General features: G+C 45.9%; 3 protein-coding genes across 3 annotated transcripts; 2 read left to right on the forward strand and 1 right to left on the reverse strand.

Annotated features, from left to right (window-relative positions):
* Positions 1-3,011: 3,011 nt before the first annotated feature.
* On the forward strand, positions 3,012-31,261 carry LOC141098060 (G protein-activated inward rectifier potassium channel 4-like). Its single transcript, XM_073585645.1, has 3 exons — positions 3,012-3,272; positions 13,459-14,656; positions 30,618-31,261. Exons 1-3 carry the CDS (start codon positions 3,057-3,059, stop codon positions 30,974-30,976), a joined length of 1,773 nt encoding a protein of 590 aa, XP_073441746.1. The 5' UTR covers positions 3,012-3,056; the 3' UTR covers positions 30,977-31,261.
* Positions 31,262-40,984: 9,723 nt separating this feature from the next.
* Positions 40,985-66,124, forward strand: ZW10 (zw10 kinetochore protein). Its single transcript, XM_073585296.1, has 16 exons — positions 40,985-41,226; positions 42,848-42,982; positions 44,281-44,382; positions 45,660-45,737; positions 46,729-46,888; positions 47,097-47,246; positions 49,909-50,100; positions 51,628-51,788; positions 52,863-53,045; positions 54,216-54,442; positions 55,628-55,699; positions 56,730-56,899; positions 63,239-63,369; positions 63,915-64,046; positions 65,248-65,450; positions 65,934-66,124. Exons 1-16 carry the CDS (start codon positions 41,122-41,124, stop codon positions 66,052-66,054), a joined length of 2,322 nt encoding a protein of 773 aa, XP_073441397.1. The 5' UTR covers positions 40,985-41,121; the 3' UTR covers positions 66,055-66,124.
* A 15,306-nt stretch (positions 66,125-81,430) lies between these two features.
* On the reverse strand, positions 81,431-230,397 carry TMPRSS5 (transmembrane serine protease 5). The gene is made up of 12 exons (XM_073585297.1): positions 230,251-230,397; positions 197,252-197,350; positions 113,470-113,586; positions 108,145-108,280; positions 105,723-105,836; positions 102,461-102,504; positions 101,741-101,903; positions 99,575-99,756; positions 94,367-94,465; positions 83,737-83,879; positions 81,978-82,130; positions 81,431-81,896 (listed from the first exon to the last, which is right to left on the reverse strand). The coding sequence occupies exons 1-12, from the start codon at positions 230,327-230,329 to the stop codon at positions 81,888-81,890; spliced, it is 1,338 nt and encodes a 445-aa protein (XP_073441398.1). The 5' UTR covers positions 230,330-230,397; the 3' UTR covers positions 81,431-81,887.
* Positions 230,398-288,358: the final 57,961 nt, after the last annotated feature.

Genomic DNA, 288,358 nt, shown 5'->3' on the forward strand with positions numbered 1-288,358 from the left:
TCACACTTCACAGGCTTACACATAGTCCATAACATTTCAACATATGGCTTTTCCTTGCAATCCCTAAACACAATGGACCTCCTTACTGTCCAGTTACCGTGGGTGACCGCACGCTGTACAGTTCATTAATGTCCATAGAACATCACGGGTACCAACAGTTATATCCCCATGTCCAGGGTTACCTTGCAGGAGCTCCTGCTCCAGATGCCGACTCTTTGGTAGTCTTCTCTCTCAGGGCAGCTGCCGAACTGGGATCACCATCCCGGACAACGCCTTGCTTATCAGGCCACCTGACAGTCCAGATCCACAGACGGACAGTAGCTCCCCCAATGCAGTGCCATCACTGACTCTGCAAACACACGTGGCCTGTCTGTGTGCTATTCAGAACGTCCGTCCCCACTTTGGAGCCATCCAACACACAGGCCTCACTGGGTGCTATTCAGGGATCCTACCCTCCTCCCAGTGTCTCCCAACACACCGGCCACCAGGTCCAGGGCCTCAGCGGGTGCTATTCAGGATGTCTGTCCCCTCCTGAGACCGTCCAACACTCACGCCTCCCCAGATGCTATTCAGGGATCTGATCCTCCTCCCAGGATCTCTCAACACACCGGTCTCACCAGGTCCAAGGTCGCAGTACGTGCTCCAGGGATCCGATCCTTCTCCTAAGATCTCCCAAAACTGACCCTTTAGGACCTTGCACCCTGAACCATTCAGGTACACGCTCTCTCCCATGTGACCAGACCTGAGGCATATTATATGGTCCGTAGCCACACCCACAGATGAGGTATGGATCGCATGGCTCATGACCTCATTGCAGGTCCTTTCAACACACCCAGCCATACACACACAGGCTTTACATTGGGCGTCCAGACACATGCCCCTGGGTGGGTTTGTAGGTGACTGGTCCCACCCATCTCACCAAGTCACCTGGAAGCTTCCCTGATACACAGCAACAAATCCTCAGCAGTATATCTCTGCTGATTAATACATATTCCAGCTTCCATCACAGGACACCCACCCCTGTGACACACATCGGCCATTTATAATCCTGCCGCTCACCATTTTCCCATCATAACAAAGGGAATGCCTGCATGCATGTTCCGGGCAGCCCATACAGTGCCCTCTAGCTGTCACAGGGGTCACTGCATCACATTATATATATATACAGTATATATGCAGTATATGTATTCTATGTGTGTATGTCTATTCTGTTCTAACCTGTCAGTGTGACTTTACTATACACCCCACATGAATTGCCGGCTTTTCAAAGGACACTGGTGTAGTGGTGAATGAATATGCTCGCTGCTCGGGATTCCCAAGCATGCTTGGGTGATCTCCAAGTATTTGGAAGTGCTCAGAGATTTAGTTTCTGTCGCCCAGCTACATGATTTGCAGCTACTTGACAGCCTGAATTCATGTGTGTATTGCCTGTTTGTTAGGAATTCCTCACATGTATTCAGGCTGTCTAGCAGCCGCAAATCATGCAGCTACGGCGACAGAAGCTAAATCTCCGAGCACATCCAAATACTCAGAGATCACCCGAGCATGCTAGGGAAAACTCAAGTAACGAGTATACTCGCTCATCACTACACCGGTGCGTAAAAATCAGACAGCATTCGCATGGTCCGAGTGCTGTGCGATTATTTTTTCTTGCACTCATTGACTTCAATTGTGAGATGCGTTTCCAATACCGATTGCAATCGCAGCATGCTGCAATTTTTTTTTCCAGTCCAATCATGATCTGATCCGAGCAGGAAAAAAACGCAGATAAAGACATAATCATAGAATAATATTGGTCCGAATTCAATCCGATTTTTTATCGGGAATGAGCCCTAAGCCTCACAATGGTCCGACCCTTCCTGTTCAGTAGCGATCACTTATCAACTGTCTTATCATCATGGACAGGAGTGCAATGAAGTATATATTTTTTTATCCTAAGTCTGGGGTCACAAAATGCAACATCCACCATTGACATTAGGTTTTGTCACAGTTCATCGCCTCTCTTTCCTGCACAGTGACTCGTGCACAGATCAAAGAGCATACCCACAACACTTTCCCATAGAACTCAATGGGTCTCATTTGTGAAAAATGTCATAACCCTCATCTTTGTTTCCAATTGCAATCAATCAGCACTTAGCTCAGATACAACATACAGTCATGCCTAGTTTGTCTTCAAAGGAATACAATGCTCTGCGATGTGGCTAATAGATAGGGGTCTCAAGCAGGGCATGCCCCCATAATATCCCATTTGGACAGAGCAGCCCATTGCGATATTTGCAGATTATGTTCTTTCTCATTAGATGCACATGGACAGCGGTTTATGCACACTTTGCGAACATGTGACATCCGCTACGAGATCCCAGCTCAGACTGGTTACCAGTTACAAATTAGATTTTATAAATAGCAAAATTCACTTCCAGCCGTGAAACATGGCAACTTATCAGTAAATCCTGCAGAAATCAAGTGTGCAGAAGAAAAGCGTGATGGTGCGGGGACGGCCATTCACCAGCATGGGTTTTCCTGCCTTATCTGCACAGTAATCTTAGCTTTTGATGAGCTTCAGGCCTCATTTGTTGAGGATTATAGGTCTCCATAATCCGGGCCCTAAACCTGTTCTCTTTCCGCATAGATTATGCATGCGTCATTTATCGAGCGATGCTCTGTGTTAATGAAGACCCTCTATCCAGTAAGCGGCGGCTTAGACGCTGGAGCACAGATGTTTTGGCTTTTATGAATATTATGTGTTTTTTTTTAGTTTAATTTGTCTTTTAGATATGTAGAGTTATGTAGGTCTTTCCAATATCGTTTGTTTATTACTTTTATCTACTTTTTCTATCGGGCTGTTATTTTAACAATTTTGGGATTTCCTAAGAAATTAGGATTTTTTTTTATCATGAGATGGGTCAAGTATTTTAGTCTTTTTCTATGTAACAGAAAATATTGGATATAACTTGAATAGTGTATTATTCATAATTTTTCTTGTCTGTTATTTCAGGAACGCAGACAGAAGGGGCCATGTTCTTGCCTAAACCTACATGGTCATCGTCTGAGCCACAATGGCGTTGGCTGTTGCCAGTAACAGCATGGACTTGCATCAGCATAATGGGCCCTGTTTGCGAAATAACATCAATGAATCCAGGCTGAAAGTAGATGACCCAAGAGTCAGGAGAAACTCCATTCCTCCAGCTCAAGCACCTACGGCGAAGCACATGTTAGCCTATCTGCCCAGGCCACCGACAGACAACAACAGATATGGAACGTTCCCTCAAAAGGTACATTTTACTCCAATATATAATATATACAGCATATATACATACACCGTATATAAATATATATATATATATACAGTACAGACCAAAAGTTTGGACACACCTTTTCATTCAAAGAGTTTTCTTTATTTTCATGACTTTGAAAATTGTAGATTCACTCTGAAGGCATCAAAACTATGAATTAACACATGTGGAATTATATAATTAGCAATAAAGCAACAAAGTTTACCCGTACAGGCCTCCAGACAAATGCACTATCAGGATGCAGGGGACCCATATAATTAAGATAACACAGGTGCAAAAATACCAATGAAACAACCGCTCGCAGCCTACCAATACATGGAGGGGGCGATTGCCTGGTATATGGATGCACAAAAAACTTGTATGCGGCGCTGTTCACACCATGGCCTGCACAGCATCCAGGCCAGCCTAGTAGTGACACCCTTCTATTAGCTCAGGCGGGCTTGGCCCAGTACTATCAAAATGCATACCATGGGGACAGACACCGCAGTTTACAAGACCAAATGGGCCCAACTGCACCCTGAATAAAAAGTGCAAAAAACACATTTACAAAAAATGTGGAGTATTTTGGCCAAAATACGTGAGCCCGTAACCAGCCCGCCTGAGCTAATAGAAGGGTGTCACTACTAGGCTGGCCTGGATGCTGTGCAGGCCATGGTGTGAACAGCGCCGCTTACAAGTTTTTTGTGCATCAATATACCAGGCAACCGCCCCCTCCATGTATTGGTAGGCTTCGAGCGGTTGTTTCATTGGTATTTTTCCACCTGTGTTATCTTAATTATATGGGTCCACTGCATCCTGATAGTGCATTTGTCTGGAGGCCTGTACGGGTAAACTTTGTTGCTTTATTGCTGTTTTCTACTATTGGAGGATTTTTAAGTCCTCTTTCTGTGCCGTGCTGTATTAGAATTATATAATTAACAAAAAATTGTGAAACAACTGAAAATATGTCTTATATTCTAGGTTCTGCAAAGTAGCCACCTTTTGCTTTTATTTACTGCTTTGCACACTCTTGGCATTCTCTTGATGAGCTTCAAGAGGTAGTAACCGGAAATGGTTTTCACTTCACAGGTGTGCCCTGTCAGGTTTAATAAGTGGGATTTCTTGCCTTATAAATGGGATTGGGGCCATCAGTTGTGTTGTGCAGAAGTCTGGTGGATACACAGCTGATAGTCCTACTGAATAGACTGTTAGAATTTGTATTATGGCAAGAAAAAAGCCGCTAGGTAAAGAAAAACGAGTGGCCGTCATTACTTTAAGAAATGAAGGTCAGTCAGTCCGAAAAATTGGGAAAACTTTGAAAGTGTCCCCAAGTGCAGTGGCAAAAACCATGAAGCGCTACAAACAAACTGGATCACATGAGGACCGCCCTAGGAAAGGAAGACCAAGAGTCACCTCTGCTGCGGAGGATAAGTTCATGCGAGTCACCAGCCTCAGAAATCGCAGGTTAATAGCAGCTCAGATTAGAGGTCAGGTCAATGCCACACAGAGTTCTAGCAGCAGACACATCTCTACAACAACTGTTAAGAGGAGACTTTGTGCAGCAGGCCTTCATGGTAAAATAGCTGCTAGGAAAGGCAACAAGCAGAAGAGACTTGTTTGGGCTAAAGAACACAAGTAATGGACATTAGACCAGTGGAAGTCTGTGCTTTGGTCTGATGAGTCCAGATTTGAGATCTTTGGTTCCAACCACCGTGTCTTTGTGCGATGCAGAAAAGGTGAACGGATGGACTCTACATGCCTAGTTCCCACCGTGAAGCATGGAGGAGGAGGTGTGATGGTGACACTGTTGGGGATTTATTCAAAATTGAAGGCACACTGAACCAGCATGGCTACCACAGCATCTTGCAGCGGCATGCTATTCCATCCAGTGTGCGTTTAGTTGGACCAATGAATTATTTTTCAACAGGACAATGACCCCAAACACACCTCCAGGCTGTGTAAGGGCTATTTGACCAAGAAGGAGAGTGATGAGGTGCTACACCAGATGACCTGGCCTCCACAGTCACCAGACCTGAACCCAATCAAGATGGTTTGGGGTGAACTGGACCACAGAGTGAAGGCAAAAGGGCCAACAAGTGCTAAGTATCTCTGGGAACTCCTTCAAGACTGTTGGAAGACCATTTCCGGTGACTACCTCTTGAAGCTTATCAAGAGAATGCCAAGAGTGTGCAAAGCAGTAATCAAAGCAAAAAGTGGCTTCTTTGAAGAACCTAGAGTATAAGACATATTTTCAGTTGTTTCACACTTTTTTGTTAATTATGTAATTCCACATGTGTTAATTCATAGTTTTGATGCCTTCAGAGTGAATCTACAATTTTCATAGTCATGAAAATAAAGAAAACTCTTTGAATGAGAAGGTGTGTCCAAACTTTTGGTCTGTACTGTGTATATATATATATATATATATATATATATATATACACAGTGCCTTGCGAAAGTACTCGGCCCACATATCATGCTTCAAAAATAAAGAAACCAAATGTAAATTTGTGGTGAAGAATCAACAAGTGGAACACAATTGTGAAGTTAAACAAAATTTAATGGTTATTTTAAATTTTTGTGGAAATGCAAAAACTGAAAAGTGGGGTGTGCAATATTATTCCGCACCTTTACTTTCAGTGCAGCAAACTCACTCCAGAAGTTCATTGTGGAGCTCTGAATGATCCAATGTTATCCTAAATGACTAATGATGATAAATATAATCCACGTGTCTGTAATCAAGTCTCCGTATAAGTGCACCTGCTCTGTGATAGTCTCAGGGTTCTGTTTGAAGCACAGAGATCATCATAAAGACCAAGGAACACAACAGGCAGGTCCATGATACTGTTGTGGAGAAGTTTAAAGCTCGATTTGGATACAAAATGATTTCCAAAACTTTACACATCCCAAGGAGCACTATGCAAGCGATCATATTGAAATGGAAGGAGTATCATACCACTGCAAATCAACCAAGACCCGGCCGTCCCTCTAAACTTTCATCTCAAACAAGGAGAAGACTGATCAGAGATGCAGCTAAGAGGCCCATGATCACTCTGGATGAACTGCAGAGATCTACAGCTGAGGTGGGACAGTCTGTCCATAGGACAACAATCAGTCGTACACTGCACAAATCTGGCCTTTATGGAAGAGTTGCAAGAAGAAAGCCATGTCTCAAAGATATCCATAAAAAGTGTTGTTTAAAGTTTGCAACAAGCCACCTGGGAGAAACACCAAACATGAGGAAGAAGGTGCTCTGGTCAAATGAAACCAAAATCGAACTTTTTGGCAACAATGTCAAACGATATGTTTGGCGTAAAGGCAACACAGCTCATCACCCTGAACACACCATCCCCACTGTCAAACATGGTGGTGGCAGCATCATGGTTTGGGTCTGCTTTTCTTCAGCAGGGACAGGGAAGATGGTTAAATTTGATGAGAAGATGGATGGAGCCAAATACAGGACCATTCTTGAAGTAAACTTGTTGGAGTCTGCAAAAGACCTGAGACTGTGATGGAGATTTGTATTCCAACAAGACAATGATCCCAAACATAAAGCAAAATCTACAATGGAATGTTTCACAAATAAAACGTATCCAGGTGTTAGAATGGCCAAGTCAAAGTCCAGACATGAATCCAATCGAGAATCTGTGGAAAGAGCTGAAAACTGCTGTTCACAAACGATCTCCATCAAACCTCATTGAGCTCAAGCTGCTTGCCAAGGAAGAATGGGCAAGAATTTCAGTCTCTCGATGTACAAAACTGATAGAGACATAACCCAAGTGACTTTCAGCTGTAATCGCAGCAAAAGGTGGCGTAACAAAGTATTAAGCTAAAGGGGCCGAATAATGTTGCATGCCACACTTCAGTTTTTGAATTTCCACCAAAATTTAAAATAACCAATAAATTTCATTCAACTTCACAACTGTGTCCCACTTGTTGTTGATTCTTTACCAAAAAATTACATTTGGTATCTTTATGTTTGAAGCATGTTATGTGGGAAAAGGTTGAAAATACTTTTGCAAGGCACTATATATATATATATATATATATATATATATATATATATATGCAAAATCTCATTGATTTGTCCACAACTCTATTGTACCTAACAAGGACTAGGTTGGGAATTTGGCACAGAAAGTTTTATTGCCAAAATAAATATTGATAATAAATCGTTCAATGTCATCTGTCAGTAGGATCAACCCTCTTAAGCTGTTGTCACGCTCGCGCCTTGGCTGAATGGCACGAGCCGGGGGGTTGTGGCCCCACTGAGCCACAAACCAGACTACCTTGGAAGGGGCGTGACTACGGCAGCTACCTCGGTCTTCACTGGAGCCTCTGATGGTGAGGTCAGGCTTGTGTGGCAAGTAGCTGCCGGGTACCACTCCAGGGTGGTGTCTGGCTGTGGCTGCTGATCCCACTCAGGAACAGGACAGCTGGACAGGTGCGAGTGACAAGCAGGCTGAGACACAGGGCAAGCAGGCACGGCTTGGAGACACACGGCAAGCAGGCATGGCTTGGAGACACAGTGCAAGCAGGCACGGCTTGGAGACACAGGGCAAGCAGGCACAGCTTGGAGATACAGGACAGACTGGTATGGTATGAGAAGGGACAGGTAGGGACCTGTTCACACAGCAGGTGTAGGCAGGAGGGAGTGGTGTAGGCGGAGCCGCAGGAGTGCGGGGCAGGCTGAGCGGCAAGGGAGCCAGGCAGGCAGAGCGGCTAGGGAGCCGAGCAGGCAGAGTGGCCAGGGAGCCGAACATGCAGAGCGGCTAGGGAGCCGTGCAGGCAGAGCGGCGAGGGAGCCGTGCAGGCAGAGCGGCTAGGGAGCCGTGCAGGCAGAGCGGCTAAGGAGCCGTGCAGGCAGAGTGGCTAGGGAGCCGAGCAGGCAGAGCGGCAAGGGAGCTGAGCAGGCAGAGCGGCTAGGGAGTCATGCAGGCAGAGTGGCTAAGGAGCCGAGCAGGCAGAGCTGCAAGGGTGCAGATGCACAGACAGAGTTGCAAGAGTGCAGATGCACAGACAGAGCTGCAAGGGTGCAGATGCACAGACAGAGCTGCAAGGGTGCAGATGCACAGACAGGGAGGACACAAGGAAAGACACAGCAGGGAAGGAAGCCACAGACAAGGAGAAAGGGAGACTAAGGTAGGACAGAGTACAGACAAGGTACTGGGACCAAGACTCAAGGGCCAGGATATTCAGCCTCCTGGCAGGCAGACAGGGAATAGAGCAAGGCAAGAAGTATTCCTCCAGAGAAGGAGGAAATACACAGGACAGGGCCTGGCTTCCTCAGCAGCAAGATACTAACTGAGATTAGACATTGCACAGGCAATGTTTCAGTGGGTGTGGCGGAACTAAATAGTCAAGGGCTCTAGGTGATTGGTCAGGGACAGATTAGACAGGTGCACCCTGACTGCATTAGAACCAGAGAGTTCAGGCGCTGCCCCCCTATACACACATAGCCAGGAAACATACAGAAGAGCAGAGGCACAGAGCACAGGGCAGGCAATAGACAGAATTCACAGCATGACCCGGAGCAGTGAGTAAGTTGATGTGCGGGGGATGGGAGGCCATGCAGTGACGCCAGCAGGGTTGTTACAGTACCCCCCCTTTACGGCCCCTTTTCCTCAAGCTTGCTAGAATGACCTGAAGAAGGATTATGGGACCACACACAGTCCAGGTTGACACGACATCCTTCAGGTAGGGTGGAGTATGTGTGTTATCAAGAATCCCAGAGTGCCACATTTCTTGGTGCCCAACAGCTTCCAACACAGAGGGTACAAGGACTTCTTCCTCCTGATTGGCAGAAGGCAGGGACCTGGAAGCTTCAGACTTCGCCCCTACATCAGCTGGCCAGCTAGAAACTGAAGACACCTTCACTGAGACTGACTTCAGCCCGATATGCCAGAAAAATTGGACCTCCTCCTCCCGGTTGGTGAGAAACGGGGCCTCTTCACCCACCTGCCAAATGGAAGCTGGAGGCATACATACAGGGAGCCACTTCAGCCTGTTACCCTGAAAAAACTGGTCCTCCTCTACCAGGTTAGAGGGCGAGAAAATCTCTGTCTCAGTATCTTCACTCACTGACCACACAGGGTTGAAGGCATATACTTAGGACCCATCTTCAGCCCGTAATCCAGAGGAGGACAATCAAGAGACAGGGATGCTCCTGGGAGCAGATCACTGGTATAGTCGCTGGAGACGTGTGAGGAGACTGACACCGCTTCCCCTTCTTCGGAGACGTCATCACCCCTTGACTCGATTACTAGCAGACCAGATGAAGAAGGCGACCTTGCTAACCGACTCTGACGCAAGGGAACCAGACACCTCTTGTCACTAGATTGTTTCAAGCGCGGTGCCCTGCTAGGTTTCCAGACATAAACGGGTACTAGAATCTCTGGATCAGAGTGACCCATGGGCATACCAGTCAGCAAGTGGAAGATGAATTTCCTCATGTATAAGGCTCCGACCTGGAGCTGTAGTTGTCCGTGCAGGACTAGACTGTTCTCAAGTAGGGCTCGGCCACCTCGTGACAATGCCCACGCCGGCTTCGGGAGCTGTATGACAGAGACCACACACTGACTCCGTATGACTGGCGACTTAAACACACCAAAGCTCCCTGAAGGCAGAGAAACAGTCACAGAGTTTAATGGAGAGGGAGTACTCTCGCCAGGGGCAGCCTCTTCTACTGGCCCAGGGTTCTGGAGTACAGGCTTCACAGGGCAGAGGCCAGATTCCGGCTGCAACTTGGCCCGCTTCTTCTTTTTAGACCTCTTGGATCTTGCACGGGAGGCTGCATCGGCAGACTGTGGAACAGGTGATGGCTGGACGGTCATAGGTGGTTGAGATGTTTCACCCACAGGTTCCTCTTGTCTGGTCTGTCTCTGGAAGCTTGGAGGGGAAGACTTTTCAGGAGCAGCTGGACGAGGCATATCGAACACTTTACGGAAGGCCACCAGGAAGGCCCCCAGGCTCATGATGACAGGGTCCCCTGCTTCCCAAAGGGGATAGATCCACATCAAGGCATCACCAGCTAGGTAGGACATGATGTACCCCACCTTAACCCGGTCAGAGGGGAAACAAGCTGCATTCTGCAGGATGTAGTGCAGGCACTTTTTCAGAAACCCTTGGCACTCTTTGGGATCCCCATAGAACCTAGGCGGGTCTGCTGGGTCATGCTCTTCATAGACCAGGAGCTGCTCATAGATGGCCTTGGAGACTATGAGTGGTTCAGAAGTCTCAACAATTGGAACCACGCAAGGCAGAACAAACTCTTCCGGTGGCTCACACTGGCAGGGAGAGAGCTCATCATGCTCTGCGAGCAGAAGGACATGGGACTCAGCGGGGACCATGGCTTGTGCAAACTGTCACGCTCGCGCCCTTGCTGAATGGCGTGAGCCGGGGGGTTGTGGCCCCACTGTGCCACAAACCAGACTACCCTGGAAGGGGCATGACTATGACAGCTACCTCTGTCTTCACTGGAGCCTCTGATGGTGAGGTAAGGCTTGTCCGGCAAGTAGCTGCCGGGTGCCACTCCAGGGTGATGTCTGGCTGTGGCTGCTGATCCCACTCGGGAACAGGACACCTGGACAGGTGCGAGTGACAAGCAGGCTGAGACATAGGGCAAGCAGGCACGGCTTGGAGACACAGGGCAAGCAGGCACAGCTTGGAGACACAGGGCAAGCAGTCACGGCTTGGAGACACAGGGCAAGCAGTCACGGCTTAGAGACACAGGGAAAGCAGTCACGGCTTGTAGACACAGGGCAAGCAGGCACGGCTTGGAGACACAGGGCAAGCAGGCACAGCTTGGAGACACAGGGCAAGCAGGCACAGCTTGGAGACACAGGGCAAGCAGTCACGGCTTGGAGACACAGGGCAAGCAGTCACGGCTTGGAGACACAGGGAAAGCAGTCACGGCTTGGAGACACAGGGCAAGCAGGCACGGCTTGGAGACACAGGGCAAGCAGGCACGGCTTGGAGACACAGGGCAAGCAGGCACGGCTTGGAGACACAGGGCAAGCAGGCACGGCTTGGAGACACAGGACAGACTGGTGTGGTATGAGAAGGGACAGGTACGGACCTGTTCACACAGCAGGTGTAGGCAGGAGGGAGTGGTGTAGGCGGAGCCGCAGGAGTGCAGGGTAGGCTGGGCTGCAAGGGAGGCAGAGCGGCAAGGGAGCCATGCAGGCAGAGCAGCTAGGGAGCCGTGCTGGCAGAGCGGCTAGGGAGCTGTGCACGCAGAGCGGCTAGGGAGCCGTGCAGGCAGAGCGGCTAGGGAGCCGAGCAGGCAGAGCGGCTAGGGAGTCGAGCAGGCAGAGCAGCTAGGGAGCCAAGCAGGCAGAGCGGCTAGGGAGCCGAGCAGGCAGAGCTGCAAGGGTGCAGATGCACAGACAGAGCTGCAAGGGTGCAGATACACAAACAGAGCTGCAAGGGTGCAGATGCACAGACAGAGCTGCAAGGGTGCAGATGCACAGACAGAGCTGCAAGGGTGCAGATGCACAGACAGAGCTGCAAGGGTGCAGATGCACAGACAGAGTTGCAAGGGTGCAGATGCACAGACAGAGCTGCAAAGGTGCAGATACACAGAGCTGCAAGGGTGCAGATGCACAGACAGGGAGGACACAAGGAAAGACACAGCAGGGAAGGAAGCCACAGACAAGGAGAAAGGGAGACTAAGATAGGACAGAGTACAGACAAGGTACTGGGACCAAGACTCAAGGGCCAGGATATTCAGCCTCCTGGCAGGCAAACAAGGTACAGAGCAAGACAAGAAGTATTCCTCCAGAGAAGGAGGAAATACACAGGACAGGGCCTGGCTTCCTCAGTAGCAAGATACTAACTGAGATTAGACATTGCAAAGGCAATGTTTCAGTGGGTGTGGCGGAACTAAATAGTCAAGGGCTCTAGGTGATTGGTCAGGGACAGATTAGACAGGTGCACCCTGACTGCATAAGAACCAGAGAGTTCTGGCGCCGTCCCCCTAAACACACATAGCCAGGAAACATATAGAAGAGCAGAGGCACGGAGCACAGGGCTGGCAATAGACATAATTCACAGCATGACCCAAAGCAGTGAGTAAGTTGATGTGCGGGGGATGGGAGGCCATGCAGTGACGCCAGCAGGGTTGTTACAGTTGTGTATATGGCTATGTAGGTCATAAAACGTTAGATGAAATAATACCTTGATATCTGCGATCTCATGTCTAATTCTACAAAAATCTGCTTTTTTATTAATATGTAAATTAGCTGTTAAGATCTATGGGGCGGACATAGATCTCCCTGAGAAAAAAGAGAGCACAGCAGCACTCTATAAGGGCCAAAGTATATGCAAACACTGAATACATGAGATATAAACTGTATTATTGCTAAATAAAATGTACATGCAAAAATTAAGTTGCAAAAATGAAGGTTTTTAGCACACAAATTAGCCAATTCGTGCGTGCCCATCAACCATGGTAAGATGACACTTCTCTGATGGGTAACTACTCTGATACATATCAAACATGCCTCTCCTGGGCTGGTCACCACCTCCAATAGAAAACAGTAGAAAACAAAAACCTGACCAGCACCTCCATACAAAGTGCATTGGTGCAAGCTGCAATGACCGCTGGTCAGGTTATTGTTTTCTACAGTTCACTATTGGAGGTGTTGACTGTCTACTTCTCTGCACTCCTCCTGTCAGCCCAAGAGTGCTTTTAATTAGTGTGGGTTTCTACCTGCACATTTAAAATGTACTCTTATAGCCTGGGAGAAGCATGTTTGATAAGTTACCCATCAGAGAAGTGTCATCTTGCCGTGGTTGATGTGCATTCATGAATTGGACAATTTATGCGCTAAGAACCTTCATTTTTGCAAGTTTATTTTTGTAAGTACATTTTATTTAGCAACCATACAGTTTAGATCTCATGTATTCAGAATTTGCATACACTCTGGCCCTTATAGAATGCTGCTGTTCTCTCTTTTTTTTAGGGAGATCTATGTCCCATTGATCAAAACTTTTGGCATATTAGAAGTTTTTTTTTCACATGTTAGTTACTCTTCAGCATGTGAGTTGTCCATTTTAGCAGATGCCCATAGCAAAGTCATGATTGGAGGGGTTATCCATTCACAACCAATTAATTTTAGTTAATTTTGTGTTTCATTATCTGTCTTTGCTTATTTTTCTATTAATTTTCCATGTTCTCTAACAGCTTGAAACAATGGTCATGTCTTTGACGTCTTGTGAAGATTATCACCAAAAAACAGAATTCCCTCCACCCAAGAAAGGCAGCATCATCTCAAACTTAAGGAGATTCAGTGCTGTGGACCAAACAAACACGGGTGCTGTCCCCCCTATTGCCAAGCCTAGGCCTAGTGTGACTATTAATACTGAAGACTTACCTCGTTATCAACGAGCTGCCAAGCCGGAGACGCCCATAAATGAAGCCAATTCAAATTGGCATACGAAACATGCGCTTAGTGTTCCAAATATCCCAAGCCGAAGTAAAACCCCAACCCGTAGTGTTGTCTCGGCTCCAGTCACCAATAAATCGCACCGGGTGCGATGTAAGCTCATGGCCGATGACCGTCAACTGTTCAACCTCACTAATCGGCAGACACGTCAGAGATACGTCACCAAGGACGGCAAATGTAGGGTTAACCTTGGTCGCATACAGGAAAAGAAGAGGTTCTTGTCAGACATTTTCACCACGGTTGTGGATCTAAAGTATCGTTGGTTCATATTTGTATTCATGTTATGTTATATCGTCACATGGGTTGGTTTTGGGGTTATTTATTTTGTGGACGCCTTGATTAGAGATGACGTGAATCACATTGGGGATCCCGAGTGGAAGCCTTGCATTGACAATGTTGACTCCTTCCTTTCTGCCTTACTTTTCTCTGTGGAAAGTCAACGGACAATCGGCTATGGCACCAGGATGGTAACCGCCTATTGCCCCGAGGGTGTTATTTTGCTCATGGCTCAGTCAATAATCGGTTCGGTGATTGATGCCCTCATGGTGGGCTGTATGTTTGTTAAAATTTCACGGCCCAAAAAGAGAGCCGAGACCCTGATCTTCAGTAAGAAATGTGTGGTGTCCCACAGAGATGAAAAGCTTTGCTTGATGTTCAGGATCGGAGATCTACGCGATAGCCACATGGTAGATGCCAAGATAAGAGCCAAACTCATCAAATCTCGACAGACAAAGGAAGGGGAGTTTATTCCACTGGAGCAATCAGAAATTAACCTTGGTTATGATACTGGAGAGGACCGACTTTTCCTGGTGGAACCTCAGATCATCTGTCATTTCATTAATGACCACAGTCCATTTTGGGAGATGTCTGCGGAGTCGCTGAAGAGGGAGCAGTTTGAAATTATTGTAATACTTGAAGGCATTGTTGAAGCCACAGGTAAGAGACAAGCTACAGAGGATACATGTCTGACATGCCTGGTTTATTAAATGCCTGTATTTCCAGTGAAAAAGTATCTGTGAAGGTGCTTTGGGACGTCCATGCAAATTTGTCTGAGATTTCGCCTCAATGCATGGACTGGCCGTGGGGCTCCCGATCCAGGCTTGACAGCTTCATGTATTTCTATAAAGTTGTCACGCTCAGTTTGGGAAACCCACCCACTATATGATCTGATCTCAGAATGATTTGCACGGACATCTGATCGAGCCCTAATAACAATCTACATTGTGACATCACTCTGTTCGACCATTTTAGAAATTTATGCAAAAATTGGTAACTGGGTGTTACCATACAAAAGAGCGTGACCCAATACAGTGTCACCGTCTGAGAGAAAAAAAACAACTTTTTCTTAAGTGTCAACCAATTTGCATCAGAATTTTTCCTCATCCCTTTTATTCACTGAATCAAGTAGACTGTCAAACTTTTTTTATCCATTGACTGTTAGGGCTCACCCACATAATTCGGAAGAGTGCAGTCTAATAAAAAATGGATTGCACTCGGACCAATTATTTCAATGAGTCAGTGCAGGTTCGCATTTTCTTTCACAGCTGTGTTTGGCGTGAGATAAAAATTGCAGCATGATGAGATTTCACTCCAAAATTAGATGGGTGTGTGAAAAAAAATCAGATGACATATGGACCATCAGTATGGTATCCGATTTTTCCAGAAAAATTGCAATTTTGTAACAGGAAATTGAAAATGGTCCTGAGAATAATAATTGCGGAGTAAAACACAGATTGTATACTGACAGCAGACGGATGACAAGTGAGAAAAAAATTGTCCCAGTTTTCAGGATGAACGTTGGAATTTTTTTGTACTCTGATGTGACCCCGGTCTTAATGTAATGGAAGATTCTAGGACGGAACTCTGAAGTACAAAGTCAACAGTATTGCAGGGATCTCTGTAGGCTTTAATGACCAAATCTGATTCACAAACCAGATGAGAATTGGACATGTGCGGAACCTTACAGACCTGTTTCTTTTTATTTTTAATCAGTGCATGTATGGGTGGAATTTCATTGTATCTTGAATATATATTGTAGTGAATGTATATTAACAAAAGTTTTCAGTTCCCATAGTTATGGGTGGATTTGGAGGTTTTCTATCTGGCATGGGGGGATGATTGCTTTCGGCACCTGGTCCCAATGGATCAGCTTTCTGAAGTTAGTGTACCGTCACTGCTTCAATCTTGTGAATCCCGATTGGTCCCTTTGAAGTGAAACCCTTGAATTTGTGGAGACGCATGATTGACAGTCATATTGATTGAATAGAGGCGAGGGGTGTGCCTATGTGCTTATAATGTGTGCAGCTATGCCGCCGTATGCGGCCACCTATCTTGACAATATGTGCATTGTTCTATCAGAGTTAAAGGGAATCTGTCAGCAGGTTTTTGATATGTAATCTGAGGGCAACATGAGGTAGGGGCTGAGACATTGATTCCAGCGATGATTCACTTATTAGGCTGTATGCTGTTGTTTCAATACAATCAGTGTTTTATTAGCAGGAGATCACTACAGGACTACAGCTCTCGTGCGTCCTGGCCCTGCCATGACTCCAGCACTGATTAGCAGCTTACTGTCAATATACAACAGAAATAGAGAGTCTGGTGTTGGCACGTCAGCTTTCTGAACTCTGCTCCATGCTACATATAAAACTTCTGATTGTATCACAACTGCGACACCAAGTAATCTGTGTGATACACCATTGGAATCAGGGTCTCTTCCTATATTATGCTTCTGTTATGACTGCTAAAGCACATTCACACAGGTAGCGTACAATCAACAAATACCTGAACCTGACAGAACCCTGTTCAGACTAGTAAAAAAATCCTTCTCTGACCCTGGTCTCTCCCTGCCTGACTGCTGAGGTTTTCACCCTAAAATAACAGAATGGTGTCCCCACTTGCCTGCAGCTTATCCTGAATACCCTTAGCAGCTCCTAGTATCGCTAGAGTAGAAATTCTGTAAGGAATAAAAGAATCACGTACAAACCAACTGCAACTAACGCAAACTACAGCGAAGTGAATTCATCAAAGTCTATCACCAGCAGGAAACACCAGCAGGGGAAGGTATATAAAGCTGCACCCGAAAGCTGATAAAACAAACACAGTAAATGAAAAACACCTATTACCCAAAACTCACAGAAACAAGATTACAGAATTAAAACACCCAAAGAAAAGACATATTTACTGAGACTCAATGGAAAGAAATGCTGACCACAGAGGACAGAATCAACTGTTCGAATCCAGACGCATAACATCCGCTCTCAGAAGAAATGGAAAAATCCTGCTGACAGATTCCCTTTCCTAGTGAATTGAGTAGTTATTCACTTTGGGAAACTTTTGGATTAATTTTCAGTGAAGTGCTGATGTGTATGTGGCTCAGCAAAAATGAACAGCACTAGGAGGTGCCATGTGAATGTAGCAAACGTCAGAGTTCCATACAAGTTTCATCCATTTTTAAACTGATCCAATGTTTAAGGGAATCTGTTGTGTCCCAAAACGCTATAACCTGCAGATATGAGGTTAATCTTCAGGTTATTAACATTCTAAAGCTATGTAACCGCTGCACCGAAAGCCCTGTTTTTCTCCCAGCAGCCTAGGGTTTTCAGTCATAGAGGTGCGGGCAGTGTGGCTTCCATCACCACTAGTGAGCGCAGGCTGTAACCTCACGATCCCGGCACTGACTGGCAGTCAACTCTGCGTTGATGCACTGTGCCCATGACGACCATTAATAATATCATTGATAGCAGCTGACACTGTAGTAAGTGCTGGAATTTCTGCATGTGGCGCTCAGACTCCAGACAAAATAAATCAAGATGTTTTGAAAATTTTATTTATCATTTGTGAATCATTGACATGTCTCTATCCTGTGATTTCTATAATTCTATGACTTCCCAGTGATCATGATGCACATTGGTGAAATGACGCAGGAATCCGGACAAGATTTGATTGTTCCTCTCCACTTGCCCATTGGACTGAGGATGATAAGCAGAAGAAAAGTCCAGTTCTACCTTCATTAGTTTACAAACCACTCTCCAGAACTTCGAGGTGAACTGGACACCCCTGTCGGACACAATCTAGAGAGGAAACCCATGGAGACGGAAGATGTGCTGTATGAAATAGTCATCAAGCTCAGGAGCAGACGGAAGACCAAATAGAGGAACGAAATGAGCCAACTTCAAAAAGCGATCCACCACAACCCAGACAGCGGAGCAGCCAGACGAGATGGGAAGATCCGTAATAAAGTCCATAGCGATGTGCTGCCAGGGAGCGGAAGGAACAGGAAGTGGAGAGAGTCGCCCGGACGGAAGGTGCTTTGCAGTTTTGTTACGGGCACATGAAGGACAGGCTGCTACATACTCCAGGATATCTTTGCCCATGGTAGGTCAGCAGTAATAGTGGGCGATAAGTTGCAAAGTCTTTTTCTGACCGGCATGACCACCCAACTTGGAAGAGTGACCCCACCGAAGGACACGATTCCTGTCCGAAGTGGGCACAAGAGTTTTTCCGGGAGGAAGCCAGGAGAGATTAACAGAGGCTACTAACACTAACCTGGATGGCTCGATGATATGTTGAGGTTCTTCCTCTAAGTCAGGAGGCAGGAAGGCTCTAGAGAGTGCATCGGCCTTGACATTCTTGTCAGCTGGACGAAAATGAAAAACAAAGTTAAATCGAGCAAAAAACAAGGCCAGCTGGCGGGGATTCAACCTCTGAGCAGACTGGAGATAGGCAAGGTTTTTATCATCACTGAATATGACAACCTGATGGACTGCTCCCTCGAGGAGATGTCACTATTCTTGCAGGGCCAACTTGATAGCCAAAAATTCAGGTGGAACCGACCCCTATACAGGGACCATTAGGAGCAGGCCCAGGGGTTCGAGTACCACGGTAGCTGGTACCGAGAGGGGCGGCTCAGGATGGACCGGAGTAAGACTGTGAGACTGGAGTAAAGAATGACAGAATAAGACTGGAACCAGGAGGCCGGAAAGATGTGAGATAGAAGACTGGAACGAGAAGGAATGACAGGAGTAGGAACACTGGAGACAGAACTGGAGTAGGATGGCTGGAACACTGGAGACAGGACTGGAGTAGGACGGCAGGAACACTGGAGACAGGACTGAAGTACGACGGCAGGAATGCTGAAGGCAGGACTGGAGTAGGATGGCAGGAACACTGGAGACAGGACTGGAGTAGGACGGCAGGAACGCTGAAGGCAGTACTGAAGTAGGACGGCAGGAACACTGGAGACAGGACTGGAGTAGGACAGCAGGAACGCTGAAGGCAGGACTGGAGTAGGACGGCAGGAACACTGGAGACAGGACTGGAGTAGGACGGCAGGAACACTGGAGACAGGACTGGAGCAGGACGACAGGAACACAGGAGGCAGAAATGCGGAAGAGAACAAGGAACATGGGTAGCAGGACTGAGAGGCTGCTGCAGAGAGCAGCCGAGAATGAAACTGCAGGAGCAGAGAGCACACGATGAAGCGAGGCCAGAGTGCTAGGAAACACAACGATCAGGCACCTCCCTCAGGGGGAGGCGGCCTGATATGGCCCCATCTGGTCAGCCATTGGTCCAAAGGTGCTTCCGGGTCAGGGCACAGCCGGAGCATAAGAAGCAGGAAGGAGGCGCGGCCGCGGCCTATGACGCATGCGCATAGCATGCAAGGAGGGCATCGGTCGTGAGCCTGTCTCAGGTAACCGCCGCGGCCGTCGGGTGGAGAGAGGCTGCGGCGTGGGAGGGGAGGCCGACTGCGGCATGGGAGCGGAGGCCGGGTGTGTATGGCGGAGCAGTGTAACAGTACCCCCCCTAAGCCGCCCTCCTCGGAGGTTAGCAAGAAACCTCTTGAGGATACGGGGAGCATGGATATTCTCCCGAGGCTGCCAGGATCTCTCCTCAGGACCAAAGCCCTTCCAATCAACAAGAAAGAAAGTCGTACCTCTAACCCTCTTTACAGCGAGAATGTCCTGCACTTCAAAAACATGATCGGCACCCACCGGCTGAGGTCCAGGATCAAGTGAGGAATGGAAGCAATTCAGCACCACAGGCTTCAGGATAGAGACGTGAAAGGTGTTCGGGATCCGGAGTGAAGCAGGCATCCTCAATTTGTAGGCGACTTCGTTAATACGTCCCAGAACTTCAAACAGACCGATGTAGCGTGGGCCCAATTTGTAGGAGGGCAGTTTCAAACGGATGAATTTGGAGGAGAGCCAGACCTTGTCCCCAACACGATACGGTGTAGGATCCAACCTCTTTTTGTCTGCATAATTCTTCATCTGATCAGCGGATCTCTTGAGTGATGTGTTGGTCTCAGCTCAAATCTTAGAAAATTCGGAGGACAAGGCGTTGGCCGCGGGTACCTCGGAGGCAGGAGTTACCGGAAGAGGAACACCAGGACGTCTGCCAAAAACAATGAAAAATGGAGACTTGGCCGAAGACTCACCAGCATGGTTGTTATAAGCGAACTCTGCCCAGGGGAGCAAGTTGACCCAATCGTTCTGGTGGGCATTGGAGAAGTGACGTAAGTACCCCGTAAGCGTCTGGTTGGTATGCTCTACCTGTCCGTTGGATGGTAGGCCGAGGAGAAGTCGAGGGTAACGTTCATGAGCTTACAAAGCGAACGCCAGAACTTGAAGGTAAACTGAACCCCTCGGTCAGACACAATGCGTCGAGGTAGTCCGTGAAGTCTGAAGATTTGATGAATGAAGATTTTGGCCAGCTCCGGCGCTGAGGGAAGACCGGGCAGAGGGACGAAGTGAGCCATCTTGGAAAAATGATCCACCACCACCTGGATGACTGTGCAGCCCGAAGAGCAAGGTAGGTCGGTGATGAAATCCATGGCGATGTTTTCCCAAGGAACCGTAGAGACGGGCAACGGAAGCAACAAGCCGGACGGAGGTCTCCGTGGCACTTTGTTTTTAGCACAGGATGGACAAGAAGCCACAAAGTCGAGTACATCTTGGCGAAGCGTGGACTACCAGTAGTGACGTGTGATAAGGTCAAGGGTCTTCTTAGTTCCGGTATGGCCAGCCAGTTTGGAGGAGTGCCCCCATAAAAGGACCTTTCGCTTGAGATTCTCTGGCACAAGCATCTTGCCAGGTGGGGGAGTAAGCCAGTTCACTGGAGCCACGGTGATGATCCTAGTGGGATCAATGATATGTGAAGGTTCCTCCATGGATTCGTGTGGCTGGAAGACCCTGGACAGGGCGTCGGCTTTGGAATTCTTGTTGCCAGGATGGAAACGGAGCTCGAAATCAAATCAGGCAAAAAATAAGGACCATCTGGCCTGGCGAGGGTTAAGTCTCTGGGCAGACTGGAGATAGGCCAGATTCTTGTGGTCCGAGAAGATGACAAAAGGATGGACAGCTCCTTCCAGGAGGAGGCGCCATTCCTCCAAGGCCAACTTGATGGCCAAAAGTTCCCGGTCGCCGATCGAGTAGTTACACTCGGATGGAGAAAAGGCCTTCGAGAAGAAGCCATAAGGGTGCAGGTGACCGGAGGCGGTTCTCTGGGAAAGTATCGCCCCAGCCCCCATCGAGGAAGCGTCCACCTCGAGTACAAAAGGTCGATCGCTCTCAGGGCGATGCAGGACCGAAGCCGTGGAGAAAGCCCGTTTTAGAGTCAGAAAGGCCTCTTCTGCCTCAGGAGACCAATCTTTGGGAGTAGACCCTTTACGGGTGAGCGCAGAAATGGGTCTTGTGATCGCGGAGAAGTGGGAGACAAATTGCCGGTAATAGTTGGCGAACCCGAGGAATCGTTGTATCGCCTTTAATCCGACGGGGCGAGGCCATTTGAGGATGGCAGACAACTTCTTGGGATCCATCCTTAGACCAGTGTCAGAGATAATGTATCCCAGAAACGGCAGAGAGGTCTGTTCAAAGAGACATTTCTCGATCTTCGCATACAGGCGGTTCTCCCGAAGACGCTGAAGCACCAGACGGACACTCTTTCTGTGGGACGAGAGGTCCGGCGAGAAGACGAGGATGTCGTCTAAGTACACGACCACACAGGAGTACAAGAGATCCCGGAAGATCTCATTGATGAACTCCTGAAACACCGCAGGAGCATTGCAGGGACTAAAGGGCATGACCAGATACTCGTAATGACCGTCTCGAGTGTTGAAAGCGGTCTTCCACTCCTCACCTGCACGGATACGGACCAGATTATAGGCTCCTCTGAGGTCCAGCTTGGAGAAGACCCGAGCCCCTCTGAGACGGTCAAACAACTCCGGAATGAGTGGAAGAGGGTACCTGTTCTTGATGGTAATTTCATTCAAGCCCCTATAGTCAATGCACGGCCGTAGAGTTCCGTCCTTCTTTTTGACGAAGAAGAACCCAGCTCCCGCGGGCGAGGAGGACTTCCGTATAAAGCCTTTGGCGAGGTTCTCTCGGACATACTCAGACATGGCGGTAGTCTCTGCGGGAGACAGAGGGTAAATTCTGCCCCTGGGAGGGGTTGAACCGAGAACAAGCTCAATTGGGCAGTCGAAAGGCCGGTGAGGAGGAAGGACCTCTGCCTCCTTATCAAACACATCGGCGAAAGAGCTGTAGGCTGGAGGAAGGCCCGGAAGGTCTGGAGGAGACCGAGGAGCGACCGCCAGACAGACAGGAGTCAGACAGCGAGCTTGGCACGGGTGCCCCCAGCGGAGTATCTCCCCAGAAGACCAGTTGAGAACAGGCTGATGAGTCCTTAACCATGGGAGACCAAGTAGAATGGCGTGAGAGAGCTTAGGCAAAATGTAAAAGGCTATCTTCTCTCGATGTAAGGCTCCGACTTGCAACTCCACCTCTTCAGTGACCAAGGTGACGGTCACCTGTAGCGGTTTGCCATCCACGGTGGCAATCTGAATTGGGTTAGATAGAGTGACTACAGGAATTTGGTATTTGTCCACTTCCTCCGGCCGAATGAAGTTACCCGCTGAGCCCGAATCCACGTAGGCCACCTCGGAACCACGCCTTCCTCTTGAAACCAAAAGCACAGAAATCGTAAGGGGTTGAGAGGAATCGTCATTACCTAGGGAGGGCTCTCTTACCTGACCTAGGAGGAGTCGTTTCCCTGTCTCTTAGGACAGGTGCGGACGTAGTGTGACGAATCACCGCAATAGAGGCACAGACCCTGTGCCCTTCTCTCTCTCTGACACAACTCGGCCAACCTGAGATGGTCTATCTGCATGGGCTCACCCGAAGAGAGGGAAGAGGAACCGGCCGAACGGGAGCTGACAGATCGGGTGAAAGGAGAAACTGACCTGGTGGACTGCCTGTCTCTCGCTGACTCCCGAGCGCGCTCCAGGAAGCGCAGGTCAATGCGGGTAGAGAGCGAGATAAGGTTCTCTAAGGTGGACGGGGTATCTCGACCTGCGAGTTCATCCTTTATTCTACTAGAAAGACAGCGCCAGAATGCCCCCACCAAAGCCGCTTTATTCCAGCCGAGCTCGGAGGAGTGCGAAAGCGAATACCGTACTGTCCGACTGTGAGATAGCCCTGGTGTAAGTTAAAGAGTGACTCAGTGAAAGAGGCTAACCGACCCGGCTCATCGAAAACCTTACAAAACGTATCCAGGAAAAAAGGGAGAGACTTGAAAAGACGGGGTCGTCACGTTCCCACAGTGGGTTTACCCAAGACAGGGCCTCTCCCTCCAGATGGGACATGATGAAGGCCACCTTGGCCCGATCCGAGGGATATTGCTGCGGCAGTCATTCAAAGTGGAGGCTACACTGATTTAAGAACCCTCTACAGAGCTTGGGATCCCCGGTGAAACGAGGTGGTTTGGCGAGGTGGGGCGTCGGGAGAGCGGTTGACGCGGGAGGAGGAGTCGGCACTGCAGTGGCAGCCTGGAGGGCCGACAAGCGACTGTCAAAGGAGGCCATGTAGGACAAAATGTGGGCTTGAGTATCTTGCTGCTGACCCAGCTCCTGTTGGAGACTGGCCAGCTGAGTGGCATTTCCAGGATCGGCTACCTGTAAAGCCGACAAACGGGTGTCCATCTACTTCATAACTGACATAATGCTACCCTGATTCTCCCGTAGGAATAGCAACTCTTTCTGGGTAGCAGCCGTAGTACCGGCGGAGTCCATGGCCTGATCGTACTGTTAGCGTGGGTGGTCTGGAGCAGGAAACCCCGGGAGTGGACCCTCTGGACCGTGGCACAGAGGGGCCCCGGGCGAGCTGCCAGGTGGAACCGACCCCTATACAGGGACCGTTAGGAGCAGGCCCAGGGGTTCGAGTACCACGGTAGCCGGTACCGAGAGGGGCGGCTCAGGATGGACCGGAGTAAGACTGTGAGACTGGAGTAAAGAATGACAGAACAAGACTGGAACCAGGAGGCCGGAAAGAAGTGAGATAGAAGACTGGAACGAGAAGGAATGACAGGAATAGGAACACTGGAGACAGGACTGGAGTAGGACGGCAGGAACACTGGAGACAGGACTGGAGTAGGACGGCAGGAACACTGGAGACTGGACTGGGGTAGGACGGCAGGAACACTGGAGGCAGGACTGGAGTAGGACGGCAGGAACACTGGAGACAGGACTGGAGTAGGACGGCAGGAACACTGAAGGCAGGACTGGAGTAGGACGGCAGGAACACTGGAGACAGGACTAGAGTAGGACGGCAGGAACGCTGAAGGCAGGACTGGAGTAGGACGGCAGGAACACTGGAGACAGGACTGGAGTAGGACGGCAGGACTGGAGTAGGACGGCAGGAACACTGGAGACAGGACTGGAGTAGGACGGCAGGAACGCTGAAGGCAGGACTGGAGTAGGACGGCAGGAACACTGGAGACAGGACTGGAGTAGGACGTCAGGAACACTGGAGACAGGACTGGAGCAGGACGACAGGAACACAGGAGGCAGAACTGCGCAAGAGAACAAGGAACACGGGTAGCAGGACTGAGAGGTTGCTGCAGAGAGCAGCCGAGAACGAAACTGCAGGAGCAGAGAGCACACGATGAAGCGAGGCCAGAGTGCTAGGAAACACAATGATCAGGCGCCTCCCTCAGGGGGAAGGGGCCTGATATGGCCCCGTTTGGTCAGCCATTGGTCCAAAAGGTGCTTCCGGGTCAGGGCACAGCCAGAGTATAAGAAGCAGGAAGGAGGCGTGGCCGCGGCCTATGGCGCATGCGCATAGAATGCAGGGAGGGCATCGGTCGTGAGCCCGTTTCAGGTGACCGCCGCGGCCGTCGGGTGGAGAGAGGCTGCGGCGTGGGAGTGGAGGCCGACTGCAGCGTGGGAGCGGAGGCCGGGTGAGTATGGCAGAGCGGTGTAACATTCTCTGAGATCTAGTTTTATCTTGGGCCCTCTGAGATGATCAAACAGCTCTGAAATAAGTGGTAATGGATATCTATTTTTTACCGTGATCTGGTTTAACCCCCGGTAATCGATACAGCCGTAGAGATCCATCCTTTTTCTTGACGAAGAAGAAACCTGCCCCCACCGGAGAAGATGATTTCCAGATAAATCCTCTAGTCAGGTTCTCCTTGATGTGCTGTGACATAGCTGGGGACTCTGCATGGGAAAGAAGATAAATTTGCCCCCGAGGGGAGATGTTCCAGGAAGAAGGTCAATGGAACAGTCATACGACCTGTGTGAAAGCAGCCTCTCTGCTTACTTTTTCCCGAAGACATCTGAGAAGGCCCAGTAAGAGGATGGTAAGCCTGGCAGGGCAGTAGGCTAAACTGGAGGACGAACATGACGGATGGGAGCGATACATCGATCAGAGCAGGAATCTCCACAGCACAGGACTTCTCCAGTTCTCCAGTTTAGGACAGGCTCAGGTACTTGGAACCAAGGTGAACCTAGAAGCAAGGGGTTAGACAAACCCGGCAACACATAAAAACAGATTCTTTCAGAATGTGTTAGACCTACCCGAAGTTCCACTGGCTCTGGAACCGAACAGGCTCGGTCAAGGGTTTGCCATCCATGGAAGTCACCCGCAATGGATTTCGAAGACTCTGGACTGGAATCTGGAAACGGTCCACTATCGCTTGCTGGATGAGATTCCTGAAGGCTCCAGAGTCCAGGTAGCAAAGTTCTGAAAATCTGACTGTGCCAGAGGACACGGAGATAGTCATTTGCAGAGATGCAGAGAGATGATCCTTACCCAGAGAAGCCTCTCCTACTGACGCTGGGATCTGGAGTTTCCCAACCTCTCCTGACAGAAGTGGATCCGATGCTCCGAACTACCACAGTAGAAACATTTTCCTTCCACGCGGCGCGCCTCCTGGTGCTGTCCAGCCAAGCTCACTTGATCCACTTGCATAGCTTCTGGAAGGGAGGCTGGAGACGGAGAAGTCGGCAGTTTCTGGGAAACTAGGATCCAGGCGATAAGGTCTCCTCTCCCACTTGGATTCCCTGGAACGTTCTTGAAAGTGAAGACGGATCCGAGTAGCTAAGTAGCTGAGGATATCAGGTCATTCAGAGTCGAAGGAGTATCCTGACTCACCAGCTCGTCCTTTATTCTTCCGGACAAACCCTCCCAGAAGGTAGCCACCAAGGCCTCGCCATTCCAAGATAACTCTGAGGAAAGGGTCCAGAAACGAACTGCACACTGGGCCACCGTTAGATTCCCCTGGCTTAAATGGAGAAGTGAAGAAGCTATCGAAGAGGAATGGCCAGGCTTGTCGAAGGTCCTGCGGAAAACCTCAAGGAAAGACTGGAGATTATTAACTAGAGGATCCACTCTCTCCCACAACGGATTCAGCCAGCCGAGAGCCCCTCCGGCGGGGTTTGACATAATGAAGCCCACTTTGGCCCGTTCTGAAGCAAACATATGCCCCAGGAGTTTTAAAGTGCAGTGTGCATTGATTAATGAGCCCCCGTCACTGAGCGGGATTGCCATCAAACTGAGTGGGAGCTGCCAGACGAAGTTCTTTACCTGCCGTACAACAGGGAGCCTGGAAGCTGGTGGTCGAGACTGGAGAAGCCAAGGAAACCACCGAGTCCATACGTGTAGACAAGTTGCACAGATAGGTCGTGATCTTGTCCTGCTGGTCTCTCAGGTGAGTAACCTCTTAACACAACTCTGCAGCTGGCTGGAGGTGCTTGAGACCCAGCGGGTTCCATGGCCAGAGCAATCTGTAACAAATGAAAGCGGAGGCACAGATGTTGTAGTGCACATTCATTTATTGCTATTTTTGTGGAACCACGGGACCATGGACTGGGGGGCTCCGAAGGGGGCATGACTATGCGAGCCCCAGACACCCGTAGTAAGACCCCTCGAACAGGATCAGAATGGAGTGTTCAGGGGACGCAGGTGCTACCTCCAGTTAGACCCTAGACACGTGGAAGCTGGCCAAGCGGAACAGGTGAACAGGCATTGATAACACGTAGCAATGAACTTGACAGCCGGGAAGCGACAGCACCGGATGGAGCTGGCACAGGCAGTACTGTCGTCGTCCAGGGAAACGGAGTGACGGATGGCTGAGCTGAATGGAACTTGCACAGGCAGCACTGGTATCATCCCGGGTATGGAGTAGAGAGCCATTGGTAGTCTGAGAAGACAAACAGTATTAGCTGGGTACTGGCAGGACACTAGCCATGCACAACAGAACACAGGTACTACAGAACACTAAACCAGAAACTAGCAACAGGAAACACTTGTTGTTCTGTCGCCTCCTCTATAGCAGGGGAGCCAGAAATAGTACTCACGGTTTTATAATTGGTTTGCAACATATTTGAAAAATACGCGCTGTCTGTTTAAGAGACCAAGAGTGCGCGACCTCAGCATCATACCAGGAGACCTGCTGGCCACATGCCAGGAAGCAGGAGCAGGAGAGGATCCAGAGACCAAAGCTGGGCAGCGGGGAGCAGACTGAGAGCGGGGACCCCAACGGAGACCCCTCTGAGGTACGGATATTACAGTAACACACTGAGTCACCACTGACGTTTGTAGTTGAAGTCTTTCATCTTCATCCAGTGCAGACCGTCATCACTTGTTCCAGCAAGGACTCGTCTCTGTAGAAAATAACACAGTTATCTATAGCTGATCGCTTCCAGAGCACATTCCCCACTATTTTCCCTGACTTCTAAACTATGTCAGATGAAGAAGAAAAAGACATAGTGCCGCCCTACGCAGTATCAGGACTCCCTTTTGATTTCCCCCATGGAAGACAGTAACTTGAAAAGTAAATTACACCAGTAATTATGTTCCCACTTGCCACTATAAACCAAAAATGTATGTTCTTCATCCTGACCTCCATACTGTAATGATGTCACCCCTTTGTTTAATAAGGTGACAAATCCTGGGCCCCTTTATTTAATGTCCCCGTCCTGGACCCCAATGTCCACTTTAATAAGGTCCCTACCTGGGCCCCTTCCAGTAATAATGTCCTCACTCTGGGCTCCTATGTCCACTTTAATAACATCCCCTCCCTGGGCCCCTATGTCTGCCTCTATGGCCACTACCTTGCCCAATCACAGAGGTGGGGGATTCTTCTCACCTTCTTGCGCTCCCTGGTGTCCTCTTGTGGCTTCTCCTCTCGCACGCTGACGTCACAAAGCAGTAACATTGAAAGGCCGCCGGCCTATCAAAGGCTGCAGGAGTCATTTAACACATGCCACAATTCCTGATGCACAGATAAAAAATACAGGTATAGTCCAGTATATAGGCACCACATAGTTATCCATGCAATATTATGGACACCTCATAGTCCGTCATACAGTATTATGGGCACCTCATAGTCCTCCATACAGTATTATGGGCACCACATAGTCCACCATACAGTATTATGGGAAACCACATAGTCCTCACGATTCTCATTTGGTCTGACATGCACAGTAAGCTGTGAGGTCTTATATAAGGTGTGTGCCTTTACAAATCAAGTCCTATCAGTTTAACTAAACACAGCTGGACTCCAATGAAGGAGTAAACCATCTCAAGGAGGATGACAAGGAAATGGACAGCATGTGACTTAAATATGAGTGTCTTAGCAAAGGGTCTGAATACTTATGACCGTGTGATATTAGAATTTTTCTTTTTGTAATAAATTTGCAAAAATTTCTCCATTTCTGTTTTTTCAGTCAAGATGGGTTGCAGAGTGTACAATAATGAGAAAAAAATGAACTTTTTGGAATTTACCGAGTGACTGCAATGAAACAAAGAGTGAAAAATTTAAAGGGGTCTGAATACTTTCCATGCCCACTGTAGTTCTATTTTAACCTCACCAGTCCACAGGACTTGTTTCCAAAATGCATTAGGCTTGTTTAGATGTTCTTTTGCATACTTCTGATGCTGAATTTTATGGTGAGGACGTAGGAAAGGTTTTCTTCTTATGACTCTTCCATGAAGGCCATATTTGTGCAGGTGTCTCTGAACAATAGAAGAATGTACCACAACTCCAGAGTCTGCTAAATCTTTCTGAAGGTCTTTTGCAGTCAAGCGGGGGTTCTAATTTGCCTCTCTAGCAATACTACGAGCAGCTTTCAGTAACATCTTGCTTGGTCTTCCAGACCTTATCTTGACCTCCACTATTCCTGGTAACTGCCATTTCTTAATTACATTTGAAACTGCGGAAAGGGCAACTTGAAAATTCTTTGCTATCTTCTTATAGCCTTCTCCTGCTGTGTGGGCCTCCACCATTTTCATTTTCAGAGGGCTAGGCTGCTGCTTAGAAGAACACATGGATTCTGCTTTTTGGAACAAGGTTAGACGAGGCTGGGATTTTATAAAGCTAGGAAATTTGCATCACCTGGCCTTTCCTAACGATGATAGTGATCAGGCTGTAACCCTACCAGGCTATTTAAGGTCTGAATCCTTGGTCAAAGTTATCTGAGCACACAAATCTCCAAGGATGACTAAACTTTGGCATCTGCCCATTTTCCTTTTTGTAATTTTTAAAATATAAAAAATGAAATCATGTATTTTTTTCTGTAAAATACAAAGGAGATGTGTCATCTTTAACTTTAGGCCTTTTAGATATAATCTCATTTTTAAATTGTGTAACTGTTCACAATAACACTAACTTTGACCAGGGGTGCCCAAACTTTTACATGTCACTGTAATCAAAGGGAGTACCAAGTGTTGGACACCTACCAATCCAGTATTAGTGATGCATTCTAGGGATAGGCCATCCATAACTTAGATCTGAACAACTCAATTAAAGAATATCTATTTTAATATATTTTTCCATAAATAATGCAGAATATAATAAACGTATATCTTATGATTCTATGATTCTATTATATAAATCTGATTCTTTCTCCTCCTGGACTGATCATTCTCTAAATGCTCATTCCACGCATATAATATGTCTTGTATGAACACAGATTTTTTCAGTACTGAGACAGATGACAGTTGGTGATCATAATGTTTTATGGTGAAATGTAACCGTTGTTTCATTTGAACTTGCAGTAGATTACCTGTGTCTGCCTCTAGTTCCTCCCTCTCTGTAGAATTTTAAAAGCACCAACTGTCATCTAAAATCTCAGTAATGGGGAAATCTGTCTTCACTGAATACAGATTTAACCCGTGAAATGACAATGATCATTCATTCTCAATTCATGATTAAAATCTGTAAATATCTTTATGCAGTGAAGACAGCTCTCCCCATTACTGAGATAGATGACAGTTGGTACTTTTAAAATTCTATGCATGTGGAAGGGGAGGAGCTAGATGAAGGAAGATATTTAAAAAAACTTTATGAGCACCAACAGTCATCTTCTATCTCCATAATGGAAAAATCTGTAATCATTGGAGATTGAATTGAGAATTTTAAGACTGAAAAATCAGTTCAAGAGGAGAAAGAAGCAGGTTTCTCTGATAAGATATATTATCGAGTTTTCTTTGCTCATGTCTTCTTTGGATGTATTAAATAAAAATTAAAACCCTGGTTCCTCTTTAAATAATACAGATATCTTACCTGATTCTGCATTAACCAGTTGTTTTATTCTATGTCTCCTTGAAATAAGGTATGACGTGTCAAGCCAAGACTTCCTACACGGAGGATGAGATACTGTGGGGTCACCGGTTTGAGCCTTGCATGACTCTGGAGAAAGGAGCGTTCCGTGTGGACTACAGCCACTTTGATAAGACCTTTGATGTCCAAACGCCATGGGGAAGCGCGAAGGAAATGCATGAACTGAAGGAGAATGAACGGAATGACCGGTCGACCCTCAGCCTCTACTGGGAAAATATGTTTCAGCCCGGTATCCCTGGGGACCCAAATATAGGTTTTGGGGATGGTTCACTGCAGACCCAGGACAGAATCGAGTTTCCCACCATTGCTGAAGGGAATCAAGAGTGTGACAGCAATGACCTCGATGTCTGATAGAAGACTCCTTAGTTGCCAATGTTAAACCGTTGATGGCAGGGAGACTTTATTATGAACTGTGTTTCTATAGTAAGAAGAGTCTTCGTCCTCTAACGAAACTGTTCTCACCTCAACCTAAATATTCTGTTATTGCTCTCATTCCAAGTGTCTTTTCCTGTTGCACGGGTAAGTGAACTCATTACACATCAGGACCTTGTAATAACCCCTTATCCATTTCTACGCCCCCTCTATTATTTCATATGGTCATGCCTTCTCGAGTCACATCTGACATCATTGTGTGTCCTACATTCTGTCACAGATTATTAAAGTATGTCTTAAAGCAGAACATTTTCATTCATGACTTCTGGGACGCGGTGGCCATAGTAGACCTCAATTTTTACTTCTGTTCTTCAAGAGGTAATATTATGGGGATATTCTGCAGAGAAATATTTATTGATTATCCATCGAAGAAGGTGATACTATCATGGAGGGTGAAACAGTTTCTAAAGGTCCCCCTTCACCATATACTAAAGTTGGCCAAACTTACTAATATCGGTCACTTGACTATTCCCAGACATATAATGTTGGGGAAAATGATCCTTCACATTGGATTTCCAACTGTCGATCCTTTTATTCTCCTACAAAGAAGCTACAGACATAGGAGTCTGGCAACAGCTATCAGAGAACCTAGGTTGAGCCAAGTTTTCCCATTTATGGATGTGTCCTTCAAAGGGTTGTCTGGAGGAAACAAATGATCACCTATCCACAGGATACGTGAAAACTTATTGATCGTTTGGGGTTTGACCACTGACTTCTGCAACAATAGACAGAATGGGGAACTTTAATACGCGTTAGAATGGACTGGGAATCCACATGCTCAATCACAGCTCCAGTCTGTCTAGGGGGCTTCCAAGTGGGTTTTTCTGGTAGCCTCATAGAGAATGAATGGAATGGTGGTCAAACATGTACACTGGCGCTCCTTTCTAACAAGTGTCCCATCCTGTTGACTAGAGAACCATCGGGAAGTCAGATCCCCACCAATAAGTTATCATATATTTTTTGGATGTGATAAGTTTTGCGCTTCTTGGTCCGAGCATGGACCACAATGTACAGACTGCGGGTCTCCTAACCTAAACTCAAGAGTCTCGCTTGACATATACCAGATTGACAAGTTCGAATCAGAACACCAGTCGTCAGTCTGTACATCGCGGTCAGACCTAATACCACCCCTACATGCTCATATGCTCCAATCAGCCGTAATGATAAACCATTGACAGGCAATGTATCATATTATTTCATTACAATGGCAGCTGTCAATGCATGGGATAAATTAGATAGTAAGTGGAGAGTCCACTCCTGAGGTCTATGTGTTGGATGCAAGAAATATGAGCAAGATTAAGGGTATAACCAACTTTGACATGGGCCAAATTATTATGATGACTGGGTCAGAGCAGCTACCAAAAGGGTCCCAAGAAAGGTCAACTGGTAAGTAATAGGGTCATTGGTGCCCAAGGCTTATTGATGTAAATGGAGAGCCAAGGCTAGCCTGCCTGGTCGGATCCCACAGTAGTGTAGTACAAGATTTCTGAAAAAGTAAATCTCTGCCATGATAAAAAAGTGTAAGATCACAAAACACATTGTAGCATGTATCAGAGGGATGTGCATCTGCAGACCCATCCGAGAGCCAATGCTGACCTTTGTCCACTGCCAAAAGTTCTTACACTGGGCAGATAAGCTTCGGGACCACAGTCGGACCAATGGGAGAAGGTGTCCTGGTCTGATGAATCATGTTCCATTCTACATCATGAGGACGGCAGGGTGCCGGCATCACTTACCCGAGAAGAGACGGTATAAGGGTCCACTATGGGAAAAAGACAAGCAGGCAAAAGCCAGGAAATGTATAGTCTGACCGATTATGCTTGAAATATACGTCCAATTTTTTTTAACTGTTCCGATGACTCTAAAAAGAGTTGGCTGCTCCTATGCAGACCTGTGTGTTTCCTTGGTATTTATTTGACTCCCTCTAAACCTACCAATTGGGGAGATGGATGAGAGCATGATTGTTGGATTGGACTACACAGGGTTCACTTGTAGTCTGTTACATGGAGACACATAGAGTTACAAACGCAAAATAATTTATTTGTAATTATATTCATTTAGATGGATTACAACAATAAAATAAATTGGTTGAGGAGCTGAAAAAACTCCACCAAAATATATAGTGTCAACTGGCAGGGGGCGAATATATTATGTGCATATATTAATCGCTGTGTTTTACAGTATTAAATACCGACAAAGATTCCCTTAATCAAATAGGACAAATAACCAGTCCAATAACTCAAAATATCACATCAAAACTAAAGAACCCTTATAATTTTTATCCTGCCAACAGGAAAGAAAAAAAGGGCAAAAGAGTATTTTTGGACAAATAAGTAGATTTTATTACAAAAACAAACACATATTAGACAAACAGAGCAACACTCACTAAACAGGCAAAATTTAAGAAAAGGGGGTTAAACTTTGTTCAGTAGTACATTTCAAGATCCCCATAAACGAGAATAATATGTTAGCCACTAGTCCATGTATATTAAAGAATATTATAAAAACACCCATTAATCCAACCACCTCATATTATTTACTTTTGTAATCCTCCACAGAGAAGTTCAATAAGGTTAGAAGGGCTGGACTGACGACACTAACAGGTGTCGAGCAGAAAGTATCAAGTAAAGTGCAAAATAGTGCTTTCTAAATATATGAATAGCAGCATAACAAACTTAAGGTATTAGAACAGTACTTACATGACAATTCAAATAAGTGAATCCCCTCGCCTGGCGCCCCTACGCGCGTTTCGCTATAACTTCATCAGGAGGCGTGGCTTAAACTAGCTCCAGGGTGAATATAAATAAGGGCCAGCATCCAATTAGGAGCGTCGAATCAATAATAGTGCCGGGTCATATAATGGCGCATGCGCGAATACAACACACCCTCAATAAGGACACTTCCTCTTCCGTGCCTGGAACGCACGCCGCCGTCGCTGCTTAGCAACAAGGGTCATGAGCGAGTCCTTGGAACGCATCGGGAAGGTCCGGGCAAAGTCAGATCTGGGAAAGCGCACAAAAGCACTGAGGACAAACAATTCCGCCGTGAATAAGGCTGCACAGTATAGGAATAATTAGATAAGTAAACAAAGATATTGTGACCCACTGACCAACATAAAAAGGAAGGAGATAAGAAATAATAAAATAAATTACATAGTATAAACAAAATAGTGTATCGAAAGCATACTATGCATGTGTTTATTTGTGCATATATACAGTATGTGATATTTATATAACTTAATTAGACTTATTTTGAAAATATATAAAAATTTATAAATATATAATCAATTCCAATGTGTAAAACCCATAATAAGTATTATGACCTAATCAATATTGTATATGAAGTGTAAACATAAGATAAATACAAAGTGCATATGCTGGTGTAGGAGGGGGAGTCCCCGCTTTGTAACCGGACCGGAACCAAGGGGACTGTCACCAAGGTTCCTAGGGGGAATGTTTCCGGGGGACATAATTGGAGGACGAACCAGAGAGGGTTCAAGAAGGGATGGGGCAGAGCAAATATAAAAGGACCTGAGGACGCCAGCAGGGGGCACTCGACAGAGCGGGAGAAGAGAAGCAGGAAGGCTAGAGGGTGCCAGAGAGCCAGAGCCAGAGCGAGAGCTAGAAGAAGAGAGCAGTGACTGGAGGGACCGGAGAGAGACTCCCCACAGACAGGAGAGAGACGGCACCAAGCCGTACAGCAGAGAGACACTGACTGCCCGACCGCGCTCCTTCCGGCCGCCACAGCCTGACTTCAGCCCGCGGCTGCGGCCTACCCGCTGCCGCCTACGGCCACCGCAGCTCAACTTCAGCCCGTGGCTGTGGCCCACCCGCTGCCGCCCGTGGCCACTGCGGCTCGAATCCAGCCCGCAGCTGTGGCATGTCCGTTGCCACCCACGGCCTCCGCGGCTCAACTCCAGCCCACAGCTGCAGCCTACCCGCGGCCTCCGCGGCTCAATTTCAGACCGTGGCTGCGGCCACTGCGGCTCGACTCCAGCCCGTGGCTGCGGCCTACTCGTCGCCGCCCGCGGCCACCACAGCCCGATTCCAGCCGGCGGTTGCAGATTGTTCACAGCCATCCGCGGCTGCCGCTGCCCGGCCCCAACCTGTGGTTGCGGCCTAAACGCCTTGGGCCCCGGCCAACACCATCCCACCTCCACTGGGCGGTGCAACGCAGAGGAACTCTACAGGGGCTTGTTGTGCCCCCACTCCGCCTGGGCGTAGGAACGCCCAAAGGCATGCGCCAAATCCTGGTCGGCTGGGCCCAGCGGCTGAAACGCCGAAGCAGCATCGACCACCACTCTGCTGGACATCAGAGGAGGATAAGTGACACGTAGTTAATAACCTATAGTTTTCTTGATCTGTAGTCGGCCACACCGCGGCCCTATAGTTACCGGTCTCGACCGGGCAGTCATTTTCGTGTTACCTGTGTATTCTTGTTTTGATATCTGCGAGGATAATTGCTATTAGCTTGTTGGTTACTCAAGATAGTCCCCATAGGGACAAATATATATAAAAATTTACATCCTAAGTTCATCCCATCTCCCGTCTCATCACTGCATCCCGAGTACCTGCGAATACTACACTGGTATGTACATATATACTTGTGAACTATACAGTATGTGTAATATAGTAAGCATAGAAGAATGATATAAATAACCAATGATCTATGATCCATAATCACAACGTGACGTATAATCAAACCATATATACAAAAATTAAAAAGTAATAAAAAAATAAAATAAAAATGAAAAATAAAAAAATAATGAAAAAACAAAAAATAAAAAAATAAATTATAAACTAAATAAAAAAGAAAAAGAAGAAAAAGAAAAAAATTATATCATAATGGTATAATAAAGGAAAATACTAAGGATTGTAATGATACAATAATAATAAAAAAATATCTCTTTGAGGTAATACCGGGTTTATCAGAAAGGGTTTTATCAAGAACAGTATCTGAGAGTAAAATGCTCCAATGATCATGAACAATATTTGATAGTTGTTTCCATTGATCATTAAAAGGTGTAATTAATCTCACTTTTTTGGAGTCAATGTCCCTAACATTTTTCTTATTGTATAGGAGCTGATTTCTGGATACATTTTGTGCTCTTTTATAAGCCCGTCTGATTACCCTATGTTCATAGCCTCTCTCGCGGAATCTTGAATACAAATCATCAGCTTGTTTTTACAAGGTTTGTTCTGTCGAGCATATCCTTTTTGTTCTCAAGTATTGGCCTACCGGAATCGAATGTATGGTGGACTTAAGATGTGATGAGTGAGCATGCAATATCGAGCTAGTGGATGTGGGCTTTCGGTAAATATCAGTCAAGACTGATCCATCATTCTGAACTGTAATATCGATATCTAAGAAATTCACTCTGCGGCCCTGCGTATATGTTAAATGGATATTCTGATCATTATCATTGAGCACTGACATAAAAGTATGAAGTTCCTCTATGGAACCGTCCCATACAAACATAATATCATCAATGTACCTAATCCAGTCATGGACATTGTCTATTTCTGGCATTGGGGGAGCTTTGAAAAATTTCCCTCTCCCAAAACCCCAAAAACAAGTTTGCATAAGAGGGAGCACAAGCTGCCCCCATTGCCGTGCCCTGTAACTGGAGGTGCACTTGACGATCAAACGTGAAACAATTATGTGTAAGGACGAATTCCAAGAGTGTCAAAATGAATGTAATCAAAAAATTAAGGGCAATTTTTAGGGTTATAGCTTGTTCATTATCATCGTTAGGAAAGGCCAGGTGATGAAAATTTCCCAGCTTTATTAAAACCCAGCCTCCTCTAATCTTGTGCCATAAAACAGCAGCCATGGGTTCATATAAGCAGCTGCAAAGCACTTTGAAAATGAAAATGGTGGAGGCCCACAAAGCAGAAGGCTATAAGAACGTTGCATTTCCTCAGTTTGAAATGTAATTTAGAAATGGCAGTTACTAGGAACAATGAAGGTCAAGATAAGGTCTGAAGACCAAGCAAAACAGGCTAATTAAGGTCTGAAACCTTGGTCAAAGTTATCTGAGCACACAAATTTCCAAGGGTGCCCAAACTTTTGGATTAAAAAAGGGGAGAAGCCAGCGCTGCTTATGGTCAGGACGCAATACATAAAGTGCATATGCGCATATTGATTTCTAACTGTATTTCAAAATGAGACATTTAGCAAAAAATTGATCAATTATTTGAGCCACCCCACCATTCCAAGGTATTTTCACATGGGGCAGTCCTACTCTACGTTTTTTATATTCGCTGTGCCACTACAGCCTCCTAAATGTATTAAAGCAAGACCACATTAAATGCAAACTGTACCTGAAGCATTTCTGAATCACTCCCATGGAGCCAGAAAAGGCGAGTGCAGATAAAGGTTGACCAGGTCCGGACATAGACATCTCAGGTCTAACCTCCACACTACCTGACCAGCACCACAGATGAAGGGTGAAACAGGCCCAGATACAGGTGCACAATCAAACAGAGCCTGGTCAGAATGATTCAGCGAATATAAAAATCGTAGAGTAGGACTGCCCCATTTGAGAATACCTTGGCGTGGCGGGGTGGCTCAAATAATTGATCATTTTTTTGCTAAATGTCTCATTTTGAAATACAGTTAGAAATCAATATCTGCATATGCACTTTATGTATTGCGTTCTGACCATAAGCAGCGCTGGCTTCTCCCCTTTTTTTTATTTCAGACTTTTGGATTGGCTCATTTTCCTTTTTATAATTTTTAAAGTGTATAAAATGTCAAAATATATATATTTTGCTTAACATACAAAGGAAATGTGTCATATATAACTTTAGGTCTTTTAGAAATCATTTAAACTTTAACTTTAGATGTCCCGTAAGAGCCCTCATAGACAGAACTACACCAATGGCCACAATAAGGAATAGATAGGACAAGAGGAAAGCCAGAAATACTGCCACCGAGAAATAGACAAGAAATCAGATAAAATAATAAAAATAAATGGTCTAGTCAATAAACCATCTAGTCCTGGGCAAGTAGTGGGCGACAAAAAGTCATTTCAAACAAGGCACATACCTGTAAAGAGGCACAGTCACAAAGGAGAACTCCAGCATAGGTGCGGTACAGCAGGAAGGACCCAAAGTGTATCGCCCATGCTCTATAGACTTCCTCAGGGGTGAAGGCACGGCGCGCTGCCTTAGAACAAATACTGGCCACTTCTGATCTAGTGATAGGTCTTCTTTCTATGGTTTGCCAATGGGGAGGTAAAACAATAAAAGATACAATCACCCCTACGTTCCTCTTCCACCCCAGGATTTCAGTTGCAACACTTTCCACAGGATCAGAAGCATAACTAATGGGGGGGGGACTGAGACAGTGGAGCTCACCCGTATCTCTTGGCTGAGCAGAGAGACTTGATCTCCCAGCGCTGAAGCGCTCTGTTCTGTAGTTGCAAGTCGCCTTATGCCTGCGGCCTACAGAACAGCATGGTGGAGGACAGTAAGGACACAGTCAGATGGTCGTATAACTCAAACAACGATCACATCGCAGTGCTCGGATTTGCCAGTGGCTCTCCTGACCCGAGCATGACAGCTGTATAGAAATACATGCTGTCACATGTAAGAGAGACGACAGCCAGTCCATGTGATTGTCACCTGTGGCGCGCGCTATTCCATTTTTGTAGTGGAACCAAGAGAGCCGGACGGAAACATCGCAGAACAGAGGTGCATTGCTGCAGCGAGAACTGCCGCCGGCTGGAACACAAAGACGGTTTGTAGAGGAACCTCTGCTACGCCCCGGGCCGCTCCTCACAACACAAGGATGACTTCTGCTCTCTTTTACAGTTTGATCCTCACTTTGGCATTGGATCTACAGTATGAGATGTTTCTAAGATTCTGAAGCTTTACCTCAAAGGGTTACTGCCAAAAAAATCAAATTATCCTGAACCAGTAGGGTAGGGGAAAACTTACAGATCACAAGCACCTCCAGAGATCCCAAGATTGGGATCTGGAACTGTGTCCTGATTGCTGCTTCACCTCCACTTCACTCCCTCTGGAAACCGCATGAACCATGAATGGAGCAAAGGTTGATCATGTTGCACCCCCATCCACTCAGGATGAGGCAGCAGAGCCCCGATCTTGGGATCGGTGGGGATCCCGCCGGTCAGACTTCCAGCAATCAGACAGTTACCCCCCCATCCACTACTTGTTAAGGTGGCAGCCACTTGTCATTTTTGCTATATTTTCCCTTTTTAATCTTTTTTATTGTTTTACTCCATTCACTTTGCTGGACATGGGCGGGGGAGCTGGAAAAACGCCCCAAATGCTGTGAACTGGTAAAAAACGCCATTGTTTCTGGGTTTCACTTCCATGGTGTTCAAGCGACAGTAAAAACGTCCCGGCGACAGGAATCCTCATATCAGTACAATTATGGCGACACAAATCGGGCATGGGGAATTTTCAGCATTTTTATGGTTAAAACACGGAAGAACTTTTGTTAAAAACAAATCACTTTTTTTTTTAGCTTTCATTTAAATGGAGGCAGACGTTTTGTTTTTACAAGGTTGCTTTTTTTTTTTGGAATTCACAAAAATATATAAAAATACACAACTTTGGTATGGACGAACTCATACCGACCCGAAGATACATGTGTTTGTGCATAATGCACAACCCCTCCCCCAAGATATCATTATAAGCTGTTTCACTGCACTTGGAATTGTTCCCACATCTTTCAGAATGGTGTCATAAAAAATTCAACTCGTCCCTCCAAAAACAGAACTCAGACCTCATACTGTGGATATCCGGAGAGGAAAACATGTGCTGTACGTCACTTTACCAGAAGGGGGCAGTATTTACATTGCAGTGCATCACTTTACCACAAGGAGGCAGTATACACATCGCTGTACATCATTTTACCACAAGGAGGCGATATTATCATTTCTGTTCAATCACTTTACCACAATGAGGTAGTATTTACATTGTAGTGCATCACTTTAACAACAGGAGGCGGTATTCACATTGCAGTATATCACTTTACTAGAAGGGGACAGTATTTACATTGTAGTGCATCACTTTACAACAATGTGGCAGTACTTACTTTGCAACCCATCACTTTACCACAGAGAGGCAGTATATACATTGCAGTGCATCACTTTACCACAAGGAGGCAGTATTTACATTGCTGTGCATCACTTTACCACAAGGAGGCAGTATATGCATTGCAGTGCATCACTTTACCACAGAGAGGCAGTATATACATTGCAGTGCATCACTTTACCACAAGGAGGCAGTATTTACATTGCTGTGCATCACTTTACCACAAGGAGGCAGTATATGCATTGCAGTGCATCACTTTACCATCAGTAGGCGATATTTACATTACAGTGCACCATTTTTCCACAAGGTGGCAGTACTTACATTGCTGAACATAACGTTTACCAGAAGGAGGCAATATTTACATTGCTGTGCATCTCTTTACCACAAGGTGGCAGTATTTACATTGCAATTCATATTTTTACCACAAAGTGGCAATATTTACAGTGCAGTGCAACACTTTGCCAGAAGGTGGCAGTATTAACCTTTTAGTATATTACTTTCCTATTAAAAATATACATTAAGTATAAATTACTTCCCGAACTTTTCCACAAGAGGGCAGTGTAGTACGTTTACGGCTTTTTTCATTCCATACGTTATACATTTACAACAGCTGATACAGTAACATCACATACACAAACAACATTTCCCAGCAGTCACCTCGTTTTCAAGATGTCACATCCTGTTTTCAGGATTCCTTCGTAAAAATTGGCCGCGGTTACTTTCGGGAATTGTAGTCCATGTTGATAAAACGTATAATATTTTGAGACCTTACTGTGGAATGTGGACTTCATATTCCATCATCCTTTGCGAACACAAAGCTGAAGTCCGCTGCAATGTCGCTGTCCATGCCGGTTATTGTAGTCTATTCGTTACAGACTAGACCGTCACACAGACAGCGATGGACTACATTTCCCGGCATGCCTCTATGGATAGGTTGAATTCCATGGTTTGAATGCGGCCCCGTCAGCGCCCGGGACGACAGAGTTGGCAGGCGGGATGGCGTCTTTTGTGACTGAGGTGTTGGCATATTCTGGGCGCCTGGAGAAGGAGGATTTGGGAGTCAAAATCAGTCGCCTGTCCCGGAGGGTGGAAGAAGTGAAGGTAAGTGCTGGTTATCCTATGGGAGGAGAGGGGTCCCTCGGTAAGACCTCCTGTCAGTATATCAGGCCAGTCCGTGGTGACAGCTGTCACGTGACATGAAGGTCACATTGTGTCTGGTTGCCCATGTTATGCCTCTGAAGATGTGGAGCATGCTGGGAGTTGTAGTTCACCACCAGCTGGAGCGCAATGGCCTGGGGCCTCATGAGGCCGGTGGAGGGGGGCGCTGTCCTATCTATGACCGCAGACATTTGCCGTTTCCTCCTCCCCCAGGTGGTGGTTCCAGGGGTCCCCAGACATGGCGGCTGTCTGAGCGCTCTGTCCCCCTGTGCAGCCATCACCTCCATATTGCTGGACCTTACACTGTCCGTCACCTCGCTGACCCCAGTGACACCGCTGCGGTTCTGTGTGATGGGCGCTCTATGTCCCCGTGCAGCTGTCGCCTCCATATTGCTGGACCTTGCACCGTCCGTCACCTCAACCCCAGTGACACCGCTGTCCCCCTGTGCAGCCATCACCTCAATATTGCTGGACCTTACACCGTCCGTCACCTCGCTGACCCCTCTGACACCGCTGTGGTCCTGTGTGATGGGCGCTCTATGTCCCCCGTGCAGCTGTCGCCTCCATATTGCTGGACCTTACACCTTCCGTCGCCTCGCTGACCTCAGTGACACTGCTGCTGACCTGTGTGATGTGCGCGCTGTCCCCTCCATATTGCTGGACCTTACACTGTCTGTCACCTCGCTGACCGCAGTGACACCGCTGCGGTCCTGTGTCCCCGGTGCAGCCATCTCCTCCATATTGCTGGACCTTGCACCGTCCGTCACCTCGCTGATCCCAGTGACACCGCTGTCCCCCTGTGCAGCCATCACCTCCATATTGCTGGACCTTACACAGTCCGTCACCTCGCTGATCCCAGTGACACCGCTGTCCCCCTGTGCAGCCATCACCTCCATATTGCTGGACCTTACACAGTCCGTCACCTCGCTGACCCCAGTGACACCGCTGCGGTCCTGTGTGATGGGCGCTCTGTCCCCCTGTGCACCCGTCGCCTCCATATTGCTGGACCTTGCACCGTCCGTCGCCTCACTGATCCCAGTGACCCTGCTGCGGACCTGTGTGAGGGGGCACTGTTGCCTCCATATTGCTGGACCTTGCACCGTCCGTCGCCTCGCTGACCCCAGTGACACCGCTGCGGACCTGTGTGATGGGCGCTCTGTCCCCCGTGCAGCCATCGCCTCCATATTGCTGGACCTTGCACCGTCTGTCGCCTCACTGATCCCAGTGACCCCGCTGCGGACCTGTGTGAGGGGGCACTGTCGCCTCCATATTGCTGGACCTTGCACCGTCTGTCGCCTCACTGACCCCAGTGACACCGCTGCGGACCTGTGTGACGGCGCTCTGTCCCCCTGTATAGCCATCACCTCCATATTGCTGGACCTTACACCGTCCGTCACCTCGCTGACCCCAGTGACACCGCTGCGGACCTGTGTGATGGGCGCTCTGTGTCTCCAGTGCAGCCATCGCCTCCATATTGTTGGACCTCGCACCTTCCGTCGCCTCGCTGACCACAGTGCCCCCCGCTGCGGACCTGTGCAGTGACGTCTTGTCTTTGTTTCTGCAGGGCGAAGTCTGTGACATGATGAATAAGAAATATGATGAGTTCCTCCCCAGCATGCAGAGCGCTGAGGACCTGGTGGCCCAGGTGAGCAGTCTGCACCGGGACGTGGATGTGTTAAAGTCAACCATCGAAAACGAGGTGAGTCCGGAGGAAGAGCCGCCGTCCATGACGTCCCTTGTGGTGGGTGGGGTGCATCTCCCCATCCGTGAAGTCCCTGGTGTAGGGGTGTCTCCCAGTCTGTGAAGTCCCTGGTGTGGGGGCGTCTCTCTGTCCGTGACGTCCCCGGTGTGGGGGGGCGTCTCCCCGTCGGTGACGTCCCCGGTGTGGGGGGGCGTCTCCCCGTCGGTGACGTCCCCGGTGTGGGGGGGCGTCTCCCCGTCGGTGACGTCCCCGGTGTGGGGGGGGCGTCTCCCCGTCGGTGACGTCCCCGGTGTGGGGGGGGCGTCTCCCCGTCGGTGACGTCCCTGGTGTGGGGGCGTCTCCTCATCCGTGACCGTGAAATGTCACATCTCAGTAGGATGTGCCATCACTTTGGTTGGTGAATTTCTTGGACCTCCATTGATCCTGAAAATAAAGGGGTCACAGTGCTCTTATGATTCTGTGTCCCCCTCATAACTCTTTCTGTACACATCAGCAAACTAGGCTTCCCACTATGCAAGGGACTGTCTCACAGCTCCATGTGAATGAGTCTGAGCTGCACCACTGTGTGTCTGAAAAGTTGTCTTCCAATCAATTATAAAGTACCCCCATTACCCCATCTTGACATATAACATATATGTATCTAAGGGGTAATAAGGTTCTCACCTAGTGAAATCAGTTCTCATACTTTGCACTGATGAGGGGCAATACCCCGAAACACCATGTCTGTAAATTGAGATTCTGGTTTGGCTTTTATCCTAAATTATGTGACAAGGCCATTTAAAGGGTCGATATTGACTTTTAGGATTGCTACTTCCAATAGGTGGCACTAGAGTTCTAGTCCTCTTACTCTCTGAAGAGGCAATTTGAATAGATAAATGTATGTCACACGTCTGGTGCTGGTGTATGGAGCGAGCTCAGGAGCTGAGCCTGCACCATACTCGGCAGGTGCCTGCTGTGTTGTACAGCCAGCACCTGCCTCTAACCAATAAATGACAGCAGCAGTTAAGTGGTGCATGCATCAACTTCTGTTATCCAATGGGTTGTGAAGCCCCCATGGTGGCCATACACCCGCAGGAGGGCTTCATAGGACAGCACCATTTTGGTTACATGCTGCAGAAAAGTACTGGTTATTTATTGTAGGACAGTTTGGTGTCGCTGTGTTCACACTGAGCTGAGCAATCACGTTGCAGGTAATTTTTACCGGATGATGCGGACCCTTGCAGACTTCAACAGACCCTGCTACAGAGCCGAGGGGGGATACTTCTGATTGGACAGTATTTTTCTTATGTCCTCAGGTTCAGAATGAGCTGAAAGTGGCGATCAGCGAATTCACCGAACTGAAGCATCAGCTGGAGAGGAACACCATGATCCTGGCGGTGCTGCGGCAGCTGCAGGAGGTGAGCGCCCGGGATACTGTCATCATACAAATACACCAGTAAGGGGCGCCACGTGATCAGTATCCGACCACTGGGACTCCCACCGATCCAAAGGATAAAGGGGGCTGCAGAGTTAGTGCAAGTTCCCCTTTGTTTTCCCTGAGCTGCGATCGACCCCATTCACTTAATTAAGGATTATGTTTCACCTGTTGAGGTGGATCCTTGAGACCCTCAGTCTGGATGAGAGTAGTGGGTGCAGCAGATGGACGAGGCTCACTGAAGCCATTGAGCAGAGTTATGTAGGTCGAATGACACTCGATAGCAGCATAATTGAGGACATGTGCTAATGTAAGTGGAGCTGGGAGGGTCCAAGGCACACAGAGAAGAAGCAGAGAGCAGCTGCATAGTAGAGCTGGATATGTCTGGCGGCTCACTGGCGGAATAGCAGAGCTGGATAGGTTGGTTGGCTCACTGAGTCATTAAATTGGAGATGAAGATAAGTGGAGGAGTCAGGGTTGTGGCCATAGTGGCACATGCCAGCACCCCGAATTCTCAGGTGATATTTCACTGCCTGAGGAAGGCTACGTGGCCTGGTAGAGTGATGTCAAAGGAACGCAGCGGGTTGAATTGGCATCCTGATGCACAGACACGCAGAGGGGTTGCAGACAGAGCACTTGGAGCAGGGTCTAGGAGAGATCATGAAACAAGGATTGTGCTGTATTTCCCCCGTGCAGGGTGTGCTGTGCTGCCACCATGCAGAAAGTGTAGGACCCATTGCTCTATATCCGCGCTGCAGCCCCTTTATTTTGGGGATCAGTTGGGGTGTCTGAGGTCGATGACAGATGCTAACGATATGCCATCACTTCATATACCACGTCAGGGGCTCAATAACCGAACTCTGCTTCGATATTTGTATGGATGAAAGTGACAGTTATGGGGGTGAGCGTCGCTGTAACTCCAAACTGCTGCACTCCCCTCCATGCGTCTATCACTGTCTCCAGAAATAAGGGGTAACGTGGAGAAGTCGCCGTGCGGCTCTCTCATTTTTACATCTTCTTCCATCTCTGAACTGAGCCCATTTCTATACATCTCCCCCACGCTTCCTCCACGTCTGTGGCTTTCTGGTTGGGAATAAAGAGTTTGAGAGCCCCTAACACACGACCCCCTCCCCAGCAATGGCACCCCCCCCACTGAACAGCGATCTCTCTGTGGTGCTGTCACCATAGGCAGTGCATATAGAATAATCTGATATATCTATTTTCACCCTCTGACACTTGATCACTTGTCTTCCGTTTCAGTTTAATAGCGCCATAGAGATGTACAACGCCGCATTGTCCGAGAGGAACTACATCAGCGCCGCTGAGCAACTGGAAAAGGTAAGTGATTAATATGGTCAGAAGTCACCGCTGCCGCGCTATGTCATCTTTATATTCCTTTATTGGGGGAAATTTAGCCATATTGTCTTTTTTTCCTGAAAAAATAAAAAAGCATAGTAGAGTTTAAAAATATATAAAGACGGCAAAGTGAGAATGTGAAGGATGAGGAACCATAGATATAACATTATTTTCAATAAATGCATCAAGATAAACGGAGCTTGCCTCCTCCCCTTCCTGCACAATGACCCCTGATCAGGTCACTGACCGTGCCCTCCACCACACCCATTACCATACCTGCCATCACCTATATATAAATCACACAGGACAATTGTCTAATTAGATTACACAAGAATTCATGGTTGTTGTTACAGCTCACCTCCTCACCCTACCTGCCCTGAGCATCAATGGCCACTACACTTTCCCATTGAAATGAATGTAACTATAACCTATCTATATAGATAACACAAGATCCCACATTTACGTATTACTCCCCCCTCCTCCCTCCCTGCACAGCGACCTCTGCACAGGCCATAGAGCAAGCCATGTTTTCCAGCTGGTAATGTCAGTTGTTGTAAGGAGCCTGGGCTGGCAGTCCGGCCACAAGTGTTATGACATATCCCAGCTTTGTCGCGATTTTTGGAAGAAATCGCCCTGTTTGTGCCAGTTCACCACTCAGAGACTGAATAGGGAGCAAGTGATCAGAGCATGAGAGCGGCATTCCAGTTCATAGCCGCACCGGATGGATTTTTCTGAAGTGGGAAATGGTTAGTAAACTTGTCAATGGCCTCCAGTGTTGCATCCGCTTTCACATCTAGCCACAGGTACCTTTACACTACAGACTTCGCAGTGTGAATGAGTCCGATTTCTTAAATACTTAGCCACAATGCTGTGGCAATATTTTGCAGCCGATTCTCCGGCCACAAATCCGTGGTAAATCCGCCGTGGGAACGTACGACTACTGGGCACAATTCATTTCTCTTTTCAATCACAGGCACAAAACTGTTTGAAAATCCTCAAGTCTCGGAAAGGCTTTGAGCTGAAGGTGCTGAAATCTCTGGGAATCGAGCTGACCGTGCAGAAGCAGAACATGCTGTACCACCTCGGGGAGGAGTGGCAGAAGCTGGCGGTGTGGAAGCTGCCCCCATCCAAAGGTATAAAGGGTGGAAGTAATAACCCAAAGTCACCGAAATCTCCAGGGTACACTGCAGTCTCTTTTACGGCTGCCTCCCCATTATCTGGGCACCACCACATCACCTCCAGCGGGGCCCACTCTCTTTTTTGAGAAGCATTGGGTTAGGATAGATTGCATCAGTGTGGAATACATTTGATTTTTTTGGTAATTTTTTTTTTTACTTTCAGATTACTCAAGTTTGGAAATGGTCTTGAAAACCGAACTCCACTTGTGCACCCTGCCGTCACCTGACGACACCAGTTCTGCGCCAATTCTGGGATCTGTCCTTCAGGCCTTAGCGATTCTGGGAGAGCTGAACACAAAGCTGAAGTTTTTCAGTAAGATCCTGATGGTTATTATTCTTCTGATGGGATACAGACAGCGGCCTTCACACTATGTCCACACTTTGCGTTTTTGCTGCGTTTTTTTTTTTTTCTGTGTTCAAAACCTGCTAGCTTTTGTTGGTACAGTAAAACGCAGGTTTTAATATGCATTAAAAAAGCAGCAAAAACGCAACGTGTGAACATAGTCTAATTCTTCAGTCCAGATTGGGAAGTCATCCAGGTGTCCACATTGGAAAGAGAGTGGTGCTGGTGACGCGGCTCCTGCACAATTGGTGGGTATTGTGCCATGGTCTTTTAGGACACGTGGGTGATGCCTGCCGATCGTGTAGTGATGTCGGGCCGTAATGTCGTCTGCTCCGCTTACCTCCTGATGTGAAAGTGAGCAGTGCAGAATAACGCCTTTTAGAGCTCATTCAGATGAGCGCATTATATGGATGTGACATCCAAGAAAGATCGGACCGGACGCTAACCAATGTAATTCCATGGGGCTGTTCAGATAAGTTTTTTTTTTTCATGCAGACTGACCGACTATCCATGTGAACAAAATCACGGAAGATTTTTCTTATTTATATCGGAAAAGACTTGCTCATTCCAGTCAATGGACGCACAAAATAAAGTGGATCCCACACAGAACATCTAATTGGCGTCCGATCTTTACGGATGTAGATGTACGAAAATGAATCACACACGGATGACAAAATGGATGACAAGCCCCCCGAGTTTTGTTGATAAATCTCAGATGATGTTTTATACGCTTGCCCCGGCCTTAAAGGAAACTGATAATCTCGGGAGCTTGATGTATAGGATTGTGTGTTATGATATTGTATCTTACAGTGATTAGGTTCTTTAGAAGGACGTAGATCTGGGGATTTATTCTGTCGGAATACAGGCTGAACTGGATGGATAAATCTTTTTTCGGCCTTGCTAACGATGTTAACTATGATTTAGTATAAGACCTGGTTCACACAAGTTTATGCAAAATGTCTGTTTTCATACAGAAAAGAAAGTTTCTGCATCCCTCCGTATGTCCATTTTGCATCAGTTTGTCCGTGTCCACGTGTCATCCACATTTCTGTTTTGTACATGTGGCTGACAGTTTCTACACGAACAATTAATTAAAAAGTTTCCCAAGTTGATTGCGATGGATGTATGAAAAACACGTGACACACAGACGGCATCCCGCATGTGATCCGTTTTTTGCGCACCCATTGGCTTCTAATAGCAATACAGATCTGATTTGTGCTTGCCAACATTTTTACACGCAGATTATTGGCGATGAAGACATTGAAATGTCGCTCTCTCGTTGACAGTGGCATTTAAAAGGTTAAAGGGAACCTGTCACCAGGGTTCGCCGATATAAGATGTGGCCACTACCTTTCAGGGCTTATCTACAGCATTCTATAATGCTGTAGATAAGCCCCCAATCCGACCTGCAAGTGAATAAAAAATAAGTTTTATTATACTCACCCTGGTGGCGGTCCGCTGCAGTCTGGTCCGATGGGTGTCGCAGGTCAGGATCCAACGCCTTCCATCTTCTTGCGATAAAGCATTCCTGCTTGCTTCATTGCTCCCCGGCATCGTGCTCCTGCGCAGCCGTATTTCTCTGCCCTGTTGAGAGCAGAGCAAAGTCCTGCAGTCCACAGGCGCCGGACCTATCTGACCTTTCCCGTCACCTGCGTACTGCAGTACTTTGCTCTGCTCTCAACAGGGCAGAGAAATACGGCTGCGCAGGAGCGCGATGCTGTGGAGCCATGAAAAAAACAGAAGGGCGGCGATCATAAGAAGATGGGAGGCGCTGAAGCTGGACCTGCGACACCCATCGGCCCAGACCGCAGCGGACCGTCCCCAGGGTGAGTATTATAAGACTTATTTTTCTTATCTTTCAGGTCGGATTGGGGGCTTATTTACAGCATTATAGAATGCTGTAGCTAAGCCCTGAATGGGGTGGGGGGAGACGCGCACTCTAGCTGGTTCGGTCCAGACTGAGGATGGATAATCCACAAATAGTAGTCACAAAAATAGACAGTCGCACTCACAATGATTTGTTATTGCAAAAAAAGTGTTTTTATTCTTTTTTCATTTTTTCTTTTTCAATCCACCAAGTAGTGAATTCACCGCAGACCCCTGCCTCCCACACATGATTACCCCTAATGGGACTTTGAAATACCTCCATCCTCCACTCTGAAACTTCTACTTAAGTATGGTTTGAGAAAGACCTATGGTTAGGTCGAAACATAACCATATAGAATACACTTCTGGGATATTTTCTTGTAACTGCGGTGAAACACTACTTGGTGAATTGAAAAAGGAAAAAATGAAAAAAGAATAAAAACAATTTTTTTGCAATAACAAATCATTGTGAGTGCGGCTGTCTATTTTCGTGGCTAAGCCCTGAATGGCGGTGGCCGTATCTTAGATTGGCCAAAACTGCTGACAGGTTCGCTTTAAACTGTGGCCGCCGGAGCTCAGCTGCGGCTGTTATAGGCAGATGCTAGCTATGTACCACACCGGACATCTGCCAGGTATGGTGGAACCTTGGCTCCTGAGCTCGCCCCATACACCCGCCAAGACCACTAAGGTTATCGGGTTTAAGGCAGCAGGTAGATGCCCTTCTTGTAGTAAGGCATCACATAAGTGCTCCAGTTTTGTCCCACAGGTCAGCTGCTCCTCAACTACATCCTCAAGCCTCTGGTGTCGTTTCCATCTCTCCATGTCCTTGTGGAGACGCAGCCTCAGGGGGTCGTACTTCGCTTCGACAGCATGAAGAGTGACCAGACGCACCCACCACCTGCAGAGGTGTTCCTGAAGCTGAAGCAGGTGCTGGAGCTGCTACACAAGCATTTACTAGGTGAGGAGTCAGGTCATATAATATTATGTATCAGGGCGGATTAGTCACTGCCTCGAATATTATTATTATTATTTATTGTTATAGTGCCATTTATTCCATAGCGCTTTACATGTAAGGAGGGGTATACATAAAAACAAGTACAATAATGTTAAACAATACAAGTCATAACTGTTACAGGAGGAGAGAGGACCCTGCCCGCGAAGGCTCACAATCTACAAGGGATGGGTGAGAATACAGTAGGCGAGGGTAGAGCTGGTCATGCAGCGGTTTGGTCGATCGGTGGTTACTGCAGGTTATAGGCTTGTCGGAAGAGGTGGGTCTTCAGGCTCTTTTTGAAGGTTTCGATGGTAGGTGAGAGTCTGATATGCTGTGGTAGAGGGTTCCAGAGTAGGGGTGATGCGCGAGAGAAATCTTGTATGCGATTGTGGGAAGAGGAGATAAGAGGGGAGTAGAGAAGGAGATCTTGTGAGGATCGGAGGTTGCGTGCAGGAAAGTACCGGGTGACAAGGTCACAGATGTATGGAGGAGACAGGTTGTGGATGGCTTTGTATGTCATGGTTAGGGTTTTGTACTGGAGACTCTGGGCAATGGGGAGCCAGTGAAGAGATTGACAGAGGGGAGAAGCTGGGGAATAGCGGGGGGACAGGTGGATTAGTCGGGCAGCAGAGTTTAGAATAGATTAGAGGGGTGCGAGAGTGTTCGAGGGGAGGCCACAGAGCGGGAGGTTGCCGTAGTCAAGGCGAGAGACTGAGGGCATGGACTATGGTTTTTGCAGATTTTTGGTTGAGGAATGAACGGATTCATGAAATATTTTTGAGTTGAAGTCGGCAGGAAGTGGAAAGGGCTTGGATTTGTGGTTTGAAGGAGAGATCAGCGTCAAGGATTACCTCGAGGCAGCGAGCTTGTGAGACTGAATACACACATCATGTCATATCAAGTGCGACCTACAAGTGCGAGGCAGAGGAGGTTTCTCCAGAATATCGGCACACTCCGCACTCCTACACAGGAAGGGATGGAAAAATTATCTCTTTATTCCACTGATCAGAAAAGGCACATAATACCGGTGCTCTATGCCACCTACAACATCAGTGGTCTGTGTATCCTGGAAGTTAGGAAGCCTATAACCTTACATTTAAAGGGAATCTTTCATCAGAAAAGACCTGTTGTGTAAGTTGGGTCATTATACTAGGTGTGTATTTCTTATATAAAACATTTTTCTGCGTGAGTCAGAACGTGTTCTCCAGCCACAGATGGGACCACATTTCTGCCATAACTTCCCTCACTTTCTGGTGTAAGATCTAGTGAAGCCGTCGGGCGGTGCTGCCATAAAACTGCATCATTCACATAATTGCACAACTACACCAAATGTTTTGATTCTTTACACCAGTTTTCAGGTGATAACTGAATGATGAATCCCCCAAAGGGTTAATAAGGGTCTCTCCGGACTTCAGAGACTACTTCTCTACTGAGGGGTGACTGCAGCCATATTCGTTTTTAGGGTGACGGTTTCTTCATTTTTTTTTCTAGATATACCCGTAGAAAACAAAGAAGAGCAAGGAGGAAATAAAGTAGTCCTGGCTGAAGTTCTCGGTGATCTGATCTGGGAGGATATTTCAGAATCTATCATTAAAGACTGTCTGGTCTACTCCATCCCCACCAACAGCAGCAAACTGGAGCAATACGAGGAGGTAATTACTAAATAATCGGGGTCCTGAACTTTTGGATCCCGGGACAATTGCGTCTTCTCTGCCCCATGATCAATAGGCCATTGTCAGCCGTTGCTGGAGAATTATGGTATTACATGGCATCCTCGTAAATGAATCTCGGAGGCTCCCACTACTAGAGTCTACCAGATTCGAAGTACCCCTTTGTAACATCAGCTGTGTGTTCCACAGCAAGAATCCAGGGCTGTTCACGGAGATTTCTGCATTGGACGTGCAGCAGATTTACATGATGGTTAACCCCAATGCCATGTCAGAGTTTCAAATTGAAATGAGTAACACGGCACTGATGATCTGAGTTTTATTCTTATGTCATGTAACTTTTCCGATGCCAGCGAACAGGGCAGCAATGCCCTCATCACACTCTGAGAATCTGCGCCAAAGATTGACGCCTGTGAACATACCCCCATACGGTCTGTATAGGATAAGAAGATTGTTGATTTCAGCAAGTAAAATCTGGAATTTTTGTACAAAAAATTGATATGACTTATTGTGCAGCTTGTTACCCGGTTGGTCGGACACCCCCTTTTATCACCGATCCGCAGCTTGTAGATCGTGGGGATCTGACCATGGGGCAGCTATGCCTGTAAAAACGGAGCACATGCCGGAGGGCCACTTCGTTTGTTCCCTATGGGGCTGCTGAGTGCCGCACTCACTTTTTTCCAGCAGCCCATAGAGAAAGATAGAAGTGGCTGTCGGGCATCAGGCCTGTTAATCTATTTTCCACTATGATAAAGCGCCCCCTACTGTTTTTTTTTTATTTCCTCTCGGAAGTCCTACATGTGTGTCTAGTGCTGGTGAGAAGTCGTCTTTAGTATTGATTGGTTGGCTGCCTGTGTACAAGAGGATGCAGGTGATGTCTGAGCGCTGGACGCGTTGCATGGATGTTCTGAGAGGGATTTACACAAGCAGCAGGGGGCGCCACATCATGGACGTAACAACAATAGCTACACACGTGAGCGTTTAATAGAAAAAGTTTCCAGTTTAATGCGCTCTTCTTCTTCTGTATCATCACCTTCATCATCATTTCTTTGCATTCAGGTTATAAAATCAACTGAACATTTTGAGAATGACCTTAAAGAAATGCAATACCTGAAGGGCGACGCCACCGAACTTCTAAAATACGCCCGAAATGTCAACTCTCATTTTGCCAGCAAGAAATGCCAGGACGTGATTGTTACCGCCAGGAACCTGATGACCTCGGAGATCCATAACACTGTGAAGGTGAGAAAACCCGATGTACGTCCTCTGTATTCTCTCCCGCAAAGGTTAAAGGACTCCTCACTGGACCAGTGATTACCTGACCGCAGGGGAATCTGTTCACATGACCGGATCTCCCCTCCTTCATCTGACACAACAGCTCATCCGCCAGAAATCCACCATGTGATGCAGACCTCCCAGTGCCTGAGTGTAGCGGACATTGAGTATCAAGAAGTCAGAGCCATATTTTTTTGTTTGTTTTGAAACTTGCTTGTTCCGATGTCGCTGCAGCTGCACAAAGCCACTTGTCCTGTGTCGTGGCCATCCAGCCCCAGCCGTAAGGATAGGCCATTAATATTGTGATCCTAAATAAAGCCTTAATAATGATGAATAGGCTTCGGCTAGGCCATCAGTATTTTACCATTCAGGATCATACATTGGTGACACTGCCTGTGTCCTGCAGCTCTTCTGAATCTCAGGTAACCCTTTTGAAAGCGGTTTTCTATTGTCAGGCAGGTAATGCTGTAAAATGGCTACATAAGCATTAGTTACCTGGTGAAGCCCCTGCCGCTCGTGTGCCGTCTTTCTGCTGCTCCTGGGCTGTTTTTCTATACCAGTCCATAGCGGTGGCATCCCCTCTCTAATATGTGACCGATGTAATCGATTTCTAGGCTCAGCTGTGATGTCACAAGACTGATAAAGCCAGGGCTTCAGCGGAGGTGCCACGTCTACAACCCTTGACCGCTGCAGCTCTGCAGTGGCTACAATAAGTAATACTTACTCTGTATTTTAAAGTCTTGCCAGCCTCTGGGATGATATTTTTTTCTAAGCCTGACTTCTTTTAGGAGAAAATCTTTTTCCCAGTGTAAATAGTAACACAATCGGTACAATGGGCTTCATTCCCCTGCATTGTGCTGCATTGTAGCAGCAGAGAGATATGAAATGATTGTTTGCAAGAGCTTCAATAATTTTTCAGGGTTTGGTGTAAATCCGGTCCCATAACGCCCAGTTCACATGTCCAATATTTCCGGTCAGAGTATTAACCGCGATACTTGATCTGTACTCAATAGTCAACACGATCATAAACATGTATGGGGCTAGTAGACCCCCGTCCGGTCTTGACACCATGGTCAGTACACTATACGTGACCCTACTCCTGGATGGACCTCATTGCTTTTTGCTTTGTTATTGTAGATCACACCCGACTCTAAAGTCAATATACCAAAGCTCCAGAGCCCTGGGGGCGAGACGGTTAAACCACAGAAGAGTCCGTCACATGAAGGTCAAGCTTTAGAAAACGAAGTCAAGATGGGGCAGCACACTTTCTCGCTGCCCACCTGCCGGATCAGCGAGTCTGTGCAGACGCTGATGCAGCTCGCCTACCAGACCCTCTCAGAAGCTACTGCCAGCAAGAAGCCCTGGTAAGTGTGGCCTGTGGCTCCAAGGACAAGAAGGATATGTGTTAGAGTTGTATGAATCCTTTGTAAGTCTGGGATTTCTTATCTGCAACCTAGGAACAGAATATGCACTACATATTCCAGAGGGAATGCTCTTTGCAGCCTGTCGACACTTGTCTTTCTTGTAGACCCCATTACTATAGGGAAGAGATATTGGGGCATAAGAGTTGTATCTGGCAAGTCGCATTGGAGGAGGCTCCAGTGCGGCAGGAGGTGGTCTTGCCTCTAAGCATCAAGGGGGCTCTGCAATGATATGGCCAGCAACAGAGCTGCTCTTGCGTGCACACACATGCTTCTTGCCTAGGAAGCGAGCCACGCCAGCAGGGGAAGCCGGTAACAAAGGCAACGAGTTGTAAATCATAACATTTTGAATAAAGTGTAAATTGCAACGTTCTTTTGTTTTTACAAGCACTTTGCAAATTTAACCATTTAACAAGTTGAAACAACCCCTTTAATAAATTCCCTCCATGTCTTTTAAGCCTATAGATCATTAGTGCAGCCGTTGGTCAAATGTTTGTGCAGCCAAAAGCTGTTCCTTCTGACCTTACATGCACGCTCGTCTCAGTTGAGTTTACATGTGTTCTCAATGGTGAGCAGAGAGTAAGTCATTGCCAGACACCAATAAAAAAGAAAACAGCTAATAGTGAAATCCAATATGTCCAACCTTTCTTTTGCTCAACATCTGGGGTCAAGGTGATGGTGTTGGTGGGATTTTGGAAGGTTTTATACACAATTGGGGGGGCGGACAAACCTGACGATATTCTTCCAATGTGAACGGTCTTGTTTGCTGAGAGTTCAACACAATGAGGTGGACTGTAACGAAGTCTAAATGCAAAACTGTAACCTTCAAAGTGTGAGCAATGGGCACAATCTTGCTCACTATATTTCCCCTATGAGACTGAAAGGGGCACATCTTGCTCTGAATAAGTCGGGGCTGAAAAGAATAAAAGTATCAATCAAAAATAAGCAGAAAACCCAATTGTAGATCATGGTGATTGCGATTTTGACTTGGGTCAGATTGTAATTTAGCGATCCGTGAGGCCGGAGCCCCCGAAGGTGAAGCTGGATTAATGGTGGGTTATTATAGGTTTCATTCTTATCTGATAGTAATCCTTCTTTATTCCCACTTCTCCTTCTCCTTCTTTTCAGCGCCATCCAGCTTTTCTACACAGTCAGAAACATTTTCCATCTGTTCTATGATGTTGTGCCAACGTATCACAAGTGAGTGTCCTCCACATCCCCTCTAAGTTCACTCCTGTGTGTGTGTCTGTGTGCGTGTGTTCGTCCTGACCCCAAACAATGCCGCGCACATGGCTTCTCCTGTGCACTGTTTAATACTCATGTAATATCAGGGTTGCCATTTTGCTGCTGCAAAGACCGCGTTCACACAGTGCTGAACCACATCTGTCACACAAGATGCCATTGATGTCTCATGAACCCAGTTGATATATAATGGGGTCTGTCCTGATGTTCGTTGCTATTCTTTCTGGAAAATTTGCCAACAAAGTAGAAGGTTTAATCATCGGTGATCTGGCTGCTGAAACCCTCGTTATCTTTGTTAGGTACAGGAGTGTTTAGCTCAGATCTGCACCCGTTGATCCTTTCTCTTCAACCTGAATGTGAATTATGTGAATCCATATGGGTCCATGCGACACACCTGACTCTCCATGTAGAGATAAGCAGTGTCGAAGGGGTCAAGCACTTAGCTGAGAGTTCTAGCAACTGGTGGAGTTTTCAGCACCTGGAGCCCCCCACTAATCAATATCATGCACACAGGCGGGATATTGGCACACTTAATTCTTTTACGGCTTCCTTTTCTATAGACTCAACACAACCCAAGATGAGGGGTACAAAATGGTCGTGTTTAGAATAGGTGGATTCTGAGATGCTCTGCCGGCAGAGGTGTATGCTTTCTGTATCTGTATGTGGAAATGTAGAGGATGTGATGTGAATTGCAGGCTGTCAAGCTAATGTGAATTTGTAATTTGAGAAAATGGTGTTCTTAAAAAGCTAAAGGTGACCACATCCCTTACTTTAAAAGAGAAGTATTTTTGGCTTAAACAATTTATTTTTTTTTTCAGTGGCGTTTTATTAAAAATATTAAACCATTTAGCTTCTACAGCTCGTACGTAGCCGACTGCAGATTGAGTTACCAGTGAATCCATCATTGAGCTCATTCTGACGCCATGGTCTGTTATGTAATGTCTCCATATCCAGTGGTGCTGACAGTTACGTGCTCTTTCTTTTCCAGAGAAAACCTTCAGAAACTTCCTCAGCTGTCCGCCATCCACCATAACAACTGCATGTACATCGCGCACCACATGCTGACACTCGGACACCAGTTCCGGTATCACTTTCCCTCTCCGCTCAGTGATGGAGCTGCCACTTTCGTGGACATGGTCCCTGGATTTAGGCGCCTAGGTAGGAAGATTAAAGGGATCTGGTGACAGATGCTTTTTTCACCTTTCCCGACCGTTTACAAGTATGTAAAACTGCAGCCAGACGCCGTTTTTCTAATTTCAAATGAAGCAAATCACAGAAAATTTGGATTCAAGAGAATCAGAATTATTAATTCTCCTACGCCTCATTGGGGGACACAGAGACAGTGGGTGTTATGCTGCTGGCCACTGGAGGACACTAAGTAAACACAGAAAAAAGTTAACTCCCCTGCAGTATACACCCTCTTGCTGGCTGGGAATTCCCCAGTTCTTGCTTAGTGTCTGTAGGAGGCACTTGGGTCTGGCTTCAGACCCCACCGTTCTTATTTTATTTTTGAATTTTTTGTAAATTTTTATTTTATTAATTAATGAGTGAAGGGGGCGACGGTTCCTTTCTACGGCCCGCTCTCCCCCGAACCAACAACAGGCAAGCACGCGGAGTATACCTCCCCATACACTTTCCTGCGACAACTGGGGCTGATTCTTCTGGCGATGGTTCCTTTACGGTCCCGGTACCCCTCACGGATACGAGTGTGAACGCACGGAGAAGATATGACCAATGCTTTCGGATGCCCTGAATCAGCCCCATAGCTCTCCGTCCCCCTGCCCATAGGGTGGATCGATTGAGCAATACCCCTGTAACAACCTCTCCGGCTCTGCTACATCGCCCGGGAGATTTTTTACCTCAGGATCTGAGATGGGATGAAACCTGCTCTGTGACGGCTGCGGGGGTGCGCGCACGAATGGACAACACCTGGTGCCGCTACAGGGCTACCAATATTCCTCCCAGGGACACAGCATCAGGACCACAGGTAAGCTGCATCTGCTCTCAGAGAAAAACTTAACCCCTTCACTGCACATTCCCTGCAGCTGCAGCCTAGGATCTGCTTGTAACCCTTTCACGTGTACTATGTCTCAGTCTAAGGAAGCAAAAAAGGGGGCTAATAAGAAGCCCACTGCGTTCTTTACCGCTGGTACCTATTGCAAGACTGCTTTGCCCAGTACCCAGACTAATCCGTTATGCACGGATTGCGACCCGGCTTGTGCTAAAACGCCATCCGCTGCAAGGTGCTTCCTGCGTTTAGTCCCCCTGTGTGGGCCGCGTCTTTGTCACGGTCTGTGGAATCACTGACTAAGGCTATAGACTACTACGGGAATCCTCTTTAAGTCAGAACGCATCTTTACCGCCCGAGGAGGGCTTTGGGGACACCCGGGAACTGTCCGCCAGCAGGGGCCGTGCTCGTTCAAGGGATCCTCAGGTCTCTAGAATGCAAACCTATGACGCGTCCCCTAGTCATGCTCGCGTTTCAGCATCTGCGAGTTCTGTCTCTCGATCTCCCTCTCCTAATGTTCGCAGAGAGCATGTCTCTGAATGTCAGTCCCTCAGAATTCCCCAAATGTCCATTAATCGCTTGATTCTCTGACAGTCAGTCAACAAGTTTCTGATGTTGGACGAGGAGAATATTCCCGCTCCGGAACATGTTATCTCCTTTTAGAAGACTAAACGTGTATGCAGGGTATTTGCCAGCCATCCGGAGTTGAAGGACATTGTCTAGAAATGTAGGAACCGACTACATGAGTGGTTCACAGGGCAAAATTTTGCCTATCGAGGCTAAATACCCCTTTACTCCAGATCTAATGAAGGATTGATTACAGTCCCCCTCGGTGAAACCTCCTGTATTGTGCCTTGCTCCTAAAGCACTTCGATCCGTTTCTGAGGGCTCTTCAGTCAGAAACCCCTTCCACTGTCAAATTGGCTACCTCGCCAGTTCAGTTTTTGGAGCTTCAGGAGTGGCTTTTTTTCCCATCTTTCATGACTTGAGTGGCTAAGGCAATGGCCACTTGGGCAGATGTCTTAATTACTGCCTTTCAACGTAGCAATCCTCTGGAGACAACCATTGTCACCAAGCAGATAATTCACGCAGGGGATTTTGCAGTAGACGCCTCTTTAGATGCCGCTAATTGCGCTGCTAAGGCAACCGCTAATGCAGTCTCCATCAGAAGAGCCCTATGGCTATGCGACTGGCAGATTTCACCTCCAGAGACTTCTCTGCCGTATCAAACTGGTCGCCTGTTTGGACAAGAAACTAGACCAGCTCATTTCTGACACTTCCAGGGGGAAGAGTAGGGTTCTTCCCCCATCAAGGGGCTGCCCGGCGATTTTTCGGAATCAACAGCCGACTCGTTTTTCGACCTTTTTTCGCAACAGCTCCAGCTGGTCCTCCTCAACCTTCTCTTCCGGATCATGTCGGTCCCCGCGTGGAGACAGAGGTTCCCAGGTCTCTCACAGACCTAACCGCTCTTGGAAAGCCAGGCCGACAGCGTCTGGATCTAAGGAAGCAGATCCCATAGATCCTCTGCTCAATGACTTGTTGTGGTATCCGGCAGACACCGACAAAGTAGGCAGCCGTCTGCTGTCATTCAGTCACAGCCTTCCTTCGGGCCGTTAATGCGCCGCAAAGCGACGGAGTCATCCTTCCTGTCCCTCAAGAAGAATTGTTCAGTGGCTTTTTATTCAAACCTTTCTTTGTGGTTCCAAAGAACGAAGGAACGATGCGGTCCATACTGGACCTCAAGCTGTTAAATCAGTTTGTCAAAGTACAGCGAATCCGAATGGAATTCCTCCGATCGGTGTCGCCTCCATGCAAAAGAGAGTCCCTATCATCCAGCAGTTCCTGCGTTTTACAATTCGAAAATAACTCTTCTAGTTCGTTGCCTTGCCCTTCGGTCTCGCCACCGCCCCCAGGGTCTATACCAAGGCCATGGCGGCTGTCATGGCCATTCTCCACGCTCGGGGAATGGTGCTATTGCTGTATCTGGACGACCTGCTGATCAAGGGTCCATCCCTTCCAGCCTGCGAGAAATCCGTGGATATCACAGTAAATACACTTTCTCGCCTGGGTCGAAAGATAAACTTAGAAACTTCCCCAACTCCAGTACAGCAGATTTCCTTTTTGAAATTGATCTTGGCCTCTTCCTGCGGGTTGGTCATTCTCACTCCAGAAAAGGCCCGAGCCTTACAACAGGCAGCGCGGACTCTTTTCCCAACCGGTTCTCTCACTCCATACGTTTTCAGCATGATAGTTCTCGAAAACATGGTGGCAGCTCCATTTCCGCCCTTTACAACATGCGTTGCTGTTATCTTGGGACAAGAACCCGTTCTCCCTGGACCGCCGGTTCCTTCTTTTCCTGCGGGTCAGACTGGCCCCCAAGTGGGAGACACTGAAATCCTCCCTGAGTTAAGGGGAGTTCTTTCTCCCAGTACGATGGTCGGTGGTGACCGTCGACGCCAGTCTCCTAGGCTGGAGTGCAGTTTTTTCTTCGTCACCACACGGCACAGGGTCGATGGTTAATTCGAGAGTCACGTCTCCCCATCAACATCTTGGACATTCGAGCGATCAAATTAGCTCTACTGAGTTTCCACCATCTCCTCGCAGGTCACCTCATCAGGATCCAATCCGACAACGCCACGGCTGTGGCGTATATCAACCGTCAGGGGGGTACTCGGAGCAGGATGGACAAGCACGAAGTGAGTCACATCCTCCATTGGGCCGAGACCAACCATTCGCCCATCTTGGCAATCCACACCCCGGGTGTGGACAATTGGGCGGTGGTTTTTCTCTCAGTCGCCAAGGCCTTGCCTCAGGAGAGTGGTCTCTTCATCCGGAAGTTTTTTTTTTTTTTTTTTTTTTTCAGCAGATCTGCCATCGCTGGGGGACTCCGGATGTGGATCATATGGCCTAAAGACTAAACAACAGGGTTCTTCGATTCATTACCCGATCACGCGATCCAGGCGCCATCTGAGCGGACACTTTAGTTTTGCCGTGGCTCCGGTTCCTGTGCATTCTTCTATTGCTCCCGAGGGTCATCAAGAAAATTAGAGCAGAGGGAATACCAGTGATCCTAGTCGCGCCAGATTGGTCGCGCCAGCCATGGTATGCAGAACTAGTACAACTAATCGCCAGCGTTCCCCTGGCGACTTCCAGATCGCATGGATCTACTCTCACAGGGCCCGACTTACCACTAGAACTCCGGGGCCCTGTCTTTGACGGCGTGGCCGTTGAATCCTGGTTTTTAGCACAGGCTGTTTTTTCTCCCGATGGGATCTCCACCATGATTAATGTTAGGAAGCCTGTGCCCATGCGCACTTATCACTGCACCTGGAGAACCTTCTTCTCGTGTTGCAAGGATCATGGTCGATCACCACTGATGTTTTCTATTCTTTCCATATTGGAATTCCTACAATCCGGATTAACGTCAGGTCTCGCGCTTAGCTCGCTCAAGGGCCAGATTTCAGCCTTGTCAGTGCTATTCCAATGCAAAATTGCCATCGGACTTCAGATGAAGACATTCATTCATAGTCTCCCAGGTGGCGCCTCTATGTTTTAAGGGTCATTGGAATCATGGGACTTTAACTTAGTTCTCGAAGCCTTACAGGAGGCTCTTTTCGAACCACTGCAGGACGTACCACTAGCTATTCTCTCTTGGAAGGTGGTCTTTCTAGCAGCAATTATGTCAGTTACACAAGATTCTGAATTGGCAGCCATGTCCTGCCGTCCTCCGTTCCTGAATTTTCATCAGGACGAGGCAGCTCTCAACACGTCCCCGTCTTTCCTGTCCAAAGTCGGGTCGTCTTTTCATCTCAATGAACACATTGTTTGGCCTTCCTTCTGTCTGGCTCCAGTCCAGTGCATTGAGAGGACCTTCCACACCCTCGATTTGGTCAGGGCTTTGAGACGGTAAATCTCATGGACGGCTCCCTTCCACAAGTCAGTTGCCCTGTTCATACTTCCACAGGGGCATAGGAAGGGTCTAGCCGCTTCAAAACCACGCTAGCCAGGTGGATTTGCTTGGCTATTCAGGAATCCTACCGTGTCCGGGACACACCTGTCCCAGCAAGGATTCAGGCACATTCTATCCGCTCAGTGGGTGCCTCTTGGGCCATTCGGCCCCAGGCGTCGGCAGAACAGGTCTTCAACGCTGTGACTTGGCAGACGCATCCTGCATTCGGCAGTACCACAGTGTTGAGCCAGTGGTATATGGGCTATTAGCAGTTGTATGCTCCCCACCCAGGGACTGCTTTAGGACGTCCCACTGTCTGTGTCCCCAATGAGGCGTAGGAGAAATAGGGATTTTTGTGTACTCACTGTAAAATCCTTTTCTCCGAGCCAATCATTGGGGGGGACAGCACCCACCCTGTTTGGCCTATTGGCTCACTGTAGCATTTTTAGGTTTTGACAGAGTTATGATTATTGTCATTTAATGCTCCTACTGCTTTTTTCACCGAACTGGGGAATTCCCAGCCAGCGAGAGGGTGTATACTGCAGGGGAGGAGCTAACTTTTTTCTATGTTTACTTAGTGTCCTCCTAGTGGCAAGCAGCATAACACCCACTGTCTGTGTCCCCCAATGATTGGTTCGGAGAAAAGGATTTTACGATGAGTACACAAAAATCCCTATTTTTATAATTGGAGGCGATTTCGACTCAACTACAACGGATTTGCTCATTTCTAATTGTGATATGTATACCGTATATACTCGTGTATAAGCCGAGTTTTTCAGCACATTTTATTGTGCTGAAAACAACCTCCTCGGCTTATACACGAGTCATTGTACCAGAAAGCCGGAGGGGGAGCGATGGAGCAGCGGGTCACAAAGGCAGGTACCAGCGGCTGTGGCTAAAGCCTGCGCCACTGCTAAAAAGAAATGAATATTAATTTCTCTTATAGCTCGCACAGTAGCAGCCGCCTACTTCCAGAAGACCTCCTACTCACCCTCCAGCGTGCCCTCGCTGCATCTCGTTGGTACCGGCTTCCTGCAGCTCTTCCTGTGCTGAGCGATCACGTGGCACCGCTCATTAAGGTAATGAATGTGCACTCCATGCCTATGGGAGTGGAGATGCGTGCATATTCATTACCTTAATGAGCGGTGCCATGTGATCGCTCAGCACAGGAAGAGCATGCATACCAGGACAGCGACGGGGGGAGCCACACATACCAGGACAGCGGCGGTGAGAGCCACGCATACCAGGACAGGGAGGGGGGAGCCACACATACAAGGACAGGGATGAGGGAATCAATGCATAACCCGGCTTATACTCCAGTCAATAAGCCTACCCAGTTTTCCGTGGCAAAATTAGGTGCATCAGCTTATACTCAGGACGGCTTATACTCCAGTATACTCCGTATAGTAGATAAAAAAAAAAAAAAAAAAGAACAACCCGTTTTGTAAGATCTGCAGCTAGAATGTATGCATTGTACAAAGGGTGGCATATGCACGACCTGCGATATCGAACATCCTGACGCGTCTGTCGTCTCCATTAGGCACCGAGACCTTCCTGGCACAAATGCGGCTCCAGAAAGGCGACCTCCTGGACAGATTATCGAACGCTCGCTCCTTCGTTAATATGGAAGACGAAAACAATTACATTGCGGGGCACAAAGCGATACGTCAGGTAAGGAATATAATGCAATAGTTTTCAAGCAGTTTGTACAAGATTGAAAGTTATTCCTCTGGATCACTGAGGGTTGCAGCAGACAGATCGCTTGTGATCCCTGTGTGACGGATCTGAGGTCGAGTGTGCACCACCGCTCCATTCACTGCCTATGGGACTGCCAGAGATAGCAGAGTACAGTGCTCAGCTTTTTCCAGTAGTCCCATAGGTAATGAATGGAGCAGACCTGCTTTTTTTTTTTTGTAAGTACTTTTTACATAACGAACTGAAGTATACTGATAAGTAAAGGTCACAGAAGTGGGTTATATGATCTCTCCTGATTGGGGGTCCTCAGCTTGCTGTCCCATCCAATGTAGTAGGCTCTAACTTCTGTTTTCAGACAGGCAACAAACACATTGGTGGTATGGTTTCTCTGTTCGTTTCTGTGAGAGTTGATGGAAACTACTTTATGATGTTTCTGAACCTTTTCGTGTTACTATTATCGTGCTTTTTTCTAGTATAGTGATCCATACAATGTTGACTTCTTTCTTTTTTTTTTTTTTTAGGTTATTCATCAGCTGAGTCGTTTAGGTAAAGTGTGGCAGGACGTGCTGCCAGTGGGCATCTACTGCAAGGCCATGGGGACGTTATTAAACACCGCCATTACTGAGATGATTACCAAGATAGCTGCACTGGAGGTGAGACCAGTATACCCATTATAACCACTGTACTAATACCACTCTGCCCACACTCCAGGGAGAGCTGTGATGGGAGCCTAAGTACCAGGACCCTCACTGATCAAAAATACTAAACAGTGATTAATCACTCTGTCCACCCAACTTGATTAACAATCCCTCAGTGACCCCCCCCCAATGCGGAGTCTCTGCTCACCTAGTGTCATTGACATCTACTCAGTGTCCTTCCTCCCTGCTGCTGCTAAATCTCCACCCATATAGCCTCATTGATATTCCTCATTGCTCCTCCTTTTTGCTGCTTGCCCACCTAGCCTGATTGACAGCTCCTCAGTGTCCCTCCTCCCTGCTGCTTTTGAGGTCTCGCTGCTCTGTACAAGCTGCAGCAGGCAGGCTTTGTGGGTGAGAGGAAACTAAATACACTTGGACTCAAGCTCTGAGGCTGCGTTCACACGTTCAGGTTTTTTAGCGTTTTTGCCGCGCGATTTTGCCGTGAAAACGCCAAAAAACAGCATTCCATGCAATCCTATGGGATTCCGCAATGCTGTGCTAATGCTGTGAATTTTCCCGCGGCGGAATCGCATCACAGCAAAATCTGCAGCATGCTCATTAATTTGCGAAATCGCTGCGACGAACATTTGCGGATTGTACCCACGGTCCGGAGGGTGAATATAACAACACGATTTTTTATTTTTTTTCGTTATTTTTAACATTATACCTTTTTACCACTGATGCCACATAGGCAGCCTCAATAGTAAAAAGTTGGTCACACTCGTCAAACACTATGTTTGACGAGTGTGACCAACCTGTCAATCAGTTCTCCAAGCAATGCTACAGATTGCTTGGAAATCGCTAGCATTCTGCAAGCTAATTACGCTTGTAAAACGCTAGTTTTTCCGTGGGAAAATCGTGGGGATTTAAAATGCAATTTTCCAGCGGAATGGAATTCCGGAATTCTTGCGGGAACTTCCGCGGGAATTCCGCTACATGTGAACTTAGCCTGACTCTGTAGCTATACTCATTTCAATGTTCATATTATTCAGCTATCAGGACATATATTTTCACAGTAAGTGCACCAATCTCGTCAGGTCTAATCAATAATCTATGAAGTTAGAATCTTAAAGTGAGTCTCCGAAAACGATGTATGAGCTGATCAGTGGCTTCCAAACTATATATTACTTATTAGCATTCATCTCCTTTTTGTTAGGATATTTCCACCGAGGATGGAGAGCGGCTGTATACTCTGTGCAGGACCATGATCGAGGAAGGACCCCTCGTCTTCACTCCACTCCCTGACGAAGGCAAAAACAAAAAGTTTCAGGAGGAGGTGCCGGTCTATGTACAGAAGTGGATGAAATTCAAAGAACTCATGATCATCCTGCAAGCAAATCTACAGGAGATTGTCGACCGGTGGGTGTCCGGTGGTCCGCTGCGGCCGCTTTTGGTTTTAGTGTCATCTGATTCATGTTCCTGACCTACAGGCAGCAGGGATCGGACTCTGCTGTGTGGTTCGGGCATAATGAATAAGATGACCGGTTCCCATTAAAAGTGATTTTCATGAAAAAAAAAAAAAAAAAGACGTATATGGCATATCTAGGTGAGGGTCCTATCTGTGGAATCCCCCCTCTGCTGGGAGCACGGTGGCCCTCATTCCTGTATCTCCCATAGGCTAGACTGTAGAAAACCGCAGACCTGCGGCCACCTCTCCCTTCAGTCTTGCATGAACGTGCTTTTCTTTTCTCCGGGTCCCCTCTCATTTGATTTCCAATTACGATATATTGTCTTATTTGACTGCTGCAGGGGGCATCAGGAGAGAACGAGTATAGTGTGGGGCGGGGGTTCTTCCGTTTTGCTGCAGAATCTCCTATTTTAACCCTGTATCCTGTTTTTCAGGTGGGCGGATGGGAAAGGACCTCTGGCCACGGAGTTCTCCACTAACGAAGTGAAGAGTTTGATCAGAGCTTTATTCCAGAACACGGAGAGGAGAGCGGTGGCGCTGGCCAAGATCAAGTAGCGCTATGAGCTGTAATATTCTGTACAGATTTCTTTGACATGACCCGTAAATACATTTTTGAATTAAGAAATTTGAGTTTTCTTTTTTCTTTTTGCAAAACTATTAGAAATTTTGTATGAGAGTAAAGCACAAATGTTCATATAGTGACACGCCGCCATCGATTTATCTAGATGAGATGGTGAACCTCTAGGGCAGTGATGTCCGCCGCGGTAGTAAGGCAAGTCGCACACACGACATCTGATCTGACTGATCCCAGACCTACAGCTCTCATCAGATTAAATTATGGATTTTTCTTTTTTGTATTTGCACCCTTTGCCTTCTTGTCATTGCACTACACCATGTTAACTAAGAATCCGTCAGTGATCTCATTCTGACAGTTTCTTTTTCTTATTTTACGGAGCTCTTTCCAGCTGAAATTTGACTATAAACCACATCCAAGGAGAGCTGAACTTTGATGTGTCATAATTCGGCTAAGAACGGATAAGAATTTCTTCTGAATGAGCGAGGGGTTCCTAGTTAACTGATTCTGCAACCGGCAATGTGCAGGGAAACAGAGAGTGTAAAAGTCAAATTGTGCACCCTGTTTTTTAAATGAAACCCGATTTGCAAATGCAAACATTAACATAAAATACATTTAAAGGGGTTGCCTGGTCACAGCATATTGGGGCCCTGTCCTATTCAAGACGATCGGAGATATTCTGCAGCAGCCACTGTTCCACGTGTTTACATCCATGGCCGCCGGAGCAAATAACAGTGGACCAAGCAGTGAGGGCATCAGGTGTCGGACCCCCACCAATCTCATGTTGTTGACTTATCACAAGAATAGACAATATGAGATAACTACTTTAATGCCTCCACCTGGTGTTTTCCCACCTTAACCCTTTACCACCGAGTCCACGTTACAATCGCTTTGTGTCCATAACTTGTATAAAGGTGGGCTATAATAACTGCCGGGGAGCTTCAGAGCAATAAAATGAGTAATTCCGGTAGCGGACATGTTAGGGAATTGTCCTTTATGCAGTTTCCTTTCATTGAACCTCCCTGTACATTCAGTAGACATAAGACATGTATCATCGTCCTCAGGAATTCTGCGCCCCATGAATTTCTGCACCTCGGCCATCTCCGTACAGCAGAATTCAGACTGTTCTCCACTGCTGGAAACTTCTCACTTTGTGGCTCTAATTAATGGAGGATTAAAAAGTTTTTCACCTCCTCCGGCCCGTTACCTGCTGCCTATGGGTCTGGATCGCTGGCTCATCAAATAAAAATCAGAGCGCTGACCATTCTGGCGACTGCAGGGCTTCTTAGAAGGCGTGTTACGGCCAGATTCCATTATTCACTTCAGGCGCCCGCAGGTTTGGCAGAAAGGCGGAAATATTCACAAGGGTAAAGGAGAAACAAGAGGTTTTTATTTTTAAAGCAACTTGGTTCCTAAAATTAACTCTGCCATTAAATTTGTAAAATACGAGGAGAAAGTATTAGAGATGATATTCCGGTCTGTTCTCGCAACTCGATCCTTATTTCTGAACGATGACTGAATGTTGACTGAACGGTGACTGGGTTCCAGGCATAATCTGTTATAAAAAAACAACAAACTCCTTTACTCACTGTCCCCGGGTCCAGCACTTACTCTCCATCGCTGCTCCCAGTGTCTGCTATTGGCTGTGGCGTTGATGTCACATTGAGAGCACGGCAGCCAATCACTGAGCTCATTAATTCTGCCCATGTAGATGGAGCACCTTGCCTTTGAGCTCACTGGCGGCAGCGCTGTTGACCTAACAAACCTCATATGGGGACCAAGACTTTTTTTTTTTTAAAGGGGACAACCCCTTTTAATTTTTCCTAGGAAAGATTAGGGTATTGTTTGCATTTGATTAATCAACAATTGCATACCGTATATCCTGATATTATGATGCAAAGACGTGGAGGTTTTAGATTTAGGAAGTGAATTGCTGGTCAGGTTTCCCCCAGAGGAAGCCTGAATAGAGGCGGAACCTAGGAGACACCGGAGACCAGAACTGTACACCGTATTCTAAGTGTGGTTGCACTAGTGACTTATATAGAGGTAAAATTATGTTCTCCTCATGAGCATCTATGCCTCTTTTAATGCATCCCATTGTTTTATTTGCCTTTGCAGCAGCTGCCTGATACTGGCCACTAAATGTGAGTTTGTTGTCCACCCATACACCCAGGCCTTTTTCAGTGATGGTTTTGTCCAGTGTTTTACAATTAAGCACATAATTATACATCTTGTTCGTTCTACCCAAGTGCATGACCTTACATTTATCCCCATTAAAGCTCATTTGCCATTTATCAGCCCAAGCTTCTAGTTTACATAAATCCTCCTGTAATATAAAATTGTCCTCCGTGTTGATTACCCAGCAGAGTTTAGTGTCATCTGCAAATATTGAAATTCTACTCTCTATGCCCCCTACAAGGTCATTAATATGTTAAAAAGAAGCGGGCCCAAAACTGACCCCTGTGGTACCCCACTGCTAACCGTGACCCAGTCCGAGTGTGCTCCATTAATAACCACCCTTTGTTTCCTATCCCTGAGCCAGCTCTTAACCCACCTACACATATTTTCCCCTATCCCCATTGTTCTCATTTTATGTATCAACCTTTTGTGTGGCACCGTATCAAAAGCTTTTGAAAAGTCCATGTACACCACGTCCACTGCATTCCCTTGGTCCAGTCTGGAACTTACCTCTTCATAAAAGCTTATCAGATTAGTCTGACAGGAACGGTCCCTTGTAAACCCATGTTGATATTGGGTCATGAGGTTATTCTTCTCCAGATACTCCAGTATAGTATCTCTTAGAAAATCCTCCAGGATTTTACCCACAGTAAGCTCACTAGCCTATAATTTCCAAGTTCAGTTTTTGTCCCCTTTTTGAATATTGGCACCACATTTGCTATACGCCAGTTCTGTGGTACAGACCCTGTTATTATGGAATCTTTAAAGATTAAAAATAATGGTCTATCTATGTCTGTTCTTAATCCATGCAGTACTCGGGGTGTGTCCCATCCGGGCCCGGGGATTTGTCAATTTTACTGATTATTAGACGCTGCCGTACTTCCTGCTGGGTTAAGCAGTTGACATTTAATGGAGAATTTTTATCCCTGATCATGTTATCCATCATGGGATTTTCTTGTGTAAACACTGTTGAAAAAAAGTCATTTAGCATATTGGCTTTTTCCTCATCCTCATCCACCATTTCACCCAGACTATTTTTAAGGGACCAACACTATCATTTTTTAGTTTCTTACTATTTATGTAGTTAAAGAATATTTTGGGATTATTTTTACTTTCTCTGGCAATGAGTCTCTCTGTCTCAATCTTTGCTGGCTTGATTTGCTTTTTTACAGAATTTATTTAATCTTCTGTATTTAGTTAATGCCTCATCACTACCTACTGATTTAATTCTCTAAATGCTTTATTTTTATCTCTTATTGCACCCCTTACAGCTCTATTTAGCCATAGTGGTTTCCTCTTATTTCTAGCATGTTTATTCCCATATGGAATATATTGTGCACAGGTCCTATTCAGGATGCTAAAAAACGTCTCCCATTTTCTTTGTGTATTTTTATGTCTCAGGATATCGTCCCAGTTAATTGCACCAAGATCATCTCTCATCCGTTGGAAATTTGCCTTCCTGAAGTTTAGTGTCCTTGTTACCCCTCTACTACACATCTTATTAAAGGATACATGAAAACTTATTAATTTTTGATCACTATTACCCAAGTGACCCTCAACCCTTACATTTGATATGCGGTCTGGCCTGTTGGTTAATATTAGGTCTAGCAGTGCCCCCCCTCTTGTTGGGACCTGAACCAGCTGTGAAAGGTAATTGTCTCTCATAGTTGTCAAAAACCCATTACCTTTGCTGGAACTGCAGGTTTCGGTTCCCCAATGTATTTCAGGGTAGTTGAAGTCCCCCATAATAATGACTTCTCCTTGAGTCGCCGCTTCATCTATTTGCTTGATGAGGATATTCTCTGTTGCCGGTAGTAATGTAGAAGCATGCATGTGTTTGTGCCTTGTAAATATGCATGCGAGCCCCCCAAGCACATATTCTGCATGGGGTCCCTTCTTACCCCTATTATTGCCTAGTTGTACAGTATATATTCACAGTAATACACAGTAATTACAGTGGTGGCCACAAGAGGGAGCTATCTGCTTATCTTAGAAATTGTCTTCGCTTTTAATTTCACGTTCGCAAGAAAATTCATGAGTCCTCTAATTTATTGCACTTTGACACTTTATTTTTGTTAGGTTATGTGAACACCCTATAAATGATCTTGTAGTTAAAAAAACAAATAAAAAAAAACAAAGAAAAAACCATCTACAACTACTGGGGAGGATACCAGACCGACGGGATCTGCGGTCAGCGTGCCTCCATCCTCGCAACTTCATCACATTTTATTTTTATTGTTTTTCAATCATTTTATTGTCCTAATTCTTTTTTTTTCTCCCTTCGGCATCAGATGTGAAGCCGTCACAACAAAGCAAAGCGACATTATGTTCCATTATCGCCCATTGACGTGAACGATAAAGTAGAAGTACTTTGGCATGTTGATGTGACCACTGGACAAGGATCCTTGCAAATATTTCTTGCTCAACTCTATTCTCTAATTGAAATTTTCTCCAAAATGTCATATTCTCAAATTTTTTTTGCAGAAATCCAACAAAACTGCAGCAAGTCGGCCGCCATACTCCGTTCTTCTGAGGTTAGGAATGGGCTAAAATACAGTACTCGTGTTTCCTAACAGGTCCGCTGCTCCTTCCCACTTGTCTTTTCCTCTTCCTGCGCCCACACGGTCATGTTGAGGGGGGGGGCAGTTTGCCTTCCATATATGGGGGGGGGGTAGAAGAAGATGAAATTATGGCACTTATAATAGGGGAAGGAAAAGAAGACTAAAGTGCCAAGAAGGAAAAAAATAACGTAGTCTTGAAGGGTGGTTGACTGTTAAGGAATATGACAGTTTAAAACTACTTGTGTCCAAATCATCCAGATCGATGACAATGAGCATTTATCTGTGAGATGTTCTGAAAACAAAAGTCCAATCCAAGGAAATACCCCCCCACACAAATTAAAAGATCTGCCGCTAATGTTCTAGCACTAGTTCAGAGGTCTGAGTCCAACCCTTGACTGGACAGAGATGTGATTCTTGGTAGCAAGAAGCTGGACCACAGAATATTGGGGAGGTGAAGATTCTTACGGGCTTACCTTCTGTGGTGGATTCTCTAAGCCAAGGGCCAGAGTGAGCAGCATGGACCAAAGGTGATGGCACAGCAGGCAGGACTTGCTGGACGGCAGGTGGAACAACGAGGACCGGAACAGCAGAGTATGATGGACAATAGGAAGACCAGCGAAGCAGGAAACCCCAGAAGACAGCCGGTATTGTAGAGACACACAAGAACTAAAGATTTATGATCCGTTCAGGGCTTACAGCAGTGTTAGTAATGTGAATTACACCAGAGAAAAGTTTGTTATGCTTACAGCAGATGAAAAGGTGAATCGGCAAACAAATGAATCCGTGATGGAGTTGCAAACTTATTTGTAGGGAAGATCAACTCTGATGCAGCAGCACTGAAGTGTGAACAATTCCAGTGAAGAGTTAGTTATGCTTCCAGCAGAAGAAGAGTTAAATCAGCAGGTCAGAGCCAGGAATTAATGTAGAGTGAAGAAACAAGGAGTCTGCTAAGAGAACTGGGAAGAGAGGCTACAAAGCACAAGTTTACCGAACTCAAAGCTATACAGTCCTCAGACATTTGAGTCCGCCCTAAAAGGCCTTGAGCAATGATGTAAGTGGAGGGGGTAACTTGTGAAACCCGACGAGGAGCATAGAAAAGGACTGTAGCCATGGGGAAGGGAGCAGAGCCTGACCCTGGAGCCGAGACAGGTACATATCTGGTATGATAGTGCTGATTGGTATAGGCTTCATTGTAAAATGCCCAATGAGTGTAGCGCCATCACTATATGATGTTTAGTATACAGATGGTAATTTTTACTCCCAATTAAATATTTTCATTAACTGCATAGTATTTTCTTGATATTTGCATTATGGTTTTTATTATTAGAGTACAAGAAAATGGGGTTAGCAGGGGACTGTCTGTAACATCTATGTAAATTGCATATTGAACACTGGTTATAACTATAAGGACATTGAGGCCAAGTGTCTAATGGCCTCACTGTTCACCCACCATGTCAAAAGACACCGAGACCACCAGTACAGAGCAAGCATGTGCACAACAATCGGAGGGCAACCGCTAAAAGAACTGGAGACCCTTATTTTGTCCATGTTTTTTCCATCCCTATTTAAATCAAATAATTTTTCCATCAAAATGATGGACACCTTTTGAAAAGTATCATACCAGTGGTGGAGAAATGGATGCCGATGTCCACCAGACACTCTGTGTACAGCCGTTTGATGGCTTTGTGTCAAACTGTATTCTACTTGAGAAGCATGAATTCTTAAAGTCCACTTTATCTCCTCCTCAACTGATTTTTTTTTTTTTTCAAATAAAGAAATAATAGTAAGTGCCAATCTATATTTATAAAACTGAATGTATGTATGTGTGTATCACCAACAAATCACGAAGCATCTTTCATTTCACCAGAGCTGTTCAAAAGAAGCTGAGCTGTGATTGGTTGCTATGAGCAACAGTTTTCCTTGCAACCAATCACTAAGCATCTCTTTTCACCAGAGCTGGTTAAAAGAAGCTGAGCTGTGATTGGTTGCTATGAGCAAGTTTTCCCACTTGACAAAACCTCAGCAGACACTGACTGGGTGGGAGAAATCTGGCATCCCTGGGAACATAAGCACCCAGCCATTGTCTGCCCCACAGAAAGGAGCACAGAGCACTTTGGTTTTGACCCCAGGCGTCTCTTAAAGGGATCCCCGGTATCAGGGCCGCCATCAGGACATTACTGCCCTGACTGGCGTATGGGGCCCGGTGGACAGAGGGGGCCCGCATCGGGCCTGGTCTCCTCTGCTCACCGTTCCCTACCGGCAAGTAAACCGGGCCCTTAACGCGGCGCTGCGGGCGGCAGCTAAACGCTATTGACATGCGGGCCTAGCGGTCCGCACGTCAATAGTTAACAGCCGCCAGCCAATCGGAGGCTGGCAGCTGACGTCAGCCGCAGCGCGTACCTTGCCGGCGTCTCACGTCAGTGTCAGTCGCTGGCTAGAGCGCGCTGCAGCTTGGAAGAACGGAGCTTCACCCGCCGCTGGAGCGTGGCCAGGTAAGGTGAACTTTTTTTTTTTGACAGCGGCGATCCGGGTGGCCCGGGGGCAGAATGCTGGACATGGGGCAGAATGCTGAATATGGGTCAGAATCCTGGACTGGGGCAGAATGCTGGAGACTGGTGCAGAATGCTGAACATGGGGGCAGAATGCGAGACACTGGTCAGAATGGAGATACGGGGCATGATTGGAGACATGGGGCAGAGTTGGATGGATACGATGGAGATCATATGGAGAAGAATGGATACTCATGAGGGCGGGATGGGAGAACATATGGCTACAGCCAGGAATGAGACACACTGGTTCAGGATGGGGGATATTATTACCATTTTTGAGGATACTGTTTTAAATGGGGGGGGGGCGGTCTTGTTACTGTGCAGAGCGACACTATGTCGCCTTTTTTTCTTCATGTGGTGTAATGTATAAGTACTGTGTTCTGCAAGCGGAGCTCTAGATAACCATGTTATTTCCTGCAGAGACGAGCCCTGGCTGGAAGACGTGATGGCGATCTGTGCTGGATGAATGAAAGCAAGGATGGAGGACTTCACCTAGAGACATCACTGGTGAGTTAGTGTGTTACTTATACACTGACACTATGCATTGTGTACTATATACAGAGGTCCTGGGTATAATGTCACCAGTGATCACTGTGTTATCTGTACATTATATACAGAGCTCCTGTGTATAATGTCATTGATCAATATATTACCTGTACACGGACACTGCATACTAAATACAGATCTCCTGTGTATAATGCCACTTATGGTGATAGTATTATGTTTTTTTATTAATGATCAGTATTGTAGTATTCAGTCACCATGTGGTGGTAATATATGGTCTGGGCATGGTGCGGTGGTATTTGTCCCTTGTATGTGCTATTATTTGGTCACTTTGTGGTGGTAATATGTGGTCTGGTTATGGTGCGGTGGTATTTGTTCCTTGTATGTGGTATTATAGGTCACTATGTGGTGATATGTGGTCTGGACATGGTGTAGCGGTGTTTGTTCCTTGTATGTGATATTATTGGTCATTTTAAAAATTGAAAAATAAATAAAAATATACCTAAAGTGTATTGCATATTTTAACAAATATTTAATAGGTTACAGTAGAGTAGAGCCCGGCCCAAAGTGTCTACCCTGTTATGGTGGCGGCTTAAAAAATCTTTTGTCCAAAGCACAGCCGGCAGCTTTTATGTGTGATCTGGTGATGGGAACTGTTAATGTGTGATAGGTGAGAAGTGGAGTTTTTCCAAGAGAGAGCAGTGGGACTGTGGACAGTTTGAGGGGTGGAGGCGGGGCTGGGTGGAGCCTGGGCAGAGTCTCAAGGGGGCCCCGAAAATTTTGCCAGTGTGGGGCCCCGAAATTCCTAGTGGCAGCACTGCCCGGTATGGAAGTTAAAACGATTCCACTCAGCTCTGTGGTTCTGACCCCAGGGTCTCGTAAAGGGATCATTGGTATGGAAGTTAGGGCAAATCCACTCTGTGCTTTGGTACTGACCACAGGCCTTTCTCAAAGGGATCTCCAGTATGGAAGTCAGGGCAAATCCATGCAGCGCTTTGGTTCTGACCCCAGACCTCTCTTAAAGGGATCCCCGGTATGGAAGTTAGGGCAATTGCCTTCAAATGCTCTGGTACTGACCCCAGGCTCTCTTGTATGCAAGTCAGGGCAAATCCACTCAGCGCTCTGGTTCTGCTCCCAGGCTCTCTTAAAGGGATCCCCAGTATGGAAGTCAGGGCAAATCCACTCTGTGCTTTGGTACTGACCCCAGGTCTCTCTTAAAGGGATCTCCGGTATGGAAATTAGGGTAAATCCCTCAGCGCTCTGATTCTCACCCCAGGCCTCTCTTAAAGGGATCCCTGTTATGGAAGTTAGGACCGTTCCACTCAGCACTCTGGTTCTGACCCCAGGCTGACGGGATGATGTGGGATATTAGGGGTAGTAGTCTGGTGGCTCTGGCTGACGGGATGATGTGGAATATTAGGGGTAGTAGTCCGGTGGCTCTGGCTGACAGGATGATGTGGGATATTAGGGGTAGTAGTCCGGTGGCTGTGACGGGATGATGTGGGATATTAGTGGTAGTTGTCCGGTGGCTCTGGCTGATGGGATGATGTGGGATATTAGGGGTAGTAGTCCGGTATCTCTGGCTGACGGGATGATGTGGGATGTTAGGGGTAGTAGTCCGGTGGCTCTGGCTGATGTGATGATGTGGGATGTTAGGGGTAGTAGTCCGGTGGCTCTGGCTGACAGGATGATGTGGGATATTAGGGGTAGTAGTCCGGTGGCTGTGACGGGATGATGTGGGATATTAGTGGTAGTTGTCCGGTGGCTCTGGCTGATGGGATGATGTGGAATATTAGGGGTAGTAGTCCGGTGGCTCTGGCTGATGTGATGATGTGGGATGTTAGGGGTAGTAGTCCGGTGGCTCTGGCTGATGTGATGATGTGGGATATCAGGGGGAGTAGTCCGGTGGCTCTGGCTGACGGAATGATGTGGGCTATTAGGGGTAGTTGTCCGGTGGCTCTGGCTGATGGGACGATGTGGGATATTAGGGGTAGTAGTCCAGTAGCTCTGGCTGACGGGATGATGTGGGATGTTAGGGGTAGTAGTCCGTGGCTTTGACGGGATGATGTGGGATATTAGTAGTCCGGTGGCTCTGGCTGACGGGATGATGTTGGATATTAGTGGTAGTAGTCCGGTGGCTCTGGCTGACGGGACGATTTGGGATATTAGGGGTAGTTGTCCGGTGGCTCTGGCTGACGGGATGATGTGGGATATTAGGGGTAGTTGTCCGGTGGCTCTGGCTGATGGGACGATGTGGGATATTAGGGGTAGTAGTCCGGTAGCTCTGGCTGTCGGGATGATGTGGGATATTATAGTGAATGTGGCTATGCAGAGTGGGCGGGGCTATACACTCAGCTTTATATATATGATTATATAATTTGTTATAACTAACTGTTGTTAGTTACTATGCCCAGGCAGCGCCAGGCTCTTCAGCTAGTAAAATATAAGTATCACAGCTTCTCCTCCTTCCTTACAGCCTGCGCAGCTTTCCTGTTGTAAAAATGGCCACTGATTGGCGAACAGATGACGAGACCTGGCCATCAGCTTGCTCCAATAGAAAAACACTGCTTGCGGAAAAGCTAGCACATATACCCCAAAAAACTGAAGTAAGAAATCGGCCTAAGAAGCAAATTTTGGTGCTTTTTTTTATGCCACGTCCTAAGTTCACACACATTAGTAGAAGCCGGAGAAGAAAGCTTAAAGGGGTAATTCCCATCTTCAAAGTTGGATACTGTTGGATAGTGCTTAGGAAGACAGGCAATTTTGCAACTTATTGCTTGTTGAAATTTTCATCTGTTGAGACATTAACAGTTTTGTTTGCGTTTCGTTGTCTTGGAAATGTAAGGATGTAGGAGGGCACTGCCGTTAGGGATCACCTAATGCATGCTAAACAGCCAGCTGAACACCATAGAGAAAAGAGCATGCACAAACAAGGGATCACCCAACAGTATCATAAAATATATAGAAACTTTATTATACGACAAAATTCACAACACTGTAAAAACACTTTAAAAACATTTACAATTGCCAACAAGCAATAATAGAAACTGGACCCATAATAAGGTCAAGCCCTTGCTGCTCCACAATAAATGCTCGCTCCAAATCAGAGGGACACTGCGAGTAGATAGTAAATGTTGAGCATGCAGTATACAAGGCTGAAAGTTTCAAACTTTAAACAAGTCACAGACACAGAGTGAAAAAAATCCAATCTAATGAATTACTAAATATACAATGCACGCATTAATGTTGGTATTGGAACCCTCCTTGGAAATTGCACATATGTGATAGCCCAGAAAAACTCCCTTTATATTGTCTACTAAAAGGGACCTTGAATGCTGAGCCCAGAAAATGAGCTTGAATAGCAAAAAAATCCTAGCATTCACTCTGAATCAGGCTGAGGAAGCCAGTTTTACTGGCGACACGCGTCGGGCTCACTTCTGTCCTTGCTTTTCTCCACTGCGCTCCACTTCTACCATCATGCCCTTGGGCTTATTTCAGGCACTTTAACCAGCCAATCTTCAATATCCAGGTCGTATATTATCCCATCTCACTTGAGAGGGATAGAGGTGCTTTAGACTGCTAAATGATATTTTGAGGTCCTGGAAGTGGCCCCTCTCTTTGATCCATGAATCATAATGTATTTTGGTTCAGTGTGAATGCTAGGATTTTTTTGATATGCATGCTCATTTTCTGGGCTCAGTTTTCAAGGTCCCTTTTAGTAGACAATATAAAGGGAGTTTTTCTGGGCTATCACATATGTGCAATTTCCAAGGAGGGTTCCAATATCAACATTAATGCATGCATTGTATATTTAGTAATTCATTATATTGGATTTTTTTCACTCTGTGACTTGTTTGAAGTTTTCAGCCTTGTATACTGCATGTTCAACATTTACTATCTACTCGCAGTGTCCCTCTGATTTGGAGCGAGCATTTATTGTGGAGCAGCAAGGGCTTGACCTTATTATGGGTCCAGTTTCTATTATTGCTTGTTGGCAATTTTAAATGTTTTTAAAGTGTTTTTTGCAGTGTTGTGAATTTTGTCGTATAATAAAGTTTATATATGTTTTATGATATTATTGGGTGATCCCTTGTTTGTGCATGCTCTTTTCTCTATGGTGTTTCGTTGTCTTGGAGACTGACCACCGCTGCTAGAACAGCAGAGCTTACGCAGTGCTTACCAGTTCCTTTCTATTGAGCTTGTGAGTACAGTTTTGAAGCCAGACAGGATCACTGAAGCGTGCTGTTACATCCTAATCCCGGCCAACTAGGCAACTAGCTGTAAACAGAATAAAAGTGTTACTACCTCAAGAACGGCTGAGAAATATTATAAGCAGTAAATTCCAAAAATGCTTATTTTTGCAATACCTGTCCGACAATATCCATCTGTGGGGGTGTACCCTTTAACCCCTTTACGACCTTTGACGTATCCATACGCCAAGGTCGGCTGGTATGTACCGACCTTGGACATACTTGGTGTCGGTGGTGCCAGCACCACTCCCGGTACTTTAACCCCCTAAATACTGCAGTCGCTAGTGATCACAGCATTTAGAAGGCAGGCAGAGGGATGAAGCTCCCTCTGTCCCTCTGATCAGTACCCCCGCAATGTCATCATGGGGACCCAATCGTTGTCATGGCGACCTGATGTCGCCATGAGGACATTCGGGTCACCAGGCACTAGCAAGTTACTGAGATTATGCGCAGTGCATGATCTAACCAGCTTGTGTCTGCAGGGCTCACAGGTTGTAAGCATTGCAAAGCTTTATAAGGCTAGTTTCACATTTGCAGACGGAGGGCTGCAGACTTCCTCCGTGAAGCCCCGCCTATTTCTGCATGCGGCTTTATGCGGCCTGCGTACCCTATCTTTAACATTGGGTGCGCAAGCCGTGCCGCAGTATGCCGAGGATGCCGTCGCATGCGTAGTTTTGACGATGCGGAGTCCGCATAAAATTCCAACATGTGTTCTATGCGGGTCGCCGCACAGTCAAAACGCATGGAACTCCCACTGGAAGATTCCCTATAATGAGGCAGATGGAGGAACTGTGGACCCTATAGGACCTATGATCCAGCGGTGTCTGTCTTTTTAGGAGGTCATTAAAACACGGTTCACCACAGTTTTCTGCAGTTCTGAAAAGGACAACACTGAACAGAGGCCATACGAAGCCCAGAGTAACTCTGCTGCCTCATTATAGTAAATGGATCCCTCGGGTGTTTCATCTGTCACGTCACTCAGAGATTTAGATGGAAACACCAAAATAAGTGCTCAGCATAGAGCGACGGATAAATGTGATCCAAAACGTTATGTAAAATGTGCCCAGTAACAGCTTCAACCCAATCCACAAAACAAGTCTGCAAAATTTCTGCACTCCCAAATGCAACTTCATCCCTCCCTTCTGAGCCTCAGTGTGCCTAAACCACATTTAGCATCCAGATGTTTGATATTTCTGTAGCAATGAGACCCTGCCTAACTTACGGGTGTGTGTCTCCAGAAGCATGAGCTGGGCACCACAACATACCTGGTTATTACCATGTACTGGCCACTACAACGTACTGGACACTACAACGATAGTTTGCAAATTTCACCCTGCACCATCCACTGCTTCTTGATTCTGGAAGAGGAAATCTTCTTTTCTAGCACTTAGGGGTTTTCTATATGGAGTTTGCATACTATTTTTAGAAAATCTGTGCTCCAGGAAGCAAATAGCTCTCTGTCCCTCCCAAGTCTTGCCATATATAGGGTATTTCTACACTGAGCAGAATTTTTTTTTTTTTTTTTTTTTTTACTCATTTCCCAGTGTGAAAATGTAAAAGTGGGATATAACTTAATTTTGGTGGTAAAAATTTAATTTTTTCACTGCCCAATGGTATAAAATTCTGTGACCCACCTGTGGTATCAATATGATCACTGCACCCCTAGATAAATTTATTGAGAGGTGTAGTTTGTAAAATGGGTTCACTTATGGGGGGCTGCTGCTCTGGCACCTCAGGGGCGACTTGGCATCTTCAAATCAGTCCAGGAAAATATGAACTCCGGTATGGCACTTCTTTCCTTCTAACCTTTGTACTGCACCTCAAAAGTAGTTTTCAGCCACATATGGGAATTCCAGATTCTCATTGCTCTAACAGTAAAGAATCCTCTTCTATGTTGGTGGAAAAACCTTCTCTCCTCCAGACGCAGAGAATGCCCCCTTGTGACCACCACCTTCCTTGGCATAAACAGATCCTCAGAGAGATATTTGTATTGTTGTGCGCCCAAACAGTTTTCCTCCACATGTTGGGTATTGGCATACTTGGGAGAAATTATACAAAAAAAATTGTACAGTGCAATTTCTCCTGTTACCCTTGTGAAAATACAAAATGGGGAGCAAAGAAAACATTTTTGTGAGAATTTTTTTTTTTTCAATTTTCACGACAATGTTATAAACTTCTTTGAAGCACCTGGAGGTTCAAGGAGCTCACCACACACTTACATAAGGTCCCTGGTTTCCAAAATGGTGTAACTTGCGAGCGGTTTCCACAATTTATGCACATCAGGGGCTCTCCGAATGCAACATGGCGTCCGGTAATGATTCTAGCAAATTTTACATTCGGAAAGTCAAATGGCACTCCTTCCCTTCCAAGCTTTGTCATGTGCCCAAACAGTGGTTTCCCCTCCCCCTCCCCACATATGGGGTATCGGCATGCTCAGGAGAAATGGCACAACACATTTTGGGGTGCATGTTTTCTTTGTTCCCTTGTGAAAATAAAGAAATTTGAGTCTAAACTAAAATTTTAGTGAAAAAAGTAAAATGTTCATATTTTCCTTCCACATTCCATTTATTCCTGTGAAGCACCTTAAGGGTTAATAAACTTCTTGAATGTGGTTTTGCGCATCTTGAGGGGTGTACTCTTTTAGAATGGTGTTACTTTTGGGTATTTTCTGTCTTATAGACCCCCCAAAAATCACTTCAAATGTGTTGTGGTCCCTAAAAAACTGGTTTTGTAAATTTTGTTGTAAAAATGAGAAATCGTTGGTCAACTTTTTACCCTTATAACATCCTAGCAAAAAAAAAAAAAAATTGTTTCAAAATATTGTGCTAATATAAAGTAGACATGTGGGCAATGTTATTTATTAACTATTTTGTGTGACATATTTCTCTGATTGAAGGGCATAAAAATAAAAAAATTTGAAAATGGCAAAATTTTCAACAAATTTCGGTTGTTTTTTTTTTTTTTCACAGATAAGCGCAAGTCATCTAGAAGAAATTTACCACTATCGTTAAATACAATGTGTCCCCAAAAAATATTCTCAGAATCACCGGGATCCGTTGAAGCGATCCAGAGTTATTACCTCATTGAGTGACACTGGTCAGAATTGTAAAATTTTGCCTGGTCATGAAGGTGAAAACAGGCTTGGGGGTGAAGGGAGTTAAGTCAAGAAAGCGAGACAAAAAAAATGAGTAAAACCCACAAAAATCCCGTCCCCTGTTGAGATTTGTGCTTTGTTTGTCTTCTCGTTCTTCTCTGGACTTCCAATATCTTTCTGTCATGAAACAAAAACTCCAGCGAGGAAAAGAGCTGCCAGAAGCAACTTAAATAGGATTTATTATATCACTTCAATTCGACAGAGCAAAGGAAAAAAAAAACCGCAACGTATGACGATTAGTAATTACTGGAGCTATCAATTATACTTATTACACCAGACTCCAGTGCACAAATCTTTGTAGAATGGATGTGAACTGACTTTATCTATGGACGTTGCTTCACGTCAGTAAAAACTTGTCGAAAACAGAGCGTGACTGTATCTGGAGGCCTAGAGATCTTCCACCTCCAAAGGTTCCCGTCAGTAGAAAAAGAATCTCTTCTATAACGTTTCCCATCCTTTACTATTTACTCCTGGCGCTGCAAGATGGGATTGCATAGTATATCACTGGATTTCAGAAAGCATGTATCTGAATCGTCCTTATGCAGCCGCTCGAAATCATGGATGGAGTGAGATCACAACAGGTTCCACTACCCAGAGGTCCAGATGGTTACGTTGTGTCTAGTCCTCCTAAAATAAATGGAAGTAGAATTCCAGTTGGTCAGTTGGGTGTTGGAGGGTTTGAACGCCCTAGAGAAGGCAGAATATTACCTCGATGCTCCTATGTATCCAGTCTAGGAAGGATGCAATCTTAGTGTAGACCCCCGGCCGGTTGGGTTCGGCACATCCCATGCCCCAGCTCACCACTCCAACCAGGCGCCAGGTAAAATCAATCTGACAAACCAAGGGTCCACCGCTGTCACCCTAGAGTCAGAGAACGTAAAGTGAGCAGACACCCTTGTTTTACGATGCCGCTTATTTTTTTTTTTACTATTGGCCAAAAAATTGGCAACATTTTTAAATTGACATAAATATTGTATACAAACCATCTATTTAATGTGTTGTTGGTGTAGCAGATGTTGGTAAATATTTACTGATTTCAGTGATGTGTCACTTGCTGGTCTGCATGCTGCCGTTAGTTTTCTCTGCTGCAGATTTAGCAGTGCTCTTGAATGCTGAGCTGAACTCCAGCCCACACCACTGATTGGCAGCTTTTTGTGTATTGATAGCTTCTAATCAATGGCGTGGGCAGGGTTGCACACAGCTGGAGGACTAGGCAGCACAAGACAACTAGTCTTGTAGTGATAATCTCCTGCTGATAAAACATTGGGTTTTTTTTTTAGACCACAACACATAGCCCAGTAAGTGACGCATCACTGCAATCATTCTCTCAGCCCCTACATCATGCTGCTCGCAAATTACATTGAAAAACCGGCTGAATTTATTTCTCAGTCCCCCTAGAGAACTTCAGTGTGTAGTTAGTTGAGTTTAACCACTTAATGACCGTCAATACGTCTTTTAAATGACTTGAGATATAAGAGAATACCATCCTCCTACAGGTGACCATCCAGCATCTCAGCTGTGCACTATAGCTGACAACTTGCTGCATCAGCCACGATCAGTGTTGTCACCGTCCATATCTGTTTAACCCCTTAAATGCTGCTGTCAATAGTGACTACCGTATATCATATAAATGTTTTAAAGAGTGTGGCTTCTCACTGATTATCCCATTTGGCACTCTGTGATCATGATTGTGTGGTCCTAATGTTTGCCATGGCAATTCATGAGTAAATAGCATCCTTAGAGACTGCCGGCTACACTGACCTGTTCAAAAGTCAGCAACATTTAGGTGGTAAAAATCAACTTTTTCATTCCTATCATGCCATTTTGTAATAATTCCTGAAAAGCACCTGAAGGGTTAATAAACTGCCTGACAGCAGTTTTCAATAAGTCAAGGGGTGCTGTTTTTAAAATGCTATCACTTTTGGGATTTTTCCAATATATACGACCCCCAAAGTCACTTCAAACCTGGAGAGGTCCCTAAAAAAATTATTTTGTACATTTCCATGAAAAAATGATAAATGACTGCTACATGTCTCAACCTCCTAAAATGCTATCAAAATAAAATAACATTTTGCAAATGGTGCTGATGTAGAGCAGGCATGTGGGAAATATTATTTATTAAAGTTTTGCTATGGTATGACTATCTGAATTAAAGGGATAATCATTCAAAGTTTGAAAATTGCTAATTTTTTTTTACATTTTTGTCAAATTTCTGATATTTTTATAAATAAACACAAAACATGTGAACCTAAATTTACCATGATCATAAAGTATAATGTGTCACAAAAAAACAGTTTCAAAATCACTGGATTTTGGCAAAGCGTTCCAGAGTTATTGCCACATAAAGTGACACTGGTCAGATTTTTAAAATTTGGCTCCGTCACTAACGGGTTAATGGAAAATGCAATAAAAGTAGGAGATGTTCAAAGTGTTTCAGGCTTTTTGTCAGTAACTATTTAGTCCATACCTGACAAGCATCAACTTTTCCATCCAGGTATCCAGCACAAAGCATCCGGGGAGTAATATCTCCATCGTATATGCAGGAACTGTTGCATTTCTTGGTACTGATGAGAGGAACCATGGCTTCCTTCAGACTTTGAGGCATGTGAGCTAAAGAGACGAGATACTTATAAATCAGTCCGGCATCTGTGATAACGCCTAAGGCCTGTTTCACACATCCGTTTGTCTCCATCAGTCAAAATCCGCCGTTTCGCAAAAAAAAAAAATGGATCCGCCATTTTTCTTGGCGGATCCGTGAGTTTCCCATTGACTTGCATTATCGGCGGATCTTGACGGATGGTCATCCGTTGGATCCGTCTTTTTACGGATCCGCCAAAATTTTGGCGTCCGCTGAGATGACAGGACGGACACTGAAACGTTTTTTAGGCTGGCCGGATCCGCATTTGTCTCTGCGCTTGCCCGAAAGCATTGCCCTTGTCGGAAATTTAACCCTAAATCCCGTTCTGGCGGCTGGTAAAAATCAATCTCTATCTCTGCACACGTTGCTTTCAAAACAGTTGCGGATCCGTGTCCCGCCATTTTCGCGCATTGCAGCTGATGTAAAAAAAAACGTTTGTGTGAAACAGGCCTAAGGCTGCATTCACACGCAGCAGCCACGCTGTATCTGATAACTGCAGCAGCCCTTTGCCACTATGGTCGTTCACCTGCAAATGATGGAGCCCATTACGGTAGGGCAGGTTGGTTTTTCAGGTCCTACAAAATTAAGAGAGCAGTGAAAAAGACCACACCGTTACATGGCCGCACCATTTTGACACTTTCACCAGGGGGCAAAATGCAGCGTAATCTGAATGCACATGCTTTTTTGTGGTGCCGCTTCTTGATGGGGTGGCCTTCTGCTGATGCTTAGGCTTTAAAAGTCATTGTCATATTCCCCATTTTTCATCTGTAAATGTGAATATCCTTCTTTTTATAACGGCAAACATAAAATAACAAAATACCAACTTTTGCTTAATTGGACCTTGAAAACTACATAAAAGACGCCATGCTGTGACCGGCAATGTTCACTGCGGAGCTGCAACCTGGAAATTAGCCGAAGATTTGGAAAACACACAGTAATTAACAGAGAGTGGGTCTTACATAATCTTCTCTCAAACTGATTAAGTCTTATTTTATCAAAGTTTTTACATGGTTTTCTCTTAAAGGAACATTATTTAATATACACTTGCTACTTTGTGTATGTTTTCAGACATTTAAAGGTAGTCTGTCGGCACATTTTATCCTGCTAAATTACTTATACGAGTATAATCATCGAATCATAGAGTTTGAATGGACCTCCTGGGCCATCTGGTCCAACCCCCTGCTCAAAGCAGGATTTGATCACTCTAACTGTCAAAAAGTTTTTTCTAATATCTAATCTGTGTCTCCTCCCATTCAGTTTCATCCCATTGCTTCTAGTCTTTCCTTGTGCAAATGAGAATAAAGTTGATCCTTCTACAATGTGACAGCCCTTGAGATATTTGTAGACAGCTATTAAGTCTCCTCTCAGTCTTCTCCTTTGCAAACTAAACATTCCCAAATCCTGCAACCTTTCCTCATAAGACAGGGTTTGCAGACCGGTCACCATTCTGGTCGCTCTTTTCTGAACTTGCTCCAGTTTGTTGATGTCTTTTTTAAAATGTGGTGCCCAAAACTGGACACAAAATTCCAGATGAGGTCTGACCAAAGAGGAGTAGAGGGAAATAATGACTTCACGTGATCTAGACTGTATGCTTCTTTTAATACATCCTTGAATTGCATTTGCCTTTTTGCTGCTGCATCACACTGTTGACTCATATTCAGTCTGTGATCTATTAGTATACCCAAGTCTTTTTCACATGTGCTGTTGCTTAGCCCTATTCCTCCCATTCTGTATATGCTTTTTTCATTTTTATTGCCCAGATGTAGTACTTTGCATTTTTCCCTGTTAAAAACCATTCTGTTAGTTGCTGCCCACTTCTCCAGTTTATTTATATCTTTTTGAATCCTCTCTCTCTCTCTTCTCTAGTATTAGCTATCCCTCCTAGCTTTGTGTCATCAGCAAATTTAATCAGTTTACCCTCAATTCCATCATCTAAATCATTGATAAAGATGTTGAACAATACAGGGCCCAGGACACAGCCCTGTGGTACCCCACTTGAGACATTCTTCCAACTGGATGTGCAGCCATTTACTCTTTGGGTCCGATCACTAAGCCAGTTATGAAACCACCTAACAGTTGCCTTGTCCATTCCATACTTAGTCATTTTTTCAATAAGGATTGTATGAGATACTTTGTCAAATGCTTTGCTGAAGTCAAGATATACTATATCTACAGCATTTCCTTGATCCACCCAATCAGTGATTCCATCATAGAAGGAAATTAAGTTAGTCTGACATGACTTATTAGTTACAAACCCATGCTGACTCTGTTTAATCACTTCATTCTTATCCAGGTACTGACATACATGTTGTTTAATAATTTGTTCAAAGATCTTTCATGGTATAGAAGTCAGACTCACCGGCCTATAGTTGCCTGGGTCCACCTTCTTCCCCTGTTTGAAGATAGGAACAACATTTGCTCTTCTCCAGTCTTCTGGGACTTCTCCTGTCCTCCAAGAATTTTCAAAGATTATGGAGAGGGGTTCAAAAATTTCTTCTGCAATCTCCTTCAGTACTCTGGGGTGTTATTCATCTGGACCTGGAGACTTGAATTCATTTAGGTTAGCTAAGTGTTTCCTCACTATCTTTCTGTTTATAGATATCCTGGATTCTTCTATTCCCTTAATAGGACAGTGAAGAACAGTTGATGTTACATTTCCTTTCTGAGAGAAAACAGATGCAAAATAGGAATTTAAAAGTTTGGCCTTCTCAACATCCTGTCTTACCATTTCATAATTTTCATCCTGTAAAAATCCTATAGCATCTTTGACTTTTCTTTTACTTTTGACATATCCCCAAAATCCTTTATTATTGCTTTTGACATCTCTTGCAAGCCTCAATTCATTGTCAGCTTTAGTTAATCTGATTTGTGCCCTGCAGGTTCTGTAGACAGTATTATATTCTTCTTTAGATATGCCTCCCTCTTTCCATTTTATAAACATTTTTTTCTTCCTTTTTAGCATGTGCTTAAGTTCTGTGTTCATCCATCCTGGTTTCTATAAAAATGCTTCCTATTCTTCCCTCTTTTCGGAATTGTTAACAATTGTGCTTTGAGAATTTCATTTTTCAAGATTTCCCATCCTTCCTGGACATTTTTGTCTTTAAGGATATCCAGCCATTGGATCCCTCCAATTCTCTTTCTGAATCCCTTAAAATCTGCCTTTCTGAAATCTAACCTTGACGTCTGAGTCTTCACAGGTCTTCCTCCTCTAGTTATCCAAAATACCCACTACATGGGTGCAATGAAAATCATTGTTAACAAATCTGTGCTGCAGTTTCCAGCAGAAATTTTTGCAAATTTATTAAAAAAGAAAAACTGAAATATCACATGGTCATAAGTATTCAGACCCTTTGCTCAGTATTGAGTAGAAGCACCCTTCTGAGCTAGTACAGCTATGAGTCTTCTTGGGAATGATACAAGTTTTTCACACCTGGATTTGGGGATCCTTTGCCATTCTTCCTAGCAGAACCTCTCCAGTTCCATCAGATTGGATGGTGAACGTTGGTGGACAGCCATTTTCAGGTCTCTCCAGAGATGCTCAATTGGGTTTAGGTCAGAGCTCTGGCTGGGCCAGTCAAGAATGGTCACAGAGTTGTTCTGAAGCCACTCCTTTGTTATTTTAGCTGTGTGCTGGGGGTCATTGTCTTGTTGGAAGGTGAACCTTCAGCCAAGTCTGAGGTCCAAAGCACTCTGGAAGAGGTTTTCATCCAGAATATCTCTGTTTTTGGCTGCATTCATGTTTACTTCAATTGCAACCAGTCATCCTGTCCCTGCAGCTGAAAAACACCCCCATAGCATGATGCTGCCACCACCATGTTTCACTGTTGGGATTGTATTGGGCAGGTGATGAGCAGTGCTTGGTTTTCTCCACACATACCGCTTAGAATTATCACCAAAAAGGTCTATCTTCGTCTTATCAGACCAGAGAATCTTATTACTTATAGTCTAGGAGTCCTTCATGTGATTTTTTTAGCAAATTCTACGTGGACTTTCATATGTCTTCCACGGAGTAGAGGCTTCTGCCGGGCCACTCTGCCATAAATGCCCGACTAGTGGAGGGCTACAGTGATAGTTGACTTTGTGAAACTTTCTCCCATCTCCCTACTGCATCTATGGAGCTCAGTCACAGTGATTTTGGGGTTCTTTACCTCTCTCACAAAGACTCATCTCTCACGATTGCTCAGTTTGGCTGGATGGCCACATCTAGGAAGACTTCTAGTGGTCCCAAGCTTCTTCCATTTAAGGATTATGGAGGACACTGTGCTCTTAGGAACCTTGAGTACTGCAGAAATTCTTTTGTAACCTTGGCCAGTTCTATGCCTTGTCACAATTCTGTCTCTGAGCTCCTTAGCCAGTTCCTTTGACCTCATGATTCTCATTTGGTCTGACATGCACTGTGAGCTGTGAGGTCTTATATAGACAGGTGTGTGCCTTTACAAATCAAGTCCTATCAGTTTAATTAAACACAGCTGGACTCCAATGTAGGAGTAGAACCGTCTCAAGGAGGATCACAAGGAAATGGACAGCATGTGACTTAAATATGAGTGTGTGAGCAAAGGGTCTGAATACTTCTGACCATGTGATATTTCGCTTTTTTCTTTTTTAATAAATTGGCAAAAATTTCTACATTTCTGTTTTTTTTTCTGTCAAGATGGGGTGCAGAGTGCACATTAATGAGAAAAAAATTAACTTTTTTTGAATTTACCAAATGGCTGCAATGAAACAAAGAGTGAAAAATTTAAAGTTGTCTGAATACTTTCTGTACCCACTGTAGGAGACTGAAAATGGGTCTTTAATCCTTATCTGTTACTCTAGTTCTGCTGGACGGCCATATAAGCGGATTTGAAAGTTAAACTTTGAGGATATAAATCAGAGGATGATTCAGGAGAAGAGATAAATGTTTGACTTGTCTGCACTTTGCTATGGGCTGTGATACATAGAGGATATAGAAACTAAATTACACAAACGTTTTGTAGAATATCTATTGCAAAAATTCTTTTTAGCCCAAATTATATTAATTTTAACTGACGTTATCACTTGGAAAATGTAGTCAAGGCTGTAGACCGCATGAGAACAGAAAGAGCATAGCAAACTGATATATAGTGTGAAGACTATTGGAGATATAATTTCATACCAATCATTTGTATCTTATTTGTCCTGGGATCATAAAACCCCTTCCTTTGTCCAGCACTGACAGGAAGCCCACATTCTCAAAGCCTCAAAGAGAAACCTAGCACCTAGTTCAGCAGGGGGGGGGCAAGCCATAAAGGTTGCAAGTAACAGGTCTCACACCTTGACCAGGTCAGAGCAGGAAAAAGGCTTGCTTGCAATATAGCGTCCCTCTGAAGCTGCAGACACCTTCAAAAACATTCCAGAAACATAATTCCATAAGGAGTTGTGTATAGTTCCGAGATCCCCAGAATATGGCAAATGCCCGCCTGGGTCTCGACCCGTTCTAGCACCCATTGATATGGAAATACATAAAACAGCTAGTAGAAACCAGAATGTAAAGCTGTGTTTGGTCTTATGGCGGGGCCCATGCTGTGCATTATCTGCTGGTGTCAAAACCGCCTCCCTAGGATGTGGCTGCACAGAATTTATTTAGGATATCCTACCACCTCTTAATATTTATGTGCTGATTCCCCCTGGCTTTTTGAGTGCCTACTCACCAGTTTACTATTGAGCATTTTTTATGACACATTTGTGTATTTATTTTTTCACATCTGCTTCCTTTGTACCTGTGCATCATTTTTTTACCATTTGTGTCATCAGTGTGTAGCTGTGATGCCTCCTATTCTCTGACCATTCTCTGTCTTCACCATGCATCTTTTTTATGTCCTACCTTTTAAACATATTTATAATAAATATTATGATTTATATTCTGCTTGGCTTCTGAGCGCATTCTTGCTATTTTGCACTATAACCCTAGTATATTATCCTTACTCTCATACAGGTTCACTTGACTGCTTACAATTTATCTGTTTCTAATTGCCCTAATATGGATCCATTGTATATGTGTAACCATGGTTTTTTTGTCTAGGTGTACTTAAGATGACTAAATATGTATTTAACCTTGGGCTGCTCTTCTATCTCGATCCACGAATCCACACGTCCATTTCTTGGTTTAACTTTCCATGCTACCAGGGCTGGTTTGTGGTCTGATATAGTCCTGTTAACGGACTGGGCTTATATCTAATGAGGAATTGGTGGCAGTCTTACTGGGCCGGCAGTGCTCTGTTTCACTGGTGCTAGTGAAAGGGGATTATGAACGAGCGTGGTGCCTTGTCAAGGTCTGTGTGGGCCACATCTTCATACTCCCCATGCATCCCTGGGCCCATGTGGACAGGGGGCGACTGTAAAACTGTACCAAGCTGACCTTACATATCCCCAAGGGGTGCAGAACGTGACGTTGGTGAAAGTGGAGAGACCGCATTATGTGATCCGTCTGTCTTAATAGTGATGTAAGGTGAGGTGCGGTACATCACATAGTTTTGTGGGAAAATATTCGTTATTACTTTTTTAATTTCAATCCTTGCTCATTTTGGGTTTTTAAGTCCTAATCAGTGATTTACATCATTCCTTGTATCAGTGTGCATGCAGAGATAGCTGTCCTGTCATTCATTGATTAGGACCGCCTCCTTGACTAATATGCTTGATCAGGAAGAAAATGCAAGTTATGCAGAATCTTTCCCCATAAAACTACATAGTGGTTTGCTCAGCTGCTTCTGTGCTGTAATATACGCCCTGCAGACTGGACTGCATTTTCAATATGCCAGGTTCCCTTTAAAGAGGAACAGTCACTTAAATATGTGTTTTTTACTCAGTATAAATGCCACTTTTCTCCTGAATCCGGTTTTGTTTTTCTTTTGTTCCAACGCCTCTCCGTTCCAGAGATATGGTCTCTTCTTCACTGTACTTAAATCCGTTCTTGTAAACCAAATAGGCGTGGTCATTAATGGTCCTCCTTGAGCCACACCTAGTTGACTAAAAATACTAGGTTTACATACAGGGATGAAGGGGCCATACCTGAGGAATGGAGAGGAGCAGGAACATAAGAAAAGCATCTTCAGATTTGTGAGAACAACGGCATTTACACCAGTTTAAAAAAATACATATTTATGGTAAGTGACGGGTCCTGTTTAAAATAAAACAATGCATCAATATTCTTTAGATCTAGTCATCAAGTGCCCTTAAAATATAATTTTTTCAGTATTTCATAGGTCAGGTAATATAATTCTAATGAGTGCATTGTTCTTGACCATTATTAATGTACTTATGAAATGTTAGAGGTATTTGGGGACTAAAGTTTGGGGAACTTTGCCACCCTAAGTACCACCCTATATTAATATCCTGAAGTTTGAGGTGCTTTAGATACCTGTTCTTATTGTTATCCATTTTTTGTTATTTATATAGCACCAACCTAATAGGAGCGCTGTACATAGCACACACTTGTGTTTACATCCCGACGTGTGGATGAGGCCGGCAGCTCATTTTATAGGCTGCAGGCATTAGAAATAACGATCCTTGCAGAAAGTTATCATCCATCATTGCAGATTACTCGGCTACTACATACTTGATATCGTTTCTTAGGTCTCCGTTCTTCCTCCAGTTACCGGACGTTTATTTTTCCATCTAGGGAGTTCTCAATCTTGATAGGATTGACGATGTCAAGTTGTCGGACCTCAGAACCGTATAACATGTATCGGACATGGAGAGCTTTAATTATCGCACGTACCTGGGAAGGACTCATTCCATTCATAAAATCGATAAAGGTCACAGTTGGACCATCCATCTATGCCGCTATACGTTACCCATAATGAATGTGCTCTCAGTACAATAGTCAGTGTGCATACAGTGCTAGGAAGAAACGTGCTGGGTCTCTTCCTGATAACCCATAGTACTGTGTATTTATTACATTAAGAATTATAAACTCCTCAAATTGTCGCTATTTAAAGAGAACCTGTCAGCAGGATATTGCTAAGAAAACAAAATACGAAAATAACTAAGTAATCAGTGTTAGAAGTTTTTAGTTAATGATATGCTCGTGCTCCGAGGCGGTACTGTAGGCAGAGTCTTATCTTCCTGCTCTAAGCCAGGGTAACCAAGAAGAGACCTGACCGCAGGCCGCCCCAAGCACAAGCATGTTCCTCATCATAGAGAAGGAAAAAGAAAGACAGAGACAGACACAGAGAGACACAAACTCAGACAAATACAGACACAGAGAGAAAGACGCACAGAGAGAGACAGACACACAGAGAGAGAAAGAGACAGACAGGTACCGACAGAGAAAGAAAGAGAGACAGACAGAGAGAAAGACACAGAGAGAAAGAGACAGACAGGTACCGACAGAGAAAGAAAGAGAGAGACAGAGAGAAAGAGACAGACGGGTACCGACAGAGAAAGAAAGAGAGAAAGAGACAGACAGGTACCGACAGAGAAAGAAAGAGAGAAAGAGACAGACAGGTACCGACAGAGAAAGAAAGAGAGAAAGAGATAGACAGAGAGAAAGACACACAGAGAGAAAGAGATAGACAGGTACCGACAGAGAAAGAAAGAGAGAAAGAGACAGACAGGTACCGACAGAAAGAAAGAGAGAAAGAGACAGACAGGTACCGACAGAGAAAGAGAGAGAGAAAGAGACAGACAGGTACCGACAGAGAAAGAAAGAGAGATAGACAGAGAGAAAGACACACAGAGAGAAAGAGACAGACAGGTACCGACAGAGAAAGAAAGAGAGACAGCGAGAAACACACACAGAGAGAAAGAGACAGACAGGTACCGACAGAGAAAGAAAGAGAGACAGAGAGAAACACACACAGAGAGAAAGAGACAGACAGGTACCGACAGAGAAAGAAAGAGAGACAGAGAGAAAGAGACAGACAGGTACCGACAGAGAAAGAAAGAGACAGACAGGTACCGACAGAGAAAGAAAGATAGACAGAGAGAAAGACACAGAGAGAGAAAGAAAGAGAGAAAGAGACAGACAGGTACCGACAGAGAAAGAAAGAGAGACAGACAGAGAGAAAGAGACAGACAGGTACCGACAGAGAAAGAAAGAGAGACAGACAGAGAGAAAGAGACAGACGGGTACCGACAAAGAAAGAAAGAGACAGACAGAGAGAAAGAGACAGACAGGTGCCGACAGAGAAAGAGAGATAGACAGAGAGAAAGACACACAGAGAGAAAGAGACAGACAGGTACCGACAGAGAAAGAAAGAGAGATAGACAGAGAGAAAGACACAGAGAGAAAGAGACAGACAGGTACCGACAGAAAAAGAACGAGAGATAGACAGAGAGAAAGACACACAGAGAGAAAGAGACAGACAGGTACCGACAGAGAAAGAGAGACAGACAGAGAAAGACACAGAGAAAAAGAGACCGACAGAGAAAGAGAGAGAGAAACAGACAGAGAGAGACAGATACCCAGAGAGAGACAGACTGTCTCTCTCTGGGTTTCTGTCTCTTTCTCTGCATCTTACATATCCCTCTCTGTGTCTGTCTCTTTTCTGTTCCCCATGACTGAGCCTAGTGAACAAGGTCCATACAGACATGAAGGGGAGAACATGAGCGGCAGCAACGAGCCCGGACCTCAGCCCCATCCAACACCCATAATGGAGATTGTGAGCCTAGCCTCCCCCCAACATCAGGATCTGACCCCACAAATGCTCTTCTGGATGAAGGGATAAAAATTCCCACAATCTCCAAAATCTCATAGAAATCTTTCCTAGAAGAGCGGGAGCCATTATATTTGCAGAGGAGCGACTCCATATTATGTCTGTGGATGTATGATGGGGATTCAAAAAGCTCTCGGAGGTAAATGTGGCGGGGCCTGATGCATTTGCCTTCCATGAGTCTAATCACTGGGAACACCACTATGATAATGTATAATGGGGACTGAAAGAAACAGCTGAGCGCCTTTGCATGTGACCACTGCAGCCGGTCACGTGTTGTACTACTGTCATCATCACTGCTGAGTGGTCATGTCAGCAGTAGGATTCGCTGCATCTGTCATGTTCCGGGGCTTATATACACAGTCCATGAGCGCTGCCAGAAGTGAATATAAAATGTCTAGATACTAAAATCTGCTCTTCTATTATTATTTTTTTTTCAAAGGTGCTGTATCTGACTACACATTGTTTATTTGTAGTCTGTAACCATGGAGACACAGAGTTCTGCATGGGAGCTGTAAGACAATAGGATATTTTGAATCAAAGCAATTTTCAACTTATTTTACTTTTTACGTCAAATGCATTGTGCTAATAAAAATTGATACTAAGGATGTATGTAACCTCGTAAGGCAAAATGTGATAGGATAAAAAAAAATAAAGTATACATTGCAAGGGAAATATATTCTGGTGAAGTTTTATTATAGTCTTTGGTTATTTTATTTTCACACTTTTATTGTAGTTTTCCCCAGCTGAAGTAAAAAAAAAGAAGCAAACATAAGGGTAATACTCACTGTTGTCAGGATTTGTATGTCCCCAGCCGGAGACCCAGCACTCGGAGCCCGCAGGGAAATCTTGCTCATATTGCGGGAGACACACAGGACGAACGCTATCTAAAAGAAATCATGTTCATCAAATTAAAAACGTGATATGCAACAGGGGTTAGAAACAGCAACGATTGACGAAAAAAGGATACAATGTGCACAGCGCACAACATCATCTACAATATAAAAGTACAAAGAGCTCGGAAACACATAAAACCTTTCCGCAGCCATATTCCCGGCCAGGAACGATCAAGATTTCCAGCTGAATTATGCAAAAATTAAAGCAAGGAGATATTTAACAATTAGAGTAAAATAGGGCGTAATACAGGGCGTATAATATGGTAATCAATGTGTTATTTTCATTTATTTGCGATGTCCAGCCTGTTATTATAACAGATTTAATTCCAAGCCGTGTGCTCTGCTGCCTCACAGGCTTATAGGATTAGGAGGGGATCGGGAAACCAATCTACTTCAACTAGGACATAGACGTTCCCACATTGACATCATTGACAGATCCATAAAAAAAACAACTGAACAATGAAGGCAAAGACTTTACATACTTACTGCACCTTGAGATACTGGAGCAATATGATATTTCCATTATTGGCTATAGATATTGTGCTACGCTAACAGGGTTTCCTAATTATGGTAGGATTTTAGCAAAGTTCTTAATAGGTCATTAAGGATTAAAAAAAATGATATTTTCGACCTTGTAATACTTATGTATTTACTTTGAGAATCCAAGTCAGAATGGCTGTATTATCGTTCTGGAAAGTTTATTCTCAATCTCATCCCACCTTGCCTGACTGACAGCATCTCACTGTCCCTCCTCCCTGTTGATGCTGAATCTCCACCCGACAAGCTTGGTTAACATTATGCTTCCTCCCTGAAGCTGAATCTATGGCACCATGCTGAAGTGAGAGCACTTCATGTCCATCCTGCCTATTTCTATTAAATCTCCATGCACAAAGCCTGATTGTCGATTCCTCAATGTCCCTCTTCCATGCTGATTTTTTCCCACCTAGCCTGACTGCCAGTGTCTCACTGTTCCTCCTCCCTGATGCTACTAAATCTCCACCCAACTAACAGTGTCCCTCCTCCCTATTGATTCTTTGCCTACCTAGCCTGATTGACAGTGTCTCACTGTGCCTCCTCTCTGTTGCTGCAGAATCTCCACCAAAGTAGCCTGATTGACAGCTCCTCATTGTCTTCTCTCCCTGCTTCTGCATCTGCACCTACCAATTGGAATTGACAGCTTTTCAGTGTCCATCCTCCCTACTTTTATGAAATCTCTCACAAACCCTGATTAATGACTCCTCAATGTCCCTCCTCCCTGTTGATTCTCCGCCCCACCTAGTCTGACTGACAGTGTTTCACTGTCACTCCTCCAAGCTGCTGCTGAGATCTCACATCGCTCACTACAAGCTGCAGCATCAGGCTAGGTGGATAGAGACTGATTACATTTAGATTCTCATGTTAATATTAAGATTATGCAGCTATGCTGATATTATATGGACTTTTGGAGTAAACACACCTGTTTCATCAGGTCTAAGGATATGTTTATTAATGTATACTGTTTGCAGTCACATGTCATGTCAACACAGTACAACATTGGAGAAGCCTCATAAACAGAGGCTGATGAGGCACCTGGCAAAAATTCAAGTGGAAGTTAGTTTTTCAATTTTTGCTATTTTGGAGCATTTATTTGTAAATACTTTGGGTTCTGGACATCCTCTTCAAAAGTACGGAATTGCTTTGTATTATATGCCAACTAAAGCTTGGGTTCCATTCATATAGCCATCTCATGATAGCGAGGAAAATCAGTGGTAGAATTTGTCCCAGTAATGTTTATGGGATGGTTCCCAAAGGTATGGCATATCTTTTATTGCACCAGACTGGTCCCAGTGCCACATGAAAAAAAACATTGCCTGCAGGCATTTCTCGATTGTGCTATGGATGTCTACTTTGAAAGTGGAACACTGGATCATATACGTCAATTATATGGTATGTGACCCCCTTACATACACCCCCCATGGTGACCCAAGCAAGCAGACAAGAACAAAATGGCTGTGCCCTTCTTCAGTCCAATTAATAATTGCTAAGCCTATACGACATAGTAATATAATAAACTAGCTGAAGAGCCCGGCGTTGCCTGGGCATAGTAACCAACTGTGGTTAGTTATAACAAATTATAATGATTATATTGCACATAAAAACCGTGCATCTAACCCTATCCTGTGTGATACTGACTGCTGAGCCCTGTATCTAATCCTATCCTGTGTGATACTGACTGCTGAGCCGTGTATCTAATCCTATCCTGTGTGATACTGACTGCTGAGTCATGTATCTAATCCTATTCTGTGTGATACTGTCTGCTGAGCCGTGTATCTAATACTATTCTGTGTGATACTGACTGCTGAGCTGTGCATCTAATCCTATCCTGTGTGATACTGTGTGCTGAGCTGTGTATCCAACCCTATCCTGTGTGATACTGACTGCTGAGCTGTGTATATAACCCTATCCTGTGTGATACTGACTGCTGAGCTGTGTATCCAACCCTATCCTGTGTGATACTGACTGCTGAGCCGTGTATCTAATCCTATCCTGTGTGATACTGACTGCTGAGCTGTGTATATAACCCTATCCTGTGTGATACTGTCTGCTGACCTGTGTATCTAATACTATTCTGTGTGATACTGTCTGCTGAGCCGTGTATCTAATACTATTCTGTGTGATACTGTGTGCTGAGCTGCGTATGTAATCCTCTCCTGTGTGATACTGTCTGCTGAGCCGTGTATCTAATCCTATCCTGTGTGATAATGTCTTCTGAGCCATGTATCTAATCCTATCCTGTGATACTGTCTGCTGAGCCGCGTATCTAATCCTCTCCTGTATCATACTGACTGCTGAGCCGTGTATCTAATCCTATCCTGTGTGATAATGTCTGCTGAGCCATGTATCTAATCCTATTCTGTGTGATACTGACTGCTGAGCCGTGTATCTAATCCTATCCTGTGTGATAATGTCTGCTGAGCCGTGTATCTAATCCTATACTGTATGATACTGATTGCTGAGCCGTGTATCTAATCCTATTCTGTGTGATACTGTCTACTGAGCCGTGTATCTAATACTATTCTGTGTGATACTGTGTGCTGAGCTGCGTATCTAATCCTATCCTGTGTGATGCTGTCTGCTGAGCCGTGTATCTAATCCTATTCTGTGTGCTACTGTCTGCTGAGCCGTGTATCTAATCCTATTCTGTGTGATACTGTCTGCTGAGCCTTGTATCTAATACTATTCTGTGTGATACTGTGTGCTGAGCTGCATATCTAATCCTATCCTGTGTGATACTGACTGCTGAGCTGTGTATCTAATCCTATCCTGTGTGATACTGACTGCTGAGCTGTGTATCTAATACTATTCTGTGTGATACTGACTGCTGAGCTGTGTATCTAATCCTATCCTGTGTGATACTGTCTGCTGAGCTGTGTAACTATTCCTATCCTGTGTGATACTGTCTGCTGAGCTGTGTATCTATTCCTATCCTGTGTGATACTGACTGCTGAGCCGTGTGTCTAATCCTATCCTGTGTGATGCTGTCTGCTGAGCCATGTATCTAATCCTATCCTGTGTGATACTGACTGCTGAGCTGTGTATCTATTCCTATCCTGTGTGATACTGACTGCTGAGCTGTGTATCTAATCCTATCCTGTGTGATACTGACTGCTGAGCTGTGTACCTAATCCTATCCTGTGTGATGCTGCCTGCTGAGCCGTGTATCTATTCCTATCCTGTGTGATACTGACTGCTGAGCTGTGTATCTAATCCTATCCTGTGTGATACTGCCTGCTGAGCCGTGTAACTAATCCTATCCTGTGTGATACTGTCTGCTGAGCCGTGTATCTAATCCTATCCTGTGTGATACTGTCTGCTGAGTCGTGTATCTAATCCTATCCTGTGTGATACTGTCTGCTGAGCCGCGTATCTAATCCTCTCCTGTGTGATACTGACTGCTGAGCCGTGTATCTAATCCTATCCTGTGTGATAATGTCTGCTGAGCCATGTATCTAATCCTATCCTGTGTGATACTGACTGCTGAGCCGTGTATCTAATCCTATTCTGTGTGATACTGTCTGCTGAGCCGTGTATCTAATCCTATTCTGTGTGATAATGTCTACTGAGCCGTGTATCTAATACTATTCTGTGTGATACTGTGTGTTGAGCTGCGTATCTAATCCTATCCTGTGTGATGCTGTCTGCTGAGCCGTGTATCTAATCCTATCCTGTGTGCTACTGTCTGCTGAGCCGTGTATCTAATCCTATTCTGTGTGATACTGTCTGCTGAGCCGTGTATCTAATACTATTCTGTGTGATACTGACTGCTAAGCTGTGTATCTAATACTATTCTGTGTGATACTGACTGCTGAGCTGTGTATCTAATCCTCTCCTGTGTGATACTGTCTGCTGAGCTGTGTATCTATTCCTATCCTGTGTGATACTGACTGCTGAGCTGTGTATCTATTCCTATCTTGTTTGATACTGACTGCTGAGCTGTGTAACTATTCCTATCCTGTGTGATACTGACTGCTGAGCCATGTGTCTAATCCTATCCTGTGTGATACTGACTGCTGAGCCATGTATCTAATCCTATCCTGTGTGATACTGACTGCTGAGCCGTGTATCTATTCCTATCCTGTGTGATACTGACTGCTGAGCTGTGTATCTAATCCTATCCTGTGTGATACTGACTGCTGAGCTGTGTATCTAATCCTATCCTGTGTGATACTGACTGCTGAGCTGTGTACCTAATCCTATCCTGTGTGATGCTGGCTGCTGAGCTGTGTATCTAATCCTATCCTGTGTGATACTGCCTGCTGAGCCATGTGTCTAATCCTCTCCTGTGTGATACTGTTTGCTGAGCCGTGTATCTAATACTATTCTGTGTGATACTGTGTGCTGAGCTGCTTATCTAATCCTATCCTGTATGATACTGACTGCTGAACTGTGTATCTAATCCTAATTTTGCCTCACAACATAGCCTATGACGCTCTCGGGGTCCAGACGTGTGACTGTGCCAAATTTTGTGGCTGTAGCTGTGACGGTGCAGATGCCAATCCCGGGCATACATACATACATACATACACACCCACATTGAGCTTTATATATTAGATAACCAACCTGAATAATTTAAAGGTTTCTCTAATTTCATCAGTGCAATGTCATAATCATGGCTCCTGTCATCATACTTTTGATGATAAATGATTTTCTCCACTGCTGAAGAAGATGTGTATTGTCTTACAGGGGAATGACTGACAATGCCCGAAAGGACAGACCAGCTGGACAGCGAAGGAGACCTGTAACTAATAGGATCACTCATCAATAACACATGAAACATAATAAAAAAATCATTATTCACCTTGTCATTTACACCTTCTTCAAGGTGATTGATCCTTGTGGGTGGGACTTAATATATATTTGCATTAAACCTCATGGGTGGGGCTTGATATAATTGCATAAACAAGCTGTGCTGATATTGTTTGAGATTTAAAAATATACCACCTACTTATTGCCATGTCACAGGAGCTGAATGCCACTCTACAACAATAATGTCCGGCTAAGGCTAGTTTCACACTAGCGTTTATTCGACGCAGCGCATGGTGCCACTAAGCCCCTCCCCCTGCCGGCTCCCTGCCTGCCCCATCCGGTCATCGCCGCCTACTATCGCACATGGATGCTTGCGATCTGCGCACCCTATCTTTAGCATAGGGTGCGCAGATCATGCGCTAGTAGGATTTTGGCGTGCGCTGCACACTTTTGAAGGTGCGCCCGTGCGCGCCAAACGCAGCATGTCGCATTTCGGCGCGCACGGCGCACCTTCAAAAGTGCACAGCGCATGCCAAAATCCTACTAGCGCATGATCTGCACACCCTATGCTAAAGATAGGGAGTGCAGATCGCAAGCGTCCATGTGCGATAGTAGGCGGCGATGACCGGATGGGGCGGGCAGGGAGCCGGCAGGGGGCGGGTCTTAGCGGCGCCGTGCGCTGCATCGAATAAACGCTAGTGTGAAACTAGCCTTATCCAGACATTCCGGCAGGTAGGAATCCCTTTAACCAGCCATGGATTGTCCTGCGAAAGAATTACCCCATTGCTAATGACCACTTTACCTTTTCAACTCAAGTTTCTTACGTACCTCATACTAGCAATCCCCTTATCAATAGTAATTTCCACCACTATCACCGGGTGGCCACTTATAGACACATATTGAACAGACATATTCCAACAGAGCATCACAATCTCATGTTTTATCTCCTCTCTGTCCTTGATGTCAATGTAAAGCACAACAGATTTATTCTGGGAACGTTTATAAACTAATTCTTCCCATAATGAGATGATATTAGAAGTAACTCAGTGCAATGGAGGCAGGATGTGTTTCCAACCTGTACCTGATATCTCTGTAGATTAATTAAATGAGAAAATGAGAGCTGGAAAATAGAAAGAAATAAAAATGAGCAGTTATGTTCCTATTTGGACCTATTTTCGATCAGTTGACAGGTTGGGTCCTCTAATCTATGTTGGGTCTAATATAGTCTATGTGGTAGGGATTTCAGAAGAACAGTTTCTAAGTTTGGTCTGTCAGGGGTTTTGTCATGGAAGAAAATGCTTAGAAATAAAACTACAAATCACTGATTGATCTCTGTCTTAATCCTTGAGTTTTTATTGGTTTCCACTGATAGAATGGGATCATGAATGACTTGCAAAGTAGAGCACCGAGCAACAACCAGAAAAACTCAAAATGACAGATCGATTTTCCGACAGATTGCTCAAACATTCCTGCTGTCACCTACCAGCTGTCATCCCTGATCCCTGAGGAAGGTTGGCAAAAAATAGTTTAAATTGACTTTTCAGCCATTCAAAAATCTCTAGTGTACGTCCAGTTTATATCCAAGAAATGTTCCAGCTCGATAAAGTATAAAAATATATTGCTTTATTCCATATGTCTTAAAAACATGGACAGCTTCTCTGACATCACACAGCACATGAGGACAAGCGACGCGTTTTGACCGCAACTGCCGTCTTTGTCAGCTTTGACAAAGATCGCAGTTGCGGTCGGAACTCGTCGCTTGTCCTCATGTGCTGTGTGATGTCCGAGAATCTGTCCATGTTTTTAAGACATATGGAATAAAGCAATATATTTTTATACTTTATGGAGCTGGAACATTTCTTGGATTTTTCATGTGATCGCGTCTCATCAGGACTGAGTTCCGGGCACCTTCTCCTAAACGGTGAGCTGGCTTTTTCTACATTTCTTCGTATGTCCAGTTTAAACCGTATCAAGACCTACTTGTGCACACAGTGTGCTGCGGTTATTATCCATTGCTGCGCTATGATGGCGCCACCACAGACATGTTTGTTGTGTAGATATAGACTGACTAGCCATGGCCAACGACCCAAGCTTACATCATGTCCTCCAATTATTCGAGAAGATTTGGAACGAGATCCGCATTCTGCAAAGGTAAAGAGTAAAGCTAGGAGACAAGAAGCTGCGATCTTCTGCTCGCTTGTGGCACACATAGCAGCGCTGCAGCCCTGCTATGTGCAACAAAAATGCTCATCTGCTATGAGCGCCGACCACCGGGCAGCGTTCATAGCAGTTTGGCAATGACAACCATAGGTATCTCCTGCAGACCCTGGATTGTTATGTTGAACCCATCAGCACCCCGCAATCATGTGACGGGGCACCGATGGGAGGAGCTAAGTCACGCCTCCGGTTTCTGCGAGTTAAATGCAGCTGTCAGACATTGTCAACGGCATTTAACTATATAACAGCCACTAGTGGATCACGATTCCACCCGCGGCTGTTAGGGGCACATGACAGCTGATCAGATCAGCTGTCATGTGTCAGAAAAGGTGCAGGCTCATTTCCAGAGCACAGATCAAAGAGGGGGAGGCAACCTATGATGGATATACACGTCATAGGTCGTTAAGGGTTTAAGGGATGACTCTGCTTGCAGACTTTTTGCATTTATAGTGATGTTAAACTTTGGTAAAATTTACAACTCACCTGAACATTTCAGTGCCACAATGTGTCCAGAACGACATCCTTGTCTGCAAAGTGAAATATGAAAAAAAATGTACAGTCATTGTGAGAAATAGGAAATCATAACGAAGCAATTTAATAAAAAAAATTCATGGCATAATGGAGGTAGTAGGCTGAGGCCCAAAGATTGAAGGCGTCTATGTGACAGTAATATCTTTGCCAATTTTTGAGAGAGGGCAATGGTGAGATTCAAATATGCATGGGAGCAGGATGAATAGCGGTGTTTGAAGCTCCCTATGCAATTTTTTTTCCTTGTTTCCCACTCTTCAGCACACGCCAAACTGATTAGCCAGACCCACCTCTGTGTACAACCCCTCTACCAGACCTTCTCCTGTCTACAGCCCCTCTACCAGACACAGCTGTCTACAGATCCATGACTCTCTACAGAACCTCTACCAGACCATCCCCTGTCTATATCCCCTCTACCAGACCTACCCCTCTCTATAGCCCCTCTACAACATCCACCCCTGACTATAGCCCCTACACCAGACCCACCCATGTCTAGAGCACCTCTATCAGACCAACCCCGGTCAAAAGCCCTCTTCCAGGCCCACCCAATTCAACATCCCCTCCTCCAGATCTACCCCTGTCAACATCTCCTCTACCAAACCCATCATCTCTGTCAACAGCCCCTCTAACAGATCCTTCCCATCAACATCCCCTTTACCAGACCCACCCCATCTTCAGCCCCTCTACCAGACCCACCTTTGCCTACATCAGATCTACCCACGTTTACAACCCCTCTATCAGACCCTGAAATTGCTTATTAAATCTTAAACATTATATGTCATTCTCAATGAGACCAGGGCTCCTTTCAGTCTTGTGGCATCAACATTCCGAGGGGTTGTCTCGTGACAGCTGCCGCGGCCACTGATTAGCTGCAGCTATCACATTTCGGAATGTAAGAAACCGTCTTGGACAGAATATCAAGTCTGCAACTGGTTTTTCAAGAAAGAGAATACCAATTTAAGCTAGCTACCGCTCACCATTCCTTAAAGGGGTTGTCCGGGCTTTTCACATAATCTCAGTACATATCTGGGCTGCAGAATTATGACAATAAGTAATTTACTTTCTGTCACTAGTTTGCACAGTTTTCTAGATATTCTGAACAGAACGTCCAAGCGGGGTGTGTTATGGCATTGAAATGAGAACTAGTCATAACCTCCTATTCTACTCCAAACATGCCCTCTATAGCTACAGGCCCTCCCCGTCCACATGAAGAAGCCCTCATGACACAGTAACAAATCCGGCCCCTCTAGCAGCCTCACTGCAGCGAGCAGGACCACCCAGCCGCTCCTTTCCCAGACACACTTTCCCTGTATTCTGGGCCACTCCATGATTAAAAGATGTTACTCATTATCAGTAATTCCTTCCCTCACTGTCCCAGGCTGCTGGCAGCAGTGAGAACAGACTGTGTGATGGCCAGTGATGGGGGTCAGCAGCTTCTAACCTGCACAGGTGATGGCAGTCACTGTTGTAATCTGTTGTGTGACAAAGCCTCTGCTGTGTGAATGAGACAGCTCGGTGTCACTGATGTCTTCACACAGCAGCAGATTTGGTGCAGTGTATGTGTGAGCACTGTGTCTCTAATGACATAAATACTGATGGGAGCAGCCTGTCCCAGAATACAGGATGATTTTCCCTCCTCACTAGTTTCACTTTCCATAGATCACTGTTCAGTGTGTGTCTGGGGGAGGAGCAGCTGGGTGGTCCTGCTCTCTGCAGTGAGGCTGCTAGAGGGGGAGGATTTGTTACCGTGTGATGAGGGCTTCTTCATGTGGACGGGGAGGGCCTGTAGCTATGGAGAGTGGGGTTGTTGCTATAGAGGGCATGTTTGGAGTAGAGTAGGTGGTTATGACTAGTTCTCATTTCAATTACATAACACCTCCCCTTGGACGTTCTGTTCAGAATATCTAGAAAACCGTGCAAACTAGTGACAGAAAGTAAATTACTTCTTGTCAGAATTCTGCAGCCCAGATATGTACTGAGATTATGTGAAAAGCCCGGACAACCCCTTTAACTTCCCTCTCTTCCCAGCACAGCGTTGTAGTATCAGAAGCAAAAAACGTCTAGTAAGCAATACAACATTAAGTCTTTTTATTAATGTGCATTTTGTTTATACTTCTTTTACTTTGCAGTACACATAATAATCTATATTTTTACTTTTTACTATTGTTATGTCCCATGAATGGGACAACTTGTTATGTATTTTCTATGTTATGCATTTCATTTTGCTGTTGCTAGGGAGAAGCTCTGCTCTCTGAAGTTTGTCCCTTCTTCTCTCCTGTAGTTGATGATGTTAGCCCTTGCTCCTTCCTTCTTCTTCATTATCAGATTGCAGTAGCCATCTTTGGAAGCACATGTATACTTCTCTGTTTGGGATTACTCTTTTCACCTGCTCAGGGGCGTGACTACCACGGTCGCAGTTGTGACAGGGCCCGGAGTGCTTAGGGGCCCGATCGCGGAGCTGCAGCCGCTCATTGGCTGTGCAGCTCCATGCTTTGATTGGCTGCCAGGCTGCAATTGACCTGATGCGATGGCTACTCTGTGCGCACAGGACCTGTGATGAGGTCACAGGAGGGGAGGAGTCAGGGTCACATGATCAGGGGCCTTCCTGTATGCAGGACTCTGCTGTGCTGGTTGTCATGGTGCTGGATGAGGGTAAGTTTATGTCTGGGGTCAGGAGGGGTTTACAGGGTGGATGTAGCAGAGCTGTGTATGTACAAGGTGTACGAAGCGGAGCCATGTGTGTACAAAGTGTATGGAGCGCAACCGTGTGTGTACGAGGTGTACAGAACTGAGCCGCGCGTGTACGAGGTGTACGGAGTGGAGATGTGCGTGTACAAGGTGTGCGGAGCGGAGCCACGTGTGTACAAGGTGTGCAGAGCCACGCGTGTACGAGGTGTGCGGAGTGGAGCCACGCTTGTACGAGGTGTACGGAGTGGAGATGTGCGTGTATTTTAGCATGGGGGGCCCATTTGAAAGTTTGCATCGGGGCCCATAACTTTGTAGTTACGCCACTGCACCTGCTGCATTGTACTTAATAACATATTTCAGAGAAAATCAACTCTGTTTCTCCTGGACTCTTATTACAAGTCAGTGTGGCTGAGATGGAACTATCTGAGGATGCCTATCAACAATCATACAGCTATCTAAGGGATTGATGGCTAGGGATTTAGAGACTCATACTGACTTGAAGAGTCAGAATAACTATGTACTGGCATACCTGGATTTCCAAATATGTTCAGGTGCAGTGGTTTGTCCAAATGGGACCTGGACAAATTCTTGACTGTGATTTACATTGGCGGATGGCAGATTCACAGCTTTGTGATGCATCAACCTGCAGGACACAATTCATACAGAAATATTGTAACTTCACAATGAACTTTTTGCAAAAGTATGGTTAAAAGGTAAACTATAGGCTCTGCAGGGGCGTAATTAGGGAGAGCAACCGACTATTGTTCCTCTGGGTGCTACATACTAGACAGGCTTCTTTGTACATTAATATGGATTATTGGATATGGAATTTAGTTTACTTAAAGGGAATCTGTAACCAGGTATTTGCTATCCTGTCTGTGAATAGTATGGTGTAGGGGCAGAGACCCTGAATCCAGCGATATATCACTTACTGGGCTGATTGCTGCAGTTTTGATAAAAATTTTGTCTACTGCAGATCTAGCAGTTCCCTGAATGTTGAGCCCTGTATTAACCCGCCCACACCACTGATTGGCAGCTTTCTGTGCACACTGTGCATAGGCAGAAAGCTGTAAGTCAATGGTTGGGGAGTCGTTGAACTGCATGACAGCAAGTTTACTAGTCCTCAAGTAATATCCTCCCTTCATTAAATAATTATTTGACCAGAAGTATGGTAAGCAGTGCCGTATGTGACACATCACTGTAATCAGGGTCGCTGTCTTTGCATTTTTCTACTCTCAGATTAGGTATCAAAAACCTGGTGACAGATTACTTTTAATGCATTACAGACTATGGACTATTTTCCAAAATGTATCTGGATTTGGCCTTTGGTCAGATGTAATTATAAATCCTGGGCCCCATCCAAAATCTGTAAGAGGCCCCCCGATCTGGTATGTGTCACTTATAGGAAAGGTGGCTTCATATATGGGCAGCTGTTCCCCCAGCACTCTGCTATTGTTGCACCTCGGCTTTTTGCATTCAAGAAAGTTTTCCTTTGGGCATTCAAGACTGACTGCATCATTCATTGTTTAAAGTAGATGTAAACTACTTTAATAGTTAATCTTAGTGGTCGTAATGTAATGGAATAGAAACAAATACTATATTCACCGCCCGGCCCGGGGTTGCTATTCTGTGCTCAGATCTGTGTCACCTGCTGCTCACCCATGTGTAAACATTCCATGCCGATTGGCTGCATCGGTCATGTGACGTCCCTTGTCGGATGTTGATGCTAGGGGACCGGTGGGGGAAAGTGGTGGAGGTTAGGGAATTCGGGGAGGTGAGTAGAAGTTTTTGTTTTCCTTTCTTTTACTTCCATCACACAATTAAGGTAAACTTTCCTAGTATCGGACAATCCATTAAAGGGAACCAGACATCAGATTCATGCAGCCAGGTATGTTTTCCTCTGAAATGCTATGGTGTTTAAGCGAAAATATACTTAGAAGATCTGACTGGGGACCACAGCCAGAGATGAAGCTAGTCTGGTACCGTCCCTGGCCAGCTCCTTCCAGCACTGCTGCAGGTGATTCACAGGTCTGTCCATCAGCTGTGCATAAGTAAAGACTTGTCAATCATCTTTCTTGGAAAAGCCAGTTGGGGGCGGCACCGGACTAGTCTGGACTTTAGCTGCAGTCACCAGCTGTTTCAGAGAAAAAAAATACACTGCCCTTGCTGACTCTTCCCAGTGATGCTGCAGGTTATTGGCAGATCTGTCCATCCTGTGTGCATAGGTAGAGACCTGGCAATCATCTCTAGCAGTGCTGGGAAGAGCCTGCCAGGGGCAGAACCGGATTATTCTCCTCTCTAGCGATGATCTCTGACTAGATCATTAAAGTATACACTTTCTAAAATGATTGAATGTTTCAGAGAAAAATATACATTTCTCCTGGCCAACTCTTCCCAACCCTGATGCAGGTGATTGACAGGTCCATTGTATGTGCATAAGTACAGACCTGTCAATCATTTCTAGCAGCACTGGGAAGAGTCGGCTGGGAGTATCATCAAACTAGTCTAATCTCTGGCTATGGTCCCCGGCTGGATCATTATAGTACATGCTTTCTAAAACGCCTGAATGTTTCAGAGAAAAATATACCTGGCTGTTATCGTGCTGCCAGGCTGTGATCTATTCTGGCCACATTTTAGGCAGCATGACTCAAATGACCGTTTTTCTTTAAATGATTTAATTTATTTTAGAGACCAGTTCATGTGGGCCACCAAGCAGCCAATAAGTGAGCAAAAGGTTAATTTGTGACCTATTTGGATCATTCATGAGACCTAAAATATGCAGACTGTATAGGGACCAATGTATTGGAATAACGATCTTTCATCCCCATACAGCTTTCATCAGCCCCCGTAAGAGAGTCTTACCTATCAACTCGATAAGTTGGGGACTGGTGTTCGTTATCCCAGAATAAAGAATTGCTTGAGACATATCATTACTGTATTAACATTCGTACCTGATGTACCCTAAGTGTCTGCACACGTGGGTTCCCCAATCTGCGCTCCACCTCTCATGACACATGAGGAGCCATTCTTGTCTGTACTCCACCTGCACTTCCAACAAGAGGTTTTCTGTGTTTATTCTGAAAGATACTAAAACCATTTTCATGAAAGAATGATTTCTTATGACTAAAGATTTTGATTTTTGAACGGACACCAGATGCTTCTATTAAATACTGTGATAAAAGCCAATCCAAAATCTGGTAACAAATCGAGCGGCACCTACACAAATTACATAACAGCATAGAATATATTATTACATTGCGCAATATATATGACTGCAGTCACTGTAGGAAGCACTGACTTTATTCCCCTTCACCAATTTGTAACTTGTAGTGATTTACATACAGTATATAGCTTCCATCATCATTTTCCCATAGGGTGGCCATACTGAAGACATGCACTTCCTTAAAGAGGTTGTCCGAACTGAGCAAGTATTCACCCCTCCATAGGAAAGTTGACAACTGTTGAGAGTTGGGAGTCCACCATTGGGACCCCCAACGATCCTGAGAATGGGGCTTTGATATGAACTGTTAAGAAACCCTTACACATTAGGCTAACATTGATGTAGCCCTCTGACATTGACAGCTCGGACGACAGTCTAATGTACATTCGGGCCTCCTGAGTTTCCTCCTGAAGGATTTGGTATGTCCAATTTCGGGGTGACGATCCTTTTGATCTCTAACAGATAAGACGCCGCCAGTGTTGTCTTAGCGCTCCTGTGGATGAAAGAGTTGGGAGAGATGGTTGCAGACAAAACCATCGTTCAGCTGACAGAGTTCTAAAGTGTATGGGTGAACTTTAAGATGGAGCAGCAGTGTTGCAGTGGAGGGGCGAGTATGCGACCACAACTTTGTTGTAAGTGAGCAACTAAGAGCGTTCGGACCCCCAGTTAGTATAGCCTTACAGTTGTGGCCAAAAGTATTGACACCCCTGCAATTTTGTCAGATAATACTCAGTTTCTTCCTGAAAATGATTGCAAGCACAAATTCTTTGGTATTATTATATTCATTTAATTTGTCTTAAATGAAAAAACACAAAAAGAATTGTCCTAAAGCCAAATTGGATATAATTCCACACCAAACATAAAAAAGAGGGTGGACAAAAGTATTGGCACTGTTCGAAAAATCATGTGATGCTTCTCTAATTTGTGTAATTAACAGCACCTGTAACTTACCTGTGGCACCTAACAGGTGTTGGCAATAACTAAATCACACTTGCAGCCAGTTGACATGGATTAAAGTTGACACAACCTCTGTCCTGTGTCCTTGTGTGTACCACATTGAGCATGGAGAAAAGAAAGAAGACCAAAGAACTGTCTGAGGATTTCAGAAACCAAATTGTGAGGAAGCATGAGCAATCTCAAGGCTACAAGTCCATCTCCAAAGACCTGAATGTTCCTGTGTCTACCGTGCGCAGTGTCATCAAGAAGTTTAAAGCCCATGGCACTGTGGCTAACCTCCCTAGATGTGGACGGAAAAGAAAAATTGACAAGAGATTTCAACGCAAGATTGTGCGGATGTTGGATAAAGAACCTCGACTAACATCCAAACAAGTTCAAGCTGCCCTGCAGTCCGAGGGTACAACAGTGTCAACCCATACTATCCGTTGGCGTCTGAATGAAAAGGGACTGTATGGTAGGAGATCCAGGAAGACCCCACTTCTTACCCCGAGACATAAAAAAGCCAGGCTGGAGTTTGCCAAAACTTACCTGAAAAAGCCTAAAACGTTTTGGAAGAATGTTGTCTGGTCAGATGAGACAAAAGTAGAGCTTTTTGGGCAAAGGCATTAACATAGAGTTTTCAGGAGAAAAAATGAGGCATTCAAAGAAAAGAACACGGTCCCTATAGTAAAACATGGCGAAGGTTCCCTGATGTTTTGGGGTTGCTTTGCTGCCTCTGGCACTGGACTGCTTGACCGTGTGCATGGCATTATGAAGTCTGAAGACTACCAACAAATTTTGCAGCATAATGTAGGGCCCAGTGTGAGAAATCTGGGTCTCCCTCAGAGGTCATGGGTCTTCCAGCAGGACAATGACCCAAAACACACTTCAAAAAGCACTAGAAAATGGTTTGAGAGAAAGCACTGGAGACTTCTAAGGTGGCCAGCAATGAGTCCAGACCTGAATCCCATAGAACGCTTGTGGAGAGATCTAAAAATGGCAGTTTGGAGAAGGCACCGTTCAAATATCAGGGACCTGGAGCAGTTTGCCAAAGAAGAATGGTCTAAAATTTCAGCAGAGCATTGTGAGAAACTCATTGATGGTTACCGGAAGTGGTTGGTTGCAGTTATTTTGGCTAAAGGTTGTGCAACCAAGTATTCGGCTGAGGGTGCCAATACTTTTTGTCTGGCCCATTTTTGGAGTTTTGTGTGAAATGATCAATGTCTGGCTTTTTGCTTCATTCTCTTTTGTGTTTTTTCATTTAAGACAAATTAAATGAAGATAATAATACCAAAGAATTTGTGATTGCAATCATTTTCAGGAAGAAGCTGAGTATTATCTGACAGAATTGCAGGGGTGTCAATACTTTTGGCCACAACTGTACCTATGGATTTACTGTATAGCGTTTTTATTCTGCCTTATCCAAGCCTTAAAGGGGTTTTCTGGTAATAATGTTTTGATATGTTGCGGTCCAAACAACTGGGATTGGTAGAATGGGACACTTTATACCGGTTAAAATGCAGGTGTAGTGCACATGCTCGATCACCACTCCATTCTCTAGAATGAATGGAGCAGTGGTCAGACATCAGACCTAGTGATCTATTCTATAGGGGATAAAAGTGTCCTGTTGGGTATAAACATTTCCAAGTGTGTGGATCAAAATGGTCAGACCCATATCGATCTACAATGGGGGAAATAAGTATTTGATCCCTTGCTGATTTTCTAAGTTTCCCCACTGACAAAGAGATGAACAGTCTATTATTTTAAGAATAGAATATCAAAAATAAAATCCAGAAAATCACATATTATATAAATTTATTTGCATTTTGCAGTGAGAAATAAGTATTTGATCCCTTACAAACCATTAAGAGTTCTGGCTCCTACAGACCAGTTAGATGCTCCTAATCAACTCGTTACCTGCATTAAAGACATCTGTCTTACATAGTCATGTTTATAAAAGACTCCTGTCCACAGACTCAATTAATCAGTCAGACTATAACCACTACAACATGGGCAAGACCAAAGAGTTTTCTAAGGATTTCAGGGACAAGATCATAGACCTGGAATGGGCTACAAAATCTGTGTGAGAAGGAGACAACTGTTGGTGCAATAATAAGTAAATGGAAGAAATAAAAAATAACTGTCAATCGACATTGATCTGGGGCACCATGCAAAATCTCACCTCGTAGGGTATCCTTGATCATGAGGAAGGTGAGAGATCAGCGTAAAACTACACTGGGTGAACTTGTTAACAATCTCAAGGCAGCTGGGACCACTGTCACCAAGAAAACCATTGGTAACACATTACGCCGTAAAGGTTTAAAATCCTGCAGTGCCCGCAAGGTCCCCCTGCTCAAGAAGGCACATGTGCAGGCCCATCTGAAGTTTGACATTGAACACTTGGATGATTCTGTGAGTGATTGGGAGAAGGTGCTGTGGTCAGATGAGACAAAAATTGAGGTCTTTGGCATTAACTCTACTCGCCGTGATTGAAGGAAGAGAAATGCTGCCTATGACCCAAAGAACACCGTCCCCACTGTCAAGCATGGAGGTGGAAACATTATGTTTTGGGGGTGTTTCTCTGCTAAGGCCACAGGACTGCTTCACAGCATCAATGGGAAAATGGATGGAGCCATGTGGGCCACTGGGAAGGCGCCAGATGTTGCAGAAGGGCCAGCTGGGGCATGTAGTGCCACTGGCAGCAGATAATGATGTCAAGGTAGCTGAAGTGGGTCGCAGGACCCCTTAACACTCCCCTTGTGTCCACAACAATTGGGGGTAGTTAAGCAAAGTCAGTGGCGTGGTAGCCACATGGATCTGGTCCTGGCTAGCAGCAAATAGGTTAACCAGCATGCAGGAGAGCACATGTGCAGCTTTATCTCTCCTGACAGGATGAGACATCACTCCTTTGTGGAGGAGATTATATGGAGAAAGATGTCCCCTCAGCGTGAACTTGCATGGAAAGCTATGATGGGAGCAGTGCTCCCTCAGGCAGCTTGAACCACCCAGAACTGGAAGTTACCTCAGGAAGTGTGAGAGTCCTGAGCTGGGAGGCTCCTTTCAGCCATTTCTATGGCAGCTTGTTGTGAGAATAATCACTTAACTTTTATATACACATTGGCCAGTAGATGGCAGCAAAGCACATTTATGAGTTGTTGGTATACAATGCAATGTATTACATTTTCTAGCTCACAGTGCTCAAACTAATCCTGACACACTGGAACAAATCTGCTGCAACACGATAACTGCTTCATTCAGCAGCAGTAGAACAGGTATCGGGATACCACACATGTACTGTAAAATCCTGAGTGACAACCTCCTTCCCTCCGCCAGGACATTAAAAATGGGTCATGGCTGGGTCTTCTAGCAAGACAATGACCCAAAACATACAGCTAAGGCAACAAAGGAGTGGCTCAAAAAGAAGCACATTATGGTCATGGAGTGGCCTAGCCAGTCTCCAGACCTTAATCCTATAGAAAACTTATGGAGGGAGTTGCCAAGCGACAGCCTCAAAATCTTAGTGATTTGGAGATGATCTGCAAAGAGGAGTGGACCAAAATTCTTCCTGACATGTGCGCAAACCTCATCATCAACTGCAAAAACCTCTGACTGCTGTGCTTGCCAACAAGGGTTTTGCCATCAAGTATTAAGTCTTGTTTGCCAGAGGGATCAAATACTTATTTCTCACTGCAAAATGCAAATAAATTTATATAATTTATACAATGTGATATTCTGGATTTTATTTTTGATATTCTATCTCTCAAAGTTAAAATTAACCTACCCTTAAAAGCATAAGACTGTTCATGTCTTTGTCAGTGGGAAAACTTACACAATCAGCAATGGATGAAATAATTATTTCCCCCACTGTATATGTCATCACGCATACCGTGGATAACCTGTTTTCACCAGACAAATACTGCTTTTACCTTACCTTCCTATTTCATAATAATGAGATGACTCTGATGACTCTTTCCTAGCCTTCAAAGCAAAGATGAAATATGAGCAACAAAAAACATAAACTATCCGCTTATCATGTGTGCTGAAATGGCCAGTATGAAATGTGGAAATTTTTAGTTTTTTTTGTTCACAATAATGGAAAAATAAGAAAAACATTCCAAACCTTTTCTTCGTGGCACAGTAGTGACTTCATTGTCAGAGTCGTTACATGGCGAGCGCACGTCAGCATCTTGCAGTGGTACAGAGCCTTGATAAACAAGAGGCGCCATGAAGTACTGCACTGGAAAGAGTCAGAAACCAGAATGATGAAATCCTTTTCTTACAAGGAATTACATAATGTCATACTTAAAGGGAAGGTCCACCGTAAAACATCTTCTGACATGACACTAAGTCATTTGACCCCTCACCGCTTCAAAGGGTGCAACATTTTAGAGCATCAGTCCAGAGTTTTTTACTGCAGCACCGGAGTGGTGCTTGTAATTCAAGTCACCTGCCCCTAGTCTTATACTTACGTGTAGCCATTTTCACCTTCTACCAGTGCCACTGCGGTTGGTCTCCAGCAATTTGTGACCTCCCGGATTGCTCCAATGCTTGCTGGATGAGCCAGAGGTCACTTTTCTATGTAAGTCTGCAAGAACTTCTTTCTGGCTCTCATAGACTTACGCTGAGAGCTTGTGACCATTACTTCTGGTGTATACCAGTCAGAAGTTACGGTCACAAGATAGTGACGCGCGACCGGTACGGCGCCAGAAAGGGCTAAAGATAGCAGATGTTCAGTATAAGATTAGGGTCAGGGACCTTACATTAGTTGCACCACTCCATCGCTAATCAAAAAACCCTCTGTGGTGCTGCTTCAAGTGGAACTCAATTGAAAACAATAATGATGATGTTTTAGCACCAAGTACATGTATTTAAGAAAATAAGTTGTCCCCAAAAGAATAGAACCTATTTTAAGTCTACACAAAATGTTTTTCAAAGTTTGTACAAACTTTATCATGCGCTAATATTAAAATTAGAGTTGAGTGAAACGGGTCGGTCAAATTCAAAAATCGCCAACTTTAGCTAAAGTCGGGTTTCACCCATCGAAACCTGACCATAGCGTGAGGTCGGCCATGAGGTCGCCGAGCCGAGCGCCAAAGTCGCGTTTCAAATAATTCTTACAGCGCCTTTTCTCAGCCAATGATGGAGGACGCACACTGTGGGCAACGCGATGACATGGGCAGCGGCCAACACCATCTTAAAGAAGGGCATTGAAGTGATTGGCTGGCTTTGTGTGGCGTCACAGTGGCTATAAAAAGCCGTGACCGTCGACCGCCATCTTACTTCTGCCGATCTTTGAATAGGGAGAGGTGCTGCTGCTGATTCTGAATAAAGGAGAGCGTTAGGCAGGGAAGAAGAAAAAAAAATTGCTTCTGCTGATAGCTCTTTTCACTGTACAGTTAGTGGGGTGGATTTTTGTTGTGTGCAGCAGCGCTGGTGGTGATTAGGCTGCCTTTTAAGGCTACCTGATAGCTGCATTGCTGTGTGCACACTGCTTTTCAAACTGTTTTTTTCAAAGCACTCCAACGTTTATTATTTTGTTATGGTGAGTTACCGAACGTTCATTTTTTCACACACCATATAGCGGTGTACGCTCCTCACACACTACCGTTTACTGGATGGTATCACGGACAAATACAAGCTATTTGTGTGTGACTCTGGAAAAACAAGCCGAGGAGATTTTCAATTTTTCCAGACCTACAATTTATAGAGCTGTCCGCTTTTCAAACAGTTTTGTATATCTGCTGTTTGATGTCGGTCAAAACTATACAGAGACAGCGTGTGTGTCACCGTATAAAAATAGACGGAGATTAACAATTTTCCATACAGACACCGCGTAGCAGTGTATGCTCCTCACAGACTACCGTGTACTGACTGGTATCATGGACAAGTACAAGCTATCTGTGTGTGACTCTGGAAAAACAAGCAGAGGAGATTTTCCATTTTTCCAGACCTACACCTTATAGAGCTGTCCACTTTTCAAGCAGATTCGTATATATGCTGTTTGATAACGGTCAAAACTATACAGAGACAGCGTGTGCCACTCCGTACAAAAATAGATGGAGATTGACAATTTTCCATACAGACACCGTATAGCAGTGTACCCTCCTCCCACACTACCGTGTACCGACTGGTATCACGGACAAATACAAGCTATCTGTGTGTGTGACTCTGGAAAAACAAACCGAAGAGATTTTCCATTTTTCCAGACCTACACCTTATAGAACTGTCCGCTTTTCAAACAGTTTTGTATATCTGCTGTTTGATAACGGTCAAAACTATACATAGACAGCGTGTGTCACTCCATATAAAAATAGACAGAGATTGACAATTTTCCATACAGACACCGTATAGCGGTGTACGCTCCTTACACACTACCGTGTACCAACTGGTATCACGGACAAATACAAGCTATCTGTGTGTGACTCTGGAAAAACAAACCGAGGAGATTTTCCATTTTTTCAGACCTACACCTTATAGAGCTGTCCGCTTTTCAAACAGTTTTGTATATCTGCTGTTTGATAACGGTCAAAACTATACATAGACAGCGTGTGTCACTCCATATAAAAATAGACGGAGATTGACAATTTTCCATACAGACACCGTATAGCGGTGTACGCTCCTCACACACTACCGTGTACCAACTGGTATCACGGACAAATACAAGCTATCTGTGTGTGACTCTGGAAAAACAAACCGAGGAGATTTTCCATTTTTTCAGACCTACACCTTATAGAGCTGTCCGCTTTTCAAACAGTTTTGTATATCTGCTGTTTGATGACGGTCAAAACTATACAGAGACAGCGTGTGTCACTCCATATAAAAATAGACGGAGATTGACAATTTTCCATACAGACACCGTATAGAGCTGTCCGATTCTCAAACAGCATTGTATATCTGCCATTCGCATTACAGTCACATCTATACAGAGTCAGCGAGTGTGTGTGACACTCCGTAAATACATATACGGAGATTGTTAGTTACACAAAACACGTATACAGCTGTACACTTCTGATACAGTTCCGTATATCTGCTTGTTGGATTACGGTCAAATACATACTGGGATAGAGTCACTGACTAACAAAATGTATACGTAGATTTAAATTTTTTAATACACCTTACACAGCTGGACGCTCCTCATACAGTACCATCTCTCTGCTGGTATTTTTGGTACATTTTCCCAAACATGAGGAAGTATGGTGGAAGAGGCTGCGGACGTGGTCAGGGGGGCACAGCTGGTAATGATGGTGGTGGTGGTGGTGCTGGTTCTGGCAAAAACACAATAGCAGCTAAGGCAGGAGATGTTGAGCCTGTGTCATCGTCTGGCCTAAGAAGGCCTGTAAGGTTCCCTTTTCCTGGAGTAGGAAAACTGCTTTTAAAGCCGGAGCATCAGGAACAGTTTTTGGCGTACATTGCCGAAACAGCCACCAGCTCTATTGCCTTCTCTTCTGAACGTTCGAAACCTGCAAGCAAGGAGTCGTCAGTGCAGGGTTCTGGTCAGGAAAAAAAACCTTTCCTTGTGTCCTTCACCCCCACCAAAAGTTAAGGATGTGGCAGCCCACACTTCAGATTACTCTATGGAGCTCTTTTTACATACCATGCCTGGGTTATCCAGTCAAATCCTGAATTCCCCAGTCCAAGATGAATCTGACATGGAGTGCACTGATGCACAGCCACTGCTAGATGATTCTGCTGGTACATTGACCCAGAGCACTACATTGCCCTCGCAGTCTACTGAGCCAGAATCTGACCCTGATGAAACTCACGTGCCCCTTCCTTCATACTATACCACCTTACACTGTGACACAGAGGAAGGTAAAGAGGAAGGTGCAGATGACTTTGAAAAGTAGGTGATGGATGACCCAGTTCTTGACCCGGATTGGCATCCAATGGGGGAGGAGGTTGGCGCTGGCAATAGTTCAGATAAGGAGAAGGATCCGCAGCAGGCATTGACATTGCAGCAGTGGTTATCTGGCAGGCCCGTAGCTGTCAAAAAACGTGGACCAAAAACTAAAAGAGTTGCAGGACAGCTTGGCCAGATGGTCAACTTAGCACAGCGTGCAAGGCCAGAAAATGTATACCATAGTAGGAATAGTGCAGTGTGGCACTTCTTTGTCCAAAATCCTACTGATGAGGCAAAGGTTACCTGTAAGAAGTGCGGAAGGACCTTTAGCCAAGTTAAACAACTCAGAAATTTGAATACCAGTTGCATGCTTAGACATTTAATCAACATGCACTTGCAAGCGTGGACGGACTACAAAACCCCAGGTAGCACATGTGCACCTGCTCCAACTGAAGGTAGCCAGCAACGCTCCATCGCTTCCCCCACTGTAAGACCACTGCCACCGTTAAGCACACCACCAGCACTAAATGTTGAGGTGTCGTCGCAAGGCCAAAGGGAATCACAATCGTTTTGCAACACAACACTGAATCTAGGCCATCACCACCAATACCATCACCAACCCCCTCTCACTCCGTCTGGTCCACCGCTACTTCCCCCATATGCAGCTCTCCAGTCCAGCTCACCCTACCAGACACTCTGCGTAGGACAAGAAAGTACTCACCCTCTCATCCGCGTACACTGTGTTTGAACACCTACATTGCCAAACTAATCTCATTAGAGATGATGCCCTACCATTTGGTTGAAAGCGAAGCTTTCCGCGAGCTCATGGCCTACGCAGTCCCACGCTATGACCTACCTAGTCGGCACTTCTTTTCTCGAAAATCCATCCCAGCTCTCCACCTGCATGTGAAAGACCGCATTGTCCATGCACTCAAGCAATCAGTGAGTGGAAAGGTGCACCTCACAACAGATGCATGGTCCAGTAGGCATGGCCAGGGCCATTACGTGTCCATCATTGCGCACTGGGTGAATGCGGTGGATGCAGGCTCCACAGGGGACAGCAGCGGTGAAACAGTGCTGCCTAGCCCACGGTATAGGAAACAGTTGGCTGTAGGCTTTCGACCCTCCTCCTTCTCCTCCTCCATAAGCGAAAGCTCGTCCACAGAGCGCAGTCGCACAAGCACTCCATCTGCAGCTGGCAGTGTTGCACATGAGGTGTCCCACTATCGAACAGCTAGTGGTAAGCGTCAGCAGGCTGTGTTAAAGATGATGTCTTTGGGTGACAACAGACACACCATGGATTTACCTGGCCGACTACTTGCAGCGACAAACTGAGTCATGGCTGGGCACTCTACATCTTGAGCCAGGCAAGGCAGTCAGTGATAACGGACGTAATTTTGTGGCAGCCATAGCCTGTGCAAAACTCACACACATAACTTGCCTGGCTCACACTTTGAACCTGGTGGTGCAGTGCTTCCTTAATAATTATCCAGAGTTAACATCCCTGCTCCATAAGGTGCAAAGACTGTGCCCGCACATCCGTTGCTCAAACGTCCACTCCACTCGTATGCAGAAACTGCAGCGATTGCTTCACCTCCCCAAGCACCGCCTAATCATAGACGTTGCAACAAGGTGGAACTCCACCCTGCACATGGTTGAGAGGCTGTGCGAACAGAGGCAGGCTGTAATGCATTTGTGGGAGGATACACGGGCAGGCAGTTTGAGGGAAGAAATGGAATTGTCGGGTGTGCAGTGGTCAAAGCTGAAAGACCTCTGTAAAGTCCTTCAGTGTTTTGAGGAATGCACACGGTTGGTAAGCGCAGACGACGCCATCATAAGCATGAGCATCCCACTGATGCGTCTGCTCATGCAAAGTTTGATGAACATTAAGGATCTGGCGTCTGCGGTGGAGGAGGAACAGGAGGAGGAGGAGGAGGGAAGTCTTGCTGACAGTCAGCCATTGTCTGGTCAGGGAACTGTACTGGACGAGGAGGAGGAAGAAGAGGAGGAGGATGAGGGGGATGATTATTTTGGGCAGAAGGATGCTTCTCAGGGGGCAAGAGAAAATGTTGGCATTCCAAGGTCAGGTACAGGGTTTGTGCGTGACTGTAGGGATGTGGATTTGCCAGAAAGTGCTCCTCCACCCAGCAGAGGCAGTGTATTATTGACACCTGAAACATTGGCCGACATGTGTGATTATGCCTTGTGGATCCTAAAAAGGGACCCCCGCGTTGCCAAAATGATGAAGGATGATGACTAGTGGCTGGCCAGCATCCTCGATCCACGCTACAAAGGCAAATTACACAACATCATGCCACAGGAGAACGTAGAGATATTGGCTAACAAACAAGCAACTGTGGTAAACAGTTTGATTGAAACTTTCCCAGCACACAGCAGCGATGCTGGTTCTCTCACGAGCCGTAGTGGGCACAATGGAAGAGGTGTTTGTGGTGCACACAGCCGAAGTGGCGTTGGAGACAGGGGTTTAATGACCATGTTGTGGAATGATTTCTCAAGTACCGCTCACACGACTGCTAATACTGCATCGATTACAAGTGACGGGAGACAGCAGTTGTCAACTATGGTTACAAACTTCTTCTCCTCCCATATCAATGTTCTCCCTCACAGGTCATTCCCCTTTGACTATTGGACTTCTAAACTGGACACCTGGCCTGAATTGGCACACTATGTCTTACCGGAGCTCGCTTGCCCTGCTGCTAGTGTGTTATCTGAAAGAGTCTTCAGTGCTGCTGGATCAATCCTGACAGAAAAAAGGACCCGTCTGTTGACCCAAAATGTTGATGATCTAACCTTCATTAAAATGAACCATGCATGGGTTTCAAAGGATTTTGTCCCACCTTCACCTGATGACACATAGGTTGCCAGAAAACTGCCTCGCTTTTGTCCTCCTCTTCCTCGGACTTGCCCAATTCCGCCTTTTGCAGCAGTTGAATGTCCAGCCTACACATCAACATATGCCATTTTTTAAACCTCCCTAACTGGGCTGCCCACCCCCCCCAAGGGCTGGGGTCAACACCCGGCGCACCCGGGCAAGTGCTGTTGCTTTGACCAGGTGGATGGGCCCACTGATGGCTGACGGCACTGGCACAGGCCCCCTCATAGTACAATACAGTGTCTCTGATGGTGGGGGGGCCCACTCGCCGTCAGACACACCAGCGTACTATGAGGGGCCCTGTGCCAGTACCATTGCCCACGAGTGTGCCCCCCCTGCTTGGTCATGGCCACAGCACTTGCAAGTTGCAATACTTACCTCTCCCTGCTCCACTGCTGTGTAGTCTGGCCAGTTAAATCCTTCACAGGGACGGCCACTAGAAATTTGGTGTATTGATCGATAATGGTTAAGATGTAGCTATGGCCTGTCCTGCTGGCCTCTACCTTCAGATGATCAATGGCTACCATTTGTAATGGACGTGAACTTACAAGCGGTGGTGCTTTATGATCACCTTTCACAGTTGTGATAGTCACAGACGTGTGACATTCCTGCCACCATTTTTCAATGTCTCCTCTCATGCCAATCCAATAGAATCGCCCACGGCCTGTGGCTTCTGTCTTTTGCACTCCAAAATGACCAGACACATCATGATAGGCAGTGAGGACCATGTCTACATCTCTCCCTGTGATCACAATTTGATGGAGACGAGTAACGGTGATGTGATCCACGCTACTGCGATAAAGCAATCCTTTCTTCACAAAGAACCATTTTCGCTGTCTCCACAGACACAGTAATTGAGGGTCTGCATCGCCTCTGCAACATCTACCATGAGGTTTTCCAACGATGAGTAATTCCCAAATTTCTGCTAACACTCGACTTTCCATCTGTACTTGCATCCATGTAGTTTCCAGTTGCGAAGAGTCTGGACTGGCTTACTGAGATTGAAATATATACGTAGATTTAAAAGTACCACAACACTGTATACTGTTGTATGCTTCGAATACCTTTCCCTTTTTCTATTTTTTAAATTCTGGTGTAATACATAGTGAGCCTGTGAGTGTCTGTGTCTGACTCTGGAAGTATAGACAGAAATTTACAATTATCCCTAGACTGGATACACCTGGTATGTGCTGATACAGTATCTTTGTTCAAAATTTTTTATTACGGTATCATCCATAGTGAGTGAGCGTGTGTGGTTTACGCCTTCTATATATACAGTGAATCGGAGATACCAATTTTTACCCTATACTCGATACAGCTTGTATCTTGTTATACAGTACCTTTGTTCGACATTAAGTATTACTGTCAAATCCATACTGAGTAAGCGTCTGAGAGTGACTACAGGACTATGTATGTGGAGATTTCAATTGTACCCTATAATATATATACTTGCTATCTTGTTATCCAGTACATTTTTTACAACATTTTTTATTATGGTCAAACCCAGTGAGTGAGCGTCTGAGGGTGACTGCGGAAATATATACCGAGATTTCAAATTTGGTCAACACTGTATACAGCTGTACGCTTCTGAAACAGTAACCTTTTTTGCTATTTAGATTCTGGTGTAATCCATAATGAGCCTGTGAACGTATGTCTGTTACTCCGGAAATATATTTGGAGCTTTAAAATTACCCCAACACTGTATACAGCTGTACGCTTGTGTTACATTTCCCATTTACAGCGTTTCATATTCTTGTGTAATCCATACTGGGACTGAGAGCATTTGTGTCTGCCTCCTGAAATATATACGGAGATTCATAATGTTTACACTATACTACTGTACCCTTTTTCAACTTTTTATTTTATTGTGTAATCCATACTGAGCCTGTGAGCGTCTGTGTATGACTCATGAAATATATACGGAGATTTACTGTTATCCCTAGAGTGTATAGAGCTGTACGCTTCTGATACAGTACCATATACAGTGGGGAAAAAAAGTATTTAGTCAGTCAGCAATAGTGCAAGTTCCACCACTTAAAAAGATGAGATGCGTCTGTAATTTACATCATAGGTAGACCTCAACTATGGGAGACAAACTGAGAAAAAAAAATCCAGAAAATCACATTGTCTGTTTTTTTTTCATTTTATTTGCATATTATGGTGGAAAATAAGTATTTGGTCAGAAACAAGCAATCAAGATTTCTGGCTCTCACAGACCTGTAACTTCTTCTTTAAGAGTCTCCTCTTTCCTCCACTCATTACCTGTAGTAATGGCACCTGTTTAAACTTGTTATCAGTATAAAAAGACACCTGTGCACACCCTCAAACAGTCTGACTCCAAACTCCACTATGGTGAAGACCAAAGAGCTGTCAAAGGACACCAGAAACAAAATTGTAGCCCTGCACCAGGCTGGGAAGACTGAATCTGCAATAGCCAACCAGCTTGGAGTGAAGAAATCAACTGTGGGAGCAATAATTAGAAAATGGAAGACATACAAGACCACTGATAATCTCCCTCGATCTGGTGCTCCACGCAAAATCCCACCCCGTGGGGTCAGAATGATCACAAGAACGGTGAGCAAAAATCCCAGAACCACGCGGGGGGACCTAGTGAATGAACTGCAGAGAGCTGGGACCAATGTAACAAGGCCTACCATAAGTAACACACTACGCCACCATGGACTCAGATCCTGCAGTGCCAGACGTGTCCCACTGCTTAAGCCTGTACATGTCCGGGCCCGTCTGAAGTTTGCTAGAGAGCATTTGGATGATCCAGAGGAGTTTTGGGAGAATGTCCTATGGTCTGATGAAACCAAACTGGAACTGTTTGGTAGAAACACAACTTGTCGTGTTTGGAGGAAAAAGAATACTGAGTGGCATCCATCAAACACCATACCTACTGTAAAGCACGGTGGTGGAAACATCATGCTTTGGGGCTGTTTCTCTGCAATGGGGCCAGGACGACTGATCCGGGTACATGAAAGAATGAATGGGGCCATGTATCGTGAGATTTTGAGTGCAAACCTCCTTCCATCAGCAAGGGCATTGAAGATGAAACGTGGTTGGGTCTTTCAACATGACAATGATCCAAAGCACACCGCCAGGGCAATGAAGGAGTGGCTTCGTAAGAAGCATTTCAAGGTCCTGGAGTGGCCTAGCCAGTCTCCAGATCTCAACCCTATAGAAAACCTTTGGAGGGAGTTGAAAGTCCGTGTTGCCAAGCGAAAAGCCAAAAACATCACTGCTCTAGAGGAGATCTGCATGGAGGAATGGGCCAACATACCAACAACAGTGTGTGGCAACCTTGTGAAGACTTACAGAAAACGTTTGACCTCTGTCATTGCCAACAAAGGATATATCACAAAGTATTGAGATGAAATTTTGTTTCTGACCAAATACTTATTTTCCACCATAATATGCAAATAAAATGAAAAAAAAGCAGACAATGTGATTTTCTGGATTTTTTTTTTCTCAGTTTGTCTCCCATAGTTGAGGTCTACCTATGATGTAAATTACAGACGCCTCTCATCTTTTTAAGTGGTGGAACTTGCACTATTGCTGACTGACTAAATACTTTTTTTCCCCACTGTATCTGCTGGTATTTTGGGTCCATTTTCCAAAATATGAGGAAGTATGGTGGAAGAGGAAGCGGACGTGGGCGTGGGGGGCCACCTGGTACTGATAGTGGTGGTGGTGCATCTGCTGGTAGTGCCAAAAACACAATAGCAGCTAAGGCAGGAGGTGTTGAGCCTGCGCCATGGTGTAGCTCTGGAAGGCCTGTAAGGCTCCCTTTTCTTTGAATAGGTAGACTGCTTTTAAAGCCGGAGCATCAGGAACTGTTTTTGGCTTACATTGCTGAAACAGCCTCCAGCTCTATCGCCTCCTCTTCTGAAGTTTAAAAAATGCAAGCACTGAGTTGTCAGTGCAGGCTTCTGGTCAGGAGCAACCCCTTTCCTTGTGTCCTTCACCCACACCAAAAGTGAAGGATGTGGCAGCACACACTTCAGATTACTCCATGGAGCTCTTTTCACATACCATGCCTGGGTTAATTAAAAATGGGGCCCATCATATACTGGAGCATTCCAAATGGGGGACATCAGACACCGGAGCAGCATTTACTGGGCCCATTATACACTGGAGCATTAGAAATGGGGCCCATTATATATGGAGCATTATTTGGGCCCATCATACACTGGAGCATCATCCATGAGGCCCATCATATACTGGAGCACTCCAAATGGGGGACATCAGACACTGGAGCAGCATTTACAGGGCCCATTATACACTGGAGCATTAGAAATGGGGCCCATTATATATGGAGCATTATTAGGGCCCATCATACACTGGAGCATCAGCCATGAGGCCCATCATATAATGGAGCATTCCAAATGGGGTACATCAGACACTGGAGCAGGATTTACGGGGCTCATTATACACTGGAGCATTAAAAATGGGGCCCATTATATATGGAGCATTATTTGGGCCCATCATACACTGGAGCCTCATCCATGAGGCCCATCATATACTGGAGCATTATAAATGGGGCAGATCAGACACTGGAGCAGCATCTATGGGTAACATTATACAATGGAGCATTAGAAATGGGGCCCATTATATATAGAGCATTATTTGGGCCCATCATACACTGGCGCATCATCCATGAGGCCCATCATATACTGGAGCATTCCAGATTGGGGACATCAGACACTGGAGCAGCATTTACAGGGCCCATTATACACTAGAGCATTAGAAATGGAGCCCATTATATATGGAGCATTATTAGGGACCATCATACACTGGAGCATCATCCATGAGGCCCATCATATACTGGAGAATTCCAAATTGGGGCAGATCAGACCCTGGAGCAGCATCTATGGGGCACATTACACACTGAAGCATTAGAAATGGGTCTGAATATATATGGAGCATTATTTGGGCCCATCATACACTGGAGCATCATCCATGAGGCCCATCATATACTGGAGCATTATAAATGTGGCAGATCAGACTCTGGAGCCTGGAGCAGCATCTATGGGGCACATTATATACTGAAGCATTAGAAAAGGGGCCCATTATATATGGAGCATTATTTGGGCCCATCATACACTGGAGCATCATCCATGAGGCCCATCATATACTGGAGCATTTCAGATTGGGGACATCAGACACTAGAGCAGCATTTACGGGGCCCATTATACACTGGAGTAGAGTTGAGCGACTTTTGGTTTTTTAGGGTCGCGTTTCGTTTCGTGAAACCCGACTTTTCCAAAAGTCGGGTCGAGCAAGATCGTCCGATTATAGGGAAAAGTTGGGGTCGTCCCGAAACACGAAACCCAATGTAAGTCAATGGGGAATAAAAGTCGGCAGTGAGAGGAGGACAGGAAACACACCAACAGTGCCCATTTGAATGCCAAAAGCATCAATTCTTCTTACTTAAGCTTGTCAACCTTAATTAACTTCATAATATAAGTTACGCACTGAAAAATGGGTGTTATTTGGCTAAAGTTGTGGGGGGGGAGGGCTGGCTGCAGGTTTTCATGTGCCCTGGGCGAAAGAGCGCCCCTTTAACACATACCACAACTCATCATGCTCCGATACGGCAGATAAATAGCGGTATAGTACAATGAAAAATACCTCACTTTTTACATCTCATGACGAGGCCCATCTATTTCTCCATACAGAATCATTGGTCCCATATAATGTTTGAAACAGTATATGATGAGCTCCACATAATGCTACAGTATATGTTGGTCCCCATGGATGAAGCTCCACTGTCTTATGGGCCCAAATAATGCTCCAAACATAATGGGCCCCATTTCTAATGCTCTAGTGTATAATGGGCCCTGTAAATGCTGCTCCAGTGTCTGATGTCCACCTTTGGAATGTTCCAGTGTATGGTGGGCCCCATCTATCATTCTCCAGAGTATAGTGCTCCCCAAAAATTGCTGCCCCAACATTGAAAACAATCAAATAAGTCTCCTCGCTAGGGAATCCCTGTACTTGTCTGGACAGGTGCTGTAGCTTGCTTAACAGCTCGCCAGCCGTTCTCACGCCCAGTATGGATTGCACGTGATTGCACAAAGGTTAGAAAGGGTACCGTATCCCTGGATAACATGTATGGATAGCGTACACATTCAAAATATATGTCTATACAGCATGAGGCAGGCTCAGACGGTGTTAGGCCCAGTATGGATTGCACGCCATTGCACAAAGGTTAGAAAGGGTACCGTATCCCTGGATAACATGTATGGATAGCGTACACATTCAAAATATATGTCTATACAGCATGAGGCAGGCTCAGACGGTGTTAGGCCCAGTATGGATTGCACGTCATTGCACAAAGGTTAGAAAGGGTACCGTATCCCTGGATAACATGTATGGATAGCGTACACATTCAAAATATATGTCTATACAGCATGAGGCAGGCTCAGACGGTGTTAGGCCCAGTATGGATTGCACGTCATTGCACAAAGGTTAGAAAGGGTACCGTATCCCCGGATAACATGTATGGATAGCGTACACATTCAAAATATATGTCTATACAGCATGAGGCAGGCTCAGACGGTGTTAGGCCCAGTATGGATTGCACGTGATTGCACAAAGGTTAGAAAGGGTACCGTATCCCCGGATAACATGTATGGATAGCGTACACATTCAAAATATATGTCTATACAGCATGAGGCAGGCTCAGACGGTGTTAGGCCCAGTATGGATTGCACGTCATTGCACAAAGGTTAGAAAGGGTACCGTATCCCTGGATAACATGTATGGATAGCGTACACATTCAAAATATATGTCTATACAGCATGAGGCAGGCTCAGACGGTGTTAGGCCCAGTATGGATTGCACGTCATTGCACAAAGGTTAGAAAGGGTACCGTATCCCCGGATAACATGTATGGATAGCGTACACATTCAAAATATATGTCTATACAGCATGAGGCAGGCTCAGACGGTGTTAGGCCCAGTATGGATTGCACGTCATTGCACAAAGGTTAGAAAGGGTACCGTATCCCTGGATAACATGTATGGATAGCGTACACATTCAAAATATATGTCTCAGGAGGCAGGCTCAGACGGTGTCAGGCACAGTATGGATTTGACGGCCCAGATTACACAGCGGAGGAGCAGGGAGAGGTAAAGATTGCAAATGCTGGGGCCCTGCCCAAGCAAGGGGGGCCCACTCTTGGGCGTCGGTACTGGCACTGGGCCCCTCATAGTACAGCGGTGTGTCTGACGGCGGGTGTGCACCACCACCGTCAGAGACACTTGATTGCACTATGAGGGACCCTGTGCCAGTGCCCGCGCCCAAGAGTCGGCCTACCCACCTGTCCAGGGCAACGGCACTCGCACGGTGTCGTGCGCTAGGTGGTTACCCCGGCCATGGGGGGGAGGCAGCACAGTTAGGGAGTTTTAGAAAGTGGCATATGTTGATGTTGGACATTCAGCTGATGCAAAAGGCGAAATAGGTGAAGTACCAGGAAGAGGTGGACCAAAGCAAGCCACTTTTCTGTCACCCTATGTGTCATCAGGGGAAGGTGGGACAAAATCCTTGGAAACCCATGCGTGGTTCATTTTAATGAAGGTTAGATCATCCACATTTTGGGTTGACAGACGGGTCCTTTTTTCTGTCAGGATTGATCCAGCTGCACTGAAGACTCTTTCCGATAGCACAGGGTTCCCCAACCCCAGTCCTCAAGGCCCACTAACAGATCATGTTTTCAGGATTTCCTTTGTATTGCACAGGTGAAGCAATTATCACCTGACCAATACTAAGGAAATCCTGAAAACATGACCTGTTGGTGGGCCTTGAGGACTGGAGTTGGGGAACCCTGCGATAGCACACTTGCAGCTGGGCAAGCAAGCTCCTGTAAGGCATATTGGGCCAATTCAGGCCAGGTGTCCAGTTTAGCGGCCCAATAGTCAAAGGGGAATGACCTGTGTGGGAGAACATCGATATGGGAGGAAAAGTAGTGTGTAACCATAGTTGACAACTGCTGTCTCCTGTCACTTTCCATCGATGCAGTATTACCAGTTGTGTGAGCGGTATTTGAAAAATCAGTCCACAACATTGTCATGAAACCCCTGTCTCCAACGCCACTTCTGCTGTGTGCACCACGAACACCTCTGCCAAGCTGCCCCCGGCCTGTACGGCTCGTGTGAGAACCATCACCGCTGCTGTGTGCTGGGAATGCCTCAAGCAACCGATTTACCAGAGTTGCTTGTTTATTAGCCAATATTAGGTCAAGGTTCTCCTGTGGCATGATGTTTTGTAATTTGCCTTTATAGCGTGGATCCAGGATGCTGGCCAACCAGTAGTCGTCATCGTTCATCATTTTGGCAATGCGGGGGTCCCTTTTTAGGATCCGCAAGGCATAATCTGACATGTGGGCCAATGTTCCCGGTGTCAATGATGCACTGCGAGTGCTGGGTGGAGGAGCACTTTCTGGCAAATCCACATCCCTCCAGTCACGCACAAACCCTGTACCAGACCTTGCCACGCCAACATTTTCACTTGCCCCACGAGATGCATCCTCCTCCCCTAAGTAATCATCCCCATCCTCCTCCTCCTCCTCCACCTCGTCCAGGAGACGTCCCTGAGCAGACAATGGCTGAATGTCATCAAGGATTCCCTCCTCTTCCTCCTCATCAACATTGGCTGCAGACGCCTGCTCCTTAAGGTGCGTCAAAGTTTGCATGAGCAGACGCATAAGTGGGATGCTCATGCTTAGGATGGCGTCGTCTGCGCTTACCAGCCGTGTGCATTCCTCAAAACACTGAAGGACTTTACAAAGGTCTTTCAGCTTCGACCACTGCACGCCTGTCAACTCCATGTCTGCTCTCAAAGTGCCTGGCCGTGTATCCTCCCACAAATGCATTATGGCCTGCCTCTGCTCGCACAGCCGCTCCACCATGTGCAGGGTGGAGTTCCACCTTGTTGCAATGTCGATAATGAGGCGGTGGTTGGGAAGGTGGAGCAATCGCTGCAGCTTCTGCATACGAACGGAGTGTACAGGCGACCGGCGGATGTTCGCGCACAGTCTTCGCACCTTCTGGAGCAGGGCTGTTAACTCCGGATAATTTTTGAGGAAGCACTGCACCACCAGGTTCAAGGTGTGAGCCAAGCAAGGTATGTGACTGAGTTTTGAAAGGGCTATGGCTGCCACAAAATTACGGCCGTTATCACTAACTACCTTGCCTGCCTCAAGATGTACACTGCCCAGCCATGACTCAGTTTGTCGCTTCAAGTACTCGGCCAGCACCTCGGCGGTGTGTCTGTCGCCCAAACACATCATCTGCAACACAGCCTGCTGACGCTTTCCACTAGCTGCTCGATAGGGGGACACATCGTGTGCAACAGTGGCAGCTGCAGATGGAGTGCTCGTACGACTGCGCTCTGTGGACGAGCTTTCGCTTCTGGAGGAGGAGGAGGAGGAGGAGGGTCGAACGCCTACAGCCAACTGTTTCCTATACCGTGGGCTAGGCAGCACTGTCCCACCACCGCTGTCCCCTGTGGACCCTGCATCCACCACATTAACCCAGTGCGCAGTGATGGACACGTAACGGCCCTGGCCATGCCGACTGGACCATACATCAGTTGTGAGGTGCACCTTTCCGCTCACTGACTGCTTGAGTGCATGGACAATGCGGTCTTTCACATGATGGTGGAGGGCTGGGATGGCTTTGCGAGAGAAGAAGTGGCGACTGGGTAGGTCATAGCGTGGTACTGCATAGGCCATGAGTTCGCGGAAAGCTGTGCTTTCCACCAACCGAAAGGGCATCATCTCAAACGAGATTAGTTTGGCAATGTGGGCGTTCAAACCCAGTGTACGCGGATGAGAGACTGAGTACTTTCTTGACCTACTCATAGTGTCTGGCAGGGTGAGCTGGACTTGAGAGCTGCATATGGTGGAAGTAGCGGTGGACAGGGCGGACTGAGAGAGGGTTGATGATGGTGATGGAGTTGGTGTTCTTTCTGATGGCCTAGAATCAGTCTTTCGTTGATATAACAGTGGGATTCCCTGACTGCTGTGGCCTTGCAACGACACCTCAACATTTGCTGCTGTGCTAACCGGTGGGCTTACAGTGGGGGAAACAATGTAGCGTTGCTGACTACCTTCGTTGTGATCAGTTGCACATGTGGCACTTGAGGTTTGGTGTTGTGTCCACGCTTGCAAGTGCATGCTGGTTAAATGTCTAAGCATGCAACTGGTATTCAAATTTTTCAGATTTTTCCCTCGGCTAAAAGGTCTTTGCGCACTTCTTACAGATAACCTTGGCCTGATCATGAGGATTTTGTTCAAAAAAGTGCCACACTGCACTCTTCCTACTTTGGCAGACATTTTGCGGCCTAGCACGCTGTGATCTTTTGACCCTCTGGACAAGCTGTCCAGCAACTCTTTTGATGTTTGGAACCTGTCTTTGGAGTGCTCCGGGCCTGCCAGATAACAGCTGTTGCGATGTCGATGTCTGCTGTGGATGCTCCTCATCTGAGCTATTGGAAGCAGCACCCTCTTCCCCCAATGGATGCCAATCTGGGTCAACAACTGGGTCATCCATCACCTCCTCTTCTATGTCATGTGCACCTTTCTCTGTGTCACCGTGTATGGTGGTATAGTGTGCGGGAAGGGGCACCTGAGTCTCATCAGGGTCAAAATCTGGCTCTGTACACTGCGAGGACAATGTAGTGCTCTGAGTGAATGTACCAGCAGAATCATCCATCAGCGGCTGTGCATCAGTGCACTCCATGTCAGATTCATCTTGGCCTGGGTAATTCACCATTTGACTTGATAATCCAGGCATGGTATGTGAAAACAGCTCCATGGAGTAATCAGTAGTATGGCCTGCGTCATCCTTCAATCTTGGTTGGGGTGAAGGACACAAGGAAAGGTGTGGTTCATGAACATGAGCCTCCAATGACGACTCAGTGCTTTTACTTTTTACAACTGAAGAAGAGGAGGCGATAGAGCTGGAGGCTGAGTCAGCAATGTAAGACAAAACTTTTTCCTGATGCTCTGGCTTTAAAAGCGGTTTGCCAACTCCTAGAAAACTAAGCGTTCGAGGCCTTATGTAGCCAGACGATGACGCAGGGTCAGCACCTCCTGCATTCGGTCCTATTTTGCTCTTGCCACTACCATCAGATCCACCACCAACACCATCATTACCAGCTGCCAACCCCCGCCCAATTCCACGGCCTCTTCCACCAGCCTTCCTCATTTTTGGTAGAAATGTAGACAAAATCCAACAAACTATATAGTAATGTAAAACAAGGTACAAGGTGTCTATAGGACAGGGGAGATTTAGAATTTCTGCACACACTTGTGGACAGTGGACACTTTTGGATTGTGTGAGGCCCACTGATATCTGAGCGCTATGTGACAGGCTCGATGGCACAGCTGCCTGTGACCAAAGTGACGAGAGGATAATGGAGATTTTGAATCTCTGCGTACACTTTTGGACACTGGACACTTGTAGATTGTGTGAGGCCCACTGATATCTGAGCGCTATGTGACACGCTCGATGGCACAGCTGCCTGTGACCAAAGTGACGAGAGGATAATGGAGATTTTGAATCTCTGCGTACACTTTTGGACACTGGACACTTGTGGATTGTGTGAGGCCCACTGATATCTGAGCGCTATGTGACACGCTCGATGGCACAGCTGCCTGGGACCAAAGTGACGAGAGGATAATGGAGATTTTGAATCTCTGCGTACACTTTTGGACACTGGACACTTGTGGATTGTGTGAGGCCCACTGATATCTGAGCGCTATGTGACATGCTCGATGGCACAGCTGCCTCTGACCAAAGTGACGAGAGGATAATGGAGATTTTGAATCTCTGCGTACACTTTTGGACACTGGACACTTGTAGATTGTGTGAGGCCCACTGATATCTGAGCGCTATGTGACACGCTCGATGGCACAGCTGCCTGTGACCAAAGTGACGAGAGGATATTGGAGATTTTGAATCTCTGCGTACACTTTTGGACACTGGACACTTGTGGATTGTGTGAGGCCCACTGATATCTGAGCGCTATGTGACACGCTCGATGGCACAGCTGCCTGTGACCAAAGTGACGAGAGGATAATGGAGATTTTGAATCTCTGCGTACACTTTTGGACACTGGACACTTGTGGATTGTGTGAGGCCCACTGATATCTGAGCGCTATGTGACACGCTCGATGGCACAGCTGTGACAAAAGTGACTAGAGGATAAGGGAGATTGGATTGCTTTTAAAAAAGCAGTTTTCGGAGCAGTGGATAAACAGCAATGCCAGCGTGTCAGGAAGCCTTAAAAGGCAGCCCAACAACCAACACCACTGATACACCACAATATAGCCTCCCCTTGCACTGCACACACAGTGACTTGTGTGTTGTGCAGGCCAAATCGCTAGCAGCAGAATCAGTTTTTTTGTCTTCTTCCCTGCCTAACGCTCTCCCTACAGAATCAGCAGCAACCTCTCCCTATACTAAGATCGGCAGAAGTAAGATGACGGTCAGCGTGCACGCCCTTTTATACCCCCTGTGACGCCCACCAAAGCAAGCCAATCACTTGCATGCCCTTCTGAAAGATGGTGGTGACCCGTGCCTAGGTCATCACGTTGCCCACAGTGTCCGTGGATCCTGATTGGCTGAAAAAGAGCGCAAAACAAACTTTTGAAACGCGACTTTGGCGCGTAAGTCGCCGACCTCGTGGCCGACCTCATCCTAGGGTCGGGTTTCGTTTCATGAAACCCGACTTTGCCAAAAGTCGGCGACTTTTGAATTTTTTCGACCCGTTTCGCTCAACTCTACACTGGAGCATTAGAAATGGCGCCCATTATATATGGAGCATTATTTGGGCCCATCATACACTGGAGCATCATCCATGAGGCCCATCATATACTGGAGCATTCCAGATTGGGGACATCAGACACTGGAGCAGCATTTACAGGGCCCATTATACAATGGAGCATTGGAAATGGGGCTTATTGTATATGGAGCATTATTAGGGCCCATCATACACTGGAGCATCATCCATGAGGCCCATCATATACTGGAGCATTCCAGATTGGGGACATCAGACACTGGAGCAGCATTTACTGGGCCCATTATACACTGGAGCATTAGAAATGAAGCCCATTACATATGGAGCATTATTAGGGCCCATCATACACTGGAACATCATCCATGAGGCCCATCTTATACTGGAGCACTATATATGGGGCAGATCAGACACTTTAGCAGCATCTATGGGGCACATTATATACTGAAGCATTAGAAAAGGGGCCCATTATATATGGAGCATTATTAGGGCCCATCATACACTGGAGCATCATCCATGAGGCCCATCATTTACTGGAGCATTATAAATGGGGCAGATCAGACATGGAGCAGCATCTATAGGGCACATTATACACTGGAGCATTAGAAATGGGGCCCATTATATATGGAGCATTATTTGGGCCCATCATACACTGGAGCATCATCCATGAGGCCCATCATATACTGGAGCATTATAAATGGGGCAGATCAGACACTGGAGAAGCATCTATGGGGAACATTATACAATGGAGCATTAGAAATGGGGCCCATTATATATAGAGCATTATTTGGGCCCATCATACACTGGCGCATCATCCATGAGGCCCATCATATACTGGAGCATTCCAGATTGGGGACATCAGACACTGGAGCAGCATTTACAGGGCCCATTATACATTGGAGCATTAGAAATGGAGCCCATTATATATGGAGCATTATTAGGGCCCATCATACACTGGAGCATCATCCATGAGGCCCATCATATACTGGAGAATTCCAGATTGGGGCAGATCAGACCCTGGAGCAGCATCTATGGGGCACATTACACACTGAAGCATTAGAAATGGGGCCGATTATATATGGAGCATTATTTGGGCCCATCATACACTGGAGCATCATCAATGAGACCCATCATATACTGGAGCAATATAAATGTGGCAGATCAGACACTGGAGCAGCATCTATGGGGCACATTATACACCGGAGCATTATAAATTGGGCCCATTATATATGGAGCATTATTTGGGCCCATCATACACTGGAGCATCATCCATGAGGCCCATCATATACTGGAGCATTCCAGATTGGGGACATCAGACACTGGAGCAGCATTTACGGGGCCCATTATACACTGGAGCATTAGAAATGGAGCCCATGATATATGGAGCATTATTAGGGCCCATCATACACTGGAGCATCATCCATGAGGCCCATCATATACTGGAGCATTCCAAATTGGGGCAGATCAGACACTGGAGCAGCATCTATGGGGCACGTTATACACTGGAGCATTAGAAATGGGGCACATTATATATGGAGCATTATATGGGCCCATCATACACTGGAGCATCATCCATGAGGCCCATCATATACTGGAGCATTCCAAATGGGGTACATTAGACCCTGGAGCAGCATTTACGAGGCTCATTATACACAGGAGCATTAGAAATGGGGCCCATTACATATGGAGCATTATTTGAGCCCATCATACACTGGAGCATCATCCATGGGGCCCATCATATACTGGATCATTCTAAATGGGGCGGATCAGTCACTGGAACATCATCTATGGGGCACATTATACACTGAAGCATTAGAAATGGGGCCCATTATATATGGAGCATTATTTGGGCCCATAACACACTGGAGCATCGTCCATAGAGACCATCATATACTGTAGCATTATGTGGAGCTCATCATATACTGTATGGAACATTATATGTGACCAATAATTCTGTATCGAGAAATATATGGTGCTCATTATTTTGTATGGCGCACAATGTGGTGGCCATAATACTGTATGGAGTAATATACTGTCCTTTTTTTGAGCTATCGTACAATTTAAAATAGATCAGTCATGTCATGTAAGCAGTGAAGTATTTGTCATTGTACTATACCTATATTTCTGTGCCGTATCGGAGCATCATGAGTTGTGGTATGTGTTAAAGGGGCGCACTTACACTCTTTGGCCCAGGGCACACGAAAACCTGGAGCCAGCCCTACCCATCCACAACTTTAGCTAAATAACCCCCAGTTTTCAATGCATAACTATTATTATGAAGTAAATTAAGGTTGACAAGCTTCAGTAATAAGAATTGATGTTTTTGGCATTGAAATGGGCACTGTAGGTGGGTTTACTGTCCTCCACTCCCTGCCGACTTTGCTTCCCCATTGACTTGCATTGGGTTTCGTGTTTCAGTCAGCCTCTGACTTTTCCCTTTAGTCGACCGATTTCGTTCGACCAGACTTTTGCGAAAGTCGGGTTTCATGAAACCCGACTCGACCCTAAAAAAGGCAAAGTCGCTCATCTCTAATTAAGAGACATTATACAGGGTATTGAATATTATTTTAATGATCGTCTACAATCCCAGGCAATTACAATGTGCCCCACTCTTTGGTTAGTTGTCTCTTTAAAGTGAGTCTATCACCCCAAAACTCAAATTAAGCGATTTATATATTCACATAGGGACTTAGCCCCTATAAAAACCACACATGCAGAACCGGAGCATCGCCAGCTGGCCCCAGGTACGTCCACTGCCCCTGCACCTGGGAAGGCCTCGGGGAGTACCACTGCTGCAGCGTCCGGACAGGTCGTGTTGGACCTTGTCTGGGACCGGGACTCTGAACCCTGGGGGGAAACACCTGAACCCCTAGCGGTAGTACCCTTGTCCACGGTGGGTAAAAGCAGATCCCGGGAGGAGGAAGAGGAGACGGAGTCCTTTTGTCAGCAGACCCTCCGCCAGTTGGCAGCCGAGCAGAGAGAGTGGGAATGGTGGAGGCTGGCTGTGCAGGGCCCTGATCTGGACCAGAAGGAAAGGGTCCGTGCTGGTCACTTTGATCCCCGGGATTCTGCCGTATGGGGACAGGTCCTCAATGTGAATCATGAGCGGGGGTTCGGTTTCATTGCAGACCCCAAGCGGATCAGCGACCTCTTCTTTAGTAGGAGGGATGTGGAGTCACACCTCCGGAAGGGACACCCTGCCAGAGACTTACAACCGGGGGAATACATTACTTTTACCGGGCATGAGGGATTGCGTGGCTGGTACGCCATGAATATACGCCGAATCCCCGGAGATTTAATTGCGGCCTACAAGAAAGAGAAGGCCAAGGTCCCACCGGCAGGAATACCTCCCACCGTAGTGATCACACCTGCCAAGGTCAGACAGGCTACAATCACCCCTGTCAGCCACCCTATGGTACAGGTAGTTGCACCCACTGTACCTCAGGCAGCAATCCACCCAGCTGCCACCACCTCGTCCTATGTGAACCCACAAGCAGGAAGAGGATGTTCACAAGTTCTTCCCTGGAAGCAGCCCAAGTCATCAGCTTCCAGTACCCCAGGAGGGGACCACCAACATTAAAGAGCATACCAAAAACTAACTCTGTTACCCAGGAGGTATTTGCACCATTGTGCCTGTTTTTTCTGTTTTTGTTATCATGATGTTTCCCTGTTGATTCCAGTTTTGTTGCCCAGTTTTATTGGCAACATTTTTCTTACTGAACTGTGGAGATCATGGATGCTGAATGATCCAGAACTGTAATGTATATAGTTGCACCTCTTTAGGTGCCCTTTCTTGGTTTTACTTAGCCCTTTTTGGAATAAGGACTACCTCACCTGGAGCATGGCTCCCACCAATAGGACACTGCAAGAGATCCCAGCTGGGAGCGGTTTCCAGCACTTACAAGAATTATTGAAGTTTTGATGTGAAGTATTTTATAATGTGCCTTATGAAAGTATTAATAGTTAGAGAACAGCTATTATATAGCATCTAGTTAATAGCAATAACTTTTAGGAATGTTTTAATAAAGAGATGAAGGATTTGAATAAAGATAAAGATTTGAAAATTGCAGGTGATGAACCAGGTATCAGCGGTTGTCACTTAAGGTCAATAATAGAAAGTAGAAAATGTGAAAGGAGAGATGATGAAGAATTGTGTTATAATACTTGAAGTGGTAGTGAGTTACTGCCAATAGCACTTTTGAATTAGGAATTGTAGCAAGATATAGATAGTTAAAATGTTTGTAACGTTCAAGACTCAGCGCCTCCCACATTGGGAAGTTTAGATAAGAACTGTTTATTTGGCATTACAAAAATTTTTTGTATGTTCCTGTTTTTGTCCAACTTTGCTTCTTTTACAGCCCGCGGACGTGCTGTGCTTAACAGGGGGGTATATGGCGCCCCTGAGGGTTCAGTCGCCACACACGAAGCATGCTGGGAGGCGGGTGGAGTTTAGTTTTGCATCAAAAGAGCGGGAAGAGTTTAAGATTCAGTCAGTTTGTCACAGGAGTCTGACGAGGTCAGTCTGTGAGAGGAGATCCCCGGAGTGGGATGGATGAAGGGAGTGCTGCAGCCGACCTCAGTGATCTGGGTCCACTGGCACAGGAAAGGAACTTTGATAGAAAGCCTGACTCCATAAGAAGGAAAGGATTAGTACGGGACATGAGGAGAAGAAGAGAACTAAGGATTAGGGTAAGAGGAGAACCCTTCCCAAGTTCTAAGTGCAAGGCCGGGGTCCGGTCCCCGAGGTTGTGTGAGGTTGTACGGATACTAATGGTCCTGCAGCAGACACCGGAGGAATAGAAGCTGTCACCATTTTATTCCCACACCAGACTTGGGGGCACAACAGCATCGTGAGAGAGCCGGGACTAGGTAGTAAGGAGTCCCTGAAGCAGGCTACAGCTGTCTGCCGTACAAGTAGAGTTCATAGGAACATCTGACAGGAGGAACTCCAGTGTAACTCAGTACTGTGAGTACTTCACTAAAGGCGCAAAGAGGGAGACGTTCAGAAAAGGCACATATGTTGGCGGAGTGTTGGAAAGGAGTACTTCATCTTGCCTGGAAGTTGGCTGAGCTCCTGACCCGGAGGACACGGCACGGATGTGGGCTCTTGTGCCACAACAGACTGTGAGAAAAGCTTTGGAACTACATGCCCTGGTGTCCTCCACTTATTCCTGCGTCAACCTGCCCGGCACTGCTACATCCCCTGCGCGCGACACTACACCATCCAAGTGTCCCTTCACCTACTCTGCCCTGGGGCTACAGCCCTGCCTGTGGAGGGCTATAACATCATTGCTGCACCACACCATCTGTCCCAGAGGATCTGTCTGCAGCGTCGGCTTAATATCTTCTTTCTAATCATCATAAGCACACTGAACATTTCCCCCTTTTACAATGGGCGCCCAGGGCCATGGGCCGGGTCCCAGCTGCCATGACATCTCCCATTGAGGTTCATCGGGCCCGGTACTGAGTACCCCACAGCCCTGGAAGGGCGACCCATAATTCCTACAGCTCCAATATTGCAACATTAATATCTTTCTAGCAGAACATGAAGCCCATGACCCAGTAAATCGCATTTACATAGCAATGGAATCACCTTGTAAACTTTGTAAAACGTAGGAACTAAAGATGCTTTACAAAGTCCCACTCAAGGCCATGTAACATATTATTGCCGGTATTATCCTGTAATACAATCTAATGCAAACAGAAATCCATCTTTCTGTTGTGTACAGATACACTGAGGTCATTTGCATGAGTTATATAACACATCTTTTCATCTGTAAGTGGGAACCTAATGAAGGTTATCTTTGGCTACTAAAATGCTTATAGATGATACGTAATAGTGGCCATTAGAGTTGAGTGACTTTGGTCGGATCAGGTTTCATGAAGCAAGATTTGTTTCAGATGAAACTGGTCCGACTAGGGCAAAAAAAGTCGGAGTTTGGTCCGAAACCCGACCCCAATTCAAGTCAATGGGAAATAAAAGTCGGCATTGAGCGGATGACATAATTAATATAATTTAAAAAGTTTGTATACATATTAGAAAAAAAAAATCAAACAAATAGAATACTCCTGTGAAGTGGTGCCCGAGCACATATGCAGTGTATACCATATAAAAGTATTTTAAAGAAAGTGCAACAAAGGTTAAGACCCTACCCTGAATACCCTTAGTCATAAAGCATGATGCTGTGACTGGTCAGTGTAAGGGGGTGAAGAGGAAGAAGAGCCAGAAGGGGGTTACCTCTCCTGCTTCATGTCCGGAACCATATAGCCGGGCAGCAGGGTTGCCAGGGGGAAGACTTACTGACCTGGACCAACTGAACCAGGTGACTGTAAGGGGCAGTGGGGGAAGAGAAGGGGCGGTGGACCGGAAGCTGCACAGGCTGAGGGCGCAAAAGCAGAGCATGCCAGAGACAGCAGCGCGCGTCACGGAGAGAGCAGGCCGCAGTACAGTGCTCCAGAAGAGAGAGAACTCCCCATCAGAGGACAGGGGCTGAAGGACGAGATGTAGAAAGTGCTGTCTGTGAGTACGTTGACTCGGTAGCCTCTGTGACCAGAGGAGGCTTTCCCCCTGACAATGCCGGGGCAGTAACCCGAGCGCACAGCCCCGGTGCCCTTGGTGACAGGCCAGAGCCCCTGAGTGTGGCAGAGAGACTTACTAGTGTGCACAGCATCGTTCCTGCAGAGAGACTGTCAGTAGATCATACAGAGACTTAGAGCAGGGGAGACTCAGGTTCACAGCGTCTCCCTGCTTCCTGCTTTAACCCCGGAGTTCCCGGCTTCTTCCAAAGGAGAGACTACAGAGACTTCAAGTGCCGCTGTTGACGGTGCCAACGTTGGAGAAAGAGACCCTGCAATCAAGTTCTTCCCCAGACTGATAAGTTGCAAGAATTCCCGTTTAACCATTTCAACTCTGCATGACTGTTTTATAGCTTTCTCTAGCCTTATTACCGTTTTACCGTTTACTCTGTCACTTTTAAGGCTGGGTTCACATAGCATTAATGGGCTTGTGGGGAATAGATAGCTCAGCTGGGATCTTTGCTTTGGCACAAGCGTGTGGCTATGAAGTCACTTCAGCAGACTAGCAAGTTCCACATGAATATGGACACGGCATATTTATTGTGCACACTTGTTATTCAATATTACACATGCCAAACATGGAATAAAACATCTAAGGCCGTCTGGCCACTAACTAACAATAGCAGGCTAACTACAAAATAAACCTATATAACAGGAAAGAAGTCCATGTAATCTTACTGTGTCAGCTCCCAGCTCAGCAGACGAGATAGACAGAGAGATCCCAGCTCCTCCTGATTATATCAGCTGGACCAGTCAGAAAACCAAAACCTGGATTGAATTAGTGGAGGGGGAAACTACCAGTCCTATCCATGCTGATCACTAAGGAAACCAGGACTGGATTACAGTGAAATAAACTGGCTTCATCATCTGTACAGGGAGACATATGAAATGAAACGGGGAGAAATATACCTGTTTTCTAGTACCTCTCCCCTTGGCACCTCACAGGCTGCGTTTAACATAGTGGCATTAACGCTATGTAACGGATGCGCTAACGCACCCATACACTGCTTTTGATGAGTGCATCGCTAACGCATGCATAATCGGCATGTGCTAGCGATGTGCCGTCATTCTGTGACGTACCCTCGGACGCGGGCTGCAGCGTCCAAGGCTCCATCACTGCTAGCGCAGATAAAGCATCTGCACTAGCGGGAGGACATAACGTGATCGCGTTATGCTTCAGCCTTAATGCAGTCCGTCAGCGCTATGCGTTGAACGGACTGCTGTTAAGGCTATGTTACAAAAATCTGCTGACAGATTCCCTTTAACACAAACACAGCCTTACTAAGGTCAAAGTGGCCTTGCCATAGAAATAAATGGTAACAGACTTTAATCCCTTTCTGCCAGCTGACACAATATACCGTCCATGTGACCCAGCACAATTTGACCATGGATGGTATAGTATGTCATAGCAATCTGCAGCACACATGGGTGGTATGCGGCCGATCGCGGCCGGGTGTCAGCTGATTCTCACAGCTGGCACCCGGCACTAAGTGCCAGAAGCGGTCATAGACCGCTCCCGGCACTCTAACCCCTGAAATGCTGTGATCGAACATGATTGCAGCATTCCAGGAGCAGGCAGAGGGCTGACAGACCCTCTGCCTTCGGATCGGAGACCCCACGGCGTGATGCGGAGTCCCGAACGCTGTCATGGTAACAAAATGTCGTCACGGACATCGGGGTTACCAGAGCTGAGAAACTTTGTGTCATGCCCACTACATGACAGGAAGCCTCTCAGGTCAGTGTGCAGTAAGTGCAGCGCTGACAGCTTCTATAGCATGCAGATGCTGCTTCATCTGCATGCTATAGAAGCAATCAGCCTTCAAAAAATGATTGTCACATAGTGGGACAAAGTGTAAAAAATAGGATGAAGTAAAACATTTTTTTTTTTAAATAATTGTAAAAATATTTTTAAAAAAAAGATATAAATAAACATGGTACTGCTGAAAATGTCATCTTGTTCCGCAAAAAGTGAGCCACAATACAGCATCATCAGCGAAAAATAAAAAAGTTATAGCTTTCAGAATAAAGTGATGCAAAAACAATTATTTTTTCTATAAAATAATTTTAATTATATAAAAGCGCCAAAACATTAAAAAATTATATAAATGAGGTATCGCTGTAATCATACTGACCCGAAGAATAAAACTGCTTTATCAATTTTACCACATGCGGATCGATGTAAACTCCCACGCCAAAAGAAATTCATGAATTGCTGGTTTTTGCTCCTTCTGTCTCCCAAAAATCGGAATAGAAAGTGATCAAAAAATGTCAGGTGCCCAAAAATTATACCAATAAAAATGTCAGCTTATCCTGCAAAAAACAAGACCTCACATGACTCTCTGGACCAAAATATGGAAAAATTATAGCTCTCAAAATCTGGTAATGCAAAAACTAATTTTTGCAATAAAAACACATTTTATCGTGTTTACAGCAGTTAAACATAAAAACCTGGTATAAGGCCTCTTTCACACGACCTGATTAGTGATGGGCGAGCACTAAAATGCTTGGTCAACAAACTGGAATACTCGGGTACTCGACCAGGGTAACGCGCCCAATGTAATCTATGGGAAAACCGAGTATTTTTACCGCCCCCGGGAGTCGTTTTAAAGTCTAAAAACATCTGAAAATGATGGAAACAGTGCTCAAATAACATGGGAACATCATGATGAAGATCCCTGGAAGCATTTCTGACTCCCAGATCACTGCTGTGACCAATGTTGTCAGAGTGTGACGCCACTTTTACAGGTGCACACTAAAACATACAAAAACGAAACCAAAATGGATTTTCCAGGGAAATATGTTGAGGAACATCCTTTCCAGGGTAATGTTTTTTATATAAGGCAAAATGAATAACCCAAAACAAAAATGTTCCTTCACAATTTGGGCTATGTTCACACGTAGCGTTTTTGATGCGTTTTTCAACTTTACCATTGCTTTCAACCAAGACAAATGCATTCACTGGGAAATGTCATTTTAATAGTTTACAACCTTATTTGGCCATGTAGTGTGTGACACATCATCAGATACATCCTGTTTCATTTATGAAAGAGGGACTCTGAAAGTCACAAAGTCTATTTTTATAGGGCCAGCAGTTGGTCCTCACTATTCGTAGAGAGCCATCAGCTGGCTATGCTTTGTTGTTCCCATTATTAAACATTGGGTCCCTTATACTGTTATTGCATATGCAGTGAGTGGCAGGGCTGCCCAAGATTTGGACGCACCCCAACAACCCTTTGAACAGACGTCATGGATGACCACATGCAAACAAAGTTCCAAGTATTCAGTTGGTACTCCAATACTGTTTGCTTATGCATTGAATGCAAGGCCTGCCCTGCACCAAAGTTACACGCACCCCAATAAGCCTTTGATCCGAGGTACTGGATGACCACAGGAAAACCAAGTTCACATTATTTATTTGGTACTGTATACTATGAGTTATTTTTATATGGTTTCAATCAGTTTAATATAATATACACTGAGATGAGGTAAGCAAAAGGTCACTGAAACTTACTTAAGATAAAGGAATGTAAATTACTGCTCATTTGTTTAGCCATCAACAATGGACCATTGATATTCAAGGCAACTACCCTAATTAGATTGGGTGTGTTAACTTTCCCAAGGATGTTATCTTGTGCTCCCAAGCCCCTCCTCCAGCTTGCTGTATTTCTGCCATGTGGCACACATGAGGCCCCCTCTAGCTTCCTGTATTATATACTGGTTAATACAGTTATTGAGGGGATGTGTTTATAGCCAATGCACAATAGACTTGTGACATCATTCCCCACATGGTGGGGCTGGACACACCTTTTAGCTGGACATTTAAAAGAACCAGGACACATGTGCTCAGTCTCTTTAGTCTCCTGGAGGATGACTGGTCGACGTCTATCTGAATAATGTAACATATGAATAATGCTTGTTTCTGATTAATGCATATGTATTTATAGTTTTATATTGTTTATTATTTAATCTTATCATTTATTAAGTAAATCAATTTAGTAAATTCAATTCTTGTGTGAGCATTTTCTTATTCATTGCAATCCCTTGGAACCCTTACAATAAAAATTGGTGTCAGAAGTGGGATTGTTCTGAATAAAAATGTTTGCAAAATTGAATAAGTTTGTTAAGAGTAGGAAAGCAGTTGAGACTAGTGTCAGATCTTTGCCAGAATGGGTGTTACCAGGAAAGTGGACCCCAATGGCACAGGAATGTAACAAATATATGGAGGGACAGCGGTTATCAAATCCCCAAGATGTGGCTGGCAAATTTGATCTCTCAAGGTATGATGCAAAAGAGCAGAAAGCTGCAGCAGCCGTTGGATGGATTTGTGTGCAAGTGTCTCAAAGCTTACAGGAGCAGATAGATACTTTGTGTTTAGAGCTGCATACAGCTATAGAGCAAAGGATAAGCTTGCAATCAGCCTTGAGAGACCAAATGAAACAGCATGTCAATATGCAAAGGAATTTTAAAGCTTATGTAATGAAAAATGTGAATAAGAATAGGCGCAGTAGGAGACAGCAGCCAGTGTCAGATATTTGTACTGCACAGATTAGCACCATGATTGCACATGAGAAATGGTCAGATTTGCTAGAATGGGATGGCTGTGAGACAGATGAGGAAGAAAAGCAAGCCAGACCGATTGTGACTACTAAAACTAGGAGAGAAGTCACACAGCGTAGTGGAGATAGGATGGATGCAGGAAACGCAGCTACAGGAGCAGAAGCTTCAATGACCGAAGTAACTAGGAATTATACAGCTGGAGAATTAACAGAATTAGCTACCAGGTACAGGCAGCAAGCAGGAGAACCTTTGTTAGCATGGATTCTCAGATTATGGATCAGGGAGCCGATACTATAATCTTGAACCGTCTTGAGGCAGTAGGACTTTGTAGTATTTGTATTGATCCTATGGTGCGTCTAAAAATGAGACGTGCAAGGGACACTACAGAGACTTTCTCTTTGCTGCATTTGGTGAGGGATTCTGTGGCACAAGTGTATGACTCTCCCATGGAATTAATACCACAGACACGATGGGAGACTCTTGCAGATGGAGTTCAGAGATTGAGAGAAATCGCAGGTATAGGTGGCATAACTCGCAATCCTGTGCCAGATCTGAATGATCATTTTGCTGTTGTTGAGGATTGGAAGGGACCAGATGCTGCAATATTGACGGTATTGATGAAGAATAAGTCCATAGAAGGTGCCCCCACATCATACAAAGCCCCATTGTTCACTATGTTCAGTGCACTTATGGGAAATTCCACTAATGTCTACACAGCATGCAATTTAATCTCCCAGCTATCTGCTCTAGAGAGAGCAAAAGTATCAAAAAATAGTACAGTAGAGAGAGTAGATCAAGAAAGGAGAAAAGAGGATGATACTCAAATTAGAAAAAGCAGGAAGGAATTGTTTTGTGACCTGATAGCTAGTGGAGTTCCATTCCAGGAGATAGATGGGATCTCTACAAGTGACCAGTGGAGAAGATGGCAAAATCTGAGGAGAAAAGGTAAATTGCAACTCGCCAGACCCAAGAGGGTGGCGACAAATGAGATAGGGGGTTGGAAAGATAGAGGTGGGACACCTGATGGAGGCATGCAAAGCCCCCACTGTAACCGCCCCTTGCACTCTTCCAATACCATGGCATACTACCCCCCTGCCAAGATTCCCTCATGGACTAATTATAAAAGTTGTGGAACATCCCTGAAAATTGTTGTTTGAACAGTTTTGCCATTTTTTGATGTCTAATGATGTTTGTTTTCGTTCTAGAGTTTCTTCGAGGAATATTCCTGTGAGCATACTATGAAGTATGCGCTGGCTGATATATGAAGAGAAATACTCCTGTGAGCATACTGTGACATATGCACTGGCTGATATATGATGAATTGGGTTTGGTCTTGGTGATGCATAAATGTGCATTCCTCACCTGAGGGTTTGTAATAGCCCTTGATGTTTTAAAAAGCAAAAGACCACAGCAGATATAAGATTCTGTATGTGGGAGCCATGAGAGAAACATACAAGGTAAAGAGGGAGTGACAGTACAGTCAATGAATTTAAGACTGACCTAAAGTTAGATGACTGATAATAATATACTGGGGGGGTTGACAAGATAAATAGAAGACTTATTTGTACTAAGTGTTGTATTGTCATTGTATGTGCTTTGTGTATTTGTCATGGCTATCCCTTGATAAAATTGGTTCACAGCCAAAGAAAAAATCCACGTGAATATTTTACTTTTTATTTGGTTTATTTTTTATGAGCTCATTTTTTGAATTTTAATTGTACTGTGTTTAGCATTCTTGGTTTTTAAAGGAATTGTTTTGTTTTTTTCTTTTTTCAGTCCACTACATGTTGGATTGGGGAGTGGGGTGTGTAATTAACCTTTTGTTTGCAGGAGTAAAAGAAGAAACCTTTGCCATTTAATTAACATGTAAATACAGTGCACAGTAAAATAGTTCATTCAGTAGTGAAAAAGGAGTCCATCTACCTAAGATGATATTTTATGACTTATTTTTGAGTTTTAACATTTTTTTATATTTTTTTTGGGAGCTCCCGTGCAAATTGGGCTTTTGAAGAACATATAGGCTAAATGATTTCAATGAATGCTAGTTTGTTAATGCCAGTCTTTTGTTCTCAATATAGCTTTGCTCACCTACACCTGAATCATGCAATGCAAATGCGTGGGTACCCAAAGTGTGTGTTTGTCTATATGTAAATGAGAATCTCTCCTACTTACTAAATGAGTACATTAGGTGAAGCCAGAGTGTGTGTTGATGTAATGTATATATTATTATGTAAAAATAATAATTTGCTAGAATTGGGTTAATAGCAAATTGGTTTGGGTTTTGTTATTCCTTAAAAATATAGAAACACGTAATTGTACTGATTCTAATTAGTAGTAACATTATTTTGTGATCTCCAAGAACATGATTGTACTGGTAATTATGATCATCGTTATTATGCAAATGTGATTGACATGAATTTGATGTGTTTGATAACTAGTATCTGATATTTTGATATTATGATTTATTTCAGTGTATAAGTCCATACACATATGATATATTTTATGTAATAGTTATTATCTAGAGTAGAAATATTTGCTACAGTAGAAAATTTCAAAGGTCATTCTGGGCACAATTAATTTGGACCAACAAACCTACGGTAATTTTGTTTGATTCATTTGATCAAGGGGTGGAAAACAAACCACCAGGACTGAGTTATAGTGAACAAGTTATTCTATCTTGGACTGTGAGTATATCATGGACTGAGTTATTTTGGACTGTTGCTTTGGACGAGTTAGCTCTGCCAAGACTTTGGAACTTTCAAGTATGATTGTGAATTTCACTTTCCCTCAGTGCAGGCTGTGTCTTGTGTGTAGACTGAAGATGTCCAATTGAGCGCTGAGACTGAGCCCAGATGATGCTGAACCGTCACCAGGGTGAATCCTCATGGCTGCCAGCTGATGCAAATGGCATATAAAGTGAGGCCCTGAACAGCTGCCGCAATAGAAGATGAAAGGACTCTTATGCTCAGTCATTGGACACCTGCACCGAGGGGTTAATGTCATGAAGGGCAGGGACAGATTGCTCTTTAGAGTCTGTTCTTTTGCTAACCAGGGAAAGTAGTGAAGTCATCCCAAAGTGAAGAGGGCATAATACTCCCCATGCTTCCCTGCAACAGAGACCCATTTAAAAATTGCGGTCAAGAAGATCCGAAGACAGAAGATTTCTACAGACATTTGATATTTCAGCACCTGCTGGTCAAATGTTTTTGTTTTGATTTTTTCAGTTTTAAGTCCAGCATGTTGTTTTTTATCAAAACGGTTTTCTATTGGTAGCAAATAAATAAATGTATATAGGAGCAATGCAAATAATGATAAATGGAATAGTTTAGTGGCAGGTTAATTAATTAAAGTGATTGAAACCAGGGGTGGACTGTATACTATGAGTTATTTTTATATAGTTTCAATCAGTTTAATATAATATACACTGAGATGAGGTAAGCAAAAGGTCACTGAAACTTACTTATGATAAAGGAATGTAAATTACTGCTCATTTGTTTATCCATCAACAAAGGACCATTGATATTCAAGGCAACTACACTAATTAGATTGGGTGTGTTAACTTTCCCAAGGATGTTATCTTGTGCTCCCAAGCCCCTCCTCCAGCTTGCTGTATTTCTGCCATGTGGCACACATGAGGCCCCCTCTAGCTTCCTGTATTATATACTGGTTAAAACAGGTATTGAGGGGATGTGTTTATAGCCAATGCACAATAGACGTGTGACATCATTCCCCACATGGTGGGGCTGGACACACCTTTTAGCTGGACATTTAAAAGAACCAGGACACATGTGCTCAGGCTCTTTTGTCTCCTGGAGGATGACTAGTCGACGTCTATCTGAATAATGTAACGTATGAATAATGCTTGTTTCTGATTAATGCATATGTATTTATAGCTTTATATTATTTATTATTTAATCTTATCATTTATTAAGTAAATCAATTTAGTAAATTCAATTCTTGTGTAAGCATTTTCTTATTCATCACAATCCATTGGAACCCTTACAATAAAGGTACCCCCATACTTTTTGCTTATGCATTGATTGCAAGGCCTGCCCTGCACCAAAGTTGCATGCACCCCAATAAGCCTTTGAACTGAGGTATTGGATGGCCACATGCAAACAAAGTTCCCAGTATTCATTTGGTACTCTGTTATGAACAGGTCACCGAGGAGGATGGCAGGAATAGGCTAGGCCACCAGGAAACCAGAAAGGTTGGTAACTTACAGACCCCTAATCCTAACAACACAACTAACAGTAGCTGTGGAGCGTACCTACGATGCTCTAGATGCCTCGACACAGCCGGAGAACTAACTAGGCCTAAAGCAAGAAAGGTGAAATCTAAACTGCCCCCGAGTAGAACCCCAAAGAAATAGATAGCTCCCAAACATATATTGTTGAATAGAAAGGAAAAATACAGGGCGCATCCACTGTGTAAAATCCGTATCAAAAAACACATTAACAGAGAAAAAGGAAGGTGCTCACCTATTGAGGTTGTGAGAAAGTCACAACACCCATAAACGCATGAGAAGCAGCAGCAAGTCTGCACAGGGTCCTAGGACAAATTTGCAAAAACGGCGTGAAAGTGCAATAAGGACTGCGCTTGCTTCTGGTGGAGTACAAAGTTCTTTATTCAGCCAACGCGTTTCCTGAGCCTACTGGCTCACTTCATTCTGCCCTGATGAAGTGAGCCAGTAGGCTCAGGAAACGCGTTGGCTGAATAAAGAACTTTGTACTCCACCAGAAGCAAGCGCAGTCCTTATTGCACTTTCACGCCGTTTTTGCAAACATATATTGTTGGTGAGACAAGATGAAACACAAACGCAGGCAGAAAATAGACTGAGCAAATGATAGGGCCCGAACTGACTAGATAGGATGAGAAAGGAAAGACACTGTCTGCAATGACGCAAAAACCCTAAAAAATCCAACACGACTGATGTATCAAAAAACACTGAGGTCTCATGACCTCGCCCCCACTATATCAGCATTCTGGTATGAACTGGCAGCAAAGCAAAAGAGACTAATATAACAGGGGACTTAACCAACTGACACAAGCTGCAACACATGGAGTGGGGTCCAGTACTGCTCCCCAGCAGGGAGCACGCTGAACCCTCACGACAAGCAGAAAGAGGCAAAACCAGATCAGATGCAAAGGATTAGCAAATGAACAACTTAACTGAAAAATGCAGGATCAGGGCAGGAGACATCAGACCTCAGAATGCACAGGAAAACTAATCACCAGCAGGGATTGAAGGAAGCCTGCTGTCTTAAATACTCCAATCAGTAACCCCAGATCTCCAATCATCATCATCAGGTGGCAGACCTCTGTCAATCCGGCCAGCTCCACTACCCACAGTAACCACAAGAGGGAGCCCTGACTCAGAAGTAAGAGAATTCACAACAGTACTCCCATACTGTTTGCTTATGCATTGAATGCAAGGTCTGCCCTGCACCAAAGTTACACGCACCCCAGTAAGCCTTTGAACACACGTACTGGATGGCTATATAAAACCAAAGTTCCAATTATTCAGATTTTTTTAAATCACCTAAAGTTTGCCCACGAAGTGAATACAAAGGTCTGCCCAAAATTTGCACACACTCCAATCACCCAAGGAAGAAATGTGGAGGATGGTCTCCGAACATGTTTTCCCAGTTTACAGGAGCGGTTCTCCTATACTTGTAATGCCCTTACACTAAGTGTATGGGCTGACAAACATTTCCCCCTGGGGGGTACACATCAACTTACTGTGTAAATATTTTTTTATCGCCATTATAAACACCCTTGCAAAAAACTATAGTGGCTGTTGCATCACAGACCACGATTACCCTGGTGATCTAGTGGTGGTGTAGGAAGAGATGTGGAGGATGGCCTACTAAAACTGTTTTCCCAGTTTAAAGGAGCGGGTCTCCTATACTTGTAATGCCCGTACACTAAGTGTATAGGCTGAAAAACATTTTCCCCTGGGGGAGGGGACACCTCAACATAGAGTGTAAACATTTATGGAATGGGCATCATAAACACCCTTGAAAAAAATTACTTGGCTGTTGCATCACGGAACATGTTCACGCTGGTGATCTATTGGTGGTGTCGGAAGAGACGTGTAGGATGGCCTCCGAAAAATGTTTTCCCAGTTTAAAGGAGTGGGTCTCCTATACTTGTAATGCCCATACACTAAATGTATAGGAGGCTGAAAAACATTTACCCCTGGGGGGACACCTTAACATAGAGTGTAAACATTTTTGGAATGGGCTTCATAAACACCCTTGCAAAAATTTCTAGTGGCTGTTGCATCATGGACCACAGTCACCAAGGTGATCTAGTGGTGGTGGATACTGAGGATGAGGAGAAGGAGGACAATAACAGCAATTATTCAAAATCAGGAAGCGTATACCCATGTGTGGGTGTGAAGAGGTGCATGGGAGTATAACTCCCAAAAAATGACACTGGATTTGAGATTAGCTTTCACTGTTATCATGTGGTGGTGTACAGAAGTCTGGCCAAATCCAGCCCTTTTTCATTTTTATAAGAGTCAGCCTGTCAGCATTTTCAGTTGACAGGCGGATGCGCTTATCAGTTATATTCCACGAGCCGCTCTAAAGATGCGCTCTGACAAAACGCTAGCGGCAGGGCAGGCGAGGACCTCCAAGGCGTAGAGAGCCAGTTCATGCCACGTATCCAGCTTTGAGACCCAATAATTAAAAGGCACAGAGGAATCTTGGAGGACGTTGGTACGGTCAGAAGGTACTCCCTCACCATCTTCCAAAACTTTGCACTCCTTGTGAGAGTACCCCGCATCTCATGGCCACTGTGATGGGAGGGTCTGAGAAAAGTCTCCCAAAACTTTGCCAGTGTTCCCCTGCCTCTGCTGAATTGGAGTTGTCTCCTTGGTTGTCCAATGATCTGTGACCTCTGCCGCCAGCATTTTCACATGAGATTTTTTTTTGATAATTCCGCAACAAGGGCCTTCTGGTACTGAAATATTTTAGTACACCTCTCTGCCTCTGGAAGAAGAGATTGAAAGCTCTCCTTGTAGCAAGGGTCTAGAACTGTCACCAACCAGTAATGACTGTCAGACAAAATTTTTACAATACTAGGATCACGGAAAAGGCAGCGCAACATAAAGTCAGCCATGCATGGCAGACTGCTAACAGGCAAAACTTCCGTGTCCTCACCAAGAGGACGACTGACCATGCTGTCCATCTCCTCCTCCCTGCCCTATGGCAATTCACGCTGAACAGACGGTATGACAGTTGTGCTTGTAGTATCGTCTATAGCGCATAAAAGAATCTCCTGTTCTTCCTCCTCCTCTTCCTCATTGTCAACCAATGCATGTTGGGATGACATGAAGCTGGGTTGTGTGGAATCACCCTGTATGCTTCCTTGCTCCTTCTCATTGTGCTCAGCCTGCAATGCCACCTCTTTGATTGTGAGCAGAGAGCGTTTCAGAAGACAGAGAAGCAGGTTGGTGACGCTAGCTATGGCATCATCGCCGGTCACCATCTTGATGGACTCCTCAAAGTTTAGTAGGATGGTACATACCTGACATCCATGTCCACTCCTGAGGTCTTATGTGTGGAGTCTAAACTGAATACTGGCCTTGTTGATGCTGGTAGTCAACAACTGCCCTCTTCTGCTCACAAATCCTTTACATGTGCTATGTTGAGTTACAATTCATGGAGACATCACACACCAGTCGGTGAGCTCGAAGCTGCAAATGCTGCTGAAGCACGGCAAGGGTGGCAGAAGCTGTAGCTGACTTTCTAAAAATGGGCACACAGGTGGCGTACTTTGACAAGCAGATTAGGCAGCTCCGGGTAGTTTTTGAGAAACCATTGAACAACAAGGTTAAGCACATGGGCCAGGCATGGTACGTGTGTGAGCTCGCCTCGCCTCAGAGCCGCCACCAAGTTCAGGCCATTGTCACACACGAACATGCCTGGCTGTAGGTTCAGCTGTGTCAGCCACACATCTGCCTGCTATTTCAGAGTTATCCACAACTTTTCAGCATTATGCGGTTTGTCACCTAAGCATATTAACTTCAGTACAGCCTGTTGACGATTGGCTGAGGCAGTGCTGCAGTGCTTCCAGCTTGTGACTGATGTGGTCATTTTGGATGGAGGCTGAAGAGGAGAAGGATGAGGTGTAGGAGCTGTAGACTGGGGGCAACCCTAATTGATGTAGGGTCCACAATCCTCAGCGTCGGGAGGACATGTTCCATCCCAAGGTCCCTCTGGGTCCTGGCTTCCACTATATTAAACCAATGTGCCGTCAGCGAGATGTGGTGTCCCCGCCCACAATCACTTGTCCACGTGTCCATGGTTAGGTGGACTTTCCCAATAACAGCATTGTTCAGGGCATGGGTAATGTTGTGGGACACGTGCTTGTGTAATGCCGGGATGGCACACTGGGAGAAATAGTGGAGGCTGGTAACCGAGCACCTTGAGACAGCAGCCGCCATCAGGTTGCGGAAAGCTTCCGTATCCACGAGCCTAAAGGTAACAATTCGAGCGCAAGCAGAAGAGAAATATGTGAATTTAGTACTGTGGCCTGTTGGGTGTTGGCTGCGAATTTACGTTTGTGCTCCAATGACTGGGATATGGACAACGGAAGGCTGCTCTGGGACAAGGACGTGGACATGCTTGATGAAGGTGGTAGCTGAGTGTGGGCAAAGACAGGTGCAGGGCAGGAGGCATCATTGCATGCAACGTGGACAGGGGATTGGCTTGCACTTACAACAGTGGAAGAAGCAATGTTTTCACCCACAGCCACTGTTCCTGAGCCTGGTGTTCGGCCCACAAAGTCAGGTGCTTTGCTGCCATGTGCCAGATCCTGCTGGTGGTGGTCAGCTGTTAGTTTTGCTACCCCTGCTGATGCGGGCATGGCAGGTGGTGCAAATGGCCTTTTTGTGGTTATCAGCAGAGTCTTTAAAAAACAACCAGACTCGGGAAGACCTAACAGTTGTACTGCCAACTTCCATCGTGTTGGTGTTATGAGAAACGGTTGCCCGCCTTCTGTTTGCGGACACCACACTGCTTCTTCCTGCCTGTTGGGGTGCTACGCCTCCTTCCCACTGTGTGCTGCTGTACTCACTCTGCATGTCCTCCTGCCAGGTTGAATCAGTTACTATATCATCCACCACCTCGGCTTCCACTTCCGCACCCTGGTCCTCCTTCTGACTTTCTGGCAATTGTATCTCATCATCGTCCACCTGTTGGGACACATTCCCACCTTTGCCTTCATGTGAATGTGGCTGTTCAAATATGTGGCCAACGATAAATGTGATCTTATCTTGCCTCGCTTCAAGTGGACCGGGCGAGAGGTCCGAATCTATAAATGGAAAAGTGAACAGCTCTTCGGAGTGTCCAAGTGTGGGATCAGTTGTCTCCGGGCAATCAGCATGGCGGGAGAAAGGAGGATCAGGGTGAGGAATATACAGTCCGGACTCAAGCTACTCAGACTTGACCGTGTGGAAGACAGGGTGCTGGTGGAAAAGTGAGTGGAAACATTATTCGCTATCCAACCAACAACCTGTTGACACTGCTCTGGTTTTAATAGTGCTGTTCTGTGGTCCCCTACGAATTCGGACAGGAAGGTCATGCTTGAAGATGTCGGTGTTTGTTGTGGCACAATTTCAGATTGTCCACGGCCTCGGCCTCTGCATGCACCATCACCATCACGTCCACTTCCCTGTCCCTTGCCCATTTTAAATGGACTACAATATTTTCCACGTTCACTACAAATGGCTGAATTGGGAACGAACTTGTATGTGATCCGTGTGCGGGAAAACCACACTTTAAAATATCTGGAATGTAGGTGGAGCGCCCTCACTCACCAGGGCCGTGGGGTACTCGGTACCGGGCCGGTTGATCTTCTCAACGGGGGTTGTCACGGCAGCGGTGACCCGGTCCATGGCCCTGGGGCTCCATTGCAAAGGGGGGTTGTTTCAGTGTGCTTATGGTGGTGAAAGTTTATAAGTGATTCGTGATGCCACCTGTGGTGTTCGGCAATAGAGATGTAAGCCGACGCTGCAGACAGATCCTCTGGGACAGTTGGTGTGGAGCAGCAGTGATGTTATAGCCCTCCACAGGCAGGGCTGGAGTCCCAGGGCAGTGTAGGTGAAGTGACACGTAGATGGTGTAGTGTCAGGCGCAAGGGATGTAGCAGTGCTGGGCAGGTTGGTGCCAGAATAAGTGGAGGACACCAGGGCATGTAGTTCCAAAGCTTTACTCACAGTCTGTTGCAGGTACTGGTGCCCGCATCCGTGTCGTGTCCTCTGGGTCAGGAGCTCAGCCAACTTCCAGGCAAGATGAAGTACTCCTTTCCCACACTCCGCCAACTTATGTGCCTTTTCTGAACGTCTCCTCTTATAGCGCCTAAGAATGAAATACTCACAGTACTGAGTTACACTGGAGTGCTTCCTGTCAGATGTTCCTATGAACTCTACTTGTACGGCAGACAGCTGTAGCCTGCTTCGGGGACTCCTTGCTACTAAATCCCAGCTCACTAATATGTTGTTGTTGTGCCCCCAAGTCTCAGGTGGGAATAAAGTGGTCACTACTTCTATTCCTCCGGTGTCTGCTGCAGGACCATTAGTATCCGTACAACCTCGGGGACCGGACCCCAGCCTTGCGCTTAGAACTTCAGGAAGGGTTCTCCTCTAACTCTGGTCCTTGTTCTCTTATTCTCCTTATGTTCCATCCTAATCCTTCTTCCCAATGGAGAATCAAGCTTCCTTTCTCTGTCTCCTTCCTGTGCCAGCAGACCCAGATCACGGTGGCCTGCTGCAGCACTTCCTTCTTCCATCCCTCTCCCGGGGATCTTCTCTGTCTCACACTCCGTCCATCTACATCCTCACTCTCTGACTGAGTGAATGACTGACTGACTAACTCAACTCTTCCCGCTCTTTTGTGTCAACTAAACTCCACCCACCTCCCGGCACGTTTCGTGTTCCAAGCAGGGAGCCACCAAGGGGTGCTATGCTATATTCCAAGCAGGGAGCCGCCGAAGGGGCTTTGCTACACTACTTTGTGCTGTGGGGGTGCAAGTGTTAGAGCGTGGTCAGGTGTCTCCGACTTACCTGGATAGTGGGGTACCACACCTCAGGAGGAGGTGCGGTACTTCTCTGGCGACTGAACCCTCAGAAGCGCCACATAGGTAAAAATTTATTTTTTGTTATCAAACTGGTGCCAATAACTTGGGTAAAAGACAGCAAATACAGTGGAATGGATGCCTGAAATGCAACAATTTGTAGCCCACAGATAGATCAGGCGTCTGACAGAGATACCACACTGTTCAATATGTGGCCTATATTTTTTTTATTTTTTACCCCAAAATAGTCTATAGAACTAGGGTAAGACACAGCAAAAAAATGGTGAATATAGGCCTGAAATGCCACAATTTGTATCCCACAGATACGTCAGGCGTCTGACGGCATTACCGCACTGTTCAATATGTGGCCTGTATTTTTTTATTTTTTAACCCAAATTAGTCTTTAGAACTAGTGTAAGACACAGCAAAAAAGGTGAATGTAGGCATGAAATGCAACAATTTGTAGCCCACAGATAGATCAGGCGTCTGACGGAGATACCACACTGTTCAATATGTGGCCTGTATTTTGTTTTTGTTTTTTTATAGAAAAATACTGTATAGAATTAGGTTATCAAATCAACAATGTGAATCCAGACAATCACCACCGTCCAGAGCACAAAACATGAACCATGAAAGCAATTGGTTACGTTTAAAATAATTTTTATTAATTAATATTAAAAGTTAATGAACTAATTTAACAGCAAAAAGTCATATATCAGGTGCCTCTATATTTAAAGGAAACAGAACCACCATGCAATGTATACATATAAAGATGAATAGACCATCCAATATAGATTACATAGAAAAAAAACCTTTTTGTACTATAGTTGAGAAAGGTAATTAAATTAATAATTTATCTTCATATTGGATAGCTTTCAAAGGCCTGTGTTTAGATGAAATCACAAATCAATGTGCAAAGTACATATAAATTGTCTTTTTGTGCTAAGAATTATCACTCAAGAACATCTACTATAAAAGAAATATATGCACAAAATCCCTAAAGATAAAGTTTTACTTGTTAGGAAGGAAAAAGTAGGCAGAGAATATAAGGTCACTATAGAGATATCTAATAAGCCAAATATAAGCGCTATTACATAAAATCCCCTATTAACAATTGTAAAAGAGAGTATACACAAATTATCAAAATAAATGTAAATGGAAAGTGTATACAATGGATCTCTATGGGGAACAGAATGTAAACGCTATTGCACAGAGTGTATATAATGAATCTCTATGAGGAACAGAGTATAAGCGCTATTGCACATTTTTTTATAGAGATTTATTTTATACAATCTGTGCAATAGCGCTTGCATTCTGTTCCCCATAGAGATTCATTGTTTACACTCTGTGTAATAGCGCTCACACTTTGTTTCCCATAGAGATCCATTGTATCCACTCTGTGCAATAGCGCTTACACTCTGTTCCTCATAGAGATTCATTGTATACACTGTGTGCAATAGCGCTTATACTCTGTTCCCCATATAGATCCATTGTATACATGTGGCGCCCCCGAGGCTCAGTCGCCACAGAGGTACTGCACCTTCTCCTAAGGTGTAGTGCCCCACCATCCAGGTAAGGTGGAAACTCGTTTCCACACTCCAACACTCGCACCCCACACAACAGGGTAGTTCTGCACAACCACATTGCAGCATAGCAGAGCACCTTTGGTGGTTCCCTGCTTGGAACACTGGATGTGCTGGTAGGTGGGTGGAGTTTAGATACATAAAAGAGTGGGAAAGTGTAGGATGAGAGGTTCAGTCTGGCAGAAGGTCAGGCGGGTAAGAAGTCACTCAGACAGGAGTGAGGATCCCTGGAAGAAGGGATGGAGGAAGGAGTGCTGCAGCTGCCTCAGTGATCTGAGCTAGCTGGCACGAGAAAGGGAAAGAAGGAGAAAGACGTAGAACTGAAACCTAAGCTTCCATAAGAGAGAGAAGGACAAGTACGGAACGAAGGAGTAGGAGAACAGAGAGGACGTGGGTTGAAAGAGGAACCCTGCCTATAGGTTCTCAGTGCAAGGCCTGGGCCAAGTCCCCTTGTTTGTATGGACACTTATGTTCTGCAGCAGACACCGGTGGAGTAGTTGGCTGTAAATGCATTACTCCTATCTAAGACTTGGGGCACAACAGCAATCGGATAGAGAGCTGGGACTCAGGAGAAGGGAGTCCCCTAAGCAGGCTACAGCTGTCTGCCGTACCAGTAGAGTTCTTGGGAACATCTGTGTGATGGTGTGATATGTTATGTGGATGTCATTTTTTGTATATTCCTATTTTTAACAATTCCAGTTATTTTCATAGTGTTTTTCTTATTACATTGTAAGTCTACAGCCTCACTGTATCTGTCTCTTGATGACCCCCTGTAGTGCATTAATCCCTAAGGCCTTTTGTTCTCCTCTGGGAGGCAACTTGTTTGACTACCCCTGGAGAAGGAAGGGGGTGGGGGGAAGAACAGGAGCTGGACAGGTCAGTTCCGGTATAGACATGATGGTGAAAAGGCTGCATTTCAGAGAGAAGGATCCATTTTTATCCTCTGAATGCTAGAGTTGTGGAATCTCGTTTCCCTGGACATTTTATCCTGATACTGGACTGCATTCTTATTCTGGACTATCTTATCCTTTGTGTGGTGGACTGAATATGGACCTTTTCGTATTTTTGCCTGAATAAAGGTCTTGGAATTGTTCACTCTTCGCTTGCTCTGTTGATTGTGTGATACCAGAGAAGGACCCCGTGACAACTGGTTGCAGCGGTGGGATCAACAGAGAGTAACCCAATGGAGAACCACCCACAGAGTGAGTACAGAAATTGGACTGTATGCAGTTTACAGGAGAGAGCCAGAGACCTGGGCCTGAACTACCAGGGACTGACTAAAGAGGCCTTAATCGATCTACTGGTGGGCGCTAGCCCGGCCACCTCCTCCCAGATGTCTGAAGGACAAGCACTGGAGACCGGGATCCCCATCCAGAAAAGCCAGTGGTTGGTGTGGTATGAAGAAGAGATGGCGGTTCTGGGCCCCGGCGTCTCTCAGGAGTACAAGGAGGAGGCTGCCCACCGGGCACAGCGGAGACAGGAAGCAATGGAGCTTGAAAAAGGGAGTAACGCAATGTGGAGTGTAACCCCAACAATCCGGGAGCCTGTACGGATCACCCGGACAGAGTTTAAGCCATTTGATGAGGCTTCTGGAGATGTGGAGGGGTTCTTCAAAGACTTTGAGCAGCAGTGTGCTGTGATGGAGGTGCCCCACTCTAGCTGGATGCGTTTGTTAGTGGGGCTCCTGAACGGAAGCTTGGCGGAGGCTTACCGAACCATTGATGCACTGCGGAATCGTGATTATAACATTGTAAAGCGGACTATCTTGGATTACCATGCTATCACCCCAGACTCAAATAGGGCCAAGTTCCGAGACCTCCCATGCACCACGGGGGGATCGTTTAGGATGTATGCACATAAGATGTCCGAGGCATGTTGGAGATGGCTGGAAGCAGAAAACGCCTTTACTGTGGAAGATGTTATACAGGCGTTCCTTATAGAACAATTTCTTGCCAAGTGCCCTGCAGAGATACGGGAATGGGTCCGGGAGCGCACGCCGTGTACCGTGGATAGAGCTGCAGCCCTGGCCGATGAAGCCCTTACTATCCGGCCGCAATGGAGGAGGCTTCTGGACAATGAACCACGGCCTGCTCCCGCGCCCCGTCCCCCTCCAATTATATCTGCCCTTCCACCTAGTCGCAAGCCGATGACAATCACGGCTCACAATCCTAGGCCCCAACAGTTCCGACCATGACCTGGGGATATCACAGAGAGGAGGTGTTATGGGTGTGGGCAACCTGGACATTTGCAGTCTGGCTGCCCCTCCAAGATTCGGAGGGAGCCCCACGCAGCCCCACCTCGTCCAGTGCATCTTGTACATTCCACCACACCTGAGGAAGAGCTACCACCACCCCCACCAGAGTGGACCACCGACCACGGCACCATAGATACCCCTCCTGGAGTGTGCGGACTCCGGCCTCTGTCCTTTAGCTACTCAGAGCAACGGCAACGCCACCTGCAGGATGTCTTTATTGATGGATACAAAGTGTCAGGATTTAGAGACACGGGGGCATTCTTGACTATCGCTGACCCCCGTGTGGTTCGACCCGAGTCAATTTACCAGGGTCCGGGAATTCCCATTGTCCTGGCGGGCGGTGCCCGCAAATATATACAGCGAGCTTCTGTGCGTTTGGATTATGGTTGTGGAGAAAAACTTTGTTGGATTGGAGTTATGGGAGGACTTCCTGCAGATATCCTCCTTGGGAACGACATTGGGGAGTTACAGTGCCAATTTGTGGGAGCAGTCACCCGACTACAGGCCCTTCAAGCACTACGTCATCCGGACCCCACCGGGGAGCAAACACCACGAACCGCATCAGAATCGGTAAGCAATACTTTCGCTGCTACTACATTGGGAGAGTCTTGGGACAGAGAGGAGTTTAGGAGAGAAATAGAGGGTGACACTACCTTAGCAGCCCTTAGGCGAAAGGCAGAAACTGGGCACATGGGAGATAATGGGGTTGGCTTCACTCGAGAAAACGGACTGTATTATCGTGTAACAAAGGGCAGTGACCAGGGCAACCCTGACGCAACGACCAGGCAACTCATTGTCCCTCAGAAGTACAGGGCACAGCTACTTCAACTGGCCCATGACATCCCCTTGGCTGGGCATCAAGGGAGAAAAAGGACTGAAAAGAGACTCACCCAAAGTTTTTACTGGCCGGGCATCTCGCAGTCTGTAGCCCATTATTGCCGCACCTGTGATGTGTGCCAGGGAATGCGGCATCCAGGAGCTCGACATAAGGTACCCCTGCAATCCCTGCCCATAATTGAGGAACCATTTCAACGTGTAGCCATCGACATCATAGGTCCTCTGGCCCACCCCAGCAGGTCGGGGAAAAAATATATCCTGACCGTGGTGGACTATGCCACTAGGTATCCTGAAGCTGTGCCCCTGTCCAGTATTACAGCAGTAAAGGTAGCCGAGGCCCTTGTTACCATCTTTACCCGGGTAGGGTTTCCTAGTGAAATATTGTCAGATCAAGGCACTCAGTTCATGTCAGATCTGGTCCAGTCCCTATGGCATACCTGTGGTGTTCGAGCCATTCGCACCACCCCATACCACCCGCAGACCAGCGGACTATGTGAACGCTTTAATGGAACCCTAAAAAATATGCTGAGGGCTTTTGTTGATGTTGAAAAAGACTGGGAAAAGTACCTGCCACATCTCCTCTTCGCCTATCGGGAGGTTCCCCAAGAGTCCACAGGGTTCTCTCCCTTCGAACTACTGTTTAGCCGGAAGGTCCGTGGGCCTCTCACTCTTCTGAAAGAACATTTGGAGGGAGACATCTCAGATACCGGAATGCCCATCGTTCCCTATGTTCTAGAGCTCAGAGACCGTCTCGCCCAGCTAGCTACCTTCGCTAAAGAACATCAGCGAATGGCCCAGTCCAGACAAAAAACCTGGTATGACCGTAATGCCAGGAACCGGGAATTTATGGAAGGACAGCAAGTGCTCATGATTACTGCTTCCCCTGCCAACAAGCTTCAAGCAGTGTGGGAAGGCTCTTACCAGGTTGTCAAGAAAATTAATGACACTAACTATGTTATTGCCCTGGACTCTAGTGGTCGACGACAGAAAACCGTCCACATTAACATGCTGAAAGACTACCACGACCGATCTCTGCCTGTTCTAGCTGTCTGCCACCCCCCTAGTGATACCGCCGCCGACGAGTATCTCCCAGATCTCCTCCAGGTTGCCCAAGCGGGAGGATCACTGGAACAAGTGCCCCTGGGCTCCCATTTATCGGATATACAAAAGGACGATATTGTCGCCGTACTAAGGCCGAGGGCTGCTGCTTTCTCTTCAAAGCCGGGGAAGACTACTCTCACCAGTCACCATGTGGAAACCCCCGGACAAAGCCCCATCCAGCAGGCTGCCTACCGGGTTCCAGAGGCTGTTCAAGGCATGATAAAGAACGAACTGGAGGAGATGAAACAACTGGGAGTTATTCAGCCATCTCACAGTTCTTGGGCCTCTCCTGTCGTCCTGGTCCCCAAGAAGGATGGTACAACACGATTCTGTGTTGATTACAGACGACTAAATAATGCCACCAAGAGTGATGCTTATCCCATGCCCAGGATTGATGATCTATTGGATCGTCTGGCCAGTGCCCAATTTGTGACCACGTTAGACTTGAGCAAGGGGTACTGGCAGATACCCCTAACGGAGGACGCTCGGGAGCGCTCAGCCTTCATTACTCCATTTGGGCTTTATGAGTTCCTGGGAATGCCCTTTGGGATGAAAACTGCCCCCGCTACTTTCCAGAGACTGGTGGATCGACTGTTACAACAATGTCAGGACTTTGCCTGTGCTTACTTAGACGACATCGCCATTTTTAGCACAACCTGAGGGGAACATCTTAAACACTTGGGCATAGTGCTGGACTGTATCCTTACTGCAGGACTGACCATTCGCCCTGATAAGTGCCAAATAGGGATGGCTGAGGTGCAGTACCTCGGGCATAGAGTAGGGGGTGGGACACTAAGGCCTGAGCCTGCCAAGGTGGAAGCCATTAGCAACTGGTGTAGACCCCAGACTAAAAAGCAGGTACTTGCGTTTTTAGGAACTGCTGGTTACTATCGCAAATTTGTTTCTAACTTCAGCACCTTGGCCAAGCCCCTAACCGACCTGACCCGCAAGAACATGCCTAGGAATGTGACGTGGACGACGGCATGCGAGGATGCCTTTTCAGCGTTAAAGACTGCCCTCGTCACTGCTCCTGTCTTGGCTGCCCCGGATTATAAACGCAGGTTCCTCGTGCAGACAGATGCATCCACCTTTGCGATTGGGGCAGTACTTAGCCAAGTGAACGCCGCCGGAGAAGAACATCCTGTTGCTTTTGCCAGTCGGAAACTACTGGATCGGGAAGTTGCCTATGCCACTATTGAAAAGGAGTGCCTTGCCATCGTATGGGCGTTAAAAAAATTGCAGCCCTACTTGTATGGCAGAGACTTCACAATTGTTACAGACCACAACCCCCTCACATGGCTGAACCACGTATCAGGGGACAATGGAAGATTGCTGCGGTGGAGCTTGTCCTTACAACCCTACAGATTCTCCATCCAATACAAGCGAGGAAGCCAACACCAGAACGCCGATGGTCTGTCTCGACAAGAAGAACCATAGGCTCCCCAGGCCGACCTACCCCTGCCACTGTACAAGGAACTATAAATAACTGAGCAATATGGACTAAAGTGAGCAGGCCAGAGGTCTGTGTAGACCTCATGGCGTGCTCACTTATTATGGGGGGGAGAGGTTGTGATGGTGTGATATGTTATGTGGATGTCATTTTTTGTATATTCCTATTTTTAACAATTCCAGTTATTTTCATAGTGTTTTTCTTATTACATTGTAAGTCTACAGCCTCACTGTATCTGTCTCTTGATGACCCCCTGTAGTGCATTAATCCCTAAGGCCTTTTGTTCTCCTCTGGGAGGCAACTTGTTTGACTACCCCTGGAGAAGGAAGGGGGTGGGGGGAAGAACAGGAGCTGGACAGGTCAGTTCCGGTATTGACATGATGGTGAAAAGGCTGCATTTCAGAGAGAAGGATCCATTTTTATCCTCTGAATGCTAGAGTTGTGGAATCTCGTTTCCCTGGACATTTTATCCTGATACTGGACTGCATTCTTATTCTGGACTATCTTATCCTTTGTGTGGTGGACTGAATATGGACCTTTTCGTATTTTTGCCTGAATAAAGGTCTTGGAATTGTTCACTCATCGCTTGTTCTGTTGATTGTGTGATACCAGAGAAGGACCCCGTGACAACCTGTAAAGAGGAACTCCAGTGTACCACGGTTCTGGAGATCTTCACACTTTAGGGCGCAATAGAGGAGTCGTTCAGGAAAGGTACATGTTGGTGGAGTGTTGGAGAGGAGCTTTCCATCTTGCCTGGAGGTTGGCTGAGTCTCTGACCCGGAGGACATGGCCTGGAGGCAGGCATCATTGTGTACCGCAGACTGTGAGTAAAGCTTTGGAACTACAAGCCCCAGTGTCCTCCATTCATTCTTGCGCCAACCCACTTAGCACTGCTACATCTGGGTACCATCCTTTACACTGCCTGCGCCTCTCCTCAACCATTACAACTACACGGCCCTGGGGCTACAGCTTCACCTATGGGGAGCTACACCATCTATGCTGCAACACATCACCAGCCCCAGAGGATCCGCCTGCAGCGTTGGCCAAACATCTCACTTGCCGAACACCATAGGTGGCGTCACGAACTATTCCATTACATTATAAACTCCCTTTGATTACATGGGCGCCCAGGGCCACGGACCGGGTCACTGCCGCTGTGACACATCCCCCTGACACCGGCCCGGCACCGGGTATCCCATGGCCCTGGGAGGGCACCCCATACACTCTGTGCAATAGCGCTCACACTCTGTTCCCCATAGAAATCCATTGTATACACTCTGTGCAATAGCACTTATACTTTGTTTTTTATAGAGATTTATTTTATATACTCTGTGCAATAGCGCTTACATTCTGTTCCTCATAGAGATTCATTGTATACACTCTGTAATAGCGCTCACACTTTGTTTCCCATAGAGATCCATTGTATACACTCTGTGCAATAGCGCTTATACTCTGTTCCTCATGTGGGAGGAGCGGCCCCCGTTGAGTGTCCGGGCCGGAACCAAAGGAGCCGTCATCTGGGTTCCAGGGGAAACTGTCCCCGGGGAGGCAGAATTCAGGGACGGACCATTGTGACAGACAGATGGGCTGGGGGAGGGACCAGTACAAAAGGGGCGGGGAATTCCCGGGACGATGAGTCAGCAGACTGACACAGAGACAGCAGGAGACCGTGGAGGCGGCTGAAAGCGAGAGCGACTCACCAGTGTCAGGGGGGACGCTCACCGAGGACTCCAGAGGGACGGTGCCGAGGCGATTGTCCAGGACTTGCTACCCCGCTCCAGCCCACGGCTGCGGCGGCCCCAGTTCAGCCCGCGGCCGCTGCTGCCTCCCCTCAGTCTGCGGCTGCGGCCTACCCGCGGTCACCTGCGGCCATTGCCGGCCTGTTCCCCGCCACCAACAGCCACCCTGTTCTCACCAGTGGCCGCGGCAAATACAGCACCGCTGGCGGCCACCACTGTCCCGCTCCGGTCCGCATCAGGGGCCGCGCCTCTGCTGACTGCGGACCCCCTGTCGCAGCCGTTAGCTGTGCAGGTGGCCTGTCATTCGCCACCACACATCGTTGCTGCTTGCCCCAGGCCAGAGGCTGCGGCCCAACTGTCCAAGGACCCCGCCGGAGCCTGTGGGGCTCCAGTGTCAGCAGCGCGCCGGAGTGCGCGAAGACTTCGTCATCGCCTCAGCAACTGGGCCCAGCAACTACTAAGCCGAAAGACCACCAACCCGAATGGCGAGGGACGTCTGGATGGCTAAGTTGACTTTATAATTAAGGACCCGTAGTCGGCCATACCGCGGCCCTATAGTGACCGGCTGTTGCCGGAAGTAGTCATGTTCTACCCGTTTTGTGTGTACTTGTATAGAACCCCTGCGAGGGCAAACCGTGTTACTCCTTTTGGTGATCAGGCCGGGACTGAGGAAAGTTCCCTCTAGTCTTATAAGGCTACTTTCACACTTCAGGTTTTCGGCGTCAGGCGCGATCCGGCATCATGCCGGAACGCCGGATCCGGCAAATGTTTAGTAAAACCGGATGTGACGGATCCGGTTTTCTGCCAGATCCGTCTTTTTCTTGACAGACAAAACCGGATCCGTCTCATCCGGTCCATCCGTTTTTCTATCCGTTTTTCGACGGATTACGCCGGATCCGGTTTTTAAAATTGACCCTTGTGGCCTTCCGAACGGGATTGGCTACTGGAAAACTATATATAGCATGTTCCTACAGCCCTTCTTTGACAGGTTGTAGAGGAGAAAGTGCAGGTTGGAGAGAAGAGCAAGTTACTGGCGAAGATGGATGTTGTCATTGGAAATATTTTGAAGAATTTGGCGGATTTTATAGCGGAGGCGAATCGTTTGAGGGTGATTGTTCTGGAGAAGGAGAGAGCGAGACAGCAGCGCATCAGGCATCGTAGACGACGTTTATGGATCCACCCCATCACAGCCAAGAGAATGACGCGTGGGGTCTATTCTACACTCTGCATGGACCTTCGACGAAACCCGGATAAATTTTTTGGATATGTTAGGATGAAAATGGAGAATTTTGATTACTTGGTGGAGCGCATTGCACACTTCATAAGAAAAGCGGACACCTATTGCCGCTTCTCTGTTTCACCCACAGAGCGTCTGATGGTGACTTTAAGGTAAGCCACATTTATTGGATGTGATCGCATCAGAGCACACTTTCACTGCAATCTTGTTGGTGGTAGTTTGTATCTCCAAGTGTTATAGCTCAGTTTTGGTATGTAATGCTGTGATTTAAAACTAATTTATTGTTTTTTAATTCCCCACAGATTTCTTGCAACTGGAGAATCCCTTTCGTCACTGCATTTCCAGTACAGACTCGGGATTTCCACCATATCTGGAATAGTGAAGTACACATGCCGTGCACTGTGGGACTCCTTAGCTGAAGAGTTTTTACCAGAGCCCACAACAGAGAGGTGGATTGAAATTGCTGACAAGTTTCAACAGATATGTCAGTTTCCCAACTGCTTGGGCGCTGTGGACGGGAAACATATCCGCATTGTAAAGCCAGCTGGATCGGGATCGGAATATTTAAATTACAAGAAATATTTTTCAATTGTCCTCATGGCCATCGCTGACGCGGAATACAAATTTATTGCGGTTGATATTGGGGCCTATGGCCGCTCCAATGACTCTCAAGTTTTCAAACTGTCTGCCATGGGGCGTAAACTGTATGGAAACACCTTCCAGTTCCCACCACCTAGACCGCTGCCGCAAACATCTGGTCCACCTATGCCATTTGTCTGTGTAGGGGATGAAGCCTTCCAGCTGTCAGAACACCTTTTGAAACCGTACTCTAGCAGAGGATTGACAAGACCAAAACGCATTTTTAATTACCGCCTCACAAGAGCAAGAAGAATGGTTGAATGTACCTTTGGTATTCTGACAGCCAAATGGCGGGTCCTATTGACTGCGATCAACCTCAAGACAGAAACTGTGGACGAGGTGATCAAAGCGTGCGTGGTACTCCACAATTTTGTTATCTGCAAGGAACCCATTTCCATTGAGGACACCTCTGAAGAAACCACCTTGCAAGATTACCATGACATTACCACTAGAAGTTCTGTGACGGTTTCAGTAATGAGGGACAATTTTGCACTATACTTTATGTCACCTCAAGGCAGAGTACACTGGCAGGATGACAGAGTGTGAAAGATTTGTGCCCAACCAAACTTGTGTACCTTCTGTACCAACAGTATATACCTTTGCCAACCAAAGTTGGCTATCTTGTCATGGTCTCTATTTTTAGCTTTAGGCCACAGGTGTGTACCTGGTTGTGTTTTATGCAAAGTATTTCACCTTTTAACAAAAGTTGTGTACATTGTTATGAAATCACCAACAATAAACACAACTTTTTAGGTGAAATACTTTGCTTCAAACACAAACAAGGAACACAACTGTGGCAAAAAGCTAAAATATACCCACAGTTATATACCTAGTTTTGAATACCATTTCACCTTTTAAATACCCTGTATTTAACCTTTTTCGCCGCAGAAAGAAATGACAGACAACCAGTGTAAAATAATTTAACTTTTATTGAAAAATGTTTTTTTTAGTAAACTTTTTTAAAATTTTAATAAACTTGTTTAATAAAGCTTTGAAACCATAAAACTGGTCATTTTTATTTAAATACACACATTATAAATCTGTGTAGTGTGTGGTGGAAATACTGCTGTAGGGGCTGCGGGACACTTCGACACTGGGAGTGTGGAGAGAGGACTGGGATCGTGGTGGGGAAGGAACAGTTAGAGGTGAAGGTGTGGAAAAAACTACAGAATGGGTGGACATGTGGGAAGCAGAAGAGGTGGTGGGTGGTGGAGTGGAGGGTTGGGCAGGGACTGTAGGAGCAGATGATGTTGATGGCAAGTTGTATGGGGAAGGAGTTTGGTACGGGGCAGGTTTCTGGAAGTGGGGAGATGTCTGGTATGGGGCAGGTTGCTGGAAGTGGGGAGATGTCTGGTACGGGGCAGGTTGCTGGAAGTGGGGAGATGTCTGGTACTGGGGAGGTTGCTGGTACTGGGGAGTTTGCAGGTACTGGGGAGGTTGCTGGTACTGGGGAGGTTGCTGGTACTGGGGAGGTTGCTGGTACTGGGGAGGTTGCTGGTGCTGGGGAGGTTGCTGGTGCTGGGGAGGTGGATGGTGCTGGGGAGGTGGATGGTATGTAATAGGAGGGGGAGGATGGAAAGTGGCTGGAGGGGGTGTAGATGTAATAGGAGGGGGAGGATGGAAAGTGGCTGGAGGGGGTGTAGATGTAATAGGAGGGGGAGGATGGAAAGTGGCTGGAGGGGGTGCAGGTGGAGGAACTACTGTGGTGGGAGGAGGAGGTTGGGAGGTAACTTGCTGGAGAGCAGCGTGGCATGAATGCATTACATGCATCTGCTGGGCAGGAGAGAGCGTTTCCATGCGCTCCACAACAGACCTGAAAAAGGTGTGGTTTGGCGAAGATCTTGCTTCTGAATGCATGGTTTGCAGAAGTGTCTTCACCTCCAGAATGCTGGAGTTGATCTGCTGATAGCCTGCAGAGATTTGCTCTGACAAGACTTTTAGACAGTTCTGGAAAGATGCATTCAGATGCAAGAACTCTGGCGCATAAGTCTTTTCCTGACCCCTCTGCCGCTGCCGCCCAGTACCCGCAGGTGTACTAGAGGTGGCAGGGGCAGAAGGGTGGGGTAAAGGGAAAGCGATCTCCTCACCAGCAGCTTCATGTAATGTAGGCGGCCACGATGCTCCTGTGCTGGTGGATGGGACAGATGGGTCGAATGTGTGGGAAGGGTGGGAAGGTGCAGATGTACCGGGGCGGTCGAAGTGTCCCTCGGTGCCGGTCTCCTCAGGGATCGCCTCAGAAGGGTCCAATCGTGCAGGCTCCCGAGTGCTGCTCACCGTGCTGTGGAATAAAGAGAAAAAAAAACAATTAAAATAGTGACATGGTATGGCCCTGGCTGAAAAAAAAAAGTTACATCTAAATATTTTTTTGTCACATGTGGTGTGTAATATTTACCTTCTGGTGAGCATTGTCTCCCGGAGGAACGACAGGGCTCATGCGTACTTGTACTTGCTCCTGCGTCCTCCAGATCCACTCGGGGCCCGCATCTCTTTATTGAACTCCTTCTTGAAACGATCCCTCACAGACCGCCACCGCTTCACAATTCTTTCCCCTGAAACGAGAAAGGACAAAGTGGTTAGTATACAACATCAGTGTTTCCCAAACTCCAGTCCTCATGGTCCCCAGGGGTCATGTTTTCAGGATTTCCAAAGTAAATAGAAATCCTGAACACATGATCCGTGGGGACCACGAGGACTGGAGTTCGGGAAACACTGGTTTAAATCAAGCAACCGGTACTGTATATACTTACGCTCTTTAATCTGGGCCCGAGCTTCGAGGTCCTCCCAGCGGTCCACAAGGAGCGAACAGATTTCCTCCCAGAGTCGTCGGGTAACGATCAGGTCAGCGTGGCGTCGGTCAGCCATATAACAGAGTGGCTCCCTTTCTCTGATGAGATCGATGAGGCGGTCCACATCAATCCCTCCATCCTCACCGTCAGAGTCGGGAGCACGCTGTGAAGGCTGTTAAAGAAAAAGACAAAAATAACATAATTAGCCTCCACAAAAGAAATGAAATAAAAAGTGCAAAAAAAACAAAGCAAAAATATTTATACTTACACGCTGGTGACCGCCGCGTTGCTGTCGCCGACGACCCTGGGAGGCACTGCGAGGACCTCTTGGCCGAGCACCAGATTGGGAAGACTAGAGAAGAAAACAAAAAAATGTTATGTCTTTGGATGTAGGCATTTGTTTGCTGTGTGTGGTCTGCAGAACATTGTTTTCTATGTGTTGTGTGTAGTGTGATGTTGTGTTTCTGCATTTGATGCAAAAAACTTACCAATTGTGAGCCCACTCCAAGTGTCTGTCCACCCCTTCCTTCTTCTTCTGGGAGCTCCTCTTCATCTTGTGATTCCTGTTTTGAAATAAAAGGCAATGAATACACATATATTACAGAGATGATGGATTTTGGAAATAAAAACTTACCGTCAAACGCTGACGATGCGAGGGAGGGCTCCCTGAAGATGTGCTGTCTTCCTCATGGCCAGACTCCATGGCTGTGGGTGGTGTTTCTGCTGCTGCCATTGCTGCTGCTGCTGCTGCATCTATTGGGCGGCTGTTGAATAAAGAGAAACAAAGGGCCAATGAATATCTTGATATTCCATAGCCCTAGTTTGGAGGAATGGGGGATTTGATAATTACCGTCTCTCATCTGCTGCTGGACTCCCCTCCCGCTGTTCAGCATGCTGCTCCATTTGGGGTGGTGCTGATGGTGCTGCTGCTGCAGATGTCTGCTGCCTTCTCCTGCTCCTGGTTCTTGGCTTGGGTGGCATGTTGGGTGTGGCTGAGGGTCCCATTGTCTTGCTTTTATATATGTCCTGTGGGCAGAGCTACTGAGCATGCTCAGACCAAAGAAACCGGATCCGGCAGGCGGATCCGGCTGTCGCCGGATCCAGCGCATTGCGGCGCTCATAGGCTTTCATTGTATGAGAAAGCCGGACACGCCGGATCCGGCGTGTCCGCCTTTTTCGACGGATACAAAAAACGTTACAGTCAACGTTTTTTCCAGACGCCGGATCGCGTCACATTGCCGGATCCGGCGAAAATCGGATGAAACGCATGGCCATCCGGCTCGATCCGGCTCTAATGCAAGTCAATGGGGGGGAAACCGGATCCGGCATTGCATTTCGACGGATCCGGTTTTAGTCAAAAGCGCCGGATCGCGCCTGAAGCAGAAAACCTGATGTGTGAAAGAGGCCTAAGGCTGTGTTCACACACAGCATTTTTTTAGCGGTTTTTACCGCGGTTTTCACTATAAAACCGCTAAAAATAAGCTGCACAGTCATTTCTATGCATTTTGCACTTTTTGTGCACATTGATGCGTTTTTTACCGTGAAAAAAACGCATCGCGGTAAAAAACGCAGCATGCTCATTAATTTTGCGGATTTTTCCGCGGTTTTGGCTTCTCCCATGCGTTTAGAAACCGCTGCGGTAAAAAACGCATCAAAAACGCATCAAAACCGAGCAAAAAACGCCGCGGAAAAATAGGTGCGGTTTCTGGGAAGGGATTCAGGTTTTTGTGCAGAAATTTTCTGCAACGTGTGCACTTAGCCTAAACGTTAATACAGAAAGCACCTAATTGTCTCGCGACTCGTCACTGCATCCTGCGTACCTGCAAACACTACACCCATATAGATCCATTGTATACACTCTGTGCAATAGCGCTCACACTCTGTTCCCCATAGAGATCCATTATATACACTCTGTGTAATAGCGCTTATACTCTGTTGTTTATAGAGATTTATTTTATACACTCTGTGCAATAGCGCTTATATTTTGTTCCTCATAGAGATTCATTGCATACACTCTGTGCAATTGGGTCGCCCTCCCAGGTCTGTGGGGTACTCGGTACCGGGCTGGTCTCTTAGAGGAGGATGTCACACCAGCGGTGACCCGGTCCGTGGCCCTGGGGTGCCCATGTAAAAGGGGTAGAGTGGTGGAAATAAAGTTTATGAGTGATTTGTGACGCCACCTGTGGTATTCGGCAATAAAGATGTTAAGCCGACGCTGCAGACAGATCCTCTGGGACAGATGGTGTGGTGCAGCAATGATGGTGTAGCCCTCCACAGGCAGGGCTGTAGTCCCAGGGCAGTGTAGATCGGTGTTGGGGAAGAGGGTGCAGTGTCTGGCACAGAGATGTAGCAGTGCTGGAGAAGTTGCAGAAAGAAGGCAATGACACAGCGGAATGTAGTTTCTTTACCTTTACTTTGTAAGTGCAGTCCAGGGACTAGATTACAGATGGCACAGGAGCTGATTAGCCTGGAAGCAACTCAGGAATCTCTCTATGCAGATAGGTTGTGTAGTCTCCTTCCTAGCGCTTACTTGAGGTACATCCAGTACTGTGTTACACTGAAGTTCCTCCTTCTTGTTCCCTCTCAGATCTACCTCATATGGCAGACAGCTGTAGCCTTCTATCTCTTCTCTTGGCTCACCTGTTGCTGTTGTGCCTCCGAGTCTTAGATGGGAATAGAGCATTTACAGCTTCCTATTCCTCTGGTTTCTGTTGCAGGACCTTCAGTATCCATACAACCGTGGAAACCAGGCTCCAGATCATGCGCTCCAGCTGGGAAAGAGCTCTCAACCCCGCTCAGTCTCCCAGTTTCTCTCTCCACGTCTACAAACTTCGGCCTCCTCACACTAACTCCCAATTTCCCTTCCTGGCCCTCAGAGAGCACTCCTCCCCCAATTCTGGTTCAGAGCTCCCTCTGCTGGCCCGGAGTGGGAACTGTGTTGAATGTTATGGTTAACTGCTAGAGAAACCCTTCATTGCTTCCAAGCCTAACATCTCCCTCCCCGGAGGAAGGCAATGCCACTGTGGCTACAATACTCCTGGGGGCGCCACACAATAGCGCTCACACTCTGTTCCCCATAGAGATTCATTGTATACACTCTGTGCAATAGCGCTCATACTCTGTTTCCCATAGAGATCCATTGTATACACTCTGTGCAATAGCGCTCACACTTTGTTTCCCATAGAGAGTCACTGTATCCACTTTCCATTTACATTTATTTTGATACGGATAATTTGTGTATACTCTCTTTTACAATTGTTAATAGGGGATTTTATGTAATATCGCTTATATTTGGCTTATTAGATATCTCTATAGTGACCTTATATTCTCTGCCTACTTTTTCCTTCCTAACAGGTAAAACTTTATCTTTAGTGATTTTGTGCATATATTTCTTTTATAGTAGATGTTCTTGAGTGATAATTCTTAGCACAAAAAGACAATTTATATGTACTTTGCACATTGATTTGTGATTTGTGATACATAGGCCTTTGAAAGATATCCAATATGAAGATAAATTATTAATTAAATTACCTTTCTCAACTATAGTACAAATAGGTTTTTTTCTATGTAATCTATGTTGGATGGTCTATTCATCTTTATATGTATACATTGCATGGTGGTTCTGTTTCCTTTAAATTTAGAGGCACCTGATTATGACTTTTTGCTGTTAAATTGGTTCATTAACTTTTAATATTAATTAATAAAAATTATTTTAAACATGGTTCATGTTTTGTTCTCTGGACGGTGGTGATTGTCTGGATTCACATTGTTGATTTGATGATATACATACAATGTAACATATACATGAACTAATTTATACACGATATCTGAGGGGTCGAATACCTTGGGTACTACGGACAGACCTACATAGCACTGGTGTTGTTGGGGATCTCACTGGTTGTCTGGTGCTAACCACTGGAGTAGTGTGTACTGTACTGGCTACAATACTGGTGGTTCTGTGTAGCACAGGGATACTAGATTTCCTAGCAAGTGCAGCCATACCCTTGGTCAACTCTGCAGATACTGCAGATGGATCTTTGTCCAGAGTCTGTGCATCAGCCTCCACAGGGATGGAAGGGAAGGATGTTGCTTCCTGGTGGTATGTAATCGCTGGGCACCTAGGGGGCGCTGGAAGCTGACATTTGGTTCATGCAGCACCGGATAGCCCTGTCTTTGAAATCAGCAAAGTCTAGGTCAGGGTTTTGTAGGGCTATGATGCGCAGCTGTGCTCTGTGGGTACTGGATAAGAGTCCCTCAATGAATCGCTCCTTTAACAGTCTGTCTCCATCTTTCACACTGTCTGGGTCAATCTGCTTGACGGCTCGCAGCGCCTCCTGCAGGTTAAGAGAATAGTCCCGTATACTGTCCTGCGCTTTCTGCTTACACCCAAAGAATCTCATCTTGATTTCAGCTGCAGGCGGGTGTCAAAGGTGCTTCTTAGCTTAGCTTAGCCAGGATCTTTTTAACAGTCTCCTTATCAGTGTCCTGCCAGGCCTTTACTTCTCTCTGTGCTGCACCTGTTAGCTGCCCAATAAGGATGTTCACCTTCTGGTTTTCAGACAGAGGATACACTTCAAACAAACTGCACAGTCTCACTTTGAAGTCACTCAGGGTATGTGACTCCTCTGAAAACTGTGGTAGCTATGCTGCTCCCGGTATGTAAGGCATAGACAGCGGCATTATGGGGACCGCTGCGGTGGGTGCTATTGGAGCCGCAGCCGCGTTGGGCCCTGCATCTTGCAGCGCTGAGGGGGTGGCAGGGGCATCCGCCGCTGCATCGGCTCGTGCCTCTGACATTCTCTTCCCCCCCTAATTAACGTTAGCCAGGCCCCGGGGTTGAGCAGGCTTACCGGCTGCAGCTTCACAGGCTAGATGATCGGGGCTGCAAGCCTCTCTCCTCCCACCTCTCGCGCGCTGGCCTCTTCCTGCGCTGCACTTCACTTCTTCGCGCTCTTCGGCTGGTTCCACCCACGATGGCCCGCCTCTTTGGGTTCCCTCGCACGCCAAGCAGCGGGATAATGGTGGCACTTTCACAAACAGTCTATAGCACACAACACATTCTCGGGCACACAGGACCCGGGGACACCGGGCTCCGTAAATCCTGTTCATGATGCCAAAATGGATCGCCCTCCCAGGGCTGTGGGGTACTCGGTACTGGGCCTGTCTCTCAGAGGGGGATGTCACAGCAGCGGTGACCCAGTCCGCGGCCCTGGGCACCCATGCAAAAGGTCTATGAGTGATTCGTGACGCCACCTGTGGTATTCGGCAATGAAGATAATAAGCCGACGCTGCAGACAGATCCTCTGGGACAGATGGTGTGGTGCAGCAATGATGGTGTAGCCCTCCACAGGCAGGGCTTTAGTCCCAGGGCAGTGTAGATCGGTGTTGGGGAAGAGGGTGCAGTGTCTGGCACAGAGACGTAGCAGTGCTGGAGAAGTTGCAGAAAGAAGGCAAGGACACAGCGGAATGTAGTTTCTTTACCTTTACTTTGTAAGTTAAGTCCAGGGTCCAGATTACAGATGGCACAGGAGCTGATTAGCCTGGAAGCAACTCAGGAATCTCTCTATGCAGATAGGTAGTGTAGTTTCCTTCCTAGTGCTTACTTGAGGTACATCCAGTACTGTGTTACACTGAAGTTCCTCCTTCTTGTTCCCTCTCAGATCTACCTCGTATGGCAGACAGCTGTAGCCTTCTATCTCTTCTCTTGGCTCACCCGTTGCTGTTGTGCCTCCGAGTCTTAGATGGGAATAGAGCATTTACAGCTTCCTATTCCTCTGGTTTCTGTTGCAGGACCTTCAGTATCCATACAACCATGGAGACCAGGCTCCAGATCATGCACTCCAGCTGGGAACGAGCTCTCAACCCCGCTCAGTCTCCCAGCTTCTCTCTCCGCGTCTACACACTTTGGCATCCTCACAATAACTCCTTATTTTCCTTCCTGGCCCTCAGAGAGCACTCCTCCCCCAATTCTGGTTCAGAGCTCCCTCCGCTGGCCCGGAGTGGGAACTGTGTTGCATGTTATGGTTAACTGCTAGAGAGACCCTTCATTGCTTCCAAGCCTGACATCACCCTCCCCGGAGGAAGGCAATGCCACTGTGGCGACCATACTCCTGGGGGCGCCACACAATAGCGCTCACACTCTGTTCCCCATAGAGATTCATTGTATACACTCTGTGCAATAGCGCTCATACTCTGTTTCCCATAGACATCCGTTGTATATGTGGTGCCCCTGAGGCTCAGTCGCCACAGAGGTACTGCACCTTCTCCTAAGGTGTAGTGCCCCACCATCCAGGTAAGGTGGGAACTCCTTTCCACGCTCCAACACTCGCACCCCACACAACAGAGTAGTTCTGCACAACCACATTGCGGCTCAGTGCTTGGAGAGTAGCAGAGCACCTCTGGTGGTTCCCTGCATGGAACACTGGATGTGCTGGGAGGTGGGTGGAGTTTAGATATATAAAAGAGTGGGAAAGTGTAGGATTAGGGGTTCAGTCTGACAGAAGGTCAGTGACGAAGGAAGGTCTCGGGAGGAGTGGGGATCCCTGGAAGAAGGGATGGAGGAAGGAGTGCTGCAGCTGCCTCAGTGATCTGAGCCAGCTGGCATGGGAAAGGAACAAAAGGAGAAAGACGTAGAACTGCAACCTAAGCTTCCATAAGAGAGAGAAGGATCAGTATGGAATGAAGGAGTAGGAGAACAGAGAGGAAACGTGGGTTGGAAGAGGAACCCTGCCTATAGGTTCTCAGCGCAAGGCCGGGGCCCAGTCCCCGAGGTTGTATGGACATTTATGGTTCTGCAGCAGACACCGGTGGAGTAGTTGGTTGTAAATGCACTACTCCCAACTAAGACTTGGGGCACAACAGCAATCGAATAGAGAGCCAGGACTCCGGAGAAAGGGGTCCCCGAGAGAGGCTACAGCTGTCTGCCATACGAGTAAAATTGTTAGGAACATCTGTCAGAAGGAACTCCAGAGTACCACGGTACTGGAGATCTTCACACCTTAAGGCGCAATAGAGGAGTCGTTCAGGAAAGGTACATGTTGGCGGAGTGTTGGAGAGGAGCTTTCCATCTGGCCTGGAGGTTGGCTGAGTCTCTGACCCGGAGGACATGGCCCGGAGGCAGGCACTCTTGTGTACCGCAGACTGTGAGTAAAGCTTTGGAACTGTAAGTCACGGTGTCCTCCATTCATTCTTGCACCAACCCACTCAGCACCGCTACATCTGGTTACCATCTTTTGCACTGCCTGCGCCTCTCCATAACCATTACAACTACCCTGCCCTGGGACATCAGCCCTGCCTGTGGAGGGCTATACCACCACTGCTGCATCCTACCATCTGTCCCAGAGGATCAGTCTGCAGCGTCGGCTTAACACCTCCCTTGCCAAGCACCACAGGTGGCGTCACGAACTATTCCATTCCATTAACTACATATACATTCCGCCATTGACTTGGGCGCCCAGGGCCATGGTCCGGGTCACTGCTGCTGTTACAAATTCCCCTGATACCGGCCTGGTACCGAGTACCCCACAGCCCTGGGAGGGCGACCCAATTTGGCGTCACGAACAGGATGGTGAGACTCGATGCCATCGGGTTCTATGTGCCTAAGATTTGTTGGACTTTATGCTTTTGGGGATGTGCAGAGGACCTGATTTGATGGACTGTGGAATGGACATTGGAGGTGGCCGCTGTCGCGGGGGGGCGTGGGGAGATGGGAGGTCCTGGGAGGGGACCGCGAGGAGTCTTGGGCCTCCCCTGCCTGAGTTGCTATGTGACAGCGACATGGCCCACCCCCCGAGGGGTTCGTATACTGGCTTGGTATGGATGCGCTGGAAGAAGACGCCGCCCCTGGAAGGAGGGGCAGAAGATGCCAGTGGCGGGAAAGGGGCCGAGGCAGGAAGGACGCCAGAACGCCATTTTGGAGAGTGAGGGAAGGAGGCCTGCAGAGCGTGCGGAGGTTGAGTTGGATCCCCCCGGCACCATGGTTGAAGGCTCCGACCCGATCTCGGAAATGAACCGCCAGCAGCTGGAGGACGAAATCTCCCAGCTGACGTGCCACCTGCAACTGAGGCAGGAAGCACTATGGACACTGAATCTGCAGCGCACCCAGGAGGGGCCCACACCTGCGGTACCCGCAACACTGGTACCAGCCGCTGCTGCACCGGACCTTTTCCTGGCAGACCCTGTGGAGCCTGCGACCGTTGCCATGTCACCGGCAGCGTGCCTTGTTCCCTCTCTGCCGCTACTATTGGAGGAGTTATCCACAGCCCAGGGAGTTGAAGCGGAGGAAAAGAAGCCCCTGCCCGGACCTGACGTGGCTGCGCAGGTCCCGCCAGCGACCCCTGCGGAGCCACAGCTGCCATTGGCTCCACCGCCATCCCTGGTGTCTCACCGGGCAGTGCCCGTTGCCATCATGTCTGCGCCGGAGCAGAGGCCACACCGCCAGGAGGCACCAGGTATATACCCCGGCCCTCCTAATGGGTTGACCTCCGAATTCACGTTGTCTGAGGCGGGTTTGTGGCAACTCGAAATGGGGCAGTTGGAAGAGTCTGCTGGGGGCACTAGTCAGTCGGAGATGAGGCGGTGGAAGTGATCCCTACTGAGGAGGGTACGGCTGGAACTGGCGCGCACGATTCGACATCTCCGGGGAATAGATGAGTCTCAGTCGCTTTGGGAAAGTGACCTCGGGATCCCTTCGCTGCCGAACCCCTGTAGAGTTGCTTATCAGCGCCGACAAGCTGCAGAAGCCCTCGGTACTAAGCCTCGTACCAGAGCAACGGAATCGCCTATTGAGAAGGAACAGTTGATGGGCATTGAGATGCATCATGGGTTCCCTTTGCCACAGCTTATAGCAAGAAACCAGAATCAAGATGAAGATACCATATCTGGTAGCAGTACCCAATCAGCTTCCGGAACCCCAGGAGGGGACCAGCATTAAGAATTTACAGTAACTCCCGTGACCCAGGAGGGTTTATTTGCACCAGTTGTGCCTTATTGTTTTTGTTTATCATGCTTTTTCCAGTTGTTGCCTAGTTTTTGATTGGCAGCGTCCTCCCATTTGAACTATAGTGATCATGAACTTGGAGTGCATCACAAACTCTCTTGTAAATAGTTTGCACCTCTTTAGGTGCCCTCTCTTGGTTTTACATAAAAACACTTTGCGAAGATGATGTCAAGATTTTACATAAGGACACTTTGCGAAGATGATGCCTACCTCAAAGGACACTGCAAGAGATCCAGCACTTACAAGAATAATTGTTGAAAGTTTTAATGCAAAGTATTTTTGATAATGATGTATCTTATGAGAATGTTAGTAACTAGGATCCATACATGCAACACAGTTCCACTCCAGGCCAGCAGGGGGAGCTCTGAACTGGAATTCAGGGGAAGAGTGCTCTCTGAGGGCCAAGAGGAAGGAGTGGGAAGTTAGTAAATGGCTTTTAGATAGAGTGAGAAATGTTTTGATAGAGAATCAAGAATAAAGAATTGAACCTGACAGATGACGTACCAGGTACTTGCGGTCAGCGTCTTGTGTCTAGAAGAGAGAAAAATGATAAAGAAACGTGTACTAAAGAAGGAAAGCTGAATAATACTGGAGTGATAGTGAGTCACAGATAATGGCACTTAGAATGAAAGATTGCACTTTTTGACTTGAAATTTAGATAGTTAAATAAGAATTGTTTGTAACGTTCAAGAATAAGTACCTCTTATACTAGGAAGTTTAATATAAGAATTGTTTATGCGGCATTATAAAATTTTGTATGTTCCTGTACTGTCAACTTTGTTGGACGTGCTGTGTTTAACGGGGGGGGGGTATGTGGCGCTCCTGAGGCTCAGTCACCACAGAGGTACTGCACCTTCTCCTAAGGTGTTGTGCCCCACCATCCAGGTAAGGTGGGAACTCCTTTCCACGTTCCAACACTCGCACCCCACACAACAGGGTAGTTCTGCACAACCACATTGCGGCTCAGTGCTTGGAGAGTAGCAGAGCACCTCTGGTGGTTCCCTGCATGGAACACTGGATGTGCTGGGAGGTGGGTGGAGTTTAGATATATAAAAGAGTGGGAAAGTGTAGGATTAGGGGTTCAGTCTGACAGAAGGTCAGTGACGAAGGAAGCCACTCGGGAGGAGTGGGGATCCCTGGAAGAAGGGATGGAGGAAGGAGTGCTGCAGCTGCCTCAGTGATCTGAGCCAGCTGGCACGGGAAAGGAACAGAAGGAGAAAGACGTAGAACTGCAACCTAAGCTTCCATAAGAGAGAGAAGGATCAGTACGGAATGAAGGAGTAGGAGAACAGAGAGGAGACGTGGGTTGGAAGAGGAACCCTGCCTTTAGGTTCTCAGCGCAAGGCCGGGGCCCGGTCCCCGAGGTTGTATGGACATTTATGGTTCTGCAGCAGACACCGGTGGAGTAGTTGGCTGTAAATGCACTACTTCCAACTAAGACTTAGGGCACAACAGCAATCGAATAGAGAGCCAGGACTCCGGAGAAAGGGGTCCCCGAGAGAGGCTACAGCTGTCTGCCATATGAGTAGAATTGTTAGGAACATCTGACAGGAGGAACTCCAGAGTACCACGATTCTGGAGATCTTCACACCTTAAGGCGCAATAGAGGAGTCGATCAGGAAAGGTACATGTTGGCAGAGTGTTGGAGAGGAGCTTTCCATCTGGCCTGGAGGATGGCTGAGTCTCTGACCCGGAGGACACAGCCTGGAGGCAGGCACCTTTGTGTACCGCAGACTGTGAGTAAAGCTTTGGAACTGCAAGCCTCGGTGTCCTCCATTCATTCTTGCGCCAACCCACTCAGCACCGCTACATCTGGGTACCATCTTTTGCACTGCCTGCGCCTCTCCATAACCATTACAACTACCCTGCCCTGGGACATCAGCCCTGCCTGTGGAGGGCTATACCACCACTGCTGCATCCTACCATCTGTCCCAGAGGATCTGTCTGCAGCGTCGGCTTAACACCTCCCTTGCCGAGCACCACAGGTGGCATCACGAACTATTCCATTCCATTAACTACATATACATTCCGCCATTGACTTGGGCGCCCAGGGCCACGGTCCTGGTTACTGCTGCTGTGACACATTCCCCTGACACCGGCCCAATACCGAGTACCCCACAGCTCTGGGAGGGCGACCCATATACACTCTGTGCAATAGCGCTTACACTCTATTCCTCATAGAGATTCATTGCATACACTCTGTGTAATAGCGCTCACACTCTGTTCCTCATAGAGATTCATTATATACACTCTAATCTATATTGGATGGTCTATTCATCTTTATATGTATACATGTATACATCTCTTTCCTTTAAATTTAGAGGCACCTGATTATGACTTTTTGCTGTTACATTGGTTCATTAACTTTTAATATTAATTACTAAAAATTATTTTAAACGTAACCAATTGCTTTCATGGTTCATGTTTTGTGCTCTGGACAGTGGTGATTGTCTGGATTCACATTGTTGATTTGATGTTCTGTTTAGAACCATATGAGATTGTAAGGACTTTCTTATATTGATTTCTCTGTATATAATTAGGGTAAGAAACAGCAAAAACAGTTGTATGGAGCCCTCAAATGCCACAATTTTTAGCCCACACATAGAATAGGCATCTGACAAAGATACGACACTCTTCAATATGTGGCCTGTATTTTTTTATTTTTCACTCCAAAGTAGTCTATAAAACTAAGATAAGACACAACAAAAAAAAGCTGAATATAGGCCTGAAATGCCACAATTTGTAGCCCACAGATAGATCAGGCATCTGATGGAGATACCACACTGTTCAATATGTGTCCTATATTTTTAATTTTTTACCCCAAAATAGTCTATAGATCTAGTGTAAGACACAGCAAAAAAGGTGAAAATAGGCCTGAAATGCAACAATTTGTAGCCCACAGATAGATCAGGCGTCTGACAGAGACACCACACTGTTCAATATTTGGCCTGTATTTTAATTTTTTTTTACAGGAAAATAGTTTCAAGAACTAGGGTAACAGACAGCCAAAACAGTTCAATGGAGGTCTCAAATACCACAATTTGTAGTCCACAGATAGATCAGGAGTCAGATGGAGATACCACACTGCTCAATATGTGGCCTGTATTATTTATTTTTTACCCCAAAATAGTCTATAGAACTAGGGTGAGACACAGCAAAAAAGGTGAATGTATGTTTGAAATGCCACAATTTGTAGCCTATAAATAGATCAGGCGTCTGATAGCCCACTTTGAAATATCTGCCCTGTATTTTTTTATTTTTTTGGCCACCAAATTTGTGTCAATAAGTAGGCTATGACGCAACAAAAAAATTCTATGGAGGCCTTAAGTGGCAAAATTTTGAGCACAATGATATGAGATCAGTGTAAAATATCTGCCCTGTAGCTAAATATTTTTTGGCAGCAAAATGGTGTAAAAAAATTGTATAAGACACTCCAAAAAAATTATACAGCACCACAATAAATGGCAGAGTTTTCTGCGCACTCAGATGTGATGTCTGGGACGGGCTAACCCGTTTAAAATTGTTGGATTTTCACACTGCACTATCAAAAGGATCTGGCTGTAGTCTGCAGTGTCAGCAAGCAAATGCAGAAAAAAAAGGGGTTCTGGATTGCTTTGGAATAAAATAATCAGGATTAAGATGCAAAAAATGTATTCCTAGCCACTGATACATGGGGCTAGGTATATACGGTTAACATATTTAACAGGCAGCAGCAGACAGTAATGGAATGGACCCTCTTGATATATGCAATGATATCTATATACCCACATACAGTGCCTGCATGCCTTGCACTAATATGTATATAGCCACATACACTCCACTGCCTACCTAGCACTGCAATCTATATTCCCGTAATTAGTCCTTAGAAGGACTGTTGGTTTAACTAGATTTGTGTATTCTATGATGGTATACCCACACTAACTTTTAAACCCCCAAATCTGACCCTATCTCAGCAGCAGCTCTCTCTTTACACTGTCTGATTCCGGACGTGACTGTGACGAGCAGGGCGGCGGCAGGTCTCTTGTAGACCTGATCAGAGACACGGGGGCACCACTGATATATCTACAGGGATCCAACCCAGACCTACACAACAACGTGGCAATGAAGAAAAAGAGAAAGGAGTAGGCCACAAAAAGGGGATCACCTGAGGCAGGAATTGGCGTCAAATTGATTGAACTTTATTAGACTCAACAAAACAAACACAAACCATTAAAAGCATTAAAATTTGTCACACATGTGACATACAAATACCTAAAAGGCTCATAATAGAACCCACCACCTGAGACCAAATACTCCACAATTTATGGTTTTACAAAAAGGCCCTGAATGTATATAAACAGCATACCATGGTGTACTAAATATAAACCATCTATATGGTACATTCAGTGGCTACACAAGAAATACAACATTAGTTCCCACCTGATATATATGTGCATTAGTTGTGGGTTTCAAAAACCTGTGATAGCACCATTTGGATGAATCATAAAGAATCACTGCAATCAGGGAACACATGAATTATATTAACAGAAATAAATAGATAGAAACGTGTTACCAGAGGCAGCTTACCTATATAAAAGGTATATGGTAAATATACAAAGTCAGAGACTCAAGTAGTCAACCCACAACAAATAATGGATGTGGTCCCAAAATCAAGCACAGGACCCTATAAACACCCCATAAAGCTGAACAATACAGAGCACATAAGGGCTAAAATAGCCTCCTATAAAGAAATTCAGCACAGATTAGCATTGTCTGTGTGAGGAACCCATGTGGAGTGAAGTGGTGCCAGGCAGAGGAGAGACCCGACGCGTCGCCACCCAGCGTGGCTTCGTCAGGGGTACTAACCGCCAGTCAGTTGTGTCAATAAGTATGCTGATTAATTAGTGATAAAACACAGCTGCGTAGTTGCTTACCATAGAGATGGTGGTAATCATATGTAGCATGTGGCCAATAACAGCGACGCATAGCCCATGATGGCGGTGTGTGATGTCCAGGCACGTATAAACTGCAGCCCAATGCGCAAGCGCCGGCGTCCGTGATACCGGAAGCATATGACCCTCCCTCCCTCACTGCATCTAGCTCACTCTTTGATTTTGAACCAGTCACAGAAGAAGAAGTAAGCAGGCTCCTTGCATCTTCTCACCCAACCACTTGCACCAGTGACTCATTTCCGTCACATCTACTCCAGCCACTTTCCCCCGCTGTCACCCCTCATCTAACTAAAATATTTAACCTCTCTCTCTCTTCTGGTATCTTTCCCTCCTCATTTAAGCATGCCGTTATACATCCACTACTTAAAAAACCATCCCTCGACCAAAACTGTGCCTCTAACTATAGACCTGTTTCTAATCTTCCCTTCATCTCTAAACTCCTGGAACGCCTGGTCCACTCCCATCTTATCCGCTATCTCTTTGATAACTCTCTTCTCGACCCTCTCCAATCCGGTTTCCGCTCTTTACACTCTACTGAAACTGCCCTCACTAAAGTCTCTAATGATCTACTAACAGCTAAATCAAATGGTCATTACTCCATGCTAATGTGGTGCCCCCAGGAGTATGGCCGCCACAGTGGCTTAGCCTTCCTCCAGGGAGGGTAATGCCAGGCTTGGAAGCAGTGAAGGGTCTCTCTCGCAGTTAACCTATACATGCGACACAGTTCCACTCCAGGCCAGCAGGGGGGACTCTGAACCGGAATTGAAGGGAGGAGTGCTCTCTGAGGGCCAAGGAGAAGGAGTGGTCAGTTAGTGTGAGGAGGGTAAAGTGTGCAGACGTGAAGGAGAAGCGCGGAGATCGAGCGGAGAGGAAAGGCTCATCTCCAGTGAGAGCATATGAACTGGAGCCTGGTCTCCACGGTTGTACAGATACTAATGGTCCTGCAACAGACACCAGAGGAGTAGGAGGCTGTAAATGCCCTACCCCATCTAAGACTCGGAGGCACAACAGCACGAGGAATAGCGGCTACAGCTGTCTGCCATACGAGGAGTGCTAGTAGAAGATAATTAGGAGGAACTTCAGTGTAACTCAGTACTAGGAGTACTTCACTCAAATAAGCGCTAAGAAGGAGATTGCACAGCCCATCTGCTGAGAGAGAATCCTGGAGCTGCTTCCAGGCTAGCCTGCTCCGGTACCATCTGTAATCAGGACCCTGGACTGCATTTATCAAGTAAAGGTACAGAAATTGCATTCTGCTGTGTCTTTGTCTGCTTCCTACCCTTCCGGCACTGCTACATCCCCGTGCCAACCACATCTACACTGCCCTGGGACTACAGCTTCACCTGTGGGGAGCTTTTACATCTTTGCTGCACCATACCATCAGTCCCAGTGGATCAGCATAAAGCGTCGGCTTAACATCTCACTTGCCGAACACCACAGGTGGCGTCACAAACTATTCCATTAACTACATTCCACCATTCAATCGCCCCTAATACTTGGGTGCCCAGGGCCACGGACCGGGTCACTGCTGCTGTGACACATCCCGCTGACACCGGCCCGGTACCGAGTACCCCACAGCCCTGGGAGGGCAACCCACTAATTCTCTTGGATCTCTCTGCAGCATTCGACACTGTGGATCATCAGCTCCTCCTCACTATGCTCCGTTCCATTGGCCTCAAGGACACCGTTCTTTCCTGATTCTCCTCCTATCTATCTGACCGCTCCTTTACGGTATCTTTTGCTGGCTCCTCCTCCTCTCATCTTCCCCTTAGTGTTGGGGTTCCTCAAGGATCAGTCCTAGGCCCCCTCCTCTTCTCTTTGTACACTGCCCCTATTGGTCAAACAATCAGTAGATTTGGTTTCCAGTACCATCTCTATGCTGATGACACCCAATTGTATGCTTCTTCTCCTGACATCATGCCTGTCTTTCTAGAAAACACCAGCGATTGTCTAAGCGCTGTGTCTAACATCATGTCCTCACTATATCTGAAACTGAACCTGTCAAAGACTGAACTCCTTGTGTTTCCTCCCGCTACTAATGTACCTATACCCGACATTGCCATTTCCATGTGTGGTTCCACTATTACTCCCCAGCAACATGCCCGCTGTCTTGGGGTCGTGCTTGACTCCGAGGTTTCCTTTGTCCTCCACATATGATCACTGGCTCGCTCTTGTTATCTGCACCTCAAAAACATTTCTAGAATTCGACCTTTTCTTACTTTTGACTCCGCAAAAACTCTTACTGTTTTTCTTATTCATTCTCGTCTCGACTATTGTAACTCTCTTCTAATCGGTCTTCCTCTTACCAAACTCTCCCCCCTCCAATCTGTCTTGAATGCTGCTGCCAGGATCATATTCCTCGCCAGTCGTTACACCGATGCTGTGACGAGTGTCAGCTTACGATGAGTCGTTCTTCTTTGAAAGAGTGGACCCTCTGGGCCGTGGCACCCACCCACTTAGGGTGAGCTGACCTAATGAGAACCACCCCCTATACAGGGAGTGTCAGGGGCAAGACCAAGGGGGTGAGCCACCACGGAAGCTGGACCAGACGGCCGGCTCAGGGAAACAAGACAAGGCAAGACGAGTCGTTAATTCAAAGAAACTTCATTAAGGAAGACTTCAGGTACAACAGGTGCAAAACGTGGACACACAGAACATAAGGCAAGGTGCGTGCAAGAGCACGCCGAGGTCCAAGACTTGTGGAACTCTTCAGGGTGCAACAGGAGCAAACGTGAACACAGAGTTCGTGAAACAGGGTGCGTGCAATGGCACGCCGAGGTCCAAGCGAGGAACGTGCAGATGGTACGCGGACATCGGACTCCGAACAACAGTCCACAATCAACCAGGGCATCAGGGTCTGTAGCTCAGAGGGTGATCGGCAGGATCCGGACATCCAGAAGTCAGCCAGGGTTCCATGCAAGGAAACAAGATAGAGTTAGTGACATGGTGCGTGTCAACGGACATGCCAGGATCAGGTTCACAGAACAGAGACCTGCGCATGCCAAGGGGCATGCCAGGGACGGGTCAGGTTCACAGGACGGTGGCCTGCACATGCCAAGGGGCATGCCAGGGACAGGTCAGGTTCACAGGACGGTGGCCTGCGCATGCCAAGGGGCATGCCAGGGAGAGGCACAGAGTACGGTGGCATCGGAATCCAAATGCTGGCATCGACCGACAGGGTCCAGGTATCTGGCTACGGACATCAGCTCCGGACATCAGGCCACAGTCATCTAAGTCTGGACCTCTGGCAGCGGTCGGCAGGTTATGGAATCCGGCAGGCGAACTAGGGGTCAGAGAAGAGCAAAAGAGACGAAGGCTTTGTGCAAGAGTAGCACGAGAAGGCACAGTGCAAGAACCAGCGTGAGTGCAACTAAGCACAGAGACCACGGCTGGGAGCACCGGCAGTTGCAAGCAGGCACGACTAGAGGCGGCACCGCTGCGGGGCCACGCAGCCAGACCACTATAGCACTGGATGGGGCACGGCTAGGGCACACAGGCGAGCACGGCTAGAGGCAGCACGGCTGAGGCACACCAGGCAGGCACAGGCGACCAAACCAGACAGTGCAGGATCCCAGGAAAGGTCACATGATCAGCGTTCCAGACATGACGAGATGATTACAGAACCAGACAGTGCAGGTTCCAGACAGGGACACCTGATCAGAGATTCTAGACATGATGAGAAGATCACAGAAGACAGAGCAGAAACGCAGGCATCCTGCAGCTCAGACATGAGGTGAGTGTGCACACTGCTCTAGGGAATGAGTAGGATAGCAGACAAGATATGCGCATGCACATCGCTCCAGGAGTTCTTGAGAGAAAATAGACAGGGTAGACATGACAGACATGGCGGACATGACAGATGCCTCTACCTTGTGCCAGTCATTACACTGGCTACCCATTCACTCCAGAATCCAGTACAAACTTATTACCCTCACCCACAAAGCTCTTCATGGCTCAGCACCACCCTACATCTCCTCCCTTGTTTCAGTATACCATCCTACCCGCGCCCTCCATTCTGCTGATGACCTGAGGTTAGCATCCTCAGAACCTCCCACTCCCGTCTTCAAGACTATACACGTGCTGCGCCAATTCTTTGGAATGAACTTCCCAGGTCAATACGATTAGTCCCCAATCCCCACAATTTTAAGCATGCCCTGAAAACTCATTTATTCAGACTGGCCTACCGCGTCAACACATTAACCTAATCTATCCCTATGTGGCACAGCCAAAAGTTTTTACCATAACCAGGTTCCCCGCATCATGTTCCCACATGCTTTATGCATCCATTAGCCCTCTGTGTCTGTACTGTTACTCACTTAACATTATGGCTGGTCCATACAATCAGGGCAACTGTTACCACCCACCTTTCGTGTCTACCTCTTTCCTCATAGATTGTAAGCTTGCGAGCAGGGCCCTCATTCCTCTTGGTATCTGTTATAATCTATGTGATTTTGTGATTATTGTTATGCTGTGATGTCTATTGTCTGTACAAGTCCCCTCTGAAATGTAAAGTGCTGCAGAATATGTCGGCGCTATAGAAATAAAATTTATAATTATTATTATATGACCAGCGTGTAATCAAAAGGCTGCAATAGACGGACCTACTGCGCAGGCGCTGGGTGCGAACTACCAGGAAACTCGTCATATTGTTTACACCCCCGTTGCTATAGTAACCCAGCATAACAGCGCCGACATCCTCAAAACAGAGGAGAATCATACAGCGGATAAATGTAAGGCCGTAATAGCAAAGAAAACTACATAGACGTCAAGGGTTAAGCTGAGAGAGGTGCGTCCTCTCCTAGGCAAAATCAATACTGCGGTGACTAATGTTATTGCACATGTGTCAGACAATAGCCCGGCAAGGAGCATTCACAAACTAGCAAGGCGTTGTTACCATAGTCGTTGGGGATTCTGTACTCCTACCGACAAACGCCAGCAGGGGGTGCTACAGCATTAGGTACACACTACAGATCACATAAATGCGATTATGAAACAAAGAACAATAAATGTGTATACGTATAGGGCTAACATGATACCCCATGTCTATGAAACACAGCCTGATTCCGGACGTGACTGTGACGAGCAGGGCGGCGGCAGGTCTCTTGTAGACCTGATGACGCTGTGCAGCCAGCCAATCACTGTAATATCACAACAAAGATGGCTGCCGGATTACAGTGCGTGGCAGACAATTCCTGCATGTTGATTGGCACTCTAAAGAGTGCCAAACTTGCATGGCGGAGACCCGAGCTCCCGCCGAATAATCATGGAAATGCTCAGCGAGTGCCGCGCGCACAGCGATACTCGGGCGAGTAACGAGCATTACCGAGCCTGCTCGCTCATCACTAATCATGTCTATATTGCAGCAGCCAATCAGTCAGCTCAGCAGGTCATGCCATTTACATGCTGAGCTTAGTGATTGGCTGCAGCACCGTAGATGTGACATCTCTACTGCTGCCAATCAAACACTGAAGCAGCGGTAGAGAAGCAGCACTATTTGGAGAGTAAAAGTAAAGTTCATATATAGCCAAAAGCTTGAAATATTTATTTCGTATCACTGACATCTGAAAGTGATAATAAATGAATATGAAAGAAGTGGTGATTAGCGAACGTGCTGAGATCAGGTGTTATCTGAGAATGATCGTGTGCTAATCAAGTGTCTTTGGTGTGCTGGAAAAATATGTTCAAGCTCCCGTGGTTGTTTGATAGCTGCAACACATGCAGGGGACTGGCTGTTTGTTAGGCTCTCCCTGAATGTGTTGCGGCTGTAGAACAGCCTCGAGACATGCAGCCGTGGGGTCTCAAACATATTATTTGAGTATGCCAAAGTCACTCGGTTAGCACCCGAGCATGCTCGGATAACACCTTATACCAGCACGCTTGCTCGTCACTAGAAAGAAGTAATAAAAAGCGGTTATCAATATTTACTTCTTAAACTAGCCTGCCCACATTATTCACTTAGTATCAAGAACACAAAGGAACACTAAACCTAGAAATAATTGCTTAAATTAAACTAGGAATATAGCTGTTCTTACTGTTTGTCTGGCTGCAACATTTTCTGCAAGGTCCTGAAACAGTTAGTCTTGTAGAAATCCTGCAGAGAACACATGGGTTAATCTCCCTCTAATGAGTTCTATCTCTAGCATCAGAAGCTCCTTCCCCATGCCAATGGGAAAGAATTGCGCCAACTTTTATCCTAATGGAGACAAAGCAGTGGGGAGAGGCTCCTGCTGCAGTCAGCTGTCTTACCGCCACACACAGAGGACAGTGAAGAGGAGAGGGGGCATGGCTGAGACAATTCCTTCTTTGTGTGCTCCGGGATCATGACTTAGGAAAGTCTGACTGACGGCTTCACTGTAATGACCCCTCCCAAAACCCACACTTACCCCTTCTTAACTTAAATAAGACACGACTGCGTGACATTGGATGTAAAAGGCCACAGCAGCCCCGTTTATTAACACCAAACAAGCAATAACATTTTATCCATAAACGTAGAAATATTCCATAAACATAACCACCAGCAAAAGGAGGGGGGGTAAATGAAGAGTCCATTGTACATGATTGCAACACCAGCTCCACCACGTGCCCTCAGCCGCACCACACCGGCTCGAGGACACCCAGCCGAGTGTTGCAAAACCCATTGTACATGATTGCAACACCAGCTCCACCACGTGCCCTCAGCCGCACCACACCGGCTCGAGGACACCCAGCCGAGTGTTGCCCAACCAATGTCCTGCTGGGACCCAGCCCAGCAGGGACCCACGTTAACATGCCCCGCTGTGACCGAGCACAGCAGGGTCCCACGTTAACATGTCCCGCTGTGACCCAGCACAGCTGGGACCCACCTTAACCAAGTATACCATTGCACCACCAGGGGTAACCCGCTCCTGCACTGGGTTCACCCCCCCGCTCTTTGTGCAATCCACCGACTTCAAATACCCCCCTCCTTTCCGCCGACTGCTGCGACAACGTCAAACCTCTTCTTCTCTTCACCATGTCGATCTCCAGAAGATCCTAAAATTAGGGCGGGAGGGCGGGACGATTCCGGACGTCTGCAAGGTAAGGAATGACCATCCCCCCACAGTTCTGCCCTATATATCCATCCCACTACTGACCACTCCCTGCCAACTCACATTGCACAATAAGCCCCATAGCTCCAACCCACACCTTCCCCCACAAGCACAAATCACTACTGACCACTCCCTGCCAACTCACATTGCACCATAAGCCCCATAGCTCCAACCCACACCTTCCCCACAAACACAAAAGCACTACACCTTACCCTTCACTAACCCTCAGGCCTAGCATCCCTCCTTAGTCATGTGCGCCCTCCCTGTAGCCACTTTGGGGCAGGCGTCCGGGCTTGCCTTGACTTAGGAAAGTCTGACTGACGGCTTCACTGTAATGACCCCTCCCAAAACCCACACTTACCCCTTCTTAACTTAAATAAGACACGACTGCGTGACATTGGATGTAAAAGGCCACAGCAGCCCCGTTTATTAACATCAAACAAGCAATAACATTTTATCCATAAACGTAGAAATATTCCATAAACATAACCACCAGCAAAAGGAGGGGGGGTAAATGAAGAGTCCATTGTACATGATTGCAACACCAGCTCCACCACGTGCCCTCAGCCGCACCACACCGGCGAGGACACCCAGCCGAGTGTTGCAAAACCCATTGTACATGATTGCAACACCAGCTCCACCACGTGCCCTCAGCCGCACCACACCGGCTCGAGGACACCCAGCCGAGTGTTGCCCAACCAATGTCCTGCTGGGACCCAGCCCAGCAGGGACCCACGTTAACATGCCCCGCTGTGACCGAGCACAGCAGGGTCCCACGTTAACATGTCCCGCTGTGACCCAGCACAGCTGGGACCCACCTTAACCAAGTATACCATTGCACCACCAGGGGTAACCCGCTCCTGCACTGGGTTCACCCCCCCGCTCTTTGTGCAATCCACCGACTTCAAATACCCCCCTCCTTTCCGCCGACTGCTGCGACAACGTCAAACCTCTTCTTCTCTTCACCATGTCGATCTCCAGAAGATCCTAAAATTAGGGCGGGAGGGCGGGACGATTCCGGACGTCTGCAAGGTAAGGAATGACCATCCCCCCACAGTTCTGCCCTATATATCCATCCCACTACTGACCACTCCCTGCCAACTCACATTGCACAATAAGCCCCATAGCTCCAACCCACACCTTCCCCCACAAGCACAAATCACTACTGACCACTCCCTGCCAACTCACATTGCACCATAAGCCCCATAGCTCCAACCCACACCTTCCCCACAAACACAAAAGCACTACACCTTACCCTTCACTAACCCTCAGGCCTAGCATCCCTCCTTAGTCATGTGCGCCCTCCCTGTAGCCACTTTGGGGCAGGCGTCCGGGCTTGCCTTGACTTAGGAAAGTCTGACTGACGGCTTCACTGTAATGACCCCTCCCAAAACCCACACTTACCCCTTCTTAACTTAAATAAGACACGACTGCGTGACATTGGATGTAAAAGGCCACAGCAGCCCCGTTTATTAACACCAAACAAGCAATAACATTTTATCCATAAACGTAGAAATATTCCATAAACATAACCACCAGCAAAAGGAGGGGGGGTAAATGAAGAGTCCATTGTACATGATTGCAACACCAGCTCCACCACGTGCCCTCAGCCGCACCACACCGACTCGAGGACACCCAGCCGAGTGTTGCAAAACCTATTGTACATGATTGCAACACCAGCTCCACCACGTGCCCTCAGCCGCACCACACCGGCTCGAGGACACCCAGCCGAGTGTTGCCCAACCAATGTCCTGCTGGGACCCAGCCCAGCAGGGACCCACGTTAACATGCCCCGCTGTGACCGAGCACAGCAGGGTCCCACGTTAACATGTCCCGCTGTGACCCAGCACAGCTGGGACCCACCTTAACCAAGTATACCATTGCACCACCAGGGGTAACCCGCTCCTGCACTGGGTTCACCCCCCCGCTCTTTGTGCAATCCACCGACTTCAAATACCCCCCTCCTTTCCGCCACCGCGAGCACGTGTGACACCTTGTACGTGCGAGTACCACCACCAAAAACCCGACTCTGCGGCTAGAGTAACCAATGTTTCTGTACCAAGACCAATCAATCGAAACTGATCCCCATTAGACCTCACAATGCCAACCTACACCAAAATACCAGTACAACAAGGTCAGCCACACCCAAGACCTGCAACTAGCCAACCGCATCGTCCAATCCTATGCACCGCCTGCGCGACCAGTCCCCAACCTGAGCCGCCGCCTCTGCCTCGTTGAGACCGCAACATTGCAGGCGCCTCCGAAAATTATACTTCACCTAATAATTAATCAAAGCCAACCATTATTGCCGTGAACAAAAGAACCTACATTGGTTCCCCAAACCTCCGATAGATTCTTGAAAATGTGCCCAGTAAAACCCACTATGTAGTCATTCCAAACAGGAGCCCCTATGGACACCAACATGACCACGGCTCCCAGGCAGAAAATTGCACTCCACCTGATAATAATCAAAGCCAACCATTATAGACGTAACAACAGAACCTACACTGGTTCCCCAACCTCCGACAGATTCTTGAAAAACGTGCCCCACTATATAGTCATGAACAACAACACGAGCATGGCTCCCAGGCAGGAGCATTCAGGCCCGATGTCTCAGATCAAACTCCTTGACGCCCCAGCGACCAAGTCTCCACCACACACGTGCAGTACCAAAACGCTGTTGGTCCCGTCAACCCTGCGTGATAGCATCTATCTTAAAATATCCACCCAACTAGAAAACATAAACCAATCCACCCCGTAATCACCACGACCCGGAACGAATTAATTGTGTGCATCACCCGTGCACTTCGAACCCAGAATCACAACACTATTGTTGCCACCCTCTTACCAAAAGTGAGATGTACTCCGCACCCATTCCCCGCTGAACTGCGGATTCGACACTACTCACAAAAGAAAGAAAAGCGACTCCACACCACCTGAAGTCCAGGAAAACTCAGACACACATCACGTCTCCCGAAAACCCCAGACACCATAAACCCGGGCCATCCGTCAAAACATTGCACTCACCGGTACCCGATGCTTGTCCACCACTCAGCCTTAAAGCACCGCAAAAAGCACCCCCAAACGGAGCACAGCCCCAGATGATTACCAGGTCCTTAGAATCATTAAAAATCAATGCACATCGCACTAGCTTCCCCTGCCACAGCGTACCACCAGCCCGACATTAATGAAAGTAATGTTATAGCTGCAACCTGCTCACCCACTACCTAAAGTACACCTCCCCCGCAGCAGCGCTGCACCACAACCGTGTCCCCATAATACCAGCCGGTCCTGACAAGTGCGCATAACGGAATAAATGACATAGCCATGTATTGCCGGACGGGCTACACCCACGCGGGAGACCATTCACACGGCCATCGAAACAACATGTCCTGCCTCATGCTCTATACAGAATTCCTGACAAATGGAACAACACCCGCTGGATAAACAAACCGTTCACCAACCAGGACCCCCGAGACAAGTAAAGCACACGCTGGGTTACCCAACTCAAATGTTGCATCATCCTTACGCAACACTTCACCCTGGCCCCCCCGTCCGGGGGCACCCAAAAAGAAAAGACTCTAAGGAGAGCTGTATACCCAGAAGGCAAAGCAGGACCAGCTGCACCCACAATAAACCTCCTAGCCCATTGTAACGAAAAACTATCCACTCTGTATAATAAACTCCTACGTAGCTACAATCAACGGCTGTAACAAATACCACCCGATACAGTCTGCCAAAAGCTCAATCGGCAACCCTAAAGAACCGCAGTGAGAACCCACCAGTCCTTACGTACAAAAGTTGTTAAAACTGCCCCAGGGCAGCCACGACCAGCTAATTACCGTAAGAACGCCATATGACTGCAGATCATGCAAAAACCCCCAGTGGATCGTAGCCCCACGTATTCAATAACCAAAATCAACCCCCCAAAACAGCAGCGCGATATACACGGGAACCTAATAACGACCCCCGACCTGACACGATGTACTCGTTAACCTAACCTGACTTAGACATAGGGCCCCAGGTGAATCAAACACTTTGACTTATCCAAACACATGATAACCGCAACAACGCCCTGAGCATAAAGAAACCCAAAGTAGTCAAGGGTTGGACCATGAACAGAAATAAGCACACCACCTTCCCTAATACCAGATAGTAGTCCCAGGTTGGACCATGAACAGAAAATAAGCACTGCACCATCCCTAATACCAGATAATCCCCGACTACAACACAGAAACCAAACCACGGACCTCAACAACCGGACATTGACCAACCATAACCCCAGCTCCACGCCATATCTACGTACCCCCAGAAATTAACCAGGAAAACAAATTCGGTAAAAGGTCAACTCCAAGCCCCCCGGGGAAATGTCATCCATTGCTGCCAGAAAGGCAGGTTCCCGAAAGATCTGCCGTCCCAAGCATCTCGACCTCACCAGAACGTCTGCCGCAACAAACCAAAATGCCTTTAGTGAACATGAAAACCCTTAGTACACTCAAAGCCCCTATTGGAGAACCGAACCCGGTATATAAATAAAACACACCCTAATGAAAACTCAACCACCTACCCCCTCACCTCTGACCAGCAATAGAACACACCCCACTGTAACGTGAAAGATTAAGCCGCCCGATGCACTACCCAAACAGATCACCACGTCAGTGAACTGCCATCCAACCCTTATCAAATACTAGGCGTGGCGATAAAACTGCTCACCACATCAGTGAACTACCATCAAGCCCTTATCAAATACTAGGCGCGGCGATAAAACTGCTCACCACATCGGTGAACTACCATCAAACCCTTATCAAATACTAGGCGCGGCGATAAAACTGCTCAGCACATCAATGAACTAACATCAACCCTTATCAAATACTAGGCGCGGCGATAAAACAGCTCACCACATCAGTGAACTACCATCAAACCCTTATCAAATACTTGGCGCGGCGATAATCCTCCAGCCCAAAGACCCCATGCCTATAACACTAAACCATAAAACTGGCATGGATATGGCTATCCACCACCGCTCTGCCAATATCCGTATCACCACCTGAATTACTCACAAACCGCCATGGAATCACCACCAGTCATACACAAACACCCAGAGAATGCAAGCACAATTATACTAACCAAAATAAAATGATGTTGTCACCTATAGATATACCCACTATCATAAAAGCAAACTAGCATGAAATTAAAAAATACCTCCCAACACTCATGAAGTGCACAAAACAGCCTCCTGGACCACAAAGCAACCATTCCCTCACAGATTCGAACGCTGTCCACATGGACCAGCCGCGCATCTTTCCGAACCCCCAGACAAACACCCGAAACCATACGTAGCAACACCCTTCCCAACCAATATAATCTAGACATTAATAAAGGTTTAAGTGAGCCTTACTTACTAGGCTGACTCCGCGGAACCCCACGGAACAGCCGTCACGTGTCCTCCGCGTCGAGCACCGCAACTGCGATCTTCTCCATGGATCTACGCCGACTGCAGCCCTCCTGGGCCACAGCGCCAGCACCCAGACCGACTGTCCGTCCGGGAACGCATGGCAAAAAGTCACTGGCTCGGAGCCTCAAACGGGGGGGGGAGGTTGGCGCTCCAGCCGCAGGCAACACCTCCTGAATCTGGCACCCAACGCCGGGGGAACGCGACGCCGGACCACATGACCTGTGGCCCCTGGCAGCTGAAGGGTGGCCACATGACCGAGCCACCGCCCGCTTCCCCCCAGCGCCGCGAGAAAGGAAATGAGGCCGGTGAAGTCACACACCACCTCGCCACCGGGCTCCTTGCCGCGTCACGTCACCGCCGTCCACCGATGCCGATGACCGCGCCGGGTCAGGTGACCACGCCGGGTAACGTGGCCGCGACGTGCGCGTCACCACTGTGTGACGCGATCCGAAATGGAGGGGAGGCCGGCCACGTCACTCACCGCCCCGTTACCTTGCTGCCTGCTTCTCGACTTCTGGCTCCGGCCCCGCGATGTCTTCTGCAACAGGTCTGCTAATGGGGCTCATCCTCCGCTGCAAACTTAACTCTGGGCTGAGGTGCTCAGGAGGCCGTGATCGTCGCTGCCGCTTCGGAGGCAGAGGGGTCCCATCTTCTCCGCCGTCGCCATCACCAGACCATCGCTGCAGCTGTTCCTTCATCCACTGCTGGCCACGCTGCTCCATCATCCTCTTCATCTGTGCCACAAGGTATTCCATCTTCTGGATCCAAAGATTCAAGCTGAAGTCCCAGTTGTGAGGAGCTGACGATTCCGGACGTCTGCAAGGTAAGGAATGACCATCCCCCCACAGTTCTGCCCTATATATCCATCCCACTACTGACCACTCCCTGCCAACTCACATTGCACAATAAGCCCCATAGCTCCAACCCACACCTTCCCCCACAAGCACAAAGCACTACTGACCACTCCCTGCCAACTCACATTGCACCATAAGCCCCATAGCTCCAACCCACACCTTCCCCACAAACACAAAAGCACTACACCTTACCCTTCACTAACCCTCAGGCCTAGCATCCCTCCTTAGTCATGTGCGCCCTCCCTGTAGCCCCTTTGGGGCAGGCGTCCGGGCTTGCCTCTGTTATTAATTACTATGGCGAATGCTAATTTGTGAGATCAAGCACATGGCTGATCATTTGTTTTATTTCTGCATTATGTGTATACAGTATGTCATTTGTTCGTGTAGATATGTAGTTGATTTGCGAATCTAGACAGGACACAGAAATACAACATGTCGTTGCATGCAGAGAGGGGGACTATGATATTTTTTAACCTTAAGCCATAACTTATCTCCTTCTCAAGTTTCTAGGCGTTTGGAGTCTTTTGATGCCGGATCGGTAATTGCACTTTTCCCTTATTTATTTTTAACATGCCGTTTTAGCAGAGTTGCACATTTTAGTCATTTGGTTTCAGTGCGGTACATCAAGCCATCAACTGGGGCCTGTTAGATGATTCCTCAAGTCTTTAAATAAAATATATAGATATTGGCAGAAACAGATGATTCTGTATAATTAGCCATCAAGAGACCTACGAGGAGATAAGCTGAATTTAAAACTACTTTAGAAAGAGCAGTTTTTGGAGAATTTGCAAAAAAGGCCGATCGGCAATTTAGTTGCAAAATTTTTTAGTGCATATTCATATGTTGCATAGGGAGGATATTAGCTGCATAATGGTATGTGTTGTTTTTTTCATTATAGTTGTTTGAGCCATCACGTATGCAGCTCGGTCCGGAATACCTCTCATAGGAGTTCTGATGCCGACTGTTCTCTGTGCAGAAATGAATAATTTAGGAATCCTGACTGTGCATTCTGGAAATGGCAGCGCACTGCCGAGTCTTTCCATGGGACTAAGAAGTCTACGGAAGTCTATCCCCATGTCACATATGTACAAATGTGAAAATGTCCGGGAGAATTTACATATCTGTGTCGTTGCTGTAAGCCGCAGACAGAGTTAATGTTCCTTTAAAGTAGAATTATCCAAGTCAAAAGGAAGTAGAAATCTCTGTACGATACCTAAGATGTAAACTCCCACCGCTGTCCCGATGAGAAATCCAAGAGTAATGAGAAGCATAAACATCTTCTGGAATCTGCATCTGTCGCCTTTGGACTTTTCTAGAGAAGACATGCAAAATATTTTATATACATTATTACAAGCGATTATTGTGAAGTTGTAAGTTGGTCAATTTAATACATTTTGATTTGATTGAAATCTCTTTGCGTAAGGAATAATTAAAAATCATTTTTTATATACGTATGTAGTGTCTGAAGCAATAGTTTAGTCTATATAAACCAGTTATGTGATCAGGGTTCATTGCGGCACTGAGAGAGTTAAAGGGGATTTGTCAAGAGGTTTTTGCTACTTCATTTGAGAGCAGTATATTATGGGGCAAAAGAGCCTGATTCCAGGAATGTGCAACTTGCTAGGCTGTATGCTGTAGTTTCAATACAATCAGTGTTTTTTCAGCAAGAGATTATTTTTACAGGACTAGCTGTCATGTGCCAGGCAGTCCAGATAATCTATGTTACCCCACCCCCACCACTGATTGATAGCTTGCACACAGTGTACACAGAATGCTGCCAATAAGTGTTTGGGTGGGGGTATACATAGCTCACAATTTGAGCACTGCTACATCTACATCAGAAAAATGGGATGCTATCAAAACTGCACCAAGCAGTACAGTAAGTGACATTTCGCTAGAATTAAGCTCTCTGTCCCAATACCATACTATTTTAAGATTACATAGCAAAGACCTACTATCAGATTTCCTTTAACTGCTGGGATTTAATTTTTTTTGATCCTGGCAGTCACAAGGCTTAATGAAAGTGTGTCTATGTAATATAGCTATCCACCTGCTGGTGATGATGTGGGCAGTAGTACGATAAGAGGGTCCTTGATGCACATTTAAGCTAAGGTACAAAAAAGGTGTTAAAGTGCACAATTTTTGTAGGGGTATAACAAAGGGAGGTACCGGCAGGACATGTGCTCCAAATTCTGTCTGAAGTTTCTAACAAGTCACTCTACATTGACCAGAGAATTTATATACAGTACATTATTAAGGATGTGAACTAAATTTTTGCCTATTGGGAGGAGAACACTAGATACTGTAACTCTAATTGCAACTTTTGATTATGCATTTCCCCACTGTTATTTTAAATCATAATTCTCAACCACAAAAGGTGAATGGTCTGGGCAAACTTGTTTCAGACAGAAGTGTCTTTAATTATTGCAATGAGTTAAGACTTCCGTCTGAAACCCGTTTGCTCACATCATCCCCCTTTTGTAGTTGATGATATGGTAGGGAAGAAAACAAGGGGAACTGCTACCTTGGATCTTATTGTTATAAACAGGGAGGAAATGGTTGAGGAGGTAAAAGTGGCTGGGACCCTAGGAGGTCATGACCATGCTATTTTAGAATTTTGGATAACTAGAGGAGGAAGACCTGTGAAGACTCAGATGTCAAGGTTAGATTTCAGAAAGGCAGATTTTAAGGGACTCAAAAAGAGAATTGGAGAGATCCAATGGCTGGATATCCTTAACGACAAAAATGTCCAGGAAGGATGGGAAATTTTGAAAAATGAGATTCTCAAAGCACAATCATTAACAATTCCGAAAAGAGGGAACATAGGAAGCATTTAAGGAAGCCAGGATGGATGAACACAGAACTTAAGCACATGCTAAAAAGGAAGAAAGAAATGTTTATAAAATGGAAAGAGGGAGGCATAACTAAAGAAGAATATAATGCTGTCTGCAGAACCTGCAGGGCATGAATGAGAATACTAAAGCTGACAATGAATTAAGGCTTGCAAGAGACTTCAAAAGCAATAAAAAAGGATTTTGGGGATATTTCAAAATTTAAAGAAAAGTCATAGATGCTATAGGATTTTTACAGGATGAAAATGATGAAATGGTAAGACAGGATGTTGAGAAGGCTGAACTTTTAAATTCCTATTTTGCATCTGTTTTCTCTCAGAAAGGAAATATAACATCAACGGATCTTCACTGTCCTATTAAGGGAACAGAAGAATCCAGGATATCTATAAACAGAAAGATAATGAGGAAACACTTAGCTAAGCTAAATGAATTCAAGTCACCAGGTCCAGATGAATTACACCCCAGAGTACTTAAGGAGATAGCAGAAGACATTTTTGAACCACTCTCCATAACCTTTGATATTTCTTGGAGAACAGGAGAAGTTCCAGAAGACTGGAGAAGAGCAAATGTTGTTCCTATCTTCAAAAAGGTGAAGAAGGTGGACACAGGGAACTATAGGCTGGTGAGTCTGACTTCTATACCAGGAAAGATCTTTGAACAAATTATTAAACAACATGTATGTAAGTACCTGGATAAGAATGAAGTGATTAAACAGAGTCAGCATGGGTTTGTAACTAATAATTCATATCAGACTAACTTAATTTCCTTCTATGACAGAATCATTGACTGGGTGGATCAGGGAAATGCTGTAGATATAGTATATCTTGACTTCAACAAAGGATTTGACAAAGTATCTCACACAATCCTTATTGAAAAAATGACTAAGTATGGAATGGACAAGGCAACTGTTAGGTGGATTCATAACTGGCTTAGTGATCAGACCCAAAGAGTGGTCGGAAATGGCTGCACATCCAGTTGGAAGAATGTCTCAAGTGGGGTACCACAGGGCTCTGTCCTGGGCCCTGTATTGTTCAACATCTTTATCAACGATTTAAATGAAGGAATTGAGGGTAAACTGATTACATTTGCTGATGACACAAAGCTAGGAGGGATATCTAATACTAGAGAAGAGAGAGAAAGGATTCAAAAAGATATAAATAAACTGAAGCAGTGGGCAGCAACTAACAGAATGGTTTTTAACAGGGAAAAATGCAAAGCACTACATCTGGGCAATAAAAATCAAAAAATCATATACAGAATGGTTGGAATATGGCTAAGCAACAGCACATGTGAAAAAGACTTGGGTATACTAATAGATTACAGACTGAACATGAGTCAACAGTGTGATGCAGCAACAAAAAAGGCAAATACAATTCTAGGATGTATTCATAGATGCATGCAGTCTAGATCACGTGAAGTCATTATTGCCCTCTACTCCTCTTTGGTCAGACCTCATCTGGAATACTGTGTCCAGTTTTGGGTGCCACATTTTAAAAAATACATCAACAAACTGGAGCAAGTTCAGAGAAGAGTGACCAGAATGGTGACCGGTCTGCAAACCATGTCCTATGAGGAACGGTTACAGGATTTGGGAATGTTTAGCTTGCAAAAGAGAAGACTGAGAGGAGACTTAATAGCTGTCCACAAATATCTCAAGGGCTATCAAATTGTAGAAGGATCATCTTTATTCTCATTTGCACAAGGAAAGACTAGAAGCAATGTGATGAAACTGAATGGGAGGAGACACAGATTACATATTAAAAATTTTTTTTGACAGTGAGGGTAATCAATGAGTGGAACAGGCTGCCTCAAGAGGTGGTGAGTTCTCCTTCAATAGAAGTGTTCAGAGTGTGGACAGACATCTGCCTGGGATGATTTAATGAATCCTGCTTTGAGCACGGGGTTGGACCAGATGGCCCAGGCGGTCCCTTCCAACTCTACCATTCTATGATCAATGAGACATGATTTTTCATCTGAATATCTTTTTTCATGTTCATTTTTTTATAACTTACTAATAAATTGAGCTTTTAATGAAGATCCTGATGCTGGAATCTTCGTTCTTTGTAACATTGATCATGGTACAGCCGTGTTTGGCAATGACCAGTAAAATTATATTTACCCTTATAAAGTGTTATTACAGATGATGTTGGTTGGTCTTGGAATTCTGGAGTTTATTTCTGTAACATTTGGTGATAATACTTTTACGTTCTGTTAACATTTCCATTTGCACATTATTTTTGTCTGTTCCATTTCATAGATTATAAGGTTTTAGGTCGACAAGCTCATAACTTAACCTAAGGAACTGACAAATGGATTTAATGTGCAGATCAATTATGAATAGGGATGAGCGAGCATATTCGTGGGTACTCGGTACTCGGCGAGTAATGCGGTACTCGGTACGTAGCGAGTATTGCACTATTCGGTTCTCCCGCCCAGCAGTTGCCAATCACGGTAATGCCGCACCCTTCTTGGTTGTGGGCAGCATTACTATGATTGGCTGGCCGCCCAGCGTCCTATGAGTCATCATAGCCTGGCTCTATCTAAGCCCTGCTGCCGCCATTTTCTGCACATTGCATGCAGAACACAGCTAGTGTAGGAAAAGTGTGAGCAGCTGCTAGTGAGAGTTGTGTTTTTTGGTGCAAATCATACAGAAATCCTCTGTGAAACCCAAAAGCTCTTTTCAGAGCTGAAAGTATAAGGTCAGGGACTGAGTAGTGACCATTTTCCCAGCTTTATTTGGGGATCACATTTACCCCTGCAGGGCAGTTTTTTTGTGCTGTTGCGGTGCTGTGTGGTGTCTGGGGTGCGTATTCTTGCCTTAAACCTCAGGGCAGTTGTTTTGTGCTGTTGCGGTGCTGTGTTCACAGCGAATAGTATGCACGCACGGTACTGCATAACTGACACGCAACCAGCACCGCTGTCCTGTGTGGTGTCTGGGGTGTGCTTTCTTGCCTTAAACCTCAGGGCAGCTTTTTTCTGCTGCTGTGGTGCTGTTTGTAAAACACAAAGCAGTACTATGCTATAGTGCTGCCTTCCACAAAGCACTAACTGCTCCTTTTTCCCCAATATCTGCATCTGAACATCTGCAACTAATGCAGAAAAATCCAAAATTCCTAAAAAGGCTGTTGTGAAGGGACAGGTATGTGGACGTGGTTTCGTTGGTGCCCAACAATGCCCAGAGACTGGGAGATCGAAGAAGGTTGATGCATCTAGTTTCCTGGTGAAATTTCCTGGTCTGGAACATAAACGGGCCTGGAAGCCAGAAGAACAAGAGCAAATACTGTCTTGAATGGCTCATAAGGCTTCAACAAATTGTTCTAGCAGCTCCCAATTGTCCATGACAAAACAGTCTACTGTCCATACAGATAACACTGGGTCATCCTATTCTCAACCTGTTCCTAGTTCATCACCCGGTCAGGAGTCACAGGAAACATTTGACCCCAACCTTGGTCACTCTGTGGATCTGTTTGATCCATTTCATTACATTGCCTCTGGCCTCTCACCGCACGACATTGAAGAGGAACGTGAAGGGGTATCGTCTGTTGATGATGGCCAAATATTTGAAATCCCACGGCCAGAAGAAAGCCACTTTCATCCACGTGATATACCGGATGAAGAGGTGGAGGCTGATGGTGATGACACACAGTTGCCATCTGGCCAGTGGCCAATATCAACATGGAAGGAGGATGACATGGACGATGAGGTGGTCGATGATGAGACCACCAATCCGACCTGGACTGTTGGCACGCATAGCCAGCACAGCAGCACAGAGGATGAAGGTGGATACATAGCACCAACAAAGGCATCAAGGGCTACTGCTTTGAGTAGAGTGCTAAGTGTGTCAACTGTTGCCAAGAGCAATCCCTCTGTGCCCCAAATCAAGGCAAGGGTGCGTTCAGCCTCTGTCTGGAATTTTTTTCCGATAGTCCTTCTGAACCAAATGTTGTCATCTGTAGCATCTGCCATAGGAAGCTGAGCAGAGGCCAGGGCAATGGCAACCAAAGCACCACCAGTATGCGGAAACACATGGCAGCCAAGCACCCTAGTCGGTGGGCTGAACAACAGGGTACCAAATCAGTGTTTGCGACTGCGGGTCAAACCACTGCCATGTCGCCTGTGATATGTCCTTTCGAATCTGCTGGGCAGGAAGCAGGTGATCATCATACCTCTTTCTCACAAGCTGCGGTTGCACAGACACAGGCCACAACAAGCTCATTCACTTGTTTGTCCCAGGAAAGCTTCCAATTGTCCATGCCCCAGATGTATGAAAGGATACGTAAATACCAAGCCATGCACCCACAAGCACAAATACTGAACGTGCACATTGCCAAGTTGCTAGCCATGGAGTTGTTGCCGTTTAGGCTTGTGGGGACAGTCTTTCCGTAATCTTTTGGCAGTGGTTGCCCCATGATACTCGGTTCCCAGCCAGCACTATTTTTCACAGTGTGCCGTCCCCGCGTTACTCCAGTACGTCTTAAACAATCTAAAGCGTGCTCTCACCAACGCCTTAACCGGGAAGGTCCATATTACAACAGACACATGGACAAGTATTTGTGGCCAAGGACAATACATCTCTGTTATGGCACACTGGCTCAACCTGGTGGAGGGTGGGACAAAGTCTCAATCTGGACCATCAACACATATCCTACCCACGCCACGAATAGCGGGCCCAACCTCAATCAGGATTTCCGCCTCATCATATACATCCAGTCTCCACTCTTCCTCCTCCTCCTCCGCCTCATCATCCTATGCTGAATTACCCTCCACATCACTCCCAAGTTGGGAGTTGTGCAGCAGCGCATCGGCAAAGCGGCAAAACGCTCTGCTGAAGCTGATCTGCTTGGGTGAAACACCACACACTGCAGCAGAGCTGTGGCAAGGAATAAAACAACAGACTGATCAGTGGCTCTCCCCACTGCAACCTGGTCTGGTTGTCTGCGACAATGGGCGTAACCTGGTGGCAGCTTTAAAGCTCGGGAAGCTGGTACACATGCCATGCATGGCTCACGTGCTTAACCTAGTGGTGCAGTAATTTCTAAAAACATACCCTGACTTGCCATACCTACTTTAGAAGGTGCGCCGTATTTGCGCCCATTTCCGCCACTCCTCAATCGCTGTTGCCGGTCTTGCAGCGCTTCAAAAGCAATTTAATTTGCCAAACCACAGACTCATTTGTGACCTGCCTAAACGGTGGAACTCAACATATAGTATGTTTGCAAGGATAAGTGAGCAGCAGAGGGCACTTTCTGAATACCAGCTTAAACATGCCCATCACACTGAGACTCAGCCAAGACACATAACTGTCGAGTGGGTGTGGATCGCTGATATTTGTGAGGTGCTTGATAACTTTGAGTACTGCACCAAGCTTGTGAGCGGTGATCAGGCTATTATCAGCGTAACCATCCCTATGCTATAGTAGGCAAAAAAACACTGCACTCCAGAGAAAAAAAGGAAGGTTGTTCGGTGCTCAAGTAAGGTTTCCAACCCGTAAATATGTACAAAAATTCTTGGCACTCAGAAATGAAGAAGCAGTATATTCTTTATTTAGCATCCAGACAAAAATAGACTCATATCGTATGAACGTTTTCTGTCCAACAACGGACTTTCATCAGAAAGGTTTTTTGGTTTCTTTTGGTAGAAAACTGCAAAAGATACCGATAGGGTAATAGAAATCCTTAGGTGGTAGCAAAGTCTTTGCTGCTGGTATTATATAGAGGCTGGAACATGAGTCTATCTGGTTGGAATTAGATAAATGTGACTGGATAAGGCAGGGCTACAGGAATGGGTTAACAGTAGAGTTGAGCGATACCATCCGATACTTCAAAGTATCGTATCGGATGGTATCGGCCGATCTTTAAAAAAAGTATCGGTATCGCCGATTCCGATACCGGAAGTCCCATTCAAGTCTATGGGACTTCCGGTATCGGAATAAGAAAAACCCTTTCCTGCCCTTGTACAGCCTCTCTGGGGTCTGTACGGGCCTTTCGGGGGGCTGTGCCGGCCTGCCAGGGGGTCTGTGCAGGCTCCGGTGGTCTGTGCCGGCCTGCCGGTGGTCTGTGCAGGCTCCGGGGGGCTGTGCCGGCCTGCCGGGGGGCTGTGCCGGCCTGCCAGGGGGTCTGTGCAGGCTCCGGTGGTCTGTGCCGGCCTGCCGGTGGTCTGTGCAGGCTCCGGGGGGCTGTGCCGGCCTGCCGGTGGTCTGTGCAGGCTCCGGGGGGCTGTGCCGGCCTGCCGGGGGGCTGTGCCGGCCTGCCGGGGGGCTGTGCCGGCCTGCCGGTGGTCTGTGCAGGCTCCGGGGGTCTGTGCAGGCATCGTCCGATGGGACTACAAGTCCCATCGGGCGATGCCTGCTACCATGACAGTGATTGACACATTAGCCAATGATGGGACAGTAGTAGTCCCATCATCCGGCTAATGTGTTAAATGTAAAAAAAAAAAAAAAAAAAAAAAATTACATGCTACATTCATACTACATACTACATACATGCTACATTCATACTACATACTACATACATGCTACATTCATACTACATGCAACATACATACTACATATATACTACATGCATGCTACATACATACTACATATATACTACATGCATGCTACATACATACTACATATATACTACATGCATGCTACATACATACTACATGCTACATGCATGCTACATACATACTACATACATGCTACATATATACTACATACATACTACATATATACTACATGCATGCTACATATATACTACATGCATGCTACATACATACTACATATATACTACATGCATGCTACATACATACTACATGCTACATGCATGCTACATACATACTACATACATGCTACATATATACTACATACATACCACATACATACTACATGCATGCTACATATATACTACATGCATGCTACATACATACTACATATATACTACATGCATGCTACATACATACTACATGCTACATGCATGCTACATACATACTACATACATGCTACATATATACTACATACATACTACATATATACTACATGCATGCTACATATATACTACATACATACTACATATATACTACATGCATGCTACATATATACTACATACATACTACATATATACTACATACATGCTACATACATACTACATATATACTACATGCATGCTACATATATACTACATGCTACATACATACCACATACATACTACATACATGCTACATATATACTACATGCATGCTACATACATACTACATATATACTACATGCATGCTACATACATACTACATGCTACATGCATGCTACATACATACTACATACATACTACATGCTACATACATACCACATATATACTACATACATACAATACATTCATACAATACATACATAGACATACAGTACATATAACATAGAGTAACATACTTACCAATACTTGTCACATTGTTCCCCGAAGCCATTGTCGTCTACGGAATAAATATTAACATAACAAACCACAAAAATACTCACCCACGATCCGAAGCAGTCCACGAGTGTGTCCCACGACGATCTTGGGTAGAGAACTGCAGCATCAGCTGATGCTGCCGTTCTCTACGGGCTGCAGGAATCCAATGACGGAAGGTAGGTATCCTTCCGCACTGTATTCCTCCGCCACTTAAAAAAAAAAAAAGTCCCTAGTCTCACTTTATGCCATTGCTGTGTGGGAATTTCCCACACAGCAATGGCATAAAGTGAGACTAGGGACTTTTTTTTTTTTAAGTGGCGGAGGAATACAGTGCGGAAGGATACCTACCTTCCGTCATTGGATTCCTGCAGCCCGTAGAGAACGGCAGCATCATCTGATGCTGCAGTTCTCTACCCAAGATCGTCGTGGGACACACTCGTGGACTGCTTCGGATCGTGGGTGAGTATTTTTGTGGTTTGTTATGTTAATATTTATTCCGGAAAGACAATGGCTTCGGGGAACAATGTGACAAGTATTGGTAAGTATGTTACTCTATGTTATATGTACTGTATGTCTATGTATGTATTGTATGAATGTATTGTATGTATGTAGTATATATGTGGTATGTATGTAGCATGTAGTATGTATGTAGTATGTATGTAGCATGCATGTAGCATGTAGTATGTATGTAGCATGCATGTAGTATATATGTAGTATGTATGTAGCATGCATGTAGTATATATGTAGTATGTATGTAGTATATATGTAGCATGTATGTAGTATGTATGTAGCATGCATGTAGCATGTAGTATGTATGTAGCATGCATGTAGCATGTAGTATGTATGTAGCATGCATGTAGTATATATGTAGTATGTATGTAGCATGCATGTAGTATATATGTAGCATGCATGTAGTATGTATGTGGTATGTATGTAGCATGTAGTATATATGTAGCATGCATGTAGTATGTATGTAGTATGTATGTAGTATGTATGTAGCATGCAGTATGTATGTAGTATGTATGTAGTATATATGTAGTATGTATGTAGCATGCATGTAGTATGTATGTAGCATGTATGTAGTATGTATGTAGTATATATGTAGTATGTATGTAGCATGTAGCATGTATGTAGTATTTTTTTTTTTTTTTTTTTTTAACATTTAACACATTAGCCGGATGATGGGACTACTACTGTCCCATCATTGGCTAATGTGTCAATCACTGTCATGGTAGCAGGCATCGCCCGATGGGACTTGTAGTCCCATCGGACGATGCTTGCACAGACCCCCGGACATCAGCACAGCCCCCCGGCAGGCCGGCACAGCCCCCCGGCAGGCCGGTACAGACCCCCACAGGGTGCACAGCCCCCCGGCAGGCCGGCACAGCCCCCCGGCAGGCCGGCAGAGACCCCGGGCAGTCCACACAGCCCCCCGGCAGGCCGGCACAGCCCCCCGGCAGGCCGGCAGAGACCCCCGGAAGGCCCGAAATGACGGCGCATCATGATGCGCACACACCGCGCATCATGATGACGTCAGGCCGTCAATCAACTGAACTTCCGATTCCGATGCCGAATTCCGATATTGAAAAAATATCGGAAGTCGGTATCGGAATTCCGATACAGCAAGTATCGGCCGATACCCGATACTTGCGGTATCGGAATGCTCAACACTAGTTAACAGCGCTAGGAGTGCAGGCTCTGCAAACAGATACAGCGCTTAGTGCCTGCAGGAGAAATCCAGGATTTCTTTTACCCTATCAGTATCTTTTGCAGTTTTCTACCAAAAGAAACCAAAAAACCTTTCTGATGAAAGTCCGTTGTTGGACCGAAAACGTTCATACGATATGATACTATTTTTGTCTGGATGCTAAATAAAGAATATACTGCTTCTTCATTTTTGAGTGCCAAGTATTTTTGTACATACATCCCTATGCTATGTCTGCTGAAAAAATTGCTGCAGAATCAAAAAATGGAATCTTTGCGTGCCCAGCAGCTGGGTATGGAACAAGATTTCACAATGGGTGATCCTACCCAGCCCAGCCAATATCATCAGGTAATGTTGGGGGATGAAGATAATGATGAAAATGAGGAGGGAGAGGACTTCTTTTTCAATGGTACTGAGGGGACACCTCATGCTACAGAGGGGAATCCCAACCCCAGCTTCATGTCTGTCCAGCATGGGTGGGCTGAAGAGAAGGAGGTGGAGGAGGAGAGTCAGTGTGAGGAGAGGATGGGTATTGTTCCTCCTTCAGGGGTCACTGAACATTTGCCTCTTTGCAGCTTGGCACACACATGGCACACTTCATATCTGACTGTCTGTACCTCGCGTAATCCACATTTTCAGTAGCAACCTATATGGTTGTCCACCTTTCTAGACCCACGGTACAAGGACAAATTTTCTTTCGCTACTGTTGCAGTAGACAAAGGGTATCACAATGGAATCCTTCAACAGCACCAGCACCCTCAGACACCACTGCTAGCAGAGCTTCCAGCTCTGTGCAACAGCATGCATTAATGGGGAGAGATACGCCAAGCAGGTCCAAAAGAGGTGGTGATAAAATGTCCACAAACTGGGCCATCTTCAATAAACCGGCTCATCACCAAGGACTAGCTGGAACAGGAGCAATGTCAAGGAGGGAGAAGTTGAACAAGATGGTCAACAACTATCTAAGTGACCATACCTGCGTCCTTCCTGACGCTTCTGTACCGTTTAATTACTGGGTATCCAAGCTGCATAGTTGGCCCGACCTCTCCTTCTATGCCTTGGAGGTGCTGGCCTGCCCTGCTGCTAGTGTGATGTCAGAGCGTGTTTTCAGTGCCGCTGGGGCAATCATCACAGATACACGCACACGGTTGACTACAGAGAATGCAGACAGGCTGACTCTGATAAAATTTAACAAGGACTGGATTTCGCAACAGTATTTAAGCCCTCCAGATGACAGTATCCCAACCTAAAGTCACCCAAAACTTTATTTTTTTTTTAAATTGTTGATCACGTCCATCCCTTCCCATACAAGCCCCTTTTCTTCTTCTTACACGTTTTCAAAACCTGCTTCTGACACATGTACCTCATGGTCAATAAGCTAAAAACAATGTTACGTTAATTAATATTTCCCATCGGAGGCAATTGTGATGAGAGTGAGACCCTTCTTCCTTCATAACCATGGTATAATGCCCCTTGGGCTAATTTTTGGAGACACTATGGCTGTGCCTGGACACTGGGCACTGCCACCTCTATGCTAGTAGTCCTAGCTTCATCATAATTGTTTGGCCCTTCTGACCTGTCTTGCTTCCTTCATCAACTATGATACAGCCCATTGGGCTAATTTTTGGAGACACTATGGCTATGCCTGGACACTGGGCACTGCCACCTCTATGCTAGTAGTCCTAGCTTCATCATAATTGTTTGGCCCTTCTGACCTGTCTTGCTTCCTTCATCAACTATGATACAGCCCCTTGGGCTAATTTTTGGAGACACTATGGCTATGCCTGGACACTCAGCACTGCGACCTCTAAGCTAGTAGTCCTAGATACGTCATAATTGTTTGTCTCTGAGTCTTCAGACCTGTCTTGCTTCCTTCATCAACCATGATACAGCCCCTATGGCTAATGTTTTGAAGACACTATGTCTATGCCTACACATCGGGCAGTGGCACAACTAGGACAGTAATCCAAGCTTTACAATTGTGAATCCATTGTGATGAAGATGATGATTATGGGTGGCTTCTTCCTGCATTAACCATAACACAGCCCCTAGGGAAGATTGCTCTCCTTACACTACTTACACAATTAGCTGTCAGAAGATCGCCTCCATCATCACTCGCTCTTATGGCACTTCTGATATATCACTGCCACTGCGTAAGTGGCGTACGAGTCCCGCTCTTCCGGCACAAAAAAAGGACTTCAAATAATGTTTGTACATTCTAGTGAAGCAGTGGTGTAAAACCACTCGTGCAGCCTCTGAACAGATGCCCCCATGTTATGTACATTTGTTTACAGCATACATTTTTTTAACATTTACACATTTTGTAGCCTTTTCCTCAGCCCCCAGACCGCTTTGTAGGGTCCAGCAGACAATTACTCGCATTTTCCCGAGTAGGGTATACTCGGTACGAGTATAGCGAGTCCGAATACTTCACCACTCTCTCATCCCTAATTATGAACCAAATGCAAATTAAAGTGGGAGGCAGTGATTATATTGGGTCCATCTGGATTCTGTTTGTGTTGTTTTTAGAAGAGGAGAAAAAGAGCAGCATGCAAAACTTTTTTATTGTTATTCTAAAAACACATAATGGAACCCATAATGATTAATGTGCCCTTCTTCTCCTGTCTTCATTAGTTATGCAATAGATTAATTTTGCATGTGAATTTCTTTGTCTGTTCTTTGAAACAAAATAAGTAGAAATAAGTTTTAGTTTTGTTACTACCTGGTATAGCTACAGTATGTAGCTTCTAAACTCACTCAGATCAGTCCTGCTCCTTTCACCACACACTCAACTTCTAGTGCCATGCATCACTTTGTGTTCGTACCAGGGCACCTGGTATGGCCTAATAATCAGTGGAATAGTGGCTTAGCGTGTATTTGGAATTACATTTAAGCTACATTAAATTTTGATTTCCAAGCTAAAAATACTTTAAATGGCCTAAAGAAATGTGTATAGCAATCTGCAGTCTTCTAGGATGGTATTCACCACCCTTCAAAGTCTTTAACACAATCACAACCTTAGTCACAATGACTTGAACATACAGTGGGGCAAAAAAGTATTTAGTCAGTCAGCAATAGTGCAAGTTCCACCACTTAAAAAGATGAGAGGCGTCTGTAATTTACATCATAGGTAGACCTCAACTATGGGAGACAAACTGAGAAAAAAAAATCCAGAAAATCACATTGTCTGTTTTTTTTTCATTTTATTTGCATATTATGGTGGAAAATAAGTATTTGGTCAGAAACAAAATTTCATCTCAATACTTTGTGATATATCCTTTGTTGGCAATGACAGAGGTCAAACGTTTTCTGTAAGTCTTCACAAGGTTGCCACACACTGTTGTTGGTATGTTGGCCCATTCCTCCATGCAGATCTCCTCTAGAGCAGTGATGTTTTTGGCTTTTCGCTTGGCAACACAGACTTTCAACTCCCTCCAAAGGTTTTCTATAGGGTTGAGATCTGGAGACTGGCTAGGCCACTCCAGGACCTTGAAATGCTTCTTATGAAGCCACTCCTTCGTTGCCCTGGCGGTGTGCTTTGGATCATTGTCATGTTGAAAGACCCAGCCACGTTTCATCTTCAATGCCCTTGCTGATGGAAGGAGGTTTGCACTCAAAATCTCACGATACATGGCCCCATTCATTCTTTCATGTACCCGGATCAGTCGTCCTGGCCCCTTTGCAGAGAAACAGCCCCAAAGCATGATGTTTCCACCACCATGCTTTACAGTAGGTATGGTGTTTGATGGATGCAACTCAGTATTCTTTTTCCTCCAAACACGACAAGTTGTGTTTCTACCAAACAGTTCCAGTTTGGTTTCATCAGACCATAGGACATTCTCCCAAAACTCCTCTGGATCATCCAAATGCTCTCTAGCAAACTTCAGACGGGCCCGGACATGTACAGGCTTAAGCAGTGGGACACGTCTGGCACTGCAGGATCTGAATCCATGGTGGCGTAGTGTGTTACTTATGGTGGGCCTTGTTACATTGGTCCCAGCTCTCTGCAGTTCATTCACTAGGTCCCCCCGCGTGGTTCTGGGATTTTTGCTCACCGTTCTTGTGATCATTCTGACCCCACGGGGTGGGATTTTGCGTGGAGCACCAGATCGAGGGAGATTATCAGTGGTCTTGTATGTCTTCCATTTTCTAATTATTGCTCCCACAGTTGATTTCTTCACTCCAAGCTGGTTGGCTATTGCAGATTCAGTCTTCCCAGCCTGGTGCAGAGCTACAATTTTGTTTCTGGTGTCCTTTGACAGCTCTTTGGTCTTCACCATAGTGGAGTTTGGAGTCAGACTGTTTGAGGGTGTGCACAGGTGTCTTTTTATACTGATAACAAGTTTAAACAGGTGCCATTACTACAGGTAATGAGTGGAGGAAAGAGGAGACTATTAAAGAAGAAGTTACAGGTCTGTGAGAGCCAGAAATCTTGATTGCTTGTTTCTGACCAAATACTTATTTTCCACCATAATATGAAAATAAAATGAAAAAAAAACAGACAATGTGATTTTCTGGATTTTTTTTTCTCAGTTTGTCTCCCATAGTTGAGGTCTACCTATGATGTAAATTACAGACGCCTCTCATCTTTTTAAGTGGTGGAACTTGCACTATTGCTGACTGACTAAATACTTTTTTGCCTCACTGTATATAGCTATGGATACATGGATGGCAGCGGTTATTCATTGTTGTACTGTACAGTTTCATCAATGTTTTATCGCTTTCTCTCCCTATCTTAACCTGTGAAGTTTTCTTCCTATTCGGATTTGCCCCACAATTGCTGCTGCATTCCTTATTTTGGCTTTTATACTGGCCATGATAGATCCTCCAGATGAGCTATACTATACCTTGCAATGTGATAGCTGAATGACATTATGGAGAAGCTAAGGGGTCATACTAGTCTGATGAAATCTTCCACAATATGTTAAATTACGGTGGCTATTTTTGATGATTTATGCAAATCAAATCGCAAATGGGTTGAATTCACTGGGTTTGGCAAATTCCTAAAAATTCAATACACATTAGATTTACTCATCTTTAGTGCTTTCTGTTCTGCTAAAACAGAGAAAAATAAGACAACTTCATTTTTCTTTAAACTTTTTACCAATCATAGCAATTTCTATGATATACGACCCATTCAGTAAATGATTTCTTTTAATTTTGAAAGTCAAAAGTATAATTTCACTACTTTCCATTCCCTTCACACATAAAACAGATAAAAAGGCTATTAAAAAATAATAATATTCTGTGTCCTAAGTAATAAACCTCTTCAGTCTTTTCTCTTTAAAAACCTATTCAGAACGTTATCAATTTACATTGTTCATTTTGCGATCCTGTTTTCTAATATCCTTCCACAAAGGGATTTTGTGTGCCGTAAATGTTCATTATTAATTTTCCCTTTGATCGAACGCTGTTACATTTAATGAGTATTGTAGGGATGAGATTGTATTACTTGTGTCCAGACTCAATATATATTATCATGTTAGTGAATTGAGAAGGTGATAGAAAATCTACCGCATAATGCATTACTTACTGCTTAGGGCGATACTCTAAAAGGGAGACAATTACAGTCCGCGCCACTGTATGTTGTATTTGGTGTTGTATACCTGATGAGATTCTCCTTGGGCTTTTAATGCAAGGGAACCTTTTATTGAAAGTAATATTGACATAACCATTCTGAAGGATTGATTATTCTGAATTAACATTGGACTTGGCAATAATTCACTCTTCAGACGGTGGAAGATACGGGCATAAAAAATAAGCATCAGACCCCATAACAAACTATTGGATTGAGCACCACTCAGCTGTGACCCTCATCTGTAGTTTATGAGCCAAGAAAGTAGAAAAGCTGTTAGAAGTAACACATTCTACTGTACCTCTGCTCAGTGGCTTACATCTTTACATCCCTCCAAGGTCTCCTAGCATTCTGCATTCATTTTCCCGTGGCCTCTTCTTTACATCTAGAGCTTTTGCTTCTCTCCCTTCCCAATAGCGGAATCATTGTGACCATTCTGTTTTTTTTTTTTTACCTGCAAATGCTTCTTTAAATTCATTAGTGACCATGTCAATCATATGTCACTACACAAGGGTGGGCACAGACCAAAAAGGACCCCTGTTCAAAAACACCATATGGGCCCTTTTAACACTAATAGCTCTTGACAATGCACAATTCCTCCTGCTTTGGAGGTGGCAGTGGCCCCCTTATCTCTTTAGCTCCTGTGCAGGTTAAAAGGTTGCAACGGTAATATATCCACACCTATCACTATAGTCCAGATTTTGCAGCTTTTACTTGTAATTTCTAGTTGGAATAACTCTGGATAACATGCTATATAGCTTGATCTTTATAATACCCCTTAAAAAGTGAAGAAGACCCTCAGGGCTACAATGTGTATTATCTTTGACCTATTTAGTGTAAAATGAATGATAAATAAAGACCCCCATACACATAAGATACACGTCATCCAAGCAATCGGCTGGCAGTTATCTCTCCTTACCCCTCCATTATTAGGAACACTCAACTGAGTCGAGCACTCCAGAGTTCTTTAAGAGTTAGCCGCTTCCATACTACTCTTTGGGTGTCTTGGCCAGATTCTTCTCTTCCCCAGTATCATCTGTCAAAAGAGTATGGTCACTACTGATATTGGAGGGTTCAGCCAACTTTTGTGTATGGGAGTCTTTAGACTGACCATACACTAGACTGACTATACATTAGACTACAGTCAACCAAATATACTGGTTTTGGTTGGACTGACTCTTCATAACGAGCAAACCAAAATAAAGTCCATGTTAATAAAGACTTAAAATTTTTTTTTATTTAATTCCACAATAATTTAATTCCCTGGAGACACATTGAGCCACTGGTCACGGGTATTTATGATCTTATTACAATTCCTATGCACTTTATTTGAGTTTTCAGACTTTAGGTCTGTTCACTATATGCACTTTACCTTGCCTATGGATTTTTTATGATCACAGAATTTACTCATGCCCCATGTGTTCACTATGTAATTATGTCCTTTTACTATGACATATTATGGTATTGTATCATGTCCAATTGTTTGGTTTTCCTTTTATTGTGGATTTAAATAAAAAATGTTTTTAAGTCTTTATTAACGTGGACTTTATTTTGGTTTATTCAAATTGGTTTGAGAAGGTTATTATTGTCTTTTATGAATATCCATATATGCCATTTGAATATTGAGTGAGTGATTCTCACTAGGTTGTTGGTCTCTTCATAACAAGTGTTCAACCAAATGGTATTTTATATACATGGATTACGAATGGAGGGTATCATTGGATCATAAGCGTTGATAGTATAATAGTACCTAATGTCAAGACATTATCTACCAGAATCCCAACAGCTTCTCTGTAGCTCTCTAAAAAGTTGAAGTACTTGTAATAAATTTCACAACCAAATTATGGACCATATAGCTCATGGGGTCAAGACAGTGGCATAACTTGAAGCTCATGGGCTTCAATGCAAAAGCTCCAATGGGGCCCCCAATTTTTGCCAGTGTTTAATACTATTAGCCTTTTCTTATAGGCCAAAGAGCCTTTTAGGGCTCCTTAAGCTCCAGGACCTGGGTGCGATTGTGACTCCTGCACCTATTGTAGTTAGTGTTCTTACTGGATCCTGAGACATATCTGCCATATGAGAGCATGAAGGTCAATTTTCTGAAATAATAATCTTAGAAGTTGACTGTACTAGATACTGGAGATCGGTCATCCAGGGATTTTTTGTGATTACCATGTCTAGATATTTTCCTTAGAAATTGAAACATATGACCAATGACTCAATGAGATCTTTGCTTTTCTCTACACTGAGGGCTTATAGATTGAAGTTGACGGACTTGCGTCTAATAATATGTTACTATGTTCAACTTGTCACACTGAAACATGAACTTATGAGGAAGCAGTTTCCCAGTTATGTAGAAGCCAAATAACTGAACATCAAGAACTACTGGTCTCAATCCAAAGGAGTACGGGTAATTTGCAATCTACTGGACACCAATTATTTACAGATATCCATAGGAAAATATATTGTCTCTCCTTAACTGTGACTCAAATTTTCTTGCAAAACTTTAGCTGGGTTTTATGTTGGCTCAAAGTTTTCCTAAATTATTTCCTCTTAGTTAAAATAAATGCTAAACTGGGAGCTCACTGAACTCACATTGGTTTTTTTTCTACATACGGTATTTTATGTATTCTTATTTTATTTAGAAGGTGAATCCTACATTATTTACATGGTTGTGCATTTATCCAGCCAAATTACTCATCATTTCTCATATTCTGAAGTAAATTCATAGAAACACATTGAATATGTATGCTCTGATATTTGTTATCTGCATACAAATGTTACTGTCTTTTATTCCATGCACTACTCATCTACTCATATTGTTTCTGCGTCTTCTTTGCTTTTTCTTACCAGTCTATTGTGTTCTTTGGGTTCTCTGAAATGCATCATTAGAATGGAAGGTCTATGGTAGTGCCGGAAATTGACAAATACATCAGTTGAATCTCCAGTGACCATGAGATCGTCACCTCTCCTGTGGACAAAGTTCCCACAATGACATGGAGGCCACAGAAACTTTTCATTACAGGACCCCTTTCCAATTGTGTTTTATAGAAAGATGCTCCTTCCTTCACATCACGTCACCAACATGTGACTCACTTAGAGGGAACCTCCAGTTTTTTTTCCTTTCAAGCCATGTACTTCACCTATAAAACCATGTAAATGAGGTTCCTATAACACCTATATACCCTTAGATGTGTCCTTGCATACCTCCAAAAAAGTGCTTTATTCTTGTCCAGCACAGTATCCAAATTATGTGGTCTGATTTGATGGGTCAATCCAGATTGCGCTCAGTGAGGCCCCGATCCCACCTCTGCCGCTTCTTCTATTTAGATGCAAGTGGATGGCATCTCCTATGTCATCCACACAGTGCTTATGTGAGTCTCGCGTTAGATAGATATAAGAGGAAGCGTTTCACGGGACCAAGTGGCGTTAAGTGTGATCTGGATTGACCCATTGGACCGGACGACGCAATTTGCATTCAGCACAGGACATGAATAAATTATTTTTTTTGGAGGTATGCAGGGGCACCTTTGATGGTATAGAGAGGTTGTAGGAACCTCATTTACAAGCTTTAAAAGGCTATGAGCATGGGTCATAAGGCAAACACATTGTAAAGATACCCTTTAAATTATCGCCACCCACAGCATAACTCATATTTTCAATCAGTAATTACAATCATATGACCCATTCAGAATGTCCCCGCGCCCTTCTCTTCTATTAAGCCTATTCTCTTGATTTCTTTTAGCATAGTTATTTAATTTCCAGAATGAGCTGATTCCTCTCTCTCCAACTAAATTGTCCCAGCCTGTTGCCTCCATATTCTACCAAAACAATCTTCCTCTTAAAGGGGTTGTCCACTACTCAATAGTCCTTTAAAAATCTAAACTTATCTCCAAGACTGGTGCTGCTCTCCTCATCTCAGTGCAGTGTACCCCTGTTGGTTTCCTGACATAAACAATGACATGTGACCTCTGCAACCAATCAGCAGCCACTGATTATCTGCTGCCTTGGAAAATCTGTCCAAGAAGATGAACAGTGTTACTTCTGCTTGGATATAAATATGAACGCTGCAGCTGATCAGTAGTCGTTGATTGATTGCAGCAGTCATGTAACATTCTTTTTGTCAGAAGACCTGTGTGGGACAGCGCTGAGATCAGAGGAGGGTCATCTGTTGTGAATTCTCTCTCTGTCTTCCCTCTGGTGATTACTGAAGGTAGTGGAGCTGGTCAGATTGACAGAGGGGTTGCGAGTTCTCTTTCTGGACTTCCTCTGGTGGTTACTGGAGGTAGTGGAACTGATCTGATTGACAGAGGCTTGCCACCTGATAATGAGGAAGACGATTAGAGATCTGGGGTTTCTGATTAGGATTTAAGACAGCTGACTCCCTCTATCCCTGCTGGTGATTTTCATCCTGTGCCTTCTAGGTCTGATGTCTCCTGCTCTTTCCCTGCATGATTCAGCTAAGTGGTTCATTCGTTATTCTGTTTGCATTTGATCTGGTTTTGTTTATCTCTGCTTTGTGCGGGTCAGCCAGCTCCGGCTGGGGCTGTGCTGAATCACCACCCATATGTTACTGCATGTGCCAGTTTGTTTTGTCCCCTGTTATATTGGTCTTTTTTTGCTTTGCTTTCAGAACATACCAGAGTGCTGATATAGTGGGGGCAAAGTCGTGCAACTTCAGTGTTTTTGTGCATCAGACGTGTTGGACTTTTTGCAGGGTTTTTTGCGTGATTGCAGACAGTGTCTTTCCTTTCCTGTCCTGTCTAGTCAATTTGGGCCCCATCGTTTGCTCAGTCTATTTTTCTGCCTGCGTTTGTGTTTTCATCTTGTCTCACCGACAATATATGTTTGGGTGCTATCTATTCCTTTGGGGTCTGCTCTGGGGCAGTTTAGATTTCCCCTTTCTTGCTTTAGGCTTAGTTAGCTCTCCGGCTGTGCTGAGGCATCTAGGATCATCGTAGGCACGCTCCACGGCTACTGCTAGTTGTGTGGACAGGATCAGGGGTCTGCATCCGCTTAGTTACCAACCTCTCTGGTTTTCTAAATTTCCACAACTAGGGCCTGAACAAACATGGCACTTCCCAACAAATGTGTACACCAAACAGATCAAGGAAGCATAATGCCATAAAATTCATATTGCTTTATTGAAATACATACAAAAGACATAGACATGATAAAAAGAGATGGATATATCGATGGATATCACAAATACAAATGTGCTAGTCGTATAAAAATATACACCAGAGATAAAGTATCAAAAAATCATGACAGAGTGCATCAGTATAGAGCATAGGGGATATGCAAAACATGAACATTCATAGGCAGAAAGACTGTGGTCTACTGCAATAATTATAGTAACTCGCAGAAATACTGAAAGCATCCAATATTACAAGACAATGTGATGGATGTAGCCAAAATACATACCCTACATGGAGAGGAAGGCTCTCAGTAGATTATGTAAAGTATGGTCAGAATCAATGTACGGCACTGCTATAGTAGCAGTAACATGAAAAACATGTACTGAAAAAGTACTAATAGTGTGTATTTTAACCTACTGCAATAACAGTGACACTAAACAATTACATGCATAGTCATGAAGTGTGACATGTAATATGGCCAAAATACTAAATATGTATAAATATGCTGCCAGACACAATGTCCAACACTATCTACGTTCGGGGCATAAGATAATGTATACCTACAATAGTATGCCATCACATAGGTGCAATAAACAACACAAGTGTGCCCATGGCATGTATGCCCCTATTCCAGGTGTGAAGCAACACCCCTAAGTAGAAAGCACATATGACCTGTGATACCGCAGTCCCCGACGCGCGTTTCGCCTTAGCTTCGTCCTGGGAGGTAGGTGAGTGTGGCTACAAGGTGTATAGGAGTATATATAATGGCATGATTACAAATCGCTCACACCTAAGAAATCACCCAGTGCCCGGCGTGTGACGTCATCATGGCGCGTGTCTCCCGACCGCACAGCCACACCCCATCATACACGTCACGATGTGGAGACGGCTGAGTGAGGCCAGGGAGAATGCGTTGCCAGGGCCGGTTTTAGACAAAGTGGGGCCCTAGGCAAAAGTTTAAAGTGGGGCCCCAAATGCTAACATTGTAAAATCATACATTTAGGTTACATTACATGAGCAGGATGCCGATACAGTTACAGAGGGGCCTGGAGCCAGTGCTGGCACTGTGGCCCCCAAATTCAGGGGCCTTATATCGGCCGACGGGTCTGCCACTATTAGCATTACACAGGAGCGTTGCTAGGGTCAGAAAAGATTGGGGGCCCAAGCCCCAAAGACAAAGAGTTGTCCCCCAACTCCCTCTTAATTTTTTTTTTTAACACTGCAGATAACACAGCAGGGCTCCCAACTGTCCTGGATCCAGCGGGACAGTCCCGATTTTGACACTCCCATCTGCGGAATTGTAGTTTTCCCGCACTGCAAATCAGCCGCCACGCCCACCTGTTATTTCAGAAGGGACTGTGTACCGACCGCCATACAATTCCCTCTATGCACAGCATACTCCAGAACAGAAGCCCTCCCCGGCTCACGTGACCAGTCACATGACTGTGACCTCATCCTATGTAACACCAGAGAAAGCAGTGATAACTCTCTGAGAACAGATAATATAGTAGATGTCACCTGCAGTCCTATGTAACACCACAGATAGTCTTACTCTGAAACGCTATGGCAATGTTCACATGCATTTTTTTCAGTAGTCAAAACCTGTTCTATTGGCAGTAAAAATGTTGCGTTCAAAAACCTGTTTTCATCTTGTTTTCTGGTGTTCTTTACACTTTTTTCAGCTTTTTTTAAAGTGAGGATGTTGCTTTGTCTACAGTACGTTTAAGGCCACGTTCACACGTTGAGTATTCGGTCAGTATTTCACATCAGTAAGTGCAAGTCAAAACCAGGAGGGTGAGAAATCCAGAAGTGCTGATGTGTTTCTACTATACTTTTCCTCTGATTGTTACACTGCTGTTTCTGCATTACAAATACTGATGTGAAATACTGACCAAATACTGAACGTGTGAACGAGACTTAATAGTTTAATTCACCAAAACCACTTAAAAAATTGCAGCGAAAAATGCCGTTGCAATATCTGCAGCTTTCTTTCTTATATTCTTTCATTGCTTTTTACGGGTGAAAACACACTGAAAGAAGTGACACGCTGCAGATTTAAAAAGCGCTACAGTCCTGAAATTCAGTCAGAAAAAAACAAGCGCATGCAGGAGATTCCGGAAAACTCATATGTTTTGAGGGCACTTTAAATAGCCGCTCTTGGCCACGTTCATATGCAGAATTTCTGCAGCTTTTTCTTCTGCAAATAAGAAGTTTACAGCATTTTACAGCACAAGCAAAGACTGAGATTTTCAGAGATCTCCTGCACACCCTTTTATTTTCTCCTGACTGAATTTCACAACTGCAGCGTTTTATAAATCCGCAGCGTGTCACTTCTTTCAGCAATTTTTTTTCACTCGTAGAAAGCAATGAAAAAGTTTTAGAAAAGCTGCAAATGTCACAACGTTGTTTTTCGCTGTGTTTTTGGTGAATAAAAAGAACTTTATTAAACATGTACTGTAGACAAAATGAAAACTATAAAAAAAAAACAGCAAAAGCTCTAAGGGTCTGTGTCCGCAATCAGTAAACTCTGGATGCTGCGTACATCCACAGCATCCAACCCGCAGCGACCAGATGTTACAGCACAGTGGATGGGATTTCTAGAAATTCCATGTCCACTATGCGTGCACATACGCCCGCACCTCACCCGCAGAGACGGACATGCAGTACGACTCTCCAGACCCCAGCATGTCAATTTATCTTGCATAGATGCGAGTCTCCGCAAGAGAAATCTCACCCGTACAATGTATAGGACGCGGTGATTCCGCACGGTTCAGTGACCACACGCGGAATCACCTGCGTTTAACAGATGGCAGCACTTTGGATGGAGCACATGTCCGCTGTGTCCAAAGTGCTGCCATTTCCGGATCGTCTGCACATACCATAAAAAATGGTTTTGAAAGCAGTGTTTTTACTGCTTTGGCAGCAAAAAAAAAAATGCAACAAAAACGCTGATTCCTATGCACCCCTGTACTATATATATGGATGGTTTACCCTTATTATTTCACATGGGAATTCATTTATTTCTATATAATAAATCCCCTGATTCAGCAGACTATATCCCTGCCTTGTGTCATCCAGACAGTAGTGACAGGAGGTCGCCCTGTCACATTACAAGCAGTGATTAGTGACTGTGGTCAGAGCTGATGCTGATCGCTGCTGTATGTGGCTGTGAATCCTGATCCTGCAGCGATCAGCACTGAGCTCCGGACCACAGTGAGTAAATCACTGCACTCTGACCTGTTATTGCTGCCCTTACGTACCAGGTTCTGTGGCTTCACTTAGGCATATCCATTCTCAGGACAGTGCTAGGAGCAGCCATGATCAGGACTAAGGAGGAGACATACAGAGCTTCAGGCATGGTCCTGCACTGTCACTGTGCTGTAATCGGCCCCTCCCCCTCAACTTTTAACCTAACTGCAGGGAGAAAGAGACGGGGGGCTCAAGGGGCTTTGCGAGACAGACGCTCCGGACTTCAGAGCAATGCACAGCATTATTCACTGCTGTACACCCTCTGGGCACTTCATAAATGGACTTCAGATGCAGGGGGCCCCCTTTGTAGGTGGGGGCCCCAGGCATCTGCCTGGTCTGCCTGGTCCAAACGCCGGCCCTGCACGTTGCCAAGGCGATGCACCACGCTGCAGGATGACGCTGCAGATAGGCAAGCCACTCCTCCGCTCGACGTGTCAGGGCAGAGAGGCGGTCTTAGCCCGTCCAACAGACGTATCCACACAGAGTGTGCACAGTGCTCTGGGAAATGCATGGGAGTATCAGTATATAACAGTGTAATGTTATACCTGATCATAGAGGGTTTAACTGCTCAGGTGCATCAGCTGCAAATGCATAGGGGGCACAAAGATCGCCCTACCAGACTGTATTTGGAAGTCCATATGCCCAGTGGTTCCTCCATTAAAGTATATAATATATAATAGATGAGTGATTTGTCTAGCAGTATAATGAAATCTAAAAAACAGTTCCAAAAAGATATTAATATAGAGAAAGCGGTGCTAGTGACCCCTATTTAATAAATTTAGTTTTAACGTTACATATGTAACGAAAATTAAGGGTCTCGACTATATATAAATCACAAAATGCACGAGAAAGCATTGTAAAAAGGAATATCCCCTTGATCCTCAATATGTTCAGAATAATAATGCAACATTATACAGTAAATGACCATATGGAAATTAATCCCTAGGGAGCATATGACATGCATGTTGGAACCCAGATCTATTACTCTACAGGGACATTATCCCAGCATCGTTATTCCCCAAACAAAATGCATGAAATATAATTACCGCTGAAATGTCCATCCATTTACAATATAATGCAGACTTCTTGGCACATAGTGTGTCAAAATTGGAGGAATAAAGCTCCAAAAGAGGTATTATAAGGACCTAAGAACACATATACATATGCTAATATATGCATCCTTTATACAAAAGGGAAACCCTCAGTGTAGACATGCAGCACTCCTGAAAAACAGACTACACGATGATCAGGTTCTCTCTTGATTTTTCATGGATGTAGACCAAATACTTTTCGGATATCCTCCAATGTAAGGTGGCTTATGACAACTTCTCCAACAATTAGCTTGAAGACGCCATCCCAACCCGATGTCCGTACACACCACATAGCAATGTGATAAAAGAGATGATAAACTCTCTTTTTATCATGTCTATGTCTTTTGTATGTATTTCAATAAAGCAATATGTATTTTATGGCATTATGCTTCCTTGATCTGTTTGGTGTACTCTCTGGTTTTCTGTGGCTTAGCTTGGGCCTGCTATCCTCCTCGGTGCCCATTCATAACAGTCATCGGTTCAGAAGGTAACGGTAGGTTTTTTAATTTATTTTATGCAGCACATTATGGCCATTAACTTATTAGTGGACAACCCCTGTCTACTATTAAAAGATTTGTACATTATTGCGGTATTTTTATTCAGACAGTTCTATCATGTTAGTCTAGTCGGCTCAGGGCATCTTCCTACAGTATGTAGAAATATGTCCTATTGTACTTTACAGCTAGATGTATTGTATTGATTCTCATTGTGCACTTGTGAGACTAATGTTGCTGAGGAAGACTATTTCCTGCCAAGCTATACATTATTCTCCTTCCCCTGTCATAGGCCTAACACCACTGGAAACATTGTGATAGCACGGTGATGTTCTGATGTGTCTCTGTACCCTGAATGTTAATATCTAGTGGCAATGACTCTCTACTTATCATAAAAAAATCACAATACATTCTGAACTAAAGCACCTAGTGTCAGAGGTCACACCACTTATATTGCCGCAAGGTAGAAACACTCCATTTTTGATTGGTATTTTTAGTCAAGGTGGGGTATGCCATTTCCAGTAACTGAATTTTACAATATAAAGGCATTCAATGTGCATTATAATGTTTTACTTTTTTATTTTAAACAGTTTCCAGGATAGGTGATAACATTCTGATGGATTGGAGTCGGTCCACAGTGACAGACCCCCAGCAATCAGACATTTATTGAAGGGAACCCAAAACCATAAACAACATGAATCAGTGCCTGGGTGCACAAATGCAGCCAGACATGTTTTTCTCTAAAATGTTCCTGTGCCTCAGTGAAAACATACTTTGAGGATCTGACTTCTCCCCACCCCACTCCAGGTGATTGACAGGTCTTTCTCGATGTACACACATAGCAGGAACCTATTCCCTATAGTGGAGCAGGAGAAGTCGACCAGGGGTGCTGTCGGCCGATTCTCATCTATTTATGCTCACCTAGTAAAGTGGACCCACTAAGCTCAAGTCTGGGTCCTGGACGTGGGTACAGCTGGAGGGATGGTACGTGGGGAGTGAGAATAGGACACCATCAGGAATCTTTTGAGCAACAGGACAGATGAAGTGAAGTCAGCAGGGCAGCAATGATAACAGCAAGTAACACGATGTGCACCAGAGGTGGAGAATAGCAAACTAGATTCTTGGATAACAATCCAAAGGCAGGAATAGCAAACTAGATTCTTAGATAACAATCCAAAGGCAGAGTTGTCTGTAAAAATGGGCCTTAAATAGGATCATGGGGATTATATTACCAAGTCACTCCAGACAACCTGCAAAATCTGATGCGGAGCACAACAGAGAGCAGCAGACCAAGGTGAAGGAAGCCAAGCTCAAGATATCTGAGACAGATATGTGACATAATCTCTCCCTATAGACGTCAGCCAGCTCTCCAAATTATGATTTCTCTGAAATACAGGAGCCTTTTAGAGAAAAACAAACCTGATTGTAATTACAAACCCAGGCTCTGATTCATGTCCCCCGTGGATTGGGCAGCATGAATCGTGTTACAAGTTTCCTTTTGCTATCTGGTGATTGATGGGGATATATATTTACAATTCACCGAAACAGCTAAAGGCAGCAAAATGACACTCCTGTGCACTAACCTTTTCATGGAAAACTGGAAAGTGACTATTTAGCATCTTATTCCATCAAACCCCTGGAATACATCCAATAAGTTATTATATTTCTCTTACTGAGAGCAATCAACATTTTTTTTTGACTGACTTAGGCCTCTTTCACACATCAGGTTTTCGCCGTCAGGCGTGATCCGGCGCTTTTGACAGAAACCGGATCCGGCGAAATGCAATGCCGGATCCGGTTTCCCCCCCATTGACTTGCATTTGCGCCGGATCGCGCCGGATGGCCATGCGTTTCATCCGGTTTTCGCCGGATCCGGCAATGTGTCGCAATGTGTCGCGATCCGGCGTCTGGAAAAAATGTCTACTGTAACGTTCTTTGTCTCCGGCGAAAAAGCCGGACACGCCGGATCCGGCGCGTCCGGCTTTTTCACACAATGAAAGCCTATGAGCGCCGCAATGCGCCGGATCCGGCGAAAGCCGGATCCGGTGGCCGGATCCGGTTTTTTTGGTCTGAGCATGCTCAGTAGCTCTGCCCACAGGAGATATATAAAAGCAAGACAATGGGACCCTCAGCCACACCCAACATGCCACCCAAGACAGCAACCAGGCGCAGGAGAAGGCAGCAGACATCTGCAGCAGCAGCACCATCAGCAACACCCCAAATGGAGCAGCATGCTGAACGGGAGGGGAGTCCAGAAGCAGATGAGAGACGGTAATTATCAAATCCCCCATTCCTCCAAACTAGGGCCATGGAATATCAAGATATTCATTGGCCCTTTGTTTCTCTTTATTCAACAGCCGCCAAAGAGATGCAGCAGCAGCACCATCAGCAACACCCCAAATGGAGCAGCATGCTGAACGGGAGGGGAGTCCAGAAGCAGATGAAAGACGGTAATTATCAAATCCCCCATTCCTCCAAACTAGGGCCATGGAATATCAAGATATTCATTGGCCCTTTGTTTCTCTTTATTCAACAGCCGCCAAAGAGATGCAGCAGCAGCACCATCAGCAACACCCCAAATGGAGCAGCATGCTGAACGGGAGGGGAGTCCAGAAGCAGATGAGAGACGGTAATTATCAAATCCCCCATTCCTCCAAACTAGGGCCATGGAATATCAAGATATTCATTGGCCCTTTGTTTCTCTTTATTCAACAGCCGCCAAAGAGATGCAGCAGCAGCAGCAGAAATGGCATCACTGGCAGCAGCAATACCCACAGCCATGGAGTCTGGCCATCAACAGGACAGCACATCTTCTTCTGGGAGCCCTCCCTCGCATCGTCAGCGTTTGACGGTAAGTTTTTATTTCCAAAATCCATCATCTCTGTAATATATGTCTATTCATTGCCTTTTATTTCAAAACAGGAATCACAAGATGAAGAGGAGCTCCCAGAAGAAGAAGGAAGGGGTGGACAGACGCTTGGAGTGGGCTCACAATTCGTAAGTTTTTTGCATCAAACGCAGAAACACAACATCACACTACACACAACACATAGAAAACAATGTTCTGCAGACCACACACAGCAAACAAATGCCTACATCCAAACTCATAACATTTTTTGTTTTCTTCTCTAGTCTTCCCAATCTGGTGCTCGGCCAAGAGGTCCTCGCAGTGCCTCCCAGGGTCGTCGGCGACAGCAACGCGGCGGTCACCAGCGTGTAAGTATAAATATTTTTGCTTTGTTTTTTGGCACTTTTTATTTCATTTCTTTTGTGGAGGCTAATTATGTTATTTTTGTCTTTTTCTTTAACAGCCTTCACAGCGTGCTCCCGACTCTGACGGTGAGGATGGAGGGATTGATGTGGACCGCCTCATCGATCTCGTCAGAGAAAGGGAGCCGCTCTGGAATATGGCTGACCGCCGCCACGCTGACCTGATCATTACCCGACGACTCTGGGAGGAAATCTGTTCTCTCCTTGTGGGCCGCTGGGAGGACCTCGAAGCTCGGGACCAGATTAAAGAGCGTAAGTATATACAGTAACGGTTGCTTGATGTAAACCAGTGTTTCCCGAACTCCAGTCCTCGTGGTCCCCACGGATCATGTGTTCAGGATTTCTATTTACTATTGAAATCCTGAAAACATGACCCCTGGGGACCATGAGGACTGGAGTTTGTGAAACACTGATGTTGTATACTAACCACTCCTTTCTCGTTTCAGGGAACAGAATTGTGAATCGGTGGCGGTCTGTGAGGGATCGTTTCAAGAAGGAGTTCAATAAAGAGATGCGGGCCCCGAGTGGATCTGGAGGACGCAGGAGCAAGTACAAGTACGCACAAGCCCTGTCGTTCCTCCGGGAAACAATGCTCACCAGAAGGTAAATATTACACACCACATGTGAAAAAGATGTAACTTTTTTTTTTCAGCCAGGGCCATACCATGTCAGTATTTTAATTGTTTTTTTTTCTCTTTATTCCACAGCACGGTGAGCAGCACTCGGGAGCCTGCACGATTGGACCCTTCTGAGGCGATCCCTGAGGAGACCGGCACCGAGGGACACTTCGACCGCCCCGGTACATCTGCACCTTCCCACCCTTCCCACACATTCGACCCATCTGTCCCATCCACCAGCACAGGAGCATCGTGGCCGCCTACATTACATGAAGCTGCTGGTGAGGAGATCGCTTTCCCTTTACCCCACCCTTCTGCCCCTGCCGCCTCTAGTACACCTGCGGGTACTGGGCGGCAGCGGCAGAGGGGTCAGGAAAAGAGTTATGCGCAAGAGTTATTGCATCTGAATGCATCTTTCCAGAACTGTCTCAAAGTCTTGTCAGAGCAAATCTCCGCAGGCTTTCAGCAGATCAACTCCAGCATTCTGGAGGTGAAGACACTTCTGCAAACCATGCATTCAGAAGCAAGATCTTCGCCAAACCACACCTTTTTCAGGTCTGTTGTGGAGCGCATGGAAACGCTCTCTCCTGCCCAGCAGATGCATGTAATGCATTCGTGCCACGGTGCTCTACAGCAGGTTACCTCCCAACCTCCACCTCCCACCACTGTAGTTCCTCCACCTGCACCCCCTCCAGCCACTTTCCATCCTCCCCCTCCTATTACATCTGCACCCCCTCCAGCCACTTTTCATCCTCCCCCTCCTACTACATACCAGCAACCTGCCCAGTACCAGCAACCTCCCCAGTACCAGCAACCTCCCCAGTACCAGTCATCTCCCCACTTCCAGCAACCTGCCCCGTACCAAACTCCTTCCCCGTACCAAACTCCTTCCCCGTACCAAACTCCTTCCCCATACAACTTTCCATCAACATCATCTGCTCCTACAGTCCCTGCCCAACCCTCCACTCCACCACCCACCACCTCTTCTGCTTCCCACATGTCCACCCATTCTGTAGTTTTTTCCACACCTTCACCTCTAACTGTTCCTTCCCCACCACGATCCCAGTCCTCTCTCCACACACCCAGTGTCGAAGTGTCCCGCAGCCCCTCCAGCAGTATTTCCACCCCACAATACACAGATTTGTAATGTGTGTTTTTTAATAAAAATGCCCATTGGGTTTAAAACCTTTATTAAAAAAGTTTTTTGCACTTTAAAAACATTTTACAAAAAAAAAAAAATTTTAAATAAAAGTTAAATTATCGTTTCACAATGGTTGTCTGTCTTTTCTTTCTGCGGCGAACTATGTTTAAAAAAAAGGTTAAATACAGGGTATTTCAAAGGTAAAAAGGTATTCAAAACCAGGTATAACTGTGGGTAAATTTTAGCTTTTTGCCACAGTTGTGTTCCTGGTTGTGTTTGAAGCAAAGTATTTCACCTAAAAAGTTGTGTTTATTGTTGGTGATTTCCTAACAATGTACACAACTTTTGTTAAAAGGTGAAATACTTTGCATAAAACACAACCAGGTACACACCTGTGGCCTAAAGCTAAAAATAGTAGACCATGACAAGATAGCCAACTTTGGTTGGCAAAGGTATATACTGTTGGTCCAGAAGGTACACAAGTTTGGTTAGGGCACAAATCTTTCACACTCTGTCATCCTGCCAGTGTACTCTGCCTTGAGGGGCCACAAGGGTCAATTTTAAAAACCGGATCCGGCGTAATCCGTCGAAAAAACGGATAGAAAAACGGATGAACCGGATGAGACGGATCCGGTTTTGTCTGTCAAGAACAAGACGGATCCGGCAGAAAACCGGATCCGGCACATCAGGTTTTACAAAACATTTGCCGGATCCGGCATTCCGGCACGACGCCGGATCGCGCCTGACGCCGAAAACCTGATGTGTGAAAGTAGCCTTAATGCGAAAACCATATTTTCCGCTTGATATTACCACCTCCCCACCTGTCTTCTCCAGGGTAGTCTCATCCTCCATTTGTATCCTCAGGTGTATTCCTCATCAGTACTGTCTTTCCCTGTTCCTCTACCAACATTCTCTATGCACACTGTGTTCTGGACGTTTGAGACTCCCTGCTCTGGACTGCTTCATGTAGGAGTAATGGGTGCCTCCGACTGCCAAGGAACAGTGGGCATAGTCTACACTGAGAAATCACCCCTGCTCTGGGCTGGTCTATATAGGAGCATCTAAGAATTGTCTGAATAAACCTTTACTGCAATGGATCAACTGAGTGTCGAGTGTTATTTTCATATTGGTTAAGCAGTGTGATCCTATATAAGCCCCTTAAACTATTGTGCTACCTAAACTTAAAGAAAAGAAGAAAGTAAGGCAGCAGAACGATCACGGTCTGATATTTTCAATTCCTGTAGACCCTATTGGGGGACAGGAGCTTTTCTTAGTATTATCACTTTTTCACCAATCAGGTAATTTAGGTGACCCACCGTTGACACATTTAGTGTTGGTCTTCTTATTTTTATTTTACTGGTGAATGTAAAAATGGGGGGATGAGTCATCAAGGAATGCAAGAAGGGGGTTAAACTAACCATAAGGTTTCCACTTTCCAATTTCTTCTAGATTTATTATTTTTAATCGTGTAAAGCCTAATGTGATCATGGTAGTGAATGACTATCAGTTATCTTTGGCGAATAACTGCAGAATTCTTAATGATCATGCCTGTTTATAATTAGATGATACAGATGATGTTGGCTGAAATGTGTGTTGTGCGGTATAGTCAGGATTTTCTTAGTGCTTAAAATTGTATTCCATGCAAATTTTTTCTCTTACCGGTTACTATCACTTCCAGTCGATCCTCTTTCATTTTGATAGTAGTCGCTCGACCAAGAGTATTGCTATGTGTGGTCATCTTGTGAGCCTATGTGGAGATTCATAATTCATTAACTGGCTTTCATAGAAATCAATGCAGCGGGGCTTATAAATTCTCCTCCTTCTACACTGACTGCACAGCTCTATTGTCCTCAAAATGTCTGGAGGACCAGACTTGGTCATCAGCCTCCTCTCCAATTAAAAAAACAGCTTTATTCTCATGCGCTTTGGTTTTCAATTGGAGGAGGCTGATGGACAGGTCTGGTCTCATGCTTCTTTTTTAGCAGCAATTTTGAGAACAGGAGAGCTGCGCTGTCTGTGATAAAGAAGAAGAACATTAGTATGTATGTAAACCCTTTTGTATTTTGCAGGAAAAAAATGCACTGTAGAATGTAAACTAATTAATATCTACCAGTATCCCCATAATCAATGTTAATGGGCATGTACTGTAATACATAGGCACAGGAGTATTAGCATTTACATAACACATCCAACTATGTACCTGACGTCCTGGGTCCGTTTCTATATATGTAGGGCACATTCTGTCTTCTTGTCCAAGATCCAACCATCAAAACACTTCCTTATAATTCACTCTCATTAATAAAAATCATCCTGGTAATTAGAGAAGAGGATTGTGGCATCACAATGCATTTTGTTGCTCCCACGTGCTGAGTTTTGAAGGGTTCTCAATGGCGACCACTTGTTACACAGTCAGCTAGAACAGGCTGTTATTTGGTCAAACGAGAGAGCCAAATCAGCAGAGCTCATTTCAATAGGTTTGTTGTTTTACTTCGGGCAGGGGCTGAGCTGAGCCAGTGTCAGATCCTGTTATGTTTATCCAATGCTGAAAAGTCGCTCAATTTCCAAAATCCGTATAGCGGAATCCATATCCCAAAAAAGTCTTGTTTATTTACAGGAGCACTAGCTTGGTATAGAAAAAGCAATAAGTGTGTATATTTAAAATAGGAAAGATGTATATCTTTGTACTGTGCTAGCCAGTAGATAGGAAAGCTTCAACTTGTTAGCAATTAAAAGGTATCAACCACAGACTGAGGACTCTCAATTTTAAATATTTTTCTGTATTTAAAACATTACTTTTAATAGAAATATATGATAATGATTGGCAACTGTCACTCTGTGCTTCCTATCACGTTTCTTCAGCAGATATTCATCAGGGGAACTCACCACATATTCATACGTCCAAAAGGAAAACAGTGTTGATTCTCTAAAACCCCGATCTGCACCATCTGCACTGTGCAAACATTTGCTGGAGAAATGCGTCGGTGGGCAGATAGGGACAGTCCAGGGCTTCCTAGCAGCTACGGAGAGCTGTAGACTACCCCTGTTGAGATAGGAGTCACAGGTACAAACCAGGGCTATTTTAGGGCCCACTAGGGTTATTGCCTGCCTTACAAGTAGAAGGAAAAGGAGTTTCCTTGACATAACCTGGGACACTATGACTACATCTTGAAGCCTTCACATTGTTCCTATTTATGCTGTCCATTATTAATGCTGTATTTACACCAATGTCAAAATTATTAAGAAAGATTTTTCTGTCTCGATAGATTGTTTCTGTTTGTCGTATATGGATCACTATAACTAAGACTGACCACTGATGCTTGTGTTAGCCAGCTTATTTTTTAGTTCTCATCAGGGGTATTCTTTCTACAGTTTAGCATTGAGCAATTGCTTGTGTGGCACCTCTGCGGTCTCAGTCGCCACAGGGTACTGCACTTCATCCAGAGGTATGGTACTCTGCTCTCAGGTAAGGAAGGAGCACTGCCAGGACTCATACAACAGCACCCAACACTAGTCCCCATCTGGCCAGGGGGGAGTTAAGTAGAGGGTATGGGTGGAGAAAGTAGAGAAGGCGTGGAGCTTAAGGGAGTGACAGTTGGTGGGAGAAGTTAGTGCTGAGGTAAAAAGATTGTTCTGGAAAGAGTCAGTCAGTCAGAGAGTGGTGTGAGAGGACAGAAGTCAGTCGGGGGGGCGTGAGAAGGAGTCGCTTGTGGAGATTGAAGCCGAGTGCATCTTGTCTCCAGACTAAAGAGAGTGAGAGAGACGGAGTGAAGATAGAGAAGAAAGGAAGCTCCAGGAGGAGAGGAAGAAGAGGTCTTATGGGCACGGATAGTGAGCATTCCATCCGTGGGGCCCTCATCCACCGGCATGGTCGGTGGAGGGACCAGGTCGCAGTTAGGGGACCAGCCCCAAAACTAGTGGAGAAACTAAGGATTCAGCTAGAAAACTGGTGGGTGGCAGTATCTGTAAGTACTGCAGACAATTCACATTCAATCACTGAAAAGGCAGACATATAGGATCCCGTGGCCTGACCAACGTCACCTGACAAGATCTGAGTCTGCTGGCTCGGGACACTGTGTGTGAAGATTCAAGGCAGAAGAGGTGGTAGCCAGGGTAGTGAGACGGCCAGGAAAGGAACATCAAAGGGAGCCCTGGCATCGTACACTCCAAGCCACCTGAGAGCTGTATGGACCACAAGCCTGGAGGACACAGGATCTCGGCTTGGGACTGTAATAATTGAACTGTGAGTAAAAGTGTAAAGACTGCAGTCTGCTGTGTCATCAGTTTATTTGCTGCATCATCTGCACTGCACTACAACCACCATTACCTTCAACACCATAATCTGCCCTGGGGAATAGCTCTGCCTGTGGAGAGCTGAACCAACTCTACTGCATCAACAACTGCCCCAGTGGACTAAATCTGCAGCGTCAGCTAACATCTTACTTGATGAGTACCACAGGTGGCGTCACAAATCTTTTATAAACTTTCTACCCCTTTTCATCATTTTTATTGGACGCCCACAGGGCCACGGACCGGGTCACTGCTGTCGTGATACATCCCCTTGATAACTGACTGGGCCCGGTACTGAGTACCCCCACGGCCCTGGTGGGCTCTCCATTTTGGCGTCACGAACAAGTTTTTCCCCCGGCATTGCCGGGTACTTTGTGCCATGGACTTATTAAAATTGTGAAATGGCAGCCATTCCTGGGGCACATGGCATGCAGGAAGAGCAAGATGTGTCATCGTGGGTGGAACCTGGGAGAAGGGCGCAAAAAATCATGCCCGCCCACTGCACTTATTTTGATGTGACCAAAACATGGCTGACGGCCAGGAGGATCTGCCTCCTGGCCTGGTATGGCGGCAAAAGAAGAAGGAACGGCCCACGAAGATGGGGGCAGGAAGAACTGGCGGGAAAGCGTGCCGCAGGAAAGAAGGTGACGGACCCGGAGGATGCCATGGCGAGTGGTGAGCAGAGGCCTCAAGAGCACGGGGTGGAAGCAGTGCACTCCCTCAGCCAACAAGTTGAAGGCCCCGATCGGCTGCCTGCGGTGGACCTGGCGCTCCTCGGAGATGAGGTGAAGGAGCAGATGCACCAGCTCCTCAGCACGCAGCTTACCGCAATGACAAGATGGAAAGCGGCCTCATTACCAGCATCCCCGACTCCAGTGGAGGAGGATCCTGGCACCAGAGAGACATCAGAAGCAGATATAGTGATCAGCCCTGCCCTGGTGACCAACGGGACCCTGTTAGGCCCACTGCAACCCCATCAGTCCTCAAAACACCTAGGCCAGTGGCTGCCAGTCCAGAAAGGCTGCCAGAATCTCTTGCCACAGATGCTACACCGGATCCTACAGTAACACCAACAGCTGCACCAGCCCCTGCAGTTCCAGCCAGACCAAAAATGTGCAATCAGACTACCCAAACCCAGGCAATAGGACCTGAATAACTTGTGATAACAGGAATAGTTCTGCATCAGGAACTTTCCCGGCCAGGGAGTGGCCTACACTAACCCTCGCCATGGTGTCCTCTGGGTCTTTCACCTTCCTTCCTGCTGCACGCTTTCCCATCAGTTCTTCCTGCCCCCACCTTCATGGGCCGTTACTTCAGTCTTTGCCGCTATACCAGGCCAGGAGGCGGATGCCCCTGGACAATGGCCATGTATTGATCACATCAAAATAAGTGCAGTGGGCGGGCATGATTTTTTTCACCCTTCTCCCGGGTTCTGCCCACAACGACATGCCTTGCTCTTCCCGTGCGCCATGTGCCCCGGGAATGGTGGCCATTTCACAATTTTAATAAGTCCATGGCATACAGTACCTGGGAATGCCGGGGTACGAATCCTGTTTGTGACATCAAAATAGACCACCCACCAGGGCCGTGGGGGTTCTCGGTTCTGGGATCGGTCAGTTCTTAAGGGGATGTGTCACGACAGCAGTGACCCGGTTCGTGGCCCTGGGCATCCAATGAAAATGATAAAAAGTGGTATAAAGTTTATAAAAGATTTGTAACGCCACCTGTGGTACTCGACGCTGCAGATTCAGTCCACTGGGGCAGTTGTTGATGCAGCAGAGTTGGTTCAGCTCTCCACAGGCAGAGCTATTCCCCAGGGCAGATTATGGTGTTGAAGATTATGGTGGTTGTAGTGCAGGGCACATGACGCAGCAAAGAAACTGAGGACACAGCAGGGTGCAGTCTTTATACTTTTACTCACAGTTCAATTGTTACAGTCCCCATCCGAGGTGCTGTATCCTCCAGGCTTGTGATCCAGAGAGCTGTCAGGTAGCTTGGGGTGTACGTTGCGCATGGCTCCCTTTGATGTTCCTTTCCTGACCGTCTCACTACCCTGGCTACCACCTCTCCTGCCCTGCATCTTCACCCACAGCATCCCGAGCCAGCAGATTCAGATCTTGTCGGGCGACGTTGGTCAGGTCCCGGGATCCTATATGTTTGCCTTTTCAGCGAATGAGTGTGGATTGGCGGCAGCACTTACAGATACTGCTGCCACCGGGTTCCTAGCTGAGTACTTAGTTTCTCCACTAGTTTTGGGGCCGGTCCCCTAACTGCCACCTGGTCCCTCCACCGACCACGCCGATGGATGCGGGCCCCATGGATGGATTGCTCACTATCCAAGTCCCTAAGACCTCTTCTTCCACTCCTCCTGGAGCTTTCCTTCCTTTCTTTTCTGGCTGGGATAGCACGCTTGCGTGGTCATGTGTGCAACAGATATTAAGTGCAACAGGATAAAGTGCTTGGCAGTTAGACAATGGCATTGAAGCTGATGTTCCTCTCTTCTCTTCTTCACACAGGTATTTAATCCATCATCCTTGTGTGCTGTATGACAAGTGTGAACTGAATCATATGTAACAAGATTTTTTCATGGTATTTAATCCATCATTCATGTGTGATGTCTGACAAGTGTGAACTAACTCATATGTAGCAAGATTTTTTCATGGTATTTAATCCATCATCCGTGTGTGCTGTCTGACAAGTGTGAACTGAATCATATGTAGCAAGATTTTTTCATGGTATTTAATCCATCATCCGTGTGTGCTGTCTGACAAGTGTGAACTGAATCATATGTAGCAAGATTTTTTCATGGTATTTAATCCATCATCCGTGTGTGCTGTCTGACAAGTGTGAACTGAATCATATGTAGCAAGATTTTTTCATGGTATTCAATCCATCACTCCTGTGGTCGTTCTTTTTTTTTTTTTGGTTTCTCCTTTAAAGTGTTCAAAGCTATCTTTTTTCTTTCTTTCACTGTTTTATGGCTGTCACGTCGCCGTCAGACTTGGGGCCTGCTGTTCCGGTGGTGGCCACTAGGAGGCGCCGGACCGCCACTTCGCCGTCAGACTCGGGGACGGCTGTTCCTGCCTTGGCCGCTGGGAGGCGCCGTGGTTCTGTTACGGCGCCGTCAGACTCAGGGCCTATTGTCCCTGCTTTAGCCACTAGGAGGCGCTGGTCTTCACATCGCCGTTAGATTCGGGGCCTGCTGTTCCGGTCGCGGCCACTAGGAGGTGCCGGACCGCCACTTCACCGTCAGACTCGGGGACGGCTGTTCCTGCCTCGGCCAATGGGAGGCGCCGTGGTTCGCCCGTGAGTTATGGTGGTGACAGAGAAGGGGCTCCTGCACAGGCATCTGGTGGGCGCAAGCTCCGCCCCTCTGTCAGTCATCAGGGGGTTACTGCATCACCATCTAGCCTGGTCCTGGGGGCGGTCCTAATGACATCTTCAGTCCAGGAACCTGTGAGGGATGACCTGATCCCTCAAATACCTTGGGACTGGTCTTGCAAGCCGCCGGATATATTCTTGGTTCCCCTGCGTGTTACTGTGTGAATTGCTATAGTTAACTTTGACCTCAGCCTGGTTTTCTGACCATTCTATTGCCTGCCGTTTTTGTACTTCTGCCTCCCTCCTGGTTTATGACTCTGACCTTGGTCTGGATTTCTGACTCTGCTTCTGCCTAACGATTTTGCACTTCTGCCACCCTCCTGGTTTATGACTCTGACCTTGGCCTGGATTTCTGACTCTGCTTCTGCCTAACGATTTTGTACTTCTGCCGCCCTCCTGGTTTATCACTCTGACCTTGGCCTGCATTTCTGACTCTGCTTCTGTCTGCTGTTTTTGTACCGTTACTGCCCGACTGGTTTAGACTCGGATCCCACTACGTTTTTGGTCCTGTATTGGAACACCTCTCTGGCGACCCCCCTGCTCTGGTCCACTGCTCTTATTCAGACAGCTACCTCCTGGCCTCTGCTATAAATCCAGATCCCTGTATAGGGGTAAAGGGTATCAGGGTTGCTCGGGGTGTTGTCTTACTGCAGCCCAGACTCGCAGACGGACGTCACAATGGCCTTGTTCAGCATTGGTTGTTTACCCTGCATAGTAATGCCTGCTCTGGCCTTGTGCTAATTGGTTAATTACTGATTGTGGCCATTTGGTGCCTGATGCTAGCAGACATTTAATTTCATATATATTTAGCTCTGGCTGGGATAGCACGCGTGCGGGGTCACGCGTGCAACAGATATTAAGTGCAATAGGATAAAATGCTTGGCAGTTAGACAATGGTAGTTGGACAGGGCAGGAGACAGGTAAGGTGCATAAGTTTTTCATACAAACATGCTTCTTGGTCAGTCGTACTACATTATGCATTGATCATATCAATCTGCTGCTTATTTGGTTTTACTTCTGCTTTCTCACAGCTCGCCAGCCCTTTAACACATTCTGTGCACTCTCTCCATATCCACCCCTACCTTCTCCCCTCTCCCATGTATAACTCTGAGGCTCTACTGACAATTCTTACCCACTCCAAACCATCCAATACCTCCACGAAGCACTCAAAACGTTAATACAAATCATCCCACCACCTGCTCTTTCTGTTTTTTCTCCTTTTACTAGTTGCAGGCGACATCTCCCCCAACCCTGGGCCTCCCTCCACCAGCATACATTACTTTCCTCCAGCTGCATATAGAAACCCTGCTAATCTTATTAATATTCAGTGCACGCCTTCTCCTATCGCTTTCCAATGTGCTCTCTGGAATGCACGGTCTGTGTGTAACAAACTAACTTACATTCACAATTTTTTCCTTTCTAATTCCCTTAACCTTCTGGCTATTACAGAAACCTGGATTCAGCATTCAGACACCACAGCTGCTGCCGCTCTCTCGTTTGGTGAGCTGAAATTTTCACATACCGCCAGACCTGAGAACAGACAGGGTGGAGGTGTTGGTTTGCTCCTTTCATCACAATATGCTTTCCAGGTCATCTCCCCGGTTCCCTCACTTACATTTCCTTCCTTTGAAGTTCACGCCGTCAGACTCTTTAAGCCTTTCTCCTTACGAGTGGCGGTTGTTTATCGCCCTCCAGGCTCCTCCCGCCAGTTTCTAGACCACTTCGCCACCTGGCTCACTCACTTTCTATCCTGTGACATCCCCAACCTCATCATGGGAGACTTTAACATCCCCATCAATGATCCCCTCTCCCAATCTGCCTCTCATCTTCTTTCTCTAACGTCTTCATTCGGCCTCTCACAGTTTACTAATTCTCCTACACACGAGGACGAGAATACTCTGGACCTGGTTTTCTCCCGTCCCGGCTCGCTGCACGACTTTACTAACTCCCCTCTCCTGCTCTCGGACCACAACCTTCTTTCCTTCTCTGTCAAGAATTGTCTCCTCACCCAGGACACCCCCACTTACCACACTTATCGGAATAAACGTACCATTAATACCCAGCAGCTTATGGACAATCTCCACACATCTTTAGCCCCCATCTCCTCCCTCTCCTGTCCAGACTTAGCATTGTCACACTTCAATAATACACTGAAGAATGCCCTAGATGAAGCAGCACCTTCTACATGCAGAAAGACCCGACACAGACAACGACAGCCCTGGCACACAATGCAAACACGCTTTCTTCAGCGCTGCTCAAGGTGTGCAGAGAGGCAGTGGAGATAATCTCTCTTAGCAGAAGACTTCATCCACTATAAGTTCATGCTCAAAACCTCTAACTCTGCCATTCATCTGGTCAAACAATCCTACTTCACCACCCTCATCACCACACTATCCAACAACCCAAAACGACTTTTTGAAACTTTAAACTCCCTCCTGAAACTTAAAGTACAGGCTCCCATCACAAAATTCAGTGGTGAGGATCTTGCCACTTATTTCCTAGAAAAAATCAACCACATCCATCAGGATATCTCAGCCCAATCTCCTCAGTGCCTGGATCGCCTTCCCTGCTGCACCTCAAGCTCACTGGACATTTTTGAGCCTGTTTCAGAAGAAGAAGTTTCCAAGCTCCTCGCTTCTGCTTGGCCTACAACCTGTAACAGTGACCCCGTTCCTTCACATCTCCTGCAGTCTCTCTCACCAGTGGTCACCACTCACCTGACTAAAATATTTAACCTCTCTCTTTCTTCAGGTATATTTCCCTCCTCATTTAAGCATGCCATCATAACCTCTTTACTTTAAAAGCCATCCCTGGACCAGAACTGCACTGCTAACTACAGACCTGTCTCTAACCTTTTCTTCATCTCTAAACTCCTGGAACGCTTGGTCCACTCCCGTCTAATCCGCTATCTCTCGGATAACTCTCTTCTCGAGCCCTTACAATCTGGTTTCCGCTATTTACACTCCACTGAAACTGCCCTCACTAAAGTCTCTAATGATATAATAACAGCAAAATCGAAAGGTCATTGTTCCCTGCTGATTCTCCTGGATCTCTCTGCTGCATTTGACACTGTGGATCACCAGCTCCTCCTCACTATGCTCCGCTCTATAGGCCTCAAGGACACAGCCCTCTCCTGATTCTCCTCCTACCTCTCTGACTGCTCCTTCGCTGTATCTTTTGCCGGCTCCTCTTCCTCTCCTCGTCCCCTTACTATCGGGGTCCCGCAGGGCTCAGTCCTAGGCCCCCTCCTCTTGTCTCTATACACTGCCCCTATTGGACAAACAATTTGCAGATTTGGGTTCCAGTATCATCTCTATGCTGATGACACCCAATTATACACTTCCTCCCCTGACATCACCCCTACCCTAATTCAAAATACTAAGGATTGTCTGTCTGCTGTCTCTAACATCATGTCCTCCCTCTATCTGAAACTAAATCTCTCCAAAACTGAACTTCTTGTGTTTCTCCCCTCTACTAACCGCACTCTACCTAACATCGAAATAACCCTGGAGGGTTCAACCATAACTCCCAAGCAGCATGCCCGCTGTCTTGGGGTAATGTTCGACACCGAACTTTCCTTTACTCCCTATATCCGATCACTCACTCGCTCTTGTCACCTGCATCTTAAAAACATCTCCAGAATCCGACCTTTTCTCACCTTTGAAACCTCTAAGACTCTTACTGTCACTCTTATTCATTCTCGTCTGGACTACTGCAACTCTCTTCTGATCGATCTCCCTCTTACCAAACTTTCTCCTCTCCAATCCAGGGTCATAGTTCTGTCCAGCCGCTTCACCGATGCCTCCATCTTGTGCCAGTCATTACACTGGCTACCTATTCACTACAGGGTCCGGTATAAACTCATCTCTCTCACCCACAAAGCTCTCCACAGTTCTGCACCGCCTTATATCTCCTCTCTCATGTCTGTCTATCGCCCTACACGTGCCCTCCGTTCTACAAATAACCTAAGACAAACATCCCCTGTAATCCAAACCTCGAACCTCCATCTCCAAGACTTCTCTCGTGATGCACCAGCTCTCTGGAATGCACTTCCCCAAACGATCAGACTGATACCTAGCCCCGACCTACTCAAGCGCGCTTTGAAAACCAATCTCTTCAAACAAGCCTACCACATCAACTACTCAGTAAACTAACTTTGCCCTGTTCCCTCCTTCCAAATATTATTCTGAATCTGCACCCTACTATTCATCTGTCTCCACACCCTCCATGCACATGATAACTGCACTTGATACTTGACTATTGCACTTAAACACATGGGCTGATGACCAGATCATGCAGCTTTATATGAAAATCCCTATTTATTATAATTGCCAGATCTGAACTAATAAGCACTTTTCACCTACTGTGTCCCCCCCATTTCCTTGTAGATTGTAAGCTTGTGAGCAGGGACCTCACTCCTAATGTCACTGTTTAAATTGTCTTAACTTGTATTGAATTTATTGTCTGTACATGTCCCCGCTTAATTGTAAAGTGCTGCGGAATATGTTGGCGCTATATAAATAAAAATTATTATTATTATTTCTTCTCTATCTTCACTCCATCTATCTCACTCTCTTTAGTCTGGAGACAAGCTGCACTCAGCTTCAATCTCAACAAGCAACTCCTTCTCACTCCCCCCGAATGACTTCTGTCCTCTCACACCACTCTCTGACTGATTCTTTCCAGAACAATCTCTGTACCTCAGCACTAACTCCTCCCACCAACTGTCACTCCCTTAAGCTCCGCCCCTTCTCTACTTTCTCCACCCACACCCTCTACTTAACTCCCCTCTGGCCAGATGGGGTCTAGTTTTGGGTGCTGGTATGTGAGTCCTGGCAGTGCTCCTTCCTTACCTGAGAGCAGAGTACCACACATGAACTGCAGTACCCTGTGGCGACTGAGACCACAGGGGCACCACACTTGCGTATGCAAACACTGACCGGTATCACAATAGGGTCAGGATTCTTTACTTCCATCATGCTACCTACAGGTTGTCGATTTTTGTTTTTGTATCATCTGCTTTACTACCGTAAGTACTAAGTTTAGATTGTTGAGATTGAAGTTGCAATTACATTTTTTGTATTCCTATTAAACGCTACATTTTAAATATTCACACATTGCTTTTTCCTCAATTTGCCTACTGAGTAGATGAGGTGACCATTTCATTCCCTCCTCTTTTCGTGCTTTTTTCTGGGATCATTACATGCTTAAAATTGCAAAGTGCTTGTAAAAGCCAAACAACCTTACAATTTAATGCTTGCTAGAAATTCTCTCTATTTTCAAGAATGAAGGGATTTTACATTTTATTGCATAATGATCATTGTATTAGGCTACCAGCCATTTTATTCTCTGCCGTCTACCAGAGTTGGACGAGCAAGCACCATATCCTTTTTTGGGTGTCTCTTGTAAGCACTGATATATAGCTGACCAAATCACTGGAGCTCACAATCTAATCAGCTTTGGTATCTCTGCAGCATCAGAGAGCGCATGGCTCATACTAGTGGTTGCAACCATGCCGCTGATCTGAGCTGTCAATCTTTAGGAGCGCACCGCCCTCTAGAAATCAGGAAGCCAGGACACTGATGAGCAGTGAGCTACCAAAGATGAAGCTATCAAACAAAACTTTATAAAACTTTTTAAATAGTCTTCATTGAGCATCATCTACAATTTGGCTTTGGCAGTATCTCTAAAAGAGTGCTTTGAAAAAGTACATACGTGTAAATAAAATGAAAATTATTCCTACATATGTCCATGTACTTAAAGGTGCCCTTATATTGATACTATTACTCTCAACTGTACAAACCAAGGAAGTGCGCATGTGTTTAAAATGTGGAAAGAAAGTAGCTACCAGATTCCTCAGCTGGATTATTTTCCCTTAGAATAGACGGATCAAGAGATGAAATTCAACATGCTAGAAGGTGTTGTCCGGTCTACTGCGAAAAGTCTGCAGTCACTCTATGTGACTGCAGACTTCTTAATCACAGCATCACACGCACTTGTGAGATTCTCAATTATTGCTGCTGAGACCGTGAAAATATTCCATTTGCATACATGCAGTCGAATGAAAACTAGACATGCTCAGTCTTGCTCAATACAAGTGAATTGAGCGAGACCGAGCAAGTCAAATTAGAATGTGGCCAGAAGTATGCAAATCACATACTTCTCAGCAGCAATTCTGGAGAATCTTGACTGCATGTTGCAAGGATTCAAAAGTATGTAGACATATAGAGTGACTACAGACTTTTAGCAGAAGACCGGACAACCTCCTTAATCATTCTTACCTATATCATCAGAAAGCCCCCTATTCACAAAAGATCGTAGGTCCTCCCAGCTTAAAACTATGATTTTATCTGACTTTGCTGTGTAAGTACACCTTAACCTCTAGGAAAACATGAAACCACACACAGGTTTATTGTCTCTTTAAATAACTTGACATTTCCCGCTCACATACACTGCCCTTCATCGTATCATTTTTTATAGAAAAACTTTACGAGAGAAATGAAAAAAAAAATGACTTCTGTAGAAAATGACCACGGAGGAATTTATCTGTTGATCCCCGGTGAGAATGATCACTCTCATATAACTCCTTTGCGGACAACTAAACTCAAAATAAAAATACTTCATATGTGTAATAAGAATGTAAAATTGCTCAGCAGTGCAATAACTTCCCTATGAACCTCAATTGGAAGTGAGATTCGAGTCACCTCTCTGACTTCTTATAGCCTATGTGGATAAATCCGTAGAAAATCATGGTGCTTCTTGTGCTTTTTCCTACATAAACACGGCATGAGCCAAAATAAAGATGGTGCTACAGCTTTGGCCGATTCCACCCACATGCAGGTTTGGATTGATGGATTGTGCATGTGCTCTCAGAAAGAAAATAGGGGATAATAAGCTGGCAGACATTCCTGGTTGCTCCACCTTGATCCAGCATCCACTTTGGTGCTCCACTACAAATAGAACTTCCAACCAGACCAGGGCAGTGTGAAATTCCTTGACCAGTACTGAAATTCTGGAGTCTTGGCTGCCATTTGCAATTACTAGGCCCATGCAACATCAAGATGTTCTAGGGGCATAGTAATTTCAAGTGATGCCTAGGATGCCACTATTTGAGTACTAGACAAGATCAACATCTTTTTTTCTTTCAATATCTACCACGGGAGCAGAGTCAGCAGTCATCCATAGACATAAGGCAGTTGGTCGATCCAGACAAAGTCAACAGCTTTGCCACCTTAGCTCTTACCTTTATGGGCATCTTTGGACAGACACTGTTTTATTGGATGATCCTAATTTCTATATGTGATGATGATATCATAAGTTACAAATTGTGCATGATCCACACCGATTCTAGAATTTAGCACAAGATCTGTGCAAGAGCCAATCACATTCTGATAGAGATTACAGTATATATACTCGAATATCAGTCGACCCGAGTATAAGCCGAGGAACCTAATTTTACCTCAAAAACTGGGAAAATGTATTGACTTGAGTATATGCCGAGGGGGGAGATGCAGCAGCTACTGGGTCCGTGAGTCTTCCCTTGAGTCTCCCCTCACCCTGTCAGTCCGCGAGTCTTCCACATGGGTGTTTCTTACCCACTTCTTCACAGCAGCGGTGGAGCAACACCATCCTGTCATGTATGGAGTCCTGGAGGTAGCGGCGTGCCGGTAACATATGGAGCAGCAGTAGCAATCTTGTAGGCAAGCGGTAGCCGTACGACCTGTATTTTTGCTGCGCACTGGAAGTGAAGTGTACAGCACTGAAAATACAGGCCACCCGCAACCTCCATATGCCATACGGCTACCGCTTGCTCCATACATTACCGGCATGCCGCTACCTCTGGGACTCAATGTTCTGTCCAGCCATATAATTGCTGCCTAGAAATTCTAGTCATTTTTTTATGTCTCCGATTATTACAGACATTGTATTTTTGTGTGTATTAATCCTTCATATATTTCATATTGTAAAGGTAACAGCACCACCTGCTGGCCGTTTAATGCATAGATTCTAGTTTAATTTGCAATGTCTTGTGGGAAGTTCCTAGGGCATCGTGGGATTGTTCCTGTTGCATCATGGTCTTATTTATGACACTGTGAAGGGAACAGCAGCCATTATTCCTCCATGTGTCTTAGGAGAAACTACACCATTCGTGTTCTTCCTGCTCCTTAAACAGCCTGCTCTAAGCATAGTTGGTAAGCACTATCTAGGTGTTATAATCCTGTGTTTATCAATACGTTTGTTGTACTAAGTAGGTAATCATCAGTTTGTATATTACCTCATGTTACCTGTGTATTGCAGACTATTTGTGTTTCATGCTCTGTGCAGTTATATATTCTGAAATGCTCCTGTTATTGCATTCTATAGTTTCACCCTTTCCTGTCACATCTGCAATCAATAAAAGAAGGTTACAATTTTACAGCCTCTTTTCTTAAAGAAGACAGGGGGTTTAGCTACATGTCTCATTGCACACCCTGCTAACGTGTATGAGGACACTATAGTGAAACAACTGTGCTTAGAACAAGCTCAGAAGATCTGACTTTACAGAGCCCGCCATTATCCAAGCATACGGTTATTGCATACGGATATTGCAGCAACCTCCTAACGGTCGGACCGAATAATTGGACCACACGGAGCCCGCCATTATCCACGCAGAGCCGACAAAGGGCTATCACAGCGGTCGCCTTACTGTTGAATCATGTCTCAAGGATGAGCATCCTCTTTCAAGACGAGATCACGAGTTGGTTCCTCCAAGACATCATCCGTCAGCAGTGCCGCCGCTATTGCCCGCGCAAAAGCTGAAGCGGCAAAAGCAAGAAGCACCTTTGCTGAGCAAGAGATACAATCGAAACTATAACAACCATGCCTGGATGCAGAAAAAACACGCCAACAAGCATGCCTGGATGCAGAAAAAGCATGCCAACAAGCATGCCTGGATGCAGAAAAAGCGCGCCTTGAAGCAACATTACAGAAACTTGCTATTGAAAAAGAAACAGCAGCTGCCATAGCAGAAGCCTTAGAAGCTGCCGTCTATTCTGACGACGAACACAGCAGACACAGCAGTGTGCTAGGCCTACCACAAGTTACTCACGATCCATTGCAGCGTACTGCAGAGTACGTCCATCAGCATTCCAAATCAAATGACGATCCAGACCCACAGGCGAAGACAGAGCATTTTGTCAACAAGCCAAGCCAACCAGATAATTCGGACCCCCAGAAAGCCAACTATCAGTCTCCCTACCAAAAGCAAGGAAATACACATTGGGATGATACTGACTACAATAATCTTTCTCCAGAACATAAGATCTGGAATCTGTCCCGGCTTAATGAGAATCCCTTCGCTTTAGAAAGGTACTACAGCAGTTGGACCAAACCAGAGACATCTAACAGGTATGATCGCACAGCACACATGTACTCTGACAATACTCCATCAGCTGGCATCAGTGCCAATCAAGCCACGATGGACTTTGCCAAGTTCCTTGCTCGACGTGAGTTGGTCACTAAGGGACTTGTAAAGTTCAGTGATCGCGCTGAAAACTACAGGGCTTGGTGAGCCTCCTTCAAAAATACCATAAGAGACATAGGTCTATCATGTAGTGAAGAAGTGGATCTCTTGGTAAAATGACTAGGAAGTGAGTCTGCTGAACACGCAAAGAGAATCAGAGACATTAATGTAAATTATCCAGATGTCGGCCTCAAAAGAATTTGGAATAGACTTGATGAATGCTATGGCTCAGTAGAGGTTATAGAAAGTGCCTTGTTTAAAAGAATAGAGGACTTTCCTAGAATAGCGAACAAAGATTATTCAAAGCTCAAAGAATTAAGTGACTTGTTAATGGAGTTGGATGTAGCAAAAGCAGAAGGAGATCTTGTGGGGTTGACATATCTCGACACTGCTAGAGGTGTGAACCCTATAGTTCAACAACTCCCATATAACCTGCAAGACAAATGGGTTACATATGGTTCTAGGTATAAACAGACTTACAATGTACCATTTCCTCCATTCAATGTGTTTGTAGATTTTGTCTCAGAACAAGCAAAAGTTAGAAATGATCCTAGCTTTGATTTCATGCTGTCATGTGCCAATAACTCTGTTAGTAAACCTCGTAGAACAGCTGTACAGGTCCACAAAACTAACATTTCTTCCACAGGTTCAGTTCGCAAAGAGTTCAGCTCCGGTCAAGGAGAAGACAAATCCAAGGACCCAAGCAGGCAGTGTCCCTTACACAAGAAGCCACATTCCTTACTTAAGTGCAGAGCTTTCAGAGAAAAGTCATTGGAAGAAAGGAAGGCCTTCCTTAAGGAGAACCGCATCTGCTACAAATGCTGCTCTTCAAAATCCCACTTCGCCAGGGACTGTGAGGTTAGTGCAAGGTGTACCGAATGTGACAGCACCGAACGTAACTCAGTTCTACACCCTTGACCACCATCTGATGCTTTGCCCCAAGAGCATAGCGTGGAGCTGAATGACTCAAATACTGACACTCCAGCCATTACTTCTAAGTGTACAGAAGTTTGTGGAAATCTCATAGGAGGCAAGTCCTGCTCTAACATTTCCCTAGTGAGAGTCTACCCGGCAGACGAAAAGGACAAAGCCATCAAAGTATACGCGATTTTAGATGATCAGAGTAACAGGTCACAAGCCAAGTCTGCCTTCTTTGATAGCTTTAACGTCAGAGGACCCAGTGCCCCCTACTCTTTGAAAGCTTCTGCCGGTATAGTAGAGACAGCTGGTAGGAGAGCAACAGGCTACGTAGTCGAGTCTATAGATGGCCAAATGCATCTGCCCTTACCAACCATATTGGAATGTAACCAGATTCCTGACAACAGGTCAGAGATACCTACGCCTGAAGTGGCATCGTATCATCCACATCTGAAGTGTATAGAACACCTGATTCCTAACCTTGACCCAGAGGCTCAAATAGTCTTGCTCCTTGGGAGAGATATTCTACGAGTCCACAAGGTTAGGCAGCATATCAATGGCTCTCACAACGCTCCATATGCCCAGAGACTCGACCTTGGGTGGGTCATTGTAGGAGAGGACTGTTTAGGAGAAGCACAAAAACCAACAGTGGTTAACATGTTTACCAGTACTCTCGAGAATGGACGTCTATCTCTCCTTCAACCATGTGAAAATCACTACTTCATGAAGGAGTTGCTGCACAGCACTTCAGCACCAAGTATCTTAGCGAGTCGTACCAATGATGATTGCATTCAGAATTGTGACCAAGATCACCTTGGGTGTACGGTCTTCCGCAAGACCAAAGAAGATAATAGTACAGCAATGTCATTTGAAGATAGACTTTTCCTAGAGATGATGGAGCAAGGAATGGTGCTGAACAAAACGAAGAGCTGGATTGCATCTCTACCCTTCAAGCCTCAAAGACAACGCTTGCCTAACAACAGAGAACAAGTTTACAAACACTTTGTCTCCCTCATGTACAGCTTCTGAAGTAGACCAAAGATGAAAGACCATTTCTTAACCTTCATGGAGAAGATATGTAAGAACAGTCATGCAGAGTTACCACCTACACTTCAAGACTTTGAGGACCACTGGCACCATGGTAAACACGTCCACACAGCTCTACAGCTAGAACAGTCGAAGAATATAATTATCTGAGCTCTACAACGGGAAAACTATGAAAAAGAAATCGACTGTTTAACCAATCAATGACCAATACCAAAAGATGGTGTACTGAGGAAACTCAGAGTAGCAAGAGAACTGCAACTCTCTTCCAACTTGGATATGAAGGACATAGAAAAATACCTAAGTGTACATGGGTGTACTTGGACTTTTAACCCACCACATTCTTCACACATGGGAGGTGTATGGGAGAAAATGATAGGTGTTGCAAGGAGAATCCTCGATTCAATCTTCTTACAGGAAGGATCTGCAAGACTGACACACGAAAGCTTGACAGCATTCATGGCCGAAGTGTCAGCCATCATTAACCCCAGACCACTGACTCCAATTTCCAGTGATCCTGATGACCCAACTGTTCTCACCCCAGCCCTGCTGCTAATGCAGAAGACCGACCCTAATTGCTCTCCACCTGGAGAATTTAATGTTAAAGACCGTTACAGGAGTCGATGGAGAAAAGTACAGAGTCTCTCCAATGCCTTTTGGGACAAGTGGAAAAAAACAGTACCTGCCTACTCTGCAACAGAGAGAAAGTGGCAAAACAGCAAGCCTAACCTCCAGCCTGGCGATATAGTACTAATGAAAGACTGTCAGTCTCGGAGAAATGAATGGCCATTAGGTCTCATTACCCAGACATTCCCAAGTAAGGATGGAATCGTACGTAAGGTGGAAGTAAAAATAGGAAAACAAGGCGAGACCAAATTGTTCCTCAGGCCAGTAGGGGAACTCGTTCTGCTGTTCTCGTCCAATAAACACAATAGTGACGTCGGCTGACGTCAAGCGGGGAGTGTTCTGTCCAGCCATATAATTGCTGTCTAGAAAGTCTAGTCATTTTTTTATGTCTCCAATTTTTACAGACATTGTATTTTTGTGTGTATTAATCCTTCATATATTTCATATTGTAAGGTAACAGCACCACCTGCTGGCCGTTTAATGCATAGATTCTAGTTTAATTTGCAATGTCTTGTGGGAAGTTCCTAGGGCATTGTGGGATTGTTCCTGTTGCATCATGGTCTTATTTATGACACTGTGAAGGGAACAGCAGCCATTATTCCTCCATGTGTCTTAGGAGAAACTACACCATTCGTGTTCTTCATGCTTCTTAAACAGCCTGCTCTAAGCATAGTTGGTAAGCACTATCTAGGTGTTATAATCTTGTGTTTATCAATACGTTTGTTGTACTAAGTAGGTAATCATCAGTTTGTATATTACCTCATGTTACCTGTGTATTGCAGACTGTGTTTCATGCTCTGTGCAGTTATATATTCTGAAATGCTCCTGTTATTGCATTCTATAGTTTCACCCTTTCCTGTCACATCTGCAATCAATAAAAGAAGGTTACAATTTTACAGCCTCTTTTCTTAAAGAAGACAGGGGGTTTAGCTACATGTCTCTTTGCACACCCTGCTAACGTGTATGAGGACAGTATACTCAATACATGCCAGGATTGTGTTGCTCCGCTGCTGCTGCTGTGAAGAAAGGGGTAAGAAACACTCCCGGGGAGGAGAGACTGGCTGGGGGAGAGGGGAGACAGACCAGTGGGGGAGACTTGAGTATAAGCCGAGAGGGGCACTTTCAGCCTAAAAAATGATCTGAAAATCTCGGCATATATTCGAGTATATACGGTAATTAGGAGATCATCTACAATCAGTTGTGCTTTATGATCTTTTTTTAATAAGGAACTTCAAAAAGTATTTAGACTTTTATGTTCCAATAATTTTTATTAAATTTTTAAAATTTTAACAGGAAAGGAAGGAAGGGAAGGGTTAGGAATAGGAAAGAATTCCCCCTGTAAAGACAGGGAGACCCCCAAATGGGGGATAGACAGGCAGACATACATAAAGTAGCAAAGTTATATCAATGTACTCATTAGTACCAAGTATCAGCGTCCCTAAAATATTTTCCTCGTCCATTTCTAAACTAAAACAAAAAGAGATTTTTAACTATTTATCACATCCGCTATAAATAGACTATTACTTAATATTACTGTATTTATATAGCTTTCCTATATGGACTTAGTACTCAAATCTAGTAGCTATAGGTGTATGGTTACCCGTCCCGTCCGTACCACTACAAGTGGTACTAAGACCAGTTTGGAGGCAAAAGAAAAATGGTTCAGTCCAAAACTACAAAGCGGAATATTGTTCCCATATCTCCGCTAGGTCCTAAGCTATCGAAATATAATATATTCCGGTAATTTACCCTGGAGCAAAAGAGAAATAAAGGTAATAAAGTAAAGCAAATATGAAACCATATCCTAGCAATATGCAGATATATGAATAATCTACTCCTGTAGGAAAGAGAAAAAATGTAAAAAGGAGGATAAAACCGCCACTATCGTCTGAAAGCTTACAATCTTTAAATACATTCACGCAGGATTAAAGTCAGCTTTAGAACGTCTGGAGAGTTCAGGTACATCCTCAGATGATATTAGTCCAGTATTTCTCAGAAAGTCAATGCCTTCTTCCGGTGAAGAAATTATAGTCATTTTTGCGGCAAATTTGACCTGTAAAGTAGAGTGTTGAATCCAGTTGTAGGGGATATCAGCACGGCGTAGTTCCTTTGTTATAGCATAAAATGATTTTCTTTTTCGCCATGTGTCCTTGGAGAGATCCTTGTAGAAAGATAAATGTCTATAGGAGGACAAAGTAAATGATGGTTCTTTCACAATATTGAGGAGCGAATTTCTAATCCAATTGGGGTAAAATGTCACAATGACGTCTCTGGCAACGTCAGATAGTAGGGATGGAGGCCTGCGGATTCTGAAAGCTTTTTCAATCAGATTTTTTTCTTCGGCATGAGGAAGTATTTGTTGGATCATTGACGAGATGTAGCTTTTTAATTGGAACGATGGAACTTTCTCGGGGATCCCTCTTATCTTAATATTATTTCTTCTTTTAAAGTCTTCGTATGAAGCCAGATTGTCTCTAAAAAGGTCTATATCCTTTTGCATCTTTTCCAGGGATTCTGTGACAGTGGGCAAACTCTTAAGTTCTTCAAAGCATAATTGTCTAGATTCTGAATAGGAAGGCTTATCCGTTGCAGCATTGTGAAGAGGGATGGCTGAAGATTCAGTAACATTTAGATGGAAGTCTTCCATAAAGAAGGACAATGTCTTTTGGAAAAGTCTTTTAATTGAGGCCTCCGATGTTGTCAGTAGCTTAGGATCCAGTATTTCAGTTTTTGATTCAGACAGAACTGCTAAATTTTTGTCTGTAGTGTGATTACCCCAAATTATTTCTACAGACTTAGTCAGAGCTTTAAACATTTTAAGTATAAAGTCATCTGTAGGATGCCTATCAGTAGCAGGTATCATGTCGATTAATGATGTAGTAGAGGAATTATAATTTTCCTTATCACCTATATTACTAAATTTTTCTCCAGTATCAGAAACAGAGCACCCATCTCCCCCATCCTCTGAAAAGGAGTCTGAGGATGTATAACTCCCAGACTTCCCTTCGGCAGACGAATCAATACTCCCAGATTCAGATATACCCACATCCAGAAAATCCCCAGAATCTATACTTTGCAAATCTTCAAATGAATTAAATGAACTATGTGTATAGTCTGAGAAGCTATTTATATTATTATTGGAATTATAAAAATCAGAATCGTGTCCTTTTGTCTTCTCTCCTTCCCCTGACCCATAATAGTCCTCCCCTATTTTCCCTGGAACAAATATTGGTGCATCATGTCTGAGTCTGCCATCTACCGTTAGATTGGATAGTAAAGATCTACAAGGACTACGTCGTGTTGGAAACTCGTCATATTGGTATTCCTCCCCCAACACTACCTTTTCGCATAGAGAAGAGTGAACCCCTAGACCATTGGAAAAATTTGGTACTTCCCTTTTAATATTATTTCCTCCCATGCACCTATCTGTTCCCGCCACGCCTAAAGTACCTTCCTCAATGTCCTCCCAACCCCTGTCTGTTCCTGAAGTCCCCATAATATCCATTAACATGTTAGTCTGCCCTTCAGTAATTTTTCTTAATGTCCTATCTAAGTCTGCTACAGCATCATTTAAAATATTAATAATTCCCATATTTGTTGTTGATAGTTTGCCTTTTACTCCTTCATTCACTTTGAAATTTACCTCCATATCTCCTAAGCTTCTGGCCGCTCCATCAGCCGTTGAAGAGGTCACCGCTGCTTCCTGTATAGTCCCAGCTGTTCCTGTAATGACTTTTGAAATTGCCACCATTTCTCCCGACCTCCTAGCTTCCGAACAAAGCACCACAGCCTCCCCCATGTTCCTTGTCGCTCCTACAGTCACTTTTCTGGCTGCTCCTGCCAGCGCTGAAGAAGAAGCCATTGAAGAAAACACCGCAGCTGTCTGATGAATCACCGCCGCTCTCCCCGGGTGCTGTCCTGCTCCTGCATCCTCCTGGCAAGTCACCACCGCTCTCCCCGGGTGCCGATCTGCTCCCGCAGCTGTCTGATGAGTCACCGCCGCTCTCCCCGGGTGCTGTCCTGCTCCTACAGCCGCCGACTTGAAAACCGCTGATTCATGCTGGCGTCCTCCTCCTTCGGTCATCGCCGCTCTCCCCGGGTGCCGATCAGCTGTCTGATGAATCACCGCCGCTCTCCCCAGGTGCTGTTCTGCTCCTGAATCCTTCTGACTGGTCACCGCCGCTCTCCCCGGGTGCCGACCTGCTCCCGCAGCCGTCTGATGAGTCACCGCCGCTCTCCCCGGGTGCCGTCCTGCTCCTGCAGCCGCCGACTTGAAAACCGCTGATTCATGCTGGCGTCCTCCTCCTCCGGTCAGCGCCGCTACTTTCCCCAGGCCCGCCGCAAGTCCCTCTGTCTGCCGACAAGTTGCTTCTTGCCCAGCATTGGGCTTACCTCCACTCCTGACCAGCGCCGACCTCGTGGAGGATTCTACTTTATCCCGCTGTCTTCCTGCGTTGTGGCTCCCCGGGGTCTCCTGACGCTGCTGCTGAATTGCCTCCTCAGGTGCTGGAACCGCTCTCTGCTTCATTTGTTTGGCGTCTTCATCCCGGGGACTCCATGGAGCCTGTTGCGTCTTCTCCTTCCTCCTCTCATGGCCAGGTGCAGGAGCTCCCTGCCGCGGCTTTGTTTGCTTTGCATAAGGAGGAGGGAGGCCTACCTCAGGCCTCTTCAGAGGGCCTTTTAGTCCATAAATAAAATTCCTTTTCATTGGATCCGGGAATTTCTGGTCTTCCTTCACTCCAGGCATATTCCAGCAGATATTTAAATCAAAATTTCCGCTTTTTTGGTATGCTTTTGTAAGCTTAAATAGGGGAATAGCAGGAGCTCCTGGTAAACAGGTCTGCTCCCTTCCCCTGCAAACCACGCCCCCCAAAAAGTATTTAGACTTTTAACCTAAAAGTTGCTCCTGGATTATAAGAGTGTATTCCTCCAACTAAATTATTTCTTTTAAAAGTAGTCCCATTAAAGATGACTCAGACAAAGCCATAAATTTCTAATGCTGATATTCAGCCAAAAGTGAGGATCGAGTTCTTTCATCCTAACTTTGTGTGACAGTAGCATGGACACAGCCTATCATAATTTATTATCTATGCTGCTTTTACTCAGCGAGTGTATTCGGTACCTGCTGGGTCAATGCTTTGCAGAGCTGTGTGTCATGTTCCGCCAGTTGGCATATTCAGAAAATAAGTTTATCCATTTGGTACTCACCATAGGGGGTCTGACATCAAATTTTAAGTGAATATTTTATAATCCAGGCATGATATGAACATTTGCAATGATGCATAAACAGACGGTAAGGTCGTCTCATAAAAACAGTTGCATTACTAAGCATCTGGACTTGGAGACTTTGATTGTCGGGTTACATTTGGAATATGTTGTCAGTAAATATAGAATGGAAAATCAGTTTACACTTTTTTCAGTTAAAGAATCAGCTGCTGGGTACAATTTTATCAGGAGTCTTCACCTTTTCACATCATTAACATTGGATGAATATTTGCCGGTGTAAACATGTCGGTGATCTCCTGACAACTGAGCAGATTGTTTATTTGTTGGGTGTTTGGATTGTTTATGTCAAATAAAAATCACGTCACCCTGTGTAAACAAAAGATATGCTTCCAAGAAGATGTGGATAAGACAATTGTATTAACTAGCATTCTTTTCCATACAATTTTTGTTGGCCCATATAAATGGACTACTAAGTAAGCAGTGATTGACATAAGCGTCGACTATATACACTGAGAAAATGAAATTGACCCATGTGAATGGGCCATTAGGTGCCTCTGATCGCTGATGGCTTCCTAGAAGTGAATCAGACAGAAAGAAAGTAGGTGGAGGTACAGTAGATATGGCTAAGAAAATTTCGGCAAAATTTTATTCTGTGAATTGCAAGTGTATATGTGGCGCCCCTGAGGGTCCGGTCGCCACAGAGGTACTACACCTCATCCAGAGGTGTGGTATCACACCCTCAGGTAAGGAGGAAGCACCACCTGGGAGTTCATCACTTGTACGCAACATACGCTAGTTCAGTCAGGGCTCCTGGGTGTACCCTTCGGGAGGATGGCCTCATCCCAGACTGGCTAGGAAAGGGTGTTGGTAGGTGAGTGAGAAAGGTAGAGAAGAGGGAGGAGCTAAGGAGATGGGGTGGAAAGGAGTGTAGCCAATCAGAGAGTGAGTGGGAGGAGCTAGTCCTGAGGTAGATAGATCTTTCCAGAAAGTTGTCAGTTGGTGACGGGACAGCGAAGGAGTAAGAGGAGTCAAAGCCAGAGTGAAGTAAGGGCGCACTCCAGTTTGGAAGGACAAGGTCACAGTGAGAGTACCGGCCCCTGAACCCAGTGGAGAAGAAGACAGACTCAGCTGGAAAGCCGAAGGTTGAGGTGACTGCAAGTACTTCAGCCACATCCACATCGATTCCCTGAAAAGGTGGCCAGGTAGAGGATCCCGGGGCCTGACCCACGTCACCCGGAAAGGTCCAAGGCTGTTGGCTTAGGGACACTGTTGTGAAGGTGCTAGGTGAGAGGAAAGGAAAGATCAGCACAGGGAGACAACCAAAAAGAGAGGAAAACACAAAAGGAAGTCCTGGAACGGTGTTTCCCAAATTAACTGAGAGTTGGCTAGACCCCTTACCCGGAGGACACAGTGCTAAACGGGACACCTAAGCGCACAGGTCAAGTGTGAGTAAAAGTCGTGAAACTGCACCTCACTGTGTCATTTGTGTCATTCGCGTCCCACTTGCTTAACATCGCATATGACATCACAGTCACCAACTCACAAGCAACATCCTAGCTGTCCTGGGACACAGCTGTGCCCGTGGAGAGCTACACCATCTCGGCTGCTGTACCACCGTTCCAGAGGATCTGTATCGCAGCGTCAGCTACCCTAGCCGAATACTGCGGGTGGCGTCACGATTCCCCTTTCCCTATAATTATCCAACCATCTTTCCCCCTCATTGAACTTCCATCTTCATTGGACACCCAGGGCCACGGACTGGGTCACTATCACCACCGTGACACACTTCTCCTTTAAAAGAGCCGGACCGGCCCAGTACCGAGTAACCCCCGGCCCTGTGGGGCGCTCTAACTGGTGTCACGAACAGGATCATCGAGCTCAGCAAAGCTGGGTACTTGGAGCTTGGCAAAGCTGGGTACTTGAAGCCTTGCAAAGCTGGGCGCCTAGTGTCTAGCAAAGCTGGGTACTGTGTGCCAGAGACTGTAACATATTGAGTGCCAGAAGCTTTACTGTATAGTGTGCCAGAGATTTACTATTTTGTGTAAAAGAGATTTTGTAGTATTGCTGAAAGGATTATCTGTATTGAGTAATAGCGAGTTTGTAAGACTGTTAATTCATCGCCTAACTGTGCCATTATTTACTGCATCACTGTTGCTGAGTGCTGGTTAAATAGCTGCGTCACAGGTTGTGTGGGCTTGTCACATTACAGCCAGCAGGAGCTGAGAGGAATGAGCTGCGGTGGGCGGGGCCAGAGAGTGAGTGTAAGGATGATACCCGCCCACCACCACCATCAGCATGTGATGCAGAGGTGTCTGTCAGGAGGAAAGACCCTCCTCCTGTATTACTTTGATAGGCATAAAGAGCAGAGAAAAGCCAGCCCCCGGAAGATGTCAGGGGTGAGCAGGAAGAACACAAGAGACAGAACAATAAACATGGCAGCAGCAAGGTCTGCAGAAGGAGGCAATAGCCTGAGTGCAGAGAATAAAACCGTCTATGCAGAGGAGCTGAGTAGTCAGCTCCAGGATCTGTCTCTGACCGCTGTAGGAGGATGGGAGTCAGAGCAGGACAAGCTACCAAATACCGCAGCTGCGGCTGACCCAGTCATCGGGTCTGAGCACACCCTGATAGGTCCCCTTCCTGTCCCCACAGCCCCTACACCTGGATGGGCACATTATAATATAGTGTGTGATCGGGCTACCCAAACCTTGGTGGTACACCCGGAACAGCTAGTGGTCACTGGTGTAGTTCTCCATAACGAACTCACCCAGCCAGGGAGCAGTGAATGTAAGAAGTCTGAGTAAAAATGTGAAATAAATGCTTAAAGTGTACCTGGTTAGGACTGTGTTATAGTTTATTGGAGAAATAATGAGTTTACCTGGTTAGGTTTGTTTTATGGTTCTTTAGAAAGACTGTGAGGTTATGAATGGTGAATAAGCCACAACTTTTAATGTAAAAAGTTAGTACTTTTTAGAGTGCTTCTGGGTCGCCCTCCCAGGGCCGTGGGGTACTCGGTACCGGGCCGGTGTCAGGGGAAGGTGTCACAGCAGCGGTGACCCAGTCCGTGGCCCTGGGTGCCCAAGCAATGGGGGAAATGTAGTTAATGGAATGGAATAGTTTGTGACGCCACCTGTGGTGTTCGGCAAGGGAGATGTTAAGCCGACGCTGCAAACAGATCCTCCGGGACAGATGGTGTGGTGCAGCGATGATAGTATAGCCCTCCACAGGCAGGGCTGTTGTCCCAGGGCAGTGTAGATGTGGGGACACTTAGGTGGTGTAGTGTCCGGCGCAGGGGATGTAGCAGTGTCAGGCAGACGGATGCAGGAAGGAATGGAGGACACCAGGGCATGTAGTTCCAAAGCTTTACTCACAGTCAGTAGTGCCCGCTTCTGTGCCGTGTCCTCCTTGTCAGGGACCCAGCCAACACCCAGGCAAGGTGGAAAGCTCCCCTCCAACACTCCGCCAACTTATGTGCCTTTCCTGAACGTCTCCTCTATTGCGCCTTTAAGTGTGAAGATCTCCAGTACCGTGGTACGCTGGAGTTCCTCCTGACAGATGTTCCCAAGAGCTCTACTTGTAAGGCAGACAGCTGTAGCCTGCTTTGGGGACTACCTTCTCCTGAGTCCCGGCTCTCTATCCAATCTATCCAATTGCTGTTGTGCCCCAAGTCTTAGATGGGAGTAGTGCATTTACAGCCAACTGCTCCACCGGTGTCTGCGGCAGAACCATAAGTGTCCATACAACCTCGGGGACCGGGCCCCGGCCTTGTGCTGAGAACCTTTAGGCAGGGTTCCTCTTCTAACCCACGTCCTCTCTGTTCTCTCTACTCCTTCGTTCCGTACTTGTCTTTCTTTCTTATGGAAGCTTAGGTTTCAGTTCTACATCTTTCTCCTTCTTTTCCTTTCCTGTGCTAGCTGGCTTAGGTCACTGAGGCAGCTGCAGCACTCCTTCCTCCATCCCTTCTTCCAGGGATCCTCACTCCTGTCTGAGTGACTTCCTACCTGACTGACCTTCTGTCATCCTACACTTTCCCACTCTTTTATGTATCTTAACTCCACCCACCTCCCAGCACCTCCAGTGTTCCAGGCAGGGAACCACCAAAGGTGCTCTGCTACCCTCTGAGCAAGGAGCCGCAATGTGGTTGTGCAGAACTACCCTGTTGTGTGGGGTGCGAGTGTTGGAGCGTGGAAAGGAGTTCCCACCTTACCTGGATGGTGGTGCACTACACCTTAGGAGAAGGTGCAGTACCTCTGTGGCGACTGAGCCTCAGAGGCGCCACATACCCCCCGTTAAACACAGCACATCCGTGGGCTGCATGGTAAACAAAGTTGACAGTACAGGAACATACAAATTTTTGCAATGCTGAATAAACATTTCTTATACTATACTTCCCAATATGAGAGGCACTCATTCTTGAACGTTGCAAACAGTTATCAATTAACTACCTTCAATTCTAAGTCAAAAAGTGCAATTTTTCATACTTTACGTAATTCTAAGTGCTATTATCTGTGACTCAGTATCACTTCAGTATTCTTCATCTTTCTTTCTCCAGTACACATTTCTTCTTCTCTTTTTGGTGCAACACCCGTGATACCTGGTTCACCATTTACATTTTCAACTCTTTATTCAAATTCTCTCATCCCTGTATCAAAACATTTCTCATTCTATATAAAAGCCATCATAAGACACATTATGAAATACTTCACATTAAAACTTTCAACAATAATTCTTGTAAGTGCTGGACACCACTCCTAGCCGGGATCTCTTGCAGTGTCCTTTGAGGTAGACATCATCTTCGCAAAGTGTCCTTATGTAAAACCAAGAGAGGGCACCTAAAGAGGTGCAACTATTTACAAATAAGAGTTTTTGGATCACTCCAAGTTCATGATCGCTAATTCAAATTGGAAGGCTGCCAACAACACAGGGCAACACTGGGAAAACAAAACTAACCATGATGGTCAAAAATAAAACAAGAGCACAACAGTGCAAACAAACCCTCCTGGGTCACGAGAGTTACTGCAAGTCATTAGTGCTGGTCCCCTCCTGGGGTTCTGGAAGCTGATTGGGAACCGCTACCAGATGTGGCATCTTCATCTTGATTCTGTAGCTGGTTACCTGCTATAGGGCACTGAAGCTGTGGTAAGGGGAACCCATCATGCATCTCAATGCCCATCAACTGCTCCTCCTCAATAGGTGATTCTGCTGCTCTGGTATGAGGCCTAGCACCGAGGGATTCCGCAGCTTGTCGGCACTGATAGGCAACTATACGGGGGTTCGGCAGCCAAGGGATCCCGAGGTCACTATCCCAAAGCGACTGAGACTCATCCAATCCCCGAAGATGTCGAATCGTGCGCACCTGTTCCAGCCGTACCCTTCTCAGTAGGGACCTCCGCCACCACCCCATCTCTGACTAGCTAGCGCCCCCAGCGGACTCTTCCAACTGCCTCATTTCGAGTTGCCGCAAACCCACCTCGGACAATGTGAATTCGGAGGGCAGCCCATTAGGAGGGCCGGGGTATATACCTGGTGCCTCCTGGTGGTGTGGCCTCCGCTTCGATGCAGGCATGGTGGCAACGGACGCTGCCCGGTGAGACACAAGGGATGGCGGTGGAGCCACTGGCAGCTCCGGCTCCGCGGGGGTCGCTGGCGGGACCTGCGCAGCCGCGTCAGGTCCGGGCAGGGGCTTCTCTTCCTCCGCTTCAGCTCCCTGGGCTGTGTACAACTCCTCCGGTGCTAGCGGCAGAGAGGGAACAAGGCACGCTGCCGGTGACATGGCAGCGGTCGCAGGCTCCACCGGGTCTGCCGGGAAGAGGTCCGATGCAGCAGCGGCTGGTACCGGTATCGCGGGTACCGCAGGTGTAGGCCTCTCCTGGGCACGCTGCAGATTCAATGTCCATAGTGCCTCCTGCCTCAGTTGCAGGCGGCGCGTCAGCTGGGCAATTTCGTCCTCCAGTTGCTGGCGGTTCATCTCCACTACGGGGTCGGAGCCTTCAGCCATGGCCCCGGGGAGATCCGACTTAACCTCTGCGTGCTCTACAGGCCACCTTCCCTCACTCTCCAAAATGGCTTTCTGGTGTTCTTCTCCCCGCCTCGGCCCCTTTCCTGCCACTGGCTTCTTCTGCCCCTCCTTCCGGGGGGCGTCGTCTTCTTCCAGCGCTTCCTTACCAAGCCAGTATACGAACCCCTCGGGGGGTGGGCCATGTTGCTGTTACATAGTAATTCAGGCAGGGGAGGCCCAAGACTCTTCGCGGTCTTTTCCTAGGACCTCCTATCTCTTCACGCCCTTCATCTCCACGCCAGCGGCCATTTTTAATATTCATGTCACAGTCTATTAAATTGGGTCTTCTGCACATTTTCAAAAGTTCAAAGTCCAACAAATCTCAGGCACACAGAACCCGATGGCATCGGGTCTCATCATCCTGTTCGTGATGCCAAGTTGGGTCGCCCTCCCAGAGCCGTGGGGTACTCGGTACCGGGCCGGTGTCAGGGGAAGGTGTCACGGCAGCGGTGACCCGGTCCGTGGCCCTGGGCGCCCAAGCAATGGGGGAAATGTAGTTAATGGAATGGAATAGTTTGTGACGCCACCTGTGGTGTTCAGCAAGGGAGATGTTAAGCCGACGCTGCAAACAGATCCTCCGGGACAGATGGTGTGGTGCAGCGATGATGGCATAGCCCTCCACAGGCAGGGCTGTTGTTCCAGGGCAGTGTAGATGTGGGGACACTTAGGTGGTGTAGTGTCCGACGTAGGAGATGTAGCAGTGTCAGGCAGACGGACGCAGGAAGGAATGGAGGATACCAAGGCATGTAGTTCCAAAGCTTTACTCACAGTCAGTAGTGCCCGCTTCTGTGCCGTGTCCTCCTGGTCAGGGACCCAGGCAAGATGGAAAGCTCCCCTCCAACACTCCGCCAACTTAGGTGCCTTTCCTGAACGTCTCCTCTATAGCGCCTTTAAGTGTGAAAATCTCCAGTACCGTGGTACGCTGGAGTTCCTCCTGACAGATGTTCCCAAGAACTATACTTGTACGGCAGACAGCTGTAGCCTGCTTCGGGGACTCCCTTCTCCTGAGTCCCAGCTCTCTATCCAATCTATCCAATTGCTGTTGTGCCCCAAGTCTTAGATGGGAGTAGTGCATTTACAGCCAACTACTCCACCGGTGTCTGCGGCAGAACCCTAAGTGTCCATACAACCTCGGAGACGGGGCCCCGGCCTTGCGCTGAGAACCTATAAGCAGGGTTCCTTTTCTAACCCATGTCCTCTCTGTTCTCTCTACTCCTTTGTTCCGTACTTGTCTTTCTTTCTTATGGAAGCTTAGGTTTCAGTTCTGCATCTTTCTCCTTCTTTTCCTTTCCTGTGCCAGCTGGCTCAGGTCACTGAGGCAGCTGCAGCACTCCTTCCTTCATCCCTTCTTCCAGGGATCCTCAATCCTGTCTGAATGACTTCCTACCCGACTGACCTTCTGTCAGACTGAACCTCACATCCCACACTTTCCCACTCTTTTATGTATCTTAACTCCACCCACCTCCCAGCACGTCCAGTGTTCCAAGCAGGGAACCACCAAAGGTGCTCTGCTACCCTCTGAGCAAGGAGCCGCAATGTGGTTGTGCAGAACTACCCTGTTGTGTGGGGTGCGAGTGTTGGAGCGTGGAAAGGAGTTCCCACCTTACCTGGATGGTGGGGCACTACACCTTAGGAGAAGGTGCAGTACCTCTGTGGCGACTGAGCCTCAGGGGCGCCACACTTCATCTTAGTTTTACATCATGCCTTTGGAAAGTGCCTTAATGCCACAGAACAAAAACCCCTTTGGCGTGGCCTAAAACGTGGTACAACGTATGGATCAACTATGCCTTGTAGCCCGCTCAAGGCCTATGTTGGGGGTTTGAGATGGGTCCCTCGCATCATACCAAAGGAAGGAAAATACTCCGGTCAGGGATGAACTGAACTTTGATGAAAATGTTTTATTCTGTTTGTATTGAGAGCAAGGATTATACAATCGTATTTTAATGCAAAGGTTTTATATATATTTATAGAATATAGTAAATGAATTGTATGAATGTCTATATGGTAACATTAATGCTTTGATATTTGATATGGGTTTTTATATTGAATAGATAATATTGTATTAATTTAATTTTATAAGATATATGTCACGTGCCCCGTCCTGTGTTACACGACCTGCAGGCCGGTAACTAGAACAACAGGACACAGCACGTGTAATTGTCCTGTGTGACACATCCCGCAGGCCGGTAACTAAAACAACAAGACACAGGGAAAGGGGAAACAGTTACAACGGTGGGCCCTGCGATAGGGAACGGGGACTTCGAGACCTGCTGCACTCCCCTGAGTCAGTGTCCCTCACACTCCTAACTTTCCCTATGCCGGTTTCTCACCGGACGCCGATTAGGATACCTGTCACCCTAGCACACCCTACACCTATCCCTTGCTAGGGAGCTGGGTGGTGCAGGCACTGGCCCCACCGCTGTACTAATACACACCAGGGAAAAATACAAGCAGGGGAATCACCAAAACACTAATCTTGCTCTGCTGCAGCACAAGGCAGAAGAGTATATCACCGGATTAACTTTTCGCAGTGGCTCGACACCTCAGAGCCAGCTGCCACCTTCACCTATTCACTCTGCTGCGGACACCGGGCAGACAGAGTTCACACCTGTTCCAGCAGTGGCTCCAACCTTCCAGCCAGCTGCTCACTTCACCATGGTTGCAATACCAAAAAGACGCTATCACCAACACCTGCTCATAGACCATGTGACCCTATATAGGAAAAGGGAATGGTCAAATAATAAGGGGCAAAAGCTGCTGTAACTCCTGTGACCACTGGGGGCAAAAGGCAAAGCAAAGAAAACATCAAGTGCAATGACACTTGTGGCCAACGGTGCAAAACCAAACCTGAGCAAACAGCTCAAAGAAAAAAAAGGTTACTTATGCATTTATCTGTCATGATCCAACCTGGATCATGACAATATATATTTATGAAAAGTAGTTATTTGTAACATTTAAGAAAAGTGCCTCCCATAAAGGGAAGAAGAGTTATTTGGCTAACTAGTTAAACTGTTTATCCTGTTGGAATGCATTCCAGAAAAGTGTTGCATGTTATAACATCTGTGTTCTACTCTACTTTGATACAGCCTGCGGACAAGCTGTGTTTAACAAGGGGGGTATGTGGCGCCCCTGAGGGTTCGGTCACCACAGAGGTACTGCACCTCATCCAGAGATGTGGTATCCCACCCTCAAGTAAGGAGGGAGCACCACCTGGGACGTCAACACTTGCACGCAACACACGCTAGTTCAGTCAGGGCATCTGGGTGTACCCTTCGGGAGGATGGCCTCATCCCAGACTGGCTTGGAAAGGGTGTTGGTAGGTGAGTGAGAAAGGTAGAGAAGAGGTAGGAGCTAAGGAGATGGGGTGACATGGAGTGTAGCCAATCAGAGAGTGAGTGGGAGGAGCTAGACTCAGCTGGCAAGCTGGAGGCTGAGGTGACTGCAAGTACCTCAGCCACATCCACATCGATTCCCTGAAAAGGTGGCCAGGTAGAGGATCCCGGGGCCTGACCCACGTCGCCCGGCAAGGTCCAAGGCTGCTGGCTTAGGGACACTGTTGTGAAGGTGCTAGGTGAGAGGAAAGGAAAGACCAGCACAGGGAGACGACCAGAAAGAGAGGAAAACACAAAAGGAAATCCTGGAGCGGTGTTTCCCAAATTAACTGAGAGTTGGCTGGACCCCTTACCCAGAGGACACAGTGCTAAGCGGGACACCTAAGCGCACAGGTCAAGTGTAAGTAAAAGCCGTGAAACTGCACCTCACTGTGTCATTTGTGTCATTCGCGTCCCACTTGCTTAACATCGCATATGACATCACAGTCACCAACTCACAAGCAACATCCTAGCTGCCCTGGGACACAGCTCTGTCCGTGGAGAGCTACACCATCTCGTTTGCCATACCACCATTCCAGAGGATCTGTATCGCAGCGTCGGCTACCCTAGCCGAATACTACGGGTGGTGTCACGATTCCCCTTTCCCTATAATTATCCAACCATCTTTCCCCCTCATTGAACTTCCATCTTCATTGGACATCCAGGACCACAGACCGGGTCACTATCACCACTGTGACACACTTCCCCTTTAAAAGAGCCTGACCGGCCCAGTACCAAGTAAGCCCCGACCCTTCGGGGCGCTCCATATAGCAAGGAGATGGCAAGAGAGTTGTGATCAGATAGTTCAAAAGTCAGCAAAGCCCTCAAACACACATGTAGTAGAAGGAACTTAGCAGAAATGTAGTCTAATAAACTAGGGGTCTTGGACCTGACGTTAAGGATGACTGGAGGAGTGGTATCATAATCGACAGTTCAAGAGTTTAGTTTTACGAGTTTAGGATTTGGCAACGTTAATTGAGCAGAGTTGGGCATGTTGCACAGCTGAAAGCGAAGCAGGAATTAACCAAGCTGGTAAAGTCGGCTGTGATATTCCACTGAACGAAAGTAAGAGACACAAACGAAACTAGAGATCTTCATTTATTTTGTTTTTATTTAGTTCTTATTTCAATTACACCTTAAAAATGAATAAAGGAATTTTTTTATACCCATCTCAGAACCAATTTGCCTCTCCTCCTCACTGTCCTTTGGAGTCTGTAAGACAACTGGCTGGAGTAGGAACCTCCCCCACTTAGTAATAAAACAAACAGAAATATCCCTAGTTGTTTGACTGAGCACTGTATAACTAGTTATACTCAACTAGGCATTTGGATAAGATTTTGAAAATGTTGTTAGAATGTACTTTTGTTAGTTTATGCAATCTGCTACAAATTTTACCTGTGTAATTTTGCAGGTGACAGCCCTGATTCACTAAAGCGATTATGTCAGAATGGTGATGTAAATCATTTTGAAAATACACAAAAGTTTTGTGCAACACGGAGATGGGCAAAACTTTTGTGACTCTTGCTGTTTTCACAACAGTCTCATCCAACCACAATGGGAATAGATGAAATGGGACAGGGGCGGAGCTCGGCCATGATGCCACAGGTCTTCTAATTCATGACGAGCTGTGGCATACTTGCGCCAGAAATCTTACTCAATTCTTTCTCCTTTCTTACATTTACCCAATAACCTCTATTGATTAATATTCAGTATCAGGCAGCAAAACTAATGAATGTTGTAATCATGACTAGGGATGAGCGAGCATATTCGTGGGTATTCGGTACTCGGCAAGTAATGCGGTACTCGGTACATAGCGAGTATTTCACTACTCGCCTAGCACTATTCGGTTCTCCCACCAAGCAGTTGCCAATCACAGTAATGCCGCACCCTTCTTGGTTGTGGGTGGCATTACTATGATTGGCTGGCCGCCCAGCGTCCTATGAGTCATCATAGCCTGGCACTAAGCCCTGCCGCCACCATTTTCTGCACATTGCATGAAGAACACAGCTAGTGTAGGGAGAGTGTGAGCAGCTGCTAGGGAGAGTTGTGTTTTTTGGTGCAAATCGTCCAGAAATCCTCTGTGAAACCAAAAAACTCTTTTCAGAGCTGAAAGTATAAAGTCAGGGACTGAGTAGTGACCGTTTTCCCAGCTTTTTTTGGCGTCACATTTACCTCTGCAGGGCAGTATTTTTGTGCTGTTGCGGTGCTGTGTTCACAGTGAATAGGACACACGCACAGTACTGCACAACCGACACGCAGCCAGCACCGCTGTCTTGTGTGGTGTCTGGGATGCATATTCTTGCCTTAAACCTCAGGGCAGTTTTTTTGTGCTGTTGCGGTGCTGTTTGTAAAACACAAAGTACTAGGCTGTAGTGCTACCTTCCACAAAGCACTAACTGCTCCTTGTTCCCCAATATCTGCATCTGAACATCTGCAACTATGGCAGAAAATCCAAAATTCCTAAAAAGGCTGTTGTGAAGGGACAGGGACGTGGACGTGGGGTCGTTGGTGCCCAACAAGGCACAGAGTCTGGGAGATCGAAGAAGGTTGATGCATCTAGTTTCCTGGTGAAATTTCCTGGTCTGGAACATAAACGGGCCTGGAAGCCAGAAGAACAAGAGCAACAAGTTGTGTTGGATGGCTAATAAGGCCTCAACGAAATGTTCTAGCAGCACCCAATCATCCATGACAAAACAGTCTACTGTCCATACAGATAACCTGGGTCATCCTATTCTCAACCTGTTCCTAGTTCATCACCCGGTCAGGAGTCACAGGAAACATTTGACCCCAACCTTGGTCACTCTGAGGATCTGTTTGATCCATTTCCTTGCATTGCCTTTGACCTTTCACCGCACAAGATTCAAGAGGAACGTGAGGGGGTATCATCTGTTGATGCCCAAATATTTGAAACACCACTGCCAGAAGAAAGCCACTTTCATCCACGTGATATACCGGGTGAAGAGGTGGAGGCTGATGGTGATGACACACAGTTGCCATCTGGCCAGTCGCCAATATCAACATGGAAGGAGGATGACATGGACGACGAGGTGGTCGATGATGAGACCACCGACCCGACCTGGACCGTTGGCACGCAGAGCCAGCACAGCAGCACAGAGAATGAAGTTGGATACATAGCATCAACAAAGGCACCAAGGGCTATTGGTTTGAGCAGAGTGCAAAGTGTGTCAACTGTTGCCAAGAGCAATCCCTCTGTGCCCCAAGTCAAGGCAACGGTGCGTTAAGCCGCTGTCTGGAAATTTTTTTCCGATAGTCCTTCTGAACCAAATATTGTCATCTGTAGCATCTGCCATAGGAAGCTGAGCAGAGGCCAGGGCAAAGGCAACCAAAGCACCACCAGTATGCGGAAACACATGGCAGCCAAGCACCCTAGTCGGTGGGCTGAACAACAGGGTACCAAATCAGTGTCTGCGACTGCGGGTCTAACCACTGCCATGTCGCCTGTGATATGTCCTTTCCAATCTGCTGGGCAGGAAGCAGGTGTTCATCATACCTCTTGCTCACAAGCTGTGGTTGCACATACACAGGCCACAACAAACTCATCCACTTGTTTGTTCCATGAAAGCTTCCAAGTGTCCATGCCCCAGATGTATGAAAGGACACGTAAATACCAAGCCACGCACCCACAAGCACAAATACTGAATGAGCACATTACCAAGTTGCTAGCCATGGAGATGTTGCCGTTTAGGCTTGTGGGGACACAGTCTTCTTTCCGTGATCTTTTGGCTGTGGCTGCCCCACGATACTCGGTTCCCTGCCGGCATTATTTTTCACGGTGTGCCGTCCCCACGTTACACCAGCACGTCTTAAATAATCTAAAGCGTGCTCTCACCAACGCCGTAACCGGGAAGGTCCATCTTACAACAGGCACTTGGACAAGTACTTGTGGCCAGGGACGAAACATCTCTGTCATGGCACACTGGCTCAACCTGGTGGAGGGTGGGACAAAGTCTCAAACTGGACCATCAACACATATCCTACCCACGCCACGGATAGCGGGCCCAACCTCAATCAGGGTTTCCGCCTCATGATATACATCCAGTCTCCCCACTTCCTCCTCCTCCGCCTCATCATCCTATGCTGAATTACCCTCCACATCACTCCCAAGTTGGGAGCTGTGCAGCAGCGCATCGGCAAAGCGGCAAAACGCTCTGCTGAAGCTGATCTGCTTAGGTGAAACACCACACAGTGCAGCAGAGCTGTGGCAAGGAATAAAACAACAGACCGATCAGTGGCTCTCCCCACTGCAACTCAAACCTGGTCTGGTTGTCTGCGACAATGGGCGTAACCTGGTGGCAGCTCTCTGGAAGCTGGTACACATGCCATGCATGGCTCACGTGCTGAACCTAGTGCTGCAGAAATTTCTAAAAACATACCCTGACTTGCCGTACCTACTTGAGAAGGTGCGCCATATTTGCACCCTTTTCCGCAACTCCACTGCTGTTGCCATTCTTTTAGTGCTTCAAAAGCAATTTAATTTGCCAAACCACAGACTCATTTGCGACCTGCCAACACGGTGGAACTAAACATATAATATGTTGGCAAGGGTAAGTAAGCAGCAGAGGGCACTTTCTGAATACCAGCTTAAACATGCCCGTCACACTGAGACTCAGCCAAGACACATAACTGTCGAGTGGGTGTGGATCGCTGATACTTGTGAGGTGCATTATAACTTTGAGTAATGCACCAAACTTGTGAGCGGTGATCAGGCTATTATCAGCGTAACCATCCCTATGCTATGCCTGCTAAAAAAAAATTGCTGCAGAATCAAAAAATGGAATCTTTGCGTGCCCAGCAGCTGGGTATGGAGCAAGACTTCACAATGGGTGATCCTACCCAGCCCAGCCAGTAGCATCAGGTAACATTAGGGGATGAAGATGATGATGAAAACGATGAGGGAGAGGACTTCTTTTTCAGTGGTACCGAGGGGACACCTCATGCTACAGAGGGGAATCCCAACCCCAGCTTCATGTCTGTCCAGCATGGGTGGGCTGAAGAGGAGGAGGTAGAGGAGGAGAATCAGTGTGAGGAGAGGATGGGTATTGTTCCTCCTTCAGGGGTCACAGAACATTTGCCTCTTTGCAGATTCGCACACATGGCACACTTCTTTTCTGACTGTCTGTGCCAAGACCCTCACGTAATCCACATTTTCAATAGCAACCTATACTGGTTGGCCACCTTTCTAGACCCACGGTACAAGGACAAATTTCCTTCACTACTGTTGCAGTCACCAAGGGGTTTCACAATGGAATCCTTCAAGAAGGCCATTGTCGATCACTTGATGGCAACAGCACCCTCAGACACCACTGCTAGCAGAGATACCAGCTTTGTGCAACAGCATGCATTAATGGGGAGAGATACGCCAAGCAGGTCCAAAAGAGGTGGTGGTAAAATGTCCACAAACTGGGCCATCTTCAATAGACTGGCTCATCACCAAGGACTAGCTGGAACAGTAGCAATGTCAAGGAGGGAGAAGTTGAACAAGATGGTCAACGACTATCTTTGTGACCATACCTGCATCCTTCCTGATGCTTCTGTAGCATTTAATTACTGGGTATCCAAGCTGCATAATTGGCCCGACCTCTCCTTCTATGCCTGTGTGATTTCAGAGCGTGTTTTCAGTGCCGCTGGGGCAATCATCACAGATACACGCACACGGTTGACTACAGAGCATGCAGACAGGCTGACTCTTATAAAATTTAACAAGGACTGGATTTCACAACAGTATTTAAGCCCTCCAGATGACAGTATCCCAACCAAAAATCACCCAACACGTTTTTTTTTTTTTTAATTGGTGATCATATCCATCCCTTCCCATGCAAGCCCCTTTTCTTCTTCTTACACGTTTTCAAAACCTGCTTCTGACACATGTACCTCATGGTCAATAAGCTAAAAACAATGTTACGTTAATTAATATTTCCCGTCGGAGGCACTTGTGATGAGAGTGAGACCCTTCTTCCTTCATCAACCATGGTATCATGCCCCTTGGGCTAATTTTTGGAGACACTATGGCTATGCCTGGACACTGCCACCTCTATGCTAGTAGTCCTACCTTCATTATAATTGTTTGGCCCTTCAGACCTGTCTTGCTTCCTTCATCAACTATGATACAGTCCCTTGGACTAATTTTTGGAGACACTATTGCTATGCCTGGCACTGGGCACTGCCACCTCTATGCTAGTAGTCCTAGCTTCATCATAATTGTTTGGCCCTTCAGACCTGTCTTGATTCCTTCATCAACTATGATACAGCCCCTTGGGCTAATTTTTGGAGACACTATGGCTATGCCTGGACACTGGGCACTGCCACCTCTATGCTGGTAGTCCTACCTTCATCATAATGTTTTGGCCCTTCAGACCTGCCTTGCTTCCTTCATCAACCAACCATGATACAGCCCCTAGGGCTAATGTTTTGAAGACACTATATCTATGCTTACACATTGGGCAGTGGCACAACAAGGACAGTAGCCCAAGCTTTATAATTGTGAATCCCTTGTGATGATGATGGGTGGCTTCTTCCTGCGCTAACCATCACATAGCCCCTAGGGCAGATTGCTCTCCTTACACCACTTACACACTTAGCTGTCAGAAGATCGCCTCCATCATCACTCACTCTTACAACACTTCTGATATATCACTGGTGCTGCGTAAGTGGCATACGAGTCCCGCTCTTCCGGCAAAAACCACAGGACTTCAAATAGTGTTTGTACATTCTAGTGAAGCAGTGGTGTAAAACCACTCGTGCAGCCCGTGACCAGGTGCCCCTATGTTATATACATTTGTTTACAGCATACATTTTTTTAACATTTACACATTTTTTTAGCTTTTTCCTCAGCCCCCAGACCGCTTTGTAGGGTCAAGCAGACAATTACTCTCATTTTCCATTGACTATCATTGGACTCGCTATTCGTACCGAATACCCGAGTATTAAGGTATACTCGGTGCGAGTATAGTGAGTCCGAATACTTCAGTACTTGCTCATCCCTAATCATGACCCATACTTTCCCTGCGTCAGATGCAAAATATATATTTCTTATGATCTTTGATATCTAAAATTCATATTTAAGTTTCCCAGAATTTTACCTGATCCTACTGATAAATACATATGAGCACCGTGTCTGTCACTGATATCAGTAGGTAGCATGCTACTAAGAGCTTTATGTAGAATTGTGCTTTGAAGCGTTCTGGTGTGGATGCCTGGGATTCACACTACAGAATATATTGACTAAGATACCTGTACGTCATCTTGATAGATCGCATTAATAGTCATCTTCTGTTGTCTTGAAGAATTTTTGCATTTACCATTCAGAAAATCTCCAACCCTCCTAGGTAGAGGTTTTATCTTCGTATCTCAAGGGAAGGATTTAGAAAAAATGAAATTCATAGGCTTGACCGAGAAATTTCATGTTACATCTTATTGAAGTATGTGTGAGATATCAAAGTAGTGACCCTGTTGTTCATTCCTAGATGGTAAGCTTTGTAAGGAGGGACAGCAACTCCTTCTCAGGAGGTTTAGTGTTCTCAGTTGCTTAAAGTGCGAGATTGACTATTTTTGTCACTGCACATTATTATCACATTTGTCTATCTATATACTTTCATGATTTCATATGTAGATTAGATTTAACAAACTATTTTATATGTTATCTTCAGTGAAAAAAATACTTTTACAACTTAGTCATCAATTTTCCCACAGCATCTGGTAGGCGCTAGAAAAAGACTCCCAGTACAGTTGGAAAATCTCCAAACACAATATTCCCCAACCCCAGTCCTTATGAGCCACCAAAAGGTCATGTTTTCAGAATTTCCTTAAGGTACTGTCACACTTAGCGATGTACCAGTAATCCTGACCAGCGATATGACGCGGTCAGGATCGCTGGTACATCGCTAAGTGGTCGCTAGTGAGCTGCCACACAGGCAGATCTCACTAGCGACATCGCTGCAGTCGGGGGTCGCTACTTCCCTGTCACACTAGGCGATCCTGCGTCCTCCCGCCCGGCTCCACGCTCGTCGCTCGTCTCTCCACAGGAAGCGCCGCAGGAAGCTGACGACGAGAAACGGTCCAGCCTGTTCTCGCGCGATCAGCGATAACCAGCGGGGGAGCGGGTTGTAGGTAAGTATCAGACACAGCGATGTCGCTAGCAATATCGCTATAACGTCACAAGTTATAGCGATATTGCTAGCGATATCTCTTAGTGTGACATGCCCTTTAGTATTGCCCAGGTAATGCAATTATCACCTCTGCAATACTAAGGAAATCCTGAAAACATGATCTGTTGGTGGCTCTTGTGGTCTGGAGCTGGGGAACACTGTCTAGTACATGCTAGGTTCTATTGAAATATACCCCAAAAAGGCTTGTAGAAAACACTGGAGAAGAAGGTGACCTGACTCACTTCTGGGGAGTCTGTTGCAGGCAGTGAGAAGGACATCAACATGGTTTGAGTTGAGGTTTGTGGAGGACATCAATACAGCGGTAGTCTACTGTTGGGTCTAATCCAATAAGATCACAGAAGCTTATAGCCATTTAAAAATGTAATAGCTTTATTAAATTAAATGCAAAAACTACACACAGACATATAGACAATTCTAAAAAGGAGAAGAATACCCAATAAAACACCACAAATTACATATGCAAATATGATGCAACGATGATTACTCATACTAGCACTGAAAAAGTGTCAACTTGATCTAATGAATAAAACGTTCAAGAATATTAGTGCATCATACAAAAATAATAATTGATACAATGAACCTAGGCTGAAGATATTAGAAACTAATTTTCAAGCCATCAGATACCAATTAAAAGTAATACATTAGTTTGTGAGGCAAATCTGATAAATACAGCTAGCTATTGAACCAACAAGTAGTTCAGGTTTCAATGGGTGGTACAAAAATGGTATCACAGTAGGGTGGGCTGTAAGTACAGTCTAAGAGTAGCACACATGTCTTATTATGAAAGCAGTGCTATACAGTGGATTAACTTGTTAAATATATAGTGAAAGAGTAATCATAGTGCGCTCCATGAAATTCCTATATAGCACTGCTCTCATTCCCTTAATGCACCCTGCCAGCCCCATAAAGAAGATCTAAGGCTGGTTTCACATTTGCGTTTTTTTTCGCGGTATTTTAGCGCTAAATAGCGCATGCGTTTTTTTTCCCTATACTTTGCATGGGATGCGCTTATGTGCGCATACACATGCGTTTGTACGCGTTTTTCCGCGCATGCGTTTTTTTGCGGTATGCGCTCGGGCGCACAAAATGCAACCTGTTGCATTTTTTGGGCGTCCGACTTGCCTCAAAAAAACGCATGCGCGCGCAATGCGTTTTTTTACAGCAAGACACCCATTATAAGTCTATGGTGAGCATATGTGCGCATTGGCATGCTTATGTATGCGTTTTTTTGCACATGCGTTTTTTTTTTTACCATTAGTTTAGACAATGGAATTTAGGGGTTTGGGTTAGAGTTAGGGTTAGTTAAGGGGGTTTAGGGTTAGGGTTAGGGTCAGGGTCAGGGTATGGTTTGGTTAAGGGTTAGGGTCAGGGTTAGGGTCAGGGTTAGGATCAGGGTATGGTTTGGTTAAGGGTTAGGGTTAGGGTCAGGGTTAGGGTCAGGGTATGGTTTGGTTAAGGGTTAGGGTCAGGGTTAGGGTCAGGGTCAGGGTTAGAGTTAGGGTCAGGGTTAGAGTTAGGGTCAGGGTATGGTTTGGTTAAGGGTTAGGGTTAGGGTCAGGGTTAGGGTTAGGGTCAGGGTTAGGGTTAGGGTCAGGGTTAGGGTCAGGGTATGGTTTGGTTAAGGGTTAGGGTTAGGGTCAGGGTTAGGGTTAGGGTCAGGGTTAGGGTTAGTAAAGTCATGGTTTGGGTTAGTGTGAGGGGCCACCTAATGTTGGAAAAAAAACGCAAACGCGGTAAAAACGCACTAAAAACGCATACAAACGCATAAAAACGCTGCGTTTTTTTCATGCATGCTCATAAAAATGCTTGAAAAAAACGTAGCATCTGTATGCGTTTGTATGCGTTTTTTCAATGCGTTTTTTTGCGGGAAAAACGCGCTGCAAAAAAAAGCAAGTGTGAAACTAGCCTAAAGCATACAACCTTTGTGGTATTGTTGATCTCCGACGCGCGTTTCACGTGAGCTTCGTCCTGGGGGGTAAGTGAGTGTGGTTACATGACCACCGTGACCTTATATAGGGAGTCCTTAATGTGCATGTCCTCCACATGTGTGCTGGCGGAGCCGCAGTTCTCAGTGTGCGACGTCAGCCCAGGCCGCGCCCTCCGACCGCCCAGCCACCTCCACAGCTGGCGCGTCATGGCAAGGAAGCGGCCAGAGCACGCCGGAAATGACGCATTCCTATGGCAACGCATACCACAAGGTAAGTATGGGCAGCCAAGACACACCCACCTCCGGCATCTCAGCCACTGATGCAGGCGCGCCTCCCTCATGTAAGATGGCCGGGCCACAACTTCCCAGCGTGTGACGTCAGCCTTGGATGCGCCTCCCAGCTCCTCAGCCACTCCCACACCCGACACATCATGGTGAGGAGGCGGCTAGAGCTTACCAGGAAGGACGCGTTCCCAGGACAACACACAGCAGTGTGCAATATTGTCGCAGGCAGCCAGGTTGCAGCTCCACCCGACGTGTCAGGACACCTTAGCCAGACCAACGAACACGTATGTCACAGAGCTTGCGGGAAGTGAAGAGTGACACATTGGCAATTGCGCCGGCTCCAAACAAAATTAATGGAGGAATATGGGAGACACACACTAGCCACCAGGGGAAGAGAACCCATGCCACTGTATACAAAAGACCCCGCAAAGAACACACAATAGATAACTTACAACCTACATATATGCAGAGAGACTACGGAAGCATGTAGCCATGAGTTAATATCTATTTATTAAAGTCATTACAAAAGACACAAAAAACAAACAAAAATGAGATAAAAGGAGATGAATATCCAATTTAACACCACAAGGTATATATGCACTATAAAGGTAATAAATTCATTCCTGACACCATACATGTCATCTGTGAAAAATACCATGTTATGATGATTCATAAAGGTGATAATAAATGATATCAAATCACGCCAGCTTGTGGCCCAAATGGTGTAGTCTAAATTATTTCCACCCAAAATGAATAAATGGGGTAAATATAGTTCACATATAAACTAGGACAACATTGAAATGCTGATGAATGCTACAGTACATGAATGCCTGGCAATAAATACCTCCCTAAGGCCTCTTTCACACATCAGGTTTTCGCCGTCAGGTGCGATCCGGCGCTTTTGACAGAAACCGGATCCGGCGAAATGCAATGCCGGATCCGGTTTCCCCCCCATTGACTTGCATTTGCGCCGGATCGCGCCGGATGGCCATGCGTTTCATCCGGTTTTCGCCGGATCCGGCAATGTGTCGCGATCCGGCGTCTGGAAAAAACGGCTACTGTAACGTTTTTTGTCTCCGGCGAAAAAGCCGGACACGCCGGATCCGGCGTGTCCGGCTTTTTCACACAATGAAAGCCTATGAGCGCCGCAATGCGCCGGATCCGGCGGCCGGATCCGGTTTTTTGGTCTGAGCATGCTCAGTAGCTCTGCCCACAAGACATATATAAAAGCAAGACAGTGGGACCCACAGCCACACCCAACATGCCACCCAAGAAAGCAACCAAGCGAAGCAGGAGAAGGCAGGAGACCACTGCAGCACCATCAGCACCACCACCACCCCAAATGGAGCAGCAAATGGAACATGCTGAGGAGAGGAGGCCAGCAGCAGATGAGAGACGGTAATTATCAAATCCCCCATTCCTCCAAACTAGGGCTATTGAATATCAAGATATTCATTGGCCCTTTGTTTCTCTTTATTCAACAGCCGCCCAATAGATGCAGCAGCAGCAGCAGCAATGGCAGCAGCTGGAACACCACCCACAGGCATGGAGTGTGGCCACCAGGAAGACAGCACATCATCTTCTGGGAGCCCTCCCTCGCATCGTCAGCGTTTGACGGTAAGTTTTTATTTCCAAAATCCATCTTCTCTGTAATATATGTCTATTCATTGCCTTTTATTTCAAAACAGGATTCATAAGATGAAGAGGAGCTCCCAGAAGAAGAAGGAAGGGGTGGACAGACACCTGGAGTGGGCTCACAATTGGTAAGTTTTTTGCATCAAACGCAGAAACACAACATCACACTACACACAACACATAGAAAACAATGTTCTGCAGACCACACACAGCAAACAAATGCCTACATCCAAAGACATAACATTTTTTGTTTTCTTCTCTAGTCTTCCCAATCTGGTGCTCGGCCAAGAGGTCCTCGCAGTGCCTCCCAGGGTCGTCGGCGACAGCAACGCGGCGGTCACCAGCGTGTAAGTATAAATATTTTTGCTTTGTTTTTTGCACTTTTTATTTCATTTCTTATGTGGAGGCTAATTATGTTATTTTTGTCTTTTTCTTTAACAGCCTTCACAGCGTGCTCCCGACTCTGACGGTGAGGATGGAGGACTCGATGTGGACCACCTCATCGATCTCGTCAGAGAAAGGGAGCCGCTCTGGAATATGGCTGACCGCCGCCACGCTGACCTTATCGTTACCCGACGACTCTGGGAGGAAATCTGTTCGCTCCTTGTGGGCCGCTGGGAGGACCTCGATGTTCGGGCCCAGATTACAGAGCGTAAGTATATACAGTACCGGTTGCTTGATGTAAACCAGTGTTTCCCGAACTCCAGTCCTCGTGGTCCCCACGGATCATGTGTTCAGGATTTCTATTTACTATGGAAATCCTGAAAACATGACCCCTGGGGACCATGAGGACTGGAGTTTGGGAAACACTGATGTTGTATACTAACCACTCCTTTCTCGTTTCAGGGAACAGAATTGTGAATCGGTGGTGGTCTGTGAGGGATCGTTTCAAGAAGGAGTTCAATAAAGAGATGCGGGCCCCGAGTGGATCTGGAGGACGCAGGAGCAAGTACAAGTACGCAGAAGCCCTGTCGTTCCTCCGGGAAACAATGGTCACCAGAAGGTAAATATTACACACCACATGTGAAAAAAAATGTTAGATGTAAATTTTTTTTTCAGCCAGGGCCATACCATGTCAGTATTTTAATTGTTTTTTTTTCTCTTTATTCCACAGCACGGTGAGCAGCACTCGGGAGCCTGCACGATTGGACCCTTCTGAGGCGATCCATGAGGAGACCGGCACCGAGGGACACTTCGACCGCCCCGGTACATCTGCACCTTCCCAGCCTTCCCACACATTCGACCCATCTGTCCCATCCACCAGCACAGGAGCATCGTGGCCGCCTACATTACATGAAGCTGCTGGTGAGGAGATCGCTTTCCCTTTACCCCACCCTTCTGCCCCTGCCACCTCTAGTACACCTGCGGGTACTGGGCGGCAGCGGCAGAGGGGTCAGGAAAAGACTTATGCGCCAGAGTTCTTGCATCTGAATGCATCTTTCCAGAACTGTCTAAAAGTCTTGTCAGAGCAAATCTCCGCAGGCTATCAGCAGATCAACTCCAGCATTCTGGAGGTGAAGACACTTCTGCAAACCATGCATTCAGAAGCAAGATCTTCGCCAAACCACACCTTTTTCAGGTCTGTTGTGGAGCGCATGGAAACGCTCTCTCCTGCCCAGCAGATGCATGTAATGCATTCATGCCACGCTGCTCTCCAGCAAGTTACCTCCCAACCTCCTCCTCCCACCACAGTAGTTCCTCCACCTGCACCCCCTCCAGCCACTTTCCATCCTCCCCCTCCTATTACATCTACACCCCCTCCAGCCACTTTCCATCCTCCCCCTCCTATTACATCTACACCCCCTCCAGCCACTTTCCATCCTCCCCCTCCTATTACATCTACACCCCCTCCAGCCACTTTCCATCCTCCCCCTCCTATTACATACCATCCACCTCCCCAGCACCATCCACCTCCCCAGCACCATCCACCTCCCCAGCACCAGCAACCTCCCCAGCACCAGCAACCTCCCCAGCACCAGCAACCTCCCCAGTACCAGCAACCTCCCCAGTACCAGCAACCTCCCCAGTACCAGCAACCTCCCCAGTACCTGCAAACTCCCCAGTACCAGCAACCTCCCCAGTACCAGACATCTCCCCACTTCCAGCAACCTGCCCCGTACCAGACATCTCCCCACTTCCAGCAACCTGCCCCGTACCAGACATCTCCCCACTTCCAGCAACCTGCCCCGTACCAGACATCTCCCCACTTCCAGCAACCTGCCCCGTACCAAACTCCTTCCCCATACAACTTGCCATCAACATCATCTGCTCCTACAGTCCCTGCCCAACCCTCCACTCCACCACCCACCATCTCTTCTGCTTCCCACATGTCCACCCATTCTGTAGTTTTTTCCACACCTTCACCTCTAACTGTTCCATTCCCCACCACGATCCCAGTCCTCTCTCCACACTCCCATTGTCGAAGTGTCCCGCAGCCCCTCCAGCAGTATTTCCACCACACACTACACAGATTTATAATGTGTGTATTTAAATAAAAATGACCAGTTTTATGGTTTCAAAGCTTTATTAAACAAGTTTATTAAAATTTTAAAAAAGTTTACTAAAACAAACATTTTTCAATAAAAGTTAAATTATTTTACACTGGTTGTCTGTCATTTCTTTCTGCGGCGAAAAAGGTTAAATACAGGGTATTTAAAAGGTGAAATGGTATTCAAAACTAGGTATATAACTGGGTAAATTTTAGCTTTTTGCCACAGTTGTGTTCCTGGTTGTGTTTGAAGCAAAGTATTTCACCTAAAAAGTTGTGTTTATTGTTGGTGATTTCCTAACAATGTACACAACTTTTGTTAAAAGGTGAAATACTTTGCATAAAACACAACCAGGTACACACCTGTGGCCTAAAGCTAAAAATAGAGACCATGACAAGATAGCCAACTTTGGTTGGCAAAGGTATATACTGTTGGTACAGAAGGTACACAAGTTTGGTTAGGGCACAAATCTTTCACACTCTGTCATCCTGCCAGTGTACTCTGCCTTGAGGTGACATAAAGTATAGTGCAAAATTGTCCCTCATTACTGAAACCGTCACAGAACTTCTAGTGGTAATGTCATGGTAATCTTGCAAGGTGGTTTCTTCAGAGGTGTCCTCAATGGAAATGGGTTCCTTGCAGATAACAAAATTGTGGAGTACCACGCACGCTTTGATCACCTCGTCCACAGTTTCTGTCTTGAGGTTGATCGCAGTCAACAGGACCCGCCATTTGGCTGTCAGAATACCAAAGGTACATTCAACCATTCTTCTTGCTCTTGTGAGGCGGTAATTAAAAATGCGTTTTGGTCTTGTCAATCCTCTGCTAGAGTACGGTTTCAAAAGGTGTTCTGACAGCTGGAAGGCTTCATCCCCTACACAGACAAATGGCATAGGTGGACCAGATGTTTGCGGCAGCGGTCTAGGTGGTGGGAACTGGAAGGTGTTTCCATACAGTTTACGCCTCATGGCAGACAGTTTGAAAACTTGAGAGTCATTGGAGCGGCCATAGGCCCCAATATCAGCCGCAATAAATTTGTATTCCGCGTCAGCGATGGCCATGAGGACAATTGAAAAATATTTCTTGTAATTGAAATATTCCGATCCCGATCCAGCTGGCTATACAATGCGGATATGTTTCCCGTCCACAGCGCCCAAGCAGTTGGGAAACTGACATATCTGTTGAAACTTGTCAGCAATTTCAATCTACCTCTCTGTTGTGGGCTCTGGTAAAAACTCTTCAGCTAAGGAGTCCCACAGTGCACGGCATGTGTACTTCACTATTCCAGATATGGTGGAAATCCCGAGTCTGTACTGGAAATGCAGTGACGAAAGGGATTCTCCAGTTGCAAGAAATCTGTGGGGAATTAAAAAACAATAAATTAGTTTTAAATCACAGCATTACATACCAAAACTGACCTATAACACTTGGAGATACAAACTACCACCAACAAGATTGCAGTGAAAGTGTGCTCTGATGCGAGCATATCCAATAAATGTGGCTTACCTTAAAGTCACCATCAGACGCTCTGCGGGTGAAACAGAGAAGCGGCAATAGGCGTCCGCTTTTCTTATGAGGTGTGCAATGCGCTCCACCAAGTAATCAAAATTCTCCATTTTCATCCTAACATATCCAAAAAATTTATCCGGGTTTCGTCGAAGGTCCATGCAGAGTGTAGAATAGACCCCACGCGTCATTCTCTTGGCTGTGATGGGGTGGATCCACAAACGTCGTCTACGATGCCTGATGCGCCGCTGTCTCGCTCTCTCCTTCTCCAGAACAATCACCCTCAAACGATTCGCCTCCGCTATTAAATCCGCCAAATTCTTCAAAATATTTCCAATGACAACATCCATCTTCGCCAGTAACTTGCTCTTCTCTCCAACCTGCACTTTCTCCTCTACAAACTGTCAAAGAAGGGCTGTAGGAACATGCTATATATAGTTTTCCAGTAGCCAATCCCGTTCGGAAGGCCACAAGGGTCAATTTTAAAAACCGGATCCGGCGTAATCCGTCGAAAAACGGATAGAAAAACGGATGAACCGGATGAGACGGATCCGGTTTTGTCTGTCAAGAAAAAGACGGATCCGGCAGAAAACCGGATCCGTCACATCCGGTTTTACGAAACATTTGCCGGATCCGGCGTTCCGGCACGACGCCGGATCGCGCCTGACGCCGAAAACCTGATGTGTGAAAGTAGCCTAAGGGAAATAGATGATTTGAAAAATCAGCAAGACAAGTCCCTATAGGAAATAAAGTAAGACACGAGAGCAAAAAATTGCTCCTAAACTAATAGCATGTAGATACTGAATAAGGCACAGCTGACCTGTTAGACATAGTTATATGCAAAATGTACTAAAGTGTACATAGTACGCTGAATGTTGAAAAAGGGGCAACATTGAAATGCTGTTAACTACTGCAGTGAATTAAAATCTGAGAATAAATACATCCCTAGAAAGATAAATGACCAGTTTCTAAATCAGCAAGACAAATCCCTGTAGACTATAAGATAAGATACACAAGTAGCTCCATAATGAAACAGAGATTGCTGCTATAAGAATGACATGACGGTGCTTAATAAAACGCAGCTAAACTATTAAGCATTGATGAATGCAAAGTACATGAGGGTGTAATAATACGCTGCATGTTTAGCATGAACAAATGTCAGCCCAGGCGGGCAAAGTGAGAATAGTGCATACGACCTGCAGGTGTGGAGGACCCCGACGCGCGTTTCGCATTAGCTTCGTCCTTGAGATACATACTTATCTCCCAGGACGAAGTTAGCGCAAAACGCGCGTCGGGGTCCTTCCACACCTCACCATGACGTGTTGGGTGTGGAAGTGGCTGAGGAGCCGGGAGGCTGACGTAAAGCATTGGGAAGTTGTGGCCCGGCCATCTTACATGAGGGAGGCACGCCTACATCAGTGGCTGAGATGCCGGAGGTGGGTGTGTTTTGGCTGCTCATACTTACCTCGTGGTATGCGTTGCCATAGGAATGCGTAATTTCCGACGTGCTCTGGCCGCTTCCTTGCCATGACGCGCCGGGTGTGGAGGTGGCTGGGTGGTCGGAGGGCGCGGCCTGGGCTGACATCACACGCCGAGAACTGCGGCTCTGCCGCCACACATGTGGAGGACATGCACATTAGGGGCTCCCTATATAAGGTCACGATGGTCATGTAACCACACTCACTTACCCCCAGGACGAAGCTCCCGTGAAACACGTGTCGGGGATCAACAATACCACAAAGGTCGTATGCTTTAGATCTTCTTTATGGGGCTGGCAGGGTGCATTCAGGGAATGAGAGCAGCGCTATATAGGAATTTCATTGAGCGCACTATGATTACTCTTTCACTGTATATTTAACTAGTTAATCCACCGTATAGCACTGCTTTCATAATAAGACATGTGTGCTACTCTTAGACTGTACTTACAGCCCACCCTACTGTGATACCATTTTTGTACCACCCATTGAAACCTGAACTACTTGTTGGTTCAATAGCTAGCTGTATTTATCAGATTTGCCTCACAAACTAGTGTATTACTTTTAATTGGCATCTGATGGCTTGAAAATTAGTTTCTAATATCTTCAGCCTAGGTTCATTGTATCAATTATTATTTTTGTATGATGCACTAATATTCTTGAACATTTTATTCATTAGATCAAGTTGACACTTTTTCAGCTACTTTTTTTCAGTGCTAGTACCAGAGTCATCATCATTGCATCATATTTGCATATGTAATTTGTGGTGCTTTATTGGGTATTCTTCTCCTTTTTAGAATTGTCTATATGTCTGTGTGCTGTTTTTGCATTGAATTTAATAAAGCTATTACATTTTTATATGGCTATAAGCTTCTGTGATCTTATTGGATGAGATACTTGGTGGGAAGCGCCATTAATCTAAGGCCAACTTTGTTGCCTGAATTAGTACTGTTGGGTCTATTAGAAACTGTGAGGGATATCAGCCTGAGAGGGGCTGGTACCAAATTCGCTGAGGCTTGTGAAATGGTTTGCCACTTTGGTTGCCGTTTCGTGGATTGAATGGATGTGGTGGAAGATCGATCAAGGCAGGGTGCTTAGGACTAGAGCTTAGCATCATACTCTTGTTTAACTCTCAAAAGTGGAGTCAATCAAGTACTACTCGGTTACTTTTGTTATTCGGTCAAGCACGGGAAAGCACTGTGAGGTCAACACCATCCAACATTGGCTTGTTCTGAGTTAACCCTGAACTGTTAATATTGTTTTTGAATTTCTATCCTGCAACATTCAAGTATTTTGCATCACCAGGAGTGATTACCCACAAACTATAAACAGAAAGATAGTGAGGAAACACTTAGCTAACCTAAATGAATTCAAGTCACCAGGTCCAGATGAATTACACCCCAGGGTACTGAAGGAGATAGCAGAAAAAATTTTGAACCCCTCTCCATAATCTTTGAAAATTCTTGGAGAATAGGAGAAGTCCCAGAAGACTGGAGAAGGGCAAATGTTGTTCCTATCTTCAAAAAGGGGAAGAAGGTGGACCCAGGCAACTATAGGCCGGTGAGTCTGACTTCTATACCAGGAAAGATCTTTGAACAAATTATTAAACAACATGTATGTACGTACCTAGATAAGAATGAAGTGATTAAACAGAGTCACCATGGGTTTGTAACTAATAAGTAATGTCAGACTAACTTAATTTCCTTCTATAACAGAATCAATGATTGGGTGGATCAGGGAAATGTCCTAGATATAGTATATCTTGACTTCAGCAAAGCATTTGACAAAGGATCTCACACAATCTTTATTGAAAAAATGACTAAGTATGGAATGGACATGGCAACTGTTAGGTGGATTCCTAACTGGCTTAGTGATCGGACCCAAAGAGTGGTTGTAAATGACTGCACATCCAGTTGGAAGAATGTCTCAAATGGGGTGCTACAGGGCTCTGTCCTGGGCCCTGTATTGTTCAACATCTTTATCAATAATTTAGATGAAGGAATTGAGGGTAAACTGATTAAATTTGCTGATGACACAAAGCTAGGAGTAGAGTTGAGCGACTTTGGTCGGATCGGGTTTCGTGAAACCCGAATTAAAGAAAATTTGAGTCGGATGAAACTGGTCCGACTAGGGCAAAAAAAGTCGGAGTTTCATCCGAAACCCGACCCCAAAGCAAGTCAATGGGGAATAAAAGTTGGCATTGAGTGGATGAATGTCATCCGCTCAATGCCGACTTTTAGTTCCCATTGACTTGCATTGGGGTCGGGTTTCGGACGAAACTACGACTTTTTTTTGCCCTAGTCGGATCAGTTTCATCCGACTCAAATTTTGCTTCATTTGGGTTTCGCGAAACCCGATCCGACCAAAGTGGCTCAACTCTAGCTAGGAGGGATAGCTAATGCTAGAGAAGAGAGGATTCAAAAAGATATAAATAAACTGGAGCAGTGGGCAGCAACTAACACAATGGTTTTTAACAGGGAAAAATGCAAAGAACTACATCTGGGCAATAAAGATGAAAAAAGCATATGCAGAATGGGAGGAATAGGGCTAAGCAACAGCACATGTGAAAAAGACTTGGGCATACTAATAGATCACAGACTGAATATGAGTCAACAGTGTGATGCGGCAGCAAAAAAAGCAAAGGCAATTCTAGGATGTATTAACAGAAGCATACAGTCTAGATCACGTGAAGTCATTATTGCCCTCTACTCCTCTTTGGTCAAACCTCATCTGGAATACTGTGTCCAGTTTTGGGCGCCACATTTTAAAAAAGACATCAACAAACTGGAGCAAATTCAGAAAAGAGCGACCAGAATGGTGACCGATCTGCAAACCCTGTCTTATGAGGAAAGGTTGCAGGATTTGGGAATGTTTAGTTTGCAAAAGAGAAAACTGAGAGGAGACTTAATAGCTGTCTACAAATATCTCAAGGGCTGTCACATTGTAGAAGGATCATCTTTATTCTCATTTGCACAAGGAAAGACTAGAAGCAATGGGATGAAACTGAATGAGAGGAGACACAAATTAGATATAAGAAAAAACTTTTTGACAGTTATAGTGATCAATGAGTGGAACAGGCTGCCACGAGAGGTGGTGAGTTCTCCTTCAATAGAAGTCTTCAAACAGAGGCTGGACAGACATCTGTCTGGGATGATTTAGCGAATCCTGCTTTGAGCAGGGGGTTGGACCAGATGGCCCAGGAGGTCCCTTCCAACTCTACGATTCTATGATTCTAGTGTAATATTGTCATCTATAGTGCATTGTATTATTGAGCTTTTGGACCCAGAGTGTGAACTGAATACATTAAATGTCTAGTTACATTAGACATTTTTCTTTCTGTTCCCCAGAATAGAGTTTAGCTATGCGCAGACCGCCCAACATCTTAGACCATGTGCCCATGGTCAGGAAATAGCTGCGCTGTGAACAATGGAGATTTACCGCATCTAATACATTCTATTGTGGAAATTTCTGTTGTGGAGACTAACAGAAATTGACATGCTACGGCTCATAACCCTGCATCGCGGGTGAGTTTAGGCAGCGTCAAATAGAAGCACAGAGGGCTTGGGATTTCTATAAATCCCATCCACTGTGCTTCTTTTGAAGAATGCAGCATTTTGAACATTCAAAACGCTGCTATTCCTGATCGTGGGCACATACTCTTAAAATGCTGGATCGGTACATGACTGTCTGCACAAGGAGTCAGCAGCTGCACATAGATTCTGCAGCTACAGGAGTGTAAAGATAGCTAAAAAGGCAGAAATGGTTAATTACCATCTCTGCCTTCATAATTGGGTATATATAGCCTTGAAACAGCTCTGTGTGTACAGCTTAAGACAACCTTTTTCCTCTTATAAAAGCTATCCTGGTGTCTGGAGCGGAAAGGTGAAGCCAGGCCTTAGCAGGCCCAGATTAGCTCTGCATTGCAAGCAGGAAGATGAACTTTCCCTGTAAGTTGGATTAATATACAAATCCCAATTACATGGCAAATCAGCAAAAAAACCCTGCACTGGTATGCATACAGTGGGTATGGAAAGTATTTAGACCCCTTTAATATTTTCACTCTTTATATCATTGCAACCTTTTGGTAAATTGAAAAAAAGTTCATTTTTTCTCATTAATGTACACTCTGCACTCCCATCTTGACTGGAAAAAAGCAGAAATGCAGAAATTTTTGAAAATTTATTAAAAAAGAAAAACTGAAATATCACATAGTCGTAAGTATTCAGACCCTTTGCTCAGCATTGAGTAAAGGCACCCTTTTGAGCAAGTACAGCCTTGAGTCTTCTTGGGAATGATGAAACAAGTTTTTCACACCTGGATTTGGGGATCCTCTGCCATTCTTCCTTGCAGATTCTCTCCTGTTCCATCAGGTTGTATTGTGAATGTTGGTGAACTGGCTGGGCCAGTCAAGAATGGTCACAGAGTTGTTCTGAAGCCACTCCTTTGTTATTTTAGCTGTGTGCTTAGGGTCATTGTCTTGTTGGAAGGGGAACCTTCGGCCAAGTCTGAGGTCCAGAGCACTCTGGAAGAGTTTTTCATTCAGGATATCTCTGTGCTTGGCCGCATTCATGTTTCCTTCTATTGCAACCAGTCGTCCTTTCTCTGCAGCTAAAAATACCCCCATAGCATGATACTACCACCACCATGTTTCACTGTTGGGATTGTATTGGGCAGGTGATGAGCAGTGCCTGGGTTTCTCCACACATACTGCTTAGAATTATCACCAAAAAGTTCTATCTTCATCTCATCAGGCCAGAGAATCGTATTTCTCATAGTCTGGGAGTCCTTCATATATTTTTTAGTAAACTTTATGCAGGCCTTTGACTCGCCCCGGAGGCAGTGGGGTACTCGGCGCCGGGCCCATGGATTTCAATGGGAGATGTCACAGTGGTGGTGAATCAGTCCGTGGCCTGAGACGGTCATGGGTTGTTTTGAATGGGGATAGAGTTTATGAGATGATTCGTGACGCCACCTGTGGTTTCTGGTCAGTTTGACCAGCACTGCAGGGTTGCTTCTCTGGGACAGATGCTGTGGGGCAGCAATGATGTTGAAGCTCTCCACAGGTAGAGCTGTAGTCCCAGGGCAGATGAAGAGAGTTGGTAGATGGTGAGGGGAATGTAGAGTGGAGGATGTAGCAGTGCTGCATGAGTGGCACAGGAATAAGTGGAGGACACAAGGGCTTGTAGTTCCAAAGGCTTTACTCACACTCTGGTGCACACAGATGCCCGCTTCAGTGCTGAGTCCTCCAGGTGAGGGGCCCAGATAACTTCCAGATAAGATGAAATGCACCTTTCCAGCCTTCCTTGTCAGTGTGTTCCTTTCCTGGCCATCTCCAAACTATACGCAGCCTAAACTCTTTTTTCCACTACAGCGCTTCACAATTAGCATTCCGGGCCAGCAGCTGCGAATCCTCTTTGGGCAACGACCCACCGTTCCCGTGACTCTATATAGCCGCCTTTCCGGTTGGACTAACTGTGGAAGGGGCGATGCTCCATAAAGCAACCAAAGCTATCGGCTTGCTAGTGGCACCCAGAGGAATGTGAACTAGGCTAGGGACCCTTCCCTTTGCAACCAGTCTGGTTCCTTCTTCCCCCTGACAGCCGTCAGCGTGGAACGGGAGCCATGGGATGACATTCCAACCTTGTCCCTGGAAGAACCAATCTTCCTACGTAGAATCTGCTGTTTCTTTAGTCCAATCCGTCTGGCACTCCCCATGCAGTTGGGAGCTGCGCAGACCACGTCCTTCTCCTTCCCTCCCTCCCAGGGGATCTCAATCTAACCTCAGCCTAGACTTTCCCGCCTTGCTACGCTCCGCCCACCTCCCAGCACACTTTGTGTTCCAAGCAGGGAGCTATGAATGGTGCTCTGCTACACTACTGTATGTGTGGGTGCGGGTGTTGGAATTCTGGTTGGGTGCACCCACCTTACCTGGTTGTGGGGTACCACACTTCTGGTTGAGGTGCAGTACCTCTGTGGCGTCTGGACCCGCAGGGGCGCCACACCTTCATATGTCTGGCACTGAGGAGAGGTTTCTGTCTGGCCACTCTGCCATAAAGGCCCAACTGGTGGAGGGCTGCAGTGATAGTTGACTTTGTAGAACTTTCTCCCATCTCCCTACTGCAAACCGCTGCATGACCAGCTCTACCCTCACCTACTGTATCCTCACCCATCCCTTGTAGATTGTGAGCCCTCGTGGGCAGGGTCCTCTGTCATCCTGTACCAGTCGTGACTTGTATTGTTTAAGATTACTGTACTTGTATGTATTATGTATACCCCTCCTCACATGTAAAACGCCATGGAATAAATGGCGCTATAATAATAAATAATAATAATCTGTGGAGCTCAGCCACAGTGAGCTTGGAGTTCTTCTTTACCTCTCTCACCAAGGCTCTTCTCCCACGACTGCTCAGTTTGGCTGGACGGCCGGGTCTAGGAAGACTTCTGGTGGTCCCAAACTTCTTCCATTTAAGGATTATGGAGGCCGCTGTGCTCTTAGGAACCTTGAGTACTGCAGAAATTCTTTCGTAACTTTGGCCTTGCCATTATTCTGTCTCTGAGCACCTTGGCCAGTTCCTTTGACCTTATGATTCTCATTTGGTCTGACATGCACTGTGAGCTGTTTGGTCTTATATAGACAGGTGTGTGTCTTTACAAATCAAGTCCTTTCAGTTTAATTAAACACAGCTCGACTCCAATGAAGGATTAGAACCATCTCAAAGAGGATCACAAGGAAATGGACAGCATGTGACTTAAATATGAGTGTCTGAGCAAATGGTCTGAATCCTTATGACCATGTGATATTTTGGTTTTTCTTTTTTAATTTGCAAAAATTTCTACATTTCTGTTTTTTTTCAGTCAAGATGGTTTGCAGAGTGTGAAACAAAGAGTGAAAAGTTTAAAGGGGTCTGAATACTTTCTGTATCCACTGTATATGGCTTCTAACAGAAGAATTGAACTCTGGATACCATTTGTTTTCCCTACTTACTCTTGTGGCACCGAAAGCTTCCATGCCATGCATCTTCCCATGGGTCAGCTGACTTGTCATCCGCTCTACTTCTGAGTCTAGGGTTCTCACATAGAGAAGGAAATCTGATCGAGTAAATATTATCCTCCTATAATGCGCACATGCTTAAAATTGCATATGCTCAAACATAGAAGGTAATCACATCAGCTAGTGCTAGCTGTTATCAGCCACAATATAACTGAACCACATGTACTATTGTAGTGATCCAGTCCAGAGTGTGTCCATCCCTTTAAGTAGTCCTGGATTGTGAGTGGCTTCTGTACACTGCTGCTCACTCTCGAACTGCCCTTCTACATTATTCCCTGCATTTGTGAGCTGTAATTTTCCATCTCTAGTTACCTCCATTTTAGATGTAATGCATTTCTCATTTGCTGTGTTCTGGCACCATCTAATGGTGGAAGTGTACAATGACTCATAATTAATGTTTTGTAAGGATCTGAGATGTGAATTCGGTCTCCTATTGGCCAGCTCCTAGTCACATGGTCACTAGGAGGAGCTGTTTGCCAGGCAAGTCTTGAATGCTCTTTAGTCTGAGGGATGCCTTCAGGGAGAGCAGAACACACGTGGAAGCTGATTTTACCTCAAGATCTCCTGCAGGTCTAAGAGCCTGAGTTCCCTCTCTAACCTGTACAGACATCATTCTAAAGTTTTTCTGACTGGATTCACCACAGTTTTTACATTCACTTATAAGTACTTGTGTACGTGCCGTGCCACACTGTGGAGTTGAGTACAGGTCTGTAATCTCCAATTGCTGCATCTACCTCCTTCTGTAAACTACCAAAAGACACTGTCCAGTGCTCTTAAAGCTCCAGACCCCAATCACATCTCA

Source organism: Dendrobates tinctorius, unplaced genomic scaffold, assembly GCF_039654945.1.
Source record: "Dendrobates tinctorius isolate UK_male_01 unplaced genomic scaffold, ASM3965494v1 ptg000086l, whole genome shotgun sequence".
Taxonomy (NCBI): domain Eukaryota; kingdom Metazoa; phylum Chordata; class Amphibia; order Anura; family Dendrobatidae; genus Dendrobates; species Dendrobates tinctorius.

What these genes read in the sequence shown, in the direction of transcription:
- ZW10 (XM_073585296.1), top strand. Translation starts at nt 41,122, where the DNA reads ATGGCGTCTTTTGTGACTGAGGTGTTGGCATATTCTGGGCGCCTGGAG. An exon ending in AGATCCATAACACTGTGAAG is followed by an intron (nt 53,046 to 54,215) that starts GTGAGAAAACCC and finishes TTGTTATTGTAG; the next exon opens with ATCACACCCGACTCTAAAGT. An exon ending in CCCTGGATTTAGGCGCCTAG is followed by an intron (nt 56,900 to 63,238) that starts GTAGGAAGATTA and finishes CGTCTCCATTAG; the next exon opens with GCACCGAGACCTTCCTGGCA.
- LOC141098060 (XM_073585645.1), top strand. Translation starts at nt 3,057, where the DNA reads ATGGCGTTGGCTGTTGCCAGTAACAGCATGGACTTGCATCAGCATAAT. An exon ending in ATGGAACGTTCCCTCAAAAG is followed by an intron (nt 3,273 to 13,458) that starts GTACATTTTACT and finishes GTTCTCTAACAG; the next exon opens with CTTGAAACAATGGTCATGTC. An exon ending in AGGCATTGTTGAAGCCACAG is followed by an intron (nt 14,657 to 30,617) that starts GTAAGAGACAAG and finishes CCTTGAAATAAG; the next exon opens with GTATGACGTGTCAAGCCAAG.
- TMPRSS5 (XM_073585297.1), bottom strand. Translation starts at nt 230,329, where the DNA reads ATGACCACACATAGCAATACTCTTGGTCGAGCGACTACTATCAAAATG. An exon ending in GCAGCACACTGTGTGCACAA is followed by an intron (nt 99,757 to 101,740) that starts GTAGGTCTTGAT and finishes TGATCCTATTAG; the next exon opens with TTACAGGTCTCCTTCGCTGT. An exon ending in GAAACCTTTAAATTATTCAG is followed by an intron (nt 94,466 to 99,574) that starts GTTGGTTATCTA and finishes GATTTCTTTTAG; the next exon opens with ATAGCGTTCGTCCTGTGTGT.